The sequence below is a fragment of the Spermophilus citellus genome, assembly GCF_964194105.1.
Source record: "Spermophilus citellus genome assembly, chromosome: 18".
Lineage (NCBI taxonomy): Eukaryota > Metazoa > Chordata > Mammalia > Rodentia > Sciuridae > Spermophilus > Spermophilus citellus.
In genome coordinates, this window is record NC_138200.1 from 15,363,571 (window position 1) to 15,604,599 (window position 241,029).

At 52.9% G+C, this 241,029-nt stretch overlaps 12 protein-coding genes, 1 long non-coding RNA gene and 1 pseudogene across 33 annotated transcripts in view; 5 read left to right on the top strand and 9 right to left on the bottom strand.

The window, feature by feature from the left end:
- Positions 1-4,079, bottom strand: part of EIF3K (eukaryotic translation initiation factor 3 subunit K) — a 9,534-nt gene extending 5,455 nt beyond the window's left edge. The window contains exons 1-4 of the mRNA XM_081274325.1: positions 3,923-4,079; positions 2,947-3,045; positions 1,308-1,428; positions 1-56 (exon numbers count right to left, since the gene is read on the bottom strand). The exon at positions 1-56 is cut by the window's left edge and continues 19 nt beyond it. Of these exons, the coding sequence (XP_081130451.1) occupies positions 1-56; positions 1,308-1,428; positions 2,947-3,045; positions 3,923-3,981 (335 nt within the window). The 5' untranslated portion in view covers positions 3,982-4,079. The remainder of the gene's footprint in view (positions 57-1,307; positions 1,429-2,946; positions 3,046-3,922) is intronic.
- A 1,136-nt stretch (positions 4,080-5,215) lies between these two features.
- MAP4K1 (mitogen-activated protein kinase kinase kinase kinase 1) lies at positions 5,216-20,701 on the top strand. Its single transcript, XM_081274777.1, has 31 exons — positions 5,216-5,412; positions 5,575-5,632; positions 5,750-5,840; positions 6,588-6,652; positions 8,435-8,490; positions 8,576-8,623; positions 8,795-8,837; positions 8,920-8,992; positions 9,686-9,817; positions 9,948-10,010; positions 10,116-10,197; positions 10,636-10,752; positions 10,980-11,058; positions 11,642-11,706; positions 11,775-11,818; positions 11,897-11,941; positions 12,667-12,709; positions 13,101-13,263; positions 13,341-13,423; positions 14,273-14,357; positions 15,197-15,273; positions 15,363-15,423; positions 16,195-16,303; positions 16,390-16,448; positions 16,768-16,871; positions 17,613-17,787; positions 18,026-18,088; positions 18,278-18,367; positions 18,449-18,519; positions 19,132-19,187; positions 20,560-20,701. Exons 1-31 carry the CDS (start codon positions 5,314-5,316, stop codon positions 20,627-20,629), a joined length of 2,469 nt encoding a protein of 822 aa, XP_081130903.1. The 5' UTR covers positions 5,216-5,313; the 3' UTR covers positions 20,630-20,701.
- Positions 20,702-20,813: 112 nt separating this feature from the next.
- On the bottom strand, positions 20,814-133,265 carry RYR1 (ryanodine receptor 1). 4 transcript variants are annotated; one of them, XM_081274772.1, is made up of 106 exons: positions 133,107-133,265; positions 126,547-126,666; positions 125,138-125,242; positions 124,059-124,133; positions 123,895-123,973; positions 123,483-123,595; positions 123,056-123,149; positions 121,604-121,697; positions 121,015-121,089; positions 120,488-120,644; positions 120,188-120,352; positions 119,271-119,392; positions 118,670-118,865; positions 117,163-117,298; positions 116,986-117,081; positions 116,786-116,904; positions 115,834-115,967; positions 115,256-115,497; positions 114,515-114,707; positions 113,321-113,537; positions 111,615-111,719; positions 111,343-111,446; positions 110,696-110,779; positions 109,808-110,115; positions 108,782-108,984; positions 107,763-107,937; positions 107,390-107,598; positions 103,030-103,424; positions 102,008-102,140; positions 101,183-101,343; positions 100,666-100,831; positions 98,641-98,727; positions 98,284-98,510; positions 96,220-96,832; positions 94,392-94,661; positions 93,872-94,072; positions 93,418-93,529; positions 91,481-91,624; positions 90,046-90,319; positions 89,079-89,193; positions 88,863-88,995; positions 88,408-88,502; positions 86,612-86,747; positions 86,184-86,370; positions 85,990-86,098; positions 85,570-85,690; positions 85,304-85,473; positions 82,843-83,063; positions 82,671-82,761; positions 81,592-81,732; positions 81,031-81,194; positions 80,865-80,943; positions 80,529-80,618; positions 79,932-80,072; positions 79,528-79,602; positions 79,356-79,431; positions 78,914-79,037; positions 78,569-78,684; positions 76,680-76,747; positions 76,471-76,592; positions 75,994-76,043; positions 75,735-75,795; positions 75,394-75,632; positions 71,735-71,816; positions 70,970-71,100; positions 69,382-69,714; positions 68,243-68,483; positions 66,047-66,134; positions 65,850-65,942; positions 65,381-65,395; positions 64,014-64,184; positions 62,495-62,554; positions 62,105-62,242; positions 61,615-61,727; positions 61,346-61,442; positions 61,014-61,117; positions 59,765-59,816; positions 59,574-59,642; positions 58,636-58,735; positions 58,238-58,317; positions 58,069-58,145; positions 56,918-56,991; positions 56,296-56,313; positions 55,147-55,227; positions 50,909-50,997; positions 50,687-50,815; positions 50,499-50,603; positions 48,292-48,373; positions 46,898-47,085; positions 36,969-37,310; positions 33,601-34,401; positions 32,910-32,974; positions 31,623-31,776; positions 30,466-30,552; positions 29,193-29,444; positions 28,282-28,412; positions 26,414-26,456; positions 24,767-24,897; positions 24,622-24,682; positions 24,190-24,336; positions 23,905-24,039; positions 22,034-22,190; positions 21,572-21,636; positions 21,383-21,483; positions 21,158-21,209; positions 20,814-21,034 (listed from the first exon to the last, which is right to left on the bottom strand). In XM_081274772.1, the coding sequence occupies exons 1-106, from the start codon at positions 133,152-133,154 to the stop codon at positions 20,939-20,941; spliced, it is 15,105 nt and encodes a 5,034-aa protein (XP_081130898.1). In that variant the 5' UTR covers positions 133,155-133,265; the 3' UTR covers positions 20,814-20,938. The 4 variants fall into 4 exon arrangements, with proteins under 4 accessions (XP_081130898.1, XP_081130899.1, XP_081130900.1 ...); XM_081274773.1 differs by lacking the exon at positions 65,381-65,395; XM_081274774.1 differs by lacking the exon at positions 56,296-56,313.
- A 5,307-nt stretch (positions 133,266-138,572) lies between these two features.
- RASGRP4 (RAS guanyl releasing protein 4) lies at positions 138,573-152,556 on the top strand. 3 transcript variants are annotated; one of them, XM_081275605.1, is made up of 17 exons: positions 138,573-138,685; positions 141,132-141,336; positions 141,707-141,812; positions 141,936-141,998; positions 142,535-142,666; positions 142,781-142,934; positions 144,680-144,853; positions 146,038-146,154; positions 146,837-147,112; positions 148,824-148,904; positions 148,982-149,086; positions 149,226-149,344; positions 149,454-149,598; positions 150,366-150,402; positions 150,485-150,619; positions 150,735-150,847; positions 151,543-152,556. In XM_081275605.1, the coding sequence occupies exons 2-17, from the start codon at positions 141,135-141,137 to the stop codon at positions 151,597-151,599; spliced, it is 2,016 nt and encodes a 671-aa protein (XP_081131731.1). In that variant the 5' UTR covers positions 138,573-138,685; positions 141,132-141,134; the 3' UTR covers positions 151,600-152,556. The 3 variants fall into 3 exon arrangements, with proteins under 3 accessions (XP_081131731.1, XP_081131730.1, XP_081131729.1); XM_081275604.1 differs by having other exon boundaries at positions 138,574-138,685; positions 141,149-141,336; XM_081275603.1 differs by having other exon boundaries at positions 138,584-141,336.
- A 148-nt stretch (positions 152,557-152,704) lies between these two features.
- FAM98C (family with sequence similarity 98 member C) lies at positions 152,705-157,206 on the bottom strand. 2 transcript variants are annotated; one of them, XM_081275606.1, is made up of 8 exons: positions 157,066-157,206; positions 156,824-156,972; positions 156,613-156,747; positions 156,028-156,233; positions 155,740-155,817; positions 155,544-155,660; positions 154,558-154,725; positions 152,705-153,037 (listed from the first exon to the last, which is right to left on the bottom strand). In XM_081275606.1, exons 1-8 carry the CDS (start codon positions 157,128-157,130, stop codon positions 152,894-152,896), a joined length of 1,062 nt encoding a protein of 353 aa, XP_081131732.1. In that variant the 5' UTR covers positions 157,131-157,206; the 3' UTR covers positions 152,705-152,893. The 2 variants fall into 2 exon arrangements, with proteins under 2 accessions (XP_081131732.1, XP_081131733.1); XM_081275607.1 differs by lacking the exon at positions 154,558-154,725.
- A 4,545-nt stretch (positions 157,207-161,751) lies between these two features.
- SPRED3 (sprouty related EVH1 domain containing 3) lies at positions 161,752-170,209 on the bottom strand. Of its 4 annotated transcripts, none has more exons than XM_081273193.1 (6): positions 169,858-170,209; positions 168,316-168,403; positions 166,366-166,534; positions 166,186-166,265; positions 163,580-163,729; positions 161,752-162,926 (listed from the first exon to the last, which is right to left on the bottom strand). In XM_081273193.1, the coding sequence occupies exons 1-6, from the start codon at positions 170,055-170,057 to the stop codon at positions 162,261-162,263; spliced, it is 1,353 nt and encodes a 450-aa protein (XP_081129319.1). In that variant the 5' UTR covers positions 170,058-170,209; the 3' UTR covers positions 161,752-162,260. The 4 variants fall into 4 exon arrangements, with proteins under 4 accessions (XP_081129319.1, XP_081129321.1, XP_081129318.1 ...); XM_081273195.1 differs by having other exon boundaries at positions 169,862-169,984; XM_081273192.1 differs by having other exon boundaries at positions 161,763-162,926; positions 168,223-168,403.
- Positions 170,210-170,389: 180 nt separating this feature from the next.
- GGN (gametogenetin) lies at positions 170,390-174,384 on the top strand. Of its 2 annotated transcripts, none has more exons than XM_081273191.1 (3): positions 170,390-170,713; positions 171,662-173,554; positions 174,211-174,384. In XM_081273191.1, exons 2-3 carry the CDS (start codon positions 171,681-171,683, stop codon positions 174,326-174,328), a joined length of 1,992 nt encoding a protein of 663 aa, XP_081129317.1. In that variant the 5' UTR covers positions 170,390-170,713; positions 171,662-171,680; the 3' UTR covers positions 174,329-174,384. The 2 variants fall into 2 exon arrangements, with proteins under 2 accessions (XP_081129317.1, XP_081129316.1); XM_081273190.1 differs by lacking the exon at positions 170,390-170,713 and adding an exon at positions 170,724-170,924 and having other exon boundaries at positions 174,211-174,383.
- A 738-nt stretch (positions 174,385-175,122) lies between these two features.
- PSMD8 (proteasome 26S subunit, non-ATPase 8) lies at positions 175,123-182,086 on the bottom strand. The gene is made up of 7 exons (XM_081273200.1): positions 181,709-182,086; positions 180,517-180,589; positions 180,300-180,402; positions 179,024-179,189; positions 177,984-178,084; positions 176,250-176,361; positions 175,123-175,332 (listed from the first exon to the last, which is right to left on the bottom strand). The coding sequence occupies exons 1-7, from the start codon at positions 182,069-182,071 to the stop codon at positions 175,195-175,197; spliced, it is 1,056 nt and encodes a 351-aa protein (XP_081129326.1). The 5' UTR covers positions 182,072-182,086; the 3' UTR covers positions 175,123-175,194.
- Positions 182,087-182,788: 702 nt separating this feature from the next.
- On the top strand, positions 182,789-183,906 carry LOC308638071 (spermine synthase-like; annotated as a pseudogene). The gene is made up of 2 exons: positions 182,789-183,426; positions 183,553-183,906. The product of its transcript is annotated as a spermine synthase-like (transcript).
- A 2,547-nt stretch (positions 183,907-186,453) lies between these two features.
- CATSPERG (cation channel sperm associated auxiliary subunit gamma) lies at positions 186,454-209,089 on the bottom strand. Of its 4 annotated transcripts, none has more exons than XM_081273207.1 (29): positions 208,344-208,469; positions 207,537-208,217; positions 207,396-207,449; positions 202,833-202,977; positions 202,597-202,723; positions 202,376-202,448; positions 201,439-201,594; positions 199,276-199,447; positions 197,563-197,700; positions 197,174-197,233; positions 196,868-196,990; positions 196,127-196,177; positions 195,901-196,030; positions 195,174-195,285; positions 194,059-194,217; positions 193,869-193,978; positions 192,848-193,061; positions 192,280-192,342; positions 191,980-192,178; positions 191,761-191,879; positions 191,499-191,579; positions 191,347-191,403; positions 189,035-189,191; positions 188,740-188,803; positions 188,551-188,646; positions 188,223-188,312; positions 187,141-187,233; positions 186,949-187,048; positions 186,454-186,860 (listed from the first exon to the last, which is right to left on the bottom strand). In XM_081273207.1, exons 2-29 carry the CDS (start codon positions 207,792-207,794, stop codon positions 186,582-186,584), a joined length of 3,480 nt encoding a protein of 1,159 aa, XP_081129333.1. In that variant the 5' UTR covers positions 207,795-208,217; positions 208,344-208,469; the 3' UTR covers positions 186,454-186,581. The 4 variants fall into 4 exon arrangements, with proteins under 4 accessions (XP_081129333.1, XP_081129332.1, XP_081129335.1 ...); XM_081273206.1 differs by having other exon boundaries at positions 202,597-202,726; XM_081273209.1 differs by lacking the exons at positions 207,537-208,217; positions 208,344-208,469 and adding an exon at positions 208,963-209,089 and having other exon boundaries at positions 202,597-202,726.
- Positions 209,090-216,542: 7,453 nt separating this feature from the next.
- Positions 216,543-226,376, bottom strand: KCNK6 (potassium two pore domain channel subfamily K member 6). Of its 2 annotated transcripts, XM_081273320.1 has the most exons (3): positions 225,962-226,376; positions 217,005-217,400; positions 216,543-216,905 (listed from the first exon to the last, which is right to left on the bottom strand). In XM_081273320.1, exons 1-3 carry the CDS (start codon positions 226,281-226,283, stop codon positions 216,682-216,684), a joined length of 942 nt encoding a protein of 313 aa, XP_081129446.1. In that variant the 5' UTR covers positions 226,284-226,376; the 3' UTR covers positions 216,543-216,681. The 2 variants fall into 2 exon arrangements, with proteins under 2 accessions (XP_081129446.1, XP_081129445.1); XM_081273319.1 differs by having other exon boundaries at positions 216,543-217,400.
- A 3,624-nt stretch (positions 226,377-230,000) lies between these two features.
- Positions 230,001-238,266, top strand: YIF1B (Yip1 interacting factor homolog B, membrane trafficking protein). 6 transcript variants are annotated; one of them, XM_081273322.1, is made up of 8 exons: positions 230,001-230,132; positions 234,694-234,932; positions 235,006-235,110; positions 235,225-235,303; positions 235,430-235,487; positions 236,340-236,495; positions 236,575-236,668; positions 237,948-238,266. In XM_081273322.1, the coding sequence occupies exons 1-8, from the start codon at positions 230,087-230,089 to the stop codon at positions 238,101-238,103; spliced, it is 933 nt and encodes a 310-aa protein (XP_081129448.1). In that variant the 5' UTR covers positions 230,001-230,086; the 3' UTR covers positions 238,104-238,266. The 6 variants fall into 6 exon arrangements, with proteins under 6 accessions (XP_081129448.1, XP_081129452.1, XP_081129447.1 ...); XM_081273321.1 differs by having other exon boundaries at positions 230,003-230,141; XM_081273324.1 differs by having other exon boundaries at positions 230,116-230,254.
- On the bottom strand, positions 230,192-233,457 carry LOC308637143. Its single transcript, XR_014019566.1, has 3 exons — positions 232,934-233,457; positions 230,566-230,758; positions 230,192-230,322 (listed from the first exon to the last, which is right to left on the bottom strand). It is a non-coding gene; the product is annotated as an uncharacterized lncRNA (long non-coding RNA).
- A 128-nt stretch (positions 238,267-238,394) lies between the features above and the next one.
- On the bottom strand, positions 238,395-239,223 carry LOC308637134 (immortalization up-regulated protein). The gene is made up of 4 exons (XM_081273339.1): positions 239,064-239,223; positions 238,854-238,966; positions 238,636-238,704; positions 238,395-238,531 (listed from the first exon to the last, which is right to left on the bottom strand). Exons 1-4 carry the CDS (start codon positions 239,083-239,085, stop codon positions 238,397-238,399), a joined length of 339 nt encoding a protein of 112 aa, XP_081129465.1. The 5' UTR covers positions 239,086-239,223; the 3' UTR covers positions 238,395-238,396.
- Between the last annotated feature and the right edge of the window lie 1,806 nt (positions 239,224-241,029).

Here is a 241,029-nt window from a genome sequence, read left to right on the forward strand (position 1 = left end):
CAGGTCTCCAGCAGGTCCCCGAGGTACAAAATCTGCCTGATGGGCCGCTCTTCTTGCTAGCAGAAGGAAGCGTTAAGGAAAAAGGTCCTGGAGCCTGCATGACTAAATCCTGATCACCCTCTCCCACAGCCATCCCCTTCTACCAAAGACAGCTCAGAAACAGAACTGGGAACCAAGGCCATCTTATTTTTGCTGTGGATGTATGGAGAAGAAAGGGTGTTACGGAAGCACTATTTGTTGTTTTCCTTTTTGGTACTGGGGATTAAACCAGGGGCACTGGCATCCCCAAGCCTTTTACTGAAAACAGAGGTTCACTAAGTTGCTCAGGACCTCACTAAGTTCCTGAGGCTGGTCTTGAACTTGTGACCTCATGCCTCAGCCTCCCGAGTTGCTGGGATTATAGGCACAAGCCACCCTGCCACTGTAGCCCTGTTTGTAAGATTCAAAGTGATAAACAACCCAAGGGTCCAACAGTGGGGACAACACAGTAAACTGTGGTCTGCCAAATACTGGGATTGAGTCAAGGCTTATGGACACATCTTATGGACACTTTGGACACAGCTGGCAGAGTGAGTTCAATGAGTCATCTGCCATCTCTTGGCTCAACAACCAATGAGCAGGCGAGTATGAGGGCTGGGCCCACGGGTCCACTTGCCTCGCCAGGCAGGAGTTGGGGATTCTGCTGAGTTTGTCCAGTGATCAAATGTAAGCTGAAGCTCACCTGGCCAAGCCCCGGATCAGACACCAACCAGCTTAAGGATGTCATTTCCACTCCACATTCCTAAGGATACGTGTGCGTTAAGTTCCTGCGCTTGGAGCCGATAATATAGTTCTTCGTGAGCCCGGCCAGGCCCTCCTGCCTCTCACCCAGTGTCCTCTGTGCAGCTGGCATAAATCTGACCACAGCAGCCTGCGGCTGTACAGCTCTAGACGTGCCCTGGACTCTGGCTGCATTCCACTTAGAAATCTGTGCTGTCCTAGGTCCCGCTGCTTCTTCTGTCTCTAAAGGACAGCAAGGAGCTCTTTCATCCTTTAGGATCGCCCTCACTGCCCATCCACCTAGCTTTCATGGGTTCCCTCCAGTCAGGGCCAGGTGCCTCTGCTGGCTTCACTCACCCTACCCCTGACAGCTCCAGCCTGTCACTGATGGGGGACCTGCCTGTCACCTCACTGGACTATGAGAGCTCCACGAGGGCAGGGCCCGTCTCAGTCATGGCAATGTCCCAGCCCTGCCCAGCAGCTGAGTCTGAACTCACAGACCACTCTGCAGGCTTTGCCTCCCACCCCCACTCCCAACCAAAGGATACGTGTGCCTGGTCGATCATGCACTTGCACAGGGTGAAGTCCGTGTGGGGCAGGTTGGTGAGGGCCTTCAACAGGATCTGGGCAGTGACGGTGGTCTGAAAGAAGGCTGGGTTGAACTGGTACCTAAGAAGGGAATAAGATATACAACAGCGGTGACAACTCCAACCCCCCAAACTTCACCAAGTGCCAAGCAGGAGGCCACTGCTTTAGTCTGGAGCCTGGGGTCAAACCTGCCTGGGCTCCAACCCCAACCATATTTTCTGGCTAATCTCCCTGAGCAACCCTGCCTGGTCTGGAGATGGGGATAGTTGATCCTCACCACCACCCCACAGGGCAGACACAGCCACGAGCCTCTCAAAGAAATGAGGCTAGAAGCAAGCTTGGCACAGTGGTCATGCCTATAATCCCAGCAACTCCGGAGGCTAAGACAGGAGGATGACAAGTTCAAGTTCAGCCTCAGCAACTTAGTAAAATTCTAATGTCACAAAATAAAAAATAAAAAGGGCTGGGGATGTAACCTAGTAGAAAAGCACCTCTGGGTTCAATTCCCAGTAGTCAAAAAAAAAAAAAAAAAAAAAAGTAAATGAATCAAGGCTAGAAGGAACAATGTGGAGTAGTGGTTATGGCTCCGCCCAGGCTCCCTTGGCCAGCTCCCGCTGCCTGGCCTTGGATTGCCTATTTCAAATTCTCTGTGCTTCAGTTTTCTTTCAATAGAGGAAAAAACTGAAGGTGCAGCTCAGCGGTAGTGTGTGTATTTAGCCTGTGAGCCCTGGGTTCAATTCCTGGTGCAAAAACAAACAAAAATAAGATGAACCCATATCAACCTCCCAGGGAGGCCCAGCAGTGGGCTCGTGCCTGCATCCGCAGCACAGCAGCCGACACATGGCGAGCACTCGTCCAGCAGCGGCAATCACCAGAAACAACCTAAACCACCCACGTATACAAGTGGTCTCTCCATTTTACAGCCAGGAAAGCTAAAGTTATGTCATCTGCAGAAATTACAAGCTGATAATTGTTATAAATAAATAATCAATCATTTGAGGGGGAAGAACCCAAGTATCCATCAACAGGGAACAGACCATTAGGACAGTCACATAGTGAAATACTACACAACAATGAGAATAAACTGCAACCACACACACACACACACACACACACACACACACAAATGGATGGGTGTCACAAATCCAACGCTTGGTGGAAGGTACTAGGTGCAAAAGGGGCTCTGCTGTATGATTATGGTCCTGTCAAGGTCAAAGCAAGCAAAATTGAGCTAAGCGGATCCAGATGCAAGCATGTGTGGTAAACAACCATGAAAAGCCACACCATGGGGTTTGGTTGGGATAGAGCATATGGACAAAGGGCCTATGGTGCTTCCGACAATTACACAACATGAACAGTGGAAACCTGGGTATTCATTCACATCCGTTAAACTAAGTGTGTTTTACGTACTACCTTGTATGTGTTTTGCAACTAACTTTTTTTTAAACTTCCCTCACCCTAAATGTCTCATCTTCCTTGGCTTGCTAGTCTTGCACACCAAAGAGAAGCCACATCCTGCAGGCTACTCCAGACACCCCTACTGCCATGCCCCATACTGCTAGCCAGCCAACAGCATGGGGATAGAGACAGAACACTCACAACTTCAGGACAGCCAGGTTGGCTTCCAAATCATAGGCATTCTCCTTGGCCTGGGTCTCCACATAGCGCTCCAGGGTGGCCAGGTTCTCTGGATTGTACCTAGAGGAGAATTGAAGTGGGTGAATAAAGAGGAGACAGGAGCTGAGGCCAGTCCCTTTGTGGGGCCAAGGGGCCACTGTAATCTGCTTCTCCTTTCTTTCCCCTCTGAATCTGGTCCTGGTCACTGGCTCTACCCAAATAGCAAGTCAGCTTTATAACCTTTAATAAAACCTGTCCATAACCCACACCTCTTGCCTAAGCTCTAAACCCCACTGGAGCCCTGGGGCTTGTCTAGCTCGTTTCCCAACTTGCCAGGCAGTCACTGTTGCCTGTATACATAGTCTTCTGAAATTCTCTGCTACCCAACCCTGTCAAACTCCCACCAGTCCAAACCATACTCTCTTGCTTCCTCTATTTCAGCCCTGAACATTTGGGCCTTTGCTTTCCCCTGCCTTGCCCTGACCACTCCTGGCTATCAGTGCTTGTTGCTTGTGTCCCCTCTGGAAGGAGAACTCAGTTCATGAAAGCATGACTTGTGGCTGTCTTGGTCGCCTCTGGTTTCTAATACTACTGAGCACTAACACAACGAAGTCGGTAAACAGGTGTTGAATGAATGACATGAGGGGCAGAGGAGAAAGAAATGCTCGGGCACTGAGACCGAGGAGCTGGTAGAGGAAACTGCGGGGGGCTGAAAGAGGACGGCCGAGGGAGAGGAGGGAAAACTTTAAAGTAATCAAAGAGATGCGTGAGCGACAGGCTCTCTTATTAGGCCTTTCCGGTGTCTTTTCCTTCAACACCTCCTCCAGGACGACCTCCCCACATGCCGAAACACGGAGAAATCCCGGCCAAGGCAAGCCCAGAACTCGGACCACCCCTTGCGGTCTCCGGAAATCTCCACCCCGCTTGGCTACAGCGCTCCCTCCGACCGAGCTCCGACCTGTCGATACCCTTGAGCAACTTGCCCACGTTCGCTCTCATCTGCTCAAACATGGCCATGACTCCGGGCGCCTTCCACAACCACCGCCGGAGTCGAACGCCAGCCCGGAGAAGCACCCGCGAGGGCCGGAAGAGGAAGAGGTAGTGGAAACGGAAACTACGTCATTGCTCTCGCTCCAGAGCCGGACAACGAAGAAGGGGAAGGCTCTTCCGGCAGATGCCACGCTTTCCGGCTGCCACGTGATTTCTTCCCAGAAAGCGTAATTGGCGCGTGCGCACTCGCTCCACCCGGCGGAGAGAGCTAACAGCGTGAGAAAAAGCTTAGTCTACCGCAAAGCGCAAGCGCTTGCTCTGGGGCAGTAGGCGGGGCTAAGCTTTCCCGGGTTTGCAGGACCCAGTCCCCAGCCCGGACGCGCGCGTGCACGAATATTTCGGAAAGGAGACCGAGCTTCCGACGGCGCGCGCGCACGTTGAGTTGCGCATCGTAATCTCACAAACGTAGTAGTCCTCCATTTGAGCCATGGCCAACTCCCTATGGAAATGCTCTTGAAAATTCTTCTTGCCTCAGGCTTGGGCCCCGGAGGCCGGATCCAGCTTGCACACCTGCCCAGTTTCAAGTCCTGGACCCTTGTCTCCACCCTCCACCCCAATTCCATGAGTAGGGAACTATAAAGCTATTGTGCTCTGCCGGGAAATTCGGGATCGAGCCCAGTCTCCGTTAGGCTCCAGACTGGGGACAGAGGCGACCGCCCCATGTGTGCCGTCATGAATTGTTTGTGTACTGATTCTGTGCACTGCAGGCGTGAATGCACAGACATGTACCATGAATGAGTGAGTGTATGTGCTGTGAGGACATACACATGTGTACACACGGGTATTCAGGCATGTGCACTGCCCCTGCACCGCCATGGGCATGCAGGAGCTGACACTTTTAAATGCATGTACTTTAAAGATGAACAGCATGTGAGCTACATAGCGTTCATATGCAGACCTGCAACCTCTGCGTTGTGGTCAAACTTTCAAGCACCCAGCAGAGTTCCACTATGGTTTGTAGCCCCACCCAGAACGGGAGCAGGGGGTGCCAGGGCACCCCTACCCTCAGTAGAATCAAGACTGTTTGCATCTCATTTACATCCAGCCCTGGGCCATAGAGGTGAAAAGGAGGGTCCCATGGGTCCCCAGGATCTGAGGTCCCAGGGGACAGGGGGGTGGAGCCCGTTGCACAGTTCTGCAGCTAGGGCAGGAAGCGAGAGTGGGGAGGGGGAAGGCCACAGCCCTCAGAGGCAAGGCGGGAGCAGGGCTTGTGGGGAGGGAGGGAGGTGCCAGCGCTCCTAGCTCCAGCCCTGAGGCCCTGCTGGCCCCTGGGCGCAGGCCTAGCTCAGGCCTCCAGGGATGGAGCTCGTGGACCCCGACATCTTTAACAGGGATCCCCGGGACCATTATGACCTGCTACAACGGCTGGGTGGCGGCACCTATGGGGAAGTCTTCAAGGTGAGGAAGCCCCTTGGTCTCCGTCACCCTCAAACCAGTGATCTTTAGGTTGAGAATCAATAAGGGATAGGGTGCAAGAGGGTCCCAGTCCTTGGCCTTGTGGAGGGATACTGAGAAGGACTCAGCGATGGAGGCGCTGAGAGCCAACTTCCCCTTTTCCAGGCTCGAGACAAGGTGTCCGGAGACCTGGTAGCACTGAAGATGGTGAAGATGGAGCCTGGTGAGAGGGGACCCAGAAACTCCTTCCCCAACCCACCCCCACCGGCTGGGGGGTCCCCCGTTCCCTTCCAGTGACTCCCTGTCTGAAGCCACCTTTTTCACCTGCCTCTCCTTGCAGATGATGATGTGTCCACCCTTCAGAAGGAAATCCTCATGTTGAAAACTTGCCGGCATGCCAACATCGTGGCCTACCATGGCAGTTACCTCTGGTGATCAACCTCAGGGACCCAGCCCAGCCCCTAACTCAGAGTCCTCACTTCTGATTAGACACCCCCTAACCTCATCCCCTGTCCTGACTTCCGCTTTTGACCCAGATACCCTAACCTGACTCCAACCTTGGACTCCCACTTTTAATTGGAGCACTCCCTAGGTTGATCCCCAGACCAAAGTCTCTGACCAGGTCACTCCTAACTTAATTCCCAATCCAGAACTCCCATTTCTGACTCAGGGTCCCATTTCTGATCCCTTTGTATTAACCACATCTGAAATCAACTGCCTTCAAATAAATCTCTCACTATTCTGCCCTTTGGGTTCCCCAGTTTTATTCTTCTCCTTTAATATGAACCCCTAAATTCTCTGACCTCCAAAATAATGTCTCTGCTGCCCCAATAATGACCTCAGTTCCCCAGATCTGACACCCTGGGCCTGTCTGTCCCATCCAAGCCTCCACAACCTGCATCTCAGCTCTGTCTTCTCAGAAAGCCTAGGACAGCAGAAGGGTGCCCTGGATTTGAAGCCCAAAGACTTAGGTCCAAATGGAATTGTCCAGAAAACAGATTTCCTGTCTGACCCCCAGTTTCCTTCTCTGTAAAATGGGATTGAAACAGTCTTACTCTGGTGGACAAGGGGAGACAGATGACACCTGTACATTCAAGTTCTAATTGAGCTAGAACAAGACGGTGTACCAGGGGCTGTCTCCTATAAATAATAATATAGTTACTCTTGAACTTTCATAGGTTGCAGAAGCTCTGGATCTGCATGGAATTCTGTGGGGCTGGCTCTCTCCAGGACATCTACCAAGGTTAGAGGAGGGACAAGGGATCTAGGCCCCCTTGACCCTTCAAATCCAGCTTTCCTGTTCAGTGTCTCAGTGTTTGTGTTCCTGGGAACTGTCTTCCTGTTCCACGTTTCATGCAACAAGCCCCTCCCTGTCCTGGGCCTGGCCTGGAGGATGCTGAGGAGCCTGTGGTGACTGAGCAGGTGGGGACCCTGCTGTCCAGGCTCAGTCTTTCTGTATGCAGTGACGACACCCCCCCCACCCCACCCCCGCCCCTGTCCTCCTTCCCTCGATGTTTCATCAAATGAGTGAATGGATTTCTGGTTCTCTTCCTCAGCTTGCCTTTTAGTCTCAGAAAATTTGAGAATGGGGTGGGTGAGCCTCTGATGGTCATTACCTTTCTCTCACCTTTCTCTCTTTTTTCTTTCTTCTCCTACTTTTTTTTTTCTTGGTGGTGGTGCACAGGGAACCCAGGGCCTGATGCATGCTGGGCAAGTGCTCTCCCACTGAGCTACTCCTCTTTGTATTTCTGAGTTTGCTTCTGTCCTCCATGATCCCCTAATTCCCTCTAGCTCAAGACCTCAAAGGTCAGAAAACGAAGGACCTAATTAAGAAGCTCTCAGGGGGCTGGAGGGTAGCTCAGGGGTCGAGGCTTGCCTGGTGGATGGAGGCCGGGGGTTCCATCCCCAGCACAGCAAAAGAAAAAACCCTCCAAAGAGGGGGAAACTGAGGCCCACAGAGAGGAAGTGACTCACACAACAGGTCTCTCAGGCCTGGTTTCTGTGCCTCCCCTATCTCTTGTCTCTATTGTCCCCTCTTTACCCCTCTCTTTCAAAATGTCTGTCATACCGCGTTTGGTCTCTGCCTGGCTCTTTCTGTGTCTCAGTTTGGCTCTGTCCCTGTTTCTCTCCATCTCTGTCGCTCTCTGCCATTCCTCATTTTGCAGGCAGTCACGTCACTCTCCTGTTGGGAGGCCTCCCAGGGCTCCCGTGTCCCTCTGAAGCCCCAACTCCTCATGGCCTTTGCCCTGGCCCTGGTCCACCCAAGCCGACCGGCCTTTCTCCAATGGCTTTTCTCCTCCCTGCTCTGTCCCCCCACTTGGCCATTTTTCAGCCCCAGAAACCGTCCTACCCACCCCCCATCCCTGCCCTTGCTATTCCTCTTCTCCCTCTGAGGAGGTCCCTCATGTCCCCCGCTGTCACTTTCGTAGCTTTATGACATCATGGTGTAAAATGTCATAGTCTTTCCTACACATATTTCCTGTTATCTTTATCGCTTTGTTTTCCTGTTTATTGTTTGTGGGTGCATATATGGGTGCATACCCATGTGCACATATATAAAATTTTCCCCCACTGGTGCTGGGGATTGAAGCCAGGGCCTGGCACATGCTTGGCAAGTGCTCTGCCACCAAACCACAGGCCCAGCCCTATGTGCTGTGTGTTTTACTTGCTTATCATCTGTCTCCCCCACTGGAACGTTCTCTCCACGAGGGAAGGCATGTGTCTCTTGGTCACGGCTGTGTCCTTAGATGCACACAGTAGACGTAAATAACATCCAGTGACTGTCTCCCTTTGGCCTGTGTCCATGCATCACAATCTGTCTCCCAGCCTTGTGACCTCCCAGCCTCCCCTCGGCCTCCCCTCGGCCTCCCTCTCTGACTTCCCACCTGTCCCATCCTCCTGTGCCCCCTCCCTCTTGGGCAGTCTCTCAGCTGGTGTGGGTAGGTGGAGCCAGGGAACCCCCAACTCCACCCCCACTTCCTGGCTCCCTGTCCAACACCTGGCCTGGCCGGGGTGACCTTTGCAGTGACTGGCTCCCTCTCAGAGCTCCAGATCAGCTATGTCTGCAGGGAAGTGCTCCAGGTGAGGAGAGGCCTGGGGGGCGCTGGGGGCGGGGCTTGCTTCAGCCCGCAGGCATTCCCAGCCCCCTTGTCTGCCTCCTCCCCAGGGGCTGGCCTACCTGCACTCACAGAAGAAGATACACCGGGACATCAAGGTGGTCTGGGGGTGAAGGTGACACTAGGGGTGGAGCCCGGGAGGCGGGAGTGGCTCTTGGGGGGCTCAGGGATAGAGTAGCTTGCCCTGTGGAGTGCAGGACCAGGCGATGGGGCAGCAGTGGCTGGAGAGGGGGTCTCTGACAGCATCGCATCCTTCCTCTTGTGCCCAGGGAGCCAATATCCTCATCAACGATGCTGGGGAGGTCCGACTGGGTGAGTGTGGCTGTCGGGTATGACAGGGAGCTAACTGGCACCCGGGGGTATTGACATGCTGTATCTCTCCCTCTGTCTCCAGCTGACTTTGGGATCTCGGCCCAGATTGGGGCGACGCTGGCTAGACGCCTGTCTTTCATTGGGACACCTTACTGGTGAGGGTCCCCCCCCAGGCTTGGGGGGTGTTCCTGCCCTGGCTCCTGAGACTCTCCTTCCAGCCTCATTCCCAGCCCGACTACCCCCTGGGAGCCTCTTGGCTCTCCGCGTCTGTCTGTCCCTTTTCTGCCTTTTTCACCCTGTTTTTTTTTTATATTTTTAAAAATTTTTTAAATATTTATTTTCTAGTTTTCGGTGGACACACACATTGTTTTATTTGTCTGTGGTGCTGAGGATCGAACCCAGCGCCCCCTGCAGCCAGGCGAGCGCGCTACCGCTAGAGCCACATCCCCAGCCCCATGTTGGTTTTTATCCTGATCTTTTTCTCCAGGTCTATTTCTGAATTTCCTCAGCCTGTGGCTATCTCTGTGTTTCTGTCCCCCACCCCCATAGAATTATTTATTTATTTTGGGGGGGTGCTGGGGATGGAACCCGAGGCCTCACACATGCGAGGCAAGTGCTCCGCCCTTGAGCTGCACCCCAGCTCTGTTCCTGTGCCTCTCACTCTTGTCCCTCTGTTGGTCTCTGCCTTCCCCTCTCTCTCTGACTTTACCTCTCGGTGTCCATCTTTGTTTCTGTGGCCCTTTCCATCTGCCTGTGTGTCCACCTCCCCTCACCCATACTTTGCCTTTCCCCTCCTGTTCTGCTCCATCCTGTGCCATCTCTGGCTCTCTGAGACTCTCTGCCCCCAGGATGGCTCCAGAAGTAGCTGCTGTGGCCCTGAAGGGAGGGTACAACGAGCTGTGTGACATCTGGTCCTTGGGGATCACGGCCATTGAACTGGCTGAGCTGCAGCCACCACTTTTTGATGTTCATCCTCTCAGGTAGGCAGGTCCCCCTAGTCCCCCTGAAGGAGATGCCCAAGGGTCCCCCAGCACCGAATGCCTTTTCTTCAGCCATCAGGTCTGGCTCCCTTGGGGGTCTGAACCCCATGTGCTTCCCCTGCTATTCTAGAGTTCTCTTCCTCATGACCAAAAGTGGCTACCAGCCTCCCCGGCTAAAGGAAAAGAGCAAATGGTAAAGGAGGTTCACGTTGAGGGACAGGGTGGGCCGGGCCAGGGCTGGAAGGTCTGATGGAAGAGGCCTCTAGTCTCATCCCGAAACCTGGCTTCTTCCTCCAAGGTCAGCTGCCTTCCACAACTTTGTCAAAGTCACACTCACCAAGAGCCCCAAGAAGCGACCTGGCGCCACCAAGATGCTCAGTGTAAATCCCTTTCCCTGAGAAGCACCCCACCCGCTCCCCGGTTCTCCCAGCCCAGGATTCCTGCATTCATAATTTAGTGCCACAGACCCCCGTGGCCCCTCAAAATTTCCCAGGACCACTCCAGACCCTCCAAATCATATCCCCCAGACTTTTCTGAGACCCCTAATTATTAGAACTCATGAATGCCCAAGGACCCTAGGACCCATTCCCGAGAGTCCTCTGGAATTCCAAGGAAAGGCTGATCTCTTCTAAGGCCCCCCTGGAATTCTCCAGGCCTCCCTGGAGGGCCCTGTATTCTTCTAATCCCTTAAAGCTTCTCAGAGTTCTGCACATTTCCTGCCTTCTCCCCCAGCAGGCCCTTTGGGCAGCTCTCAGGCCCTGTCCCCGCCCTTCCCGCCACCCCAGCCCTGGTCTACTGACTCCCTCTTCCTTCCCCAGCACCAGCTGGTGTCCCAGCCTGGGCTGAGTAGGGGCCTGATCCTAGATCTTCTGGACAAAATGAGGAATCCCGGAAAGGGGCTCCCCATTGCTGAGACTGAAGATGAGGATCCCGAGGTGAGGGTCCCGGCCGCCACGAGGGCAGGACCCTCCTGGCCTTCACCCAGGCCCATCCCCTGCCGCACCTCCCTTAGGATGGATGGGAAGAGGGCGGGAGGCAGGGAGCTTGGCACAGGGATGGGTGCAGAGGGTTGTGGGAGAGAGGAAGGCTCATGGCTGGACCCAAGCTGCCGGTGGGGGCTGCTTGGGGGCCATGAGCCCTGACTTGGCACCCTTCTACCCAGCCACCCCCTGCCATCCCTCGGCGTATCAGGTCCACCCACCAGTCCAGCTCTCTGGGGATCCCAGACGCAGATTGCTATCGTGAGTAGAAAATCCTACAGTTTGGGGACACCTGATAGATCCTATAATAGATCCAAGAGACCCCCTTTGCCTACCATCAGGCCACCAGAGACCCTTATCACCATCTGATCTCACAAGAGACCCAAAGAACCTCATCAGAGACCCCAAAGAACCTTATCACCACCTGACCCACATAACAACCATAGAGACCCCCACCCCTCCGAACTGCAAACAGACCTCATGAGGCCTCCCATCCACCAAGGAGACCTCAGGAATCTATCAGAATCCTTGATACCCAAATGGATTCTTTTTTTTTTTTTTTTTTTTTTTGTACAGGGGATTGAACTCAGGGGCGCTTAACCACTGAACCACATCCCCAGCCCCCAAATGGATTTTGAAAACACTCTATAACTACTTTGATCTCTTCCCTCTCTCTGATCCCAAACACTGACCCCCAAAGTGAGACCTCTATAAGCCGAGACCCTTCCTCTAAGGGACAGTACCAACCCCTGAGATCCTGACTCTAACCTCCCCCTCTTCCTCTTCCCTCCGCCGTCTTGCTGCCTGCTCCTGGCTCACGGTTATCTTCCTCACCCGCACCCAGGGTGGCACATGGAGTTCAGGAAGCTCCGAGGAGGAGTGGAGCCCAGACCCTCAGCTGACAGCACTGTGAGACGCCCTCCCCCTCCCCGAGGGCCCCCTCCCCTGGGCATGGCTTACCCTTCCCTATCCCACAGGTTCGCCTACAGCCACCCGCAGACTTCAGGAGCAGCAGTCCCAGGTCAGGCCCCTGGGGTGGGAGGGGAGGGCACTGGGTGTACCTGGGAGCTGCCTGAAGCTCATGCCTGTCACTCTTCAGGAGCCACCTGTCAGAGTCCGATGATGATTACGACGATGTGGACATGTGAGAAGCCCAGCCCCAGGCCCTCTCTCAGCCCCAGCTGCCGCACATGCCCAGTTGACCCTACCTTCCTTACCCCTGGCCCTTGAGCCCTGACCTGACCCCCAGCGCAGCCCCTACCTGCCCTCACCCTAGGCTTTGCCCCAGTTCCCTCCAGGATGTCACCTGCCCCAGTCACACATCTCTCCCCACCTATCCGCTCAGCCTGGTCCTTCAGCCAATCCCAGATGTAGCTCCCAGATGGGTGGGTCCAGCCCCCCAGAGCACCCCCGAAATCAACTCAGCCCTAGCCCCAGCCTCAGGACCTGATCCTTTGGTGTCTCTCACCCAACCTCTAACTAAAACTCAGTTCCTGAAAAATTTCCCCTGAGCCCCAGACCCGGAGTTGCACCCTAGTGTCACTCCACCTTCCCCAAGTCCCGGCCTAGGGCAGCCCAAGGCCCACTCCTCAGGCCCTCCACACATCTCGTGTGCAGTGGGGGCAGTCGCAGAGTGAGAGCTGCATCCCGCCAGGGCAAGCTGTCTTCACTGGGCTTCAGGGAGTCAGAGGCTCCATGTGTGGCCAGTGCTTCCCGTCCCAGGGTTGCTGTCACTGTTGTCGCTGAGGCTCTTGGTCCCGTAGTCCTCAGCTCCAAGGAGACCCAGTGGCCCCCTTCCCTCCTGGCCTCCAGCCCCACGTCTTAGCCTTCTCCCGCACCCCGCCCACTTCCCCCCACATTGTGTTACAGCCCCCCCTCTGCAGAGGACACTCCCCCGCCACTGCCCCCCAAGGTAAGGCCCTGCAGGCTGGTAGCCAGGTCCTCAGATGCAGGGACGCTGGGCTGCCCGGGGCTGGGAGTCTGGGAGTCCTGGACAGTGGATCCATTCAGACCTAGGCATCCCTCAACCTAGGGATGGGGTATTTAGCTTGGCTTTGTGGACACTGGTCAGTAGCTGATCCTAGGAGTGCCCTGCCACCCCGGGCATTAACCTTTGGTTTCTGGAGTGTGTTGCTGTCTGGGGATGGGGTGTCCAGGGGAAGCCGGGGACAGATGCAGAACACGGTGGGGAGGGTCAGAGCCATGGCTGGTGCGGTCTGGGGGAGGTAGGGTTGGGTGGAGAGGGGTCCTCTCTCTGAGATCATCTAATGTATGTCCTCCGTGTTCTCCTCCTGTCTCCAAAGCCCAAGTTCCGTTCTCCATCAGATGAAGGTCCTGGGGGAATGGGGGATGAGGGGCAGCTGAGCCCAGGGGTGCTGGTCCGGTGTGCCAGTGGACCCCCCCCACGCACCCCCCATCTTGGTCCTCCCCCAGCCACCCGCAGCCCCCACCTCACTGCCCATTCAGGTAACAGGGTGGACCGGGAATGGAGGGTGAGCAGGGACGGGGGTCCTGGGGGCTAATTTCCTCCCACCCCCTCTCAGAGCCCTCACTCTGGAACCCAGCTTCCCGGGAGCCTGACCAGCCCCCACTGCTGCCCCCTAAAAAGGAAAAGATGAAGAGAAAGGTGAGGCCAGCTGTGTGCCTTGGGAGGGGGCCGGGACGCCCAGGCGGTATGGGAGGGCGTTGGGAGGACTAATAATCATAACGAGGGACATTTGTTGTTGAACACTTCACTTCTTCTGTGCCGAATGCTGACACCTTGTCTTTCCGTAGTATAACCCTTCAGAGAGACAGGCAGTCATCACAGGTCAATGCAGTCCCAGCCATTCAGAGGCTAGGGAGGAGGAGCATGAGTTTGTGAGTTTGAGGCCAGCCCTGGCAACCGCGTAGGGAGACTCCAACTTACACACACATAGGAAATAGATATCCCAGGGGTAGAGATCATTGCCCATTCATGGGGAAACTGAGGTACAGGGCAGGTAGGTAGCTTGCCCAGGTGGTTTATATAGCAGTGCCCCTTATCCATGGGGGTTATGTTCTAAGACCCTCACGGGATGCCAGAAACTATAGTATCAAACCCCACATATGTATTTTTCTTATATACACATAATTATGATGTTTGTTTGATGAATTAAGACACAGTAAGAGATTAACAACTATAATAATCGACTAGGATAACTTGAACATTACACTGAAGTGAAAGTTGTATGAAACTTGTGATTTCTTCTTTATCCCTGGAATTTTCCATGTCATGTTTCTGGACCATGGTTGGCCATGGGTATCTGAGACCATGGAAAGAAGACCAGGAATGGGGGTGAGGAGGCAGAGGTGGGGTTTGATCCCTGGCACTCTGGCGACAGAGTCTTAACCACTACATCTTCCTGTTCCCCGCTCGCTTTGGCTGGATCTACATCTTCCTGTTCCCCGCTCGCTTTGGCCGGATCTGCCGCCGGCCCCTCCACGGCCTGCCCAGGGATGTGCCCTTCTCGTAAAGCTGTTCAATGGCTGTCCCCTCCGGATCCACAGCACAGCAGCCTGGACACACCCCTCCACCAAGGGTGGGCCTTTCCTAGAGTCCAGCAGGGCCTGGGTGGGGTGGAGAAGCCAAGGGGTGAGGGGGCCCGCAGAGGAGCTTTAATGGCAGCTCAAGGGCAGGGACAGGGGAGGGTCTTGGTGGGGTGGGAGTGGCAGGGCGGAATTACAGTGGAGACCACAACTGCATTTGGCTTTGAGGATCCAAGAGGGGAAGAAGAAAGAGGAGTTGGAGAGTTAAAACTGGAAAAATTAGAGTTTGGGGGTCAGGGTACCCAAATCTCACAGAAAGGATAGAGTTTGGGGGACAAGATGGATGTACAGAAGGTCAGCTGGAGGTTCATGATAGACTGTGGTCAGCATTTCATGGTGAGGAGCTTTAGAGATCAGAAAGCTACAGAGAAGAAGAGTTTGGGATCAAAGATGTAGAGACAAGGGGTCAAAGTTAAAGGAACAGCATCAGAGTTCAGGGGTGATGCTGGACAGATAAAGTTCAGTTGAGGTTGTCAGAGTTTGGAGATCAGTGTGAAGACAGACTAGCAGCTGGAGGTCAGAACTGGGGCAGGCTATCTGGGGTCTAAGGTTGGGGGAGGAACTAAGGAAACAGGGCCAGTTCTGTATGTCAGAGAAGAACCACCTGAAAGTGGCAAGTCACTTTCACTTTCTCAGGGGACCCTGCAACTGGCTTAAGGGACTGGGCAGGGTTTGAGCTCAGATTGGGGGAAACAAAGTCTGGGATGAGAGAGAGAGAATAAAGGGCTAGAGCTGTGGCCTCAGGGCCAGTGTTTGGGTTCAGACAGGCGGGGATCTGGGAGGTCCCCAGGATGAGATAGGTCCCAGTGTCGTCCCTGTCTGTCCTTTCCAGACCAGCACCTGCTCCTCGGGGCTGAAGAAGGCATTTTCATCTTGAACCGGAATGATCAGGAGGCTACGCTGGAGATGGTGAGGGACCGGGCGGCCCCAAGGGTTGGACAGGGCTGGGGGTGGAGGGCGCTAGGGTGTTACAGGAGCCATCTCCCCATCCTCTGCAGCTCTTTCCTAGCCGGACCACCTGGTTATACTCCATCAACAATGTCCTCATGTCCCTCTCAGGTCTGTCGGTGGGTTGTGGGGAGAGGCGGGTTCAGAAATTAAGGGCCAAGGGTCAGGGGGTTGGGAGGTAGATGAGCAGAGCTTAAGAAAATTTAGGCTGCCCTTGAACTGAGCCATGGCTTCAAATCCCACCCAATTTTCCACCTTGGACATAAGGCAAGAGCCTCAGTTTCCTCGTGTGTAAAACAGAGCTGACGCTAGGCCTCAAGTCAGTCTTGAGGTAATTTCTACAATAAATTAGTGTTTAAATAGCTTCAATATTCAAATGGCCATCAGAAGTTATTCTGACTTTATTAAAATAAAACGAGCAAGTTATAGATTTTTAAAAATCTGTGTCATTGTTTTGTAAATATTTTGTGCAAAAGAATTGCTAGTTTTGAGAGAAACACCAAGTCAAATAGAATTCATGAGCCACTTAATGTCACATCTGTTATAACAGACTTTAGAATTTCTAGATTTTTTTTTTCTTAAACTTTAATATGTGTAACTCCATCTTACTGGTTAAGTGTTCACAGTTTAATTTCTTATGTGGCCACAAGTACTATGAGGGTAGGGAACATATTCAGTACTTTTTACCGGAGCCAAGTACAGCACCTGGCCAACTCTAGGCCTTTAAAATGTATCGAATGAGAAAGGAATGAATGAAAAGCGTTCTCGATTTGCAGTTGTGGGAGTTTCAGACAAAGGTCTGGGGCCCCGTGAAGCGATGGGGGGGAAGAGGTGGTAGCGGGGTCCTATAACTGCTTCCCCCCACATACACACACACTGCAGGAAAGACCCCCCACCTGTATTCTCATAGCATCCTGGGCCTTTTGGAACGGAAAGAGACCAGAGCAGGAAGCCCCATCGCTCACATTAGCCCCCACCGGCTACTGGGAAGGTAACAGCCCCCAAACGACACCCCAGGCCCTGTGATCTCCCCTCCCCCTGTTGTTCCCACCTGTTCACACCTACCTCTTCTTCCAGAAGAAACATGGTCTCCACCAAGATCCAGGACACCAAGGGCTGCCGGGCGTGCTGTGTGGGTGAGCCGGAACCCAAGGGGCGTGCCGGGGAGGCGGGGCGTGCCGGGGAGGCGGGGCGTGCCGGGGAGGCGGGGCGGGCCGGGGAGGCGGGGCGGGCCGGGGAGGCGGGGCGGGCCGGGGAGGCGGGGCGGGCCGGGGAGGCGGGGCGGGCCGGGGAGGCGGGGCGGGCCGGGGAGGCGGGGCGGGCCGGGGAGGCGGGGGGGGGGGGCTTGGGTTACATCCTCTCTGGAAGATTGCAGAGTTCGTGCTTTGGGCCTCGCGGTAGGAGAGCAGGGAGGAGAGGGAATTGACCCTGACCCATCCTTGCCCACCCCCACAGCCGAGGGTGCGAGCTCCGGGGGCCCATTCCTGTGCGGGGCGCTGGAGACCTCCGTGGTCCTGCTCCAGTGGTACCAGCCCATGAACAAGTTCCTGCTGGTCCGGGTAAGGGACTTGAGACTCCGGGTACTGTGGACTCTGGACAGGCAGTGACTAGGGCCTTCCACCCTAGGAGCTTAGGTGGAGAGCTCCCTGAAGCCCCGCCTCCATAGAGGCCCCGCCCACCCCTCGCACTTCACAGGGCTTCTTGATTCTTAAGCTCCGCCCTTCACACCTGGCCCCCAAGGATTTCTCAGACTCTGTGCCCAGCCCGATTACTAAGGAGAAGCCATTTAGTACCTGTTGCTTTCTTGGACTATCTAAGAAGATAGGATTTTACTGTCCTTGAGGCCCTGTACCTTGGGGTCCCTGCCTATCTCCAGGTTTCAATCAAAGCCACACACACTCTGAAGCCACACCCCTCGTTTTCTGAGGAGGCCCCAAACCCTCTGAGGCCTCTGACACCTTGAAATTTCCAGATAGCACCTCTCAAGATTGTGGGCCCAGGATATACTTCAAAAGTCCTAGGCCTGCGCAGGCACTGTGGTGCACGCCTGTAATCCAGCGACTCCGGAGGCTGGGAAAGGAGGATAGCAAGTTCGAGGCTAGTTTGAGTAAATTGGCCAGACTTATCGAGACAGTCTCAAAATTAAAACAAAATAGGAAGGGCAGAGGCTGTGGCTCAATGGTTGAGCGCCCCTGAGTTCAGTCCTTAGTGCGACAAAAAATAAAAAAAGTCCGTAGCCTTATAGCAAGGCAAGCCACTCCCTGTTCCCACTGATCCCGCCCCTGCCCTGCGGCCAGCAGCAGGTGCTGTTTCCACTGCCCACGCCTCTGCCAGTGTTCGCGCTGCTGACCTCGCCAGGCTCCGACCTGCCGGCCGTGTGCATCGGCGTGAGCCCGGGCCGGCTGGCGAAGTCAGTGCTCTTCCACACCGTACGCTTGGGTGCACTGTCCTGCTGGCTGGGCGAGGGGAGCACCGGTGAGTGGGCGGGGCTGAGTGGGCGTGGGCGGGGCTTATCTTGAGGCAGTACTGACCCAGGAGTGGGACAGCGGGTTTTATTTAAATAGTGAGATTTTCCCGATGGGGCTTGGGTGGTGGGCGGGGCCTGGCCTAATTGCAGGGGACCTGAGCGCTGCCTAGTGAGACCCTGGTCTATGGGGACCCTGTGGGAGAACAGAGAACCTGGTGGAGTTTTTTCTTGACTCCCGTCCTCTAGAGCACAAGGGAGCAGTGCAGGTGACCCAAGTAAAGGAAGACGTGGTGATGGTGTTGATGGATGGTAAGAGCCCCTGCCCGGCCCTCGCCGTTTCCCTGTCCAGGACCGCTTCTCTCAGAAACCCTGAGCCCCTCCGGGCCGCGCCCCACCCCCACTTCCTTCTTGGCTTTTCACACTGAATTTATTGCCTGCTCGTCAGCGATGTCCTGCGCCCTGCCCTCCGTTCTTAACACCCTCGTTCTACTTGGCCAGGCTCCCTGAAGCTGGTGACGCCAGAGGGGGCCCCAGTCCCGGGACTTCGCACATCTGAGATCCCCATGACGGAACCGGTGGAGGCCGTGGGTATGTGCAGAGGTGGGGACTCCTGGGGGTGGGGTTGAGGCTTGAGGAGCCCCAGGGGTAACGGCTGCTGCTTCTCTCCAGCTATGGTCGGGGGCAGGCTGCAGGCCTTCTGGAAGCACGGAGTCCAGGTGTGGGCTCCAGGTTCCGACCAGGTAAGCTCCTCCCCTCCACGCCAATCGGCCTGCCTCGGTCACGGTCATCAATGACATTTAAACATGGGCTTGGCGTTTTGGATGGAACCTTCCTCCAGTTTCAGTGCAGACGGAGCCCCTTCTCTGCCCCACGGTCTCCCCAAGCCCAGTCTTACCATGTGATGCTGTGCAAGGGAGTTTCCTTCTCTCTGAGCCTCTAAGCCTTGACTGTAAGGTGGGGGCCAAGAGCCTGGACCAGAAGCCTGCACTGGAACCAGCTGAGTGACCTTAGCTTAGACACATGACTTCACTGTCCTGTGCCCCACTGTCCTCCTTTGGAAAATGGAGGGGAAGTGGGGCTTATCTCATAGAACACGGTATCAGACTCTACCCTTGCATTTTAATGTTTTGTTTAATCTTTACAATAACCAATCAGATAGGTACTAAGATTTTACAGGTTAGTAATCTGAGGCACAGAAAAGTTAAGTAACTTGCCGCGGTCACACGGCTGGTACACGGTGTTGGATCTGATGTCAGACACACAGAAACCTCTCCTTGTTCTCCTTAAGGAAGACGTGTTGGTGGGGAGTGGGGAGGGGTCTTCTGTCACTGACACACTCATTTTCTCCCCAGCTGCTGCAGGAGCTGAGAGACCCAACCCTCACCTTCCGTCTGCTTGGCTCCCCCAGGTACAGTGGTGGGAGGGGGACAGAAGGTCCAGAGAGGGAGCTTCTGACGTGGAGAGGGCTTCCTGAGGTGTCATAGCCACCCACACCTTTTTTGGGGGGACACATGGGGGATTGAACTCAGGAGCGCTTGACTACTAGCCACATCCCAGCCCCATTTTGTATTTTACTTAGAGACAGGGTCTCACTGAGTTGCTTAGTGCCTTGATTTTTGCGGAGGCTGGCCTTGAACTTGCAATCCTCCTGCCTCAGCCTCCTGAGCCTGGGGATTACAAGCCACCCGTAACTTTGACCTGGACAGTCGTGTCTTCCTGCTTCCATCCCTTTTCCCACAGTTTACTCCCTGCACAGCAGTCGGGGCATTTTCATTTTGTATTTTTATTTTAACTTTTAAGCCATTAAAATAATCATTTTAATTTTTATTTTGACATAAATTTAAATTTGCAAGAAGTTGGAAAAATAATACAAAAAAAAAAAATTCCTGAATCCCTTTCACTCAGATTCCCCAAAGAGTAACTTTAAAAAAAAATCATTTTTGTTTTATCCATGTTTTCCCCCTTTGATCCTGAGGACTGAACCCAGGGCCCCTCACATATAAGGCGCTCACTCCACCAGGGAGCACAGCCCCAGGAGGCCCTCAAGGGAAACACTCAGTACTGGCCTCAACCCACAAGTCCAGCCACACCCAGCCTCTCCTCATCAAAGGTTTTGCACATCTGTTCTCTCTGCCCAGAACACTCTTTTTTTTGTGGGGGGGGAGATGGGGGTACAAGGGATTGAACCCAAGGACACATAACCACTGAGCACATCCCCAGCCCCTTTTTTAAAAATTATATTTTAGTTGTAATAGGAGACAATACCTTTATTTATTTTTTTCTGCTGCTGAGGATCAAACCCCGGGCCTCACACGTGCTAGGTGAGCACTCTACTGCTGAGCCCCAAGTCCAGCCCCCCCAAGCCCTTTTTATATTTTATTTAGAGGCAGGATCTCAGTAAGTTGCAGAGGCTGGCTTTGAACTTGCGATCGTCCTGCCTCAGCCTCTGGAGCTGCTGGGATTACAGGCGGGCACTACTGCATCTGGCCCCAAACTCTCTTTCTTGTTCTTTTACCGCATTCCCTTCTGAACAGCCTCAGGCTCCCCTGTACAATCTTTGGGGAAACCTTACCTGTCCTCTTGGGGTGAGTTTCTCTGCCATGCACCCCCTGCTTCTTTGCACCCATGTGATCATTGATTTCTGTTGCCCTCCCTTAGATGACAGGCTCTACAACTGTAGGGAAAACGTCAGTGTGGTCATTGTTCCCCCCAGTATTGGGCGGCACGTCTCTATTAACTTATCTTGTGAATGAACAGATGACCTGCTTCTCCCTTCCCAGGCCTGTGGTGGTGGAGACGAGACCAGCGGACGACCCCACTGCCCCCAGCAACCTCTACATCCAGGAATGACCCTACAGGGTCTTTTAGGAACGGGTCCCTGCATCCACCTCTCCAAAGTACACACTAGTGGTCATGTCATAGCTTCGTCTTCTAATAAATGTGACTTTAGCCTATGCGGCCATCTTGTTTTTCTGGGGGGAGGCAGAATTTCTGGGTGTCCTCTCCCCCCAAATTTCAACAACCAACAGTGATGCCAGGGGGTATAGCATAGATTTTATTTCTCCAGTGCAAGGTCACCTCGCCCTCAACTTCCTTGAGGGCAGGGGCTGGGGGCTTTCGGTGAGAGTAAGGCACTTGAGGTAGGGAGGTGGGGGCCGCTCAGCTGAGCTGGTCCTCGTACTGCTTGCGGAAACAGTCGCCGGCCGGGAAGAAATCCCAGCATCTCTCCTGGTACATCTTCCAGACATAGGACTCCTGGGTTGGGGGAGGAGAAGAGTCCTTTGGTCACGCCTTGATATTGACTTAAGCTTTCTACTGTCACCTGTTCATTGGCCTGGTAACGTCCCTGCCCCTTGTCGTTCATTAGCGCCCCCTTACCTGACCCGTGTGTTCCGTTTCGTCCTTGTTTATCAGATACATCAGGAAAAACCTGAGGGAGGGAGGACACGGGTCAGAACCGCTCTTACCTTCTGATTGGCTGGCTGCGAGCCCCACCCACGTGGACGCCACACCCCCTTCCCCAACCCGCCCCGACTCAGTAGCCACCCCTGGCGCCCCTGGCCACGCCCCCGCCCTCCCGATTGGCCAGCGGCCTGCGCTCACATGTAATTGGCCAGGTTGTGCTCCTCCAGCGTGTGGGTCTCAAATCCGTGCGGTGTAGTGTCAAAGTAGTCGCTGCCTATTCCGCAGATGAAGCACTTGGTCTGTTGGGGGTGAAAGACAGCAGAGTTGAGGCCCATTTGGCCACCCAGCATCCCATAATCCCTCGGGGTCACCCCACAAATGACCCACCTCCATATCCTCCTTCACTTGCTCTTGCTGGTCTCGGAGCTCACCAAAGGCATCGATAATCAGACCTGGGGAGGCAGAACGCAGGTCAGCCAGACTCAAACCCAGTTCGGACTCCTCCTAGTCCCAGCTACCTGTCTTTGGGCCGGGCCTTCTAGCCCCTATCTCCCCAGTCTCACCCTACTGGCTAAGAAGAATAAAACTAGGTGTTTATTAAGCACTTACTACAAAACACTTAAAAGGTATGGACGGACTTAATTCTCATGCAACCCGATGAAGTTAAGCACCATTAATACCCCCATTTGGCAGATAGAGAAACTGAGGCCACTTGCCCAGAGTTTCATATAGAGAGAAGCAGAGCTGAAACAGGAATCCACGGAGACTGGCTCATGGTCTGCACTCTTAGCCATGGAGCATCTGGGCATTGAGTGTCCACTCCCACCCACCACCTCAGCCAGCACTGACCTTGGATGATGGCCAGCAGGATGATGATGACGAAGAAGAAGAAGGTAATGTCGAAGACCACCCGGTAGAGCTCGTATTCATCGCCCGCTGGGTCCTCAATCTCGTCCCCGATGCCTCCGCCAGCCCGGACACCCACATACATGTGAAACAGGTAGCACTGGGGATGGGGGGCATGTGGTTACTCGCTCCACTGTGCAGTGGTCATTCACTGAGTACCAGCCAAGGCCCTGGGCTAGGCAGGGCTGGACACCAGCAGTGACAGTGACAGCCTGGAGCCAGTCCTCTCAGGGCTCATAGATACTGCATCAGTGACAGCCCAGAAATGGTCAGGGCTATGATAGACAGGAACAGGCCGAGGCCAGGCTGGGGCAGGCAGCCATGTGATAGTGTGAGCTGGAGAAGGACAGGAAGCCTCGAGAGCTCGCTGAGCTCCTGACCCCTTCTAGGTGATCAGTGAGGCTTCCTGGAAGGGGGACGCGTGTGAGTGGAACCAGAAGGAGGTGTGAGGTGCGTGGCTGGTGGGAAAGAGGTTCCAGGCAAGAAAACCACAGGTGCAACATCACAGTCAGGGAGGAAAGGCTCAATCTTGCAGAAGGAGGGTGCAGCTCAGGGGAAGAGCACGTAGCCCTCCGTGTGCAAGGCCCTGGGTTCCATCCCTAGCACTACCAAAAATAAATAAAATCTTATTCCCATGGGGAACTGAAAGAGATTTGGTGGGCTGAGAAGTGGATTTTATGGGCAACAGCAGGGGACAGGAGCAGGAGAGAGATGATCAATAAAGCAGAGTCTGGTTACATGGACACTGCAGGCCTAGGCCCCAGCAGTGGTCAGGGAGGGCTTCCTGGAGGAGACAGCATTTGAGTTGAAAGGTGAGGGGTCATGTGAAGGGATGTGCATGTTGTGCCTGGGATGGGGACCAAGTGCAAAGGGCCTGAGTCAGGAGGAAACATATGGTCTTAGAGAACTGAAAGAGGAACAGGCAGCCAGAAAGTAAAAAGCAAGAGGGATTGTGGTTAGACTTACACAGAGTAGACTCAGGATTTACCCCTCGCCCCTGCCTTTGTAAGCCATAATGAGGCTTAGGTAAGAGCTAAAATCACTGACTTATGGGAACAAAGCTGTGGGTGGGAGGGCCAGTCTTATAGGGCCTCAAATGTCAGGAGGAGCTGGATTTACAGGTCATTTCCTGAGATAATCCCCTGAAATGATTCTTTTAATTGTGTCCCTGCCTCTAGTAGGTTAAAGCCAATTTGGATTATGATCACTGTTATTAGAATAGAAGAAAAAATATAACTACCTGCACGCTGGTACTTTTATTTAGGAGCACTTAACCATGGAGTCACACCCCCAGCCCTTTTTATTTTTTATTTTGAGACAGGGTCTCACTAAGTTGCTTAGGGCCTCACTAAGTTGCTGAGACTGGCCTCAAACTTGCAGTCCTCCTGCCTCAGCCTCCCTAGTTGCTGGGATTACAGGTGTGTGCCACCACAATCTTGGGCATGCTGGTGTTTTTAATTACAGGTTGATAGTGACTAATATCTACGTAATCTTAATGCATGTCAGGCACTATTCGAAGCTTTTTTTCCCTTGGTGGTGCTGGGGATGGAGCCCAGCACTTTGCACATGCTAGGCAAGCTCTCTGTCCCTGAGCTGCACCCGCAGCCCAGTAACACATAGTTTTAATGTCTCAAATAATATCAAAACCACGGCTAATATCTGGGGAGCACTAACCGTGGGTCTGGCACCTTAGACAAATGAGCCGTCTGAGCTGTCACGAGCCCAGCAGGCAGCTGCTGTTAATAACCCCCTTTACAGACAGGAAACCAGAGGCCAGTGACCTGAGGGGTGGAGGGGGGGCTGGGGGGGCTCACCGTCATCATATCGTCACATTTCATGTCGGGCTCGTCCTCGTCCTCACTCTTGTTGTAGAACTTGCGGAAGAAGTTGAAGGCCACCACGGTGTACAGGTAGACCACCACGGCCAGGAGGCCCACGGTCATCACCAGCTGGGGGCAGGCAGGGGAGGCTCAGCCCACAGGCCTCGCTGCCCCCTGGGCCTGGCCCGCCTTCCCTGCTGGTCCCCAGCTGCCCCATCCCCACAGCTCTACCCCGCCCAGACTGCCACCCTTGTCCCTCCCAGGTCCTCTCCTCCACACCTGCTTCCCGTTGTGGGTGACGGAGGAGAGGATGGTGCGCAGCGTCTTGACTCCCATGGCGATGTCCAGGAGGTGAGCGGCAAAGAAGAAGTTGTTGTAGTGGCCCAGGAGGGACATCACCATGTACCAGCCCAGGTACAGGAAAGACTGCGGGCACAGAGCGCCTGGGGTCAGGGAGCCTGCAGGCGCTGAGGGACTGGGCTGCCCTCCCTGGGGAACGGGTGGAGGGCTGGGGGCCTCTGAGCTGGGGACCTGGGGAGCAGTGGGGACCCTCTGGAGAAGGCGGGGTCTGGGTTCCAAGCGCATCCTGAGGAAGCTCAGGGCTGAAAAAGTACCTTAGGATCACAGGGGCTCAGGAGTCACCCTGGGGGTGGGGACACAGGACTGGAGCCCCCCCCCCCCGCTGGGCCCTCCCCCACGGCCCCTCCTCACATTGTCTGTGAAGATGACCCCGAACTTCCAGATCTGGTACTTGACATCGATGGACATGAGCCTGCAGGGGCAAGGAGGGCCGGGATGGCGGGGTGCCCCGGGCGGGCCGCCTCCCTTCCCACCCCAGGCCCCTGTCCCCACTCACCAGGTCAGCAGCCCTGGGGGAGGGTCCGGCTTGCGCTCGTTGTGCGCAGTGATCTCCAGCGAGGCCAGGTCCATGCCCAGCAGCTCGGCAATCCGCTCCCGCCCGAAGATGTCCCCGTGTTTGTCCAGAACCTGCGCCAGAGTGTCAGACCCTGGGATGTGACTAGAGGGGCGAGTGTCGCGGTCCCTGGGGGATTCTGGAGACACTCTGAACTTGGTATAAGAAATGGGGGGCTGGGCTGGGGCTCAGTGGCAAAGCGCTTGCCTAGCATGTGGGAGGCGCTGGGTTCCACCCTCAGCACCGTGTAAAAATTAACAAATAAAATAATGGCATTCTGTTCACCTACAACTACCAAAAAAAAGTTTTTTTTTAAAGAAATTGGTGTACATTTTTCTGGGGAGAAGGGCCAGAGCTTTGTTCAGATAATCACAGTGAGGGATCAACATGATAAAGGTGCAGCTGATCCAGCAGCCAAATTAGTTGAGATACTTTATTATTTTAGGCAGGCAGGCAGGGAAACCTCTATAATTGGGCCCCGGCACCTATGAACCTTTTCACCCCATTCACACAGCCACACGGGCCTCCTCCGGTCCTCAAACCCGTTCCTCAAACCCATCAGTGCATTCTTGCCTCAGGGCCTTCGTCCTGACTGTTCCCTCACCTAAGACACTCTTCCCCCAATTTCCACCTGGCTCACCTCCTCAATTCCTTATGAATTAGTATGACCTTTTCAGAACCTGTTACCTAAAACAGCAACCTCCCCTGGCCTACACACACACACACACACACACACACACACACACACACACACGCATGCTCCCCACCCCTCTTGTCTGCTTTATTTATTTGGGGGCATTAGGGTAGAACCCAGTGCCTCACACACGCAGGGTAAGCACTCTGCCACTGAGCCACATCCTAGCCCTGGAACTTCGTTATTTTTTTCCACAGTCTTATTACCATCTGCACAATATTTATCTTTGCAAATAAAGTGTCAGAATCACTGTTTTGTTTACTGCTGGAACTCAATTTCCAAAAACACTTCCAACACACAGTAGCTACTCAATAAACTCTTAAGTCAATCAATGATAGGAACAACCTCCACTTATCTTCTATTTTTACTATGTGCCTTCTGCTCGTGTAGTAGGACATATAATCTTTACATTAACAGTTGGCCCTGTTATTCCTCCAGATTTTGTTTTTATTTTATTAAATTTTTTTTTTTTTAGAGCCAGGGTCTTGTCATGATGCCCAGGCTGGCCTTGACCTCCTGGGCTCAAATGATCCTCTTGCCTCAGCCTCCTGAGTAGCTGGGACTCCGGGATTACCCATTTTGAATATGAGGGAAACCAAGGCACAGACAAGCTAGGAGTGGAAACGCAGGCAGCTCTGAACCCTGAGCTTACACCAGCGCTGCTACCCTGCTCCTGCTCAGCCCCGTTCAGCAAGCACTCACCCCGCGCCAGGGGCTCTGCCCTATGTGGGTCACCTCGTGTGAGAGGGAAGCGTGATTATCATGCCCGTGTCCCCATGGCAAACCCATGCTCTTCAGAAAGACAATGACCCTTGCCCAAGGTCACACATGAAGCAAGTCTTTGGCAGGCTAGAAAGGGACCCAGCCCAGAAAGCCCTCCCAATCCACGTCCTCACCTTCCGCTTGACAAACTTGTCCCAGTAGTTGCTGGGGAAGGACCTGCCAAGAGAAAGCACCTGTGAGACGTTCACAGAGGCTGGGAGCCTCCTGCCAGGCCGGAGAGATGGAATCCCAGTGCTATTCACCTTAGACTGACCATTATCCAGGCTGGCCTTGACCTCCTGGCTCCATGGCCCCAGCCTCCGCCCCACAGGAGCTGGGACTGGAGAAGGGCACCACCTTGCTCAGCCTGTGCTTTTCCCACAGAGGACCCTGCTCAGTGGGGACCCTCTGCCTGTCTGGTGGAGCCCGGGTACGGCAGGGGGCTGTGTCCAGAGCCAAGCATGCAGACACCAGAACTGCTCCCGGGGGAGGCTCTGGGGCGGTGACCAGCCAGGACAGCTGCATGCTGCAGGGGAATGTCGCGCTTCCTCCCGCTGCTTCATACACTGTGCTTGGTGATTCTGGACCTGGGTTTACCAGTTCTCCCAGTGACAAGCCAGGGAGTGTGGGGTAGGGGAGGGGTGGGGGTGGCTAGGAATCCGGGGACCTGCACCTAGATGACATGCTCCAGTTCTGCACCTCCTACCCCTCTGGATGCTCGGATTGTCCTTGCCATGTCCAGAGCGAGCCCCGTCACCCTCCCAGCATGTCACCATTTCCCACGGAGCTCGATCTTGCTTTCTAGCTCAATAAAATAGCCTCGGCTCATCTTTTGCCTGGCTCTTTCCTTTTTTTTTTTTTGTTTCTTTTTTCCTTTCTCTTTTCTTTTCTTTCTTTTTAAGATGTTTGTATTTATTTATTTATTTATTTATACATACCGGGGACTGCATCCAGAGCCCTCTACCACTTAGCTACGTCCCCAGTCCTTTCTATTTCGATGCGGACAGAGCAGGCTCCTTCTACCTGTCTCCTCATTTGCTAAGCTGCTCAAGCTGGCCTCAAATTTTGTGGGTTTTTTTGGTCCTGGGAATTGAACCCAGGGGGGCTTTACCGCAGCCTGTTTTATTAATCATTTTGAGACAGGGCCTCGCTGAGCTGCTGAGGCTGGCTCTGAACTCACAGTCCTCCTGCCTCAGCCCCCGAGCCACTGGGAATTTCTTTTCTTTCTTCTTTTCAGTACCTGGGATTGAGCCCGGGGGCACCCTACCACTGAGCTACACCCCCAGCCCTTTCTCTTTGAGACAGGGTCTCACTAAGTTGGTTAGATTGGCCTTGAACTTGTAATCCTCCTGCCTCATCTCCCAAATCACTGAGATTCCAGGTGTGCGCACGGAGCCCAGCTGATGTTCTTAATTTACTTTTCATGGTGCTGGGATGGAACCAGGGCCTCGCCTCCGCTCACCAGGTGCTCTGCCACTGAGCTACACCCGGTCCCTGGTTTTCTTTCTCCTGAGATGTGCCCCTAATAGCGCAGCTGGCTGGGGGGGGGCAGCTGGCAGCCAGAGTCCCCTTACAGCCTCGAACATCCTTTTTCCCTCCCTGGGTCCAGGCTAAAAACCCAATGAACTCTTATTTCCCACTCCCAGCACCTGGTGAGAAAGGCCCCGGGGATGGGGCTCAAAATACAGTCCCACTGTACACATATTGGCCCATGCCCTCCAGGGTGGGGCCCAGGAACCTCCATGTGCCCTCAGAATCACCCAGAGGAACTTTTTTTTTCTTTTGTGGTGCTAGAAATGGAACTCAAAGCCACGTGTGTCAGGCGAGCACTCTACCACTAAGCCACATCCCTGGCCTCCCCTGGGGAACTTGATGCATGAGAAATGTTTCTATTTTATGGGGAATAAAACCAGGCATGGGGAGAAGCGCTGCAGGGGCTGGAACCTGCTGTCCTGAGCTCTGGGCCTCCACCCCCTGGCGCCCTGGGCGGGCTGGGCCTTACGGTGTGTTGAGCACCAGGCGGTCCCACTGCCCCTTCACGTCGTCATCCTCTGGCTGCTCTGTGATGTAGAGACCGTCGAACTCCAGCTTCCGGGCCAGCTCCTTCTCCCGCTTGAAGATGACCAGGGGCACCTAGATGGTGGAGGGAGGCAGAGGGCAGGGTTAGGGTCTCGCAAAAGCCAAGAGGTCTCGCTAGCATCTGCCCAGAGGCTGAAGGGGCCTCCCCAGGATGGTCAAGGCCGAGATGGGAGGTGCAGGCAGAGGATCACGTCAGGAGGGACCAAAACAGAGGGGCTGGGGAGACCAGCAGGGGTGCCTGGTACAAGCCGGGGCTTCCTGAGGGAGGAAGGTTCCCCTGGGACCTTAGGCAGGTGGGAAGGAATGGACGTGGGGCCGGACATTTCAGGCTGTGGGAACAGCACTGCCAAAGCCAAGGTCAAGAGAACTCTGTTCATTTAACAGTAACAAGATTTATGAAAACTGCTAGTCCTCATGGAGCCCAAATGGACCCATCATGACACACCCGCGAGGCACTGAAAACCTCAGGCACCTGTGGCGTCAGAGCCCACATCCCTGTTGACATCCATGTTATGTCCAAGACCCCAGGGACCCCTAGAGATCGTAGTTGACCAACTGACCAACATGCAGAAAGCAACATTCCCAATGACAAATTTGCCTCCTGACCCAGAAATTATCACAGTTGCACAAGCATGGTATGGAAAATTCTAGACTTGGCTTCTCGGCTTCTGTTTCCAGTTCAAATGCCATCCTTGTTGAAGACCCCAATCCTACACCCAGTGCCCCAATCTCAAGCCCTCTGTCCTCACCACTGTGACAGCCCCTGCTCCTGTCCCCGCCCCAGCATCCCCGCTCCCTCGAAAGCTCTGCCCCAGGACCATGGTCATGGCCCACCTTGAGGCAGTTGTAGCCGATGATGCAGAGAAAGGCCACCAGTGTATGCAGCAGGCTCAGACACCGCAGCGCAGGCGCCATGTAGCCCGTGCTCTCCTCCAGGAAGTAGTACACCATGTTCTCATCCTCGTCGTCCTCCGCCTCCTCCCCTGCTCCGGAGCCCCAGCCAGAGCCGCCACCAGACCCTGCACCCATCAGGTCCCCAGCTGCTGACCCCTCCACGTCGTCCTCCCCTGGTGGAGAGTCTGAGACCTGAGGAGGGGAGAGGAGACCATCAGGGAGGGGATCTGGTATCCTGGCACCTCGTATGCCACAGCCAGAACCCACTAACACAATTAGCAGCCTCCATTCCTGAGGCTGGATTGGGCCCCTATCAGGATCACAGGACTGTCAATCAAGATGGAGGGGAGGGCCCAGGGCTGAGCTTGAAAATCAGACTGTCCTGGGAATGTGCCCATTGAACTGAGTGACAAGAGGACCAAAACCAGAATTGGTTCTTTTTTTAAATATATATATTTATAACTTTATTTATTTTTTAATGTGGTACTGAGGATGGAACCCACTGCCTCACCTGTTCTAGGCAAGCGCTCTACTACTGAGCCCCAGCCCCAAATTGGTTCATCTTGATAGCAGAGTCCTAAAGAGACTGACCCCAAATGACACTAACAGAGATGACTGGTAGCCGGCAATTGCTCAGCACTTTCTATATTCCAGGTACTGGGCTAAGTACTTTGCACGTACTAATCATCTTTTAATCCTCACAGCTCTAGCTGATAGACACAGTGACCAGCCCATTTTGCAGATGAGGAAACTGAGGTTAAGCACCTGGCCTACCATCATGTAGCCTCTCTGGCTTGCCTTTCTGTCTTGTTGTTTAGACCCCTGGGAAGATCCCTTGTCCTTTAGGAGGCCTGGTTCTTAGCCCTTGCCTTTCCTTAGACCCTGTGAGTTGCCCACTTGAGCCTCCCCATGAACATCTCTTTGGGGGACATGAAAGCAGCAAGTGTGACTGAGTCAGTGAGTGGCCCAGAGGGAAGGGTCTGCACCTGAGCACGGGGCGAGCAGGTGGCAGAGCTGGGCCAGGAACACAGCTCTAGCTGGCTCCTGCTCTGACACCCTCCTGCCCAGAAGGACCCAGAAACCACAGCCCACCCCTCTGGGGTCCCGAGATCTTAGGGTCCCTAAGAATGCTGAGCCCCACACCCTGTCCCTTTGCGGCAGGGGCTCTGGGAAGCTGTGGGGGATGGAGCCTCCCGCCCCACACAGCCAGCACCTTGTAAAACAGCAGGATGAAGTTGATGGCAAACGCCAGGAAGAGGGCAAGGAACCGCAGCGTGTAGAAGTTCCGGGAGAGGTAGTTCTGGAAGGGAGAGAGGGAGCTCACAGCCCTGCTTCTTTGCTGGAGAATCCATCCCATCACTTACCCACGATCAGAGCACCCCGGTGCTCAATAGTTGGTGCCACAACTTCCTGCTTATTAAGTACTTGCTGTATACCAAGACCTGGGCTAAGAGCTTTATATAAAATATTGATTAATTCTTATAACCCTATGAAGTGGGTACTGCTCTTATGCCCACTTTACAGATGAAGAAATTGACGACCGGGTAAGTGGTGTCTTGCTCAAGTTCACATAGCTAAAGAGTGGCAAGTCTAGGATTGTGAGTGGTGTGCATGCACACACACACACACACACACGTGCACAGGCACTGGGAATTGAACTCAGGGCCTTGCACACGCTAGGCAAGTGCTCAGTTGCTAAGCTACATCTCCAGCCCAGACCTGTGATGTGAACCCAGGCAGTCAGACCCCAGAGCCCACCCATCCTCTGTGCTACGCTGCTTCCCATGAGGTCCCTGTTGGCTTCACCCCAAGCAGGGCACATCTTCTCCCACCTCTCCTTTCTCTCTCCATGTCTCCCTCCATCCTTTACTCCTACCACGAATCCTCACTGACCCCCCCATCCACTATGCCCCCCAACCCCTCTCCGGGGTGGTCTGGAGAGGAGACAGGACCCTGCCTCCCAAACACCCTCCCTCCTTCTGGACCGATGAGGAAACGGACCCTGCCCAGGAGCTGCGAGAGCTCAGGCCTCCATAGAAGGAGGGAGCTGGGGCGGGTGTGGGGCTCAGACCCAAGAGACTGGCCACGGTGGAGGGCAGAACATGGCCTCAGCTGGGTTTCGCTGTGGCTGGAGGCTGGGGAGAGTTCTCCAGATGAGCAAAGGGGTGGAAGAGACAGTGAGGAGCCAAGTGGGGCCACCTGGAAATGCTTCCTGTACCAGGCCCTGGCTTCTCTGGGCACAGTTCTGCCTTCTCACCAGCCTGGACTCCTCTTGGAGAGGGGCCTGGAACTGTGAGCTCAGGACCAGCATGGGGACAGAGGCAGCTCTCCCTGGGAGAGGACTTTCAGCAAACCCCTGCTGGGACTCACCAAGAATTTCACCCTCTGCACTTCCAGTTCCGCCCAGAATTCCATCCCAGCACTTCCGGCTTCCTCCTTCTTTGGAGGGGGAGGAGGAGGTGCTGTCTTCTTGGGGGGCTCGGGCGGGGGCTCAGGGACTTCTTCCTTCTCCCCGTTCTCCGTACTGCAGGGCAGGACACACACGGAGGTCAGGGAGCACCGGAGCAATACACTCACTCAAAGCCACTCTCTGGGGGCCCATGCCATGCCAGGTCTGGATGGTGCTGGGGACAAGGCACCCTCAGGTTCTGCCTTCATGGCGTCCTGCCCAATGGGGTGAAGGGGTCCTTGGTAGGACAGGAGAAGCTCAGAGGGTGGCGGGAACCTAGAAGAGATACCTGCTCAACTTAGGAGGGGCGGGTGTCAAAGCAGCCTCCTGGAGAAGGAAGCCTGGGAAAGTATTCCAGACAGAGGGAGGCGCACACAGGCTGGCGGCAAGTGGGGAGCATTCATTTCTCTATCTTTTTTTTTCAGTGCTAGGGATTGAAGCCAGTGGTGCTCTTCTACTGAGCTACAGCCCCTGTCCTTTGTAATTTTTAAGTCAGGGTCTCACTAAATTGTTAGTTGATCAGGCTGCCCTAGAACTTGCCTGTCACGGGCCAGCCATGGGCCAGCCACGGGCTGTGTGTGAGCTATGCACATTTGAGCATATGAGAGGACCGGCCTGGTGTCACATGCTCTTTGGGCCCTGCAACACACTTGGGCACTTTCCTCTCGCTCTGCCTGTGTTGCCACACAGCACCTGAGATGGGTGTGACTTGCCAAGATGTCAATCAATCTACTGACCTCAAGACATCAGGAAGCTAGAACCAAGCCCCTGAAACCTGACCCCTTGCCTTATTTGGAAAGAACATTCCACCGAGTCTCCCTTTGTGTGCCCCCTATAAAAATAAAGAATCCAGGTGCAAGCTCTCTCTCTTTCCAACAGATCCCCAAGGTCAAGAGCCGCCCCGATGTTGAAAAGGCATTCCCGATTTCTGTGAGCTTCACGCCTTCTTCGCCTGGCAATTGATGTAGCCGGATCTTGTGAACCCGGCATAGGCCGCCAGCCGGGCTAGTTGGAGCTACTTGCCACCCTCCTGCTTCAGCCTCCTGACTGTGCCCGGCTTCCCTGATTCCCTCCACAGGTCCCTCCCTGTGCTTGGGTCTGGGCTGGATGATGCTCAGGTCACAAGTCAACTTAGGACACTGAACTCAGGAGACTCCCAGTCCAGAAGGGAAGCAGTGACAGGGGCTGGGACGCCCCAGGGCACTCACTCGGCTTTCTCAGGCTCGGGCTCGGGTTCGGGTTCTGGAGGCAGCTCTTCCTCTTCTCCATCCACCTGGGGACAGGACACAGGTCTAAGCCTTCTCCAGTGCTGACCTACCTGTCCCCCTCTGTCCCTGCTTCTCACACCTCCTGGTAATTCGAGTTCTACACCTGCCTCACCAAAAGGGCTTATGATTCCCACAGTGCAGAGGGGACCAAAGGGACCAAGGCTCCCCAGGTGAAGGCCTGGCCCAAAGAGTAAGACCGACTCCAAGAGGCGCTCTGGTCCCCTGGGCCTCTCATCACCTCGACACCTGTGGCAGACACCTGCGGCAGTCACCGCTCCATGGGCCTCAGGACACTTTGGGGACCTTTCCCACGTGGGTTGCTTCATTTCCCACAATCATGTGTCTCTGAGTCTTTCCCAGTGTCCAGGACTCTGTCTTCTGGGTCGTGGTCCCTTTCCTCCTAGGTCTCGGGCTCTCCGGGACTCGGGGTATCTTTTTCTCTCTCCCAGCACCCAGCAAGCCTTTTTCCAGGTGTCTGTCCCTGAGTCGCTCTGAGCCTCCCTGTCCCTGTCTCTGAGGTCCTTGTCTGTTCCTCCTGACTCTCGCCTCTCCCCGCCGTGCCCCCACCCCCTCCCGGAGCCTCCTCCCTCCCACCCCCTCTCTCCACACTGACACCCTGCTGTCCCCTCACCCCCAGTTTCCTTTTGAGAATGGGGGAGCCTTCTGGCGTGGGCGGCTCCGCCGGCGTCGTGTCGCCCATGTCCCCAAGACCGCCAACCCCTTCGGGCCGGAAGGGGCTCCCATCGGCCACGGCCACAGCCCCGTCGGCGCCGCCCGGTCCTGCCTCTTCCGCAGCCACCTCCTCGTCACCGGCGCCCTCGGCGGCGTCGCCCTCGCCCTCGCCCGCGCCCTCGCGGTCCACATCGCCGCCCGGCCCGGCGGGCTGCTCGCCGTGCACCTCGTCGCCGGTGGGGTCAGGCATGCCCGCCAGGAGCTCGGTCACGGTCACCTTCTTGGCGCCCTCCACCAGGCCGCCGCCGAAGAGCGAGCCCCAGAGCAGGCGCAACGCGCCCGCCGCCGCCCCGGCGCCCGCAGCCCCCGCGCGCGCCAGCAGCGCCCAGAGCAGCGCGGCCACCGCGGTCGCCGCCTCGCGCGCAGTCAGCCGCCGCAGCCGCCGCACGCGCCGCCGCAGGCTCCGGTAGCTGAGGCCGCGCAGGGCCCGGGTCGCCACCGCCCCGAGCCACGCGCTCAAGCCCGCCGCCGCCGCGCCTGATGAGCCCTCGGGGCCCGCCGCGCTCTCCTCCGCGCCCTCGGCCGCCTCGCCGCCCTCGTCCTCGTCCGCCTCGGGCTCGCCCTCGGGCTCCGAGATCTGCGCCGCGATCTGCATCTCGAAGATGGTGTCCTCGCAGAAGCTCACGAAGAGCTCCATCTTCTCGGCCTCGCCGCCCTCGTTCACCACGTCGAAGATGAACTGGCGCTTGGACTCCTTCACCTGCGGCAGCGGAGGGGACAGGAGGGGACGCTGTCAGCAGGGGCTCCGGACAAGGGTGACCTTGGCAGCGACAGGTTCACAGTGCAAGCACCATTCCGACTTTTAAAAAATGATTTTCTACAGGGCATGGTGGTGCATGCCCACCATCCCAGAGACTTGGAGGCTGAGGCAGGAGGATCGCCAGCTTCCAAAATTTAGTGATACCTTGTTTCAAAATAAAAATAAAGGCTGGGGATGTAGCTCAGTGGTAGTTCGCCCCTGGGTTTCCTTCCCAGTACCGCTAAATAAGTAACAAATATTGTGTGTGTCACACACACTTATACACACAAAACCATATATATATATATATATATATATATATATATTTACTTTATATATATATATAAATATATTCATATATATATATAAATATATTTATATATATATATAAAATATATTTATATATATATAAATTTTATATATATATATATAAATTTTATATATTTTTATATATATATATAAATATATATATTTACTTTTAAGAGACAGGGTCTCAATATGTTGGCCAGGTTGGGGTCTAACTCGGTGAATAAAGTGATCCTCCTGCTTCAGCCTCCTAAGTAGTGGGGACCACAGATAGGCATGACTTTGCCATACCTAAACATGATCACTAGCTGCCTTTTACAGCTACCACTGTAGGAAGGCCTATATGCTTCAATAAGGGCCAGGCCCCAAACTAAGCCTTTTAACAAAACTCTATGGGCCATTATCCTCATGTACAGATGGGGAAAGGGGTCCCAGCGAGTCCTGCACCTAGGGTGACACAGATGAGAGGTGACAGAGGTAGCACTGGCCTCCCATTGGGCTGGCTCCAGAATTGTGTTTTTAGTTTCTTCGAGACAGAGCATTGTGGTTGAGGGGGAGAGTTCTAAGTGCTGGGGTTGGATGACCTTGACTGAACTCTCTGGGCCTCAGTTTCCCCCTCTATAAATGGGACGTATGAGTAGGACCTATAATCATAGGGTTAGTATGGAGATTAAATGAGTTAGTAGATACTTAGTGATTGGAACAGTGTTCCACACCCAATAAATGCTATATATTGTCCATGTCCTCGAACTGCCTAGTGAGAGATCTAGGCCACACATGGACGCTTGAGGAGCGGAGGACATAGGAATGGGAAGGAGTGGCAGGATTAGTGTTTGGAGGAATGATACCAAGGAAAACCGGGCACCCTGGGAGCGAGGGGTAGGGAGGGACAGGACCCCCACGGTGTGTACAGGGAGCCAACGTGAAGGCCACGGTGAGTGGGGGCTTCTTGTAGATGCACAGAAATGCAGACATCCTGGGTACAAAGATGTGCAACCACACAGGGCCCAGATGGGACAATGATGCCACACGGGACATAGGCGAGTGTGAAAGATCTTGAATGTGAGGCACCCAGACCTCAGGGGGGAGGCAGGTGTGAGGAGGCTGTGGTGGCACAGGAAGATGGCGGAAGTAGGAGGCCACAGTCCACACGGAGGACATGGGCACGTGGGGCAGACATGCAGGGCCAGGACCCCTCTGCAGGGCAGCAAGGAGCATGGCATGGGAAAGCCTGAAGTATGCAGTCAGTGCCTTTGGGGCCCACCGTGCAGCTCCGAGCCTTCCAGGGAGACCGGGGGTCAGCGTAAGAGGCCCAGAGCACAAGGACAGGGCTCCATGTAGGACGGGAGCCTACGTGTGCCTGATCCTGGTGACAAGTGTGAGCAGATGCAAGGGGCCAGGTAGCTAAGGTGGTGAGAAGTGTCCCAGTCTTGTGGGTGACAAAACAGGACAGATCAAGCAAGATTGCGGGAAGGTGCGTGCAGAGGCAGGGGCTCCTGCAGGACAGAGGGAGGTGTGGAGGGCGGACCAGGGCTGTGCAGGCTTGGCTGGCGGGCAAGGTGAGGGCATGCAGGAAGGCCACCAGGGAGACAGGCAGGGCTGAGAGGGTGTGAGGTTACATGGGGAGTGCAGGGGGGGGATGGGAACTCCCCGTGGCTGGATGGCATGGTGGGCTGGTAATCGCGGTTGTGCCAGGGCTGCAGTGAAGTCACGTGGGAGATGAATGACACACACTGGGGCTGCGGGAGGGCACAATGACCAGCTCGGGGTGAGTGTGCACGAAATGTGCACCCACGCATGGGCTCAGAATAAACGGGGGCTTCTGAAACGTGTGCTAGGACCCCAGAAGGCGTTTGAGGGCACGTGTGGATTGGTGAGGGGTCACCCATCATGTCAGGGTACCCAAGAGCCCCCAAAGTGAGTGTGCAAAAGACAGGACACAGGCCAGCCAGGGACAAGAGAGAGCCCATCCGGGACTGCTGGGAAGGTGAACAGGAGTGTGAAATCGTGTGAGTTCAAGAACAAGACAGAGTGGGCGTGGCTGCATGAGGGTTATAAGGACGCGCCAGAGCTCCAGGGTAAGTGTGCAAGAGCATGATGTGCAAGCACGGAGGGCACATCAATCCAGCCAATGCACAAAGGGTGTACATCCACGTGGGGTCCCGGCGTGCCTGGACCGGCCAACCGTAGGAGGCGAGCAGGCGCATGCGCAGATCTCCCACCTGCGGCATCTCCCACTGGGCGCGGTTGGTCTCCGAGATCTCGAAGTAAATGCGCTCGATGCGGCGAGAGGCGCCCATGATCTCGATGCGGCCCAGGTAGGGCCGGAAGTAATCGAGGATGCTCTCGGCCAGCTCCAGGAAGGTGCGCAGGCGAGGGTCGTGCGGCACGTGCTCCGACAGGTTGGTCAGCAGCACGGCCACGTTGAAGCCGATGTCGCGGGCTGGCTCCTGGAAGCGGTTGGCGAACTCGTCGCAGTTGATCATCTCGTTCTCGTCCGCTTCCGAGCAGGAGAGCAGGAACTGGATCTCGGGCCCGGAGAACTGCTTCTGGCTGTCCATGGCCTGCGGGTGGCAGGGGCGGTCAGTGGGTGGCCTTAGATGGCTCGTGCTCTTCCTAAAGTAACTGGATTTCTCTTAGAGATGGAAAACCCCAGAATCATACGCCCAGCACCTAAGGCTGACTCCTGGCTGGATGACGGCACAGGGAAGATGGTACCAGCCATCAAAATGTGAAAGGAGGCCGGGTGCGGGGCCCACGCCTGCGATCGCAGCTGCTCGGCTGACGAGGCAGGAGGATCGCGAGTTCAAAGCCAGCCTCGGCAATGACGTGGCGCTGAGCAACTCAGTGAGACCCTGTCTCTAAATAAAATGCAAAACGGGGCTGAGCATGTGGCTCGGTGGTTGAGTGCCCCTGAGTTCAATCCCCAATATTCACCCGCCAAAAAAAGTGAATTGATGTCCCCCAAAAAACAAAAACAAAAAATTCTGAACTGCCATCCACTGTCAGAGACACTACATTTTCAGAGACGGTAAAATGTGGAATTGTGTCCTTTTGCCCTTTCCCACCCTCCCTGGAGGTAACCACTATATTGGTGTGACTTCTTCCAAACCTCTGTCAGTACTTCTATTCCCTATGTCCAGTTGTTGCTCACAAAAAAACATGTGATTCTGGGGCTGGGGATGTGGCTCAAGTGGTAGCGGGCTTGCCTAGCATGCGTGAGGCACTGGGTTCGATTCTCAGCACCATATAAAAATAAAATAAAGATATTGTGTCCATCTGAAACTAAAAAATAAACATTAAAAAAAACATGTGATTTTGTACATCTGCGGGGCGGGGGTAGGGGGGGTACCAGGGATTGAACCCAATGGTGCTTAACCACTTAGCCACATCCCCTGGCCCTTTTTTATATTTTATTTAGGGACAGGATCTCCCTGAGTTGCTTTAGGACCTCTCTAAGTTACTGAAGCTGGCTTAGAACACACCATCCTCCTGCCTTAGCCTCCTGACCTGCTGGGAATACAGGCGTGTGCCGCTGTAATTTTAACTTACACAATCACTGTTATAATCATGCAATTTGAAACTTCCTTCTCCCATTCAACTTTATGCATTTAATATTGAGATAGAGCAAATGAATTCATTTTCACTGCTATGTAATATTCCTGTTTTATAAATATAACATCTTTATGTTCCCTGTGATGGACGTTTAGATGGCTTCCAGCTGTTTTGTTTTGTTTTACTTTACAGTCAACACTTTCATGGGACATTCTTGTGCTGATCTACTATGCTACTTGGCAAGTGTTTCTCGAGGGCAGTTTTTTAAAAAGGTTCTTGAGCACACAGCAGTAAGAAAGCATTTTACAATGTGACTCAAAAAAAAAGTTTCAAGACACAGTTCTGACTTTTGCTGTGCATCACACTCTGCAGAGTTCTCTTTTATCTTTAAAGATGCTGGTCATGACTTACTAAGTTAATTTCCTGATCTACAGCTGGGCTGCAAAAGGCAGTCTGAGAAATGCTGCTCCCAAGTCTGAACAGAAGCGAGATCCTCGGGCTGTCAGGAGGGCTTGTCAAAAGCCAAGAACTCTGCAAAATGCTTTCTAAATGAGTAACACTCTTTGCAAATCATGGAGGGCTCTAGAAACCGCAGAGCGTGGAGACATCATCACACAGGAACTCCTGTCCTCTCCCCTAGCGCCACTGACCTACCTCCCCAAGATAAATGGTGGGACTGTCTCCTCTCTAAAGCCCATGCCTCCAAAGGGGCCTGGGACCCTTTCCCCTCCATTCATTCCTGAACTCTGCTCCTGTGATTTGCTGATCTCTCTGAGTCACCCTCCATTTGCTCATGGCCTTCATTTGAAATACCTTCTTCTCTAGCTATTATTCATCCTTTGCTGGAGTCTCTCTTCCAGATCTCTAAAGGTTGATGGGATGGTGCAGGTAGGGGATTTGCACCTTTTTCTTCTTTTACTGGGAACTGAACCCAGGGACCCCATCCTTGGAGCTATAGCCCTTTTACAATATTTTATTTAGAGGCAGGGTCTCGCTAAGTTGTTTAGGGCCTTGCTAAACTGTGGAGGCTGGCCTCTGCACCTTCTTCTTGAGATATACATTTTCCAGAAAATAACACTGAGGCCCCAGGCCCTGCCACTCTGCAGGGACGGTTACCAAGTCTGTGTCTCCAGGGCCTGAGCGCTCTCCAGAATCCAGATTCTTACAGCAGAAGCGCTACCTGACCTCCCTCTGTAGTGTCTCCCCCCCCCCCCATGGAAGTATCCAGAACTGAACTTTTTATGTCCAGACCTCTTGGCCCACAGTCTTAGCCATCACAGGAATAGCGTCCCCACCCACCTAGGTGCCAAGCTAAGTTCTTTGAGTCATCCTGGAGTTTCTATTTTTTCTCACCGCCTACATCTTATCCCTCCGTTGATCTGTCAGTTCTGCTTCCTAAATAGATCCAGGACCCACCCACTTCTGCCTGCTCCAGACTCCCACCTCGGCCACCACAGAAGCCTCCTTCCTCATCTCTGATCCCCCACTGTCCCCACATCCAGTGGGTCACGAGTCCTCCCTGGACTCCATCTCTGTCAGGGTAACAGTCAGGGTCCCCCTGGAGCCCGGTGGCCCTGCACATCTGTCCCTCTCCTCCCTCAGACTCTCCCTCATCCCTCCCCTCAACCTCCCCCTGCACCACACTGGCCTCTTTTCTGTCCCTTTGTTTCCATTTTTCTGCCTTTACACTTACTGTCCCCTTGCCTGGGACACTAGAATGTCCCTCACCTTCATAGGGCACAGCTCCAACACCCCCCCTAAGAAAATTGCCCCCAGCCACCCGGAATGCAGGGCACGCCCCCCCCCCCCATGCTGGCCTCCAGACCACAGATTAGAGCCTGCAGTTATTCTGCTGATTTACTGACTTCAACTGTCCCCTCCCACGGGACTCTCAGCTTCGAGGCAGGGTCTCTGTTTTGCTCACTGTTGTGCCCTCGGGACTAGGGCCGCGCCTGTCACCCAGGATGTATTCACCTAGTGCTGTGGTCTGGAGTGGCCCCCCATGGTGCTGACGGCTTGGTACAGAGGTGGGACTGCTGAGAGGTAGGTGGGACTGATGAGAGGTCCTTGGTCATTGGTGGCATACTCTTGAGGCCTTCCTGTCTCGATTTTGCTTCCTGGCTCATGAGGTGAGTGTGCTCTGCCACGTGTTCCTGCCATAATATAATATGCTGGCTTCACCAGAGGCCCAAAGCCACAGGGCTGCTGGATCTTGGACTGGAACCTCCAGAAGAGTAGGCCACAGGAAACATTTGCAATTCTGACTTTTGCCATTATAAGTTAATGGCCTCAGATATTTCATTATAGAGATGGAAAGCTGACTAATACATTCACATTTATCTAAAGCATGAAGCGTCTTGAAAGTTGAGAAGAGTTCTGAAATTTGTTCTACTTTTTGAAAAGCAGTAAGTCTTTTAAATTCTGTACATGCCTTTTAAACCATAAAGAACTGGAAAAGCAAGTTTGGGGAAGCACAGGATGCTTTGTAAATAGTCCAACATTCAGAGATGAGAATATCACCATTTTGCCATCTCTAAGAAGCCAATGTTTATGAACATTGAACATCAACAGCTGCTCACAACACAAAAGAAAAAGTGACTGGAGGGGTGCATCTCCTAACAGATGGACACACAACCACATAAGGATCCCGGCAAACAAACAAAAAACCCTACAGACCCCAAACCAGGATCTGATTAAAAACCTCCAACTTAAGTTCCAGTTTATAGGAAACAGGGACAGAGGAACATGTGAAGTGAAACCAGGAGGTTGCATCCACCAGACTCAGATCACGGGGAACTCTGCGACTAGGACACCATTAGCCCATGAGAGACATCATGGGGAAACAATGCAAAATATCCAATTAATAATTATGAAATCATGGAATCATGGGCTGGGGTGGTGGCTTAGTGGTATAGTGCTTGCCTAGCACATGAGAGACGCTGGGTTCGCTCCTCAGCACCACATAAAAATAAATAAAAATAAAGGTAATGTGTTCAACGACAACTAAAAAAATTAAAATAATAATAATAATTTTGAAATGATGCTTTGGAAATACTAAGTTACACATAATTCTTCTTACTCTAAAAAGTGTGGCTACTAAAAAATTTTACATTATACATGTTGCTCCTAATCTGTTTGTTGGGCAATGCTGCCCTATAGGACCAAGCACCTGGGTGTTCAGCAGATAAAAGGGAAGGACAGAGAAAAAGGGACCAAGGGGAAGCAATAGATTAAAGGAAATTGAAGGAAACATCAACCAATCACAATGGGTAGATGGTGTTTGGATTCTAAGAAACTGAAAAACAGTAGATAAAATAGCTGAAAACTTAAACACTGACTAGATATTTGATGATTTAAAGAATTATGAGCTGGCGCGGTGGTACACACCTGTAATCCCAGCACTCGGGAGGCTGAGGCAGGAGGATCCCGATCCAAAGCCAGCCTCAGCCATTTTAGCAAGGCTCTAGCAACTCGGCGAGACCCTGTCTCAAAATAAAAAAATCAAAAGGGCTGGGGATGTGGCTCAGGGGTTAAGCACCTCTGAGTTCAATCCCTGGTATTAAAAAAAAAAATTACAGATACTTTTTGTTTCATTTTTATCATTTTGCCTTTGGTTAGCAGTGCTAATGCCATTGTGGTTTGTCAAATTAAAAAAAAAAATCTTGTTAAGATGACACACTGTAGGACACCATTGATACAAAGTGTCCAGAACAGGCAAATGTACAGAGAGACAAAGCCCAAGAATGGATCCTCGGGGGTTGGGGGAGGGGTAACAGGAAGTGATGGCTAAAGGCCCTGCTAAGTAAAGCAACTGCTGCTAAAAGTGTAATCACAACCACTGCAAATAAATAAATAAAATAAAGGGCATGGGGTTCCCTTTTTTGGGTGCTTAAAAATGTTCTGAAATTAGATTGTAGTGGTGATGGCACGATTCTGTAAATACACTAAAAGCCACAGAACGGCACATTTGAAATGGGTGGGTTTGCTGGCATGTGAATTATATCTCAATGAAGATACTTTTACTTAAAATGAAGTATTTTTTTCCTTTAAAAATTTTTCTTTTATTTTTTAGTTGTAGATGAACACAATACCTTTATTTTATTTCTTTTTATGTGGTGCCAGGGATCGAACTCAGTACCTCATGCAAGCTAGGCAAGCGCTCTACCACTGAGCCATGACCCCAGGCCCCCCCTCAAAGGCTTTTTAACCAAAGAAGATGTTTTGGAATCTGCAAAGCCCTTCATCAGTGGAGACATGTTTTGTAAACTGTCAAGAACTAAATCAACCAGGAAGAACTTGTGAATTATAAAGCATTGCCATATTTTGATGCAAATTTGCATATGAATGAAATGCAGAAAAAAATATCTAGGGAGATATTCACCCCTGTGTAACAATGGCAGCCTTTGGAGATGTGGCATGACAGCAGGACTGGAGATGAGGACCAAAGGTGACAGTAACCCTGACTATAAATTCTTAACTTTTAAAAGAAGAATGTATTCCTGTTTGGCTAATATTACCTATTTAGTTAAAAATTAATAAAAAAATATTTAAAATATAAGCCAGGTGCAGTGGTACACGCCTGTAATCTCAGCAACTTGGGAGGCTGAAGCAAGAGGACTGATTTGCAAGTTCGAGGCCAGCCTCAGAAACTTAGCAAAGTCTTAAGTAACTTAGTGAGACCCTGTCTCAAAATAAAATATAAATAAAAAGGACTAGGAATGTGGCTTAGGAGTAAAGTGTTTCTGGGTTCAATCTCTAGTATCAAAAAATAAAAAATAAAAAAATAAAAAGTAAAATAAAATATTTTCCATATAAAAACCAAGTATTTTGCATCACCAAGATAACACCAGAAAGTAAGTCAAAAGACAAATGATGAATAAAGAAAAATAGACACAACTCCTACCGCTAATAAAGTCTTAACCAATCCAGTATATAAAGAGCCCCTGGAAAAAAATACCAATGTTTCAATAGAAATGAGTCAAGATAGGGTCGATTCACAGAAACAATTAAGATAAAAGAAATAGCACGCAAAGAGCCTCAGCCTCCTCATGGGAGGGAGACATGCAAGTTAAAATTGCACTGTGACCCTATTTTTTACCTATCAGATTGGCAAAAATCCAAGATTTGAGAATGCGATCTGGTGGCAAGGCCATGGGGAAACAGGCACTCTCAATGTCACTAATAGGAGGGGAACATGAATGGCAAGATCTCAGATGACAAGTCCATTTATTTTACCGTTGAGCCCAGCAGTCCTCTTGGAAATCTATCCTCTGATATAAACTACTCATGTACAGAGTGTGTGTTCATGACAGCCGGCACTGCTAGTGGCTCATAGAGCCTTTCTTAGCATGCTCACTTCCACCTGCTGGAGTTTGGCAGTAATACACCGACAAATGTACACTGTGCTGTAAACTGCACCCTTGTGCAGTGCACAACTTGCAAAACCATCCGTGGCAGCCCTGACTGCCGCATGGGTTGTATTAGTGAACGCTAGGAACAAAACAAGTGTCCCTTGACAGGGAACGGGCAAATAAACCATAATATACACACAAAGTAGAAAACTGAGCACCTATAAAAAAAGAATGAGGAAGCTCTTCAATCTCCAGAATATTTTGTTAAGTAATACAGACTGGCAAATAGTACCCTATTATGAAAGGAAGGAGGAAAATAAGAGTATTTGTATTTTTGTGGAAAAAATGATGTAGGATACAAAACTAATAGAAGGGGAAGGGGAGAAAGGGTACATTGAAAAAAAAATCAGGTGAACAAATCATGTATTCAAAAACGATGACACAAGTACAACTTCCCAAGTTCTAGATTGGAACTCTGTGAATGCTGAGCTGTCAAACGACATCAAACCTTGGATCTGGGAGCCCCACACGTTGGAGGGATCCTTAGCCATTTAAAATGAATGATGTGACTCAGGCGTGGTGGCACACGCCTGTCATCCCAGTGGCTCAGGAGGCTGAGGCAGGAGGATCTTGAGCTCAAAGCCAGCCTCAGCAACTTAGCGAGGCCCTAAGCAACCCAGGGAGACCCTGTCTCTAAGTTAAATACAAAAAAGGCTGGGGATGTGGCTCAGTGGTTAAACCCCTGGGTTCAATCCCTGGTACCAAAACCAAAAAAACGAATGAATAAATAAAATGAATGACACGCACTTTACCTCCCTCATAGTGCTTTTTGGTTCTCTTTTTCTCTTTCTAGATTTTTTTTCTTTTTGGTTCTCTTGCGGCCTCCTTCTCCCAGAACCTCCTGCCAGTCTCTTGAACCACATCCCCAGCCCTTTTTATTTATTTTTTAATTGTGAGAGTGGGTCTTGCTAAGTTGCTGAAGCTGGCCTCTAACTTGTGACCAGCCAGCCTCCGCCTCCTGAGTCCATGGGACCAAATCCTAGGTGTACTCTGCATCTGGCTGCCTGCTATTTATGTATTTATTTATTTTTGTGGTGCTGGGGATTGAACCCAGGGCCTTGTGCATGTGATATACCAACTGAGCTATACCCCCAGCCCCTTGGACTGTTTGTTAGACTAGATTAGAAGATGGAACTGGGCCAGTGTACTCTAGTATGGGGCTACCTAAGTTCTAATCTCAGATTTGTCACCTAGCTGGGTGACCTGGGCATGACACATCACTTCCCCAAACCTCAGTTTCCACATCTGTAAAATGGGAAGACAAAGCGGCCCTGCCCACCAGGGACTGGGATAAGGATGAAATGAGCTGATTCATTTCCACATGGGACCTGGCATGGAATGAAAATACCCTAGATATCAGCTCTTTTCATGACAGTGAAGTGTTCGGGTCCGTGATGTTCTCTTTCCTTTCTGCAGTGCTGGGGATGGGGCCCGCGGTATCTTGCATGCTAGGCAAGTGCTCCACCACTGAACCACAGTGACATTTACGAGGCCAGAGAGATGGGCTGGGAAGGCGGGGTTCCCGGAGTGCGGGGAGAGGCTAGGGAAGCAGGCATTGCCCTGGGGAGCAGGGGAGGCTCCTGGGCTGGATCTTGACAAAGACAAAAAATCTCTTCACCATGAGAGAACTGAATGCCATCTGAGGGTTAGATAGCGACAGGTATCACTGTGAGTTGCCTGATTTGCATAATTGTTCTGTGGTTATGTAAGAGAATGAACTTGAGCTCAGGAAATACACACTGCAGTATCTAGAGGTAAAGGGAAATCGTGATGGAGCAAATTTGGTAAAAATCTAACATTCAGGCAGCCTGGGGGAGGGTATGCAGAAATGATATGTTTATGCAACTCATCTATAAACCTGAAGTTATTTCCAAATGCACAATTAAGATGGGGATGGGAGAGATCTGGGGGCCTGGGGTCCAGCTCAGTGGCAGAACTATGCTCAGCATGCACAAGGCCCTGGTTCATCCTCAGCAACCCCCGCCACAAATTCAGGCAGTAAGCATAGCAGCCGCTGTCTCTAGGGTGTGCACCGTATGCCAGGGGCTGCTACCTCCACTGTAGTTTCTGTGATCAACTGACTCCCCATTTTACAGAGCAGAAACCTAAGGCTCACTGAAGACAGTGACTTGCCCGGGGTGCATTGGGACAGATGGCAGAGAAGCCAGGCATAGTGGTGCACGCCTGTAATCCCGGCAACATGGGAGGCTGAGGCAGGAGGATCGCAAGTTCAAAGCCAGCCTCAGCAATTTAGTGAGGCCCTAAGCAACTCAGTGAGACCCTGTCTCTAAATAAAATATAAAAAGGACCAGGGATGTGGCTCAGGTGTCAAGCACCCCAGGTTCAATCTCTGGTACCAAAAAAAAAAAAAAGGTCAGATGGCGTAGCTGGCCCGGGAGAGGCAGACAGAGAAGGATCCAGCTCCCGATGAAGCTGGTTCCATTCCACCCCTCCCAACAACTTCATTCTTCAGACCCGTAGTGGCCTAGTTAGTGATGGCTTAACAGGGCAGAGACGAGACCCCTAAATGCAACTCCAGGTTCTGGGTTGGATCCTTGACAAAGTAAAAAGTTTCTTCAGGATGTGAAAATTGAAAGAAGGCCTACTCAGTTAGACTCTAAGTCCCATGGAGGCAGGGGCTGTGTCTGTCTTGGTTGTTGCTGGGTCCACAGGACAGGGCTGGGCTCAGAAAAGAAACCCAGTAAATGTCTGTTTTTTTTTTTGTTTGTTTGTTTGTTTTTAAGAGAGAGTGAGAGAGGAGAGAGAGTGAGAGAGAGAGAATTTTTTTTAATATTTATTTTTTAGTTCTCGGCGGACACAACATCTTTGTTGGTATGTGGTGCTGAGGATCGAACCCGGGCTGCACGCATGCCAGGCGAGCGCGCTACCGCTTGAGCCACATCCCCAGCCCAGTAAATGTCTGTTGATTGAATAACAGATCCCTGTTCCTAATTATGATAATGTTAAAACTATTAAGAAAGATAACAGTAACAATGATTCTCATTTATGTTACTGTTAATGCATTTCATCCTCAAAACAACCCAAGTCCTATTCTATCCCATTTTTCAGGTGAGGAAACAGAGGCTTCCAGAGAGGTCTCCTGCTCAAGGCAGGGAGCCAGGAAGCCCCAGCTGGCAGCTGGCAACCCCCCTGGACCCAGGGCCCCCCAGCTACCCGGCACCCACCTTCTGGAAGTCCTTCTTGGAGATGAGACCGCGAGGATCGGTAACGTAGTCCTGGAAGGCCTCAGAGCCCACGATGTCCTTGAGCTTCAGGAACATGTCAAAGAACTTGAGGATCATCTCCACGTTGGACGAGGACTCCACCAGCATGTCCACCATCTGCCGGGCAATCATGCCGTTCACCACGTTCCCTGTGGGCAGCCCCAGTTAGTGCAGCTCAGCGGAGCCCCTTTCCGAATTCCCTGGGCTTGTCCCTCTCCACTCAGAAGCCATCCGAGGCTCCCGAGGTCCCCGCCTCTGTGCAGGTGGAAGCTTGCCCCCCAACTCCCAAACCTCCCCTCTGAGGGTCACCTCCTGATCTCCATAAGCACCCCTGGCCAACCCGGCTGATCTCACCTTCGCCTAGCTCCCCCGCTAGCTGGAGACATCACCAATAAAAAGAGAGGGACACAGGCTGGCAGCGGGAGCCAGAGGCTGCTCAGGTGATGTCCTAGCACTACACCGTCTCATGACAGCCTTGTAAGGGAAGTGGGTGTTCCTCTCTGGTTTTACAGATGAGAGAACTGAGGCTCAAGAGAAAATCACCCACTCAGGCCACACAGCCAGTAAGCGGGTGGGGAAAGATTTGAACCTAGAGCTAATGACTCACAGCCCAGACAACTAAAGGCTTCACTGGTCCACAGAGGTCAGCCCGGTCCATGGATGAGGAAGGTGGCCCAGGGAATACAGCAGGGAGAGGTGGAGACTACGGCAAACTGGGACCCCACACTTCCTCTACAGGCAGTGGCTGGGGTGTGCCTCCTGTTCCTTTTCTCATAGCTTTTCATTATAACATAATCTAAATTTACGTAAAAGTTGCAAGAATGGTAAGTACAAGGGACCTTCATATATTCCAGATTCATCGATTGTTTACATTTTGCCACATTTGATTTAAAATTCTCTAGGAATGTATGTTTGTGTGTTTCTTAAACTGTTTTATTAATTAGTAAAAATATATGGTTTCAAGTTGTTGCATTTGGGGGATATTTGTTACACAGCAAAAGCAAACTGATGTTAATATATAAATATGAATACATTATACAATATGTTGTTACACTTGACAAATAAATATTAAATATATAAATACAGTATCCACTTTTATAATAGGCCACACACTGTTTAAGATTTTTCTGGGGACTCAATAAATTAGTATAATACACTCAGGGCCCCCCTATAGTACAAGCTCAGTAAGTGTTTGCTGGGCTTGCTATTGCAAACTCTTCAACAGCTTACTGACCCTGACACTAATGTCATCATGTCAGCTAGGGCTGAGAGCTGGAGTCTCCCGGTCTCAGAGGGTCATGTTCAGTCTTGTCTGAACCTTTGTACTGTCCCCATACCCACCCTCTGGTATTTACCTTCCAACAGTGACAGCAACATCACCACCATGTCCTTCTGTAGGTCCAGCAGCTCCTTCAGCAGCTCGATCTGGCTGGAGTCCTAGAGATCCCATGTCCCAGGCAGGTGAGAGGGGGCCTCTGCAGAGACACTTCCCCCACCGCCAGCTGCTTCTGCCCCCCTCACTTACCCATCGGGCCTAAGACCCCCTTTTTTCTCCCTTCTTACCTCCGAGGGGACCCGAGTCCAGACATGTTCCTCGGAAGCAGGGGAGGGGGCAGAGAGACAAGATTGTGGGGGTGGGACTGGCACTTGGGGAAGGGAGCAGGCCCAGCAGGTGATGTGACAGGTGTGGGGCTGGCAGACAAGGAGGTCTAAATGCCTCAGGAGCGGACATTCTGGACAGAAGCAGATGGACAAAGGGAGACAGAGGCCCAGATCTGGAAAGGGGTGCCTGGTTGTGGAGGGTGCTGACATGCGTATTGAAATATAACGTGTGAGGGGAAAGGTGGGACTCGGAGTTCAGGAGGAAGGCTGGGGAGGTAGCCCCGTGCTTCCTGGTAAGCTCTCTGAGGGGAAGTTGGTAGTGCCCTGTGTTCCCTGCCACAGAGCCTGGCGTAGGGCCAACAGAGTCAAATTTCCACCTTCTGGCATTTGCATTAGATTGAGTCACATGAAATTGCCAATATGTGACCATGTGGACACACAGAATGGTAATGTCACATGGTTCCACCTAACAGAATGGACAGGACTGGGAGGAGCTCCTTCGTCCTCCACACTATTCTAGAAGGTGCTGATTCTGATCCTAACATATTTCCATAGTTCCAAACCTCTGCATTCAGATTCTAAGGTTCCGACACTCCAGGACTTCAGAATCCTAAAATGAATGGGCCTCTGCAGTTTGGGTCTGACCATGATCCAGTCCCTCTCTTCTTTTAATTCCTCAACTGGGTGGGGCTCCAGATTCTACTCTCACGGTGCATCCTGGGTTCTAGGGGTGGGTATAAGACTAGGTCTCACCAATCACCACTTTCTTCCCTTTGATTCAGGGAAGGGTCATATGACTCAATGTCCAATCAGATGGAATCTCAGGTCTTTTTCTGGTGCTTTGAGCAAAGAGATGCTCTTTCCCACTGGACATGTTAGGGGAAGGGAAGCCTGAGGCGCCATTTTTCCTTCCAGTGCAGAGAGCCTGACTGAGAATGAAGCCAAAGAGGAGACAGACTTTCCTGCTGACCCCAGCCTAAGCCCAGATCTGTGATGCAAACTTCTAAATTCATTTTCCCGCCTTAAGCCCCCACTTGGCATTGGATTTCTATACCTTCCAACCTAGACCTAGACCTAGACCTTGGCCAATAAACTAACGCTGCAGGATTTAGAGGTGGACTTCCTCCAGCATTTTAAGATGACACCAACGACCTGACACTGAGGAACTGCGCTCCTAGTTGACCTCCTTCCCCAAAGTCAGAGGACAGCGGAAAGGGTTGCTGCCAGCCCCTGTGGCACCTTTGGGTAAATTAGAAAAAGTTTCCCGTCAAGACATTTCCTGCTGGGAAACTGCAATATACAGGATGCTTCACTGCCACCTGCTGGGAACTACTGCAACGCAGACACCGCTATGTGGATGATGTCTAGGTCAGGACAGTGCCCGTCCTGACGTCAGGCGTCCTGATTCTGCCCTACTCTCTATGGCAGCCTCGAATATGCTTATCAAACGGAAGCAGCGCAAAGGACGAAGCGTTGGCGCGGCACTAGCGAGGCTGCGAGGCACAAGGGGGTGGGGAAGACGGGGACGCGAGGGTTCTGGAGTTGGGAGCTTACTTCACCGAGGCCTGGCACAGGCGTCATCTGCCGCAGGCAGGACAAAGGGAGCAACGCTCTTCACCCGCTCTGCCCTAGCGGCCGGCCCCGGCCCACCCCAGGGCTCTCCGCAGAGAGAAAAGAACGTCAGCCAATCATAGAGGAGCTGCGACCAGAAGGGGTGGAGCCCAGCACGTTCAACCAATAGAAGTGCGGGTGGGAAACTGGCGGATTGGTGGGCGCAGGGAGGAGGCGGGCTCATGCGGGAGGCAATCTGGGAGGAAGGTGGATCGGGCCAGGGGGCGGAAACCAGTCTGGAACTTGCCGGGAGCGTTGGAAAGAGAAATTGACCAAGGGGGCAGGTCTTGGAAAGGGACCAGTCGGGGATGCCCGGATGCAGGCCGAGGAAGATCAGAGGGGCTCGAACCTGAGCGAGCTTCATCATCATGTGGGCGAACACGTGCAGGAATCCCACCACTGCGTCCCAGAGGCGGCTGTGCGCCAGGCTCTGCTGGTTCCCGGTGCAGGGGCCCTGGGGCAGGGGGCTGCGTGAGCCCAGGCAGGGCACTAGATGCAGGGCTGCCCCCTCCACCCATCCCAGCGTGCTGGCCCTACCTGTATGTACTCAGTGAGGCTGTTGAACACCTGTTTTGCCACCGACATGGCCTTGGAGAAGTTCCTCTTGCCCTGCTCCTCAATGACATCCTTGCCCGAGTAGTACCAGTAGAAGTCACTGATGGACTCCTGTGGGGTGGGCAGGGTGTGAGAGGTGTTGGGGTCAATCATGGTCCCACAGCGACCCTGCAGCAGGTCCCACCTGGGAGGTCTCATCCTCACCTGCAGCCGCAGGAGGTAGTCCACTGTGCAGATGATGATGTTAATAGTGTTCGTGTTCCCTGTCTGTGTCCTTAGGTAGTTTTGGAAATCTAAGGAGGTGAAAAGGCATTCATTCATTGAGCACCTAATGTGTTAGGGGAGGTGGACAGGGAATCATTTGTTCATTGTGCAATAAATATTTGAGTGCCTATGGTATGCCAGGAGGTATATATTAGTTAATTTTTAACTTTTGTAGTGGGGATTGAACACAGGGGCACTTCACCACTGAGCTACATCTCTTGCCTTTTTAAATTTTTCAGGACAGGGTTTCACAAAGTTGCTTTGGGCCTCGATAAATTGCTGAAGCTAGTAATCCCTTTGCCTCAGCCTCCCAAATTGCTGGGTTTACAGGTGTGGCTTGTGCCTGGAAAGTCATGAATTGTTTTGAGGCACAGCAGAGATTTTTTTTAGAAAAGCAAGAATTATGCACTAGAAGAGAAAGAAAGTGTGGGTTAACTCAAGAGTGAGAAACCTCATTAATTTATTTAATAGCTATATATCAAGTACCTACTATGTGTCAGAGGAAGATGGAGGATTATTTATCTAAAATTACTACTGAGGGCCTACTATGTACCAGATATTGTGGGGGATCAATCATTTATTCATTTTTTTTCCTAACAAATTTTTTATTGAGCACCTAGTATGTGTAGTGAAAATAAAGATTAGGTCCTCCTTTTGTTTCTTAAATTTTTTTGAGTGCTTACTATCTGTGGGGAAGATGCAAAAGTGGTCATTCATTTATTTATTCAGCAAATATTTATTGAGTGTCTCCTTTTAAAGGCCAGGGGAGATATGGATTGGCATCAAGGAGATGAGGATCACATATACATGTGTGGGGGGGGGGCTACTGGAGATCAAACCCAGGAACTCACACACGCTGGGCAAGCCCTCTACCACTGAGCTACCTCCCAGTGCTATTCAATATATTCTATTTGCTAACAGGAAGTGAAGAGTGTCACTTATTCTTTGACACAATAAATTTCTTGAGTGGTCACCATATGCCAGGCACTGTTCCAGACTCTGGATATAGAACCGATGAGAAAACAGTCTCAGCCCTTGTAAAGTTTATATTCTTATGCAGTAATTTCTCGGTGTTTCCTAACTGCAAACTACAGCAGGAAAGCCACTTTACATTGAGACCCAGTACCCCTATTTAATCTGAAATTATATTTACGTATACTTGAAACAAAGTTTTATATATCCTTTCTGTATGCCAATCCTCTGGCATTTTTTCTCTTCTGTACTGTTCGAATGAACTACAAAAGAATTCCGACCACAGCCCACTAATCTGTAGTTCCCAACCTCTCAACTGGCTTTCAGTGTCTTAAAGCTGCCCAGGAATGCCAATGGGCTACCAGGAGGGGACACTTCTGCATTAAACTGATTCAGAATTTCAAGTGAGCTGATGCCACTATTTGAAAAACACTGTTCTATTGCATAAAGTTGCTATTTTTTTTTGTACCGTGAATGACTAAATCCAGGGGTGCTTAACCACAGAGCCACACCCCAACCCCTTCTTTGGGTTGAGTACCAGGTATTGAACTCAGGGTTACTCAGCCTCTGAGCCACATCCCCAGCCCTATTTTTTTTTTTTTAATTTAGAAGCAGAGTCTCAGTGAGTTGCTTAGTGTCTTGCTTTTTGCTGAGGCTGCCTTAGCCTCCTGAACTGCTAGGATTACAGGTGTGCATCAGGGCACACAGCCAGAAGTCTGTATTTTCACAAAGACTCTAGGTTAGTATGAAAACCACCTCTGTGGACCCATTTGCCAAATGACCAATTCATTGAATTGTCCAGGCAACAAAAGTGGGCTTCAGTTGAGTCCTTTCGATGTCTGTAGCAATGTCACCTTGCAAGGACGGCTTTCACAGCCCTTGAGAGTCCCCTCCCCCACTAAGTTGTTCTTTCCACCTGACCTCCTTGGGGACGATTCTTAATCCCTCCATCAGGCTGGCTCACCAAAATGCCCACTTTGTCTGGCTTCATGTTATAGAGGAAAAGCATACTCAAATATTCAAGATTTTTTTAAATAAAAAAACTCAAATGCACAGCCTTCCCCATCAACTCTGTTTTCTAAGTCCTTTGTGTTATTTTAAATGGCTGTATGGATTCGTGCTCATTTGAATTGAACTATATGCCTAAATTGTTAGATCTATGCTGCTCTAAAGAATTCATCCAACGGAGAACACTGTCATAGAAAAGGTATAAAAAAAGAAGGGACATAGTGAATACTCAAGATATGCAAGGTGTCTGAGAATTGGAAGATATTTCAAATATGTATTTGATCGAGCTGGTTAGTAAATTTATGAATTTAGGCAGAAGACTGGATTGCAAATTTATTGGGAGATAGAAATCCCACCTGTAAGAACATTCTCACTTTCAAATAGTCACAGACACAGGGAATAAAATTCATTTTACACTCAAAGGCTGATTCCACTTTCATTAAAAATTAAAGAATGAGCCGGTACAGTGGCATATGGCTGTAATCCCAGGGGCCTGAGAGGCTGAGGCAGGAGGATTTCGAATTCAAAGCCAGCCTCAGCAAAAAGGGAGGCGCTAAGCAACTCAGTGAGACCCTGTCTTTAACTAAAATACAAAATAGGGCTGGAGATGTGGTTTAGTGGGCGAGTGCCCTTGAGTTCAATCCCTGGTACTAAAAATTAATTAATTAATTAAAATAAAAATTAAAAAATGAGCCAGGCACCGTGGTACACGCCTGTAATCCCAGCAGTTTGGGAGGCTGAGGCAGGAGGATTGCTAGTTCAAAGCCAGCCTCAGCAACTTAGTGGGGCCCTAAGTGGGGCCTAAACAACTCAGCAAGACCCTGTCTCCATGGGCTGGGGATGTGGCTCAAGCGGTAGCGCGCTCGCCTGGCATGCGTGCGGCCCGGGTTCGATCCTCAGCACCACATACCAACAAAGATGATGTGTCCGCCGACAACTAAAAAATAAATATTAAAAATTCTCTCTTTCTCTCTCTCTCTCTCTCTCTTAAAAAAAAATTTAAAAAAAAAGACCCTGTCTCCAAATAAAATATAAAAAATATAAAAAAGGGTTGGGGATGTGGCTCTGTGGTTAAGGGCCCCTGGGTTCAATCCCTGGAACCAAAAATAAATAAATACTTAAAATTAAAGAATGAAAATCTTAGTCGCATGGGGCACAAAGATTTTTTTTTAAAACCTTGAAAAATTTGGATCCATGAGCTTTTGAGAATGTGGAACAATGGATTGTGTCTTATCCTTTATTGAAAAGGATAAAGGAAATATCTTGGGACTCTAGGGCACTCTGTCACTGAGCTACAGATGCAGCCCTTTTTATTTTGAGACAGGGTCTTATTAAATTGTCCTGGCTGATCTTGAATGGGATCCTCTTGCTTCAGCCTCCTGAGTCACTGAGATTATAAGCGGGCACCACTGCACCCAGCTGGAAGTTAGACTTCTAATCACTCCAATTTTTGTCATGAAAGTTAATTTCCGGGTAGTCTGTGGTTTCATAAGCACCTGCTAAGCATTGTAACCACAATCTTGAGATTGCACATGTTTGTTATAGGAAATGGCCTTGGGTAGAATGTCTGTTGTACAGAATTTTGACTGTTCCTTTAATGCTGCGAACTTTGTGTGCCATATGGGGTTACATGTTCCCATTAGCAGTGTGTTTAATTAACTCACTGTGGCATCCTTGATCTTGTTAAATTGACTGAACCAGAACAAAACTCGTGGAAACCCTTGCTTATGTTAGGAAAGGATCTGCAGACCTTCTTCCTGGCAGTGCATTTTAGATGCAAAATAAATGAATCAATCTGATCAGTTCATTTGAAAATACCAGGCAACTTTTTTTCTCCTACAGACCCAAAGTATGGAAATCCGCCCCAGACTGAACCTTCCAGGCACTGCCAAATGCCTGTGGGAAAACGAGTGTGACTAACTGCCCATTTGGGCAAATTGATTTGGGGCCAAATTGGATTTTGGCAGATTACATTTGGGGACTCAGAGTGATGGGGGGGAAATGAAAATGAAGTCAAGCGGCTGAATTTCAGGACTTCCAGGGGAATTTTGGAAGGTAGGCAGACTGAGATTAGATGAGGTCTGAATGGCTGGTGAGGCCATCATTGAGAAGGGTTAAGGGGAGCTGGAAATTAACTCAGGCAACCATTCCAGATGACCCCCAAACGCAGCTTCCTCCGCCCCCCCCCATGTCCTCACCATTGTTGTGTCCCTCGCAAAGCAGCTGCAGGAACCGGAACAGGTCTTGTGTGAATTCATCATCAGCCATGACCTTCTCTCCTGAGTGGAAGGGACAGGGCAGGACCCAAAAGGGGTCAGGTGAAGCCAGCACACAGCACATCCATGCACACGACCCACACACACTGCACACACATGCGCAAAGCACGGGGGTGCTGGGAGGAGCGGCCACTACTTCAAAGACACTATAAGGGTTATAGGCATCCATGACACCAAGGGTTTTGACCTCGAGTCCGCGACATCCGCAAATGGAGACTGGAGGGACCCTGGGTCATGAAGCTGGGGTCTCAAGTGTCTTTCTATAGCATCAGGATCCCTCTGATGTCACTACTTGAGTGACACCTGGGAGTGTCTGCTGACTCCATAGACATTCAAGCAACAGGTATTACCCTCTGACCCCTTCCAGATTGCTGGGGTTAATGGATTATGGGGGTTGGGGTCACTTTCCCACAAAAGCTCTAAGCAGGGGAGGACTGGGCTGGGATAAGAGATAGGGATTGAAAGCCAGCTGATTGGCCCAGATGCCTCAAAAGTACCAATCCAGGGTGGGTGTGTAAACATGGGCCAGTCGGAATGGGCATCTGAGAGAAGCCAATCCTGGTGGGCTGCAAGGGAGGAGCTGGACCGTGAATGGGTCAACCGGCGCAGGCGCGGGGGAGGCAGGCGCAAACCAATCAGAGTGGATGCTGGGGGCAGCCGGTGTGGTTGGTGGATGGGAGATCTGCTGACCCACCAAGCTGGGGTCGGGGCGCAGAGAGCAGAGAAGGTGGGAGTGGGGGTCACCCCACCCCGGGACTGCGAATCTGGGTCTGGAAGTCCGACAATGTCCAGCTAGAAAAAGACCTTTGCTGTCTTTTCTGGCTTCTACTTTACATATGGAGAAACAGGCTTAGGGAAGATAAAGAGGTACGTCCCCGTGCCAAGTTTCGTTGGGGACTCATCGGGGCCCTGAATCTTGGTCTCCGAGCTCCTTATCTCAAGACTTTCCTGGGCCATGGCACCCCCACCTCCCCCTATGCCCCAGATCCTCAGTCCCCAGGTGGGGGGGGCAGGTGGGGTTAGAAGGGAAGGGCAGCTGCACAGCAAGGCGCGGGCGGGCGGGGGAATTACCGTTCTGGCGATTGATGACTGGGGCAGCCAACAGGATGGGAGGAGGAAGCAGGAGAAAAGAGGGAAAAAAGAAAGACGGAGACGGACAGCAAAACAGGGACACAGTCAAGGACAAGGACAGGGACACACAGAAAAACAGTCCGCAGAGAGAAGGAGCCAGAAGACAGAAGGAAGCAGATTAGCAAAAACAAGAGTAGGAAAGGAGGGTAAAAGCCAAGGGAGGGGAGGGGGGAGGACAGGTGGAGATGGAGAGGCAGGAGGCGAGGTCAGGGAGAAGGTTAGACACGTCAAAACACAGCAAAGAGGAGACTCCATTAACCCGGATTAGGGACATTAATGAGAGAACAGCAACCAGGGCATGAGACTGGGGCACGAAGAGGGCGGGGCCGTGTGTGATGGGTGAGAGAACACAGGACAGAATGACACCCAGGGGTGGGGACCACGGGGGACAACCCTGGAGGAACGGGAAGCCAAGATGGGGCCCCAGCAGGGAGGAACCCAAGGGAGCTCTCCGGAAGGGGGTGTCTTAGGGGCAGGGAACTCTGGGCGGTGGCCGCGGAGGGGCAGGGGCTTCCTGAGGGAGGACTTCCCAGGGAGAGGGCAGCCCGAGAGAGGGTCTCACCAGTTCCGTCCTCGTTCACCATGCCCAGCCCTTCCGCCTTGTTCTGTCTCTCAAAGGCATTGAGATCCAGGACACTGAGGAAAGAAAGGACGGCGGCAAGAATGTGATGACACTGAGTCCCTTTGGACCCTCCACAACCTTCGGTCCACTGCCCAGAATCTATAACACAACTCATTCCTGGTTTTGTTGTTGTTTGGTCGGTGGGTTTTGGAACCAGGGATGGAGGTCAGGGTTGCTCTCCCGCTGAGCTACAGTCTCAGCTTTTTTTTTTTTTTTTTTTTTTTTTTTTTTAAATTCTGGGACAGGGTCCCCTCAAGTTGCCCAGGCTATCCTTGAACTTGTGATCCTCCTGCTCCAGCCTCCTGAGAAGCACATCTGGGATTACAGACGTGCGTCAGCGCCCCCTGCAGTTCAACTCACTCTTTTATATTTTCATGAGTTCATTATAGATATCCGTGACCTTGGGATTCATTCTGACACAATTACACAGGCATGGAATATAACCCGCTCCAGTTCAGTGCCCACTCCTTCACCCTTCCCTCCACTGTTCCCTTCCCTCTATTTCACTGATCTTTCTTCTGTTTGTTTGTAGTTTTTAAAATCAGTGCCTTATGGACATACATAAAGTAGAGGTCACTGCCACATTCACACAGGCACATGGGAAAGTTTCTGCCACTCTTCCCCTCTCCCATCTCCCCCCTCAACTCCACTGACCTCTTCTGTTTTCCTGGGATTCCTTCCCCCTTTTATCTCTCTCCTTTTCCCCCTTATTTTGGTCTAGTTTTTGCCCATGAGAGAAAACATTCGATCCTTGACTTGGGGTCTGGTTTATTTCACTCAGCATCATGTTCTCCAGTTCCATCCATTTACTAGCAAATGCCATAATTTCATTTTTCTTTACGGCTAAGTAAACTCCATTGTGTGTGTGTGTGTGTGTGTGTGTGACATTTTCTTTATCCATTTGTTGACAGGCACGGAGGCTGGTTCCTCGGCTTGGCTACTGTGAATTGCGCAGCTATCCACGTTGAGTGACTACGTCCCTCTAGTATTCATTCTCATTCCCTCTCTCTCTCTCTCTCTCTCTGGTGGGGGCGGAGCTGGGTACTGGGGATTTTACCCAGGGACACTTAACCACTGAGCCGCATCCCTACCTGCATGTTTGCATCAGCGCCTGGATACTCTGGAAGAAGCCAACGTCCTTCTTGTCCTTCAGATAATCCAGCATTTTCTGCAGAGGGAGCAGCATGGGAGGGGGCCTGAGGGTCACATGGGACACTCCCACCTCTTAGCCCTCCTCCCAAGTTCCTGCACCTTGGTTACCTGCTGCACGTCAGCATTGCCTCCGTTGAGGATGGAGATGCCCAGCTTCAGGGTGGAGGACACCATGGCCCCTGTCTCTCCTGGAGGGAGTGGAGGAGAGGCAAAAGATGGTCCACCCCGCTTGGGGGCACCACCCACCAGAAGGCAGCGTCACAGGGATGGGAGAGCAGCCGGTGGAGCTGTGTGCCAAGCAAGGTAGGGGCCGTGGCGACTGAAGGATAGGCGGGAAATCACAAGGCAAGTGTGCAAGGGGAACTTGGAAGGCCTGGGTGTGAGTGCAAATCCTAGGCGCGCCATGATGGCCAAGTGTATGTGCTGGGTCCACAGGGAACAGGGCGCTGGAGAGAGCGGGACAGGTGGGTGTGCGCAGACTCCCTGCGCTTGCTGCAGGTGCGCACCTTTGCAGGCGCTGATCATCTGGAGCACCATCTCTGCGGCCCCACGGTTGTGCAGGCGCGACTGCTGGTACAGCAGCCTCTGCTTTTCCATCTCCTTCTCCTACGTGGACAGCAGACAGTGGGTCACTGAGCCCGAGCTCCCGGCCTAGCCCTTCCCTCTCAGCCTCAGCCTCACCCTGCTCTCCCTGCTCCAGCCCCGCCCACCCTAGCACAGGGCTGGGCCTAGGGCAAGGTCTACAGGCATCAGGGCTGGATATGGAGCAGCCTTAGCCTGGGCCCAGGGACCGCCAGAGAGTCATTAGATAGAGTCCAGGGCATCTGTGGACTTGGGTGATGACAAGAGTCCCGCGTTCATGTTCACCACCCTCTAAGGGAAACTCAGCATCTCTTTCCATTACAGATGACGCCGCTAATCATAGCAGTGTTTGCAGAACCTGTGGTTTTGTCACCAAGAAGACTCATGTTTCTGCGTCACATTCTTGTTGCTACAGACATCTTGAAATGTCACTTACATTCATCAGTACTTCGCAAGAACAGTAGGTACCGGACCCACTGCTAGATCTTGTCATTGGACGGATGAATAAAGAAGTGCATGTATTATGAAATCACCCCTCCGCGGCACATTCCCTTTGTCCTTCTGCTTGGACCCCTCCTCCTCTGAGAAGCCCTCCCTGATGCCCTCTTGTAGGCTGGGCCGAGCACTCGCCTGGGCTGCTGTACACCTTTGAGCCGCCCCCTGGACCCCTCCACTGCCCCCACACCTCTGTCCCATGGGAAATACCCTGCGCTGTTACTCTTGGTTGATGTGTCTGTCTCCCCAGTGGGTTGGCTTGGTCACCACCATGTCCCTAAGAACATGGTCACATGCTGAATGAATGGGAGACGACTATAGCCAGGGTCCCCCAACCCTCCCTCTAGGACCTCCTGGTCCCACCTACCTCAAAGGAAACCTCAGCCTCCTCTTGCTCAGCCTCACCGCTCTCCCCTCCCTCCTCCAGGTGGCAGCTCTGGGAAGGGGACATCAGTGAAGGGGTGGTGAGAGGAGAACCCCATCCACTCCCCATTGTGAGTGAACAGGTACTGTAGCTGGGGAGCAGGGCACCTGCCCTGGCTGGTGAGAGGGTCTCACCTTTGCCATGATATCTGCATACGCCATGTACAGGTAATCCTCGTCCAGTTTGCTGAGGAGGTGAGCAAGGAGACAGTCAGGGCCAGTGGAGGGGACTCCTATTCTTTTTTTTTCCCCTCTCTTTTTTGGTCCTGGGGATTGAACTCCGGAGCACTTAACCACTGAGCCAATCCCCAGCCCTTTTTAATATTTTATTTAGAGACAGGGCCTCGCTGTTGCTGAGGCTGGCTTTGAACTTGCGATCCTCTGCCTCAGCCTCCTTGACTTTCCAGTGGCCCTTTCAACTAGCAGTGGCCTGAGGTCAGAATGCTGGCCAATGAGATACATGGAGAAGTCAGAGAGAGCTTCCGTTGCTGGATAAAAAGACCTGAAGTCTTGCTTAAAGGAAAAAAGCCTTTCCCTTTCTTTCTGCCTGGCATGTGGTTGGGATGCATGGAGCTGGAGCATCTATTTTGTGACCATAAGACACAAGCTAAGAATGGCAGAGCAAGAAGTGAGGAAGAACCTGGGTCCTTGTTAGTGTCACTGTGCCATTTTCCAGCTCCTGACTGTCCTACTGCTTCTGACCTTGTATTGTATGAGAAAAATAAATCCCTGTGCCTCCATTTCCCCATCCACAAAAAGGAGTTAGTATGTCTACCTCAGAGTTTGAAGATTAAGTGAGCGCGCGCGCGCACGGCAAGTGCTTAGCAGGATGCCCGACACATAATAAGCACTTCATAAATGTCGCCTCCAGTTACTGTTATTTTCGTCATTATCAGTAGCAGCCTTGCTACCATTTATTTCTGAGACTCATTAGCTCATATGAATGAAAGCTTCAAGTGAATTAGAAAAAGCCACCACTTCCTGTGGATCCCTGTGAGAATTAATTGTTTAATATAATTGGAAAGTTGTCATTTTTTTTTTCAAAACATCCTGATTTAGTTCAAACACGACATTTTTCTTCTAGGAAAGTCTATTAAACCCACATCGTCTGGGATGTGAACTGTCAGATGAGACAATCTTGGGACGTGTCCAGCTTGCACAGTGGTACAGGGTGGCCCTGCCTAGCAAAGTGACATAAAAGGTCAGACTCCAGGTCTCTTTCATAGGACATGACATGTGGCTATGATTCCTGGAAGTGCAGCAGCCATCTTGTGACCATAGGATGTACGCTTGTGGTCACTCTATTTTGGCAGGCCCCGTGAGAGAGGAGCTCAGGCCACACTCCCAGGTGGAGGCCATTTCTGAAGCTGGGCAGGGTCCCCACCTCTTTTCAGTCAGGGCAGTGCGACTGAAGTGCAGGACAAGCTGGTGCAGGGGATCTGGCTTCTTCTCCTCCACTTCCTCCTCCTCCTCCTCTTGCTCAGCTCTCTGGGGGAGGGAGAGGGCTTAGTCTGGGGTTTGGGGGAGGGGTTTCTGGAGTCCCCTCCAGTCTCCCCCATAGCCCTGCTGCTCTGGAGCTTCCCCCCCCCCCACTTCTCTTCAATCCTACACCCTGTTTCTACCCAAGCCAGGAGCTCCCATTTTTATCCCCCTCAGTGGGGAGGGTTCCCCTGGAGTTATCCAACCCTGCTCCCGCAGCCCCAGGCCGCAGCTCACTGAAAGGTCATCTATCATGCGGTCCTCAAAGCTGTGGTCCTCAGTCAGGATCCAGGCGGCCTTGTAGCTCTCCAGGAACATGTTACATGCCCGGTGCCTGCAAGGCAAACGTCTGCGCTCACCAAGACCTGCCTTCCTCCAGCCTCAGCCCCTGAACGGCCATGCACCTGCCACCCCCACCATGCCCAAGACTCCGCGGGGTTGGCACTCTGCCCGCCATACCCCTCAGCCCCTGTGCTGCCCTGGCGCGTTCCCCGCCCATTCCTTACGTGGGCAGGTTATACAGGGGCGTCATGCGGAAGCAGGCCACGACGGCCCTCCTTCGCTGCTTGGATAACAGCTTGTGCCACACGGCCTTCTTGGACTTGTAGGGGTGCTCAATCTGCGGAGGGGGCCAGTTTGTCATGTCCCTGGACCGAGCCCCTGGCCAGATTCCCTCCCCCAGCCCTAGGTGAAACTGTCCTCGTGCAGGTGGCATGCACCGCTGAGGGACCATCTTGGTTTCACCCGGAGTTAAGGTTCCGGCTCTGCCTCCGGGCCTAAACTTTCATCCTTGGGGTGACGTCTCCTGGAGGCCCTCCGTCTGGCTCCCGGATGCGGGATGCAGCCCCAGCTCCCCCCAGTAGATCCAAGTTTCCATTCTAAGCCCCGCCTCCCACTCCAGGCTCCGGGTCCCCGCCCACAGACTGAAGGCCACCCCTAGGCCCCGCCCACAGACTACCGTCAGCCACTCAGCAGTCGCCCTCGCGCCCCACCCACCTGGTCCAGGTGGTAGAGCACCGCAGACACCTCCTGCACTCTGCGCACGATTTTCTCCGGGTCGTCGGCTTCCTCCTCGCGGCCCGGGAGGCCCCGGTACAGGGCCATCTGCCAGCGCAGAGACGGGGAGCCTTCGACCTGCGGGGAGCAAGGATGTCCGGCGTGAGGGCAGCTCCCATGCCCGCTCACTCCTTGCTCAGCCCAGCTTCTCTGAGGGCGCTCCCCGCAGGGTCAGCCTCCAGGCTGGTCTCCTCTCCAGAAGGCCAACCTTCCATTGGGTGAGAGCCTGTTAAGGTCCTGCGGTGCCTGGTACACAGTAGGCGCTCAAACTTTGGCTGTTATTGCAGTTGTCGTCTGACTGAACCTTTTGGTGGCCGATGAGAGGCTTACCTTTCCCTGAAGGTTGAGGTTGTTTTGCAGGAACTCTCGGACCTCCTCATCTGTGTCTTTCTGGGAAGACAAGGCCCTCTGGGTCACTCGGAGGCCAGCGCTCCTACCCTCCCTCTTCTAGGCCCGCTGCCCCAGGACTGGCGAGAGGTTTGTGTGGGGGGGACCCTGGGAGAAACTGAAAGGACCCCCAGGAGGGCAGTGGACAGTGGTGTGTCCTAGAAGGACAAGGGGGTCATAGGGACACCGTGAAGGGGCAGTCAGGATGAGAGGGTCCTCACGGAAAGTCTGAGAGGAGGGAAAGAGTGACAAGAGAATATCATCAAAGGTCAAATCAGGCCAAAGAGGGGCTGGGGGCCGGAAGAGGAGGGCTGGGGTGGGATGGGCAGTTTTTGAAGATCAGAAAAGGTGAGGAGGGCTTTGAAGGGAATTGGCAAGGTCAGTAGAGGTCATAGGGGATGAAGCAGGTCACTTAAGTCACTGGTTAAACAGGGTCTAAAGGAGGCTTCAGCAGGGTAGGGGTTACTTCTGGTCCCAAGAAGGGAGTCCTGAGGACCAGTGGGAGCCCTAGAGGACTCTGCAGTCCTAGCAGGACTCACTGGGTCCTAGAAGAAGCTCGAAGTCCTGAGGGAAGGGGATTTGGGAGGCCCAGGAAAGAGGTCCTTGTGATACTAGGGGCGAAGTCAGTGGTTCTCAGGCCGCAGAATGGGAGCCAGTAAATTGCCAGGGGCTTAGCGAATTCTGGAGAAGGTAATAGGAATCCTAGGAGGCGTCCTTAGGGTTCCTGAAGCTGAGAAGAACCTGAGGGGGACTGTCCTTGCTGTCCCATACAAGGGGTGAGTGAGGCCTTCCTGGGGTCCTGGAAGGCTTAAGGACCTGGGGGCTGGGTCTCTTGATGCCTAGGAGACTGGAGTCTGCAGAGGTTTGCGGTGGTCCTGGGGAAGAGGAGCTAAGAAGATCACAGGAGTTCACTGGGTCCCTGAGAGTCCTTGGGTGCTCAGTTTGGGTTTCAACAGAGTCTAAGTGGAGGGGTCAGCAGGGGCCTGAAGGCAAGATGAAGTGCGCTGGAGGGCATGGTGGGAACCCACAGGTCCACTCCTGAGAGGTACAGGAGAGGGCAGGGGGCATGAGAAGTTCAATGGGTCCCAAAGCATTGGGGGTGGGTGTCCATGGTAGTCTTGGAGAGGGCTCAGAGTAGTCTCAGAGAGGCTTATGGCGTCTCAGAGGATACCCAGGGTCTCAGCAGACTTGGCAAGGTTCTGGTAGTGTTCTTAAGAGCTCATTAGAGTCCGGAGGGTCTTTAGAGCTTCCTAATTCGGGTCCTTAAGTATGTGGAGCCTTGGCAATATCTCGAGTGGGGTCCTCAGCACCCTGGGGGAGAGCCTGGGGCATCCCAGAGGGCTCAGTGAGTATTCTGCGTCCTGGAGGAGGGCTTAGTGGGGTCCTGAGGGGTTCCATAGGGCCCTGGGAGTTCACTAGGGTCCCCGGGTCCCATGGGTGCTGGGGGCTGCTAGATAAGCACCAGAGCATAGCGGGCTTTGGCTAGCACCATGAGGTCCTGGTCAGTGGGAGCACACATGTTCAGGCCGATGGGCAGCATCTTCTTGAGCGTGGCCACGATCAGCGACGTCTGCACAGAGTACCGGTCCCCCCGGCGCTTCTTCTTGGTGCGTTCCTGATCGGAACCACCCGACTGTGGGGACACAGGGCTCAGTCCCAGCCCAGCTTCTTGCTCCAGCCCCAACTGTATTCAGTGTCCACACTCCAGTCCCCACCCTTGATGCCAGGCGCCCCTCCCCAACTTCAAAGCCCACATCATTTCTACCCCGACCTTGCTGATCTTGCACCTCCGACTTCTAGCCATGAGCACAGACTCTCTCAGACCCAAGCCCCCATTCCATATTCCCAACTTCTAATCCCAGCCCTTCCAGATTGTCCCAGATCCTGGGCTTTCCCCAACTTCTGATGTTCCTCCCCAAGAATCCTCTAAGATGTCCCAGTACAACCCCCTCTCCCAGCCACATGCCCAGCCCCATGCTTCAAATTCCAAGATGGAATTCCTGAGAATGAAATAAAGAAGCAGACCACCCAGAGTCCCAAGAGACGAGAAAAGTTGAAGAAAAAGAGACACAGAGAGACTGGAACAAACAAGGAGATGAGGGACAGAAGGTGCAAGAGAGATCCTGAGGGATCTGGAAGCAGAAACACGGGACACAGAGTCCCACAGCCGTGTTCTGGAGCCTTGGATGCAGACCCTGGCCAGGGCCACTCCCGTCATGCCAGTGAGAAGCTCCGGGGACAAGCTGCGGCCAGAGCCACATCCACGCCGGCTGGCAACACCGAGCATGACCCAAGTGCCAGGCACTGCTGAAGGGCACACATGCATTTCACTGAGGCCTCGCAGAGCCCAGACGCTGGGGGCCACTGGCTGGATGCCACCAGAGGCTTGAGAGATAACACTTGGCCAAAGTCACACAACTAACTACCAACACAGGAGTCTAACCCAAGTCTGTCTGAGTCCAGAGCCCAAGCCTTACACCACCGCACAGAGTGCTGCCTCGCCCACCATGCGCCTCTCCAGCCCCCTTCCCCTTGACCTCAGCCCACGATGCTTTGGGGAAAGCTGAAGTTTGGGGTTTTTGTTTTTGTTTTTGTTTTTTTGGTAATAAAAACAAAAACAACAACAAAAAAAAACTTTTTCCAACAAATTTGCCAAAAGCTGAGGATTGGGAAGGGAATGGGGGGGTTGGGGAGGAGGAAGAGGAGGATGGGGACTGGGGGCTGAGAGGGTAGGAACAGGGGCAGGGGTTCTGGAGAGGTTGGGGTTGGGGTTGGGGGAGGGAGGTCTTAGCCAAGAGCCATGCGGAAGGTTCCAGATGTGGGGCTGACCTGTTCGTCTCCCGCCTGCTTCACCGGGGTGCAGACAGACACAAGAAGGGTTACCCCTGTCCACAGAGGACCCCCAGCCCAACTCCAAAGTGGCAGTCCCCAGCTCCTCTGCCCACCCTGCCACCCACCCCTTAGAGGCATCTCCAGACCCTGGGTGGAGGGGGCTGCTCTTTAATGACCCTGAGGAGAGCATCGTCCTGAGAAGGGTGGTGGGGGAAGAAGGAAGGGGACGGGAAACGGGGAGAGGAGGAGGAGGATGACCAGGAAGGAGAGGGGAGGAGGGAGATGAGGAAGAGGACAGGGAAGAGGGGGAGGGGAGGGGAGATGGGACAAGAGGAGCTGCCCTAAGAACTGCTCTCTGACCAGGACAGGATGGTGAGGAGGGTCAGGCAGGAGCCCTGGGGGCCGCCACCGCCTCCCGCCCCTCCCCCACTCCTCCCCCCACTGGTCCCCGCAGCAGGGCCCTCACCTTGGCCATCTTGCTCTTGTTGTCAGCAGTCAGAAAGGACATGTTGTTGATCTCATTCTGGACCACAAAGTTCTGCTCCTCACGCTTAAAATTCTGGTGGGGGAGGCAATGATGTGGGTCAGAGAGGGTGTGTGTGGGGGGAAGGGCACCTGTGGACAGCAGCTTCTCTGAGGACAGTGGCATGGCTGGGGACTCACGTGGGATTTGGACCAGTAGATGAAGATCTCGCCCACCATCCTGAACAGCTCTTCTGCGTTGGGATTGGGCTCTGTCAGCCAGTGCGCCCTGGGGTCAGGGGAAGCAGCAGGTGAGGTGGGGGTCAGGATCTCCAGGGAAGGGGACCACCTAGAGAGCACTCAGGAGGGCTCAGGGACCAGGGGACATCAATGCCAAGCCAGGAGTTTACCAGGGGAATCTGGCCATTCAGATGGACTTTTCAAATTTTCAGTGACTATTCCTTTTCTAATTCTTTCTCTTTCTCTAACCTCTTCACTGATATACAACACACATGTAAATAAGTATCCACCTGGCCAGCTGTCACAATGGAAAACACCGTCCACCACTTAGACAAAGGATAGGACATTTCTAGTCCCAGAGTATCTTCACACTCCCTCTCTGTCATGTCCCTTTCTTTCTCCTAAAAGGGAGACCTCATCTGCCGTCCAGAACACACATTGTATTTGTCTATTTTTGAACATCATATAAATAGACTATAGACTATAAATAGGCTATATGTTGTTTTTTGATTGTTTGTTTGGTACCAGGGATTGAACTCAGGGGTTCTTAACTGATCCACATCTTCAGTCCTTTTTTTGAATTTATTTAGAGACAGGGTCTCGCTGAGTTGCTTAGTGCTTCGTTAAGTTGCTGAGGCTGGCTTTGAACTTGCGATCCTCCTGCCTCAGCCTGCTGAGCTGCTAGGATTACAGGTGTATGCCTCTGCACCTGGCTATCTTCTCTCTCTCTCTTTTTTCTTTCTGGCTTCTTATACTGGAGCTGGTTTGTGAGACCCATCCACTTCCATTGTCATTGTATGAACCGAACACTGTTCATATCCTTTGAACGTTCACTGCCATTCCTAGCACCCTACCATACAGCAGTGCCCACTCATGAGCACAAAGAGGATGTTAGTAATAGAGAACATGCTAGATTGTGATGCTGTTAGTAACAGAGAAATCAGAAACAATCTAAATCTCCAACCATAGGAGATCAGTTTAAAAAAAATCAAACTATATCTGCAGAGAATGCTACCCAACTCCCAGTGGATGCCTGAAACCATGAATAATAACCCAAACCCTCTTATATACTGTGTTTATTCCATGACTGTCAATCTGATAAGCAAGATGGCTACTGAGTTACTAATGGTGGGTAGCATATACAACATGGATACACTGGACAAAGGAATGATTCATGTCCTGGGCAGGATGGAGTGGGACAGTAGAGATTTCTTCTTACTACTCAGAAGAGTGTGCAATTTAAAATTTAGGAGTTTTTAAAAAATTCTGGAATTTTTCATTTAATATTTTCTGACTGCAAGTAACTAAATGGGGGACTACTAGATATTCTTTTATGATATATTCCTATGTTAAAAAAAAAAAAGCTGAATGCAGTGGGTGGTGCAGGCCTATAATCCCAGCAATTTAGGAGGTGTAGTTGGATCCAAAGCTGGAGGTCAGCCTCTGCAACTTAGACAGGCCTTAAGTAATTTAGTGAGACCCTGTCTCAAAATAAAAATAAAAAAGGGCTGAGGATGTAGCTCACTGGTAAAGTGCCCCTGGGTTCAATCTCAGTACCCCTCCCCCCAAAAAAAAGTGTTGGGGAGGGTAGAAATGAGCTGCCAAAGCCTTTTTCTTAGATTGGAAGGACCCTTGCCTATCAAGTCTTCTGGGGGCAGGGTGTGGGCGCCAAGCCTTCTCTTTTTCGCCTTAGACATAAAGGGAGAAACAAACTAGAACCAAGCTTATAGACCTGTAGGGAAGTGGTGCTGTTCCTCAGACACAATAGCATGTCTATAACTGAAGGTTTCTAGAAGCTCTCTATTCCTAAGAACAGGCCAGGGTAAGCTGGTGTTTATTTAAGCATATTTTGCTAGTAAAAGTTAAGCAGCAATTGATAACAGTTCAAGTTTAATCACTTCCTGGCACTTATGCTGCGCACACACCACTACTCCCCATTTCTGCTCCCGTGGCAGACAGGACTAGTCAATCACAAAGCCCTTGATGCAACATTGGAATCTTTTTCAACTTGAAGTTGAACCGTATTTGCTAATCCTGGGTCAGAGAGTTAATAACCCTAGGTAGAGGGAGGGGTGAGTGTGGCCCGTGGGGACTGGAGGAGCTTGGAGCAGGTCGGGAAGGGAGGGCCCAGTGGGGTCAGGGAAGCGACCCGCTGACCTGTTATTGTCCACATAGCGGATGAGCAGCGGGTAGAGGGCGTAGAGGTCCCGGCAGAGCACCGAGAACTCGTCGCGCACCAGGAGCTCGCCCTCCTCGGCTTCAGCCTTGGCCTCCAGGCGCAGCTGCTCCTCCTCCGCCACCACCTTCCCTGCGCGCTTGCGCAGTCGCCCGATGGTGGGGATGAAGTGCGAGCGCAGGAGTTCGGGCCTGGCGCGGCTCACGATGGGCTGCGCGAACACTGCAGGGGCGAGGGGTCACTCGCACCCGACCTCTGACACAGCCCCTCACCTCCATTCTCAGCCCGTGACTGCTGATCTATACATCGTCCCAGTGACGATCATTTGACCCAAACCTGAGCCGGGCTTTGTACCCCAGGATTTTCTGATCCCATTCCCCACCTCACCCCTGACCTCTGTCATAGCCCAGAATGCTAATCCTAACCAGGATCCCTGAACTGAACCTAAGACCCAGTCCCTGTCCTGTGGCCCCAGCCTGACAGAGTCTCTGACCTCTGAATCCCCCAAACTAAATCCTAACCTGATGTCTTACCCTTAACCAGCGTGACTCCAACCTCTGACCTGGCCCACACCATGTTCTTACTCTGATTTCTGACGGGGACCCCTGGCTTCTTACAGAGACCCTGATCTCTGACCCTGACCTCCAATCCACCCCCGATCCCCAGTTTGACTCCAATTTAAAACCCAATTCATAACATAGAACTTCTACAGGGAATTTCTGACCCAGGAATCGCAACAATTTAAAGACCGATCTCTGGACCTCTGACCTAGAACCCTAACTGTTCATATCAGGGACCCCAACACCTGATCTAGTCGTCTGATCCTCTGTATAAAGAACTCAGGCTTCTGACTCAGCTCCTAACCTCTGACCTATCCTCCTCCAAAGCTCCAGAAATTCAGAATCCAATGTGGAGGGATCCAGGGACCCAGTCATCCATCCCAGACCCTGTGAACCCTGTGAACCCGTTTCTGACCCCTGGCCTTTGACCCAGGAAAACCTACACTCTGACTCCTCCCAACTCCTACAAGGCCACGGGTCCCCAGATCTCCCTCTCAGACTATCTGGTCCAGGGACCCCAGCACGCTGGCCTCCCCCAGAGGCCTCGTGCCCCCACCCACCAGCAAGCCGCTTCATCCACGAGGCCTCGTCAATGCCCAGGTTGTTGACGATGATTCTCAGGATATTCCCCAACAGGGAGTTGAGGTGGTCAGAGGTGACAGCTGTACAGGGTGGGGGGGCACCGGCGGGCAGCGCAGGAGGGGGCGCCTCAGGGCCACGTTCCCACCAGCGAGGCAGGTAGCTGCACAGCATGGGCAGCGTGACTTCAATGACGTGTGGCATCTCTGTGTAGCGGGCCCCGGACTCAGCCAGCCCGCCGATTTCTGCCATAAGCCGTTCCAGCACCGGGATATCAGGACACATCTCCTCCACACTGTTGGGGAGCCCCAGGACTGGGGTACAGAGAGAGGTCAGGGCATGCCAACACATCACCCCGGACCTCCCTAAAACACATCAGCTACCACTGAACTGCCACCCACCTGAACTAGTCTCCCAGTCTCCATTCCTCTGATCCCACCCTCCAACCCACCACCTCTCACACCCTGACCTTGACACTCAGTGGCCCGAAAACACACTCCCAAACTGGTCCATTCCCTGAAATTGCACCCAAATTCTAGAAACCTTCACTTCTAATATCTCCCACAGTGCACTCCTGCTGGGTAGCAAACTCCAAAACAACTCCCTTCCAACCCAGGTTAGCCCCACTTTTTTTTTTTTTTTTTTTTTTGTGGTGCTTTTTAGGATCAAAACAGGGCCCGTGTCTCTGTGTCTGTAGGCAAATGTGTACTACTGAGCTGCATCCCCAGCCCCCTTTTAAAATTCTGAGACAGAGTCTCACTAAGTTGTCTAGGTTGGCCTCACACCCTTGGTCCCCCTGCTTCAGCCTCCCGAGTAGCTGAGGTTACAGGCATGCAACATCTCACCCAGCTGATCCCTCCAACCCTGTCTCCTAAATCCCACCCCCATTCTGACCCCTGAAACACATGGTCCATGGCTCACTTTTTTGGCTGCCATGGGCGAGACATGGTATTAGGATTACAGTAGTGACTCAAGGAACAAGTTTCCTTTCTGGAACTTCTATTCCTGAGACCCATACCTCAGTCCAACCTCTAGATTGAGACCTCAGGAGGTATACAGAACTTAGGCTCGTGCCCCCACCCACCAGCAAGCTGCTTCATCCATGAGGCCTCGTCAATGCCCAGGTTGTTGACAATGATTCTCAGGATATTCATGAGAATTTCAGGTGCCTAGGACAGTGCCTCATCCCTCGTGGGTGCTCCATAAATATTTGTTAAATGAGTAAATATTGAATGAATGAACCCATGCTTTCCCTAATGCTCTCACACCCACGTGCCCCTCACCCAAAGTGAGCTTTGGAAAGTTCCATTGACCTCATATTTTACCACTTCTAAAATAAACCCCATGGCTCCAAATTCCCTCTTTGGCCTCCTAATGCTCCCCCTGTAACAGCCTGGGAACTGGCCTGCAGCACAAGCCAGGGCCCCACGATGGAGACCCCCACCCTGAGGAATGCTTAGCCCCTCACAGCCCAGATTTCAGAGGCATCTATTCCCAAGGGGGCTTTCCCTGAGCCCCGTGCTGGGTAGGACGCAACTCCCACCGCTGCTCTGACCCCACGAGACTCACTGGCCCGCTCCCGGGGAGACTTGGTGGTGTAGACAGAGCAGGCGTTGTACTCGTTCAGCTGAGGCTCCAGGAACGCCACAGGCATGGCCGCTGCTAGGCGGGCCAGGCACTCCCCGAGGGCTGGCCGCAGCCTGGAAGAGAGGGCTGTGTGTAGTTCCCAAGTGCCTCCTCGGGGTCCTGGGTCCCAAGCCCATCCTGCACAGAAGCACCCCTCCCACAAACCACCAGCACTCTCCAGCAGCAGTGTCCCTAGAAGGGACTTCTGTTCTGGTTGAAACGGTCCCCCCCACTGGCCCTCGGCATGCTGTGGCTCCTGTGTGCTGCTCCAGTTTCCCCGGGTTCCCCAGAGCAAGCTTGATCCCCAGCAGGAAGCACCCAGGCATCCTGCCCTGCCAGTGCCTACTCCCATAGGCCTCAGATCCAGCAGCCTCCATAGCTGGCATTCTCCTGAGCGCCCTCAAGTGGCCACCTTGGGAAACTGCAGCTGGCGTGGATACTGACTACTTGAAGATTTTGAACATTTCTCTCTTTTTTAAAAAAATATATTTTTAGTTGTCAATGGACCTTGATTTTATTTATTTATATGTGGTGCTGAGCATCGAATCCAGTGTCTCACACACGCTAGGCAAGCGCTCTGCCACTGAGCCCCAGCCCCATCCCCTCTCCCTTTTTGCTTAAACCCTCATTGTCTCCGGGGCTGCCTCCCTTCCCCTCCAGCCCCACAGTGCCCACCCCAGCCCCAAACTGTGTCACTTTTTTTCTTACTTTTCCACATAGGGGTTCCTGGTGGTTCCCAGAGAGTAGATACTGCACAGCGTTCGGTAGCAAGAGACCTGGACGTCATCCACTGAGGGAGAGAGGGGGCTAGGTCTGGGGTGTGCTGCCATACCAGGGAGATCAAGCAGTGGGGAACAGCAGGGGCCATAGTGGCAGCCTGCTCTTGGGACATGAGCAAGGACCAACTCTTGATTCATTTCTGTATCTGTAAAGTGGGGATAATTATAGTACCTTCACTAGCACCTTCGCCATGGGGTGGCTGTGAGACCAAATGAATTAATTCCTTTTTTTTTTTTTTTGGTATGGGGGATTGAACTCAGGGGCACTCTTCCACTGAGTCACATCCCCAACCCTTTTAATATTTTATTTAGAGAGAGGGTCTTGCTGAGCTGCTTAGGGCCTCCCTAAATTGCTGAAGTTGGCTTTGAACTCACCATCCTCCTGCCTCAGCCTCCCAAGTTGCTGGGATTACAAGCATGCACCACCGCACCAAGCCAAATGAATTAATTCTTGACAAATAATTAGAACAGGACACGTAGTAGACCCTCAGTAAAGGCTAACTGGTTTTTCCTTGGATTTCTGATGAAAGCACCTCCTTCAGAAAAATGCAAATACGCATGAAGCCTGGCTACAATTTCGGGTTGTCCACCTACCTCCCAGAAGGCCAACTGAAGACCCTCCCTGACTTCACGAATGTCATGAGGCCAAAAGAGGAGGGGCTGTCCTAGATTTAAAAAGAGGCTACAGAGGCCAGGTGTGGTGGAGCACGCCTGTAATCCCAGTGGCTCAGGAGGCTGAGGCAGGAGGATTGTGGGTTCAGCAACTTAGGTAAAAAAAAAGCGGGGGCTGGGGTTGTAGCTCAGTGGCAGAGCGCTTGCTTTGCACATGTGAGGCCCTGGGTTCAATCCTCAGCACCACATGAAAATAAATAAAGATATTGTGTCCATATCAAAAAAGATCTTTAAAAAAAAAAGGCTACAGCAATATCACCAAACTTGACAGGATTCTGACTTTTTTAAAAGTGGGAGATACTATTTAATACAATATATTCATATCAATATAAATGGCAAAAATAGCGATATTAATGGAAGGAATACTAGTGGTAGAAAGTGTAATAACACAAAACACAAATTATTCGTTATCTATTGTTTAGAAAAAGTATCAAATGCATGAAAGAATTCACATACATATGATTCAATCTGGTATTCGCATATTTCCCCTTTCTCTCTCTCTTGCTTTCTTCCTCCATATATACTGGATGTTGTAAATGCCACAGGCAAATTATTTACATTTAAAAAATTTTGAAATCAGATATGTATTTAAAATTAACTACAGCTCGGGGGCTGGGGTTGTGGCTCAGTGGCAGAGCGCTCGCCTAGCAAGTGTGAGGCCCTGGGTTTGATCCTCAGCACCACATAAAAGTAAATAAATAGGGGATGGGGATGTGGATCAAGCGGTAGCATGCTCACCTGGAGTGCACGGGGTGCTGGGTTCGATCCTCAGCACCACATTAAAAAAAAAAAATTAAAAAAAAATAAAGATGTTGTGTCCACTGAAAACTAAAAAATAAATATTAAAAAAATTCTCTCTCTCTTTAAAAAAATGTAAATAAATAAAATAAAGGTATTGTGTCTAACTACAACTAATATATATATATATATATATATATATATATATATATATATATTGAGCATTTCCTTTCATAGTGTTGTTTTCAGTCTCCTCTTCATTTTCAAGTCCCTTCAATCTCCTAAAATACACAGGAGGTTTTACTTCATAATCCTTTAAATGCTGCATACTCGCCTTACTCTCAATATTGACTTTTATGAATATTTTTTTAAATCTGACTTTTTTAAATAAAAAAAAAACAAAGACAAGCCAGATGTGGTGGCTCCCAGCTACTTGGGAGGCTGAGGCAGGAGGAACACTGGGACCCAGGAATCGGAGACCAGCTTGGGCAACACATGGAGGCTCTGTCTCAAACAAACAAACAAAAATAAGTCACAGACATTGTGTGGGTGACAGGGGTCTTTCACGTGATCAGGTTGGTGATGGTGATGCTGGGGTCACGGTGGAAGGTCTGGTTCCGGGACGCGCAGCCTCAGCATTCAGACATGAGGTGCGACTTACATTCAGAACTTCAGAGATTTTGTGGGTACTTTCACCAGTGCAGTGAAAGGTGACGCAGAGGTGAAAACTCTTCTTTTTGACTTTTTTGTATTTTTCAAAAGTTTCAAATAAAAAGCTGGACCTGGGGAAGAACGCCATCCAAGTGCTACCTTTCTTCCATCTTTCAATAGGTGTGTGTGTGTGTGTGTGTGTGTGTGAAAGAAAGAGAGAGAGAGACAGACAGACAGACAGACACACACTAAGGATCAAGTCCAAGGGTGCTTTACCACTGAGCTCCATTCTCAGCCATTTATAAAAATATTTAAAAATTTTGAGACAGGGTCTCTCTAAATTGCTGAGGCTGGCCTCAAACCTGTGATCCTCCCACATCAGACTCCCGAGTGGCTGGGATTACAGGCACATGCCACCAACCTGTTTAGCAACCAACTGTAATTTCAAATAAACAGTGAGCACAGGGCCTCACTATCCCTTGGTCCCCAGAGCCCACTGGCCCTATGCTCCTTAACTGGACAGCCCTCCCTTAGTGTCCCCGAGGCCCTTCATAACTTCTGTGTCCCAAACCAACTTCAGCATCTCCCCAAACTGGCCACATCTTCGCATCTCCAGCTCTATAGAGGACCCACTGTCCCCAGTCCCCAGTCCCTGGTCTCATTCTGGACACCTCCCTTCCCTAGCCTGTCTTCCCCACCTCCGAGTGTCTCTCCCCTGCCCCTCCTGCCAACCCCCTGGTGCCACCCTGCTCCCAGCCACATCTTAAAAGGCTCTTTTGAATCCCTGCCCACAGAGTGTCATGTCAAGCCACCTGGCCTTCCTATGTCTCAGTGACACCACACTGCATGTCGCACGTTCTGTGTCCCACACAACACAGTCTCGACTATGTCACACCCTCGTGTGTCCCATGGCCGGACAAACATGAAAGACGCTGCTCTCCGACTCCCAGCCCTGCCCCTACCTTCTTTCTCACAGAGACCCCCCATGTTGAGCTCAACACATGACCTCCAGGAACAAAGGCCTCTTTCCCAGTCTCCTTGGTGGTGACAGGTGGCTATGTGCCATGTTCTGACTAGTCTGACATAAGCAGAAGTGACAGGGCTGCTTCTAGGTTGTTCCTTTAAAAGAACCAAAGTGGGGCTGGGGATGCGGCTCAGGAGAAGCTCTTTGGAAGCCGGGCTCCCAGCAGCGGGGCCTTCCCCGACAGCCTCCCCGGGCACAAGCTCCATATCTACTTCCTCTCCCGCTGCCTAGAGGGATGTGGTGGCGGGCCACCTTGGAATGGCAACATTTCACAGAAGGCAGAGCCGTGAGAGGGAAGGGGCCTGGATTTCTGACCCTGTGACCCACTTACAAGTCACCGTTAGATGAGAAAGAAATTTCTAGATTTTCCAGGTTCTAGTGACTTGGGGTCTTGGGTCAGAGCAGCTTAACACACATCCTAACGGACTCAATGACCATGAGCTGGGGACTCTGGCCGCCACCTGTGATGGACCCCCGCCCGCCCCAGAAGCCGGGGCTCTTACGGATGACATCGTCTCCGAACTGGTGCTGGGCGATGTGCTGGAAGAGGGTGGTGAGGACGGGCAGCAGGGCCACCGTGGTGTAGGTGAGGTTCTGGCCCACGCCCTTGACCTGCGTGCGCGCCTGCGACACCTTGCCCAGCCGCAGGTTCTCCACCATCTTCTCGATGTCCTCCGAGGCGCTCTCGAAGAAGGAGCGGAGGCCGGCCTTGACGATCTCGGGGCCTGACTTCATCACCGTCCTAGGGGGGAAGCGGGGACCCGGTTCTAGAAAGTCTCCATGTGGAGGGTGTGAAGGGCAGGGGCTGGGGCAGGATGGCAGTGGGTGCCACCCCGCACCCTACCTGGCATCCAGGGAGCGGGCCAGGATGTGAAGACAGTTGACCACGGCGGGGGCATCCGTCCCTGGGAGGGGAAGGTGGCTGAGGGGAGGGAAGGGCCAGGGGACAGCGGCCCCCTGTCTCAGTCACTGCCCTGTCCCTAGGACTACCCAGTCCACATCCAGGTCCATGAGAAGGACACAAGGAACTCCTTCAATGAAGGCCAAACCCAGGAACTCCTTCCTCCCAGGGCTGGCGGGAAGCTCAGGGGAGGGCCACTTACCAAAGAGAGAGACGCGGTGGCGGACAAGGGCCGCGAGTTTGCAGAAGAGGCTAAAGGAAGGGACAGGACAGGGAACAGAGAGTGAAACCATGGAGACAGGGCGGCGGGGGCACAGGGAAAGGAGAGGAACAGAGAGGACAGGGGAGGGCGGCAGGCAGCCAGAGCAGGAGGACTTCAGGAAGGGGATCCAACCAGCAGGCTTGACAATCCCAGGGGGTGACTGGCCTGGGGAGCCACAGCGGGTATCTGCCTTCCTAACAGGGTGACCGGTTTGTCCCAGTTTACCTGACATCCTGGGAGACCCTACAGTCCCGCAAACAGGGACAACTTGTCACCCCAGCCCATCTATCACCTCTGCAAGAAGAGTGACCAGTGCCCAGTACCCAGGACAGAGCCCCTAAAGGCCAAGCACAGGAAGTCAGGGGTCCAGGACTATAACCCTGTGAGGTCAGGGGTCAGAGGTTGCAGGCAGCCCACCTGGTGATCATTTCCTTCTCCTTATTGGAGGCGTGGCCACCACTGCCCAGCACTTTGGCCGGTGTGGACAAGAAATAGAGGCAGTGGTTGTTGAAGTACTGATTGATCAAGGGGAGCAGGATCTGCAGGTGGGGAAGGAAGACGGGGTGGTGAGGAGGGGGAGGCCCACAGCTCCTGGCCCCCTCTGCCTTTCCCAGCCCACCTCTCACCTTGGCAAAGAATTTGATCTCCTGTTCATGTGGGGATTTTTCCACTCGTCCACTGCTGACCACGGCCTCTGTCGGGAAGGACAAATGGGGTCACAGAGGGGTCAAGGCTGGAGAATCCCGTGTGACCTGATGGGAGAGACTCTGGGGGCAGGGCTAGGAAATGATGGGAGATAAATTCTTGGTATGAAGTCACTTCTGTTGGCTGTCAGATAAACCTCTCTCCTCTTCTTTTGTCTGATCTCCCCTATCCCTTGATCAAACCCTTCCTGAAACTGAAAATGGGGAGGAGAACAAACCGGAAGGAAGGTGAAGCCATAGACCATTCCTCTCCTCACTCATCACAAGCCTTTCTTATTTCTGAACTTCAGTGTCTACCACGGAGTCAATTTAGAATTAATGAATGAAACAAATAAGACCAGAAGTTGATATAAATACATTAGAATAATTTTTAAATAAAGAGCATTTCAAACAAAAATGGTAATAGGAATAATTAAGCTATTAAAATAATAATACTGGCTCCAATTATTAAACATTTGACATGTCCCTGGCACTTGGAGAAATGTCATCCTTTAGAATCTCTTCCCAACTTGGTCTGTGTAGTTGGTCCCTCTCCTCCATTTACAGATGAGGAAACTCCTGTGAAACAATTCACCCTGGGTCACCCAGCCAGTAAGTGACAGAACCATGGCAGTTATGTTGAACAGTACCCCATATCACAGACGAGGAAACTGAGGTTCAGAGAGGGCAGGGAATTGGCAAGAGGTGTGCGGCAAGGAGGCTCAGCATGTGGGCCTTGGGGAGAGATTTGCGGGACTGAATCCTGATCTGCCTCTCACCATCAGGAATGTGGGGGTTTGGGGGCTGGGGGGTCTCTGGGGAAAACTGAAAGAGACTGTGGGGGCCCTAGCTGTGACTGTTGGTGATGTCCAAGAAACACCCAAGGAGCAGCCCAGCAGCCTCAGCCTTCAAGATAAATCCAGAATCTGTTCAGTTTCGCCCTCTCTGTTCCCAGTCAAGTCAAAAGGACCTGAACACCTGAGTCAGGTCCCCTCTCTGCTCAGAGCCCTCCTCTGGCTCCATCTCACTCAGGGTAAAAGACAAAGTTCTCACCATGGCCTGCAAAGCTTTACATGATCTGTCTTGTCACCTCTCTAACATCATGTCCTCTCACTGTCCCCCTCAATCACTCTGCTTCATGGCATCCCATACTAGGGACTTCCAGGACTCTGAACTTGCTGCTCCTTTGCCTGGAAGGAACAGATGTCTCCAGATATCCAAATGGCTCTCCAGGAATCTCCTTTAGGTCATGACTCAGATGTCACTTTTTTTTCCAGTGCTGCTGGGGATGGAACCCAGGGCCTTTGCACATGCCAGGCAAGCACTCTACCACTGGGCCACATGCAGCCCATGTCACACTCTTATCCAAGTCTTCCTTGAATATTCTATTTAAATTTACAATGGGCTTCGGCTGGGGCTGTAGCTCAGTGGTAGAGCGCTTGCCTGGCATTCATGAGGCACTGGGTTTGATCCTTGGCACCACATAAAAATAAACAAATAGAATAAAGGCATTCTGACCATCTACAACTACAAAATAATAATAATAATAATAACTATGGGCAGCACACTCCCAATCCTCTTCATCCTGCTCTATTGATTTATTCTTCCCCAAACACTAACATATTAAATGTTATTAATAGTAATGGTGTAAACACACAGGAACACAGGGGCAGATGGGCTGGATCTTTGTCTTGGTCAATGTATCTCCGACATCCAGAACAGTGTCTGGCCTAGCAGATAATTAGATGAGGGGCGGAAGGAGAGATCCGGGGCTGGCTCCCCAGGCTCGTCATTGCTAGGGAGGCAGAAAACAGGAAGGGCATTCTTCCTACCCAGGTGGGCGATGAACTCCTGGGAAATGTCCATCCAGCGCAGCAACTGCTGCAGGAAGCCAAATGCAAACCGCTTCTCGATGGAAGATGTGTCCAGCTCCATGTCCTTAAGGCCTCTGGGTGGACAAGCAGAGAGGTCGGCCCAGAAGCAGGGCCTTGGTGCATTTCTGCTGCAGCAGGTCCTTCCTCTACACTCTGGGGCCTCATCCCAGGTCCTCAGCTTCTCTCAGGGCCCGCCTCCATTTCCAGGCCCCGCCCCTTGGCCTGGCAAGGTATGGCCCCGCCCCGCACCCGGGCCCCGCCCACCCGCCGCCGCCTCCCGGGTGGCCCCGCCCCTGAGCTTGCCTGGTGACCGCGTAGCCATTCATCTGCAGGAACTTCAGCAGCTCCTGGGCCTTCTCCCGATCTCGTGCTTTCTCCTTGGCCGTGAGAGTGTCGTAGGGCACCAGCAGGGGATGGGACCCACCGCCTGGGGAGGCAAAGACCAGAAACTAGGGGCTGGGGGGGACCCAGGCCGCTCCCTGAAGTGGTTCTTGAGCTGAGGTCGCAGGATTCTGGTCATAAAGACGTACATAAAGACGGAAACCCCGCTCTCAGAGGCTCGCCTCACCACAAGCCTGTGGTGGAAACCGCTGTCACCATTTCCAGTCTCCAGGCCAGAAACCCAGGGGCGGAGGCAGTTGTTCAGTCGCAGGGGGAAGGCACGGTCTGACCCAGGCCCTCAGACTCCGGGGCCTCTGACCGGGACTGAGGAGAGGGGGGCCGTGTGGGGAGTGGGGCCACTCACCCTTGGCCTCCAGCTCTTGCTTCTTCTTCCGCCCCCACGTGTTGTGGTAGTTTTCTGCTAGTTGTTCTGCCATGGCCTGCGGGGGACGCAGACAATCCAGGACAGATTCAGAGAATGCCCTTCCCCAGCAGATGCCCCTGGGAACCCCCAAATGCAGGGTCAGAGGTCTCACCTGCAGCTCGCGGGACAGGGTCACTCCGCTGAGGTCGGGGGGCTGGGGGTTGTAGCCTTCTCGGGGGTCATAGGTCTGAGAGGGCAGGGGGAGACAGGGGCTGGATGAGCAAGCAGGAAGCCCCACCCAGCCCCTGCCTGGGGCCCAAGACACCTCCTCTGCACCCGCTCCTTAAGACCCTGTCCCTGAACCACCCCCTCCTCTCCTCTGCCTTGTGAGTCTTTAGACCCATGACTCTCCTGTCCCCGACTTCTTGGACTTCCTGGACTTCGGTCCCTTCTTCTGGCCTTGCCCCTTCTCCTGATTCCATCCCCCTCCTTAGGGCCCCCTCCCCTCACAATCCCAGCCCCTGTCTGGTCCCACAGGCCCATTACTGAGACCCTGGCGCTCCCTCATGACCTCACCTGGGCAGTTTGAGATATCTTCCGTGTTTTCTTCTTCTCGGTCTTCTCCTCTTCGCCCTCCCTCGCCTTCTCTATGGTCCATTCCCAGGCGATCATGGCCTTCAAGGACTCTTTGATGGGCCAGCGGTAAATCTCTTTGTCCTGGAGTGGACAGGAGGGACAGAGTTGGTGGAGGGGGGGTGGAAGCGGATAGAGGAAGGAGACCGCAGCCCAGACTCCTTGGCCTCCAGAGTGGGAAGTCCCCACCGGGTGGCTATGAAGTGCTCAGTGGCCCAGACCACCCTGGAACCCAGGTTCTTACCAGTTTGTAACAGAGCATCCTAAACACGCCCATTCTCTTGTTTTACACACGAGTCCCAGTGAAGCGACTCAGGGTCAAGGAATCAAACTCAGCCTCTGACCCTTTCTAGAAGAGGGACATTAGGAATCTGGGACCCTCGGGGGAGGCAACCCAACTTGAGGGAGGCAAAGTCCATGAAGAGAACCCTAATCACAGATCTATCTAGATGCAAACCCATGAGGCTTCCTCATTTCCTCCCTACCCCAGGTTTGGGGTTTCATTTTGATCCCCAAAACGGGGCCCCAAGGCTTGGTCACCTTCTCTGAAAAAGTCTTGTAGGGCCTCAGCATGGGGTGGGTCTTCAGCTCCTCGTCCACATTCTCCCCATAAGACCAGTTGTTCTGGATCTAGAAGTGGAGGCAGAGGACAGGTGAAGGCAGGATGAGGGGTAGCAGCCATGTAGGGCACCCAGCGGGGACCCTGGAGGCACTGAGGGCTCCATGGAAATCTGGGGATCCCTGGGAGAGAGAGGGTCCTTAGGGAAGGCCGGAGGTCTCAGGGAAACCTGGGGCCCCAGGGAAGACCTGGGCCTGGGGAAAAGCTGGGGTCTTGAAGGAGGGACACTTCTGGGACTGGGGGACCCTGGTGCCGACCTTGTCAAAGGCCCACTTCTCATGTGTGTACTCTGCAAACTTGTTAATGAAGGAGTCGAGCTTCTCCGGGATGATCACACTGTGGAGGGGAAGGGATTGGCAGATGTTGGGCATGGAGAGGAAACCTTCCTCTCCCCCAGCCCCTGAGTTCCACCCCAGGTCTCACTTGAGGGTCTCCACAGGCCGGGGATCAAAGTTGCCTTCAGCGTCCACCGTGGCCTTTTTCTCTGCCTTGGATGAGTACGAGGCATCCACGTAGTCAGGAGGCAGGGCCCCCGCGATGGCACACAGACAAGGCATGGCCATGCGGTACAGCTCCTGGTCGTATTTCTGAGGATGCCAGGGGTGGGCGGGTTGGAGGGTGTCACAACAGGCTTCACCGAGTATCCCAACCCTGGAGCCTCAGAAGTGCCAATCACAGCCTCTAATCATCAACCTTCCTCCCTGGACCCCCAAACACAATTTATGGTCCCTCTCTCTGAAACCAAAACCCCAGACCAAGATGGAACCCCAGATCTCCTCCATATTACTCCCTCCAAGCACTCAAATGAAAGGCACATCCCCTCTTCTATAACCCCCAAATTGAATCCTCAACCCATAAATCTTCCTACATTCAAACCTGCTGAGCTGCCTCCCTCCTGGAACCCATCATATTTGGAGATTTCATTCTGGATTCCCAAGTTTGAGGCCCAAACCCTCCCCTTTTGGGTCTCCTGGGTGTCCAGACCTTATGTGCCAGAGAGTCAAAGATGCCCCAGAATAGTTTGCGAGTGAGGTGTAGCTCTTCCTCAGAGGTGACCCCGAAGTTGGCCCAGCCCGTAGGGAGGCAGTAGTACTTCCAACATCGCTCATAGTGGTTGGTGAGGAGCTGAGTGGGAGCAAGAGGGGACACACAGGAAGGGGCATAAAGCAGATGGCAAGCAAATGAAGGCCCCAGGAGGCAGAGGGTGCAGTGCTCAAAAACTATAAAGGAGGTGTAGACAATGCAAATTATAATGCTAATAAAGGAGGGCATGGTCTGTTTATTGGGGAATGGTCCTGGATAGTTTATTATGCTAAAGTTAGCATTTTAATTTGGAGCCAGGATGGGCATTAAACTAGAGCTGGGTTTGTCTGTCTTTTCACATAAACAAGCATGCTTAATAGTCCACAGGTAGGGTGGCGTGCAATGGGCATATGGATAGAGTGATCTGTGATTATGCAAACTAGCACGCCAGATAGAAACACAGGCAGTGCTCCATGCAAATATATGGAAATTGAAAAGAGGGCCTCCACTATCCAATATGCACACTTGAAGTAGGGGCTAATTTAAGCATATTATGCAAAATAGCCAAGATATCTGAGTTGGGGGTATCTCCTTATGCAAACTAGCCATGCAAATGAAAAAAACAGGAGACACAGTGTGCAAATATTCAGAATAGCTATGGTTCTGTTTATTCAAATAAACGCACTCATTTGAATAGTGGAAGGCTGGTGGTCTGGGCATGCGAATAAAATGCTAATTAGGGGAATTGGTGTGCCCCATGCAAATATATGCTAATTTAGGCGGGGGCTGGCTCATTTGGTTAGGCAAATTAAGCGCTAATTAGGGAATGTTAGTGGCATCAGTGACGCAAAGTGAATGTCCTGGGAATCCTAGTATGCTGACAGGGATGCCAATTAGCTTCTGTGGGTCCGCTGCCCTCATGCGCGCAGGGTGGCTGGGGTGGGCAGCGCTGGTACACAAGCGCCCCCTAGTCTGGGGCTAGAGCAGGGCGGTGGGTGGGTCATGGCAGCGAGGGTGAGCTGAGGAGGGTTAGCGCTCACCTTGAGCGGCATCTTGGCGAACTCATTCAGGATGGGCACGTCGAACACCAGGCGCCGCAGCAGGTGCTGCAGCATGGACGGGCGGATGTACCTGCGGGGAGAGCACAGGGCGGGGATCGCGCCTTGAGGCCCGCACGGCCTGTGGCCCACCCCGCCCCGGGCCGCACCCCACCTGCAGAGCGCCATGAGGCAGTCCTCGATGACATCGCGCTGCGCCTTGGTGAGCGAGCGGCCCCGGGACAGGCGGTAGATGGTGTGCAGCATGGAGTCTACCATGATGGCGCGGTGCTCGGTTCCCGCGAAGAGCGGCGCACATTTTGTGATGAGCGGCAGCACCGCCAGGCACAGGTAGCGGTTCAGCGCCAGGGCCATCTCCGTGGTGCTGAAAGTGGCCTGCGGCACAGGGCGAGGACCTCAGGCCCACTGCAATCCCTGGAGTGGCCTTGGCAGCCATCCTGGACAACTCTGGCCAACGGACCCAGACCATTCCCCCAATTCCACTTCTGTACCCCACTCCCACCGATACCTTGCTGAGCAAAATTTCGAACACACTCAAAAGTCCAGAAGCTGATAATGAGCCCCATTATTCGGATTTGGCTGTTATGCAGATATTGACCTTCCGTGTGATTTTATTTCCACTCTAACCTTGACCGTCTGTCTTTCCTGTAACGTTTTCATGCAAACCCCAGCCATCTGCTATTGTACCCACAGATGCTTAGCTACACATTTCCATTCAGAAAAGCAAGTCTGTCTGACAGTCCAGAAAATACTGCCATATCCCTCGTGACAGAATTAACAATTCCTTTATTTTCCTGATCAACTTTCTCTGGCTGTTGCAAAAACTGCTTTGCATTCAGATGGTACTGTTGAGATCAGGGACCCAAGAGGGTCCACATGCTGCATTTGGCAGGCAAGTCTCATAGCCATTTTTTCTTTTTCTTTTTAGGTTTTTTAAATGTAAATTTGTTTTTATTTATATGTGACAGCAGAATGCATTACAATTCTTATTACCCATATAGAGCACAATTTTTCATATCTCTAGTTGTATACATAGTATACTCACACTAATTCATGTCTTCATTTATGTTCTTTTGATAGTAAGGATTATCACATTCATTAATAACCCCCTACTCCCCCTTCCCCTCCAACCCCTCTGCCCTATCTAGAGTTCGTCTATTCCTCCCATGCTCCTGCTCCCTATCCCACTATGAATCAGCCTCCTTATATCAAAGAAAACATTAGGCATTTGGTTTTTTGGGATTGGCTAACTTCACTTAGCATTATCTTCTCTAACTCTACCTGCAAATGCCATGATTTTATTCTCTCTTATTGCTGAGTAATATTCCATTGTGTATATATGCCATTTTTTTTTATCCATTCATCTATTGAAGGGCATCTAGGTTGGCTCCACAGTTTAGCTATTGTGAATTGAGCTGCTATAAACATTGATGTGGCTGTGTCCCTGTAGTATGCTGTTTTTAAGTCCTTTGGGTATAGACAGAGGAGAGGGACAGCTGGGTCAAATGGGGGTTCCATTCCCAATTTTCCGAGGAATCTCCATACAGCTTTCCAGATTGGCTGCATCAATTTGCAGTCCCACCAGCAGTATATCAGTGTTCCTTTTTCCCCATATCCTCGCCAGCACTTATTGTTGTTTGTATGCATAATAGCTGCCATTCTGACAGAAGTGAGATGAAATCTTAGAGTGGTTTTGATTTGCATTTCTCTCATTGCTAGTGATGATGAACAATTTTAGACATTTTCATCTTTTCTTTTTTAATGTGATTTACTTGCTGGAGAAACCGGGTCATTTGTTCTGTGATTTTTTTTTTTTTTTTTTTTTTGGCTTTGGCTTTGGCTGGTCACTTCCTTGTGGTGTCAGTGAACTTGTTCCTTTGTACCCACACTTCCTATAGTGGTTATAGATTCAAGTCCCAGTGTTCCTTTTTCCCAGCTAATACCAAGCAGTTAATTCTCGCCCTTAAAACCTTGCTGGAGTTGACCCCCAGCAGACATCCCTCCTCTGCCTCCTTCCCCTGCCAGAAACTCGTAAAGAATGGCTGGTATCAGCAGAGGAGGCTGAGGCAGGAGGATTTCAAATTCAAAGGCAGCCTCAGCAACTTAATGAGATCCTAAGCAGCTCAGTGGAACCCTGTCTCTAAATAAAAATAAATATATAAATAAAAAGGGTTGGGGTGTAGCTTGGTGGTTAAGGGGCCCTGGCTCAATCCCTGGTACCAAAAAAAAAAAAAAAAGGAATGGCTAGTACTCCATCTCCGATACCTCACCTCCTGTCCCTCTCAAGCCCCCTGCATAAGGCTGTGGCCCTTCACCTTACTAAAACTGCTTGTCAAGGTCACTGTGGTCTCCGTTTTTCTAAGCCAGTGGTCAATTCTCAGTAGTCACCTTCCTTGACCAGTCACCTTCTGTTACGATCACACACTGTGGGTGCCCACAGTGCTGAACGGAGAATGATCATTTTCATACCTGGAGGACTCCTACCCACACTCCATGGGAATTCTGCCTTTCCTGGCTTTGCTCTCTAATATGAAAGTGCTGCTGTCACTCTCCCAGGACCCATCTCATGTCCTCCACGGGGCGGGGAGAGGGCCAGGGCGGGCGGGGCTGCTCACCGTGTCCAGCGAGGCGGCCGCGCGCATGTCAGGGAGGAACCCCACATCCAGCACATGCAGCAGGAAGTCCTGGTTCTCGATCCCGTACACGCGGTCCAGGAAGAGCACCATGGACGCCTTGTGGTCCGGCACAAAGGATGCTGACATCTTGGGCTGTACCAGTGCCCCGTCTACCGGCAAGGGGGGTGGGGGGTGTCAGGATGCCCTCGGGGCCCACTGGCCCCCTCCCCAGCATCTTGCTCTGGCCAGGCCCTGGCCCCTCCTACCTTTGCCCAGGGTGGGGATCTGCAGGGGGAGGCTGATGATGCCCACGAGGTCGTCCAAAGGCACGAGGGAGCGTAGGATGGCGCGGATTCTCAGGGCCTCGCCCTTGCCGGCTTGGATTAGCTGGGGGGGCGGGGGGGAGGGGCATGTTACCCAGCACCCTTTCTCCTTTCCACCCCTTCCTGCCACACTGATGGGTACCACAGGTCTCCCTGTTCCCTACCCTCCACCTGTGCTTCCCCATCCCTCCCCTGTCTGCTCCATGAGATCGGGGCCTGGGACAGTGTAGTGTACTGTCCATGACCACCCACATGGTGAGAGTTCAATCAAGGTCACCAATGTCTGAATGCAGAAGTTCAAGGCGGCTGTGCATGCCCGGCCGTCCCCTCCCATCTGTCCCATCCCAACCTTCCGGGTCTCACATGCATCTCTGGTGCACAGCGTCCCAGCAGGTCAATCAGGGCGGCGTAGAAGGACATAATGGCATGTCCCAGGTGCACGCGGTTTTCTTCAGGAGGCTCCTCCCCGAAGCTGTCATAGGGGGTGGGTGTGAGGGAGGCCGCAGGGGCACAGGGAGGGTGGGCTGTCCCGCTGGGGAGGGGAGCAGGACACTCACTGCTCACGGCGACGGTCCCTGCGGACACCTGGCCCATCCCGTGCAGGATCCTCGGAGATGCGGATGGCCTCTTCGATGGCAGCCAGCAGCCCTGAGCCACCCTCACCCCGCAGGGCGGGCCCAAAGCACTCGGGCTTGCGGATGAGAAGGCGCACCACCACGTTGGCGTTCTCCTCCACGCTCTCACCTGGCACGTGGCAGGGTCAGGAGGACCCATGAGCCGTTGCCCAGGGACCCCACGCAGCCCCAGGACCCCACGTGGCCCCAGGACCTGACACCCCCAGGGGTGATGCCAGGTCGGCCCAGAACTTCTTGGAAGGATCCCTGCCCAGGCCAGGCCCAAGGCGCAGGGTGGGGCTGTCACCCTGAGGGAGGCTTTGGTCAGAGGCCCCATGACTCCCACCTGCCACCGCCATCCCCTGCCTCACCATTGACGAAGACGGCGAAGCGCAGGAAGTCCAGGTAGCGCTCACCGCCGCAGGGGTTCCAGCCGATGTCCGGGTACCCTTTGGCCAAGAGCATGGGACAGCTTTGGAGGCCACAGCCTGCCAGGTAGGACACGACCTGGGGGGCAGGAAGGGGATTCAGCCAGAGCCACCCCCTCTTCCCTAGGGCTCAGTCTGCCAGCCCTGAGCTCCCCAGCCCTGTTATCTCTGGATCCCTGAGCAGACTAAGCCTGGTCCCACCCACCTTCGTCTCTACCTAGGCCACTGCAGCAGCCTGTCCTCCCCCTTCCTCTCCTCTCAGTTTGTTCCTCACACACACCTATCAACACCTGAATCAGGTCATGTCCCTCCTCTGCTCAGATTCTTGACCTCATCTCATTTAGGATAGAAACCAGAGTCCTTGATCCCACAAAACTTCGTACCACTCGTCCCTCACTGCCTCTGCGCCAAAGGCACTGGTCTCTCTGCTATTCCATAAATTCTCGAGGCTCACTCCTGCCTCAGGGCCTTTGCACTAAATGTTCCCTCTGCCTGGAAAGCTCTTCCCCCTGATATCCATCTGACCCCTCACCTCCTGAGCTTTACTCATATGTCATTTTCTCAACGGGACATTCTCTGACTACTCTAACCTAAACTCAGACAAACATGTGACCCATGATATTTCTCTCCTTTGCTTGCTTTCTTTCTCTTCTTAACATCTGTTCTAGCTAACACACTATATGTTATTCCTACAGCATTCATATTATCCATCCTCCCAAATAGAATGTTGGCTACTCGGGAGCAGGAATCAATCTACCTACCTACCTTCCTTTCTCTCTCTCTCTCTCTCTCTCTCTCTCTCTCTCTCCATATCAAGAATTGAACCCAAAGATGCTTAACCACTAAACCACACCCCAGCCATTTACTTACTTATTTATTTATATGATTTATATGCCAGGGACTGAACCCAGGGTTGCTTAATCACTGAGCCACATCCCCAGCCCTTTTTCAATGTTTTATTTTGAGACAGGATCTCAGGAAGTCCTTAGGGCCTTGCTAAGGCATGCTTCAAACTTGCAATCCTCCTGCCTCAGCCTCCTGAGTTCCTGAGATTATAAGTGTGCACCACCACGCCCAGCCCCTTTTTGTTTATTTTGAGGCAGGGTCTTGCTCCGTTGCCTGGGTCCTTGCTAAATTGCCAGGGCTGGGAGACAGATTTTTGTACTATCACTGCTCTGGCCTTGGACAAGTCCCGACATACAGTGGTGCACAAGAAATGGTAACTGGGTAAACAGCAGCTAACCATTATTGGTCATGGTGTTTAGTTCGTTTGTTTTGAGAAAGGGGGTCTCTCAGCCACCAGGCCCGGCTTGAGCGCTGTTTTATAAATGCTTTTATAGATCATCTCATTTAACCCTCAAAACAACTCTATGAGTTCGTTTCTACCACTGTGTGCACTGTGGAGATGAGGTGGCAGAGGGCCGAAGGAGCTGTCACTTGTCCAAGGCCTCTCAGCAAGGGAACTAGGAAGCTGAACCCAACATGATGAGCTCCAGAGCAAATGTTCACCCCCCTGCACATAGAAGCGGAGGCACAGAGGGCACGACACTCAGAGGCCACCGGCCAGGCAGCATAGAGCATGGATGTGCTGCAGCCCCGCAGCCCCCAGCAGTGACCACGGGTGCTGTTCTCTCCCTGGAAGTTATTCCTGTCTGATTCAGCCATGGATAGTCTAGAATGTTCCCCGCGGGGGCCCATAACCAGCAGCTGTCCCACGCTGCCCGGCCTCCCCTCTGCACCTTTTCCAGGTCCTGCTCCTGCAACGCCAAGGCCAGTTCATTGTTGTCAATGACGGAGGCGGCGGCCACGTCGAGGGGCGTGGAGCCCTGCATGCCTGTGGAGCGAGAAGTGGTGAGAACACTCTCAGAGGTACGCGGCCGCCTGTCTCACTCCTGAGTGTGTCACTCCTCCTTTCCCAGGCGGGACCAGAGGCCTTGTCTCATCTGTGGTTCCCCGTCCCAGCCCTGGCCACTCTGGCAGTTGCTGTCTAAGCTGGGACCGTCTTCCTTGATGCACCGTGAGCCCAGGGAAGGCCATGCAGGGCTGCCTGGGTCACTATGTGTCCCTGCCCTACTCATCACAGGGAGGGTTGAGAGTGTGTTTGTTGAATGACTGAGTGAGTGTGTGAGCTGGCAGAGGGGCAGCCCGGATGGGTTCTGGGGGCGGGTCCTTCCTTGGCCCAGGGGTCTCTCACCCAGGCCAATGCCGCTGTTCTCCAGCAGGTAGCTCAGGTGGTCGAACATGGAGCGCTGGTTCTGCCGGCTGATGCGGCAGAAGTAGCAGAGGAAGCGGCAGCAGCTTGTCACCATCTTGGGGAAGCGGATCTCCTGGGGCAGGCAGGTGGGCTGTGGTCAGTGCCTGCCTTCTGCGGCCCCCACCCCTCAGCTTTCCAGCCCAGCCAGGCCCTTACCTTGGACTCACCACCCCCAAGGACGTTCACCATGACCTCCATCACCGTCTCGTGCATGCCCAGGGCCCTCATCAGGTTCGGGTGTTGGTAGAAGACTTTGTTATTCATGATGTTCCTGTGGACGGATCAGAGTGCACGGAGTCACCAAGGGCTGAGTCACCGAGTCTAGGCAGAGCCACTGCCACCAACATGGTATCAGTCAGCACCTACTGGCCTCTGGCTCTGTGCCCAGCACTGCCCACCCCCTCCAGATCTGCTCCTGTTCATTCTTACGTCCTCTTTAGGAGGCAGGAACTGTGTCCCTATTTCACATGTGAGGAAACTGAGGCGCGTGTCCAGGGTGGGCTCTCCCAGAGTGGAGTTTTTTTTGAACCAAGGATTAAACCCAGGGGTGCTTAACCACTGAACCACATCCCCAGCCCTTTTTTAATATTTTATTTTGAGACAAGGTCTTGCTGAGTTGCTTAGGGACTTGCTGAGGCTGGATTTGAACTTGCGATCCTCCTGCCTCAGCATGGAGGGATCACAGGCCTGAGCCACCTCACGGGACTTCAGAGAGCAGACCTCTGTCGCGTTGCCCACTGTGTTCCTAACGCCTGGGAAGGGCCCAGACACGGCGAGTGCTAGATAAGACTTTCTGAGTGGAGGAATGAGACTCTGCAACACTCAGTGCCCAACACCACGCCACGATCTGCAGCAGCAGCACGAGCCCCCGAAGCCACACCACCTCTCAAGGGGGTAGGTGTGGCCCTTCCCTATGTCACAGATAAGGAAACCGAAGCTCCAGATGGCAGACCTTGTGCCCAGAGTCACGTGATGGGGGGGCTGTTCCCGGGGTGGGTGGACAGGCGGGACGCTGAGGCAAGGCGACCTCGCTGTACCTACAGACTCTCCCAGGGGGCCTGGCTGGAGAAGGAGGCTCCCCCACCTCCAGGGAAAGGTGCCCAGCACGGTCGGGGTGCCTCACCCAATGCTCTGGATCATGAGGTTCTCCTCCTGGGGGCCCATCTGCACGATGAGCAGCGAGCGGATCTGGCCGAGGCACTCCAGCAGGCTCATGGTGTCCTCCACAGAGGACGGAGAGATGGTGTAGGCCCGGGGCAGGGCCCGCAGCAGCTCGCCCAGCCCATCGTACTGCCGGTGCAGGAGGCTGAACATGGCCCGGACCAGCTCGGGGCTCTGCACAAAGTCCTCCTGGGCCCAGCGCACCACCATGTGGGACACCAGCTCTTGCAGGGACCCTGGGAAGTGGAGACAAGCACCCGAATGCTGTACCAGGGCCTGGGGCCAGGACGGGCAGGAGAGGCCCCTCTTCCCAGAGGCTTCTCCATTGCTAACAGTCCCCTTCTTCCACCTGCCAGGAGCATGTCACCAATGTCACCACGTCCTGGCACTGAAGCGAGGTGTCTGTTCAGGACCTGTGATGTGTGGTCCCACTTCCTTCCCCTGGCCCTATCTGATCTGGCCCTGTGATTTCCGTGCCCTCGGGGCTCACCACGGGCCCCTGGTTCCCTCTGCTCCAGCCACACAGCCTCTAACTGCACCAAGCTCGCCCCTGCCCCAGAGCCTTGGCACTGGCCGTTCCCTCTGTGCCAGTCATCCTTCCCCAGGTCCTCCCGTGCCCTGCTCCCTCACATGGGCCCCTCCATCTTCAGCCTCTCCTGCCTCTCAGATTGATTTGCGTTCCTAGTCTTGATGACCACCTGACACCGATACATCCCTATCTGTCTGTCATAATACTCTAAACCCCCTGGGGACTGGGACTCTGACTTCCTCCCCACCGCCCAGCCCTGCTGACAGTGCCTGGCCCAGAGCTGATCCAAAAGAGTTTCTTAAATGTCATAGGATAATGTGTGGTGACACACGCCTGTAATCCCAGCGGCTTGGGAGGCTGAGACAGGAGGATCGCGAGTTCAAAGCCAGCCTCAGCAACAGCGAGGTGCTAAGCAACTCAGTGAGACCCTCTCTCTAAATAAAATGCAAAATAGGGCTGGGTGTGTGCTCATTAGATGTGGCTGATTCACAGCTCGCATAACGGTGCCTTGGTTCAACATGTATCCTAACAGCTTTTCTGATTCCCTCACCAGGGAAATCATCTCACCACAAGAGGAAGGAAAATCAAAAGCCACAGGGACACAGAAGCCTAGTGGCTACCATCCCAAGGCTGGCGCAGCCTCTGCTCTGGCCGGCTGTCCCTCTGTCCCTCGCACTGGGCAACACCCAGGGGCAGGCCGCAGCCCCCACAGTCAGCCACAGCTCCAGCTGACAGCCGCTCCCACCCAGCCCTTCCTGTCTCGCTCCTGCCCATCCTGGCCTCCTGCATCCCCCTATGCCCTGCAAGGAGACAGGATCCCATGCACAGGGCTGCCGCCACTCCCGCCCCCTCTGTCCCTCATCCTCACGAGGTTTATGCTCCTCCGGCGGCTCCTCCTCGGATTTTTCTTCCTTCTTCTTCACCAGCCGCACCTTCTCCAACAGGCTCATGAGGCGGCTGCCCAGGGTGGTCTCTTCCTCTGGTTCCTCCTCCTCCCCTTCCAGCTGAATTCCTGAATGTGCACAACAGGGGAGGGAATGTCCCTCAGCGGCTTGCTTGGGCCCTTTGTCACTGATCCACCCACTGGGCCACTCATCTCTTCCTCTGCAGCACTCGGGAGTTTCCCATTTACTTCTTAATATATTCATTTATTGACTTTGTGAAGCATTTGCCATCTAAATTGGCTGTGGCAAATATGTTCAAAGAACTAAAAATGTCTGAAGAACTAAAGGGATACGCGATGACAGTAACCCACCCAGTAGGGTACTAACCAAGAGCTAAATAACATTTAAAAAGAAACATGAAGAAATTTTGGAGTTGAAAACTACACTAACTTCACAATTATACTTCAATTAAAGCGTTTTAATTTAAAAAAGAAAAAATGGAAAGTGCAATAACTAAAATTTTTAAAATCACTAGAGAGGCTGGTGGTGGTGGTGGTGGTGCACACCCCAAATCCCAGTGGCTTGGGAGGCTGAGGCAGGAGGATGGAGAGTTCAAAGGCAGCCTCAGCAACTCAGCAAGCCCCTAGCAACTCAGCGAGACCCTGTCTCTAAATAAAATATTAGAAAGGGCTGGGGATGTGGCTCAGTGGTAAAGTGCCCCTGGGTTCAATCCTCAGTAGCAAAAAAAGAAAAAAAAAACACTAGAGAGGTTCAACAGCTTATTTGAACTGTTAGGAGAAAGAAGCTATGGAGTTGAAGGTAGGACATAGAGAGTCTCCAGTCTAAAGAATAGAAAAATCAAAGAACCTCAGAGACCTGTGGGCCATCCTCAAGTTTGTCAGTATACTCATGGTGAGAGTTCCAGAAGGAGAGGAGAGAAAGAGGCAAAAAAATATTTGAGGGCTGGGGTTGTGGCTCAGCAGTAGAGCGCTCGCCTAGCACGTGCGAGGCCCTGGGTTCCATCCTTAGCACCATATAAAATTAAATAAATAAAATAAAGATATTGCATCCAACTACAACTAAAAAAAAATATTTTTTAAAAAATATTTGAGGGCTGGGGATGTGGCTCAAGAGGTAGCGCGCTCGCCTGGCATGCGTGCGGCCCGGGTTCGATCCTCAGCACCACATACCAACAAAGATGTTGTGTCCGCCAAGAACTAAAAAATAAATATTAAAAATTCTCTCTCTCTTACTCTCTCTCCTCTCTCACTCTCTCTTTAAAAAAAAATGTTCCTTCTGTTTTAAAAAAAATATTTGATATTTGAAGAAATAATTGCATAAAACTTTCCCATTGTGATGAAATATATTAGTCTCTACATCCAAGAAATTCAACAAACTTCAAATGGGATAAACTCAGAATGACACGTCACACCTAGACATGTCATAAGCAAACTGTTGAAACGCAAAGACAAAGAGAAAATCTTGACTATGAGCCAGAGAAAAATAACTCATCATGTTCAAGAGAATCTCAATAAGATAATGTGCTGCTTTATCATCAGAATAACAGAGGTTGTCCGTCTGTCCCTCCAGCCAGCTCTCCATCCACTCTCAATCAGCCCTCCATCTATTTTGCTAGCCAGCCAGCCATCTCTTCACCCGTTTATTCATCCCCCCATCCCTCTATCCACCAGTTCACACTCCCGTCTACTCACCACCTATTCATCCTCATCCCCGTTCACCCAGATACTCACATAAGCACACCCTCCACGCATGGCCGGTCTGCTCCCCCGTACATTCATGCATTCATGCAACCCATAGTTATCTAACACCAACTCATCTGAGGTCAAGAAATCTTAGAGAAACTTCAGGAGAAGTCTCAAGAGAAAGCCTGGGGAAAGGGCTCCCTGTCCTCTCTCCTCACCGCAGTGTGCCAGCAGGTCTTGATGGAAGTCAAGCAGATCCTGTCGGATCTCTTCAGGGAGGGGACAATCTTCCTCGTCTGCACCATCTTTGAACTGCAGTAGCATGTTGATCTAGGGGAAGGTCAAAGGTCAGAAGGAGAGGTCAGAGACCGCAGAGGAAGAACTCTGAGGTCAAGGGTCAAAGATTCCATTCTAAGTCCCTGTCCAAGATAATGAGCCAAAGCGTGAGTTGGTGAAGAACAGCTGGGAGACTAGGGCCAGGGGTCTGGAAGGGGTCAGGGTAGTCAGGTGACTCCCAGGTCAGGCTGGTTCACAGAGGGATAAAGAGAAAAACATCAATAGGTTCAGAGGTCAAGCACCAGTTTTGAGATTGAGGAACATCGTGGTCCGTGAGGGGAGAGGTCAGGGTTGGGGGTTAGACAGTAAGACAGAGGACGTCAGGGGGCAGAGGACCTGCTCCTGGGGTGGGGAGCGGAACTCGCGGGTCCGCCTTGCAGTCTCGGCGGCAGTCATGGTGAAGGCCTTCATGAGGTGGCCATAGCGGTCCCGCTGGTTGGCCTGGAGCTTGTCCACGTAGCGCTCTGCAAAGGCCGCCAGGGACTCCACGCGGTGCTGCAGCTCTTGGTCACAGAAATACTCCAGGAGGTGGCACATCTGGGGGAGGACAGTCATGAGATCATCGGGACTTCCTGAAACTTTTGTTGCTTCTTCCCCGTTCCCTGACCCTGCCACGGTCCCTGACCCTGCCACGGTCCAGCCACCACCATCTCCTGCTCGGGTCTGAAGCCAGCCTCCTCTGTGGTCTCCTCTCACGTGGCACGAGAGAGATCATTCCAGGCCAGCACCCCACCACACCGCTTTCTGCAGGTGCAAAGTCCCCCAGTGCCTTGGGACACAGTGCAGACTCGTGCTCCTCCAGACCCTGGATCTTCCATCCAGGCAGATGGAGGCGGGAGACGGACGAGCAGCCCACCTGTAACTTCACGGATTCCGGCAGCTTCATCTGCAGCAGGCCCTCCTCCAGGTCTTCCTCCTTCTCCCCCTCTGCTGCCTCGTCTTCCTCTTTTTCCTCATCTTCCTTCTCCTGTGCATCTTCCTCCTCATCCTCCTCCTTCTCCTCCTCATCCTCCTCTTCCTCCTCCTCTTCCTCCTCCTCCTCCTCCTCTTCCTCCTCAGTGAACACTTCAGGCTCAATCATCTTCAAGATCTGCTTCACATCCTCATCGCTGAAGACTCCCATCACCTGCAGGACAAATTCTGAGTTCTTCACTATGGCCTGAAAGGCCTCCATGACCAGTCCCCAGCCTCGCTCCACAGCCCTGCTCCCCAGCCCCGCTCCTCCTGCCATATGCCAGGTTCTTTCTCACATGGCTGATGTGATTCATCCCATAGAAGGAAATGGCCTCCCTCCTTGCCATTGACCTCACTGAATTCCTCCAGTTCACACCTGTGCCTCGCCCACATGGCCCAGACCACATCAGCAAACGTGAGCACCTCTCCCTTCACAGTTCAGTGTCCTTTCTCCCAAGCCTGAACACATGTGGCTCTGGGGCACCCTACACCTGACACAGGCCCACACAGCTCCCAGAACATGCCACATCACTCTCAGTCAACTCCATAAAGATGCTTCTAGACTGAAGTATGGAAGGAAAGATAGAAGGTAGATTAAAGGGAAGAAGAACGGTGAGAGAGAAGGGGGGAGAGAGGGAGGACGGGGTGGCTGGTGGGTGAATGGACAGCTTGAATAGCAGAGGTCTGGAGGGGAGATGAGGGAGTGGATCGTGATGGAGAGATGAAGGGGATGGTGTAGGCAGAGAGGGTGGGAGGGTGGGTGACAGTAAAAATGATGCACAGGTGAGCAGGTAGGTGGACAGGATGGTAGATGCAGGAGCAAGTCAACCAAGGCACGGGGAAACAGTGCAAATCGCTGTGGGAGCAGGCGGGCTAGATGGGTGGCCTTATGTGTGGATGGAGGAGGCTTGTGCACGAAAAGTTGGATGGATGGCTACTTGGATGAACAGTTCTGTGAGTTTAGGAGTAAAGTAGTACATGAAATAAAACCTGAATAGAGGGATGGAGAATGGTGGATGGACAGGTAGGTGAATTGGTGTAGATGGCTGGATGTATTTATGAGTACATGGATGGGTGGGTTTACATACATAAGGATGAACAGGTGCAGAGATGAATGGAAAGGTAGAGGAAAGGTGGAGGATGGATGGACCTGTGAGTGGGCATATAGCTGGATACACAGGTGAAGGGAAGCTGATGTTGGATATATGAAAGGAAACATATATTAATAATAAATGGGCAGATAAGTGGATGGTGAAGGGACAGATGTGTGAATGAAGGGAAGGAAGGATGAGCGAACACTGAAAGCTGGAGAGGTGGATACGTGGATGGATGGATGGATGGATGGATGGATATATGGTGGAGAAGAAAGGAAAGACAGATGGACTTTGTGTGGGAAGATGAGGGCATATGAATGAATGGATGGATGAGAGGATAGAAAGGTGAGCGGAGGGTGGATGGATTGATGGATGGATAAATGACAGTTGGGTGGAGGAATGGGAAGAAGAAAGGTGAATAAACAGATGAACAGAAGACAGATGAGTGGATGGTAGGTAAAGTGCGTGGCGGATGGGTAGGTGACGGCAGGCTAAGCTGAAAGGTGGGTGGAGGTACAGACGGAGAGACCAAAGGGTGGGAACTGATTATCGGATACATGCATACATGGGAGGAAACTGATTATCGGATGGATGGGTTATTTTCAAAGTGAAGAATGGGGGGAAGGAAGCCATTACCAGCAGAGTGGACACGAGCTTGAGCACGGGCACGAACTGGAACTCCACCGAGCCCCCGACGGGGTCGCGTGCGTGCTGCCCTCCATCGCGCACAGCCTCCCCCAGCATTCTCAGCGCCTTGTCCCGCAGGGCCTCCAGGGGGATGGCGGGGCTGAGGCGGGCGGGGGCTTCGGTGACCCCAGCAGCTGGCAGGGCCGCCACAAAACAAGGCGGGGAGAAATGGTGCGGGGGCCTTAGGGAGGTCGTGACTCCAACCCCAGGCAGTCCGTGGCGCCGGGGACCATCTTCTGCGCTCCTCCCAGGTGGGAAGAGCGTGATGGCGCGGGTCTCAGGCGTCAGAGGCACGATGTATTCAGAAAGCATGGAGCGCCGGCTGCGGCAGGCACTTTCCAAGTGGATGCTGATGAGGAGGTCATAGTAGCCCGCGCGCAGAGGACCAGGCAGGTGAGCATCCTCCAGCGCGTGCAGCAGCTGCGCCTGGTCCACGTGGCTGCACAGAGCATGCGCGACGCGGTTGTTGCCCAGGGCGCACACAGCGCGGTACAGGGAGAGGGTGTGCGAGTGGAAGCGCTGCAGGTCCAGGCGCTCGGACAGCTCCAGGATGTCCATGCACCTGCGGGAGACGGGAGGGCCACAGACAGGGACAGAACCACAGAGGAGGTGGCAGACAGACACAGACCAGAGAGAGAGGCAGAGATGCTTTAGCAGTAAATCCCCGTGTCCTGCAGGTCAAGGCTCCATGGGGGCTTTGGAGCAAAGTCTAGGAGTTTTCCAATAGTCTTGGGAGTTCCTAAGGGGTCTGGGACACCCTGGGAGGTCTAAGACTCTAAGTTTTCTGAGAATCCAGAGAGGTTCTGGTGACCCTCAAATGTATCTGGGATCCCTAAATTGGCAAGGTCAAGTCCCCTGGTTATGTTTAAGTGCCACTAGAATGTTAATTAACTTCACCACAGCTGGATACCTGTGGTACACGGGAAGTGCTCAATAAATATTTGGTAAATGAATAAATGGGAAGGGGGCCTGGGGATGGATCTGAGTCCCTCTGGGCAAGTCTGGGCACAACTGAGTTATATATGAGCATCACTAGAATGTCGCTGGGTGTGAGAGTCTTGGTGTCATCAGCCTAGAATGCTGCCGATCCACATGCCAGAGATATTTGTCAAATGATGAATTAAGGAAGGAATGAATCATGTCAGAAGCCTCCTGGGGTGAGGCTGGGATCCCTGGCTATGCTCAGAGTCCTTAAGAATGTTTCTAGCCAGGAGCAGCGGTGCAGGTCTGTAATCCCAGTGATTCAGGAGGCTGAGGCAGGAGGATTGCAAGTCTGAGGCTAGTCTGGGCAACTTAGTGAAACCCTATCTCAAAATAAAAATAAAAAGAACTGAGGATGGGGCTGGGGTTGTGATTCAGTGGCAGAGCACTTGCCTAGCACATGTGAGGCACTGGGTTCGATTCTCAGCACCACATAAAATAAATAAAAGTCCATTGACAACTAAGAAAATATTTTTTAAAATAACTGAGGATGTAGCTCAGGCGAAGCACCTCCTGGGTTCAATCAATCCCCAGCATATCTCTCTCTCTCTCTCTCTCTCTCTCTCTCTCACACACACACCCCATTCCTGGCATTTGTGTGAACACATCTGTAGTCCTGGGTGTGTCTGGGTCCCTAGAATGGTTTTAGATCTCTGTGGGACGGGTCTAAAGTCTCCCTGGGTGTGGCCAGAGGTCGTGGGGTAAGTCGGGCATCTCTGAGTAATGTCCAGTTCTTCTGGGTTGGTCTGGGCTTCCTGTGATAGCTCTGGGGTCCTGTAGTATGGGTCTAGATTCCCTGGGTGGGAGGTGGTCCCCCGAGGTGAGTCTGTGGCTCACAGAATGGGTCCAGGGCTCATAAGGCAGGTCTGGAGCCTCCCGGAGTGTTATCGGTAAGCCTGAGCTGAGTCCGATCCCCCTGCGTGGATGGTCTGGAGCCCCAGAGAAGTGGTAGGAGGAGGCACTGAGCTGGGTCCAGACCCCAGAGGGCTGGCAGCACCTGCCCTGTCCCTGTGCCACCAGCCAGGCCCTGACCTGTTCTCCTCAGGGATGTGGAGAGCCATCATGGTCAGCGGCTCCTGGCACTGCACAGCCCAGCCCAGCCGCTCGCCGGCGCGCCGCATCCCCACCTGCAGGAAGTGGTTGGGCATGCGGCTCCAGGATACGGGCATGAGCATCTGCACCTCCAGCCGCGGCGGGCACTGGGGGGCTGGATTCTTGCGCTCACTCAGGAACATGGCGGCTGACAGTGGCATGATGTTCTGGGGGTACAGAGGCATGCCTGGGTCAGGGTTCCCAGCCCTCCCCAGCCCTCCACCCTACCTCCAGGTGTCCTCCCCACACACCCCACCTCAGCCTGCCCCACAAGTGCCCCCACTCCTGCACTGTCACCTTCTGCTTTCCCAGCTCGAACTGGACCACATTCTGATGGGTGGGCAGGACAAAGACAGCAGGAAATAGCTTCGTGTTGGGCTCCACCTGGCAGGGGATCAGGGGACAAGGTGAGGGCCAGGAATGGGTTGGCCATGTGGAATCTGGACCTCAAATGCTGGGGCCAAGACTGCACAGCCACGCGTGGACATCTGGAGGCTCCCCGGTGGCTCTGAGGTCACCCCTGGGACACACCAGCCAACCTCTTCCAGCTCCCCGGGGCTACCTGTCACCTGCATCTTGGTGCACATCAGGCCCCTCCAGGAATGCCTTCCCAGTTTCTCTCTGAGTTTTTCTCCCGAAAAACCCCACCCCCATCCCCAAACAATACCATCTGTGGAACAGTCTTGCCAAAGCCAAACCTGGATCTAACTGCATCCCTAGACCCAACCCCCAGTTTACAGGAAATACAGGGAACAGGGGAGAATGTTCTAATGAAACCACAGGGACTGGGTCAGTGTGCCCCGATGTTAATGTGCACGCGAAACTCCTGGGCTCTCCATGAAATGCAGATTCCGATTCAGCGTGTCTGGGGAGGGGCCTGAGAGTCTGCATATCCAACAAGCTCCCAGTGATGCTGGTCCTGCCTGTCCAGGGACCACACTGGGGGGAGCACAAACAGCCCAATTCCTTCAACCATGCACTTCAAAGGGGAGCAGGTGTGGAAGAGGAAACCAGTGTACAAAAAGAAACCCACGGGACTTGGCAACCAATTAAAATACACTGGGCTGGGGCTGTAGTTCAGAGGTAGAGCACTTTCCTGGCATGTGTGAGGCACTGGGTTCGATCCTCAGCACCGCACAAAAATAAATAAATAAAGGTATTGTGTCCATCTACAACTAAAAAACATTTTAAAATATATGATCTTAGCTGAGCATGGTGGCGCACGCCTGTAATCCCAGTGGCTCAGGAGGCTGAGGCAGGAGGATAGCGAGTTCAAAGCCAGCCTTAGCCATGGCGAGATGCTAAGCAACTCAGTGAGACCCTGTCTCTAAATAAAATACAAAATAGGGCTGGGGATGTGGCTCAGTGGTTGAGTGCCCCTGAATTCAATTCCTGGCACCAAATTAAAATATATAAATGTGTGTGTGTGTGTGTGTGTGTGTGTGTGTGTGTATAAAATCTTAGATTCCAGTTCAAACAAAGAAGTGGCAAAAAAAAAAAAAAGACATTTTTGAGGTAACCAGAGAAATTTGAACATGGACTGGACATTTGATGGCGGTTAGAAACTCCTGGTTTGGGGTTTGGTGGTGATAGTGGTATTGTGGTTATGCATTTTAAAAATAATCCTTATCTTTTAAAGATACGTGCTGAAAAGAGATGAAATTATGTGATGTCTGCAGTTTCCCTCAGAATCCTCCTGTGGGTGTGGAGGAAGTAGGCGTAAAGATGAAGCGAGATTGGCCGTGAGGGGGTGGGAGCTGAGCTGTGTGCCAGGGACCTGGCGGTTCGCTGTGCTGTTCCATTTTTGTATATTTCTGAAATTCTCCATTTAACATAAAGTTTTACAAAGCCCACCTTAGCTGAATTAATGGATAGATAGGCGGATAAGTATGTGGTCAAGGCAGTGCAGTAAACATTCATGATCATTTCTGCTGGTGGCTCTGTGGACAGTTCCTGCAGTCCCTTCAGGGTTTCTGTGGGCTTAGAGTATGAGCATACTTTTTTGCATAATAAAATATTAAAAAGAAAAAGCCCACATTAGGATTCTGGCCCTTCCTCAGGTCCTCCCTGATGGGTGAAAAGGTGGTGACTGGTGTCACCCATGAGGGAATATGGTCCTATCTCCAAGGAAAAGGTTGTACTCTGTCTCCTCCATTCTGGGCCTTGGTTCAACTAGGTGTTCTCTCGGGGCTTCCTGAGGACAGATTAGGAGCTGGTTTTGTCCCATCTCTGTGGGGTCTGGCCTCAGGGACATACTGAAGGGTGGTCCTGGGATGCTGGAATGGGAGGGACTATGGCCAAGTTGCTGAGGGTTGGACTCACCTGGAAGAAGGTGTTGCTCTCTTTGCCATTGGCTGTGAAGGTCATTAAGCCAGTGGCCAAGTCCACCAGGCAGCCAATGACCAGGTCCGTATGGCTGATCCGGCCCTGCTGCCCGGGGCTCACAAAGTCCCCGCCCCACACCATGTAGCAGTTGCTGCACTTGAGGCTGGAGGAGACAGGAGCGGTCACTGCAGGGGTCCTCAGCCCAGGAGCTCCCTGAGCTCCCCAAATGCCATAACCTATAGCCCCGACCCCAAATGCCCATCCCCTGCAGACAGGCCTTGGGCCTCTCAGAGCTAGAATTCTTAGGGCTGTTGGGGCTTCCTGGAAGGAGGAGGAAGAGAAGGGAGGCTTCTGAGCTGGGTGCCCAGACTCCACAGCTTCCTCTTGCTAGGGGAGGCCCTCAGGTCCCACAGCCAGGCAGCCCCAGAGCTGGCCACAAGAACTCTGGCTCCCCCCTGCCTGTTCCCACTCCCACACGACCTCCCGCACCCACTGTACCCCACCATGCTGACACCTGCTGTGCACGTTGCCTTGTTCATCCCCCATCGTCACCGTCACGGCCCGGACCTTGCTGAGGTCGAAGTTCATGTCGTGCTGATGGTAGTCAGGGGTGACCCAGCCCACCCATACGCAGCTGGGCTCCTGACCAGCGAAGACTCTCACAGAGTAGTAGTACTGGGGACACAAAGAGGGGACCAGAGATCAGGCAGGGTGACAGCATTCCCTGAGCTCTGCTTTGATCTCCTTGGATTCTCAGGGGCCTCTAGGAGTTTAAGAAGTTGCCAGATTCCAGATCTCCTGCATCTGTGTCTCTCTGTTTCTGTGGCTACAGATTTGGAAATCCCTTGGGAATATTTTGTGATATCCCCAAATTCGGGTCCCTCCCTGGTTACAGCAAAAGAATACATGGCCCCCGGCAGCACTTCTTTCTCATAACAGATTCCATATTTGGAGGACCCCCAAACTATATTGACATGAATTGCATATTTTTATTCTCAGGAATATTTTAGGGTGGTTATCAAATATGGCTATTGTGTTTATGTGGGCAATTCCAAATGTTGGGGTCCACAGTCATATTGGTTTACCCTCTGGATTTTGGGGTGCTGGGAGTTAGAGCATTGTGTCTGATAACTTCACTCTGCTCCCTGCCATTTTCAGGCCACAAGGTGTGTGGATAGAGGGGGTTTGAAGGATTCAATCATGTGTGCTGTATTTTGTGTGTGTCTAGTACATACTGGGGTATCCCCAGATATGAGAATTGCAACACTAAGTTTGGAAACTAGGAGTTTCCATGCTATCTGCAGAGGGGACCCCAAAGTAGAGGGTTCCTGGTTCACACCGTAGTGGTGTTGAGGATGATCTCAGGGTCATCGCGGTCATCAGCAGGCACCACGTCTCGTGGGAGTCGGGGCAGAGGGGGCGTGGCCGGTGGTTGGGTCATCATGGCGGCCTTCTTGGCCTTGAATAAGAACCTGGTGGTGGGAGGAGAGGAGGCCATGAGAACCAGCTCTCAAGTCCAGCCCCCACCTTCCCACCACAAAAATCCTTCCCCCCACATCCATCTTAACCACTTGCTGCTTGGGATACCCAAAGCCTCACCCCTAGAGGGCTGGAGGCCCCACTGCTCTCCATTCTGGAGGTGCTGCCCACTGCTTATAGTGTCCTGTCACCTCCATTTCTGGGAACATGAAGGTCCCCTTTGGGACGTACAATGGTCCCCCTCAATTAGCATTCATTTGTGTTTGGCATAGGCGTGGCACTGTCTTATATGCCGCAAGGCATGAGGAACCCCTGGAGCCCCAGCAGCAGCACCCCCAAACTGTGATAACCAACAATGCTCTGTCATTTCCCCACACCCCCCAAGGGTCAGAACTACCTCCCATTGAAAACCGCTGCCACACAGGAGAAATGGAGGTTTCCTTTCAACTCAATATTTTCTGAGGGTCTCCCTGGAAGTTAGTGTTTTGGGGGTACACTTGAGACACAGAAAGGGTCCCAACTTAGATTTGGGTTGGTGTCCACTGAGAGTGTGGTAAACTCTGGAGCAGTGGAAACTCTCCCAAGACCCTGGATTCCCCAGTGTTCATGGCTAAGGAAGCCCTTGGGTGAAGCACTTTGGGGCCCACTTTGGGGCTCAGGGAGAGGAGAAGTCTGCACATCATGCTGTAGGGCTTCTCGATTTCACATTCTCAGGGAGATTAGAGCATCCCTGGAAAATCACGGGGACCCCGGAACGTGTTAGGATCCCTCAGTGTTCTGACGGCACTTGGCATACAAGAGGTCACTCTGGAAAACACTGGGGTTCTCAAGTTGGGAATCCCCAGACGAACCCCAAGCCCACCCTGCCCGGGCTCCACTCACCCTCTCTTCTTGTTCTTCTCTGTGGTAGCGTCTTTCTCATTCTCTGCCCTGGCGGGCTGGGCCTCTCCCCCGGGCTGGGAGGTGCCCCCAGGGGTCCCCTCCTTGGTACTTCCTTCCTTGCCCCCTTCAGCCTCCCCCCAGCGACCGGCTGATCGGCGCAGGTTTTCGTAGTCAGGGTCAGGTTCCGCTGCCCGGGCCTCGTCCTCCGCAGGGGGCTGCAGACCAGGGGGTGCCAAGGGGGTGGCCCCTGCCGTGCAGCGGAAGTGCTGGTAGAACTGAACGGGAAGGCTCAGCCGCAGGAAGAGCATCTCCACCAGACTGTTCTGGGAGCCCCAGGTGCGGTGGGTCAGGCGCAGGCAGGGAGGTGTATCCACAGTGCCGTCCATGCGGGCCACCTGGGGGGGGGCAGGAAGCACTGAGACAGGCCACTTATCCTATACCTGTGACCTGCAGAGCCACAGTTAGGCCTTAGAGGCCTTGTGTAAGAATTATCTAAAGACACCCCTCCTCTGGGCTGATGAAGCTCACTGAAGGGCACAAAAGTTGCCCTTGGGTTGCTTTCAACCAATCCTCTGTCACCTTTGCTGGGTACCTTGAAGAGTGGCAGCCCAGTCATACCCTGGAGTCACTTGGGAGAACCTTCAAAACCAAGTAGTTCATCCATCTACTCATCCCACAAATATTTACTGAGCATTACTGTGTGCCAGGCCTGTTCTAGGTGCAAGGAATACATTAGCACATAGAATAAAACTCTGCCTCCTGGGCTCTTGGGAGAGCGCTGGGGGAGAACAACTCGAAAAGGTCAGAATTTTGTAAAGAGTCCCCAGGTAAATTTTTGTTTATTTTGGTAACACTCAGAACAATGTGTGTGTGTATTAAGTGTGTGGTATGAGTTCTCAAGCCAACACTCCTGTGTGCCTAACACCAGGTCAGAACAGAACATGATCAAAGTCCCCAGGAGTCCCTCAGGGGCCTCTTGGAGTCACTACCCTCTTAAAGATAGTAAGGGGTTCTGATGTGCCTGACTAAGGGGCAGGAGGCCACAGAGGGACAGAGGCCTGTCCTAGGTGGTCAAGCTGAACTCACAGAGGTTTTCCAGAGACTCCATAAACCACAGAGGCAGAGTGGACCTCCTCAAGACCAGCTGCAGACTTAGACTTCTGTGTTCCTTGGCAGCCAGTGAACTGACCCCAGAACTGTGCCTACAAGACTCCCTGTTCTGGGCTGGGCTGTGGCTCAGAGGGAGAGCACTTGCTTAACACAGGTGAGGCCCTGGGTTCCATCCTCAGTACCACAGAAAAATAAATAAAATAAAGCTCTTTGTCCATGTACAACTAAAAATATTTAAAAAATAGATTCCCTGTGGGCTGGGGCTGTAGCCCAGCAGAGGAGCGCTTGCTTAGCACGTGTAAGGCATTGGGTTCAATCCCCAGCACCACATAAAATACATAAAGGTCTTTTGACAACTAAAAAATATTTTTAAAAAATAGATTCCCTGTTCCCAGATTCTGCAGGGTTGTTTTTTCCACCCCTTTCTTTCCTCTCTCTCCCTTCTCTCTTAGAAATCCTGATTTTGCTTTTGTCCTTGACAAGAAATGCTCTCCTGTGATTTGTGTGCAAGGAAACTAACAATGCCCCCAAGTTATTCTTTCACATTAACATCACAGATTAGCTTTGCCTGTTCTGGAACTTTCTATGAATGGAAGCCCCAGAAATGAGTTCCTTGTGCCTCGGAGCCTTCATTCAGCACTGAGTCTGCATTCTTCCACGTGGTCGTGGGCATGTCAGCCCATTCCTTCTCCCCGCTGCATGGCCTTCGGCTCCCTGGTGGCCCTCACCACCTGGCATCAGCGAGGACTAGGAGGTCCCCATCGGTCCACCTTCCTGTCCCACCTCAGCCATCTCTGGGGCCTTCAGCCTCCACACTTGCCTCCTGTAATCTTCTGCCAGCAGGGGTCTTTCCAAAGCTCCACTCTCAACTGGACATCCCCCTACTAAAAACCCTTCCACTTTTTTTTAAAAAATATGTTTTTAGTTATGGATGGACACAATATCTTTATTTATTTATTTGTATGTGGTGCTGAGGATTGAACCCAGGGCCTCACACGTGGGAGGCAGGCACTCTACCACTGAGCCCCAGCCCCAGCCCCAAACCCTTCCACTTGTGCATAGTTTTTAAATATCCCCCCCCAAAAAATCGCTTATTAATTACAAAGAGAAAAAATAGTAACTTTACAGAAGAGAAGCTTGGCAGACTCCACCTCCCCAAATAGTCAAGTTAACAATCGGCACAGTTGTCCCTTGAAATCCACAGAGGATTGATCCCAGGACCCCTGGCACACACCAAGACCCACTGATGCTCCAGTTCTGTTAAGTTGCATAGTATTTGCAGATCTCCTGTGAGCGCCCTCCTGAATGCTTTAAGTCATCTCTACACTCCTTATAATACCTCACACAATATCAATGCTATGTATACTAGCTGTTATGCTGAGTTGTTTAAGGAATAGTGACCAAAAAATTATCTGCATGTGTTCAGTACAAATGCGATTTGTTTTCAAATATTTTTTAGCTGCAGCTCATTGAATCTATGGCTGCAGAACCTCAGATACAGAGGGAGGGTTGACCGCAAGAGACACAGCAACACGCTGTCATGCACCAGGCGCAACACAACCTCACTTCTGTGATATTCCTGCCCAATATGCCTTGTAGGCATCTAATCATGAAAAAGCACCCAACACACCCAAATTAAGGGACATTGTACAAAACAATTAGCCTGTAGTCCTCAAAAATATCAATGCCATGAAAGACAAAGAAAGACTTGGAAACTTTCAACATGGAGATCAAAGAGATAAAACCACATACAACATGCAATCCTGGAGTGGATCCTGCACCAGATAAAAATAAGGGATAAACTGTCACAATTTGACAATAACTGGCAAAATTTGAGTATAAATGGTGGATTACAGAATCATATTATTAGTGCTTCATTTCCTGATTTTCGTAACTACTGCAATCAACAGAACACACCCTTGTTCTGAAGAAATGCCCACTGAAGTTTTCATGTGTTTTTTTTTTTTTTTTCTTGGTTTGGTTTGGTTTTGGCACCAGAGATTGAAGCCAGGGGCGCTTAACCACGGAGTCACAAGTCCAGCCCTTTTTTATTTTTTACGTTGTGAAAAGGTCTCACTAAGTTGCTTGGGGCCTCTCTAAGTTGCTGAGGCTGGCTTTGAATTCGAGATCCTCCTGCCTCAGCCTCCTGAGCCACTGGGATTACAGGCATGTACCATCACTCCCAGATTCCACACTGAAGTATTCTGGGGTAACGAGGCACAATATCTCCAATTTACTCTCAAATTATTTAGGAAAGAAAGAAAGAAGCTGGGCCTGGTGGCACCTGCCTTGTAAATCCAGCGACTCAGGAGGTTAAGGTAGGAGGATCACAAATTCAAAGCCTGTCTCAGCAATGTGGGGAGACCCTGCCTCAACATTTTAAAAGGCTAGGAAGGCTTAGTGGTGAAGCGCTCAGAAAGAGACTGTCCCATGCCTAAGGCCACACGGAATGTAAGAGGCCAACCCCAGGTCTGTCTGATTCTAAAGTGCCAGCTGAAGCTCAGTCCCCAAGAGGTCGAGTTCTTTGCAGTCTGGCTGTGAAAAGGACAAGCAATCGCTTTGGTCTTTGTGGGGTGTTTACAGTCAGAGTCTAAACTTGAGTTTAACCTTAGGGAAAAAAAGACACTGCAGTCTGAAAATTGAGTTGCTTGGATTAAGGAACAGTAACTAAAAACAAAATAAAAATAAAAAATAAATCCCAACACACTGATTACAATTAATAAGGAGGGTACCAAGATGTCGCCAGGACACTCAGAGATTTATATTTCTTTTTTTTCTTCAGTACTTGGGATGAACCCATGTCTTTGTGCATGCTAGGCAAAGCTCTGTCACTGAGCCGCGTCCCCAGCCCTTTTTATTTTATTTTGTGACAGGATCTTGCTAAGTTACCCAAGCTGGCTTTGAACTTGTGGTTCTCTTACCTCTGCCTCCCAAGTAGATGGAATTACAAGCATGCTCCACTATGCCTGGCTGGGTTTGTATTTCTTTAAACCTTGCTCTAGGATCAAATAGTATAAGGACTAGAAATTTCCATCGGGGTCACTTGATCAAGCTTCTCTTTTCTCCCTTCTCCCATTTTACAGGTGAGGCCCCCGGGGCCAAAGTTATAGCCTAAAAGACAACTTGGGGAGCCCAATATCCTGACCCCCCCCTCCTAGATGGCTTGTGTGCTAACGTAGAAGGAGAAACTCGGGGAAGAAAGTTGTGAGAACAAGGTTTGGAGACAAACCAGAAGGTCCATTGCGCTCACCTCATAGTGGGGGTGTTCAAGGGGCACAGGTTCGAACTGAGGAAGGCTTTTGCTGAACCAGGTGGTGACGGGGCGCTGCATGTTGATGGCGAAGGGCTCAAAGCCTTCCTGGAGGCCACAGATGGCAAAGAATCGCAGGGAGCTCACATCCTGGCCCAGGTTTAGGTGGCCCACCTGGCCAGGCCCCAAGCTGCAGACCGGGAGGAAGCCTGGGGGAAGGAAATGAATGGGCAGGGGTGAGCAGTGGGCAAGGCGGGGCGGTCACCAGGGGAGGGGGGTACTATAAAAGGGATAAGAGAACCAGAGGCCGAAGGTTCACGGGAGGTTCAGGTGAGACGGAGGAAAAGCAGACAGACAGGTGAAGGGGTCTCACCTTCCCCAATCTCAATCTCCCGGAAGGCTGTCTCGGAGCCAGAGTCCGACATGAGGACCTTGCCATTGAGGGTAAAGATGATGGTGTTCTCCGTGAGGTCAATCATGCAGCCAACAACATCGCCTGACTGCCAGGGATGCCCAAACGGCTCACTGCCCAAGTGCCAGCGCTGGCCCTGTGAGGAGCCCAGAGAAGACACGGTGCTAAGACACAGGGAACTGGAGGGAGGGGGAACAGGGAGAGGGTGACACGCACAACACATCAGGAAGGGGAAGGAGAGGCGCCGGTGGCCCCATCATCCCGACATCTGCATCCATGGTACTTGGAATTGCCTTCCTCACTAATCTGTGTCTCGTCCCTTACACCTGGGTCTTGCTGTTTCCATGGCTAGGGCGATGGGGACCAAAGTGGTCATGAGGTGTTGGGAGCAGCAGCAAGTAAAGAAGGGAGAAATGAACCCGTCAGAGTCCTCCATACAGACCCATGTACACCCACATAAGTCCCCAGAAGAGATGGGTGAAGAATGATGGATGGGTATATGGCGGATGGAAGTATGAATAGAAAGGTAAGGATCCACATGGCTGATGGAGGGAAGGAAGAAAGTGTAAGTAGAAGTATAGATGGATAGACGATGAATGGATGGTTGTTAAATGGATGGGTGAAGAGATGGATGGATGGATAGATGAATAGGTGAATGGGTAGATGGTTGATTAAATGGATGGCTGGATGGATAGATGGATGTATGGGTTGGTGGGTGGATAGATGGATGGATGGATAGATGATAGATGGGTAGGTGGGTGGATGGTTGATTAAATGGATGGATGGATGGATAGATGGGTGAGTGGATAGATACGGAGTCGGGGTGGATAGATGGATGAGCAGGTGGATGGATGAATGAGAAGGATGGAAGATGCAGGGATGGACAGACAGAGTGAAGCACAGATGGAGGCAGGGCTAGAGTGTAGGACTGTGGGAGGGACCACAGGGACTGGCAGAGTGGAGCCCAAGGAGGTACCCACGCGGTGCCCATTGAAGACATAGGCCAGATCATCAGCTCCCAACTCTACGTCAGGCCGCAGCTCAGGTCTTGCCCAGCCCACTCGCATTTCGCCTGTGGTGACTGCCTCAAACTCGAAGTACCAGCGCCCACTCTGTACCGCATAGGATTTCTCCGCCCGGAAGATGCGCACCCGGTCCCAGCGAGACTGGCTCTCCACCTGACCTACAAATGAGGCCAGGTAAAGTCAGAAAGGCTGGGTAGGAAGTGGAGGTTAGTGGGAGAGACAGAGAAGGTGAGGGTGTTGGGAACAGGGAGAAGAGGGACAATTTCCTGGTGTAGAAGGAGAAGTGGAGAACCTCAGGAGTCAGAGGTGGGAAAGATCTATTGAGACAGACCCCCATCTTGTCAGTAGTCAGAGCTCTCAGCGAACAGAGTTGCCGACAGAGACACAAAAGGAGAAAGCTGGGTCCAGACCTGGTCAGGGGTTAGGGGTCAAGTGTCAGAATCAAGGGTTGAGAGCAGGACTGGGAATCAGAGTCAGAGTCAGGGTCAGGAGGGGCTAGACATTGGGGTTGGGGCCAGGAGTTAAGAAATTGAAGGTCGGGGAGCATGGTCAGGGTTATAGGTCAAGACTGGGATTGGAAATCAGTGAAAGGTCAGGGGTCAGTTAGAAGGAGGGCAGAGACTAAGTTCTTGATTGTGTGGCTCCATATTATGGTCATAGTCCAGAGGTTAGAGGTTAGGGGTCAAAGGTGAAGGTCAGGAACTGGAGTCAGGGTTGGGTCAGCACTCACTGGTCTGACTTCTCAGTGTTATAGCCAAAGCCCAGGCAGGGATTGGGTCAGATCAAGGTCAGTGGTTAGACCATAGTCAGGGTTTGGGTCAGAAGTAAGGGTCAAAGTTAAGGGGAAGAGTCAGCGCTCAATGCCCTCCTGATCACTCCACTCTGTTACAGACTCATTCAAGAGCTGCGTCAGGTCAGAGAGCAGGAGTCAGGGCCAGGGTCAAGGCAGGAGTTAGGGTGGGAGCCAGGGTCAGCACTCACTGGGCTCCTGGTCAGGTGGCTCTATGTTGTAGCCGTAGCCCAGCAGGGTGCGCACTGCCTGGCAGAGGCTGTCGCGGTTGCTGCGCTTGGTGGCCTCGTCCAGCAGGCGGTAGGGCACGAGGCGAGGGTTCCTGCGCGCAGGGATGTCCTGCACGGCGCTGTAGCTCCAGCCCTGGGCCACGCGGTCCCGTGCCCACACATTGTGACCATTCTCTGCCAGCCGATCCACGAGGGTCGTCTGTGCGGGTGTCAGCCGCACATGGCTCAGGTCCAGTGGAGCCGGCTTGTACCCATTGCTCATCATGTACCTGTGGGGGTAGCAGGCCACTGGGACGAGGCCCTCCTTCCCCTCTGGGGTCTGTGCGAGATCCTGACTTCCAACCCTTGGACCAGGTCCCCAGGATGCTTAGCCAAGGGCTTTGGAATTTCTGACCTTCGGTCTCTGCTATCAGGGTTCTAGCACTTTCTAGAATAAGCTTTGAGGTCCCTGACCTCTGATTCTAGGACCCAAAGCAAGGGCTTTGCCAGCACTGATCTCTGACCTCTGTGACCTCTTCATCCTGATTCTAGGAGCTTTATTTCTGACCCTGAAGCTCTTTGACCTATGACCTCCAGCTTTGAGGTTTCTTAGTTCTGGCCCAAGACCCAAACACCCAATCAGGACCTCTAATCTCTCACCTATTGCTCCAGAAACCTCTGGATTCTATCCTTCTGCCACTGATCCCTTGCCTTTAATGTAGGACGTCACCTCAGCTTTCTCAGGGTCCCTGACCCTCCCCCCCGGCCCCTTCATCTCTGACCTCAACCTCTCCACAAAGCCCTCCAGCCCCCCTCCCCACACATCCCAATGCCCCCTCCACTCCCCAGACAGGCCGGGGCCCCGCTCACGTCTTGGGGAGCTTTGTCTTCTTGAGGTTGTCCTCGGCCTTCTCGTCGGCCATGCCCACGTGGCAACCCAGCGCCAGCAGAGTCCTAGTAGGGGCACAGGTGACACGGTCATAGTCCACAGAGCTCCCTGCCCAGTCTCCTCTGCCTCTAGCTCTGCCTCTTGCTCCGCCTGCTGGGGTGTCTGTCCCCTGGCCCTTGGTCTCTCTGACGTCTCTCTGTCCCTGTCTCTTCCTTTCCGATTCTCTTTGACCCTGTCCAATTTCTCCTGTCTGCTTCTCTCTCTGTCCCTTTCTGTGTCTTTCTCCCTTTCCGTTGTTGACTTTCTCTCCCTTTTATTTTTTGAGACAGTGTCTTGCTGTGTTGCCAGGCCGACCTTGAACTCCTGGGCTCAAAAAGATCCTCCCGCCTCGGCCTCCCAAGTGCTGGGACTGTGGGTGTGTGCCACCACGCCCAGCATGCTGCTGATTTTCTCTTGCTGGCTGTTTCCCTCCCCGTCTCTGTCACAATAACTGTCCCCTCTCAGTGTCTGTCTGTCTGTCTGTCTGCCTCCCTTTTCTCTGTCAGTCCCGGCCTCGCTTTCCCGGCCTCTCCCTGACGTCCCCCAACCAGTACTTGTTCCACCCCCTGCTCCCACTGGGTGCCCTCACTTGAGCGTCTCCCCTGACATCTGCAGGTTGTAGTTCCGCTCGGGCTCTGGAAGGCTGTGGAAGTCCACGAGACACGGGTGCAGCCTCTTGTTGTCATCGCGAACCTGGAGAAGCCCTGGCGTCAGCTCTCGGGCTCCCTTCCCCCAACCCAGCACTCCCAGACCTCCCTGGACCGCCCACCCCTAGTTCTGCCACCTGTAGCCCAAGGACCCCCTGGTACCCTAAATCCCAGCCACCGGCCCTCTCCGTGGGCCGCCATCCCTGCCCCTCACCGGCCCGTAGGTCCAGCCCTGTTCGATGCGGGTCAGCGCCCAGAGCTCATGGATGTTCTCCGCCAGCTTCTCCCGAATGCGCTCCAGATGGGGAGGCAGCACAATCTGGGGACAGGAAGACATTCGAGGGGTTCCTGAGATCCCAACTCCACCTCCACCGCGACCTCTCTTCCCAAAACCGTGAGTGAGTCCTAGTGTTCAACAGCCCTGCCCCCGAGCCCTCATTTTGATTCCAGGATTAAAGCCCAATAAGCAAGGATAGAGCATTATCAGAATTAAGGATTTTGGGGGGACAGATCTGTCTCCCTTGTGGACTGGGAGCTCCATGGGGGAAGGGCCTCGGCTACCTCAGTCTCTCCCAAGTCCTCGGCCACACCCAGCCCAGAGCCAGACCCTGACCCAGAAGGGGTGCTCAAGAAATTTCTGCCAAGCCGAGCGGGGTGGCAACGCCTAAAATCTCAGCAGCTCAGGATCATAAGTTCAAGGCCAGCCTCAGCAATTAAGGGAGGCCTCAGCAACTTAGTGAGACCCTGTCTCAAAATTAAACATAAAAAAGGGCTGGGGATGTGGCTCAGTGGTTAAGTGCCCCTGGGTTCAATCCCTGGTACCCCCTCCTCAAAAAAAAACCATGCAGAAATATCTGCCAAATGAGTGGGTGAGTCCCTTTCCTTCTCTGTATAATGAGACTTGCCCCAATGCTTAAATCATAATACTTGCCTCATGAGGATTCAGACAAACCATTTATGTAAACTACTTGATGTTTACATAAATGCCGGGCACACAGTAGGTGCCTAATAAACACTGAAGCTCTTGGTGTTCTACAGGCAGGAAATAATGATGTTTCAGATCAGGGTGGACTGTAGGGGGAAATGTGGGGTGGGAGGGCTAGCCAGGAGGTCAAGGGGACTACGAGCTAGGTTGAGAGGTGGGGTGTGGTGGGAGGGAGAGGCATCCAGGATGAGGCCCAGGGCTCCATCCAGGGACAAGGGATGGTCAGGTCACCCCTGAGGTAATCTTACTGCCATTAATAATGACAAGTGACTGCAGTGGGTGCTCAGGACTATGCTAAGCTCTCAATCACAGTCCATCAGCCCTCCCATGGCGACATCCTTATAGGGAAAGTAGGAAGTCTGGACTGGATACAAGGAGCATGAGAGGACTGATATGGAAGAAATTCCCCCAAAAACTGTAGTGGTTAAGACCTCAGGCATCGGAGTCAGAGCCCCTGAGTTCAAACCAGCCATGTGACTTGCACAGGATGGGGCAGGGGGAACTACCAGGGATTGACCACTGAGCCACATCCCCAGCCCTATTTTGTATTTTATTTAGAGAAAGGATCTTACAGAGTTGCTTAGTGCCTCGCTTTTGCTGAGGCTGGCTTTGAATCTCTGATCCTCCTGCCTCAGCCTCCCGAGCTACTGGGTTGCACAGGTTTCTTAACCTCTCTGGGCCTTGCTTTACTCAACTATAAATTGGGGGCAATAACTGTTCTTTTTTATGGAGCCACGGAGAAGATTCCCTCTCTGTGGAAAGCTGGGATTCTGCCTTGAAAGAGTCCCTGGCCTCAGTTTTTCTCTCTGTTCAACAATGGGGTTCAACAAGGCCCTGGGTTCAATCCCCAGCACCACTGCACACCCCAGCTCCCCACCTCTCTGACTCCTAAGAGAGACTCCCTCACCAGAAGACCCTTGTAGGGAAGGCGGTACCTGGACAGTGTCCACAGGGCAGGGCACGAAGTCGGTGTGTGACAGGCAGCGACTGGGGCCCACCAGGTGGGGGCCGCGGGGCCCTTCCCGACGGTACTCCTTGATGGGTTCAAGGTGGAGCCGCTCACGAGGGAGCACAGCCTCGTGGCATGGGGCGTAGCCAGGTGGGGGGAGGAACTTGAATTCACCATGGCGGCCACCAAGGAGGAACCGCACCCTGGAGGAGGAGAAGGGGATCGTGGGAGGGGCCAGGGGACAGTCCGTGATCAGGGGGTATCTGGAGTGATCCTGGGATCCATGGAGGGTTCTGAGGGAACCTGTGGCCCCTGCGCAGGCATAGGGCACAGAGGTCATCTAGGATTAGAAATTCAAGTCTAGGGTCAAAGGAAAATATCACAAGAGAACATCATGGAGGACCTAAAGGAAAGTGGGACCATCAGGGAGCTAAGGGTGGGAGGACCTATCGTTAGGAGAGAAGAGTTCCCATTATTGCCAGGTCACGGGAAGGTCCTTTGGAGGAGTCCCCAGGTCACCAAAGCATCTGGGAATGTTAGAAGTTTCGGTGAGAACAAGAAGATGATGATTTAGAGACATTGGGATTTGTTATAACCATTCCACTGAATGGACATTTGGAGAACTTGGGGTCACTGGGTACGGACGGGGCCATTGAGAAGTCTTTGAATTAACTGGGCAGTGAATACTGGGCAAGTCGGGGGCTACTGGACCACCTTGGGGAGATGCTGGCATCACGATAGGTTACTGAAAGAGGATGGAGCCATAAGGAGGGTCGGAGGACATTGGGAGGCTATTGGAAGAGTCTTGGTCATTGGAGCATCTCTGGATGAGTTTGGGGTCACCAAAAGGTCACTGTAAGGTCTGGGGATACAGCTCAGTTGGTAGAGTGCTTGCCTAGCATGCACAAGGCCCTGAGTTCAATCCCCAGCACCAGACACAGACCAAAAAAGGTCACTGTACAATTATGGGGTCCCTTGAAGGCCATCGTAGAAACATGGGGTTGGGAAGAATCTGAAGTCATTAGGATCATGCAGAGGTCACTGAGAGTTTCAAGTAAGGGCTTCTTGCCAGTCAGTCCTGAGGGTAAATGGCTGTGTCCTTGTCCCATAGGGTGACTGCAGAAGCCGTCTTGGGTCAGACCCCCAACCCAAGACAACTGGGGCAGGGGCAGGTCCTCACTTGACACCGGCCGAGAAGCTGACAACAGGGAAAAAGAGCCCGTCGAGGTTGAAGGCCTCGAAGACGCCCTGCACAGGACAGCCATTGATGCGGAAGGAGATGGAGGGCACACTGAGGTCCAGACAGCAGCTGACCACATCCTCGGGGGCCAGGAGGTGCTGGCCTGGAGAAGTCACCGGGCGTGCCACGTGTCCTGCACCAAGATCACCAGAGAGAGTTCAGAGGTCAGAGGTTCCATGGAACCAATGATATCAAGAAAATAAATGCAGATATCAGAAGATCCTGTAGGGACTGGAATTGGGAACCCCCCCCCCAGGGACAGGTGCTCCCATGGAGGGGCCCGTAGTTCTAAAGTTAGGAGCGAGGGTCAGAGTCCCCCTGGAGTTAGGATGGCTGGGAGCCTGACAGCTGTGTGGTCAAAGTTCACCTGAGTTACAATTAGGAACCTTTGAGTACATAAGTCAAAGATCAGAGGTCATAACAATCTGAGCAATCTTCTGAGATCTCTAGGGTCAGAGGTCATGCCTCTTCTGAGGTCAGAGTTTTGGAAATTATGAGGAAACAGGTCAGGGTCAGGATTCTGGAAGCTCTAGGATGAGGGTTGGGGGAAATTAGGAATATGAGTCAAAAGTTCCTCTACTGGGGGTCAAGATCCTGAGACCCTCAAGGCGCCTAGTCAGACTCTGGAAAATTCTAGGGTCAATAATCAGGGGTGAGGGTCACCTGGAAGCGTCTAGGTACCTGTCCAGAGATGCAGCCCGTCAAAGCCATAGGAATAGAGGTCATCGCCGACCCCATTGCCGCCCCAGCCCTCGCCGCCCCCAGGGTAGGGGCTGTAGCCCTCAGTGAGGGCCCACCCCACCCGCAGGTGGGTGGCCTGAGCTGTCAGAAACGGAGCCACCTCGTCCACCATCACTTCAAAGTACCATTTGCCGTACTGCGTGGAGCCCTCTGCTCGGCCCACAAAGATGTTGGGGCGGATGCTGCAGGAGAGATAGAGAGGAGAGATAGGTGGTGAGGAGGGAAATAGGGAGACATACAGACAGACAGAGAGCAATCAAAAGACAGAGACAGAGAGATGGAAGAGAGCCAGGGATAAGAAGATGGAAGAGAAATAGGAACAGGCCAAGACAAAAAGAAAAAACATAGAGGCAGAAATGGAGTCCAGACGAGAGGGGTGGGGACCCAAGGGGGAACAGGGCAAGGTGGACTCCTGAGCAGGCGGCGACAGGAGAGGGACACCCACTTGGGGTGGAGTCTCTGGGTCAGGAAAAGGGTTGAGAGGGTCTAAGCCCAGGGTGAGGGATTAGGAGCCACACCTGGTGACATAGTTGATGAGGTTTGTCTGTAGCAGAAGCTCACGACCAGGGAGCAAGTTCTCGGTAATGAGATCTTGGTTGGAGCGCACAGCCACACCATTGCACACACAGAGGGAGCACAGCACATCCAGGACCTGGAGGTCAAGGTCAGAGGTAAAGGGGAGTCAGGGTACAGGCAGGGGAGATATAGGAAGACCTGGATGGGAAGTCAGAAGGCAAGAATGGTGCATCTGGACAGGGTATGAAATTTTTGCCTGAAAGGTGGTGAGAGTGGAAAGTCGGGGATCCCAGAGAAAGGGGTCAAAGTAGGCGGGAGAGACTGGATCACATGGGTTGAGATAAGGCATTAGCAGTGTAAGAAAGGATAGACTGGAATCATGAAGAAAGAGGTCAAAGGACATAGTGAAAGGGACAGTGAGAGACACAAAAACCAAGATGTGATTTTGGATCAGCAGGGGTTGCAAACATGTATCTTCAGAGGTCAGTAGACATGGAAATGTGTGCAATGGTCAGGAATCATGCAGTAGGAACTGGCAGGGCCTATAGCAAACTGCAGAGAATATATGCAGCCCACCTAACGGCTATATAATTTGAAAATTTTAAAGACATTTCAGAGCCTGGCGGTGTAGTGAATACGCGTAATCCCAGCCACTTGGGAGGCTGAGGCAGGAGGATCATGAGTTCAAGGCCAGCCCCAGCAACTTAGTGAGGCTTATGCAATTTAGCAAGACCCTGTCTCAAAATAAAAAATAAAAAGGGCTGGGGTGTGGCTCAGTGATAAAGTGCCTCTAGGTTCAATAACCAATTAAAAAAAATTGGAGCCAGGAGTTTGAACCCCTCCCGCTGAGATGGAGGCATGTGAGTGGAGTCCAGGTAAGAGATGAGAGGGAGGAGTGGAATCCGGGAGCCACAGGGAGAGGTCAGGGTTCTGAGGTCAGGAGGACAGGCTGACCTTGTGGTTCCTCCCGTGCTTGTCCAGGAGGGAGATGATGGACTTGATGTGGTTCTCCTGGATGATGTTCAGGACCTCGGGACTCTCGATCAGGACACAATACAGCACCTCCAGGATGCCTGCCCGGGTGACAGTGGGAAGACATGAAGCAGTGCGCTCTCCCCTCCCCGACCCCCGTCCCACTCCCTGCGTTCTCCTACCAGACGAGGCCTCCAGACGATCCAGCTTGCTGACCAGCCAGTCCAGGTTCGTGGAGAAGAGGGCACAGTTGGTCCGATTGCCACGGATCAGAGAGGCTGAGGGTGGAAGAGGGGTCAGGCCCAAAGGGATTGGGGGTCTGGGGTACTCTTGGGGACGTTAGGACGGAAGTCCCTTACCCAGGAGTTCATAGAGCAAGTTCACAATCTCTTTCCAGGACTCAGCTGCCTCCTCCCCTGCATATTCGGCAAAGTGGGCAGCCGTGGTGTAGACATTTAGGCGGTCGATGCAATTCAGGACCAGGGAGAGCATCCCCTGGGGCAGGGAACACAGGGGTGATCACAACCGGTGTCCCAGGCCCTCCCTTCCTTTTCTTTCTTGGATTTACTAATTCATATCCCTTCAACAGCTGGTGGCTGGCTATTTTCTCCCTGATTAAAACCGGCCCCTTTAACCCCATATCCCCTTTCAGTCCCATTATCCTCCCCTCCGCCTTGGCTCCCCAAACCCGTCCTTGTCCTCTCTGCCTCTGTCATCAGCATAGAATGCCCTTACTAACATCAGGGCTGAATTTGTGCTTTCCCTCCCTCCTTTCTGTCCCTGTGACTTGCTTCCAAGCAGCCCATAGTTTTGCCTGCTGCTGAACTTGGGACATACAGTAGGCATTCTTTGGCTCAATGGCTGCATGTGGCTGAAACTGAAACTCGGTTTTATCCAAATTTGAGGCATCCACTGGAGATCTTGGAATATATCCTCTGCAGATAAGGGAGAACAACTGTGGCTACATCTAGAAACCCCTGTCGTTAGTAAGAGAAGCAGAGCTTCATGGCAGAGAGTATGACCGTGTTGGAGTCTCACAGACTGCTTTCATCTCTCTGAGCTTCAGGAACCCCATCTATAATATGGGAATTACAATCCCCGCACGGGGTCATTGGGAGAATGACGTGGCTATAGAGCCTTTATCACGTAGTAAGGAATAAATCCAAGGTAAAATAACCACTAATGCTTATGTAGCATCTACGCTACTAGAATTGTTCTAAGCACCTGCATATATTGTAGTAATTCTATCCTGAGGTAGCTTTGTTATCATTACCATTATCATTTACAAGTCTTTTTCCCTGGAGCCCCTGGAGGGGCCGATGTCTTTGAATGGACATGCTCCCTCCACTAAAGAAGGCATCAGATGCCCTGGCCTTTGGCCAGACTCGCTGCCACTCAGACCCCTGGCGGGTAGGAGCCGGGCACACCTCTTCCCTTAGTGTTCTTCTAACAAACTTCCAGCTCCAGACCCAGGTGAGGTTCCTCCTATGCTCTCTTCCTTGCTGCCCTAGAAGAGCCTCTGACCCTGTGCCCCCCACCCTTCTGGCCCTGTCCCCACAGACAGCCCCCAGAGCCGCAGCCCCACCCACTCAGCGTCTTCTTCTCCCCAGTCTCCCCTTCCAGGCCTGGCACAGGCCCCGCCCCTCACCTCTCTCAGCCCTCCCTCAGTCCCGCCCACAACTCAGTCCCGCCCCCCGAGGCCACGCCCCTGGGGTTGGCCCAGGCCGAGACGTTCCTCGCGCTCCTCCCCCGTCCCACCCCGCTGTCTGACTCCCGGTCCCCTGTCACTCAGGCCCTTGCCGCAGCTCCGCCCCAGGCCACGCCCCCGTGCCCACAGACCCCGCCCCTCCTACGGTGCGGTCCCACCTCCTCCTGGAAGAGGCTCTGGCGGTTGCGCAGGCTGCGCAGCTTGCTCTGCTTTTCTTCGTGCTGCAGCTCCTCAGAGGGCGGCTCGAAGTAACCGATGAGGTCCTGCAGGCTCAGGATGACTCCCTCGATGGGCAGCGCCGAGCCAGCCGGCGGCCCTGAACCCCGAGGCTTCCCGCTGAAGCTGTCCAGGCCCCTGAGGGGACCACCAATTGTCAGCCAGGGCCCCATCTCCGACTGTCACCACCCCACCCCTGCAGGACTAGCCTGGACTCCTGCTTTGCAGAGGGGGTGAGGGAGTCAGAGAAAGGCCTCGGCCCGAGGTCACGGGGCAAACAAGGACAGAGCTGGGACCGGGACTCACTCCTACGGAGGCACATGGGGTGAGGGAAGGAGCTGGGGAGGTCCAGGATCAAGCGTCTGGGTGTCAGAGGTGATGGTCACAAGAGTGAGGTCAAAGGTCATGGTTGTCTATGTCAGATTAGGGGACAGGGGTTTAGGAATTAGGGACCAGTGCATGTCGGACAGGGTGGTGGATCCAGAGGCCTGGAGGTGCATGACCACCAGGAGCCGGGCCACTTGGCAGGGCAGCGCGGCTTACTTGATGAACTGGTTGTACAGGCCAGCAGTGCTGTGGATCATGCGGGCAGCCTGGGACTCCTCCTGTTGGCACCGGGTCAGTGACAGCGCATCGTCCATGTGGCCCTCCTGGTGCAGCATGGCCTGGGTGTGGAGAGGTCAGAAGGGGATCAGCCACCCAGGGCCATGACCCACAGGTCTCTGTCCAGAGTTGAGTCCCACAGCTGCACCCCATGCCATAGAATCTCTCTGCAAATCTGCCCCGTGTTTCTATTCCCCTTCGTCTGTCTTTCCTTTCCTCTCTCTTGGTCCTCCCCAACTCCTCTGTCTCTCCCCGTCTCCGTCTGTCTCTCCCTCTACCCCACACTCTCTCTCCCTGCCTCTCCCTCTCTTCTCTATTCCCCATCTCTTTCCCTTCCTCTTTGTGATTCTGTCTGGTCTACTCTGTCTCTCTGCATCCCCGTGCCTGTTACTGACTTAACACCCTCCCTCAGAAAGCTCTAATGTCACCCCAAACTTCATATATCCCAGGCTGAATGTCTGACCTTCACAGCTGACCCCCCAGACCTCATCCAAACCCATGAGAGTAAATAACATCCACCTGCTGCCAACTCCTACATGTCCCCCTCTGGTCCAGTCCTATCTACATCCTCAGCTTTTATGTCCAAACAAGTATCATTTTGAGTGTGTGTGCGCTCACATGCACACTCGCGCTCACACACACACACCACATACATACATACATACATATATATGTATATATATTTTCTATATCTCCTTCCTTTTTGGTCTTTCTCAGTCTCTGTCTCTTAGTCTCTCTTAGTTTCTGTCTTTCTCTCAGTTCCATCTTCAAACTCCTGGAGGGAGGCTCAAGCATGACCACCCCAGCCCCCTTCTACCCCTATCTGAACCCCACCCTTGCCCGTGCCAGGAGCTCACCTTCTTCTTGAGCACGCCGAGTCTCAAGGCCTTGGGGTCTGGGGCTGCATAGGTGAGCCACAGGCCCGAGGCCACGTGCTGCACAAAGCATAGTGACTCCCCATACTTGATCTCGGGAGGGCCCATGCCCTCCACATCCCGCTTGGGGGCCACATCCAGCTTCTCCTGCAGGGGCAGGGGACAGGGGTCAGCCTCCTCCACCTGTGTGTTTAATGGAGGAGCCCCCCAGAGACTGGGGAGCGGAGGCTGGGGTGGAGATCAGAGCTCCAGGTGAGAGAGGGCACCCTGACCCCCACGGACCTTGGAGATGCGGAAACAGAAGGAGGTGGCTTTGGTGTGAGCTTTGCTGGCATCCACCACCACCAGGCCCTGGTCCTCAGTGAGTGCCAGGTAGCGCCCAGTGGTAACGTGCCGGATTCGCAGCGGCTGGCCCCAGCGCAGGTGACTCCCACTCCAACTGTGGAGGGTGAGGGGAATCAGAGGACGCCCCAACCCTCCCATGGACATCTTAGTCTTGGTCTAAACCTCCCTAAGCCCCTGACACCCTTCTGGGGTTCCCTGAACCTTTCTTGAGACTCTCAAATCTTGCACCCCCCCTCAGTTCTATCTGAAGAACTGCAATCCTCCCCCAAGCCCTCAAAGATTCCTTGGGGCTCCCCAGATGTCTCCAGTGCCCCTCTACATTCTCCACTCAAGACCCCTAATCTTTTCCCCAGCAATCCCCCCAACCCCCTAAGACCTCTTTTTTGTCCAGGACTCCAGGATCCCAGAGGACCTCCATCTCTCTTTTGATCTCCCCAGCCCTTCCCTCATCCCCTCCTCCACACCTGATTCTCAGGGGCTCCAGCCTCCAGAGGGACCGGGCGTGGGTACACACAGAGCCTCCTTCGTAATAGACAAGTCTAGGGACACAGGAAAGAGTAAGGTCAGGAGTGGGGGGCTGGGGCTGGGGCTGGTGCTCAGTGGTAGAACACTCTCCTAGCACACATGGGGCCCTGGGTTTGATCCTCAGCACCACAAAAAAATAAATGAGTGGAATAAAGGTATTGTGTCCAACTAAAGAAATTAATATTTAAAAAATAAAAATAAATAAAACTTGGGCTGGGGTTGTGGCTCAGCAGTAGAGCGCTTGCCTAGCACATGTGAGGCCCTGGGTACGATCCTGAGCACCACATAAAAATAAATAAAATAAAGATATTGTGTCCAACTACAACTAAAGAATAAATATTTAAGATAAATAAATAAATAAAACCTTTGAAACTGTAAACCAAAATAAACCTTTTCCCCTATTAAGTTGAAAATCTCAGCTTTTTTGTCACAGTAACAGAAAACTCACTAACACAGGCTCCTTAGCCAACCTTTTCCCTACTTCATTTCCACCCTTAGACTCCAGGCCTGCTTGTCCCCAGCCCAGACCTGCGCTGGTCATCACTGTCAGCAGGGGAAATGGTCAGACATTCATCCATGTGTCCATGAAAGAGACGAAGGACATGGCCTCCTGTCACATAACCTGTAGGGGAGCCAGGAAAGGTGGTCACTGTGAAGCAGGAGCCCCAAAAATCCTGGGAGCTAGGGTGGAATCCAGAAAGCCCACAGCTCCCAAGGGCTGGGATGGAGGGTCTGAGTTTCATGGTATTAAGAGTTCAAGATTCATGTCAAATTCAGGCCTCAAGATGAGAGATTTAGGTTCTGAGACTATGTTTGGGTGGGTCTGGGTATGCGAGAGCTGAGGTTGGCAGTTTAGAGATCTGTGGGTAAGGGTTCTGAGTTTGGAGGTTGAGGTCAGAATCTGTGATCAGAAGGTAACCTCTGGTATGTTGGGATCTGACTTCCAATCTTGCACTTGGGGTCTGGGTTTAGAGGTGTGATAGTTTGGTCTTAAGTTGAAATCTGGAGTTAGGGCCTGAATTCTTTTTCTGAAGTTCTGGGGATTAAACCAAGGTCCTTGCACATGCTAAGCAAGCTCTCTGCAACTGAGCTACATTCCCAGATCTTTTTAAAATTTTATTCTGAGACAGAATCTCTCTGACTTGCTGAGGCTTGCCTCAAAATTCAAATCCTCCTGTGTCAGCCTCCAGAGTTACTGGGATTACAGGCACGCACCACTTTGCCCGGCTCCCAAGGTCTAAATTCCAAATGTTGATTTGAAGGTCAGGCTGTTCTCTGAGGTCTGGGGTCTATCTATAGTTTGGAAATCTGGGTTCTGGAGTATGCACTTGGAAAGAGCTGAGCTTTTAGTTAGAAATTGAGGGTCTGAGTCTGGGATCTGTAGTTTGAGTCTCAGTTTAGTTCTGGTTTAAGAATCTGAAGTTTGGGGACTAAAAGTTAGGTTCAAAGTTTTGGGACCATTCTTTGGAATCTTATTATGAGAATCCAAATCGGGGAGTTTGATTTTGGGAGTCTTGGTTTTTGAGAATTGAAGCTGAAGCTGGTGGGTTAAAGTTTGGAATTTGAATTAGGAATCTTGGTTTGTGAATCTGAGGTTTGGATTTGAGGAATACGGGTCTGAGGTCACGGTCTGTGCTTATTTCTGAGGATTAAGGTCTGAGGATAAGCTCTAAATTTGATGTTTATAAGCTTTGGATCCAAGTTTAGTGTCTGAACTCTAGGACTGAGTTTGGTGTGGGAGCTTTAGGGACTAATACTTTGGGGTCTGGATTTGAGAATTTGACAGTTGGAGGTTTGGGGGTCTGAGTTCTGGGGTTCAGGCTTTGGCACCAGTTGGAAATCTAAGTATGGGACTATAGTTTGGACAATTAAGTTTAAGAGTCTGAGGTTCCAGGACTCAGTTTTGGCATGTCTGAGGGTTTGCTTGAGGGTGGGGGGCAGGGTGTCTCAGCTTAGGGACCAGAGGTTGGGAGCCCTCACCCTCTTCACAGCAGGAACAGATGGGGTTCATGTTCCACAGTGTCTGCATGAAGGAGGCATCAACCTGGAGCTCTCCACTCGCTGTTGACAGGTGCTGGGGGAACCAGGATGGGACAGTCAGAGATGATGGGTAGAGGTGGGCAAAAGTCCAGAGTCAAAGGCCAGAAATCAGAGAAAAATGCCAGGAAGCATACAAATTTGAGACAGAAAAGTGGAGGTCACAGATCAAGAAACCAAGATCAAGTCAGGAAATGGGGGTTGAAGATCAGAGAAATGGATATCACGTATCGGGAAACCAGAAACTGTGAGTCGGGAAGTTGGGAGCCACAGACCAGCTAGGTAAGGCAATAATGAGGAGGCAGGGCCGATCCTATGTGCCCCCAGCCCTCAGAGCAGCAGGAGCCCCCTGTGGGACGAGACTGCTCACCAGGTAGCGCTCGGAGGAGACACTGACGAGAATGAGGTCATCTCCTACGCGGACCTTCTCTCCTTCAGACCTCTGCTTGGAAGCGGGGTGCATTGTCCACCAACAAGCCTCTCCTGCGGGTAGGGGCAGGACGGGAGGGTAGTTGTCAACATGTCCACGTGATGGCCTCCCAGAAGGTTCTTCCCTAGGGTGTTCCCCGCCACTGAGCCTCCCAGGTCCTGGGTCTATGGATCTCCTATTGCTGCCACCAACTCTGCCCAGAACTCCCACCCACATGTCCACCCACATGCCAGACCCTCTGCCTCAAAGCCCCATTGCTGTCCCCAGAGCAGTTTTATGCCTGCCTCCAAAGTTCTGTCTGCTGACCCTGCCCTGGGGTCCCCATCACACCCCTACCCCCACAGCCCTGTACCTGTGGCATCCTCCTGCAGTCCCACATCGAAGGCCAGCTTGTCAGTCATGGAGCGGGAGGTGGTGAGGCAACTCAGGTACTAGGATTAGAGAGAAGGTCAGCCTCCTCTGGCAGGCCTGGCCCCTGGCCCCGCCCATGCCCCATGTCCCCACTGAGGCACTCACCATGCGGCTGTGTGCGTGCCGGAGCAGGATGGCGTGACCATACAGGAGCGTCCTGTGTCCCCCACCCTGGGATGACTATGGGGACAGCAAGAGCACAGAGTAAGCACAGACCCCCCGATTCTCAAGACCCCCAAGTCATCTGGCCTATTCAGAGGTGAGAATATGCTCTCCATAAAACACCATGCTCAGGCCTGCAGGTGAGGAAGCCTCAGCGGACACCCTCCACAGACCTTCTGCCTCATTTTCCCCTCCATGAAGCAGGGGCTGCGGCTCCGAGAAGCCTGAGGGCGTTTTCTATTCCCCAAGGCCTATCCTGTCCTCCCTGCGTTCTTTGTCTTGTTGACCAGGCCCAGAAGTCACCCAGGGAAGATGAACCCATTTTTCAAGGCCTGGGGACTTTAGGGAAGCCTCAGGATCTTGTGTTCCACGGACCTCAGCTCCCTTTGTTCTGCCCTGTCATAACACCACCCATTGCGATAAGGTGACCTCCCGCTCCCGCTCCCAAGGGACTGCCCCCTCCTGAGCATAGATGAGCCCTTTTGGGGGGAGGGTACATTCAGTGGCTCGATGGCATCATGCCTCCATCGTGGTTTTCACATGCCCATGCTCTGAGGGGGCCATGTGATGGGGCCATGATCACATGGCAGACCCACTCCTGAACTGGAGGGGACTCACACTTGGGATAGAGGGAGGTGGAGGGAGAGGTCCCATGCGGTAGGAGCTGGGGGTCATGGTTGGGGGGAAAGATGGGAAAGAGGAGGAAGGAACAGGCGAGAGAAACGGGGCTCAAGAGCCCCACCTCTTCCTTCCTTCCTGGCCTGTTTGGGACTCCACAGCCCCTGACAACTGGGGTGGGGGAGAAACCCCAGCCCTTTTGTGCAGGGTCTGGGCCCCAGCAGCAGGCCTAGGGTCAGGAATGGGAAGGACAGGTGACACCCAAGGCCAGACCTACCCACTTATCCAAATTGAGGCCCTGTGGGGGCGGGACAGAGAGAGGAAGAAGAGCAGATGGTAAACGATCCCTAGGTCCCCTCATTCATCCCTGTCCCTGTGTCCTACCCTGAGGGGGGGAGCCTCACCTCCACACCAGCCTCCACAGTGTTGGCCAGCATCTCCTGCAGGGCTCTGACAGACAGGGACTGCTCCAGGATGAAGCAACAGATGGCCAGATCAGGGGGCACATTCTGGGGTAGAATGGACAGATGTCAGTGTGGGCCTGAAGGGTCCCAAACACTCTTCCCTGGCACGTCCCCTCCCTTAGTCTCATACCCAGAGACACCCAGGCCCCACCCCAAGCCCACAAGAAGGCCCTGCCCACTGTGACACACTGAATCTGCACCAACTTCACAGGAGACACCTCTTCTGGACCCCTCCTTCAAACACCTGCACCCCACCCAGAGTCCACAGAAGCTTCCATACTACCCTCTTCCCTCCGGTAGCCCAAGTCTCCCCGATCTCGTAGGAAGCCCCAGCCCTCTGCCTGCTCCCTCAGACACACCGCCCTGCTCCAACCACAGGAATCTCCTGCTCTGTGCCTTCCCCAGCAGATATCCCCAAATCTCCGGCCTTCCCGTGACATCCAGGTTCCGGCCTTCACCCTCAAACACCCGTGGACACTGCTTCACAGTCGCAGGAGGGCCCAACCCTACACGTTCCCCCTCAGTCTCTCACCCAGGCACCTCAGATGCCTGGACACCCTCCAGCTTAGACTCAAAACTGCTCAGACCCCTGCTCACCCAGACCCTGAGACCTCCTCCTCCCTCTCACAGCCCCCAGCCCCTTCCCCCCAGGTCCCTTCTTCCCTCACCCTCAGAACGCAGGCTCCTTTGGTCTCAGCCTCCACCATCACCCCTTCAGGCCCACGCCAGTGCCCCCTGAGCCCCAGCCATTTCATCTTGGATCCAAGCCCCCTGGCCCCTCAGTCACTTGCCTCTCAGACCCGAACACTCAGAACCCCACGCCCAGATCCTGAGATCACCTTCATCAAGCCCCCGCACCCCTCGGAATCCCTTCATCTTCCCCATCTCAGGACCCTCCCATTAAAGCCTCTCCCCTCTAAAACACCTGGGTCCCCTACCCTGTCCTTCAGTCTCCGGTCCCTCACTCCTGAGCCCCCCATCCCTTCCTAGACTCTCAGGACACTTCCTCCTTGGACCCACAGCTTTCTGTCTCTTGCCACAGATGCCAAGGGAAGCTCTGGATCCGCAGTCCCCAGACGCCCCACGTGCCCAGGAATCCGGTGAGGCCCGCGTCCCCTCCCACCTCAGATCCCCACCCCGACCCTCTCCAGGCCCCGCCCCAGACCCCGCCCACCCGCCTCAGATCCAGAACCACCTGACCCTGCCCGCCCGCCTCTGGCCCCGCCCCTTTCCCTAAGCCCCCCCCACGGCCCTCTCCCGCCAGCCCCTTTTCCGACCCCCGCAGCCTCCGCTCCGGCCCCAGGCCGCTCCCCCGACCCGCCCGGCCTCTGGCGCCCGCGCCCACCGACCTGCGCGTTGCTGGTGGGCTCCAGAAAACAGAGGCGGTTGCCGAAGCCCTCGGCGGCCAGGCAGAGCTTGAGCTGCTCCTTGAGCACGGTGGCGCTGCACTGCAGGACCACCTCGTCGTCCTGCGGGACCGAGCGAAGGCATCGCTGGCGGGGGCCCAGGCCTCGCGGGCTCGGGGCGCCCCCCCACCCCGCCCTTGTGGAAGAGGTATCAGCGCCCCCCGGAGTCGGCCGAGCCCCCTGCCTCCTCCTAAGGCCCCACCAGAGGGAAGCCAGCACCTCCCGTTCAACTGTATTTTACTAGAGATGGGGCCTCGCTCTGCTGCCCAGGCTGGCACCGAGCTCCTGGACCCAAGCGATCCTCCTGTCTCTCTCCGAGAAGCTGGGACCTCAGGCGAGCTCTACCGCGCCCGGCCTCATCCCATTTACAAATGGGGACACTGAGGTTGGAGAAGGGACACGCAGCTATCTCCTCCCAGGAGGGGTCTGGAGGACGAAAAGTACCAACACCTTACAAGTTAGTTAAGTGGCTTTTTAAGTTCATCGTTTCTAATTTCTCTTTCGTGTTTTGTTGCCATAACGGCTGTCATTGGTAGAGTGCTTCCTAGTGGCACCAGAATGCACCGCAAGGCCTGGATTGGACCCTGGGTGGAAGGGGAAATGTCATACAGGGACAGTGTGGAAACAACCGGTGAAAGTTGAAGAAGGGCTGCGGATTAGATAATGGTGTCATACCAATCGGATTTTCCTAGCCGCCCTGTGGTTTTGTAAGAGACTGCCCTTGTTCTTGGGACCGCAGACTGAAGTATTTAGGGGTGAAGGGTGTCACAACTGCACCTCACTGTCAAACAGTTCAGGGGGAATATGTATATATCATCTATTTTATATATTATTATATTTATTATATATTTCATGTTATTCATATATTTCCATATACATATATGGAAAGACAAAAAAGATAAAGCAAATGTAACAAACTTTTAACATTTGGGAGGAAGCTAGCTATAAGAGGCAGGAGTTTTTTAATTCATCTTGCAACTTTTCTGTAAATTGGAAATTATTTCAAAATGATAAGTTCAAACCTCGAATAAAATAAAAGTGTTTTCTGGGTGCTGGGTCTGTTCTAAGAATGTGACATGTATTAACTCATTTAATCCTCATTTAGTCCTGTCTTGTGCAAAGGAGGAAACCTAAGGCCCAGAGAAGTGGAGTGACCTACGCAAGATCACACAGCTCACACACCACATTAGCTGGGAGTTGAATTCCAGTGCTGTAGTCACAGCACCCTCTCAAAACACTAGACAATCATGTATAACTTAAAAGAATGAATAAAATTTAAAAAAACAACACTAGGCCACCTCTTAATATATGACAGCAGTAACTCATACCTAATACTAACAAACCAATAATATAAAAGTACTTGGGGGCCAGGCGTGGAGGTGCGTGCCTGTAATCGCAGTGACTCAGGAGGCCAAGTGTAGGAGGATCCCAAGTTTGAGGCCAGCCTGGCAACTTAGCAAGACCCTGTCTCAAAATAGAGTAAAAAGGCTGGGGATGTAGTTCCATGGTGGAGCACCCCTGGGTTCAATCCCTGGTACCACCAGAAGAAGAAACAATGAGGGAGACTCCAGCTCCTAACCACTGAGTGAGACAGTGTTTATTCCATTTTACAGTGGAGGAAACAGGTTCAAGAAGTTTCCTGCCTGAGGTCGTCACATGGCCTTCAAGCCTATGATGCAAACATGTTCCCATTCTGGGCTTCAACCCCCTCGGGCAGCCCTCAGTCTGTCTGCCCACCCTGGGAGGAGCAGGAGGCATGAACTAATGGCAGGAGCCCTAAAGATCACTCTGTTGTGACTCCAACCCTGACATTCTGGCGCGTGCTGGGTGTGTGTGTTCATAGAAATCATATAACTTGGACAGTATTCAGCATCTACTGGCTGCTGGGGCTAATGATCAGGGCTTTACAATCATTCGACAGACATTTATTGAACATCTACTACATGCCAGGCTCCGTTCTAGGCACTGAACACAGAGCAGTGATTAAACAGAGAAAATTGCTGCCTTTGAGGAGCTGACCTGTCTCATGGCAGAGACGGGCAACAAGCAGGTGGGTAAGTACATAATTTTAAAGCCAATGATAAGTGTTATGGAAAAAATAACCCAGGGTGATGTAAGAGAGTGACTTTGGGGTGGAGATGACATCAGTGAAGGGGTGGAGTGACAGCCTCTCCAAAGAGGTGACATTTGAGTTGAGCCTTGTCCAAATAACAAGAAGGGGGGCTGGGGATGTGGCTCAAGTGGTAGCGCGCTCGCCTGGCATGCGTGCGGCCCGGGTTCGATCCTCAGCACCACATACAAACAAAGATGTTGTGTCCGCTGAAAACTAAAAAATAAATAAATAAATAAACAAACAAATAACAAGAAGGAATCAGGTCTGCTCATCTCTGGGGGAAGAATGTTCCAGGAAGAAGGGCAGTCTGTGCAAAGGCCCGTGACTAGAGGGAGCGGGGACATTGAGGAGCAGGAGGCAAAGTGGGAGATGAGGTCAGAGAGGTACTTGCAGGGACCCTTGAATTCTTATTGCATGTGTTTTTGTCCCCAATTTCCAGATGAGGAAAATGAAGCCCCATTTCCAAACACAGGAAACAGGTGAAGGGCAAAGTCAAGATATAACCCAAGACAAGGACCCTAATCACTACATCGATTCTCAAACTTTCTCCTGCATCATAGTGAAGTAGGGGAGGATGTGGTTTAAAGTGCGGCTTCCAGAATCAGGCTCTGTGTCTCTCCTGTGATTCTAGCTCCTGGGGAGGCTGAGGCAGGAGGATCACTTGAGGCCATCATAGGCAACATAGTGAGACTTCATCTCAAAAAGTAATTAATTAATTGATTTTTTAAAAATTTTTTCTGGGGCTTGGGGCTGTAGCTCAGGGGCAGAGCACTTGCCTAGCATGCGTGAGGCACTGGGTTCAATCCTTAGCACCACATAAAAATAAATAAAATAAAGGCATTCTGTCCACCTACAATTACAAAAAAAAAAAAATTAAAAAAATTTCTGTTCTGCATATGGACCCAGGGACTCACACATGCTAGGCAAGGGTATCACTAAGCTATAGCCCCAGGCCTTTTTAAAATTTTTTATGTTGAAATAGCATCTTGCTAAGTTGCCTCAGCTGGTCTTGAATCTGTGATTCTTCTGCCTTAGCTTCCTGAGGAGCTGACACAATAGGTGTGGGCCACAGTGATTGGCATAATTTAATTTAATAAAATAATTTTTAAAAATGCAGCTTCCTGGCTGCCTCAGCCTCCCAACCACCAGCACCACCAAGATCTGAGTCAGTGGATCTGGGATTTGCAGGGAATTTGTAGTATTAACCAGTCTCTTCCCCTTTGGAGATTCTGACTTGGGCCAGGCTTTGAGAAGCCCCAGCCTTGTGCGGCTAGAGGTTATCATCCTTCAAAGGGAAATGAAATCAGTTTGAGAAGCCATGACTACCATGCTTTAAAAAAGAAAAAAAAATAGAGGTTGGGAGTGTGGCTCAGTGGGACAGCACTGCCTACCAGGTGTGCGGCCCTGGGAGCAGATGTTCTCCCCTCTGGGCCAGGTCTGCTGGCCCCAGCACAGCAGGGAAAAAAAAAAGTGAAGACGAAGAAGAAGACCATGATATGATGATGGAGTATAAGAAGAACAGAAAATAATGATATGCCTGTCCTGCTTCCAGGGTGATGTATATTTTATGAAACTTGTTCCTATTTAAAAAAAAAAAAAGAAAAAGAAAAAAGTGCATTTGCTGGGAATGGTGGCTCATGCCCTTAATCCCTGCAATTTGGGAAGGCTGAGGAAAAAGGCCAGTCTCAGCAATTTGGTGAAGCTCTGAGCAACTTAGTGAGAACCTGCTTCAAAATTAAAAAAAAAAAAAAATTAAAAGAATTTGGGGATATAGCTCAGTGGTAATGTACCCCTGGGTTCAATCTCCAGTACCAACAGGAAAAAAAAAATGGTGTATGTGAATGTTCTCAGATGTTATTGAAAATAGCAAAAAACTGAAGACAGTGTGAGTGAAATGATCAGCAAATGGCAGTACATTGCAATATAGTCATACAGTGGGATACTATTTAGCAATAAAAAGGAACAAGTTCATGATAAATGCTACATTGATGAATATCAAAAATATTCTGAGCAAGCCAGGCACAGTGGCACACACCTGTAATCTCAGTGGCTCAGTCTCCTGAGCCAGGAGGATTGCAAGTTCAAAGTCAGTCTCAGCAATTTAGTGAAGCCCTAAGCAACTCAGCAAGACCCTGTCTCTAAATAAAATACAAAAAAAAAAAAAAAAAAATGGTTAGGGATGTGACTCAGTGGTTAAGTGCCCCTGGGTTCAATTCCTGGTACCAAAATAAATAAATAAATGTGTGTGTGTGTGTGTGTGTGTGTGTGTGTGTGTGTTTGTAGAGAAAGAGAGAGAGAGAGAGAGCACAAAAAGAAACAAATGAACACATATTGAATGTGAAACTCTGGACATTGATGGGATCTAGAGTGATATAAAGCAGAAGAGCTGCTCAAGGAGCATGAGGAAATCTTCAAGGATAGAAGAAATGTCCTGTCTTTTTTAAAAATTTTTTATTTTTTAGTTTTTCGGCAGACACAACATCTTTGTTTGTATGTGGTGCTGAGGATCAGCAGATCTGCTGCATGCCAGGCGAGCGCGCTACCGCTTGAGCCACATCCTCAGCCCAAATGTCCTGTCTTGATTATGATGGAAGCTACATGGGTTTGCACAGTTTGTCAAACTCACTGAACTACAACACCTAAAACAAGTATAATTCATTGCATGTCAATAATATCTCAATAAAGTGTTTTCTCCCCGTTCGAGGGATGAACCCAGGGCCTTGCAGTGCTGTGCAGTTCCACCACGGAGTTACACCCAGCCCAAGGCAAGTGTTTGTGCTTTTCGTGGACCTGTGCATGCACCGAATTGCAATATAGAATAGTTTCTTACTGGGGGAATATGACCCAGAGAGTTCTGAGAAAAGCCTCGTATGACCTTAATATCATTCAAAAAAAAAAAAACAGACCCAGTCTAGGACCATGAGATGCCAGGGCCTCTGGAACCCTAACACTGCCTTGGCACCTCTGGGCCCATTTTTTTCTAGTGGAAGCAGCAGGACTGGGCCCCAGGGGCATCCAGAGATTCCACTTTCTGGCCTTGACCTTGAGCGAGTGATTATTACCACTTAGGGCTTGGTTTCCCTCAAATCTCCAGGCAGATAAAGATAGGGCTCTACCTCAGAAGATAGGGCAGTGGGAATATAATTAGATGCCCGAGGAGGCTGAGGCCCTGGGCACCGGGCCGGGTGCAGAGTGACTGCTCAGGGGCTGATGGCCACAGCCATGGTCTTATTAGGGCTGGGAAAGGCCCAACCCATGGTGTCTGCTAAGGGGCTGGGCTGAACAAGAATCCCTCCAGTGGCCTCACATCCAGCTGTCCCCATCCTTCACTACCAGTCCCAGCTGTTTGTTCCTCCCTCCCAAGAAACCGGACCTGGCTTGCCAGGGTCCTATTCTGGGTCCGGAATGCTGTGTCAGCATTTCCTGCATGGACTCAGGGCCTGGGAGGGGGAGGAGAGGGGCAGTGCAGGGTCAGCAGACCTGGCCCAGAGGAGAGGACATCTCCTCCCATAATCACACCCACCACTCCAGTTGAACCACTGGGAGGGGACTGTGGGAAGGACTGGGAGATGGGCAGTCTCTACCGCCCCCCATCCCCTCCCTGTCCCCTTGCCCAGGGCCCAGAAAAGCCGGCTATTCTGGGAGAGACACCTGTTGTTCCAATTCTTATCCCTGCCCCCAGCTGGGGATCAGAGATTCAGGGAGAGACAGAGCAAGAGAGATAGCAGAATACAGAGGGCCTGAAGCCCAGGAAAAAAAGACAGAGCCAGAGACAGGGAGACAGACATGGAGATACACAGAGACATCCCAAAGAGATGGATGGAGAGAGACACCACCCAGAGACCCTCAGAGACCATTCACAGACATATTTGATCCTCCTCAAAACCAAGGGGAAAGAAAAACCCAGAACCCAAGGGACCCTCGGAAGACCCTCAAGTGCTAGGAGTTGGAAGGAGTTGTGTCCTCCAGCCCACTCCAGCCCCCTTCCCAAGAACTTAAATAGGTCAGAGCCTGGAGCAAGAAGAGAATGAGGGCTGGGGTGGGGGCGGGGGACAGCTAAATTAAGCCCAGGAATTAGAGCCACGTTCCCCAAGTGCCTACTTTCAGGGTGGCTGGGAGGGGCTGCTCCCTCAGTGGCCCCTCTCGTCAGGAACAAACCCCTAGTGTCAGCAGAGAGGGCGGCCAAAGATCCCCCTCCCCATTCTGTAGTCCCCAATTCTGCCAATTCTCTGTGGTGGCATAGGTGGAGGAGACAAAAAGTGACAGAGACAAAGTGACAAAGGAAGAGACGTCGCCTCTCAGAGACCACAGCAAGCAGGGCAGAGATATTCATAGACAGGGAGACACTCAGAGAAGTAGCCCCTGAGACCTCTCGCCCAGAGATACTCACCGTCCGAAGGAACTGGACCTCGTCCTCTCCCTCTCCTCCGTCACCCATGATGTCGAGGCCCGAGGAGCCGGGGTCTGGGGATGGCGGGAGGGGGCTGCAGGCTGGGCGGGCGGGCTGGGGGTGGGCTAGGGTCGAAGACCTCTGGGGACGCCAGAGGCACCCGCGAGGTAGATGGAACTGCGAGGAGGACACGCGTGCTGGACAGAGGTGGGAGGAGGGCCCCGCCTCTCGTCCCTCATTGGACCACGAACTCAAGGCCACGCCCCTCGACTGGAGCTCCGCCCCTAGGCCTCAACCGTGGCTGGAGGTGTGCGCGCTGGGGCGGGGTGTCTAGAAGGTAGCTGCGTTCCGCACCGCCACCCACCATAAGGAAGGCAGGTGTCCTCGTTCTGCCATTTCACAGAGAGCAACCTGGATGTCACACAGCAGAGCTAAATGCCCGCCACGTCTCTGGACTTTAAAAAGCACCAAAGAGGCCGGGTGAGGTGGCGCACGTTTGTAATCTCAGCGACTCAGGAGGCTGAGGCAGGATAACAAGTTCAAGGCCAGCCTCGGCAATTTAGAGAGACTTTGACCTAAAATTTAAAAAATAAAAAATAAAGGGGTTGGGGATGTAGCTCAGTACGTGAGGTCCTGGGTTCGACCTCCTGTACCCAGAATCCCATTATCAAAATCAAAACATCACATATCGTGATGAAGAGCAAAGATTCTGAGCCAAACACTCGGTCTGAACACCAGCCTTGCCATTCCCTTGGGTTACATTGGACAAGTTACTTAGCTTCTCTGGGCCCTTCCCCCATCTGCTAAGGGGAATAATGGTTAATAGTATTTACATCAGGGTGTTGCTGGGAAGGTTAAATGAGATAATTTATTTGCTGCACTTAAAACATAGCTAGTACGTAGTTAATGTTATGTGAAAGTTGCAGTTAACTATGTCATTATTAAAAACTGTGCACCTGTTGCATTTCAGCTCCTAAGATCTGCAACAAGATCTTTTTAATATATCTCACTTAGTTCTCACAATAATTCTGCTATTATTCACATTGTTTGGAGGGGAAAATAAAAAATATGTGATTTCTACCATGTGTAGTTTAAGTACTGTACACTCAGATGAGTCATGCAGTCCCCAGCAACAGTCCCAGGAGGTCAGTACTCTCACAGTGCCCATTTACAGGTGAGAAAAGCTAAACACAGGCAGTCACCGTGACTTGCCTTGCCTAAGGTCACACAGAGGCAGAACTCAGGATTTGAACCAAGAGCTAGGGTTTTTAACCACTTAAGAACCTTACTGCCTTGATATTTGCATTAAATCTCCTAATTACAACAGAAACACACTCGCCTATGGCTAGACCAGAAGGACCTCCAGAGTTCTAAGAGTTCCTCCCCACAACCCTCTGCCACCCCTTTATAAAGATGAGCACTCTGTGCTTTGTAAGTTGGGAATACAGCGCCCTAGGATCAGTTCCTTCCAGCTCCTGGCAGGCCCTCCCCCCACCTCCTCTGTGCTCTAGGGAGCTCAAGCAGGAGGAACTTGGCAGTTTTCTACAGCTGTGGGGCCTGGGGACCCAGGGTAGGGACCACACACACTGGGACCTCCCTGCTAGGCAGGCAACTTTGTAACTCAGGCCTCAGTTTACTCATCTGACAACCGGGTTAATTTGGAAGAGTCCCTACTTCCTGGAGTCACGAGGAAGATTCCTCATACATGCTAACTGATCTATCAAAATTATTATCAACATGTAGTGGTATATACTAAGTTACATAAAACAATATCCTACAGTTCAACAAAATTATACATAAAGTGTTATTCAATGCATAATAGATTGCTAGATGTTGCAAAGTTAAACATTGATGTTCATACAATTGTATTAAACAGCACATAAGTTTGTACCATAGTATTGAATTATGTAATTCAATGATGCATTGTATAATTGCATATCTAGGCTGATATGATTATATAGTACAAAATAATTTTTATATAATACAAAATCATGTGTTAAATACTGTTTTCCTTAAAATTTCATATTGAATGTAAAATTACTCTGTGTCATTTCGAACTATATCAGAAGACATTAATAGTGTTTCTTGTTTCTGGCGGTTATCACTTGGTACCTTAGGACTTCCCCATGTTGTTCTGTGGACACCTGGCCGATGGATGCGGTAGCTTTGAGGACTTCCTGGGACCAACCTCTTCCGTTTATCCACCCATTGTTCTGGGAATGGACACCCAGGCTGCCCCCAGCTCCAGGAAAATAGCACTGTCATGTCCCCTTATGGAGCTGAGGGAGAATGTTTGATATGTGCCCATAAGAGGTGACATATCCAGGTGACATATCCAACCCAGGACTTGCCTGAGCAGTGCTGGGTGGCCCTGGGGAAAGGCTGTCCACTGTCAGCACCTGAGGATCTGGGTCCTCACCTCCCCAGCCTCTGCTTGGCATTTTCCAACTTTCAATTTTGGCCAGACCTATGGGATGACTCCATGTTGTCGTTATTATTATTATTATTATTATTATTATTATTATTAACTTTATTTATTTATCTATCTATTTATCTATTTATTTATTTATTTATCTATTTATTTATTTATTTATTTATGTGTTGCTGAGGATTGAACCCAGGGCCTCGCCCATGCCAGGCAAATAGGCTAACCGCTGAGCCCCAGCCCTTCTCACTGGTTTTTATCATTGTAAATACTCTTCCCGGGCTGGGGATGTGGCTCAAGCGGTAGCGCGCTCGCCTGGCATGCGTGCGGCCCGGGTTCCATCCTCAGCACCACAAACAAAGATGTTGTGTCCGCCGAGAACTAAAAAATAAATATTAAAAATTCTCTCTCTCTCTCTCTCTCTCTCTCTCTCTCTCTCTCTCTCTCTCTCCCTCTCTCCTCTCTCACTCTCTCTTAAAAAAAAAAAAAAAAGAAAAAAAAAGTAAATACTCTTCCCCTTCTGTCATCTGATATTTGTCCCATGATGTCCTCGTTAAAGAAAAACTAATTTCCGAGTTATCAAATGGATCACTTCTCTGCCGCGGCGCCATGTGATTCAGAAGCCTTTTTCCCCTCTGGTCATCGCCGTGTTATTGCTGGTGATAACCATCCCCAGGGGCCCGAAGGCCAAGTGTTTATGTACAAGCGCCCGGACCTTTTCCGATCTCCCTCCCTGTGGTTTATCCAGGTCCCCAGGGCCTGGCGACACTCCAGCGCTGCAGGCTGGGCTCGGCCAGGAGCGGGCGCTGCAGGAGATGGGCTTGGGACCAGCCCTGCCTGAGGAGGGGGAGAGAGGAGGAGAAAGAGGCAGGAAGAGAGAGAATCGCGAACCTGGGTGTAACATGTGATGGAAAAACTAAAGCCAAGGGGCCCGCGCCTGTCTAAACGCACCGGCATGGAAAAAAAAAAAAATCCCATGGTGACTTACTTTACTGAGAAAAAGAAAGGAACGAAAATGTAGCCCGAGCTGGACGTCGTGGCACACACCTGTAATCCCAGCGCTCAGGAGACTCAGGCAGGAGGATCACAAGTTCAAAGTCAGCCTCAGAAATTTAGGGAGGTCCTAAGCAACTCAGTGAGACCCTGTCTCTAAATAAAAATATTTTTAAAAGGGCTGGGGATGCGGCTCAGTGGTTAAGTGCCCCTAAGTTCAATCCCTAGTACCAATCCCTAGTACCAAAAAAAGAACAACATACTAGGTTTGGCAGAATCATACTATGACCCATTTATTCCTTCCCTGAACACAACCCTACAAAATTTTACACTTTATATTTATCAAAGCCAAGTGCTCAAATATTCACAGGAGGGCTAGGGATGTAGCTCAGTGGTAGAGTACCCCAATTAGTATGCGTAAGGCCCTGGGTTGATCTCCAGCACCAAAGAACGAAACAAAATAGTCACAGCGTCTTTATTCATAAGAGCCCTAAGGAAGCCAGGCACCAGAGGCATATGTCTGTAATCCCAGTGACTCTGGAGGCTGAGGCAGGAGGATTACAAATTTGAGGTCAGCCTCAGCAATTTAGCAAAGCCCTGTCACAGAAATAAATAAACAAATAAAAAGGGCTGGGGATGTAGCTTAGTGGTAAAGCACCCCTGGGTTCAATTTCTAGGACACAAAACAAACAAACAAACAAATCAGCCCCAAGGGAGCAACTCCACTGTCCATCACAAGAAAACTGACCATTGTCACACAATGAAAGACTACAGACAGCAATGAAAGGAAGAAATTAGAATCAGAGAAAATAACATGGAAGAACTGTAAAGACAGTGTGCTAAATGAAAGAAAGCAGGTACAATACATGAAAGCAGACATCTACAGCTCAAAACAGACAAGACTCTCCCGTTAGACATCAGACTCCTGGTAACTTGTGGCAGATGGTGCTGGGAAAGGCAACTGGGGACTTATGAAGAATGAGAGTGTTCTGTTTCTTGATTTGCGTGGAAGTCACTTGGGTTGGCTGGGTTGGTGACAGTTCATCAACCTAAATAACTTAGCAGTATGTGCTCTTTTGTGTATCTCAATTTAAAAAAAAAAAAAAAGAAGTCAAGCATGACACATTTAGGTAAAAGAATAAAACAGGCGTAGTCAAAAGAAAAGTCTGTTTCCATGGACATGCTTTTATGTACGTCAACGCTCAAATAACAACCCAGATAAAACCTAATAGCCCGTAATATTGGTCACTCCTGCCTAAGGGGGACAGAGGGAGGGAGGAAGCTTCCAGATTGCTTACCTCCACCTGTAATTAGATAACAGTCCACTGAGATAATATTTTAAAAGCCCTTAGAGCAGAGTCTGCTACATAGGAGGTACACACAAGGGCTGGTTACAAGAAGAGTAATAAAGGAAAAATGTTTTCCCAGGGTACAGATGGTATCCTTAAAACCAGCCTAGAAACGCCAGGAAGATGGTTCACACCTGGCATCCAAGCCACTCAGTGGTGGAGGCAGGAGGATCACAAGTTCAAGGGCATCCTCAGCAACTCAGTGAGACCCAGTCTCAAACTAAAAAATAAAAAGAGGTGAGGATGTAGCTCAGTGGTGGAGCACCCTGGGTTCAATCCTCAGTTCACCTCCTCTCCAGGAAAATAATAACAATAATAAACTAGGAATGAAAGAAACCGTAAAATAATTATGCAAAGTATATGAGTTTCTATGCAAATCCTTGTGCTTTAGGTCCATGGATATATCTTTATAGAAATACAGACTTTTCTTTTGAGTGTGTATGTATTTTTACACAGATTAGTCATGCTTTTTAAAAACTGCTTCTATTGAAGTGTGACAGTGACAGGTCTCAAGACCCAAAGATGGGGAGATAGCTAGAGAGCCGGCTGGGCTGGGGGGTGGGGGCCAGCAGCACCGGAAACCTCAGCCTGCAGGGATCCCCACGTGGGGGAGGGGAGCCTTTGGTCTCTCCCCAGCCTCTTCCTTCCCCCTGGCCTGGGGGTGGGTGGGGAGGGGCAGTTCCTCTTTCCTTCCCAAGCTCGGAGGAGGCCCAGCTCCCGAGGGGCTGAGAGCTGGAGTCTTGGTGAGGGGGGAGGAGCTGTCCCGCGAGGACCACCCCCCAAGGAAGTATGAATAGGAAAGACAGCAAGAGGTAAGGGGGCCTCCCCAGGAGCCAAGCCTGTGCGGGAAGGTTGGGGAGACACCGAGAGGGGCCAGGACGTCTGCCTCCTGTAGGATCAGGGGTGCCAGGGACAGATGCTCCAGGGGGCCCAGGGCCAGCCAGGGCCAAGGCTGCCTGCGCAGAGGCGCCTTCGGCTGATGCGTTCTCTCTCTGGACTTTGCTTCTCCCCTCACCGCCCTCCCCGTCCTGCTCTCTCGCCTGCTGTCCTCCCTGGGGTCTTCCTGGCTCCCCATCCAGTCGCTGCCCCCTGACTGGAAACTCCAGCCTCCTCCTGCAGGGCCCTGCCCCAGGAGAGGGGTGTGTGATGCAAGATCAGCCGGTTCCCCTGCCTCTTAAACCACACCTGGCTGCTCCAGACACCAAGGGGGCTGCCAGTCCTCAGGTAGGGACCAAGTGGCTGCCACTGCCCGCTAACTCTGGGCAAGCTTTTCCTCCTGTCCACACAGAGCTGGATGGTGATTGGGTCCCCAGTCTAGGTGACCCCTCCAACCTCCCCCAACATGATTCTGATGAGCAACTGGACTTCCCTCCCCATACCATTCAGTAGTTTAGTGGTGGGATCCTAACTGCCTCATTGCTGGCTGTGTGACCTTAGGTAAGTTACTTAGCTTCTCTGGGTCTCAGTTTCTTCTATCAATAGAATAACTGTAGATTGTATCTCAGAGGGGCCTCTAAGTCTTCAGTGAGACAGTCCAAACCACTGGTTCTCAAACTTGACCATGTGTCAAAACCACCCAGAGGGCTTATAAAAGGTAGGTTGCTGGGGCTGGGGATGTGGCTCAAGTGATAGTGCGCTCGCCTGGCATGCGCGGGGCGCTGGGTTCGATCCTCAACACCATATAAAAATAAAATAAAGATATTATGTCCATCTAAAACTAAAAAATAAATATTAAAGAAAAAATGCAAGTTGCTGGACTTACCCCTAGAGGTTTTGATTTGTGTGGGGTGGGGCCTAAGAATTTGTGTTTATATCAAGTTCCCAGGTGATTCTGTTAGTACTGATTGGGGACCATACTTTGAGAATCACTGATCTAGAAGGAGTGACCTGCCGGGCATGGTGGACCATGCCTGTAATAAGGCTCTGGAGGCTGAGGCAGGAGGATCATTAGTTCAAAGTCAGCCTCAGCAACTTAGTGAGGCCCTAAGCAACTCAGTGAGACCCTGTCTCTAAGTAAAATATTTTTTAAAGGGCTGAGGATGTTGATCAGTGGTTAAGGGACGCTGGGTTCAATCCCTGGTGCCAAAAAAAAAAAAAAAAAAAAATTGGACTGATCAGCCCTTGACCCGCTAGCTAATCAGTACTCAGTAATGCCCTCTATTATTCATCAACAGTGACAACTTATTGAGTCCTTAGGATGCACTGTCACCTTTGCCATGTGGGACTCCTGTTTCCAGTTTCACCCCAGCCACAGGCTCCTCCTCGGCCCCATCCCTCTTTCTCTCTGCATCTTAACCTGGGCTTTCCCACATCTGGGTCACTGACCAGCCTGGGCGAAAACTAAGTTTCATTACTTAGCACCTTTGAGGAGCCAGGTATGGAATGTTTATAATAAATTCCTGGGGACGGTCCAAAGATGACACTCAATTTACATATGAGGAAACTAAGGATCAGAGAAATTAAGTGACTCACCAAACGTCACACGGCCAGCAGAAATTTCTCAAACCCAGGTCTCTCAGACTCTAGAGTCTAAGTTTTGTTCCCTCCTCCTTTCTCCTGCCACCTCTGTCTCTCCATTACCCTCTCTCCCCACCTGGACCAGGAGCCTCAGAGGAGCACAAGGCAAAGTTATTTTTAAACTTTCCTTGAAGCTGCCTTAGCTCCAGGGACCCTGCCTAGCTCTGGGGAGCTCTGGAGAGGTCACTTTGTACTGGTACTTCCTCTCTGGGTTCCAAATCTAGGCACCCAGCTGGAGGCTAAGACTCTAGAGCCTGTGAAGGGCCCTTCCTAAGGGAGAGTGGGGAGAAGAGAAGAGATGGAATCCCAGGGGCCTGCCTGAGGGAGGAGGCGCTGGAGACCAAAAGGACATTCTGAAGAGTTGTCCTGAAGCTGACCCTCCCGTGTGTCCTCCCAGGGAGGACGGCAGTGATCCTAAGGGGTCTTCTGTCTTGGTTTCCTGAGAGGTCAGGACAAATCCCCCGGGTCTGCCAACAGGAAATCTCTTCCATGATGACTTGAGACAGTTTTGTCCAGAGGAATTTGGGGGGATGCCTGGAGGAGGGAGTTTTTAGGATTCCTTGGGGAATCTGGAATATTCCTGGGGGCTTCTCCCAGGAGTCTATGGTAGGTCAGCGGTAATCCGGGGACTTCACCTGTATTCCTGTAGGAATTTCTCCCATGGTACCTTGGGGCATTGGGGTCAAGAGGAATCTGAGGATCTGCCCAAAAGAGGGGGCTCTCATGCTTCCTGGGGGTGAGGGGATGTGCATCCACAGGAAATCCCACCAGGAATGCTCGGGGAAGGCAGGAGGCCGGGGCCGGCCCCGCCAGGCCCCTCGCCGCCACAAGACCTGCCCCAGTCCCCGGGAGATCAGCAAGGTCATGGCATCCATGAATCTGGGCATGCTGGGCGAGGGCAGCTACAGTGAAGATGAGCTGCTGGAGAAATGCATCCAGTCCTTCGGTGAGTGCCCCTCCCTGGCCAGCCTCCCCAGTCCCAGCCCTGCCAAGCACCCGCCTCTCTCAGCCTCAGTGTTTGGGGCTATAAAATGGGTGTGTGGGATGAATCCCAATCGCTCCATGAAGGGTTGGAGAAACACCTGTGTTGCTTTTTCCTGGGACGAGGATGGGAGCAGGACTGGTGCCGTTTCCATCTCTGTGACATTGCTGGCCCATGCCTGGTGTGGACAAAAAACTAAGGCACAGAGAGGTTGAGGTGCTTATTACCCAAGTTGATGCTGGCATCACTTGAACCTGACGGTCCACCAAGCTCTGGAGACTGTCAGTCCACGCCCAGGGGCCATTCAGACAGAGTCCCCCTTGCCCCCTCCCAGACTCCAGTGGCAGCCTGCGTCGTGGGGACCACGTTCTCAACATGGTGCTGGCCATGCACAGCTGGGTGCTGCCTTCTGCTGAACTTGCTGCCCGGCTGCTGGCTTTATATCCTCCGTGACCGTGACTGTGGCAGAGGGCAGAAGGGCAGAAACACAGAAGCCTGGGAGGAGGGGATGGGGGAGCGGGCAGGTCTGGACACTGGATAATGGAACCTTGACCGGAACTCAAGTACCAGGAGGCTGCAGAGGACACCCAGGAGCTGAGGCAGTTGCAGATCTGTCACTTGGTCAGGTAAAGCTGGGTCAGCCCTCTTCTCCCATATCCTGCCCTTCCCCCAATATCTCAGAGACTCCCAGCTCCACTCCCTAGAACCCCATTCGGAGACACCCTGGCTGGGTTCCTAAGACCCTCCCAGTTCTGCCCCTGAGAACCCCAACCTTTTGGAGACCCCCAACCAGATTCCACAGACCCTTCTCCCAGCTCTGAGAGGCCTCCAGCTGATCCCCCAAACCCTACTTCCTATATACCCCAGCTGAGACCCTAAGACCTCCTGACATTATCTCCCCGCTAGAAACCCCAGGCTAGATCCTGAGACACCCCCACTGTCCTATTTCTGTGCAGTTCCACTTCCAAGAGATCCCCCATCTACCTCCATAAATCTCCCCAACCCGTGTTGAGACCCCCCATCCTATCCCAGAGATCCCCCTGTCCTGGTGCCCCTCCAAAACCTGCCCTTCCCAAGACCCCCTGCACACATGTAGACCTCCCCACTTGGCATCTGGAGGTCCCTCAGCCCCGCCCCATGCCCCACCCTAACCTGTTCTCAGGTACTGGATGGCCCAACACCCAGAGGCCATGCGCCAGGAGCCCCAGCTAGAAGAGGTCATAGGTCGTTTCTGGGCCGCGGTGGCCCAGGAGGGCAACTCAGCCCAGAGGAGCCTGGGAGATGCTTCCCACTTGTGAGCCAGCCCGATGTCCCCTTGCCTGCCCCACCCCCCTCCTGCCATCTCCCTTGGCATCCCCAGACCCTCAACTCTGAGCCACTCCAATACCCTGCCCCTCTTGGCCCCCAGCCTGAGCCCTGGTGGCCCTGGGCCCCCACCTCTCACGAGCAGCCCAGGCCTGGGCAAAAAATGCAAAGTGTCCTTGCTTTTCGATCACCTGGAGTCGGAGGAGTTGGCCCAGCACCTCACGTACCTGGAGTTCCGGTCCTTCCAGGCCATCACGGTGAGGACTCCCTGGGCCTTCAGTGCCCTTCTGGGACAGGGGGAAGATTGGGGTAGTGGGAGGATCCCTGCAAGGGACCCAGCTGGGGTTCTTAAACTTCAAAGCTGGGAGCCAGAGGGTCCAGGAAAATGAGCCAGGTGGCTGAGCACAGGACCCTCGGTTCAGATGCCATCACCTCCTTCTCACCTGTGTAACACAGAATTAGTGTCTCAGCCTCTCTGGGAATCCTCCTTTGTAAAACAGAGGTCATAATCCTTCCTTAGAGGTGGGAAAATTTAAAATCCCAATTACAAGATGCCTATTGTGGCTGGGTCCATTGGTGCACGCCTATAATCCCAGTGACTTGGGAGGCTGAGGCAGGAGGATCACAATTTTGAGGCCAGACTGGGAATTTAGTGAGACCCTGTTTCAAAAAATAAAAATAAAAAAGGGATGGCAATGTAGTTCAGTGGTAGAGTGTTCCTGCAGTACCAAAAACAAAAAACAAGCCTGCCAGGCTTGGTGGTGCACACCTGCAATCCAAGCATCAAGCATCTTGGGAGGCTGGGGCAGGAAGATCACAAGTTCAAAGCCAGCCTCTAAGCAACTTAGCAAGACCCTGTTTCAAAATAAACAATAAAAAAGGCTGGGGAGGTGGCTCAGTGGCTAAGCACCCTGGGTTCAAAGAAGAAAAGCCTAACCAGTACCTGGCACATAGTAAGTGTTCAAAATATTTTGTTAATTATTCATTTAATCAATAAGCATTTCAATTCGTGGTGCCTCAGTTTCCTCATGTGTAAAAGGGAATGTTAGCAATTCCCATCTTATAGGATATAGCACCCAGTCTAGAGTAAATTATACCTGGTGAATCCATTTGAAATTGCCTTATTTTACCTACCCAAATGTTAGTTTTTAATTTTTTTTGGGGGGGGGTACTGGGATGGAACTCAGGGGTACTTCACCAGTTGCTGAGGGTCTTGCTAAGTTGCCGAGGTTGACCCCAAATTTGCCATCCTCCTGCCTTAGCCTTCCAATTGCTAGGATTACAGGTGTGCGCCACCACACCTGGCCCAAATGTCCATTTTCCTATGCTTTAGTGTTAACTATTGCCATCTGGACGCATGATTGTTTCAAGGGAAGGAGAGAATCTGGTTCCCTAATGTGAAATTTTTCTGATTTTTTTTTTTTGTGTGTGTGTATCAATATAACATGCAGATAGTGCAGTGGATGTGGGTAAGAAACTATTGAGCAGAACAAGTAGAAGTCGGTTTTGAGTCCTCTTCCCCATCCTTCCCTTTGCTGTGTACCAGTCAGTTAAACAGTTAACAGCATATAGACTGGACTGGGCTGTATCTCAGCAGCAGACACTGACCGATTATTGCAAGGCCCTGGGTTCATCCCCAGCAGGGCCAATAATAATAACAATAATAATAATATTTTCAGCATATAGACTCGTTTCCTGTCCTAGCTCATGCCTGTGTTTTTGCCTCAACTGCCTCATCTTTAAAATGGGAATAACAGTACCCACCTTGTAGAGTCATGAAGATTAAATTATTTAATATGATAAAGTGCTCAGAGTAGTACCTGGCTTTATTTAAACATTTCTCTTCAGATTGAGGGGACATATGGCAGCCTGTGGAGAGGCAAATGACAAAGTTTATAAAGGCTAACCATGCTAGGACATCGGAAGTTACAGCTGCAAGGGGGATGGCAAGTCAGGGCACTGCCGCCCCCCCCCCCCCGCGTAACACCCACCTCGCCCCCAGCCCCAGGACCTGCGGGGCTACGTTTTGCAGGGCTCCGTGAGGGGCTGCCCAGCCCTGGAGGGTTCCGTGGGCCTCAGCAACAGCGTGTCCCGCTGGGTGCAGGTCATGGTGCTGAGCCGCCCTGGAGCTGCTCAGCGTGCGCAGGTGCTGGACAAGTTTATTCACGTGGCACAGGTGAGGCCCGCCTTTCCGCTCACTTTCTAGTTGCTTGCCCTGCGGCCAGGTAGTGACCTGACCCCTGGCGACCCAGCCTGCCCAAATTCCCAGGACCTTGGCTCCTGCAGGCCAACCGGGTGGTGACGTCGCGCAACTCCTAGCCACGCCCATCACATCATGTCCCACTCTGGCTCCACCCCCGAGGCCACAGTTAGGTTTTTTTTTTGTTTTGTTTTGTTTTATTGATTTTATTTTTTAAAACAGTTCGAGTTTTCTAACCCTTGATTGGGGCTTCTTCGGCCTTGATATCACCGCGTCAAACCCGCCTTGGCCGCTTGGCCTTGGACGTGACAGTTGATTAAGTCCCTCCTGGCGCCATCGTCCAAACCCCGTCCCAGGGCGATGGCAGCGTTGCCTCAAGTGCCCGCCTTTGCACCCGCCTGCACCAGGCTCCTAGCTCCAGTCCCCAAGCCCCAGCGGTCAGTCTCTTTGGGATGGTGACTGCAGCCCTCCCCTCCCTCCCCCGGCCCGGCCCCGCCCCCGGCCTCGCCCCCGGCCCCGCCCCCACCCCCCCCTCGCACTGCGCCCCTCTGCTTCCCCTCCCTTCTGGGAAAAGGGAAGCCCTCCGCCGTGGCCACGCCCCCTTGCGTACTTCCACGTAGGCCACGCCCTTCCTCTGGCAGCTTCCACCGCCCGCTTCCTCTTGCCGGGCCCTTTAGTCCTGGGGTTTCCTTGGTTTGAGCATCTTCCGCTCCTCCGCGGCCCCTCTCTCCAGGCGACCTCTGCCCTTGAACTTGGGAAAGGGGAGGGGGGATCTCGACCCCGCACCTACCTGGAATCCTTCTCACCTTCCCTTCCCACCCTGGTCCCGTTCCTTCATCTCAGCCTGGTCCCCAGCTTCTGCCCAGAGCCCTCACCCGTGGGACTCTCAGAGCTGGCCGAATCCTCCCGCGCCTGTCTGAAGCACACCTGTCCGTCCACCTCCCCGTACTTGCCTGGGGCTCAAACTCAGGGCCTCCCGCGTGCCCACTGGCTCTCCCCACACTTTCTAACCTCACATTCTTCAACCCCTGCCTGACAGCCACCTTCCTCACCTGTCCCTTGCACACACTGGTCCACCCAACCCACCTGCCGTCATTTGAACTTGACCTTGCCTGTCCTTCTATGATACCTACCATCTCTGGCATCACCTCCCTTCCTAGAGACTCCGCCAGCTACAAAATTTCAACACACTGATGGCGGTCACAGGGGGCCTGTGTCATAGTGCCATCTCCAGACTCAAGGACTCCCAGGCCCACCTGAGTCCTGACAGCACCAAGGTGAGCTCCCAGATTCCAAGAGATCACCATCAGTCCCTTCCCAGGGGCTCTGGGACCACCTGAGGAACTGGCTGCCCCAAAGCCTGAGCCCCCAGGCCATCTGCATTCTTCCTCTGGGACCAGCATAGATAGCAGTGATCCTCTCTGTCCTCCACGGATCTAGTCCTAAGATGGGCTGTGAGGGAGGCCGGTGAGAGATGCTAACGAGAACCAGCAGTCCAGGTGGCAAGCTGTCCCACATCCAAGATAATCAACATTTGTGCCACCCAAGGGAGGAACATGGGGGGAAGAGTCAGTCATTCATGCATCCGGTGTGTGGCTAAGGGCAGGTAAATAGGCTCGATATGCCCAGGGAAGATTCTGTTGAACCCTGAAAGCTCAAGTTAAGGTGTTTGAGCTTCATCCAAAGGGCACTGGGGAGCTAGGGCAGGTTTGAGAGTGATGCCAGTACCCATGATCAGATTCAATTTTGTGAGACCTCATTCTAACTTGGGGAATGGGGTGATAGTAGAGCCTCTCTGAGTTGGAGACCCAAGAGGAAAAGCAGTTTGGGGAAATACTGAGGCCAGTGTGGGATACAGAAGGGGCTCAGGAGGTTTCGAAAGGGTCCCTGGGGGTCTGGAGCCTAGAGGGGCTCAGGGAACATAATGGCTCTTCCCAATGACATGTTCCTCCCACCCAGGCCCTGCTGGAGCTGACAGAGCTTCTCAGCTCCCACAACAACTACGCCCGCTACCGCCGCACCTGGGCTGGCTGCAGCGGCTTCCGGCTGCCTGTTCTGGGTGTGCACCTCAAGGACCTGGTGTCCCTGCACGAGGCACATCCTGACCGGTTACCAGATGGCCGCCTGCATCTGCCCAAGTTAAACAGCCTCTACCTGCGGCTGCAGGAGTTGGCAGCCCTCCAGGGACAGCATCCCCCCTGCAGTGCCAACGAGGACCTGCTGCATCTGCTCACCGTGAGTTTCCCTGCTCCGCCCAGTGTGGGCCCCCAGAGGCTGGGCCTGGGGGTACTGAGATTGAGGGTCCTGGGCCTGTAAGGCTCTGCAGGACCAGACAGTGCTGTGTGACATTGGGCAGGTTACTTAACCCCTTAGCTTCAGTTTCCTTATCTAGAGAGTGGGAATAATAGGACCCACTTCAGAGGATACTTGAGAATTGACTAATAAATGATTAATATAAAGTACTTAAAACAGAATCTGGAGCCGGCTGCAGTGGCACATGCCTGTCATCCCAGCAGCCCCAAACACTGAGGCAGGAGGAGCACAAGTTCAAAACCCAACCTCAGCAAAATCGAGGCACTAGGGGCTAAGGATGTGGCTCAAGCGGTAGCGCGCTCGCCTGGCATGCATGCGGCCCGGGTTCGATCCTCAGCACCACATACCAACAAAGATGTTGTGTCCGCCGAGAACTAAAAAATAAAAAAAATTTTAAAAAAAGAAAAAAAAAGATCGAGGCACTAAGCCACTCAATGAGACCCTGTCTCTAAATAAAAAAATACAAAATAGGGCTGGGGATGTGGCTCAGTGGTTGAGTGTCCCTGAGTTCAATCCACGGTGCCAAAAAAAAAAAAAAAAAAAACAGACTCAGGAATACAGGAGTACAGTAAGCTCTATGTATGTGAGGCCATTTTTCCCTGGATTCCTCTGACTCAAGTGTCCACTGACCTGAGCTCCAGGACTGCTCTGGGCTTTTGTACTCCTGACCCCAGGTTCTGGACACTAGTTCACAATTTCAGGCCTTGACATAATCAGAATCTAGGCAAAAAGTTAACCGTGTTGATCACTTGCTCTGTGCCAGTTGTCACTTCAGGTTACCTCACAACCCTATGAGGTGAGAACCCTTACTGCACCCATTCTGTGGACTGGGAAACTGATACCCAGAGATACCTTGCGTACTTTGGATTCAATCCCCATTATGACCCTGCCACACCCACCCCCCAAAAAGAGACAGAAGGTGACAGCAGGACATTAAACCATGAAACAAAGCAGGGACCCTTGGAAGCAAGGGCCTGCACAGGTCACTGGCTTGTGAAGCCTGCCCTGCCCTAAGATGACTGGTGCCTGAGACCCTTTTCTTTCTTTATTCTTTTTTTTTTTTTTTGGTGGAGGGTGGTACCAAAGATTGAACTCAGGAGCACTGGACCACTGAGCCAATCCCCAGCCCTATTTTATATTTTATTTAGAGACAGGGTCTCACTGAGTTGCTTAACGCCTTGCCTTTGCTGAGGCTGGCTTTGAACTCTGATCCTCCTGCCTCAGCCTCCCTAGCCACTGGGTCATAGGCATGCGCCCAAACTGAGACCCCTTTCTTTGCTGGTTGTGAAAGGCCATCCCTCAGCCCCAGTATTTACTGAGCACCTGCTGGGAGCCAGGCCCAGCTTCGGGTGGAGGGCAAGTCAGCAAACACAGTGGCCTTCTGAGGGGCAGACATTCTGGGGGCCACAAGCCACTCCAGCCAAGTCAGGAAGTCTCTCCGCCTCTAGATGACAAGTGCCACAGAGAAGAGAGAAGGCAAAAAGGGCGCCGAGGGAGATGGGACTGGGTCTTTAATAAGGACATCAGGCGAGTGGGAGGGCTGGGCAGGTCTGGGGTCTCCCGAAGAGGCAGGCATGTGGGCTGAGGTTGGGGGACAGTGACAGGAGGCTCTGTCCCACCCCACCCACCTCAGCTCTCCCTGGATCTCTTCTACACGGAGGACGAGATCTACGAGCTGTCCTACGCCCGGGAGCCCCGCTGTCCCAAGAGTCTGGTGAGACCTAACCCCTGACCTCTGACCCCTGCCTGAGCCTATTAAGTGTCTAACTGTGTGCCTCTGTCCCCCTCCAGCCGCCCTCTCCCTTCAAAGCACCTTTGGTGGTCGAGTGGACCACTGGTGTGACACCCAAGCCGGACAGGGTCACTCTGGGTCGACACGTGGAACAGCTGGTGGAGGTGAGGAGGGACTGGGCCCCCACAGGTGGGTGCCAGGAGGGGACTCCAGTATAGTCCTGCGTGTGCGGGAGGGAATCCAGGACCCTGGGGCTGGGCCTCATCCCCTGACTCACCCTGTCCCTCCCTTGCTCCTCCAAAGTCCGTGTTCAAGAATTACGACCCTGAAGGCCGAGGCACCATCTCGCAGGAGGACTTTGAACGGCTGTCGGGCAACTTCCCCTTCGCTTGCCACGGGCTGCACCCGCCCCCCCGCCAGGGGTAAGTGCCCTGACTCCTGGGGCCCCCAGAGCAGAGGACTCTGGGGTTGCTAGGACTGGGGGCCTGGGGAGGAAGGGACAGTCGTGCTGAGGTGTCGTCTCTACCCCAGGCGTGGCTCCTTCAGCAGAGAGGAGCTGACGGGGTACCTGCTGCATGCCAGCGCCATCTGCTCCAAGCTGGGCCTGGCCTTCCTGCACACCTTCCACGAGGTCACCCTGCGCAAGCCCACCTTCTGTGACAACTGCAACGGCTTTGTAAGCACTCTGTCCTGTTGGCACCCCTAGGGCCCATCTACCCTGGAGCATCCGAGCTGGGACTTGAGAGCTGGCCCTGCCTTGGAGGGTGAAGGGTCCCCACAATCAGATAATCCCCCAATTCCAGAAAACTCCCACTAAATACTAAATAAACTAAATACTAAATGCTCCAGTCGGAATAATCTCCAAATTCTAGATAATGCCCAAATCCAGATAACCCCCAAATCCTGTGTAATCTGTACCCTGGACAACCACCAAACCCCGGATAATACCTAAAGCCCTGGGTAATCTCCAGAACAAACCTGGGTGGATCGTGTCCAAACAGAATCCATCTCCAGATCTCTAGACTCCACACCATCCAAGGTCTGGACAATTTCCAAATTGAGAGCCTCCTCAAACTCTTGATGGAGGACCGATCTCTCGGTCTCCAAACTGAGACTTACTTCACAAACCTTGGGTCACCTCCCAAATTCACCAGCCACAGTCTGTACTGAGCACCTTCCCTGTGACAAGCCATGCCAGGCCTGGGGACATCTCAGGAACAATAGATACGGTCCCTGCCCGTAGAACATGCACTCCACAGTTCACCGAATTCTAATATCCTGCTCGGCTCCCCAACTTCAGGTAGTTGCAGGTTCCTTTAATTCCAGTTAAATTCTCAAATTCTTGAAAAATTTTCAAACCTGGTGACTTGCACAGTTCCATCCTGTCCCTTCAGCACACGCCCTCCAGCCTTTCATCTGAACCAGCTCTGCTTTCTCTTCCAGCTCTGGGGTGTCACCAAGCAAGGCTACCGCTGCCGCGGTGAGTAGGGCGCCCTCCGGCGGGAGGGTGCTGGGACCCACAGACTGGAGCATGGAGGGTACTAACCACTCCCATCCCCCAGACTGTGGCCTCTGCTGCCACAAACACTGCAGGGACCAAGTGAAGGTGGAATGTAAGAAGAGACCAGGGCCCAAGGGTGACGCGGGACCCCCAGGAGCCCCTGTCCCACCCACACCACCTCCTCATGCCAGCTCTGGTAAGTCCCAGGGCATGGCAGTGCTGGGAAGGGGGCTGGTGGATGGGGTTCATTTCCAAGGTCATGGGTCTTTCCCCTCCTGCCAACGTCCTTTCCACCGTCACTCCACAAACAGACGCTGAGGAGAGTCTGTCCTACACACTCTCCCTGGAACCTGAGACTGGGTACCACCTTTGCCATGCTTGGACCCAGACAGAGTCCCCACACCCTTCCTGGGAACCAGAGACGGTAAGCAGGAACTGCGCTCTGCCCCAGCTGGCCATCTGGGAGAGACCAGACAGGTCTGGGGACTCACAGGAAAGTGAAAATATGCAAAAGTTCCCCATTGCTTGGTGGGAGGGGATGGATACTGGCTAATTTATAATGTTGACAGGAAAACAGAAGTTTCAATATGTTTGGGGGGAGGAGTAACCACTAGAACAGAAAAAGGGTTTAGAGAGGGCGAAAAACAAAAACAAAAACAAAAACACTAAGATGGCAAGAATAATGCTGGGCATGGTGGCGCACGCCTGTAATCTCAGCAGCTCCGGAGGCTGAGGCAGGAGGATCAAGAGTTCAGAGCCAGCCTCAGCAATTTAGGAGGCCTTAAGCAACTCAGTGAGACCCTGTCTCTAAATAAACTATATAAAAGGACTGGGGATGTGGCTCAGTGGTTAAGTGCCCCTAAGTGTTCAATTCCTGATTAAAAAAAAAAAAAAAAAAAAAAAAAGAAGAAGAAAGTCAAATGTATCAGGAGCTACAATAAATATCAGTGGAGTAAATTCCACTCTTTAAAAGCAGAGACTCTTATATCAGGTTTAGGGGGAAAAAAAACACCAAAAATCCACAAAACCCAGGGTCCATTCGTTTATCACTGAGCCGGTCTGGGGGAGACCCTCTTCCCCACATCTGACACCCCCTCACTACTATCTTCCTCCTTCCAGGTCTCCTCCCCAGAGCCGGTCCCACCACCCACCTCCTCCTCCAAGCCAGATTCCTAGACATCATCTTGGGCTTGTCTCTCCCTCATAGCCCCCACCCCAGGACCCCCAGACATCCCCTTCTCCACACCCACAGGGCCTTTGATGACGCATCCATCATCACTTGACCTCCCAGAAAAGTTCTTTTCTTCCCTCGTGTGGCAGGAGCTATTAATCCCACTCCATTTCCCACATGTAGCATGTGCCGCTCAGTGTTGGGCGCATGTAGACCGAGGCTCACCGTCGCCCAAATCTCCACTCACCAGGTTAGGAGGGAGGCTGGCGAGGTCAGGCTGCTGGCCAAGGGGGCAGAGCTCCCAGGGTAGGAGGCAGGACGCAAACCTGGTCCGCTAAGAGTGAAGCTGCAGACCTGAGCGCAGTGCCCCGTGGACAGCCAGCGTGAGTGAAGGGTGGGCAGAGCTCCAAACTGCGGTGGCAGAGACAGGGGAAAGGGGGTGGAACTGTGGGCCTGTGAACCCCATACCCTGAGCCACCCTCCATTGGCTCAGGGTAAAAGCCAGTCCTCACCGTGACCCACAGAGCTCCACACTCTGACCCTCACCTCTCTGACCCCACCCCCACCTCCCACCCCCTTTACTCATCCTGCTTCTGCCACCCTGGCCTCAGTGTACCTTGAACATTCCCCAAAGAATCCTACCTCAGGGCCTTTGCACTACCAGGAAGGCTCCTCCCCAGGGCCCCGTGTGGCTTATTTTCCGAAACAGTGCTCAAGGGACACTTCTGACCATTTCAGAGACCTGCACCTCCCTGTCCCCCACCCCATCCTGCCTCCCAGCATTATTTTTCTCCATGGTGCTTCCTCTGTGCGACAGATTCACATTCCACCTATATTTTGTGAAATGTCCCTTCCTCCTCACCAGAAATGTTACCTGTCTTTCCCTACAGTGTCCCCATGCCTAGAACAGAACTGGCACACTGGGGACACAGGATAAGTGTTTACCCCATGCCTCAATGTGTCCTCCCCACACCCACAGGAAGGGAAAGGGTGTCGTGGAAAGGCAGAGGACCCTGTGCATCAGAGCAGCGGGGCCTGTCCAGACCAGGGCAGGGCCTCCCCCCAAAGGCCACGCGCCCCTGGGCGGGCCTCCACAGAGAGGGTCCTACAGCCATCAAAATTAAATTTATTCTCCAGGGAACATTGTTCTTGGCATTGAGAGGTGGACGGGCACAGGACATTTGGGGGCCTCCATAACCAGGGGATGGGGACTTGGGGGCAGGTACCAAGGGACCCCCAAACTGACTCCCCAGGGGTGACTGGCGCCTGGGCATCTCCCGGAGCCCCGCCCCCGGCCCTTTACTTCTTCTTCTTCTTGCGGCCCCAGCACTGGCGGCTCGCTTTCCCCCAGCCGCCGTCTTCCCTCCGGCTCTGCCAGCTGGGCATGGGGGCCTCCAGCTCGTTGGGGCGGCCACCCCGGTCCGGCATTTCACCCATAAGCACCTAAGAATCGATCAGACTTGACTTTCAGAGGAAAAAAAAAATAGAAATTGTGGACAAGGGGTCCAGAGAGCAACGGAACAGCATGAGATTCAAGAAGGAAGGGAGGGGCTGGGGCTGGGGCTCGGGGGTAGAGCGCCAGCCTCATACCTGTGAGGCACTGGGTTCCATCCTCAGCACCACATGAAAACAAATACATAAAATAGAGATATTGTGTCTGTGTCCCTCTAAACTAAAAAATAATAAAAATAAAAGAAGGAAGGCAGATGGTGACTGTCTGGGTAGTGGCTGGGGAGAAGGGGACCAGACTGATGGAAGAGTCTCCATCCAGCTTTTAAACTGGCCTCAAAGGTCATCAGAAAGTGGTGGAGCGTGGGGGTGTACACTGAAATCTGGAGCTCAGGAGGCTGAGGCAGGAGGATCACGAGTTAAAAGCCAGCCTCAGCAAAAAGTGAGGTGCTAAGCAACTGAGAGAGACCCTGTCTCTAAATAAAATACAAAATAGGGCTGGGGATGTGGCTCAGTGGTTGAGCGCCCCTGAGTTCAATCCCTGGTACCAAGAAAAAAAAATCCATTATTTGCACGCTGCAAGTTTAAGACTACTTCAGAGGGGCTGAGGCTCAGGCTCAGTGGTAGAGCACTTGCCTGGCATGTGTGAGGCACTGGGTTTGATCCTCAACATTATATAAATAAGTAAATAAAATAAAGGTCTATTGACAACTAAAAAAATATTTAAAGACAACTTTAGAGAGGTATAAAGCTAAATTCTCAACCACTTAAACAGAGTCTATTTGTTTTTAAAAACGTTAAGCTGGTGGGTGGGGTGATGCACACCTGGAATCACAGTGACTTTGGGAGGCTGAGGCAGGAGGATCAAAAGTTTGAGGTCAGCCTCAACCACTTAGTGAGACCCTGTCTGAAGATAATGGGAGTGTAACTCTCAGGCAGAAATCCCCTAGGTTTCATCCCCAGTCTTGGGGGAGTGGCGGGGGGGGGGGGTGGTAAGCCAGTTGCGTGTTGGCACACACCTATAATCCCAGCAACTCAGGAGGCTGAGATAGGAGAAAGAATGCCAAGTTTGAGGCCAGCTTCAGCAATTTAGTGAGACTGTCTCAAGATAAAAAATAAAAAAGGACTAGAGATTTAGCTCAGTGGTAGAGCCTGTGGGTTCAATCCCAAACAATGCAAAAAAAAAAAAAAAAAAAGAAGAAGTTAAAAACTCATAGACAAGGTAAGGTACTGGGGATAGAGTTAAATCAAAGTTGGGCAGTAGCTCAGTAAACAGCTGGACTTTGTTTCAGAGCACTAGAGAGCCACAGTACGGTTTTGAGCTGGGAAAGTCCATGATCAGATTTTTGAGTTTTAAGGTCCTTCTAGCTGCCATGTGAAGGGGGGTTGCTTAGAGGTGGCCAGTCCAGAGGCCAAGGACCAGGGAGCGAGAGGTCAGGTGTGGACAGGGCAAAGGCTGAAAGGCCAATTTGAAGGCCAGGGATGTCAGAGACCTTCCCCACCCAGGTGCCCACCTTGTTGATGGCACAGCTGGTCCCCTGGCGGGCAGCCTTGCTAGTTGCTGGGACCAGGCGAGAAAGGTCAGCTCGGGCAGCCAGAACATGTGCGATGGAGATATCTGATTCTGGGCTCAAAACCTCTCGAATTGGCATCAACACTGCCTTCATGGCCTTTCCTTGGGCCTGGAGGGGCAGGGAACAGGGAGAAGGTGTCCAAGAGCCTTCCCTGGGTGGGATGTCATCTTGGAAGTGTCCCTTTCCCTCTAAGGCCTCTGCATGCTTTGTATGTGGTTCATGCACTGGACGCTTGGTCCAGAACCCGCCCCCAAGTCCGCCCTCACTGCCCTTCAGGTAACCTGTCTGGGCTGTAAATTCCCTAGTGTAATAGTATTAAGAAATGGCGTAATGGTTAAGAAGTCGAGTCTAGGGGAGTCATAAGGTCACAGAGGCACCACCCTTAGGAGTGGTTAATGCAGTCCAGTGGGAGTAGGTTAGGCCTCGCTGCACTGGACTAGTTACCAAGAGAGCTCACTTTATAACAAGTGAGTTACCCCATGTTTTGTTCTTTTCTACATGTGCCTGATTACCACTATTATAGGCACCCCCACTCTGTGATGCCACACAGCATGGGCCCTGACCATATTTGATTGCCCAAACTTGAACTTTTCAGCCTGTAAAACCATAAGTGAAAATAAACCTCCTTATAAAGTACCCAGTCACAGGTACTTTGTCATGGCAACACGAAACAGACTAAGATAGCATCACTGCCCACACCTCTCTCCAAAGGGGATACTTCTGAAGACACTCCCAGCTCAGAGCTGGGAATTCTAGAATTCCCTGAAGGCTTGAGATTCTAGAAGCCCCAGATCTTACAAGATTCTAAAATGGTCTGGGCCTCAGAACTTCCAAGAGGATATTATTCCTGGCCCTCATTCCTCCACCTCACAGTTGTGGCCCCCACAACTAGGCCTCCTGCTCCTTCCAGTGTCCTGTGCCCACACCTTTGCCCGATCACTCCAGTGGAAAGCAGATGTCGTGAGGTCTAGGCGCTTGAGGAGGAGGAAGCGACGGCAGTAGTACTGATCTGCCAAGCTTCCGGATAGAGACTCCAACGCTTTCTGGAAGAAAAGGTCTGTCATACCCGGACCCCTCTCACTCCCGTGTCTGGATGTCACCTATAACTGCATATAGTCTTACCCATTGGGGTGTGTTCAGTGGGTACCTGAGGAGGGGCTGCATGGACCCTGGGGGCAGGGAAGGCAGCAGCTCTGAAATCTGATGGGAGAAGAGAGGTCAACTGAGGCAGAAACAGGATGAACCCCTCCATATGCCCCAGTTCCCCTCGACCCCGAGGACCCAGGCCACAGAACCAAGAATGGTGGCCTCAGTTCTAAAACACAGCTATGTGATTGGGACTCTCCCGCTAGGGCTAGGGCTCCTTTTGGAAAGAAGAGCCAAGGAAGACGGGGTGGCTCCGGTCTCTACCTTGGCATGTAGCTCCCGCAGTATCTGGCTGGCTTGAGTCCCTGGCATGGGTCTGGGCAGCCCCAGGGCTTGCAGGGTAAGGACCAGTTCCTGGACCGTGCCAGCTTCCTCTTCTGCCCGGTCCCCAAGGGGCGTCACTGAGCTGGAGTCCAGCAGGGGGCGCAAGCACAAGAGGCGGGCAGCCTGGAGCTCAGAGCAGAGAAAGCCTGGAAACAGGAAAGGGATCCGTGCAGGTGCAGCCCTGCCCACCTGGAACACTGGCTCCGCCCCCAGAAGAAGCTTCACCCACTAGAGGCCGGGTGTCCCCCGATTTCGACTCCCGCCCACTTCAAAACAACCTGCGCTGCTCCATCTAACTCAACCCACTGGCGCTTCCAGAGTCTTTCGTCAAAATCCTAGCCCTGCCCACGTCGGGGCTCTCGGCCCGCCCCAGCGCTGACCCCACCCACTTCGGACCCTCTGGCCCGCCCTAAAATTATGACCACGCCTCCCTGGGAACCCGGGCCCGCCCTCAATATTCCGAGCCCGCCCGCTCCGGAGCCCTAGCCTCGCCCACTCCCGCATCCCGGGGCGGCCGCGGCTCACGCAGCAGGCGCAGGCCGGCGCCGGGTTCCCGCAACGCGGCCTCGCGGCCTTCGCCGCAGAGCGCGCGATCCGGGCAGTGCAACGCCCGCAGCAGTCCCGCCAACTGCCGCAGGAATCCCTCGTCCGCGCCGGGGCCTGCAGGAGGAGGGAGGAGTCAGGGCGCGGCCGAGCCCGCGGCTCCCCGCCTCCCGCCCCGCGGCTCCGTCCGCACCGTTGCCGACGCTTAGCACTTCTGCACCCTCCTCTCGCGGCTCCTCCAGAGTGCCCAGTGTCACCAGCTCCGCTGCCAGCCGCGCGCACAGCGCCCTGAAGCCTGGGCATGAGGGGCCCCTTGATGCCACCTCTGGGAAGTCCCCATACCTGCGGCGGGGGGTGGGTCAGCGATTCCCTCTCCGTCAGAGTCCTGAGTTAAAATGTTCTCCTGTCCCCCAGCCACACCACACACCGCCTTACCCCAGAGCTCGCAGGTCCCGGGCCACTGCGGCCCCCTCCTGCGCTTCTGCCTCCGCCCCCTCCATGGAAAAGTCGCCTTGGTGCCGGACTCGCGCCCCCTTCCGGCCGGTGGCAGGCTCCGCCCCAGGAGCGCCGCGCGCACCGCCACCCGACCGCGCAGGGTGGCGGCCCCGGCCCGTCAGCCTCTTGTCGAGAAAGGACTTCAGCTCCAATTGGCGCAGAAGGAGGCAGAACCCGCCCCCAAGTCCGCCCTCACCGCCCTTCAGGTAACCTGTCTGGGCTGTAAATTCCAGAGCGTTGGCTCAGGATCCCAGCTGTCGCGACAAGCTAGTAAGTGTCTCTACTGTGGCTACATAAAAGCAGTTTGGGCCTCCTTTTTCTCAGTCTCCCTTGGTGGCCTTTTGATCTTAATGCACCCCAGTCCAGATTTTTCACACTTCACACAACTCCCGTCTCAAATCCAGAACCTTGCTTCCTCCTCTTCCTTATGAATGAAGTCAAAGATCTAGCCATTTCAGCTAACCTCTCACACCCGCTCCCCCACCTAGGCCCTCCTCAGCTATCCCAATGTGCCCTTAGGCCCTCAACCCCCACTTCTCTGGGCCTTTGAATGATGGAGCTGGGGCAATCCATGGCCTTCGTGAATAAGAGATTGCACCCAAGGAGGCAGGCAGACAGGATTAGGATTTGACTCTGCCCCTCACCAGTTCCTGCCAAACTGCTTCCCATCTGTATAATAGGGATAATAATAGTACCTACTCTTAAGAGTTGTTTATGAGAATTAATTGGTCCTTATGTAAAAAGCACATGAGGGTACTCAATTAAGAATAACAACTATGGCATTGAGTAATTCAGTTGTGCTACTAGGCTAAGTATCTTATCCCCGTTTTACATAGAAGATTCAGAGAATGTAAGTTACTTGGTGAATTTATGGTGGGTGCCAAGACTCAAAGATCTAATTCCAGATTCCATGCTTTTAAACCCCTGAGCCTGTTATTGCTGCTGATGATTTTGTTCCTATCGTTAAACATCATAGTTCCAGTTCTTATCTCTTTCTGATTGTCCTCCTTCTCTGGAAGTAGATGTGAGTTGGGAGCCCCAGGATAGAACAAGGGTCAGAACCGTCCCCGCAGAGCCCTGCCTACCCCAAGGCAGGGCACTTAGGGGAGACATCTGTTGCACTAAATAAAACATTAAAAATTGCCCAGCCCCAAAACTTGGACTTATATATAACCTTGGCTCTTGTTTATTTCTTGGAAATTGAATCCAGGGTCTTGAATGTACTAAGCACGCTCTCTAGTGCTGAGCTACATCCCCAGTTGTGATTCTTTTTTTTTTTTTTTTTAATATCAAACTCAGTATATAATCTGTGGACTCGACTTTCAAAATAGGTCCAGTGTCCTCACACTTCTCCCTCCCTCACCACCCTCCCCTTGGTCCTACCCACCATGGTCCCTCCCTGGACCATTACAGCAGCCTCCACTGTCACCCTGCCTCCCCCCAAGTACCTGTTACCCAGAGGGGGCCTGTGAACCTGAGTCAGGTCTCATCCCACCCATGCTTGAAGTTTTCTTGTGGTTCCATCTGACTCAGGATAAAAAAAAAAAAACAAAATCCATACAATGACCTGCAAGATCTGCCCTGTCCCTTCCCTCTCCTCCCCTCTAGATGCTAAAATCTCCCTTCACGTTCCTCAGACTTACCAGGCACCTCTTAGCTCAGACCTTGCACTGGCTTTTCCTCTGAACCAGACCACCTAACTTCCTCCAGGGCTGTATTTGAATGCCAGTTCCTGAATAAGGCCTTACTTTTCCACTCTAGCTAAAATCTTCTGTCCCCCATGCTTCTTCCCCACCCTGCACTGGGGATTGAACCTGGGGTGCTCTCCCACTGAGCTACATCCCCAGCCCTTTTTGATTCTGAGACAGGATCTTGCTAAGTTGCCTAGGCTGGCCTGGAATTTATGATTCTCCTCCCTCAGCCTCCTGAAATCACTGGTATTAACAGGTGTGCACCACCCCACCCATCTCTTCCTTATATTCTAATAGATTAGGTCTATTATTGTCTCCCCACTACAAAGTCATAAGCTCCAGTGGGAAGGGATTATTGCCTGTTCCAGCTGCTTTATACAAAATAGGTGCATGATATATGGGGTGCCCAATGAACGTACTTGAATGACGGAATGAGACTCTGCTGGACTTCTCTTGGGACTAAAGGATGTGGAGGGGGACAACTGAGGCAGGAGACTGGTATGGCAATTCAGGAACAGGAGTGGGTGAGGCGCGCCAATGCAAATAAAAAACTCAGGCTGAGACTTTGTCACAGACGTTTCTTGGAGCAGATCTCATGCCCCCTCCCCCGATGACAAGGCTGGGTCTTGGGCCCCCATCCTCCCCCCCACTTCAGCCTGCACTGACACTAACAATGTTGAGGTCACAGACTGGCTTGGAATCAAAATCAGGAAGATAAATGTTGGGGTGCCTCCCCCAAGCCTGGGGGCCAAGCATCCGATCTGAGGGGCAAGCAGCTGGGAAATTGGGCCTGGGTGCTCCAGGGTGTAAGGTCTTCCTGGCTCCCAGGGTCAGCCCTCCATGCACCCCTGATTTTGGGGTGATGAAGGGTAATCATGGATCAGAGGTGGGTATCAGCAGGGAACAGGACTGGGAGACCTGGGAGAGGCGGTGCTGGGAGGTGGGGGCTGGGCTCCCAGCCCCCACTGCTTCATCCAAAAATCCCACAGCACCATACAGCACTCTAGTCTCCTGTCCCACCCCTCCCCAAAACGAGGTAGGTTAAGAATGGAGCTTCCCCCCGCCCACCATGGAAGGGGGGAGACCGAGGCACAGAGAGGGGGATGGGGACCCAGGCTGCCCCAGCCCCCAGTCCCTCCGCCCTCAGCTCTGGTGGGTCTGACAGTGATGAGAGCTGGGCAGAGTGGGGATGGGAGGGACACCCCCCCTTTTCTCTCACCCATCCCAGGGTCTGGTTGGGAGAGCTGAAGCTCACAGGTTCCAGATACAATAAATAGTTAATAATTTAAAAGAAGTGACAGTAGGATCTATCCCTTGAACCCCCACAAGGCCATCCAAGTCTGGGTAATAAAGAAAATGCACATTTCCAGATGCTTGAGGCCAGATGCAGGTCCAAGCCTGCAAAACATGGGACTGTCTTGTTCTAAGGCCTCAGTTCCATCATACAGGACAACAGATCTTAAGGTACACTTGGACACCCGGCTCTACACAAGGCAGAGAGACTGTGGCATCCCCCTTCCCTGTAAGGGGACGGGCCATGAAACAGGCTTTTGTTTTCCAGAACACACCCCAACTCTAAGATGGAAAAGGAGGCTCTCGGAAGGATGGGCCTAGACCAGGGCTGGGCTGAAGGAGGGCCTCCGAGGATGGAGATCACAAGGGTCCCAGCAGAACCACAGTTCACCCCAAAGGCGCCTTTGTGCAAGTGAGAGAAAGGCAGGCCTTCCTCTGAGAGCCCGTCTCAGCCAGCAGGCTTCAGTGTGGACTGCAGCCCCAGCATGCCACTGCAGCTGGGCGCTTTGCTTAGGGACGAATCTGCACCATCCTCTGTGGTGACCCTGGGCCCTGGAGGTGGGGATGGGGAGCTCCTGGAGAGCCCTGAATCTGGGCATCTGAGTTCAAGGTGATGAACTTCAGGATAAGGGCGATTCTGAGGATTGCTAGGGTACTGGGCTGGGGTCCTGGAAACCAGAATTCCAAAGTCCGGGAGCTTGGGGTCTCAGGGGCCTGTGCACAGCAGGATTCACAGGGCAACAGTTCCGAGTCAAGCCCAGGGAATCAGGCATAGAGGCATCTTGGGACTTCATCAGGTTAGACAAGTTTGAGTCCAAGAACTCTGGTGTCCGAGGGTGCTAGGGTTCTGGGTCATCTTGGATCTGAGTGACTGTGGTATGGAAGGACCAAGGTCTTGAATTAGGAACAATCCCAATGTTGTCAGGGCCCAAGCCCTGCATCTGACGGTCAATGGCACCTTGGAGTCTGGAATCCAGTGCTCTTAAAAGCACCCTGGGGTCACTCAGGAGCTGGAGGCCAAAGGGTTGAGGTCTGGATTGCCATCCCATCTTCTAGGAGCTGGACTTCCACCTGGCCTTAGGTGACCGGGGATCTGTGGATAGAAGGAAGCCAAGGATTCTAGGGCATTTTGGGTCTCAACATTCAGGTTCGAGGTGGACTGAAAGAGGGCTTTTTGAAGATTTGAGACAGTGTCTTTGGGCCCTGAGGTACTGGTGGCCTTCACTGAAACGCTGGGAATATCACACACCTCAGAGTTCATATATGAGATTCAAAGCCCCCAAGAACACTGGTTTGGGGGGTGGGTGAACCTACAAAGGTCTTCAATTCCTTATCTGCACAGCATCTTGGTGACTGGTACCCGTGAAGTTCTGGGACAGGCCTCCTAAATCATTTTGGTCAGAGAACATCTCATGTTTGTGCATATCCAAGAACTCAATGAATCTTAAGTCTCCAGTCCTAGGACATCTGGGGTCACGTGTACAAGTTAGATCTTGGTGTCCAGGATCAAAGGCCAGGTCTGTGGGGCACTCAGTAATGAGTAGACTTGAGGCCAGCATCTGCTGATTCCAGGGTTTGATGTCTCAGGGGTCCTGGGACTATAAGAACATCTCAGATATGGAGTACCAGGTCCCATATGAACATTCAGGGACCATTTGGGGGTGATTTGGGGACCTGTGGTCTCAAGATCTGGGAGTAACTGGATACAGGCAGGAACAGGTATTGGCAACTCCTAATTATGGGGCTATAATCTGAGGGTTATGGTGCCAGTGTGAAGGGGGTCTGAGTTGGTCAAATGCATAGGGAGTCAGGGCTCAAGGTCCCTACATCTTTCAAAGATCTGTGTGTTTCCCAGGCCCTCTGAAATGCAGTCCGGGGAGTAGCGAGTGTCCTCAGTAGGGAAGAAGGATGGAGAATCCAGAACTCAGGTCTGGGTGCTCTTGACAGATATCCCAATGAAACTAGGCCTGGGGCTGCTCAGTCATCGATCTAGGGTCCAGATTCCAGGTCTGGGATTTCTCAGTCCAAACTCAAGCTTCAAGTTCCAAATGTGCCTAGGTTTGGGTTTTAGATTCGAACCAAGTCTGGGGTCCTGGACCCTTAAGTTGGGGTCCTCGGTCTGGTCCAGCAACCGGACCCGCCAGGCAGTCCTCACCGTGCAGCTTCCTCGTGGCGACCCCCACAGCCCGCGCAGCCGCATCTTGCAGCGACCCAGTGGCACGCGCGCAAGGGGGCGTAGCAGCAGAGACAGGGCACTGCCAGGGAGAGCGCCGCCAGGGCGGCCCAGCGCGCGGCAGGGCGCGGGTGACCTGGCTCACAGGCGCACGGGTCCGAGAAGTCGCCCTCGGCGTCCGACAGGCAGTGATAGAGCAAGCTCTCGGCGCACCACAGGCAGCTGAGTCGGCGCACCAGTAGGCGACCAGGGTCCGGGGCCTCTGCACAGCGGCCACCACGCCCGTCTGCGCGGCGGCGGAAGAGCGCACGGCAGTGCACACAGCGCGCTGCCTCCTCGGCCTCAGGGGAGGCCTTGGCCGGTGCAGGGGTAGGGCCTGGGCCGGGGGGTGGGCGGGCTGGGGGTGCTGGGGGCGCAGCCTCGGTGAGAGGGGCAGGTAGTGACACGGGGGGACCCAGGGCCGCACCCCTCAAAGTGCCAGTCTTGGCGAAGCGCACCACGCAGGTGGACAGGGCCAGGGGCGGGGGAGGCCCGGGGCGCCTGTAATCCTCATAGCCGCGTCCGCCCCAGCCCTGGCCACCGGCCCCCGCCACCGGCTCCGCCAGCTCCGGAAGCCCGGTGAACGGTAGAAGCGGAGGGTAGCTCTGCAGGACGAAGGGACAGGAGATCAAGTTAGCCGTGCCTCACCCACCCCACCACCACCTCCCAACCGCAGAAGACCCAGGACTCCACAGCCAACCACCGAGCCACAGGACCCATCACCCAGGGACCCGGGCCCTTAGGACACTCCTGGCCTGCGGATTCAAACCTCAGGACCCAGCCTGCCCTTCGCCCAAGGCCGCTCGGCCGCCCCTTTCCCACGGTCAGAGGAGTTCAGGCCTGACCATACTTGAAGGACCTCTTGGCTTCAGCCTCCCTGTCCTGGTCGCTCTCCAAATCCGGGAGTCCCAGAGCTCCCAGATCCCAGCCAGCTCCCGCTTCAGGACTAAGAAATCCAGACTCTGGGTCCCTTTTACCTTGGGTACGGAGCTAACCAACGCGTGAATTAAGTCGTTTAAGGAGCCCTTCCATGAGTACCACCACCATCCTGATACACTCCAACACTGTCCCATACTCCCCCAAGTCCCTCTGGAATTCAGAATTCCCCCAAATCTCCAAGAGCCCCCCAGATACGGGAAAACCCAATCCAACCTCAGGTCAGGCTTGCCTGGCTCTGGGCGTCCTCTTTTACCACCCTCCACCCCTGCCCCTTAGGGACTGCGGCACCCAAACTTCCACTGGGGGGCAGAGGTCGCACCTGAGCGGAGGAACGGCGGCGGCGCTGGGGGGGCGTGGCCGGCCCGAAGGCAGAAGCTGACTCCAGGGTGATGATGGGCGCTGCCGCTGCTGCTGCCGGTGGCGTCTCCTGGCGGCTATGACTAGAGGAGGAGTCGCTGTCCACGTGGGACTGGGGGAGATTGGCAGTCTCAGCATGGAGACACGCCCCTCTTCCCAGCAGCTGAAGCACTTACATAAACCCCCTCCCGTTGAGAGCAAGAGCTCTGAGGCCAGCCAAGCCTGGGTTTAAGCCCAGCTCTGCCACTGCCTCCTGCAAGTGAGCTCACCTCTGAGCCTCAGTTTCCACCTCTGTAAAATGGAGGTAATAATAATAATACCTATTCATAAGGATGTAGTTAGGACCCACTATAAAGGACACCACCCATGTCCTAAGAACAGAAAGAGCTGGAAATGGTTATCATTAAACTCCTTTTTTTTTTTGTACTGGAGATTGAACCCAGGGGTGCTTAACCACTAAGCCACATCCCCAGCCCTTTTTGTATTTTATTTAAAGGCAGGTTCTCACTTGGTTGGTTAGGGCCTCGCTAAGTGGCTGAGGCTGGCTTTGAACCCATAGTTCTCTTGGACAGCCTCCAGAACCACTGGGATGGCAGGTGTTCACTACTGTGCCTGGCCCCAGTCCCCTTTTATTTTATTTTTATTTGATATTGAGACAGGGTGTCCCCAAGTTGCCCAGGCTGGCCTTGAATTTGTGACGCTCCAGCCTCAGCTTCCTAATACCTGGCATTACTAACTTCGACTGCTCTTCTTAACTGCTCAGCTCTGTGACCCACAGAACACCGAACCATCTAGCTTCCCTTTACCCTTCTCCCTTGGCCAATCAGCCATCTTCCTGCCTTATTCTCGCCACTACACCTTTGTGGGGGAATCACCACCACTGGAATGCCCTCCTTCCTGTCCAAATCAGGTTGTCCTTTACCAACTGAAGTCTGTCACTTCTCAGACCCTCTGTAAGCTTTCTGTAAGGTGAACATAATTCCACCTCCTCTGTTCCCTACATCCAATACACATTCATGGCGTGCTAAGCGCAAAAGCCCCTGTACAGATTGAGCTGAAGCACAGACAGCAGCATCTTTCAAGTAAGGGTACCATAGACAGGAAATGTGGGTGACTGCTGTGGACCCACCTCCATTGCCCATTATCCTGAGATTCTCCCCTGTTCTGCTCCAGGAACAACTTTTGTGTCCCCAAGTGCTCTCAGCAACTCCCACTGTTCCCAGCAAGCGCCAAAAGGTACCTGAGAGTCTATGCATTCATTTATTCAACCTATTGATTCAACACACTCATTCAACTGCGTACCTGACACTGTCTTCGGCATTAGAATTGCAGCATGAAACCTACAAAGATCCTTACCTCCCAGAACTGACACGGGAAGTGGATGGTAAACAAATAGATAAGAAAGATGCTTTTTCAGAAAACAAAGAAGGAAAATATCTTAGATGGAAAAAAAATTAGAGCCTGATAAGGGGTAGTAGGAGATTGTGATTTTAAAAGGTTATTCAGAGAAGCCATTACAAGGTGATATTTGTGTAAAGCCCTGAAAGAAGAAAACGAGCCATGTAGGAATCTGGGGAAAAAGTGTTCCAGACAGCAGGGTCAGTGCAAAGGCCCTGAGACAGGTATGTGCCTGCCCTGTTGGAGTGAGAGTAAAGAGGCCAGTGAGGCTGGGGCAGGGAAAGTAAGGGGGACAGCGACTCAGGGCCAGAAGGTGGGGGATCGTATGTGCCACTATGAGGACTTTGTCCTTTACCTAGAGTGAGACAAAGCCCTGGGAGGGTTCTGAGTGGAGGGGTAAGATCTGACTCAACTGCCAACAGGGTTCCCTTGGCTTTGTGTGGGAAAGAGATGAGGGGGAGGGGAAGGGAAGAGGAGAGGAAATAATGAGACCCGGTTGGGACAGTGCAATTGGAAGATGAGGTTGGACAGTACATGGGGCGGGGGGAGGCAGATTCTGACCATTCTGAAAGTAGAACCAATAATTTGCTGACACATTAGACGAGAAGCACAAAAAGGATGATCCTTCCCTAAGGTTTGTAGTCCAGTAACTGGCATATGGAATTGTCTTTCATTTGTTCACCCATTTACCTTTTTTTTTTTTCTTTTTGAGACAGGGTCTCACTAAGTTGCCAGGGCTGGCCTCCAACTTTCAATCTCCCTGCCTCAGCATTCCAAGTAGCTAGGATTATGGTGTCCACCACCACATCCAGCCCCATTTCCTTTTAATATTTAATCACCTATAAAAGATATCCTTTTTCTGGCCTTTCCTGTATGAGAATAGAAGCTCCAAGTAAAAAGGAACTTTTTTGTTCACTGATGTATCTCCAGTGCCTAAAACACTGCCTGGTACACAGAAGGTGCTCAATAAGTACCCTGGAATAAGGTGTAAATCATCATGAACAACAAAAAAAAAAAACTAGAGTAACTGGAATTGAACTGACACTAATAGTTTGGGTCTATTTTGTGTCCCCAGCATGTGGCCCACCGCCTGCTACACAGGAGGTGCTCAGGGATGTTTCTAGATAAGGAACCAAGCCCAACCCTCCCAGCAGAGGCACCCAGACTCACCGTCAGAGGGCAGGGAGTCTCGGCAGTGTCCTGGGAAGGGGAGGAGGAGGAGGAGGAGGAAGAGGAGGGAGTGAGCGAGCCTGGGGCAGGGAAAGAGGCAGAGAGTGAGTCCCCAGGCGCCAGCTTCTCCTGGGACTGCCCCCAGCCCCAGTGCCCTCTGCCCGCAGCCTGCACATTCACCTCGGCCCAGAGCAGCCAGCGCGGCCAGCAGGCTCTTCTGGAACTCGTCAGCCTCTGCAGGACTCTGAAATGTCAGTCCGAACTTGCAGTCTCCCAGGCTCCAGTGGTGGAAGATGGGGTTTACTTTGTTGTAAACCAAGCCTGGCCGCAGGGTGCACTCCAAGGTGGTCTGAGGGGCAGGAGGGGGATGGGTGAGACACAGGACCTAGCCACAGCTGTGACTTCCCCTCACTCACCCCCTGCCCCTCTGCATGCCCCAGCATCCTACCAACCTCATTCCCCAATCCTGCTTATACCCCTCAACCCTGATACAATCCTCCAATTTTATGGAATGCACCTCTGATACTTCAATATTTCCTCCAATCATTTGATCATTACATTTTCCTAATATTCCCCTGTGATACCCTGGTAGGAATCCCAATTTTTTTCTTTCTTTCTTTTTATTTATTTTTATTTTTTTGGTACCGGAAATTGAACTCAGGGGCACTCAACCACTGAGCCACATCCCCAGTCCTATTTTGTATTTCGTTTAGAGAAAGGATCTCACTGAGTTGCTTAGCACCTTGCTTTTGCTGAGGCTGGCTTTGAACTTGTGATCCTCCTGCTTCAGCCTCCAGAGCTGCTGGGATAACAGGCATGCGCCATTGTGCCCAGCAGAATTCCAAATTTTATTGACTGCCTAAAGCATTGTTAATACCTTTCTGATGACCCAACATGCCCCCTTCAGACTCAAAGCACTCCAAGAAAAAAGGAATTTTTTTGTTCACTGATGTATCTCCAGTGCCTAAAACACTGCCTGATACACAGAAGGTGCTCAATAAGTACCCTCAACCTTTAGTTGAGGTGGTGGTGCATGTCTGTAACCACAGCTTGGGAGGCTAAGGCAGGAGGATTGCATGTTCAAAGCCAGCCTCAGCAATTTAGTGAGACCCTGTCTCAAAATAAAATAATAATAAAAAAAGGGCTGGGAATGTAGCTCCACAGTAATGCACCCTTGGGCTCAATCTCCAGAACCAAAAAAAAAAAAAAAAAAAAAAAAAATATATATATATATATATATATATATATATATATATATATATCTCCATCCTCTTCTGATGTTTCAATAATCTTCTAAACTCTTATCCCAAATTTTTATTAAGCTTCCAAATTCCCCCTCAGTGTTAGCCAGCACCCTCAATGTGCCCTCATGTTCTTGTCTAACATGACGACATTCCTCCATAGCATTTCAAATCCCCCTACGTTGCTTCTAGAAACCTCTGCCCTGAAACAGTAGCCTTCTCTCAAAACCTTTTCAAACAATCCAAATCTTCCTACTACATCTCCAGCTGAAATTTCCACATTGTCCCTCCACATCAGGCCAGACAGCCCGGTGATTCCTGTTGAACTCACACGCAGAATTGTCAACTATATTTGGCAATTCCAAGCAGACACCCACTGAATGCCTCCATATACTTCGGGTACACAGGGGTCAGTTGGATTAGGCCCTCTGGAAAGGGTCTGTGAGAAAGACGGAGCTGGGGAAGGGTTCTGAGTGGAGGAGGGACATGATCTGAGGTGGGTGTCAGCAGTGCCCCTGTGGAACAGACTGGGGATGAAGCAGGAGCAGGAACCAGGCAGGAAGACTAGTCAGGAGGTTGCTGCAACGCACTAACAGGCCACGTAATAGAAGGACCTGCCTGATACCCCAATACTCCCCCAATTCCCAGCTCTCATCTGTAGGTCAGGGTCATTTCCAAACTCCACCCGAGGTCCCAGTTTGATTCCCAGGCTGGAGGACAGCCTGCCTTCTCTGCACGCCAGGCCATTCCCCTGCCTCCCCAGCCCCACCCTACCCCACGCCCCAGGGTGGCTCACTTTCTGGTCCCGGAGGCGCTCCCCGTGGATGACGTAGTGCCCCTGGCGGGCCCCCCCCTCGGGCCTGGCCCCTCGGACCCGACATACGCTCACCTGGCTGAGGCCCCCGCCCCCCACAGGCAGCCAGCCCCCACTGGAGTCATCTCGGGCCATCACCACAGCTCGGACCCGCACCATGTACCTGGAGGAGGTTGGGAGGAAGGGACAACAGTCAGTGAAGTCAAATCCTGTTTTCCCCCTCAGTGTTCTCCCAGCCCTGGTCTCCCCGGCTTCATCGCTCACATCCGGCTGCCCTGTACCCTCAGCCACGAGTACCGGCCCTCGTGTCCACTTTATTCTAGCATAGCTTCTTTCTTCCTTGTGACATCTCTTCTCTCCCATGTCTACCTTTCTCCAGATACCTATCTTTTCTCTCCATACCCACCTTTCCCCCATCTTTCCCATCACCAGCCCCAGAGCCTTAGTTTTTCATTTCCCCTCCCCCTCCTGCTCATCCCCTCAACCCCGTCTCCTTCCCTCTCAGCACAAACCCACAGCCCCACCCATCGTCCCCCCTCACAGTTGGGTTCCTGCGCATATGTATTTCTCAGGGCCCATCAACTCAGCTCCAGTTCTCTCAACCTGCCTCGGCACCCTGTCACCCAGGCCACTGGCTGGGTGAGAAACCCTGGCTCTCTTCCCCCCACCCCTTCCCGGATTTATGAATGAGACCGGATGCAAAGCTCACTGAGTCACCCAGCAACGGGGAGATGGACAGGGAGCAGGGAGAGAACCAGAAATGGCCAGAAAGAGGCCGAGAGAAAGAGATGGAGGCAGAGGAAGCCAGAAACCGGCAACTGAAGATATCCTGGGAGCATTTCATTCACAAAAATCAAGGCTGCTCCCTCCGGTCCCAGCCGAGTGAAGCCAAGGGGAAGAGATGGGAGGTGGGTGGGGAGATCAATACCCCTCCCCAGCATCCTTCAAAAATATTTCATCCTGCCCACCCCCCAGCTCAGGGGACAGAGCTCTCCCCCCCAGTAATTTGGATTAGCGTCCAGCCCCTCACTGCCATCCAGCGCAGGGACCCAGGCGTCCCAATCTTAGGATCCCAGGCAACGAGTTCCAGCCCCCTCCCCCACCTGCAGGCTGCCGGGTTTCCCGGGGCCTTCGGGAGGGGAAGGGGCGGTCGCAGCGCCCCCAGCCCCCTTTTCTCAATGGGATGGGATTTTGTGAATGAGCAGTCACGTGACTCTGCTTCCTTTGTCCGCCCGCCTCCCCCGACAACAGGTGAAGCAGGGAAAGAGGGCAAGGGTCCCCCCGCAGGGCCTAGCTGGGCTGGGGCACCAGTATCTTGGGGTGCCCTACGCTCCTCGCACATCTGTGTTTCCCCGGGGAGTGGTCCTCAGAGTTCCTCAATGGTGAGGGTCCAGGACGGAATTTTGTGAATGAGGAGTCCTTGGAGGAAGTCCAGGACCCCAAATGGAGACCGGTACCCTAAATGGCTGCCGCGCAGTTTGGGGGCCCCCATCCCCTTGTCCTCCCAGCCGGGGTCCGCGGGGCGCCGGGGTGGGCAGAAGGCGCTGCGCGGTCCTGGCCGCCCCCTCACTGGGGCAGGCGGTCTGTCAGCCCCCGCCCCCTCGCGGCCCTCTGCACCTGCCTGGGAGGCTCCGGCCGGGCTCCGAGCGGCGGCGACGCGGCCTCCTCCTCCTCCTGTCCGCTCCGGCTCCCTCGCTGGCTCCGGCGGCGCTGGAGACGGGCACCGGGAGCCGGGTGAGGGGGGAGGGAGGGGGAACCTGGAGGACGGGTGGGGGGGAGGGGGCGGTTTGGGGGAGGGGTAAGAGAGAGGCGGGCATACTCGCCCGCTGGGTCCTAGAGCCCGGCACAGGCCGCTAGGAACAGCCCCCCAGCCCCCATTTTCTCAGGATGCAAAGCGGATCCTTCACTTTTCCACTCATACGGCTCATACGCTCCTTTGGTCCCCGAGCATATACGGAGGGGACCGGGACAAGGCTTGGTCTCAGGGTTCTAAAGAGGCGGTGGTCTACAGTTTGGGCTCTAAATGGGAGGGGCTGGGTGCCTGGCAGTGTTCGAAAAGAGGTGGGGCAAAGGGAGAATTCGCAAGGGGGCGGGGTTGGAGAGACTGAGTAAGAAGGTTTGGATGCTAAAGGAACCGACAAGAGGGTGCGTCAAGGAAGGGGTGGGTCCACCGAGGATGGACCTCCTGGGCTGGCGGAGGGAAGGAGAGGGTCCAGGAAAGAGGTACTGCCAGATCCTAAAAAGGCGGGGCTTAGAGATACATTGCCTTGGGGGCGGGGCAGAGGAGAGGTCCCAAAGGGAGGAGCTACGTAGCAGTGGTCGTAATGGGTGGGACGGGGGTGGGGGAGATAACGATGGGCGGGGCATTCTAAAGGGGTGGAGCTAAAGAGAACGTTCTAAAGGGGTGGGGCTTATGAACAGATGGCCTGGGGGCGGGGAAGAGGACTTCGGAGTTTTTCAAAGGGAGATCCAGGTTCGTCAGGGCCAGCAGAAGCTGGCTCACTGGAGGGCGGGGCCTCGAGCCCGGGGGCGGGGCATAGATCTCGGGGTCCGCCCTCGCTGTCTCGCCCACTTGCCTTCACCCGCACCCCCGTTCTTTTCGGTTATTTTCTGCTACGGCCGTTCCCTGCCCTATCCTGGGCCCAGGGGGCTGCGGTCTGAACTTTGGTCGGCTGGAGAAGTCGGTGAGTGGGGTCTTCTGGACGGAGACAGGGCGGAGCTTAGGGGAGGGGTGGAGCCCGAGTGTTGAGACCGCTGGTAGATCCGGAGCGGGAAAAGAAGATTGAGGTTTGAAGATATGCCGCTGCCTGCGAACAGGGAGGGATCCAGATGATCGACAGAGACTGGATGGTCGGAGGGTTAACATGCTCAGAACCCCCGGTATTTGTTGGTCAGAGGCAGGACCAGACAACAGGTGGGGGCGGGGTGGGGTCGAGGCCAGATTCCCCCGACAATCGGGGGCGGGACCAGAGAGTGGGGCGGGGCCTAGGCCCCTGGAGAATGATTGGAGTGCTGGGAGAGAAGCCTGAGCTCCTGCAGGCTACAGGGCACAACCATCATTAGCGGTGTGGCCCGACAGACAGACCGGAAGGCGGGCAAGACCTGAGTCTTGAAGTCTGGAGACCCTGGGCTTGGCCAAAGTGTAGGGATGTGTTTTAAGGAACCAGCCAAGGAAATAGGGGTGGAACCTTAGAACTTTAAGGGGTTGGGGCCTAAATTTCTTACCAGCAGCTTATGAGGGGTCACGGGGAAGTAGGCGTGAGCGTCCAGATTCTGGAAACCGAAGACTGGAGATGAGAGCTGAGTAGATATTGGAGGACAAGGGCGGGGCCAATGCAGACGGATAAGTTCTGGAACAGACAACGTCGTGGGGTCCCCATTGCCCTGGCAGACTGACTGGCTAAAGTTTTTCTGACTGCAGTCCTCGACCTCCGTCGAAAATGGGGAACGTGCAGTCGGAGCCATCCGCGGGCGGGGGCTCCCGAAAAGAACAGGCCTCGGACCGCGCCTCTGACTCCCGCCGGACGTCCCTGGTGGAGCCCGAGGTGACCCCCTCCTCCCCGGCCATGCGCCTGGCTCGAGGGCTGGGCGTCTGGTTCCCTGGCAGCTCCGCGCCCCCGGGACTCCTGGTACCCCCGGAGCCCCAGGCCTCACCCTCACCCCTGCCCCTGACCTTAGAACTGCCCTTGCCAGTGACGCCCCCTCCAGAGGAGGCGGCTGCAGCCGCAGTCTCCACACCACCCCCGCCCCCAGTGGGGACCCTGCTGCCCGCGCCGTCTAAGTGGCGAAAACCCACGGGCACTGCGGTGCCCCGGATCCGCGGCCTGTTGGAGGCGAGCCATCGCGGACAGGGCGACCCTCCGAGCCTCCGCCCGCTGCCACCGCTGCCCAGGCAACTAACTGAAAAGGACCCTGTCCCGAGAGCCCCAGCCCCTCCTCCTCCGACGCCCCTGGAGCCACGAAAGCCACCACCACTGCCACCTTCAGACCGGCAGCCCCCAAACCGCAGAATCACTCCAGCTCTGGCCACATCTGCCACAAGCCCCACAGAAAGCCAGGCCAGGCACATCGGCGAGGGTCAGACGGCCGGTGGGGCCCGCGGAGGGGCTCCTCCCCAAGCGGGCGAAGGCGAAATGGCTCGGTCTGCGGCTTCCGAGTCCGGCCTGAGCCTGCTATGTAAAGTCACCTTCAAGTCCGCACCCCCTTTGTGCCCTGCGGCAGCCTCGGGTCCCTTAGCTACCAAAGCCTCGCTCGGGGGCGGTGGAGGCGGAGGACTCTTCGCTGCTTCAGGTGCCATCTCTTACGCTGAGGTCCTGAAACAGGGACCCCTCCCACCTGGAGCTGCTCGTACCCTGGGAGAGGTCCCTCGTGCGGCACAGGAAACGGAGGGAGGGAATGGAGACGGCGAAGGGTGTTCTGGTCCCCCCGCGGCGCCTGCGTCCCACGCCCGGGCCCTACCCCCGCCTCCCTACACCACATTCCCAGGCTCAAAGCCCAAATTCGACTGGGTTAGCCCTCCCGATGGCCCTGAACGCCACTTTCGCTTCAATGGGGCTGGCGGAGGCGTCGGGACTCCCAGACGGCGCGCGGCTGCGCTCTCTGGACCGTGGGGCTCCCCTCCGCCACCACCAGGGCAGGCTCACCCAACTCCGGGGCCCCGGAGGCCCGCTCCTGCCCTGCTGGCGCCGCCTATGTTCATCTTCCCGGCGCCCACCAATGGCGAGCCCGTGCGCCCTGGGCCGCCGGGTCCACAGCAGTTGTTGCCGCGACCGCCACCACCCACGCCACCAGCCACGCCGCCACCAGTGCCGCCACCCACTCCGCAGCCTCCAGAGCTCCAGCCAACGCCGCTGCCGGTGGCCCATCCACCCACCCCATGCTCTGAGCATGTGGAGTCAGCCCTGGCTCCCGCCCCAGCCCCTGCGATGCCCCCTGCCTTGGCTGCTGAACAGGCCCAGGCACCGGCCCAGGCACCGGCCCAGGCCCCATCCCCAGCTCCAGCTCCCACCACCGCCGATCCGTCACCGCCTGCGCCCCCACCCATCAAGGCTCGCACGCGCAGAAACAAGGGTCCCCGAGCGGCCCGTGGAGTGACCCGTGAGGACGGCGCCCCTAGAGATGGTCCTCGCGAACGGACTGCAGCTACCGTGACTGACAGAGGGGGTGGTGGCAGTGGGGCCCTTACAGCTGGGGCAGCTAGCTCGGGCGCTGCGCGCCACTGGCCGCCCTTCCAGGTGCTTAACTCTTGTCCCTGCAAGTGTTACTGCCGCCACCAGCCGCGTCATCGCAGACTGCCCCGCAACGTGTCTGCCTGGTGAGGGGAAGTCTGGAATGTAGGGAGGGGAGGGCATACCTCTTTTAAGTCCTGAACCAGATTTTCCAAGATAGAACCTCCCTTACCTACAACTCAAATCTACCTGAGCTCCAATCCTTCAGGACCCTGTGAAGCTTTCCTGACACCCTGACTGGGAAGAGGGGACACCTTGACCCAGCCCCTTGGTTTCAGACCCCCAAGCTGACCTGTGGCCCTCCAGCTACCCTGGAGCCATCAGGGAGGGAAGCTGGTTCCAGCTGGCCTGACCTTATTCATTGCCTTGACCCCCGTGCCTGACAGCACCAAATGGGGCCATGTTCCAAGCTCTTCAGGGACGGGAGGAAGATGGCATCAAAGGGGTAAATGTAGATCCCCAACTTCTCTGGACAGGGAAGCCCTGACCTAGCCCCCTGTCTACTTTGGCAACTTCTGACTCTGGGAGCCAAAGTTTTAACCACCAGGGAGCACTGATGCCCCAGCCCTTGTGCTGCAAAGCCTACTCCAGAGTCCCCAGAGCCAGGAGGGCTCCTGTATCCTCCAGCACCCCTCTCCCCAGGCCAGATCTCTCAGCCTTCAGGAGCTTCTACTCAGGGAAAGTGAAGCCCCAGAAGAGGTAAGGGCCTCACAGGCCTTTGTGGATTTTTCCCTCTTCCCAGGCTGAGCACACCCACCAACCACCTGAGCGAGCCACCCTGGGTCGCCACCATCAAGCTCGCTGGCTCCCTGGTAGCTGGGCTGGAGCACTACGACTTGCAGGCCACCCATCCCAATTGAGTGCAGTCAACGCCCTCTGCCTTCCCCTCCATGCCAATAAAATAACCAATCCACATGCCTAGTTGCCTGTCAGTCACCCACTGTGGGCTGAAAGAGTAGGGTGGGGACAAGGCAGAAGTCCATCATAGCACCACATAGGGTCCGTTTATCCAGCATCTGCACCAATGGGGGGGGGGGTGTCTCATTTCCCATCAGCTTTTTTCATTTCTGAGCTGACCTGATGCCAAGCTCACATTCTACAACAAATCACTCTGGAAAGGAGCATTCCTAGTTTACAGTGGGGAAAACCAATTCTGGATGACTTTCTTGAAAATTCCACAATCCACAAATGGCTCAGCCAGATTTAGACTAGCACCTTAAAACATCTTCCCAAGAACTTCAGGCAGGAAATGTAGATTGGCGTGCAGGGTGGTCCTAGGTCACAGCACTAGCTCACAAAAAGGGACAAGTAGGACAAGCCTATGCAGGGGCCACACTTTTTGTTCCAGTGGTAGCCCACAGATTCCATTTTGCATGTCATTTGTAAAATTATTTAATCCACTGCCAACATGGGACACTTCATACCCTTTGCCGAAACATTCGGATACCCTGGCCCAACATTCCAATGTGTCCATTTGGAGCCTGTGCTCTTTGAGGGCCACAGAGCGTCTGTATTTGAGACCAGGATCAATAACCAATAGCCACTGGACAGAGGCTGCCTAGATGGTGTTATCTCAAACCCCCAAATTCCAGGTTCTCCAGAGATGATAGTTTCTCTGCCATCCCAACTGGGTATATACAAGGGTCTGGAAGAATGAATGTCAATCCACCTTTATTGGAGGACAGGTTGCACTGCGACAGTTTTAAATAACCAAGGGCCAGTGGGCTCAGACAATCATCTCCAGCTGCCGGGCATACTCGATGACTTGCTTGGCCAGTTCTGTAGAGGGGATGATGGTGTCTTCTGGCTTCTGCTGCTGGCTGGCAAAACTGTAGTAGTTGTTGGGGCCCAGGACCCACCCTCGCTGCAGGAAGGGAAGAATAAAAGATGGGTGATGTGATCCCAAAGGCTGTCTTCCCACCCCATGGAGCCACCACTCACCCATGTGTGCCACGGCTCCCTCTCCTCATGACTCCCCCCTCTACCTACACAACTCTAGGCAAAGAAATTCACTCTCTCTGCTCTGGTTTTTCCATGTTTAAGACAGATACCCTCTGGGTCCACTCTAAGGATTCAGTGAATCAAAACCTTTGAAATGATATTTGGCCTAGAATAAGTGATCAACAACTGCCATCATCACCCACACTCAATTTCACCCCTTCTACAATCTGCTCTTGACTCTCTTCCTGCCTCCTAGGACACCAGGATCACTGTGCACCATGAGTCACCATTTCCAGAGGCAATCTCCTGCTCAAATGTTCCATACTAAAGGAAGCAAAGTCTTACAGAAAAAGTTGCCACTTTTAAGGAATTCTAATAAAGGCAAAAGCCAGCCCAGCATGGTGGGGAACCTCTCAAGTCTCAACTACTTAGAGGCTAGGGCAGGAGGCATGCAAGTTTATGGCCAGACTGGGCAAATTGGTGAGAACCTGTCTCAAAATTAAAAAATAAAAGGACTGGGGATGTAGCTCAGTGGTAGAGGGCCCTGTGTTCAATCCCCAGTGCCAGGGAGGCAGAAAGGGGGCAAAAGATAATATGTGCAGTGTACCACCTCCACCTGAAGCCAGGTGCTAGGCTAAGCTCATCCCACATATTAAAACTCTATTCTATGGATACACAAGCTCAGAGAGAATTGGCCACTTGCCTAAGGACCACATACAACACACAGCTGGATTCAAATCTACACAGTCTTGTCCCCCCAGACTGCCCCACTGCTCACTAACACATGCTAAGAGCATGCCCCCCTTGGCTCCACAGACCCTTGTCCTGCACCCCAGCCACCTTCTTAGCGTAGTCTGTCATCTTTTTGGGTGTGTTGAAGAAGAGGATCCGGGTGGCCTCAGTGAAAAGGATTTTCTCGTAGGCCTTCTCAATGCACCCTGCAATCTCATCCCTGGGGGAAAATAATAAGGTTCCAGTTACTGAACACAACCCCCCAGGTCCCGTCCTCCTGGGCCTGACAGGTGCCAGCTCTGACCTTTCAGTGCAGCACTGATGTCTGGAATGTTCCTGCCCTATTTTACTAGCAGAGGCTTAAAGAAAGGAGTAACTTGACCAGAGTCACAAAACAAACAAGGGCCACAGGGGATCCACATTTAGATCTCTCCGACTCCCAGAACTGTGGAACCAAATTCCAATCCCACTCCCGGAACTGAGGAACCAAACTCCAATTCCACTCCGAGATGGGAGGATTTGAGACTCTCTGAAATCCAGCCTGGGATTCCCACAAGGGGCTTTCTTCCCATAAACCCTCCTCACAAGAGTGCTGCATCCTACTTCACAGAGCCCAAGGGGTCCCTTGAATCCATGAACAGCAATAATGTAGCAAAATAGCTACGCACCAAGTTCTGGAATGGGGTTGGGGTGAGCCCTCAAGAAAAGAGGGATAAGGAAGAGCGTGGGCATTTCTGCAATGTCACATCTCTCAGGAAGAGGGTAGGTATGGGCTCTCATAACAAATGAGGTTTGGGAGAGGTATGTCTTTCACAACAAATACCCTGGTTTGTTAGAATGCTTGCCCAGCATGCATTAAGGGCTCTGGGTCCCACCCTCAGAATCTTACAAAAAAAAAAAAAAAAGTCCCTAAACCAATCAGGCCTTTAGTCCCAGCTAAGGCAAGAGGATCACTTAAGCCCAGGTTCGAGGCCAACCTGGGCAACTTAGTGAGACCCCCATCTCCAAAACCAACAATAACAACAAAACACTATTCCATGTCTGTACACTTGCCTTTGTCACCCCCAAAAATGGAGGGGCTGGCGATATAGCTCAGTTAGAAGAGTGCTTGCCTTGCATGCACAAGGCCCTGGGTTCAATCCCCAGCACCACACACATACACACACACACACACACACAAAAAAGGAAACCCATTCCAATCTGGTACTTCACCCAAATGAACCAGCTGTGCCACCAACTTTGACACCCTTTTATTTTAACGGTATTTTACTTATTTATTTATATGTGGTGCTGAGGATTAAACCCAGTGCCTTACCCGTGCCAGGCAAGCGCTCTACCACTGAGCCCCAGCCCCTTGACACCCTTTTATACCTCAAAAGGGACTTATATGTCATACCCACCTGCCCCTGTGTAGACAGCAACCCCAGGGGCTGACAGGACTTGGTGGCCCCATTCTAGACAAGGGAAACTGACTGTTGCAGAATTTAGGTGCCCTGAGGTGAGGTTATGTGACTCACTGGATGCATCTTTGGCCCAGAGATGGACTGGAACACTTCTCAGAGAGGCAGCATGGCCCCCATCTGCTGAGCTGTCTGGGTGCCACACCCAGGCTCAAGTTCGACCCATGGCCAACCATGTAAACAGCCCAAGGGACAAACGGAGAGCTGTTGTCCACAATGGCATGACCAGTTCCATTTCAAAGAAAAGAACTAAAATGCTAGGATAGAAACATGCCCAGCCTACCCAGATCACGAGTGGGCAGAAAGGATTTCAAATTCAGGGCTGTCTATGCCAGAGGCTGAGCTCTTTCTGAACCTCACAGAGTTCTGGTCCCCCACACACCTGATAGTGTCCAGCAGAATGTCGATGAAGAAGGTGTAGCTCTCAGCAGGGATGTTGCCTTTGGCCAGGAACACCTTGTTGTAGCTGCCCTCCATCAGGTACTGCAGAGGCCGAGAATGGAGAAAAGAGGATGAAGAAGAACAGCACAGGGACACCCCGGCACTCCCCACCCCGGCCTCTCCACCCCCCCCCCCCAGCTTGTCCTGAGACTGCATCTCCTTATCTCAGCTCCAATTATAAAAAGGAGACCAAGGGCTGGGGCTGGGGCTGGGGCTCAGTGGTAGACCGCTTGCCTAGCATGGGCAAGGCTCTGGGTTCGATCCTCAGCACCACATTAAAAAAATAAACAAATAAAGGCATTCTATCCATTTACAACTACCAAAAAAAAAAGAGAGAGAGAGAGAAAGAGAGAGAGAGAGACACCAAACTGGATCTACTGGGGTTTATCCACCCATAACTTTGCCCAAACTATACTGCCTGCCCTCCCCTCCCCTCCCCTCCCCCAGCCAAATCCTGTGCAACCTCAGCTTCAGGAACTATTTCTTAACCCCAGCTCCTAAAGTTTTCCCCTGGCCCAGCTCATTTGTTTCTCAAACACAGCAGGCAGTTTCTGCCTCAGTTTAGACTGGCTGGTTGCTCTGCCTGGATTGTCACATGGTTTCATTCCCATCCTTTGCAAGTCTTGCATAAATCCCAACTCTTCAGAGTCCTTTCTGACCACCCCATATTAAATTTTGTCCCCTGCCCATTACACCCCACCCTCCTTCCTTATTTTTCTCCACAGAACTTACCTGACAGACCACAGTCTTTACTTCCACTTTTGCTTATTGTCTGCTTCCTCACCTCACTGTGTTCACCCCAAGATCAAGAAATTTATGATTCGTTGCACAGTCTGAAAGCTAACAAGCACCCAGAGCACAGCTGGATCTCAATATTTGTTGCATAAATGAGCAAATATTAGTGAACCCTGACTACTCCCCTAGTACTTGTCCTGGTACTACCTACCTTAGCCAAGCCCTTCCTTCCCTGCCCAGCCTCACCTGCTCAAGGGACACAGGGTGCTTGATGTAGACATTGGTCTGGATATCCTTGGCAGGTAGGCGCTCCAACTCTGTATGAAACTCAGCCACCCGGTTCTGGGACAGCAGGAAGAGGAGATTGAGGCCCAAAAGCTGGTGCATGTAGGCTGACTCGGGGAGCTGCTCCCTGTGGACCAGGAAGGGGAATCAAAAAAAAAGGGAAGGCTTAGGGACCTACCAAGCACCACCCTCCTTCATCTCCTTGAAGGATTATAGGGCCCTGGGTTTTCAGATGAAGAAACTGAGACCCAAAGAAGCAAGAAATCCCTTATTAGTTATATCAACCCAATCAAGCAAGTGACCTCATTTCAGAAAAGTGACTTGATTTCCCCAAATGTAAAATGGGTTATCACCACAGTATCCATCTCATATAGATAGGTTAAACAAAGGTTAAGTGAGTAAGATGATCTAACCCAGGTAAAATGACTAGAACAGAGACTTACCCAAAAAAGCACTATAAAAAAGTGTTCAATATGATTATGCCAAAAATCATCACCCTCACTTTAAGGGGGAAACTGAGACAAGAGAGGTGACCACATTATCAGGAAGTAACAAGATGTTTTAAACCAGTTTGTCTGATATCAAATTCTTAATCATTAATCCATAAAGATGTCATTCAGGGGCTGGGGATGTGGCTCAAGTGGTGGCGCGCTCGCCTGGCATGCGTGCGGCCCGGGTTCGATCCTCAGCACCACATACAAACAAAGATGCTGTGTCCGCCGAAAACTAAAAAATAAATATTAAAGTCCTCTCTCTCTCTTAAAAAAAAAAAAAAAAAGATGTCATTCAGTTTTATATTCTGCACACATCAAGTCCCTGCTCTGGGTGGGCTGGGCCTGTAGTAGGCAATGCTAAAAACACAACTATGACCAAGACAGTTCCAAACTCTATCTTTAGGAAGCTCACAGTCCGGTGGGAGAGACAGGGCTGGGATGGAGAAATACAATCCAAGGCTGGAGCCAAGGCAGGTAAAAGATAATGGTGGCCACACCGGGCAGAGGGGATGTAGTGTGGCAACAGGTAAGGGAAGTCAATGGATTAGATATCTACAGAAATTAGATCATACGACCCCAGTCTCAGGATCTCCAAGTCAATCCCCTAACCCTGAAATCTCTGGGTACATAACTAGGCAGATCAGGGGTTCCCAGTAGAAGGAAGAAGCCCATTTGGATGAAACAAAGATATAAGAGTTGCCCAGTAAGCACCATCCCTCCCCAGTGGCAGGGCCCAACCTCACTTGTAATCAAAGTAGTAGCATTTGAGCTGAGCCATGTAGCGCTCGAAGGAGGGGATGTCCTTGCGAAGGATGCTCCACTGGGCCCCGATCTCCAATATGTCACCTGTGAGTGACAGGGCAAGCTCTCAGGAGATGACTGGGTTCCCTCCCCCAAACCACAGCACCATTCCTGCCACAGTCCTCAGCCCATCACCCCCCCAACCCCAGGGACACTTACGGGCTAGAATGAGCTGTTGTTTGGTCAGCTTGGTCCCTGTGGTTGGCAGGAAGTTAAGCTCCAGCAGAACCAGCTGACAGGGAGGAAAGGAGGGAAGGAAGGAAAGATGGGACTTCAAATATAGGTTACTAGGCTGGGCAGGTAGCTTAGTGGTAGACTGCTTGCCTAGCATGTGCAAGGCCCTGGGTTTGAGCTCCAGAAACACACACATAGAGGCTACTTACCCTCTCTGGGGTTTGTTTTTTCCTACCTGGAAAATTAAACTAACCATCATCCCTGACTCATAAAACTGTTTTGAGTACTTAAAGGAGCCAATCCTCAAAAAGCACTCAGAATAGAACCTGAACACAAGCAAGCACTCATTTAGGATGACCTCATATCATATATATTAATAGCCCCGCTGGGAAAACAGGAAAGACACTCCAGTGCCTGACCCAAGGAAGTCACCGGGATGGGAAGGACACCAGGACCTTCTGTTCTTGACACATTTTCCCTACACTCTTTGGGAAGGGGCAGCTGGGCTACCCCAAAAATCTACAGGTAGGGAGAGGCACTAATCTCCGCCCAAATCCAGCTTACACACCATTCCTTATTAAACTCAGTAACCTGGCCCAGAATACTCTATTTATACTCTTTCCCAAACAGACCTAGTCTGAAGCACCCTGAACCCCATATTATTCTTCTTGTAGGTTCTGCCCTGCCCCTGCCCCATTTTCCAGAGATGCTCCCTTAACCTCAGATTTCTCAGACCCCAGCTTGGCCAGGTCTCACCCACACATCCCTACACGCCCCATCATCTCAGACTTTGTTTTGCAGTTCTCATTCCCCATTTAGCGTTGTCATGAACTCGACATCGGGAAAAACCCGATACTGCATCCGGCCCCTCTGATCAGCTGGGCTTCCGAACGGCAAGACTGGAACCCCTCGCTTGGTTCTGCCCTGACCCATCTCTCCATCACTCCCTCCCCACCCTGCCCCCCTGGGGCCGCACTTGGTCCGTTCCAGCCCTCTCTGCTCCTTGACCCCCTCCGAGTTCGCACTTAGGCTGTTGCGAATGTTTTGTCGTTTGGATCTCCAGGCCGCCCGGTTTCCATCGGCACCGAAGCCTCTCGGGTGGCCCGGAACTTGGCTGGGACCAGACCTCTCGTAGCACCCCTTAAGCACTTGGCTTCCTGGGCCCGCCAAACCCTACCTTGAGGCGGCCCAGCTCTTCTCCGCATTTGCTAAGATTGGGGCTTTTCCGGTTCCACTCGCCCTTGAGTTGCTCGTACATGCCGGCCGCGGCCTGCAGGATAGCGCCCGAGGCCGCCGCAGACCCGGAGCTCGAGATGCCAGTCGTTCCGTTCATGGTCGCGGCCGCCATCTTCCGTGATTTGGCGAACCGCCGGCCTCGTTTACTGCAGCGGGGCCTACGGACTTTCGCCCGGCGGAAATGGGACTGGGAGGTGGAGCCCAAGGGCGGGGGCGGAGCTACGACTGCCTGCCTCTCCCCGCCGCGGGTGGCGAGCCGTAGCTCTCTGGGAGAAGTCCCGGAAGCCCTGCCCTTAATGAACATACCAGTTGGAGCTCCGCCTCTGTTGTCACTCAAGCTGGTGACCGGAAGTCGGCTTGCCCTAACGTCTCAACGTGCTCCTCCCATTCCAGTAGTCAATATGGCTTTCCTGGCTCCAGCCGGTGCGCTGGGGACGCTGTTACTGTCTGGAGGTTCCACCTTCAGGGTAGCTTCTATAAGCCAAGAGGTGGCGATGTGGAGCCAATAGGACAACTTCCTTTTATGGAGATATAAAGATCTATGTCGTTTATATATTTACATAAATCTATATACTATATTTATAGAATGAGATTTCATTTTATAGGGGTATGGAGAGGCTGGGTAACCTTCCAAAGCTCTAGTAGCTGGGATTTGAACCTACGTATCTAGTCTCTCTGTGCATCTGTCCGCATTTTTCTCCAAATTTATACAAATAAGCACAAACTATTTACAAAGAACATCCAGCCCTATGGCTTTAAATGCCACATAAAAGCACATAATTTCCAATTTTTCATACCAGCTTTTACTTTCTTGATTGCTGCTTAGACACTACACCTGCCTATTCAGCCACTTTTTCTGGAAAGAAACTCAAAATTCTCCTTCCCCCTGCCCCACCCCCACCCCGCAGTGCGGGGGGTGGTGGTGGGGGGCAGTCTTCCATGACCACCTCCCGCAGGCATGGCGCAGGGCCCCCCTCTCATTAAGGCAGCAGCAAGGCACAGCAGGCTGGACTTCATTTTCCAGGAGCAGAGGATGGTGGAATCGGTGCCCACCTGGCAGGAACCATGGCTATTTAGCAACTTACACAAACAAAAATAGCAGCTTTGCCAATTTGAGAATGTATCCATATGGACTGGTGTCGCTGGACCTTCAGAGTTAGGACAGTGATGCACAGGACAAAGAAATGGACAGTCTTCTGAACAAAGTGGAAGAAAGAATGAAAGAATTAGGTGAGGACCGTACTGGGCGAGTGAAATGCGTACCACCCATAGTTGGAGGAGGGGCCATCGGCAGATATCAGGCCTACTGCTGATGGGCACATCCTACTGATGAGTACGACGGAGATGAGGAGGTGTATGATGAAGACCCACCTTACCCGAACATTAAAATTCTACACCCGAAGCAGTTCGGAACTATTCTTGTCCTTAGCGGGGATGTTAATTTGGCAGACAGTGATCTTGCCTATACCTGGGCTATCATGGGCAAAGATGAGCTGATGCTGGGAGGCAAAGAAGAGGGTGTATTATGTGAAATAGTCAAACTGAAACCAAAGATGGTCACTATGGTAGAGACTGACAAATGGTGATTTGATGGATGTAAGAAATATATGCAAAAAAACATGTGCTAAGGATCTTAGTCTTAAAGGAGACTGCTATCAGGTTCTGGGTTTTGTTGTTGTTGTTGTTGTTGTTGTTGTTTTGGTGGCACTAGGGGTTGAACCCAGGGCCTTGTGCATGCTAGACAAGCACTCTACCAATAGAGCTGCATCCCCAGCTCCCCATCAGCTTCTGATAGAAGAATGTATTCCAGTACTGAAGAAGTATGCCAAGGAAAGGAGAGAATTTGATTATGTGATGATTTCACAGCTGGTCCAATCTCCACAGCTCCAGAAGAAGATTCCACTGGGAGTTTCTCAGATGGATTCTTGACCTATCAATGAAAGTATTGAGACAGGATGGGAAATATTTTACACAGGGCAACTGTGTCGATTTGACAGAAGCCTTGTCCCTCTTTGAAGAACAGCTCAGGTGCCTCTGTTGTCCTGTGGAATTCTCAAAGGAGATGGTCTGCGTCCCTTCATACTTGGAATTGTGGGTATTTTACACTGTTTGGAAGAAAGCTAAATCTTTAAGATGAATATTCCCCTAATCATGTGTGCTGCAAACAACTTTCCTAACCTCCGAATGCTGTACATGACATCAAAATAACTTCTTTAAAGTTTCTCTCTCTCTCTCTCTCTCTCTCTCTCTCTCTCTATATATATATATATATATATATATATATATATATATATATTTTAGTTGTAGTTGGACACAATACCTTTATTTTATTTATTTTTACATGGTGCTGAGGATTGAACCCAGGGCCTCACATATGCTAGGTGAGCACTCTACCGCTGAGCCACAATCCCAACCCAAATTTTCTCTTTTAATTATTATTTTTAATTTTAAAAAGCAAATGGAAAATGTATGTTTTGATGAGCGAGGGTGTTATTTTTTGAAAGCCAGCTGAAGGGCAGTTAGATGGTTCAGCAAAGATTGCCAAGTGCACTGACTACCTAGAATGTAATTTTTGTTATTACTTATTCTGTATGCATTTTTTTTTTGGTTTTGGTTTTGGTTTTGGTTTTGGTTTTGGTAGACTGAAATTTGGATGTCTGGAGGAATGAGCATCATTGTTTTGTTCTGGAGGGAAGTTCTTGATGGTGATGTTTTCCCAAAAAATGGATTTAGATATTAAAATTACAAAGGAGACAAAAAAAATTCTCCAAATCAGCTCCATGGGTTTTCTGCACTGCTGAATTCCTATCTCTACATTTGGCATGTATTAGCACACAGTCAATAAATATTCGTTGAATGAATGACTATGTCAAATTGTGGCATTTAAAGCCTTTTAAACAAAGAGCCCAATGTGGTGGTGCACGCCTGTAATCCCAGGGGCTCAGGAGAACGAGGTAAGAGGATCACAAGTTTAAGGCCAGCCTCAGCAACTTAGCAAGACTCCAGTCTCAAAATAAAAGGGCTGGGGATGTAGATTAGTGGCAAAGCATCCCTGGGTTCAATCCCCAGTATCAAAAAACAAAAAATAAAATCCAGGGGATGGACTGCATTGAGACTATTGGCTAGACAGGGGATGGAGTACGGAAGCCACTTCCCTTTTTTCAGGTCCAGTCTCCTCTGTCCCTTCCTGAAAGCACAGTTTCCTTCTAACTGCCCTCCCCCACGCATGAGCAAAAGTGGGATCTGATTGGCTTAACCCAATCATTGCCTCCATCCCTTTGGTAGTGTGATTGGTAGGGTGGTGCTCTGTGACCCAACTTCATCCACTCAGAGTGGCTGACAGGACTCTGTATGACAATGTTGGATCCCAGGCCCTTCTTTCTCTGGACAAGAGGATGTACAGCCTTAGATGATGAGGATGGTTGTCTTGAGGTCAGAGCACACTCAGAAGAGAGCAGCAGAACAGGATAATCTACCGAGAAATGACACCAGGATCCTGCAGACATTGAGATCTGTATCTGTAGCTTCTGTTGGGCATGGTGTCATACACCTGTAATCTCAGTGACTGGGGAGGGAGGCTGAGACAGGAGGATTACAAATTCAAGATCAGGTCAAATTTGAGGTCAGACCTTGTCTCAAAATTAAATAAAACGGGCTAGGGGTGTAGCTCAGTGATAGAGTGCCCCTGGGTTCAATCCCTAGTACCAAAAAAAGCTGGTAGGGGTGGGAGGAGCCCATGAATTACCATCTCCATGTAGAACATCTGAGTGAAATTTTTACTACTGCAACTAAAATTAAAATCCTAACCTCAGATGTTGGTGTTCAAAATATTTAATCAATCAGAACAGATTACAGGCCACAGCTATGAGCCTCAACCATGGAGGACCATGCCGGGTAACAGGGAGGCCTGAGACACTCTGGGTACAAGTGACAGCAGAGGGAGGCAGCTGACCTGATGGCAGGTCACTCATCACTTATTCATTCATCTCCTCTGGCCTTCACGCCTCCATCTGAGTCATAAAGGTCATGATTGCCCCTGAGGAACCCTGACCTGTTTTCCTAGAATAGTTTTCCAGCACATTTCAAATAAACGAAATCACTGGAGGGGTGTGTGAAGTTTTACAACCGGATCCCAACTTCAGCACCAGAAATGTGCCTGACATCTTGGATGTTCACTTGAGATAAATCAGGTATATTCTGGCTTGGATGAAAGCCACTTCTGTCCTGATCACTCTACAAGCTCCCTCCCTCTGACCCGCTGAGTCTCACTGCTGTTCTTAAACATGCTTCTTTCAGTGGGTCCCCAATACATTTCATCCTGTACAATTCTGGATCTGTGTCTCATGGCACAATTCACTTATGGTAGCTGATTCTTTTGTCGTGGATTTTCCTGGAATAGGATAGGCAAACAGAGAAGCAGCTATTTGCTAATTGGCAACAGATAGATTTAGATTTTTTCTTTTTTTCTTTTTTTTTTTCTTGAGACAGGGTCTCCCCTAAATTGCCGAGACTGGCTTCATACTCATGATCCTCCTATCTCTGCCTCCTGAGTAGCTGGGATTACAGGTGTGCACCACCATGCCCAGCGCTGGATTTTGATATTTTAGCAATCTGAGCAGCTATACTGGAACAAATCAACTGAATATGAACCCCTGTGAGGACTCATGGATGGTCCTGAAATGAGGATTTATTTGAGTCTAAAAAGAAGTAAACATTCAAGCAAAACTGAAACAAAAGCAGGGGCAGGTGACAGGCTGCATTTCTAAAGAGAGAGCTAAAGGAGGCGAGGGTTGGGGCAGGTAGTAGACTCAGGTCTATGGTTTCTTTTTCTCGGCTGGCTCCAAATCAGCCTTGTGCTTTTGATCTTGGACCTTGAAGTCATCTACGGAGGGGACCTGGGAGAGAGGCCCAAAACTTGACTGAGATGATACGCTAAAGGCTCTGGAAGAGGTGGCGTAGGTGTAGTAGGATTCCGAGGCGATGATGTTATTGATCCTCCAGCGGAGATGGTTGCAGGCGTTCACCGCGTAGGGCCATAGGAGGCAGAAGAGGATGTAGAGGATCACCATGCCCACAAGCACGCTGGCCGACACCTGTAGGCCACACAGCAGATTTGGATGTGCAGCCTGGGGACTGGACCCCCTGTCCAACCAGCAGGACAGCTCCCAGATCACCACTCACAATGACAATGAAGAGGGCCCGCTTAGCACTGAGTGGGAGCCCATGGATGTGCAGCAAGAAGATGAGCTGGTAGTTGCAGTAGGTGCTGTTGTCCACACCTCTGGTGGAAGATGGAATCCAAGACTCAGGAAGTAATCAAGCACCCTACAGGATACTCTCAACCCCCATCTGAACCACACATGGCGGGCTCACCTGTTACTCACTAGCACCTTGAAGAAGAATTCAGGGGCGATGATGCCTTGGGGGGTCATGTCATAGCATGGGGAGTTCTCCAAACACAGCCACCTGGGAGCCCAAAGTAAAGCACTTGTGCTGCCAACCATGGGTGCCAAGCCCTGATTCCTTCCTACACCCCACAGGGGGCTGGGTGAGCATGCTTGGTGCAGCCTTCTCTCATCGATTCCTTTATCCATCCATCCAGGGAAGCTGCCCAACACCCGCCATGCTGCGGGCTGCTAATTTATTCACTCATCTCCTGCGGCCTTCACGCCTCCATCTGCTCTTTCTTTTACCATGCATTCATCTATCATTCCGTGCTATCTCCTCATTCACCCCTTGCTGCCTTCATTCCTTTATCCACAAGTATGTCTTGAACACTTACTAGTTACAAAGTCCCACCTTTTTTCACTTATTCTCTCCCTGATTCAGTAAATAAGCTGAACCCTGAGGAGGTGCAACCCGATTGATTCGCTTGTTCATTCTTTGCAATTCATTTACTCCTAGCAGCATTTTCTGCATTTCATTGCCTCTAAAGTAGTTATTGACCTCTATATGCTAATTTGTTCCCTCATTGTTCGATTCATTCATTAACACCTCCCTTTAACTGTCAATAAATGCCTACATGAATTATTCATGTGTTCATTCTTTCATTCAGAAAATACTATGTCAAGTCTATATTCAGGATGTGATCCTGTAAAAGGAGATAGACCCCACAGGAGACAGTGGCAGCTCAAGGGGGTTAAGGATGGGGTGGGGAGGCATAGGCAGGTGACCAGTTGTGGGGAGTTAGTGGGGGCCAAGAAGAGGCGACTGTCCCAAACTGAAACAGTGTGAGAAGTCCTCCTCCTTGAAAGGGCATCTGATCTGAGAACTGAAGAAAGAACAGGAGGACCCAGCATTCCAGAGGGTCCCGCTCTACAAGGTCAGTGTCCCCCACCTCCCTTGAGGAACACAAAGGCAGTCCCCTGGCTGCAGGCTCTAGCAGCCTCTCAGAGGCATAAGGGATGGCACGCCTGATGGGCAGGTTCCGGGTCAAGGAGGCGTTGCACACTCACTCGATGCCGGATCTCTCATAAGACATGATGTAGAAGGCCATATCGTGGGTGGTCTCTGAGGTCTTTGTGGTCCAGATTCTGCTACCTGTTCTGTGCAGGAAGGTGTAATTTTAGCTTGGACGGAGCATGGCCTCTGTCAGTGCAGACGCCAACCCTGTGCTCGGGGGCGGGACCTGGGTGGGGCTTAGCGGCTATTTAGGCGTGGTTTGGGGTGTGGGCGTGATTTGAAGGGAAGAGTGGGTGGGGTTTAAGGCAAGGGTGAATCCTGCTTGGCTCCAGGGCTGCAGGGGCAGGACGACTGATTGTGGGCGAGCCCCAGAGGGATTACTTGTCCAGGGGGCTGTTGTAGCGGTAGACTTCCTCCTCGTTGTAGTCTACCATACTGTCCAGCGAGGGCCCGCCTCCCACAACCTTCAGCACGTAGCTGCCGAGAGCAGAGGAGAAAGCACCAGCTTGGGGTTCTGGGTACTGCATCCCCCCCCCCCCGCCCGTCCCCGCAGGCCGGTCTCACTTTTACCTTCCCTTAAAACTGCCAGAGTCTCCCGTAACCAAATCTTGAATCAAGAAGAAGGGGTAGAACACTGTGGAGTCAGAGGGGTTGGGACCAGGAAGAGAAGGAATTAGCTTGGTCCGAGGAGTGGATGGAGGAGTGAGAGGAGCAGTAGGAGAGACAAAGGGGGAGGAGGGTCAGCGCAGAGGAAGGGGGTGGGTTGGTGGATGGTGGGGAGGGGAGCCGGAGGGAGGGAGGGAGGGCAGGGCGGAGCTGTGGAGCTAGCGGGCAGTGAACTATGGAAAGAAGGGACCAGACACACTGTCACGGTAGAGAAAGCAGGGCATCTCAGGGTCCTCGTGCATGCAGTCGAAGTAGTGTTTGTTCTGCTGGCGCATATACTTCAGAGTGTAGGTGATGTCGAAGGCCAGGCGCTTGCCTGGGGGACAGCCGATAAACACTGGCACCATCAGGTTGCCCTGAGCGGAAGAGAAACCTCGTGCTGGGGACAGCCAGACTGGGTGGGGCAGGGAGCACAGCATCCCTTCGATTCACACCACCACTCTGCCTGGCTCACTCCACAGTGACGTTCCTTATTATTATTGAAACAATCCTCCCCTTTTTTGGGGGGTTATGGGGTATTGAACCCAGGGGTGCCTAACCACTGAGCCACATCTCCAACCCCCCCCCCCTTTTTTTTAAATTTTGAGACAGGTTCTCGCTAAATTGATTAGGGTCTTGCTAAATTGCTGAGGCTGGCCTGGAACGTGCGATCCTCCCGCCTCAAACTCCCGAATGGCTGGGATTACAGGCCTGACCACCACGTCCCAGGAAACAATAGTTTTAATGACTTATGTAGCTCTTCCTACGAAGAAGCCCCTCAGTGATGCTCTAAGAGCTTTACATGATCAAAGTCCCTTAAGCCTCACACAGCCCTGCATTGTAGACTTTGAATAATCCTGTTTTAGAGATGGCAAAAGTGAGGCATAGAAAAGTCAACCAATTTATCTATTACCTAAATAAGCGCAGCTGTTAAGTGGTAGAATTGGAATTAGAACAGAGTGATCCAGAAACCTTTAGCATATGATGTGGAAAACAATTGACACCTAACACCCATGGAGTGTCAAACTTTTAGTCACATATTATAGGTCTGAACTTGAGTTTGAATTCTCCAATTACAAACCTGCAGAAGAGTCATTAAATGAGGGAAGTAGAGTCTATGATGGGGGTCAGGGTCAGGGAACACCAATGACACTGTCTTCAGAATGAAGAGTCCTTGGGCCGGAGGGTATAGGAGTTTCACCCAATTGTCAAAGGGACCCAGTTATCCAGGGACTGTGGCCTCAGCTTGACAGTGGCTGGGAAGAGGGGCTGGTGGCCATAGAGTGAGCATTTTCCATTCCAGGCCTGGGCCAAAGACTTTACACATATAAGCTCACTCACTCTGGGAGGCCTAATGGGCGTCTGAGACTCAATGTGTCCAGAACACATCTTGGTAAATTGCACCTCCATCCCTTCCAGTAGTTCAGGCTGAAAGCCTTGGCCTCATCCTCTCTTTCACACCTACATCCAGTCCATGAAAACATCCTGCTGTTTCTTGCCTTCAAATAGATCCAGAGACTTAGGGATGTAGCTTAGTGGTACAGCACATGCTTAGGACACATGAGACCCCAGGTTCCATCCCAACATCACAACAAAGAAAAAAAAATTTAAAAAATCCAGAACCCACCCTTTGTTTCCTCCAAATCTTCAACTCCTTTACCCCCATCCTTATTTTGTTCAACCTGGTCTCCCTGCTTCTGTTTTCCCCTCCTCGATCTGTCCCTTACATGACAAGCAACCTGATGGATCCTGTGAACACCTGAGTCCCTCATCTGCTCAGAGTCCCCACCCCTGTGGAGCCAACTCATCCCCCAGGGCCCAGACAATTGGACCTCCATTCTGCTGTGACCTCTTCTTTCTCCATCTTCCCTTTGTTCCCCCGGATTCAGCCACACTTTCTCCTTTAGTTTAACACATGAAATCTCATGTAACCCAAGGAGCCTGGGGATATTATAATTGGACTTTTTACTTCTGGGGACATTGCAAGTCAGAAGGGAGGAGCCCCAGCATCTGTCTGCTGGTGAATGGATCAGGGAAGTTGGGGAGAATAAGAACTCTGGGTCAGCTCCCTCCTCTACAGCCTCCTGAGTTACTCAGAATAGATGTCTGCACCTCTCTGAGCCTTAGGTTTTGCCTGTGTACAAAGGGGATACTGCTTGTGCAAACTAGTGAAGAACCAAGAATCCAAAGGAGTCAACACAGAACACGTGAGTGGGCAGAAGTAGAGGCATGTGTGAAAGAAAGGCCAAGCCGCTGCTGCCTTTGTGCCAACTTGAAAAAAGAAGCCCTGCCTCTGGGACACTTTATTTCTCTTTGCAGAAAAGAATCTGAAAGGACACACGCCTTTTACTTTCTGAAACGTGGATGAGGAAAGGAGGGCATGGTGAGTGTGTGAACGATGAAAACCAGTGAGAAAGGGTGGAGCTACAAACGCATTCATGGATTCTAGGACCAGCACTGGGATCAGCCCTGTTGAGACCCATACAGCCCCTTCTCTCCCACCACAGGGCCCAGTACCCCAAGCTCCAATACTTGCAAGCGGGGCCCAAGGTGTGTGTCCTGGAAGCAGAATCCTGAAGCACCCACCACCTGTGGGTAGGAGCCGGCGATGATGGTGGTACCCATGGGCCCTGTCATTCCCCTCATCCCACGTCCCCTCTCTCCCTTCCGATCTTGGACCGCACCTTGACCATCATGGAAGTCATCATGAGGTGATGTCCACTAATGCCCTGGTCATAGCAAAGGCTTTTATCCCTGAGAGTAACCTGGAATGATGGGAAAGGAACAGGCAGAAATAAAGAATAGACAGGCCTGCCCAAGATCCAGAGACGGTTCTAATAGGACAACGACAACGGGGCATCATTTCCCACGGGGGGGGGGGGGAACTAGCGCCGCCCCATTAACTTGGCGTCCACCTTCGTACCAAGGCTCCTCGCCAGGGCTCACCAAGAATAGGACCGAGTTGCGTTTAACGAGAACCTTCTGCTTAACCAAGGATTCCATGCAGCTGGGGTCAGCCAGCACCACGCCCACCGACACTTTGCTCTGCACCTTGAAGGCGCTGCCTGCCAGGGACAGAAGGAGGAGTTCAGGCCGGCACCTCCCGAAGAAGCACACTCAGGCAGCCCTCGCCCTGCCCCTCGGCCTTCACTTTGGCTTACACACCGACATCAGTGCCCATCTCGAAGGAGTGACCCCGAGCGGTCAGGAAGATGGAGAAGTGGTATTCGCCGCCCTTGTCCAGGAAAATGCGCTCGGGCAGCCCGTAGTGGGACTTGAGGTCATAGATCTTTTCATAACTACCCATGTCGATGTGCACGCCACCCGTGCTCAGCCAGTTGCTCGCCAGGTAAAAGTAGTAATCCTGGCGGACAAGATGAGCCCCGCGAAATCAGCGTCAGCGAGGGGGTCTGGTCAGGGGTGTCTGTGCGCTGCCCCCTCCCACTCCCAACCCTCTCCACTTACCTCGTCCTGTTTCTTGTTTTTCCACCAGCGCCAGGTGGGATCGTGCACCGGGTCCGCGTAAGGCTGCAGGGACCGCGGCACACCGTGAAGGGGTGGGAACAGAGACAGTCCCTAGCCCAGTGGCAGCGGCAAACTTCTTCCCAGTCCCGGTTCCATCCCATAGCAGAAGATATGCACCCCTGGTCCCAAATCTGGCTTTCCATTCAACTTCCACACTTCCCAAACCACTCTGCGAGGACCTGCTACGGACCGCCCCGCCTCCGGGCCGCCCCGCCTCCGGGCCGCCCCGCCCCCGGGCCGCCCCGCCCCCGGGACGCCCCGCCTCCGGGCCGCCCCGCCTCCGGGCCGCCCCGCCTCCGGGCCGCCCCGCCTCCGGGCCGCCCCGCCTCCGGGCCGCCCCGCCTCCGGGCCGCCCCGCCTCCGGGCCGCCCCGCCTCCGGGCCGCCCCGCCTCCGGGCCGCCCCATCCTTGGACCTCAGACACCTATCCGACTGCGCTCCGTTGTACAGGCCCCGCCTCTAGGCCGGTTCCCCTGGGTGAGGTCTCAGTGCCCTGTTGAGGCGCCCACCTTGTGGTACTTGGAGTGCAACCGGAGCAGGTAGTAGACGAGACCTTGATAGACCGCGAGGGAATTCTCGCTGTGGAAGCCCGAGGGATTCAGGACCATCGGGGGCCGAGCCAGGTAGCGCTCCTGGCGCGTGTAGGCCTGCGGGTTCGGCAGGTTCCCCAGGCGCATCACCTCGAATGGGCATAAGTTGCTGAAGGAGAGCGTCGGATGACTCCTGGGCATCAGGGTGGGGGGACAGCTGACTCTTCCACTCTCAGCGTCCCAGGAGCCTCCCCAGATCTAATCTAGCCCCGACCTTCTCCTCGGCTTCAGTTCCTCTCACCCAGAGGCCTCCGGACCCTTGGCTGTCCCTTCAACGCTCAGACCAAAGCCCCCTCCCCTCTACGGTTCTCTGTGGTTAGTTCCACTTGTCTGATAGCAGACCTTCTGTTTACTGCACTCCCATTGCCTCCTGAGCCCCGCCCACATAGCCCTACCCCACCCCCACTCCCACCTCCAGCCGCCTCGTTCCCCTGACCCACCCTCTGCAGGTGACTAGAAGGATCATTAGGAAACGTGGTAAAATCTGGCTCTGCATCCCACCGTTGAGTCCCATCCATGGCTCCCCAAGACCCTCAAGATGAAGTTCCTAAGAACACCAGGCTCCCCTTGTCCCCGCCCCTCCCACCACCCCATATCCCTACTGTGCTCTTTCTGGCCAGGACTTTATCTGGGTTCTTGAACACCCAAACCTCTTTCCTCCTCAGGCCTTTGATGGTTGTCTCCCCCGGCCCCATGGAGCACCCTGCTCCACCTGTCACCTGGCTAATTCCTCCTCAGCCTTCAGGTCACACAGCCCATGCATCTCCTTCTGAAGCCTTCCTGGGTGCACCTCCCCCGAGGCTGGGTCCTGCTCCTCCTTTGAGCTTCCAGGTATCTGTACCACACTCCCCCATCGCAGCCCAGGGTCATCACTGGGATGGCTTCAGTCCCACCCCGGGATGTGCGCGCTCAGCCCGCGGTGTGGTCCAGGCCTTCTCACCCATCCTGCACTGTGTGGATCTGCTTGTGCTGCTCGTACATCAGCAGCTTCTCCACGGGCACCAGCCTCTTGACCAGGTGGTCCTGCTTGCCGTGTGTAAGGTATACCAGCTGCGGAGACAAGGTGGTCAAGCAGACTGGCCTCAGCCCCCCTGTACCCCCCTGCACCCCCACAAAAGGCCTGCTGGCACCTGGTACAGCTTGTTCTCTTCATAGAAGAGGGTGACCATGGTCTCCTTGGAGGCATACAAGGAGGACTGCTTCATCACCTGCAGGCTGACGTGGATGTCCCAGCCGTGGGATGGGAAGATCCTGTACAGGTGGTAGGTGCCCTCCAGGAGGTACCAGATCTGAGGGTCCAGCAGCGAGGTGTGTGTGCAGGCCACAGGGACCTCCTGCCCTATCTCTCCCTCTGGCCAGTGTGTGAGGAGTAAGGCCTGGAGCTCACCTCCAGGTGACAGGGACCAGAGGAGCCCACAGTACCTTCTCTGTAGTGCCATCTCTCTATTTTTGGAGGCCAAGCCCCTGTGTGCAGCCCACCCCCCTGCCATGACCCCGTTTTTCACTGTTTCGGCCTACTTGAGTTACTTTTACTTGCAGCTGAAGCATTCCTAACACGTACGCCCCTTAAAGACAGGGTTCCTGCCTTCTCACTCTTGGCAGCTTCCAGGGTCTCACCAGTCCCTGGACCTCAGTTTCCCATTTCTACACTGATGGACGCTGCTCTCCACACATCTGATTCCAGACCTCCCCTTCCTGAGCTTCGGCTGGGGGATCCCCTCCATGAAACCCTCCCTGGTACGCACACCAGATGAGGTCAGGCTCTCTGGTGCTATTTCCCCCCTGACCACTGTCACTGTCTGGGAACAGGCCTGAGTTGTCACTGTCTGGGAACAGGCCTGTATTCCCCAGTGAACAGTGATCCTCTGAGGACAGGGCCCAGGGCTGACCTGGTCACCATTGTGTCCCTAACACTAGTCAGTTAAGTGCTTAATATTTATGGAACGAACAACTACACCGTGGAATGAAAGTGGCCTCCCCTGGAAATGAGATCATTGCGCGGGTCTTTCACTCTTCTGTGTGACTTTAGAAGATTCCTAGTCTAAGTTCCAGGGGTCTAAGGCTAGAGATGTGACTCAGCGGGGGAGCCCTTGCCAACCCCCAGTACCCCAAACACCAACGTGTGTATAAGTTCTAGGATTCCCAGTTATAAATGGAGCTTCTCCTGTCCTTCCTGAGGTTCCCCGAGGGCCGAGGGTTTGGGGGTGGGCAGAGAGGGAGCAGAGAGAGGGGCAAAGCAGCCCACCTCTTCAGTCTCCGTGACAATAGCTACATCCCCTCGGAATGAATTGACCATGTACTTGATGGATGACTCTTTGGGGAAGTCCGCCAGGTAGATGAAGTTTTCTGCGTTGTAGCTGCAGGGGATAGACATGGGGAACTCAGGGCACCGTGACAGCTGGGTGTCCTGGATACCTGCTTCCCCTGTTCCACGTCTGATACAACATAGGCCCCACGGACTCCATTTCTCCACTAGTCTTATGAACAAGTAAAAAGGGAGCCTGGAATTCTAACTTCTGTCCCTACCTCATATCCCCCAAGGTAACCTTCTGCCCTCAAAATCTCCATCTCCCAATCTCCTCGGGGTGGGTAGATGGGAAGAGTTCTAAAGTGTCCCCAGAAAATAATTTTCTATTGCTCACATACATTGGGTCCTTCCATAAGATTTCATTTTAAAAAAGGGCTCCCAGGGCTGGGGTTGTAGCTCAGAGACAAAGTGCTTGGCTAGCAGGCATCAGACACCTTGACCACACACACACACACACACACACACACACACACACACAGAGCTCCGCCCAGCCTACCCCCGGCTATCCCATCCCTGTTTTCCCCATCCCCATCCTGATCATGTCTGCATTTGGCCTCCTTTGAAGGCTTGGTGACTTCAGAAAGAGCCCTCCCCTTAGTGAGGCTGAGCAGGGAGGGCATCTGGGCCACACGGGGGTGACGGGGGAGGGGGTAAGGGGGCCTACCTCTGCAGAAGGAAGTTGCCCCAGATGAACAGCAGGTTGTTGTACAAGTTAAAGGACAAGCCCTTGGGGATCATGGGAGTGTTAGTGTAAGACTCTGTCCCGAGGATCATCAGGAACTCTAAGCCCCGTGCTGAGCAAAGCAGAGAAAGAGGACAACGTGGAGTGGGGTAGCCGGGGCCCCTCTGGCCACCCCTCCCTAGAAGTCACCCCTGCTTTCCCCTCCTACCATCAGGGATGAACAGTGGTACGGTATAGTGGATGGATATCTCCTCAGTGACTATAGGTGGGGAAAATACAGTAAAATCTGAGAGGCCAAGCTTTCAAAACCTGAAGTGAAGCAAACCATCAACTTCCCAACTCCTCAGAAAATCCTTCCCATTGGCTTCCCACTTGGGCCTGAATTTCTTAACCTGAACTATAAAAGGGTCCTGCCTCTGAAAGGATACAGTTCTGTTAGGGTGCAGGGCTTGTGGGTGGGATTTTGCAGTGCACAGCCTGTACAACTATATTTGGTAGCCCTGTTCTTACTGCCAGTAAAATCAAATCTTTTTTTTTTTTTCCATACTGGGGATTGAACCCAGGGGTTCTTAACCACTGAGTCACATCCCCAGTCCTTTTTTACATTTTATTTAGAGACAGGGTCTTGCTAAGTTGCTGAGGCTGGTTTTGACCTTGCAATCCTCCGGCCTCAGCCTCCCGAACTGCTGGGAGCAAGAGGCCTTTCCAGATCTGGCTTCTGCTTACCTCTCCAGTCTGGGTCCCTGTCTGCTCCCCTATTCCAGCCACACTGGCTTCCTCTGAGTGTCTGCAGCCCACTCAGTCTCTACTCTACTCTCCACTGCAGACTTATCTAGCAACACTGCCCTTCTGTGTGTGGGGGCATTCGATCCCTCGGGAGGGGCATGCAATTCACAATCTGGGCTCCAGATCCTCGCCACCCCTCTCCCCCAGCCCATCACCCTGGTACTCAGGTCGTAGCTGGCCAGCTGGTGATATTTCTGATCTGAAAAGTCATACTGGGTCTCCACCAGCATCATCAGAATGTTCTGCCCCGGGATGAAGATGGCCCAGGTTATGGAGCATCTGTCAACTGGGAGGAGAGGGGAGGGTCCCACTGGGGCAGCTCCATTTCTGAGATGCCATGTCCCTCCACATAACGCTCCACCTATCCCCAAGACATTGCCTGTCCTTTCCGTGATCCCTCCTCCCCTTCCTTCCTCTCCCACAGCTTCAGGCCCTGCCCTCCTGCCACTGGCCCAACAGAGATGAATACCTAATATCCTTTTGCATATGGTCTGATTCCTGGGCAGCAACTCAAAAGACACCAGGCCATCTGTGGAGGAAGGTCAGGGCCACACACAGGCCCTTCTGGTTCCACCAGCTCCACCTGGCACCTCACCAAACCAAGTCCCCCTGCTGTCTCCACTGCTTCTGCCCCCTACCCTTGGATTCCAGGGAGCAGGCCTCACTCTCTGGCCCTCACAAGTGGTCTATCAGAATATGGCTCCATCAGGTCGAGCAAGCGTGCGCACACACACACACACATACACATACACACACACAGCCTGGAACCCGTCTTGAGGGCACACAGTGAGTAATAAGGGCCTGAGGTGAGAGGGCCCCGGGGAGGTCTCTCGGGCTTCCAGAGGCCCTCAGCCTTACCTGTGATGGTCCCGAAGTGGAGATAGCCCTCATGCTTGCCAGTGGTCAGGGCTATGACGTGGTCAGAGCCATTGCTACTGAAATACACGGGGCACAGCCTCTTGATACACTCGCTGGCCAGGACACGAACCCATTTGCCTAGGGGTACAAGCATGAGGTCTCAGGCCCAGGCGGCTGTACCTGGTGCCTAGGACCCCCATCCTCATTCTGCTGGTCTGGTGAGACCTGTCCTCTCTGGCTGGGATACCTGTTCAGTGTGGTGTTGGGGGCCCTTGGCAGTGGACCAGTTGTCTTTGAGAAAACTTCCCTTGCTTGTCCTCTCTCCATCAAGTCCAGATTGAGGAGACCTCTCTCTTGGACTGTCCTGGCTAGAGCAATTGGTTCTGAACTGGGTATGTGACCAAGAGACTATTCCACCTTGTAACCAAGAGATGTTCTTCCCTGGGGTCACTGAGGAACATAAAAGTAGACAACTGGTAGGATCACCATGGCCTCCACAAGAAGAGACTGGCTGGCAGTAACAAGCCCCTGGATCCAACTGTTTGTGAAACCAACCAACCATCAGCTATGTAAGCCAATACACACCCATTTTCTTTGGCTTAAGGTCTCTCGGGCTTCCAGAGACCCCCAGCCTTACCTGTGATGGTCCCGAAGTGGAGATAGCCCTCATTCTTGCCAGTGGTCAGGGCTATTACGTGGTCAGAACCATTGCTACTGAAATTTTAATTTGGTTCCTCCCACTGTCAAAGGACCCTAAGAACTGGGTGCAGTGGTGTACACCTGTAATCCCAGGGCCTCAGGTGGCTGAGTCAGGAGGATTACAATATAGAGGCCAGCCTCAGCAACTTAATGAGATCCTAACTCTGAATCAAAAAATGAAAAGAGCCAAGAATGTAGGTTGGTAGTTAAGTACTCCTGGCTTCAATCCCTGGTGCAGAAAAAAAAAAAAAAGGACCCTAAGCCAGGCATAGTGGCACCTTGGGAGGCTGGGAAATGAGTTCAAAGCCAGCCTCAGCAATAGGGAGACCCTAAGCAACTCAGTGAGACCCTGTCTCTAAATAAAATACAAAATAGGGCTGGGGGTGTGGCTCAGTGGTTGAGTGCCCCTGGGTTCAATCCCCAATACCCCCCAAAAAGGCCCCTAAAAAAGGAAAAAAAAGATGTGGGGAGCACGTATTAACCAGCGTGATACACATTACAGTGCCTTTTTCTATAATGTCATAATTGACACCTCTCTTTTGGTTGTGGGGGGACTAAAAAACTGGGGAGCTTTAGTATTCTCTAAAAGATGAGGCTGAACCAAAAGTCCCCTCCCTCTGCTCGGTCTCCCCCTGGCCCTGCTCTGCAGCCTCTGGCTCCCACGCCCTCCTCGCCCCCACCTTTCTGTCTGTCTTTCCTGCGTATCTCTAGATACGTCTTCCTGCCACTCTGCTCAGGGCACACGTGGCTCTTGGGCTCCCTCTCCCGCCCTCTCCTCCCGCAGTGGCTCACAATTCTCAGGAAGGTCTGCATGTCACGTGGTGAAGTAGGGGACCGTCCTGCAGGCTGGTGATGATTCAACATAGTGATGGGGCCCTCCCCCACCCACCCATGGAAATCTCAGTCCCAGGTGTCCCCATGGATGACCTCACTGTCCCTCCCTGCAGCTCTAATGGTGGGTCCCCTGGCCAGAGGTGCCAAGGACCCGGGTGTGGCCGCTGCCCGGTCCCTCACCGCTGCTGTGGCTGCTGTCGTACAGGGTGGCGTAGGTGCCTGTGTAGTAGTAGACCAGCTGGTTCTGCCGAATGAAGAGCGTGCTCTCCGTGGAGATGGCGTCGTAGATTGTGGCTGAGAAGTCAGCCTGGGGACAGTAGAAGGAGCCTACCCAACAGCTGTCAATGCTCAACTGCAGGGGAGCAGAGGCTGGGGTGAGCAGGTGACCTTGGCCTCAGCCCCATGTCCTGCTTGGGGGTAGTTATTGCTCTGTTTGGTATGGACAAAAGCAGCCACCCAGGGTGCTCTCCCTGCTCAGCCTGCAGCCGCGCCTTAGTGACAAATGTCTCCAACGTGGGCCAGAAAGCAGAGGTCAGAGACCTGAGCCAGTGTGCATGTCAAGTGCCCTGGAGTGCAGCATGCTCAAGGGCACTCAGTGTCCCTGCGCCCCTCACTGCAGTCAGCGCTGTGTCTACGTGGATATAAAGCATCCAGGCTCACACCTCCGTCTACCCAGAACACACGTGGCTGTAGGTCAACACTACCTGATCCAGTGGCCAATTACTAATGACAATGTTTTCTGGAAGAAATACTTAGACATTTCCTTTGTGAAACTGGATGCTCATTGCACTTCCCTGTTCTCCCACATCCATGTACAAAAGGAAAGCTGAGGCTCAGCTGAACTGTCTTGTTTGAGCGAAGCTTGAGGGTTCTGACTCATTTAATTTTTTTTTGGGGGGGGGACCAGAAATTGAACCTAGGGGCACTGAACCACTGAGCCACCTCCCCAGCCCTTTTTTGTATTTTACCTAGAGACAGGGTCTCACTGAGTTGCTTAGGGCCTCACTAATTTGCTGAGGCTGGCTTTGAACTTGTGATCCTGCTACCTCAGCCTCCGGACCTGTTGGGATTGCAGGTGTGCACCATGGCACCCGGCTCTGACTCATTTAATAAGCACTTTGTTGGGTCCCCTGCCTCGGGGAAGCAGGCTGATGCCTGAGCCCCGGGGATGGAGCTTGAGGGATGTAGGAAAAGATCTTTCCCACTGGATGTGGTCCTGGGAAGACAGGGCCCCTCAGCCTTCAATGCCAGAGGGTAGAACTATTTTGAGCAAGAAGTCAAGACAGAGGAATCAGGTCCAAGAGATAGAGAAACCCAGGCTGGGTGGTGACATTGTTAAAAATCCTGGGTCAGGCTGAGCCAGAAGTCCGGAATTTCCTTTTTAATATTTTTTTTCTTTATTTACTTATTTTAGTTGTAGTTGGACACAATAACTTTATTTATTTATTTTTATATGGTGCTGAGGATCGAACTCAGGGCCTCGCAGGTGCTAGGCAAGCACTCTACCGCTGAGCCACAATCCCAGCCCTCCCGAATTCTTTAATTATATGAACTTACAAATCTCCTTCTCTATCTTTTATTTTGAGGCAGGATCTCACAGTGTTGCTCAGGCTAAGCTCAAATTCCTGGGCTCAAGCGACCCTCCTGCCTCTGCGTGGGTGGGACTCCAGGTGCAGGCCCATGCCCAGCCTCCTCTCCACTTTTGGCAGGTGGTTATTTCCATTTTCCCGCTCTCTTTGGTAATTGGGTTTGGCAGGCAAGTGGCATCCAGCCTCCTCGGGCTGGACGTGATGCTGTCACTGATGGAATGGGATTCTGCTTACGTGAACCACGGGATCCATTTTTCTGCATGAACCAACCTGGTGTAGCTCAGCAGGTGGCCGTTACTCACTCATCCAGACATGTTTCTGCCACTAAACCCAAGAACCTGACTTCAGATGCTTCTTCCCCATCCTGGGACAATGCAGGCTGTGACTCCTAATTTGAACCCTCAGGGCCACTATGTCAATTCTGAATTTTCCTGAGTGTAGAAGGCACTAGGGCACATAGATGCCACTCATGATGGATGCTATTAACTTACCTTCACAATGATTTTATAAAATAAAAATAAATATAAATATTTTTTCCCATTTTACAGATGGGAATCTGAAGCCTGGGTTGCCCAAAGGTTAGTGAGAAAGTGGCAGGACTAGAATTTCAACTGGTCGCCTGGCTGCAGTTGCTATCTGGTAGGGACTGGTGTCTTTGGGGTCCTGTTCTGCAGGCCCAGGCCCCCTCATTCAGGGGCTGAGGCCCAGCTCCTTTCAAGAGACCCCAGCCCACTGTCCCCGCTGTACCACTCACTTCCACAAGAGAGAATTCCCTGAAGTTGGTGCTGGTCATGAGGAGGGCCTTCTCGTTGGGAATGCCACCCAGGATTAGCACAGGTGACTGGTCCACATTGTACCACAGGGGTCTCGATGAGACATTCACAAAGTATCTGGGCTTTATATCAAAGAGCTGCCAGGGAAGGACAGGAGGGATACTCAGAACTCCTGCCCCATGGCTCTGACGAATTCAGGGAAAAGCCAAAGTCCTTGCCCTGACCACATGGCCCCCACCATTTGCCCCACCACCTCCCTGACCTTATTCCCCACCACTCCCCCCCCCACTCTCTTCCTGCCCATCGGCCTCCTCCGTGCTTCTCAAATATACCAGACACATTGCCACCTCAGGGCCTTTGCACAGGCTATTCCCCCTGTATGAGTTGACCTTGCACCAGTATCCATGTGACCCCTCTCCTCGCCTCCTCCAAGTCTCTACTCAAATGTCAACCTTCTCAATGAGGCCTTCTTTCATCGGTCTATTAAACATGGCACTCTCGTCCCAGATAGACCCATTCCCCTCAGCCTGTTTTGTTTCCCTCCAGAGCGGTTTACCATCTTTTAATCTTCAATGGAATGGAGGTGTCATGCTGTTTGGTGTCACAGTGACATTCAGGCAGTGCATGCTGAGTGATTCAGATGGAGCAGCAGGCAGGCTCAGTTTTAAATCTCCTTCTGTGTGTACATGCTGAGAGGGCAAATGGTCCCCTCCCTTCTAAACCTCACGTTGAAGTGAGTGTGTGAGAGCACCCCCCAGGCTCCCCACGAAGATGTAAGGCTCTGGTGCACTTAGAGAACCCTGCTCCAGGCCTGGTGTGAGTCCTCTTGTTTGGGAGGAAGCAGGGCGCCTGGCCATGGCCCACTTCGGTTGCTGAAACCCAAGCTTTCTACCTTTCCTGCTGTCGCAGGGCCCTCACCTCATCTCCCACTGTGAACTGGATTCTGTTGTCTGCCCCCATCTTCAGGAAGCCATTGATGTTCACGTGGAACCTAGCATCAGGTGCAGGGCAGGAGGAGGGCTGGTTCAGAACTCACCCAACAGCTCACAGCCACCTTCCCTGGCTCCTTGGGGATGGGGATTAGGGATTCCCCCCAGAATGTTCCTCCCCATCACCACCCAGGCCTGGGGCAGAGGCACCTTTTACTGGGAATGATGGGCCCCAGGCCGTTGCTGCTGACATCCACGCGCATGACCACACTGCCGTTCTTGATGGGCATGGGCGTGTACCAGCTCATGACACACACCTCCGTCGCCATGCATGGTTCTGCTGGCACAAGTGGGCAGAGGTACTGGCATCTCCCAGGATGTCCCTCCAGGCCCCAGAACATCCTGGGAGCGCCCTGCCACTCCCTCCCCCAGGCCAGGGGGCCCACCTTTGCTGCGGAAGGGGGCCGCCTCCATCTGGATCTGCAGCTGCTCTATCTTCCAGCGGTAGAAGTTGACGGGGGCCTGGAAGGTGACCAGCACTAGGGGCTTCAGCCCCATCAGGTGGCCACTGCGGACCAGGTCCTCGGAGTGCTGAGGGAGAGATGGCCCCATAGGCAGATCCTTAAGACAGTTTCTGGGCCCTCGGGTCCCCCCTGCCTCAAGCCCCCTTTAGTGGCCCGTATTCCTGGGCAGGGTGTGGAGGGCAGGCTCTGCACCATGGGAAGGTCAGCAAACAGGGCTGGAGGTCTTCCTGGAGGAGGTGGGTGGGGACAGAAGGTGCATGAGGAGTGCCTGGGGAGGGCAGCGGGCAAGGCAAAGAGGAATGAGCATGGCAGAGGGATTCCCAGCAGCCTCCCCTGACCTCAGGGCACCCAGCCCCCATGAGGGGACTGCCACCTTCCCTTAGGCCCCTGCTTACTGCTCTGGGAGAGCACAGCCAGGCACTGGGCCCGGGGTCTGAAGGTAAGCATTGGCAGGGCCATTGGAAAGGGACTGAGGAATGGGGTGAGGTGCATCTGGGGACAATCTCCCAGATGTGCCAGGATCCTGGCTGTACTGAGGGCCAGATGAGGCTTTGAGGGTGGGTGGCATGAGGGACAGAGAAGTGTAGGTGTGAGCAACAGCCGTGTGCCCAGCAGCTCCCAGACAGAAGGCCTCCCTTGGGCTGGGGAGGAAGACAAGGGGGAAGGACTTAACGGTGTGACCACCATTGCCAGGAACTTCATCCTGAGGGAGCCTTAGCCGGGGACCTTTGAACCTGCCCTACACCTGCACCTGCACCTGGCCCTGCCTCAAGGTTCCCAGGCACAGGGGAGCAGGTGCTGTGGGGCAGGGACCCCCTCCCTGTCAGGGCAACTGGCTACCACCCTGGTCCTGTCTTCCCTCTTCTGCGTGGACAGGGCAACAGCCCCTCCCCGTCTCTCCTCTTCCACCTGAGCCAGGAAGCCCGGTCAGATCACACCCTCTTCCGCTCAGAGCCTTCTGTTTTCGTAATTTTTACTTTTTGGTGTTGGGGATTGAAACCAGAGCACTTAACCACCGAGCCACATCCCCTGTCCTTATGTTTTATTGAGAGGCAGGGTCTCCCTAAGTTGCTTAGGGCCTCACTATGTTGATAAGGCCTGGAACCTGTGATCCTCCCGCCTTAGCCTCCCGAGAGCTGGGATTACAGGGGTGTGCCACTGGGCCTGGCTTGCTCAGAGCCTTCTTGAGGCCCCATGTCACTCAGAGTCAAAGCCATATCTTCACCATGGCCCAAGAGACTTTATTTATTTCTCTACAAAATTATTTTATGTACTTGACTCAAGAATCGCTCTCCTGGTGGACTGAATCCGCAAGAAAAGCGTGACCATTTTGTTGACCATTTGCCATGGTTTAAATGTGTTCCCTAAAGGTTCACGTGCTCAAAGCCTGGCCCTCATTGTGGTGATGGTGGAAGGTGCTGGAACCAGTGTGAGGTGATGGGGTCACTGTGGGTCCTAACGCTAGTCTCCCAGAGTTAGTTCTCAAGAGTGAGTTGTTACAACGCAGGTTCCCCCACGTGCTTGGCCTTTTCTCCACATAGCAGTTTCCATTCCCTCTTTTCTGCCATGTTGTGACACAGAGAAGGGGACCCTCACCAAAGGCTGAACAGATGGTGCCAGCTGATCTTGGAAGTGAGCTAAATAATAAAGAAGCCTCTTTTCTCTATAAATACCCAACTTCAGGTATTTTGATATAGTAACAGAAAATAGATCAATATACCATTGTATCATCTCTAACAAAAAGAGGGGCTCATTCATAGTAGGTGTTGAATGAACAGAAAGAGGTATTATTTCCTCACTCTTGTAGCTAAGGAGAAAAGATTCGTAGGGTAAAACACTTAGTAACAAGTTGCTAACATTCACTGAACCTTACTATAAACCAGGTACTGTGCTAAGAGTATACGTTTGATCATATTAAGAAGTGGGCTTGGGATATAGCTTAGTTGGTAGAGTGATTGCCTCCCATGCACAAGGCCCTGGGTTCAATCCCCAGCACCACAAGAAAAAAAAAAAAAAGAAGTGGGTATGATTATTAACATTACATTATTAAGGATGAGGAAATTTTGATGCAGAGAGGTTAAATAACTTGACTCAGATCACACAGCTGTTATGTGACTTGAACCCAGGCAGCCTGGCTCCAGAGCCCAAACAATGAACATGCTGTATTTTCTGCCAAACTTTTTCAAGTAAACCCTAGTTGATTACAGACTCAAACCCATATGTACTGGCTAGAGTTGTAGCTCAGTGGTAGGGCTCTTGTTTAGCATGTGTGAGGCACTGGGTTCCATCCCCCACACCACATAAAAATAAAACTTATTACAAAATTACAATAATAAGACTTTGTGGTACTGGCATATGAATAACATATAAACAATCAAATAAAATTAAGTCCAAAAATAAGCTCCTTCATTTATTGCCAATTTATTTATTTATTTATTTATTAGTTATAGGTGGACATAATCTCTTTATTTTTATATTGATGTGGTGCTGAGGATCAAACCAAGTGCCTCACGCATGCTAGGCGAGCTGTTTACCTCTGAGCCTCAATCCCAGCCCCGCCAAATGATTTTTAACAAGGGTGCCAAGACAGTTCAATAGGGAGAGAATCTTTTCACCCAATGGTGGGATAATTGGATATTTAAATGTAAAAGCTGGACTTCTGCCTCACACCTTATACAGAATTAACTCAAAATGGATCAAAGACCTAAATGTAAGAGCCAAAACTAAAAATCTCTTAGAAGAAAACATAGGAAAAAGTCTTTATGACCATTGGTTAGGCAAACCCTTATGATACCATAAATGCAAACCACAGAAGAAAACTCAAATTGGCTGGGCTGGTGGCTCATGCCTGTAATCCCAACAGCTCGGGAGGCTGAGGCAGGAGGATCTAAGTTCAAAGCCAGCCTTCCTAATTTAACGAGGCCCTGAGCAACTCAGCAAGACCCTGTCTCTAAATAAGAATCAAAAAAGGAATAGGGAGGTAGCTCAGTGGTTAAGCGCCCCTGAGTTCAATCCCCAGTGCTGAAAACAAAACAAAACAAAAAACAACTTTTACAGCTCAATAATTTTTAAAAAAAATTTTAAATGGGCACATGGAACACCTGTAATCCCATAATCCTAGCTATCCAGGAGGATGAGGCAGGAGGATGGCAAGTATGAGGCTATCCTGGGCAATTTGGAGAGACCCTATCTCAAAATTAGATTAGAAAAAGGACTGAGATGTTGATGTAGATCTGTTCATCTGGTAGGTCCTGGGTTCAAACCCTAGTATTAAAAAATACAAAAAATAAGGCATGTGGCCCATGCCTGTAATCCCAGCAGCACAGGAAGCTGAGGCAGTAGGATCAAAAGTTTGAGGCCTGCCTCAGGAATAAAAAAGGATAGGGAATATAGCTGAGTGGTAAAAGCACCCAGGGTTCAATCCCTGAACCAAACCAAACCAAACCAAAAACAAATGACCTGAATAGAGGGGGGCGGGCTGGGGCTGTAGCTCAGTGGCAGAGCACTTGCCTAGCATGTGAGAAGCACTGGGTTTGATCCTTAGCACCACATAAAAATAAAGGTATAATGTCCAACTACAACTACAAAAAAAAAAAAAAAAAAAAAAACTTAAGACCTTTCTCCAAAAAGATAAGCAATCAGCCAAGTACATGAACAGATGTTCAACATCATTAGTTATAAGGAAGAGGCAAATCAAAACCATAACATTCTACCTCACTTTTTAAATTATTGATTTATTTTTTAGGTGTAGATGGACACAACACAATGCTAGGGGAGCGCTCTACTGCTGAGCCACAATCCCAGCCCAAATTCTACTTCACTTTTAAGCACATGATATGTCCTTAGAAGGACACTGGGAACTGTACCTACATAATCTTCTTGAATCCTAAGTCCCAGGATTGCATGACATTATCATTATTAAAATGTTAAAATGGGGGCTGGGGTTGTGGCTCAGTGGTAGAGTGCTCACCTAGCACTCATGAGGCACTGGGTTCAAACCTCAGCACCACATAAAGATATAATAAAGATATTATGTCCACCTACAACTAAAAAATAAATATTAAAAAAATGTTAGGGGCCGGGGTTGTGGCTCAGCGGCAGAGAGCTTGTCTAGCATGTGCAAGGCCCTGGGTTCGATCCTCAGCACCACATAAAAATAAATAAAATAAAGGTATTGTGTCCAAGTACACCTAAAAAATAAATATTAAAAAAAATGTTAAAATGATGAGAGCCTGACATGGTAGCACACACCTGTAATCCCAGTGACTCAGGAGGCTGAGGAAGTTGGATCCCAAGTTTGAGGCCAGCCCCAGCAATTTAGCAAAACCCTGTCTCAAAATTAAAAAATAAAAAGGGCTACGGACACGGCTCAGTAGCTAAGAGCCCCTGGGTTCAATCTCCAATACCAAAAAAAAAAAAAAAAAAAGTTAGGGATGAGGAAATTGAGGCTGACAAAATCATCCAACTCCCACTACACTCACTCACCTGTCCATGGCAGGAGTAGTTGATTTTCAGGTAGTAAGGAAAGCCCAGGTATCTCTGCAAGGAGAGGTAGGTGACATGTGCAGAGCCAAGTGGAGCACTGGTTCAGGACCTCTCTGGTTCACTGGATCCTGGATCCCTCACCTCGCGCCGGTCGATGGGTGAGTCCACCAACATGTTGAACACACCGCGCACTGTGTCCACCGGCTCTTGATGAACGAATTGGTCACTCTCCAAGTTCTCACCCACCCTCTGGAACTTGTTCAAGACAACATGCCAAGTGCACTCGTGGAAATCGTAGATGACTGCCCACAGCCTCCACGGTCCCAGTAGCACCGCGAGCAGTGCCCACAGCACCCGTAGGACTCGGACTCTTAGCCACACAGGGCTGGCAGGGGACATGATTTGGCAGCGCACATGTAGCTAGAATCTGGAGAACACGGGGATCAATACCCCCGCGAAAGACAGCACTTTGGGATTGACCTCGATGACCTCACCCTGCTGCTACTGCTCCAGCACTTTGCTTGGACCCAGCCCCTGGCTCGGACCCGGGTCTTGCTCAGGGCCCCACCTCTGCTCTTACTCTTGGCTCCGCCCCTGCTCTTGCAGCTAGCTTCCCTCTGGCTCTTACTCTTGCATCTGCCCCTGCTCCAGCTCACGGCTCCCTCCGGGCTTCTGCTTCCGGATCCCTCCCGGCTCCTGCTTCTGGATCCCTGCGGACTCTTGCTCCTGGATCCCTCCCAGCACTTGCTCCAGGATCCCTGCGGGCTCTTGCTCCTGGCTCTCTCCCAGCACTTGCTCCACGATCCCTGCCGGCTCTTGCTCCTGGCTCCCTCCCGACTCCTGCACCTGGCTCCCTCGCGGCTCCAGCTCCTGCTCCTGTCTCCCTCCCAGCTCTTGCTCCAAGATCCCTGCCGGCTCTTGCTCCTGGCTCCCTCCCGACTCCTGCACCTGGCTCCCTCCCGGCTCCAGCTCCTGCTCCTGTCTCCCTCCCAGCTCTTGCTCCAAGATCCCTGCCGGCTCTTGCTCCAGGATCCCTGCCGTCTCTTGCTCCTCACTCCCTCCAGGCACTTGCTCTGGGATCCCTCCCGCCTCTTCCTCCTGGCTCCCTCCCAGCACTTGCTCCAGGATCCCTCCCGGTTCTTGCTCCTGACCCTAGCCCCGCTCTTGCTCCTGGCCCTAGCCCCGCTCTTGCTGCAGGTCCCAGCCCTGCTCTTGCTCCTGACCCCAACTCGGGTCTTACTCCGGGTCCCAGCCCTACTCTTGCTCCTGGTCACGACACTACTAGAGCACCTCTTTTCGTCCTGCCTCCTCATCTCTCCCTGTAACTTTGCTCGGCCCTTGCTTCTTGCTCGGCCTGTTAGTATTCTGACCCGGCTCTTCACCAAGTCTCGGTTTCTGTTCCTCGCTTTGACCAAACACCCCCTGTTTTCTCCTGTTCTGCTGCAATCTGTGATCACACTCTTGTTCCTGCATCTGGCTCTGCCATCATTTCTTGTCCGCCCCCCAACCTTCTTTTCGTGCCTTCCCTTTCTCCTCGCTCGGGCGCTGCTCGGGCACCGGGACCTACCCTTAGTCCCGCCTCTCTCCGGGTCCTTCTCTCGGGCCTTCACCACGCCGCGCCCTTTCCCCTGTCCCCGACCCTGTTTCTGTCCTAGGGCTTGCTCCTCACTTGGCTTCTTATCCTTGCACCGACCCAGTTCTTCGACCCGCTGCTTTTCGACCCTCCCTTTCCCCTGGTCTTTGGCGAGCTGTTCTTCCCGCGCCTGCTCCTCGCCCCGCCCTGTCCTCTTGCCCCGCCCCCTTTCTGCACCCCGCTCCCTATCCTCGCCACGCCACGCCCCGTTAGAGACCCGCTCCTCCCCTCCCAGTCTCTTGTCCCAGCTTACTTTCTCCTCGCCTCGCCCCTTCTCGTTAGAGACCCTTACTTCACCCTGGGATTTCTCCTCGCCGTGGGATCTTTGCTCGCCACCCGCCTTACTCTCGTCCCGGGATCTCTCCTCGCCACGGGCCTTCCTCTGGCCCCGGAATCTCCCCTCAGGACGGGTCTTCCCCCGGGATCTCTCCTCGCCACCCGCCTTCCCCTCACCCTGACATCTCTCCTCGCCACGGGATTTCTCGCCACGGGCCTTCCCCTGGGCCCGGGATCTGTCCTCGCCCCAGGATCTGTGCTCGCCTCGGGATCTGTCCTCGCCCGGGGATCTGTTCTCGCCTGGGGACCTGTCCTCGCCTGGGGATCTCTCCTTGCTCCGGGATCTGTCCTCGCCCCTGGATCTCAGCGCGCCGCGGGCCTTCCCCTCGCCGCGAGACCTCTTCTCGACCTGCTCCCTCTCGTTCCACGCCAGCTCTGACTTCTCAATCCTCACCTTCCCGAGCCGCGACTCCTTCACCCCGCACCGTTTCCCTCCCGCCTTTTCCATGCCCCTAACACCTACCAGCTCTATGCCCCGCCTCTTCTAGCCCCGCCCCCATTCATCGCCCTGCTTCTTCCCTTAACCACGCCCTGCTCTTCGCCCCGCCTTTTCTCCTCCTCTCTCCTGCCTCTCGCTCTCCCTCCTCTGCCCGGTCCCCGCCTTCCCCTGCCTTTCCCCGCCTTACCGCCCCCTCCCCTCCCCTCCCCTCCCCTCCCCTCCCGTTTTTAGCCCCTCCCCACCCCCCGCATCCCCCCCCACCGGGATGGCACCGCCCTCTTCTCCCCGTCCCTCGGTACCAGTCACCTGGTTAAAACCGGTCAACCGTTGCTTGGCAGCACCTGTCCCGCCCCGGTTTGCCCGATCTCAAAATGGCCGCCCGCACTTCCACAACCAACTTCCGCCTTTCCTGAGACGAGTCTGCGTGACGCCCCTGTCACCACGGTAACGCGCATTCCTAGCCGACGCTAGGGCTTGTGGGCGGGGCTCAAGCGCCCGGGGAAAAGAGTGCGTGGCCTATGGAGGGCCTACGGAGGGCCGCTGGAAATGAGATTGCGCTAGGAATGCCTTCAGATAGCTCCCAGAGACTGTTCTGGTACCAGTCTGAATGCATGTCCTTCAGCTAAAAAATTCTACCTCTGAAAAAAAAAATCTGACCTCCTAGGGATCTTGTGGGAATGAATTAAACTGCTAATTAACATTGTCTCATAGGGCTGGGGATGTGGCTCAAGCGGTAGCTGCGCTCGCCTGGCATGCGCGGGGCGCTGGGTTCCATGCTCAGCACCAAAAAATAAAATAAAATAAAGATGTTGTGTCCACCTAAAACTAGAAAATAAATATTAAAAAGCAAAACAAAACATTGTCTCATCCAAAATATGGACATGGTCATCCATCACCAACATTATTGTGGGAAGTCAAGAAAATAACATCTGAAGAGGGCAGCACAGTGCCTATACAAGTGAACAGTTAAGTACTGTTAAATATACAGGAGGCCATTAGTTTGAGCTTCTAAGCAAAGGCTGGTCACACCTCCCACACCTGGCTATTTTAACATCTTCAAGGAAAGTATCTTTGAAAGAATCTGTCCAGGATTTTATTCTCTGTTTCTGCTGTCCTCGCCATTAGTCTCTGTCTTTAAAAGCAGCCTTCTCTGCTCAGCTCATGGGAGCATGCATTTTATGTGTTCTGATTCTGAAACTGAGTGATGGTAGGGATAAATCCTCTGACTTCACTTGCTTATAGTTACTTCTTTTCTTTTTTTTTTTAAAGAGAGAGAGAGAGAGAGAGAGAGAGAGAGAGAGAGAGAGAGAGAGAGAGAATTTTTTTTTAATATTTTTATTTTTTAGTTCTCAGCGGACACAACATCTTTGTTGGTATGTGGTGCTGAGGATCGAACCCGGGCCGCACGCATGCCAGGCGAGCGCGCTACCGCTTGAGCCACATCCCCAGCCCCCCTAGTTACTTCTTTTAATTGATTTTAAAAATCACTAGCATTGGGCTGGGGTTGTGGCTCAGAGGTAGAGCGCTTGCCTAGCATGTGTGAGGCACTGGGTTCAATTCTCAGCACCACATACAAATAAATAAAATGAAGGTCCATCAACAACTAAAAAATACATTTTAAAAAAATCACTAGCATTAGAGGTCACATAGCTGAGTGATGTAGTACTAGTCTCCCATTCACTTTGCAGTAAATACCACCTAATGTGGGTGATGGTGATAATGGGTGCCTCGGTTACTTTTCAGGGACTTGAAGGATTTTTTTTTTAAGCTATGGCTCTTCACTTGGGTTTGCACAAGTGTTAAATGGGCGACTTCTTTGATGTTAGGAACCTGAAAACTCCACCTTCAGATCATACTAATGCTGCCATTTTCTGGACATGTGTCCTATGAAAATTGATTGGGCATGCATAGACCACTGATACTTCACCTCCAATCAGACATCCCCATGTCTTAAATTACCCTGTTTCTTTCTCCCATATCCCAAACCCTATCCTTACTTTCCACCTTCACACTAACCACTTTGTGAAGAAAGTCTTACAAAATTCACCCTGAGATTTCCATGATTGGCAAGTGTGCACTGGGCAGACCAGGTCTGGTTCAATAGCAATTGTAGAATCACAGAGGAATGCCATTGAGAGCTTTAATCTAAATTTGTTTTCATTTTAACTTTTAAAGTCTCTGATTGTGACTTTATATTTATTTTTATTATTATTATTATTATTTTTAACTGTGCTTGGGATTGAATCTCATGCATGCCAAGCAAGCACTCTACCACTGAGTTACAGCTCCAGGGAGACCTATGATTTTTCAATGAACTGCAAACCTGACTTCAAACCAGTCGTTTTCAAATTTGAGCTCTCATTAGATTCACAAAAAGACCTCATTCAAACAGGATGGTGGGCTCCACCCTGGAATTTTTGATTCAGTAGATCTGGGGTGGGCACGAGAAGTTTTATTTCTATCAAGTTCTTAGGTGATGCTGATCCTGGAGGTCTGAGGCCCACACCTTGAGAACCAGAACTCTAAAACCTTCCAAATCCCAGGACCTCAGGAACATCCAGACCCCTCAGATGGCTTCCAGACGCTCATCCCTGTTGTCCCATCCAGATCGCCTCATTCCTCCCCATAGATTCCTGTGTGCCACGGCCCAGTCACACAGAGTGGTGGAATGTCCTTGCTCAGGTGCCATTGCTTCTTCAGACCTGTGCACACACTGTAATGTGCTCAAATACCAGTTCCTTTTTTGTCATCAAGCTACTTCCCTTCAAGTTTCTGTCATGGTTTTGTGGCGCTGGGGGTGAAACCCAGGGCCGTGCACACGCTAGGCAAGTGTCTATTACTGGGCTACACCCTCAGCCCTCCATATTTTTTTCTGTGATGCATGACAAGCCCCCATAAATCCTTCAGCCCCTGAGGACACCTGGCTAGAGACAGACCTATCTCTGTCATTGGATGGAGAGATTCAAGCCCTGCCCAACAGCACAGACCAGGTACCCTTATGTAAATGGACAGCAGGTGGAGCCTGTCTTTCCCACCAGTCCACCCCACGGGCTGGGAGGGTGACTTCATCCAAAGAAATCAACTCAGCAGCCATGTACCTAACCCATCTAGATCCACCAGTCAACACCACCAGGTTTCCCAGTGACATGCCCAGCTTGGGGACACAGCACCCTAGGCGGGGACAGTGCCTTCATTAGGTCCCAGTGCACAAGGCTTTTGCTGCAGCATTGTTTTAGCAGCAAAAGATGAAATCACCCACACACCTCTCCGGACGCCAGAATGACTCGGGGACATGTGTCCTAGAGGAGGCCCCGCAGATACAGAGGATATGAGACCTAGGCGTGTGCCTCTGGTGTAATGTCTGAATTACACCGTGATGGCGGAAAAAATACAAGAAGCAGTGATGTCACAGAATGTGGTGTAGAAATGGGAATGTTTTTATATCATCTACATAATATTTTACAATGAGCACAACAGCAATATGAGGCAGCATTTCACGGAGTCCTGCGCGCGCTGGGCGCTCTCCAGGTGGTGAGCTCCACTGCTCCATCCACGAGGTAGGCGCGGTTGGCATCCCGTGTCACAAATGAGCAACTGGACGTGACATCACCTGCCCAAAGTCCCCCAGCTTGGGAGTGACAGTCTGTGATTCTCACCACCTCAACACACTAGGTACCATTTGTGTAGAATGGGAAATAAGACTCGCGTGTGGACGTTGCCGGCGCATCCCGGGAGGAAACCTGCGGACCCCCGAGCCGAGTGCGGGAGGAAGGCTTCTCCTCCGCCGGCCGGGCTCTCCGTGGTACAGTTGGCATTTCTCTTTTCCTTTTTCTCTCCTCCCTCTCCTCTATTTTCTCTCTCTCTCTCTCTCTCTGTACCAGGCATTGAACCCAGAGGCGCTTACCCGCTGAGCCCCAGCCCCAGCCCTCTCTATATTTTATTTAGAGACAGGGTCTTGCTGAGTTGCAGAGGCTGGCTTTGAACCCACGATTCTCCTGCCTCAGCCTCTTGAGCTGGTGGGATGACAGGCGTGTGCCACTGTGCCCAGCTCCCCTTTGGAATCTTTAGCACATCCTTTTTTTGTTTTTAAATATTTCGAATGGAACAGGACCTGGTAACTCTTCCTAGAGGAACCTGCAGAGCAGCAGCAAGCCCTGGAAGCCAGATTAACAGGCACCTCCCTCAAGGAGATGAGAAGCAGCTGCCCAAACCATCCACCCTGATTTGAGTGCCAAGGTCCAATATGACCTTGATAAGAAGCCCAGAAGGCTGGGAAGCTGAGAAGAGCTGGACAGTGGATGTTTCTGAGCTCCCATAAGAAGAGGTGACCAACCAAGAGCCTGTTCAAATCCCAGTTTTGCACTTTCTGTGTGACTTTTGGCAAGTTACTTAACCTCTCTGAGCCACTTTTCCTCATCTGTAAAAGGTAGAGAATGTTCATAACTCACAGGTTTGCTGAGAAGGTTGAATGTGTCAAGGGCTTAGAGCTGTGCCTGGCACATGGTGAACCCTCTGTAAGTATTTTCTATCACTGATCACAACATCATGTGGAACTTAAAATTCTCTTTTCTATTTTTTCAAATATTTTTTAAAAATATTTTTTAGGGGCTGGGGATGTGGCTCAAGCGGTAGCGCGCTCGCCTGGCATGCGTGGGGCCCGGGTTCGATCCTCAGCACCACATACCAACAAAGATGTTGTGTCCGCCAATAGCTAAAGGATGAATATTGAAATTCTCTCTCTCTCTTTCTCTCTCTCACTCTCTCTTTAAAAAAAAAAAAAAAATATATATATATATATATATATATATATATATATATATATATTTTTAGTTGTAGTTGGACACAAATACCTTTATTTTATTTATTTTTATGTGGTGCTGAGGATTGAACCCAGTGCCTCACATGTGCTAGGCAAGTGCTCTACCACTGAGCCACAACCCCAGCCCTAAAATTTTCTTTTCTTAGCATTTTACTATCTACTTTCCTGGTTTTCCTTATTCCTCTTTATCCTGTGCTCTTTTTCTTTCTCCTTTGTAAGCACTTTTCTTTGGTATCACAACATTCATTGAAGGGTCATTGCTCACTAGAGAAGATCATGTCCAATTGTGATGCCTAGACCTCTGGCAGCCACTTTGGGACCATGAGGGGAGAACACATGTGAGGCAAGCCTTCAGCTGAGGGTGGCAGAGCAGAGACACAGGGACCCTGGGATCACTAGGCTCTCGCATAGCTGTGGAGAGTATTTCCAGAGGTCTCCCTGACTCTGATGAGGAGCAATCTAACATTTGCCTTATTAGAATCCCAGAAAAGCCAAAATCTTTCCTAATATCAATATGTAAACAGCCTGAGGCCACTTACTTCTCTCTTCATCCCCTCCCACGGCCTTAATTCCTTTATCTCTGTCTCCAACTTTGACTACCCCAGTGAGCCCCAGCCCCAGGGACCTGTGACACCCCCTGGATGTCCCTGTAGCCCCTCAGACTCACCATATGTTAAAATAGCCCCCAACCCCCCTCAGAACTGTTCTGCCTCCCAGGTCCCCAGGCGCAACTGACCATGGGCCTGGTCCTTCCCAGTCTGCAAAGCCCATCCGCCAGCTCCGGGCCTCCCCGATCCCATGGCCCTGCCCAGCCCATTCTCGCCCTCTGTTCTCCCCCAGCCTCCCCCAGCACCCTGCCTCAGTTTCCCCCACTTGTCTCCCTGCACACGCAGCTGGGGGCCTTCCTAAAGTCCAAACCTGACCAGGACTCCCCTTCCCCAAACCTCTCTGTACCTCTCCAGTGCCCTCGGGATGAGCTAGGAGCTCAGTCCAGGGCCCTTGGCAGGAGGCTCTGCGACAGCCCATCTCAGGAGGGGCAGATCCGAGGGGCTTAAACCTACAACTAATCACTTCCTCGCCTGTGGCTGGGTCAAGGGACCACCTTCCCTTGCCTCAGTTTCCTCACTTGTGGAAAGGAGATAACCAACATTAAAAAGTAAAGTATCCAGAAGAGAGCCTGCCAGAGAGTGTCACAGAGTAACAGGGCAGCCCCGGCGACCCGGCGACATCACCCCTGCAAGTGGCGCTATCCTGGTTGCCATTTTATAGGAACAGTCTGAGAGGTAGAGAAACTGCCTAAGGACACAGGCAGCACACGGCTGGGCTAGAGGGAGCCCACAGGCTCAGTGAAGGGGGACCTGGGCTGAGATGCTGAGGGAGGTCCTGCCACCCGGCCTGCCGCAGGATGGCCACGCAGGCCCTGGTCCCTGGAGGTACCTGGGAACATGAATCAAGGACACCTTCTTCCTCTGACCATTCCTCACATTTCCGTTCTCAGTTCTGTCACTTCCTCTCCTGACCTTCCAGCTGCAGCTGGGCTGGTGGCCTGACCACTCACTCTGCCTGTGCCATCTGGGACTTCCACCAGTTGGGGACACATCTCTGAGCCTTATAAAGGCAGAGACCAGGGCCACTTCCACTACTCCTGTGTCCCCAGAACTGTGTAGCCCTGGGCCAGCACAGAGGCCGGGTCTGAGGGTGACCGGACATCCCTCTGACAGCCGAGGAAACAAGGAAACCGAGGCTCAGAGAGGGCTGCCACTGAGCACCTGACCTGCTCTAAACAGGTCCGGACAGGGTGTGGGACAGCCTGGCTGGAAGAGCGGGTGGGTGAGAGGCTGACGGAACATGGAGACTGAGGCACCAAGGGACAGCAGGAGGGAAGGACAGACGTCAGGAAACCAGAAAGGGGGGGGCAAGGGGGAGAGGGGACAACAGGTGGGGAGAGGGGTGGGGGTGCCGCTGGAGCCCCAGGGCCCGAGGGCCGAGCAGCCCCTGCCTCCGCTCCACCTGCGTGGACATCGGGTCCTGCCCTGGGCCCGCAGCCACCGCCTGCCCGCTACCTGGGGATGGAGGCGTAGTCGGCGCGGGCGCCAGCGGAGAGGTGCTGGTGCAGCTCGGGCGGGGCGCCCAGGATGTCCACCCGATCGTCCCTGTCGTCGCCGAGGCTGGCGGGGCACGGGCTGGGCAGCAGGACGAGCTCCGTGAGGCCGTGGAGGTCGGACACGTGGCGGAAGGTCTGCAGCACCAGCACCATGGCCACCAGGCCCAGGAAGAGGTAGGCTGCGGACACGGGGAGGGTCGGCCTGGCGCGGCCCACGGCTGTCCCCCGCAGCCCTCCCGCCACCCGCCCGCCCTCGGCGCCAGCCAGGCCCAGCTCACCTGTGACCAGCACCTTGTAGAGGGCCCGGTGGGGCTGGCCGGGGGCCTCGCCGGGGACATAGTCTCCCAGGCCGATGGTGGACAGAGAGATGAAGCAGAAGTAGAAGGCGTCCAGGAAGCTCCAGGCCTCCTCCAGGTGGGCGAAGACCGCGGCCGGCACCAGAAAGCAGACGGTCACGATGACGCCCAGCAGGGCCACCAGGTGCCAGCGCGCGGCCCGTCGCGGGTCCCAGCCCCAGCGCCAGTTCAGCCAGGACAGGGGCGCGTGGGTCAGCAGCAGCGACAGGCGCTGGGCCGAGGCGGTGAGCAGCAGCATGGTGGTCGGCACGCCCAGGAGCGCGAAGGCGATGGAGAAGGCCTTGCCCGCGTCCGTCAGCGGCGTCGTGTAGCCGTAGCCTGCGGGGAGGGGACTGCTGTCCACCCAGCGCTCCATGGAGCTGGCCCAGGTGGCGGGGGACACCCGAACCAGAGCTGGCTGCAGCCCAACCCACCCCCTGCAGGGCCTCCTGTCCCCAGAGTGGCCGCCACCCCCCACTCAAGCCTGGAGCCGGGGTTGCTTGCAAACTCAGGCGAGGCCGGAGGAAAGCCTCGCCTGACTCACCACATTTGCTTTCAGTTACTTGCTTTTAAGGATAAAGATCGCTGATTTGAGCTGGGTAGGAGGCACACACCTGAATTCCCACGACTGGGGAGGTTGAGGCAGGAGAACCACAAGTTCAAAGCCAGCCTCAGCAACTCAGTGAGGCCCTAAGCAACTTAGCCACCACCCCCTCAAAATAAAAAATAAAAAGGTCCGGGGTGTGGCTCAGCAGATACCAAAATAAATAAAAAAATACAAAGGGCTGGGACATAGCTCAGTGGTACCCTGGATTCAGTCTCCAGTACCTCCCACCACTGACTTGGGGACTGGGGTGCAGCTTAGGGATAGAGTCCCTGCTGGTATGTGCAAGGCCCCAAGTTTCATCACCAGCACTGAAAAGTATATACATATCACTAATTTTAGAGGTCACACAGCTAAGTAATACATTATTAGTCTCCCGCTAGCTCTGCTGAGAGGACACCCCTGCTGTGTGGGTCTTGATGCTCACGGTTGCCCAGGTAGCTTCTGTGGGACTTGGAGGCCGCTTTGGCTAAAACCCTGACTCTTGCCTTGGGCCCATGCAGGTGACCTCTTTGATATCAAGGGGCAAGCTTCCCCTTCAGGTCATGCTAATGCTTCCATTTTCCGAACATATGTCCCATAAAGAGCCAGGAAGACTGATTAGTCCCACGCAGACCACTAATGGCTTCACCTCCAGTCACCTTTTTCCACACCTCATGTCACCCTGCTTCCTTCTCCCATGAATGTCCCGACCCTCTCCTCTGGGAAGCATTAACGTTGAAGTTGAGACACTTTCCACACCAGTCCCCGTGAGTAACTCTCTTGCAAAACTCCTCATTTCAGTGACAAGCCAGCTGCACTTTCACCCAGGACTCCAGGAACCTCACATTCCATGTGTCAGCGCGGCCTGTCATCTCAGCCTTCAGACAGACCCACAGCCACCCACTTCTCCCCCTAACGTAGCCTCATGGCCCTGCCCTTGTCCCACCGACCACAGCAGCCTCCCCCAGACCTCCCTTTTCTTTTAACCAGACCCCACAGTCTGTCCAGCTCACTCAGACTGAAGGACAAAGGCTTCACCCAACCCAAAGGGGCAGTATGCTCCTACCTCAGGGCCTTTGCTCAGGGCCTAAGCTCTTTCCATACATCCCCGGATTCCCCTCTCCAGTCCTTCAGACCTTTATCCAATGTCACCCTCTCAGTGATGCCTCCTCTGACCACTTTATTCTAGGTTGTAACACCCCCTTACTCCTGCCTTCCCACACCCCAGTTTCCTTATTTGGTCACTGCCTCCCCGAGGGTATCAGTTCCAGGAGGGCAGCGGATTCTGTTCTGTCCCTGCTGTGCGCATGATCACGTGGGTACTTAATGAAGGGCGCAGGCTTCTGCCTGGCCTTAGTTTCCCCTACTCTTAAAAGGGTGTGACAAGGGGCTGGGGATGTGGCTCAAGCGGTAGCGTGCTCGCCTGGCATGCGTGGGGCCCGGGTTCGATCCTCAGCACCACATACCAACAAAGATGTTGTGTCCGCCGAGAACTAAAAAGTAAATATTAAAAATTCTCTCTCTCCCCCCCCCCACTCACTCTCTCTTTAAAAAAAAAAAGGGTGTGACAAGCCCCAGTGGACTCCTGGAGGGCCATGGGAACCCAGCAAGGCCTGCGGGGACATGAATTCTGCAAGCAGAAATATGTCACAGAGGACCTCAGGTGTGGGGCCACTGACTAGGAGTGACAAAGAGCAATTTTAAATCTCTTTATTTATATTTCCCTAATAAACAAACCAAAGCGTCAGATCTATGACTGGGTGACGAGGACCCAGTTATGCCACAGTTAAAAGGCTGCAGACCCAGCACTGCGATGCATAATGCAGTGTGGACACCTGCACCAGCCGGTGTTTACTAAACCTGCTTCCCAAACAAAGGGATCCCAGGTGTTTTATTTTTCCTTTGTATTTTTTTGTTTGCTTAGTTGGTTGATTTTTTGCAGCGCTGGGGATGGAACCCAGGCCTCAGGGCTGCTAGGCAAGTGCTGTGAGCTACACCCAGCGCTGATCCCATTATATATATATATATATATATATATATATATATATATATACTTCAAAGAACCAAAAGCAAGCTCTAGAAGACAGAACTGCTCACAATAGTTAGAATGAGGAAGTAACTAAAGTTCCCATCCACAGATTAATGGACCAGCACAATGCAGCACACGCTGATATTCGGCCTTGAAAAGAAGAAATTCTGATACGTGCTGTAACGTGGATTATCTCTGAGAACTGCTGGGTGACCAGTCACTAGAAGATAAGTTCTGTATGATTCCCCTCAGTAAGGCAGGTAGGCGGTCAGATTCAGAGAAAGTAGAATGGTGATTGCCAGGGCTCAGAGGGAGAGGCCATCAGGGAATTATTGTTCCAGGAAGGCAGAATATCTGGGTTTTGTTTTGTTTTTTTACTCCTTTGGCACTGAGAATTGAACCCAGGGGCACTTTACCACAGAGCCATATCCCCAGCCCTTTTTTATTTTGAGACAGGGTGTCATTAAATTGCTGAGGCTGGCCTCCAACTTGTAACCTTACTGCCTCAGCCGCCCGAGCCACTGGGATTATAGGCATCAGAGTTTCCCTTTTGCAAGATGAAAACAGTCCTGGAAGTAGATGATGGGGAGGGGTACACAACAGTGAATGTGATCAGCGACATTGAACTACATACTTCAAAATGGTGAAGATGAGCCTGGGGCTGGGGCTCAATGGCAGAGCGCTGGCCTAGCATGTGTGAGGCACTGGTTCGATCCTCGGCACCACATAAAAAATAAATTAATCAACAGAGATATTGTGTGTCCCTCTACAACTAAAAAATATTTCTAAAAATGGTGAAGATAGGGCTGGGGATGTGGCTCAAGCGGTAGCGCGCTCGCCTGGCATGCGTGGGGCCCGGGTTCGATCCTCAGCACCACATACAAACAAAGATGTTGTGTCCGCCGAAAACTAAAAAATAAATATTAAAAAATTCTCTCTTTTTTAAAAAAATGGTGAAGTTAGTACATTTTATGTTATGTCTATTTTATCACTAAAATTGAAAAAAGGAAAAAGGATGTCAGGTGTGGCGGTGCGCACCTGTAACCCCAGCTACTCAGGAGGCCGAGGCAGGAGGATCCCAAACTCAAGGTCAGCTACTGGGATTACAGGCAGGGCCACCGAGTCTGGCAGATGCCCTCAGCCACCTAGAATAAGGACATTCCTCCTCCCTTGCAGCCAGATGTGACTCTGTGACTAATTTCTGGACAAAGAATTATCATGAAAGAATCCAGGTCCTTCTCTCTGAGAGGATCCACTCTCTCTCTTGAGAGTGTTCCGTTTTCCCTTTTTCTGTCTCCTCTAATAACCTCATGCTGTTACTCAAGAAAGAAAGAAAGAATGAATGAATGAATTCAGGGACTTCCAGGAAGGGTCATGAAGGAGAGGGGTGATCCCCATATCGTCCCTTTTCTTTCCTGTTCTGTTGACTGGAACACAGACATGAAGGCTGGAGTGCAGCAGTCGTTTTGGACTGTAAAGAGACCTGGGAAACAGAAACTGTCCAGAGCAGATACAGGGGAGCAGGGTTTTGCTGAGGAGTATGGGTCTCTGACCCCCAGCACCTCTCTGGTCTTGGACTGACCACCTCAGATGTGAGCAAGGAGTCAACGTCCATCTTATTTAAGCAGCTGTGATTGGGAGCTTTTCCTTCATGACTCTAACCTCAGGAACACAGGTTCTAGTTGGGTGTGGTGGTGCAACCCACAGTCCCAGTCACTCGAGGCTGAGGCAGGAGGACCCTGAGCCCAGCAGTTTGCACAGCCTGGGTAACAGAGCAAGATCAATAAATAAAAAATAAAACAAGGCTTTGTGTTCTCTGTGTGTTCCTGGGGATTGAAAGCAGGGTGCTCGACCACTGAGCCACACCCCAACCCTTTTTATTTTTTGGACAAGTTTTCCTTCAATGGCCCAGGCTGGCCTTGAACTTGGAATCACCCTGCCGCAGCCCCCCAAGTAGCCGGGATTACAGGCCTGCGCCACCACACCCAGCAAAATGAGGGTTTGGTGGAGAACCTCCCCTGACCCAGCTGACACAACCGGTTTGCAAGCCACAGGACATCCTCATAAACAAGAAAACCAGAGTTGGGATTGAATGGGGCTGGCAGGCCTCCACTTACTACTTCAAAGAGCTGAGTCCAAAATAAGTGTTTTCCATTTTTTTCCTGCATGACCTTGGCTAAGTGACGCCTCCTTTCTGAGCCTCTGTTTTCTAACCAGCAAAAAAAAAAAAAAAAAAAAAGAAAGAAAAGAAAAAGGGCTCAATAAATAATCCCCTCCTCAAATGTGGTAGGGGGGCAGGGGGGCGCTTAGCACCCAGCGCAAGTGTGGAGAGGGTCGTGGCGATGTGGTACTACAATCCGTGTGTGTGTGCGTGTGTGTGTGCATGGGTGTGTGCGTGTATGTTCGGGGGGGTGGATCAGGGCCTCATGCACATGAGGCACCTGCTTTACCATGGAGCTCCGCCCGCAGCCAGCTACGGTGACCACAAGCCTGACTTCCTTTTCCCTGGTCCCAGTTCCCTATCCCCGCTGCCCACACCTGGCCTCAACTTCTCACTAGGTCTTAGGATTTGGGCCTGTGACAAAATGAGGGACACCGAGAAACAGGTCTCTTGGAAGGACATCCAGTTTGTATTCCAAGGCTCCAGGTACATTCGGGGTTCCTGGCCCCACCCAGAACCATCCAGGTGACTGAGGCTCTGTCAACATGAGCTGTACCAGCTCACCCAGGCAAGGACACCTCCTTGACCAAACTCCAGCCAGCTTTCTCTGAGCGCTGTTTATCTTCAAGACTCCTAAGAATCCCCACCCTGGATATTGCATCAAATTCCTCATCACCCCCCACATTTTTTTTTGTATTGGGAATGGAACCCAGAAGTGCTTTGCCACTAAGCTACACCCCTAATGTTTAAAATTTTTTTGAGAGAGAGAATTTTAATATTTATTTATTTTTTAGTTTTCGGCGGACACAACATCTTTGTATGTGGTGCTGAGGCTCGAACCCGGGCCGCACGCATGCCAGGCGAGTACGCTACCGCTTGAGCCACATCCCCAGCCCCCTAATGTTTAAATTTTTAAAAAATTTGCAACAGGGTCTCACTAAGTTACTTATGGCCTCACTGAATTGCTGAGGCTGGCCTTCAGCTTTCGATCCTCCTTCCTCAGCCTCCTGAGTAGCCAGGATTATAGGTGTCACCGCACCCAGCCTCATCTCCTCCTCCCTCCTTTTTCACCTCCTCCCACTCTTTTGAAACAGGTCTCGCCATGTTGCCCCAACTGGCCTGGAACTCATGATCCTTCTGCCTGAGGTGCCTGAGGAGTTGGGACCTCAGGTGTGAGCACCACGTGTGGCTGACTGGCCTGGGTTTGGGAGGCAGAGTGCTGTCGGGTATGTGCAAGGCCCTGGGCTCCAACCCCAACGCCAGAGAAAAGAAACTGTCCAGCCCAGTGGAGGAAGCCTCCTGCCCTGTCCCCCCCACCCTGACCCCTCACTCCACTGCCTTCACGGCTGAGTTCCTCTAGGAAACGCACACTGGCCCTCTTCAAGCCACGCAGTGTTGAAACAGAGCCATCGAATGGCGACTTCCCTGTTCCTAAAGGCACGTCAGGCTGTTTTTCAGAACTGGCACGGGACCCTGGGATCTGACCTAAGATGGCCTCAGCAGCCTGGAGGAACCCAGGCTCTGAGGAGCAGAACCAGAGAACAGGCCCCCAGCCCTGGACTAGACCAGCGAGGGCCACTGTCAACAGAGGCAGAATAGACCAGAATCATCCCCAAGTTCCCCTGGACCAGCCGACTGTCAAACCCCGTCCCCAGCCACTCAGGCTCCTCCCCTACTGGCCAGTCCAGTCTGGGAAATGGACTTGAATGCGCCTCCTTGCCCTTGGCCTTCAATAAAGCTCTTTCTTTTTGTAAAAACCCTGGCTTCTATGTGCGTCGGGCAGCAAGACCTTGCTCAGTAGCAGAGTGGTATGTTGGGTAAGAGCACTGGATTCTGGAGATTTGGTTCAAATCTCTACACCTTTCCAGCTGTGTGACCTTGGGCTAATGGACACACACTCTCACATTTTCTCTCTCTCCAGGCATTACTATCTTTTTTTTCACTAATGGGGACTGAACTCAGGGGTGCTCTACGACTGAGCCACATGCCCAGCTTTTGTTTTAAATTGCTGAGGCTGACCTCGAACTTGGGATCCTTCTGCCTCAGCCTCCTGAGTCACCGCACCCAGCTTTATTACCCCATTTTACAGATGAGGGAGGACACGGAGCAGCAGCGGAGCAGGGATGCCAAGCCAGGCGGCATCTGCCTGGTGTCTGGCCTCCCTCACCTGCTCCTCCTCCAGCGAGGATGCAGAAACCAGGATCTACGAGGAGACAGCAAGGCGCTGACCCAGGGAAGGTCAGAGGCTGGTCGGGCCGGCCCTGGCAGGCCCTGCAGTGTGGGGGAGAGCACGCCCCAGGCAAGGCGGCTAAGTCTAGTCTGGGAGGAAATCACCCCGCTTTGCCGCCAGTGGCCTCTGTTGGCTGATCCATAGGATGGGGCACCAAGGGGGACAGATGCCACCCCTTACTGCTGCACTACCAGCTGGAGGCCGTCAGGATTCTGGACCACCCTCCTCCACGTTCCCAAAGGGGCAGCTGGTGGCTGGGGAGGGGCTGGGGAGCAGCAGAGCGTGATGGCAGAGGGACTTCCCAGGTCTGTGAGGGGACAAGGGATTTCCCCGAGGCCAGGGTTCTTAAGGGTTGGGGGTGGGGTAGATCCCAGGGTCCCACTTGAATGAGGGCTCAGAGCAGGGAGTCTAGGGGTCAGTCTTAAATCAAGGGCCAGTGTCCTTGTTTGAAATGAATCCTGGGGTCCTGGGTCAAAGGGCCAGCAGCAGCTGGTGACGTCTGGCAGAGAAGTCCTCAGGCAGAGAGGGCTGTGAAGCCCAGGGTACCCGAGGGCAGGTGGTAAGGGAGACGCTGCTAAGGGATAAGGCAGTGTCCCAGGCCCTTGCTGACCGTCCAGGGTAGACATGGTGCTGGGGAAGGTCCTGTGCAGAGGCCTGGCGAAGCCTTCGTGGAGAGAATTTGAGACAACACAGGCTGGGGCAGTTGGGTGGAAGGGACGTCCCAGCTGTGAATCTGGAAAAGGTCAGAGGGCTCCCAAGTCCCCAGGAGATCCCCTTGTTTGGGAAATCTACAGAGGGCAGGGGACCTCAGCGCCAAGACAGACACGGGAGAGGCCACCTGGGCTGGCATCTTGTGGGGCCAGGAGGCAGATTCTGCTGTGCACAACAGTGAGGGGCGCTAGCATCCCCACAGGAGGTCCTGGTGGTTCTGGGGCTCTCACTGAGGGGTTTCAGGGGGTGGGGGGTGGGAGTCTCAGTTCATGGTTTAAAGAGGACTTCGTGGAGAGTCCTGGGGTTTCAAAGGGCTAGAAGTCTGCTGGAGGTGGTTAGGGGACAGAGCGGTAGGAGTCTGGGAGTGGGCTTCTGGCTGGACAGTCTGTGGGCCTCCATGGGGGGGTCCCTTTCACACACCCTCAGTTGTTGGGGCTACTAAATTGGGGTCACAGGTCCAGAAGGAACAGAGAGTGTCCCAGCTGAGGAAGAAACCCTGCAAGGCTGGGGGCGTTGTCAGGATGGCTGTGGGAGGTCCTGTGCTGGAGCGGGGGAGTATGAGGCCACAGGGATGGCGGCTGTCCTATCTGGGACCCATGCAGAGAGTGATGGAGGGCCAGAGGGTTGGGAGTCCCAGAGCAGCCACAGGTTCCTGCCAAGTGTCTCCCTGGAAGGCAGGCCTTTGGTGATGGTGTGGGGCGGCAGGGTCCTGGCTGGGGTCAGGAGGAAGTGGGTGTAGGGACAGCCGTGGGTGTAGGGACAGTTGGGAGACAAGGTTGGAAGCAATGGCTGTAGCAGCCCAGAGATAGGTACTAGCCCGAAGGAGGCTCCCAGCCAGAGGGGACGGGATCTCAGGTGGAGGCTTCCAGGTCCTCCTTGGTCTCAGGAGAGACCCAAATCCTCACAGGGGTTAAGACGGGGCGGTGAGGTCTCGGGGCGGTGAGGTCCCGGACGCTTGCTTCCCGACAGAATTGGGGGGGTGTTTCCCGCTTAGGAGGAAAGGCCTGGCTGAGGGCCCCCCAGGGGGTCACGCCTCGTGTGGCCGGGGGCCTGGACGGGTGGGCGTGGGTTGAGGGGCTCCGAGGCCCGGGAGGGAGGGGCGTTTTGAAGGACCCGCGGGTCCGAAGGGCCAGGACCAGGTGGGGTCCGGGCGCTGGCTGGCCGGCGGGGCGCGCTCACGTACCCACGGTGGTGACCAGCGTGCTGGCGAAGAAGAGCGCCGAGGCGAAGTCCCAGGCGGGATCCGAGGCGTTGGCGGGCCCCGACGCGTTGGCCAGCGCGGCGCGCCCCAGCCGTCCGGCCGCCAGCACTCGCTCCACGAAGGCGTCCAGGGCCGGGGCCGCCACGCACGGGCTGCGCCGCAGCAGCTGCTCCCGCAGCGTCCCCAACTCGGCTCGGAGCCGGGCTTCGTGAGGCGCCTCCAGCCGCGCCACTAGCAGTGCGCCCAGCACCAGGTACACGGCGTACGCGGCCAGGGCGCCCGCCAGGAGCGCGCCCCGATGCATGGCGTCCGCCGCCCGCTCCCGCACAGCCCCGGGCCGCCCGCTGACGTGGCCCCCGCCTCCGCCGCCGCCCGCCGCCTGGGTTCAGTTCCGGGAGTCCGACGCTGGGCCACTGATGCCCCAAGAGGAAGAGGAAAAAGGGGAGGAGCGGGGCTGGAGGAACGCCCAGCCTCTGGGAAACTGAGGCACGCCCAACTCCAGGTGTTCTGCAGGGCACCGAGGGCGGAGCCCAGCGCTCCTGGCCAGGAGCCTGACAGGACCAGAGGGTGGGGAGATCGCGGTTCCCCAAACTGGAGAGAGTCAAACTCTCCTGGTGGATGGAACAGCCGCTCCCCAACTCCTCGGCGCCGCTGCGCGAGTCTGCTTAGGTTGTGCACTGCATCAAAGAGCGTGGCTAGGCTCAGGGGTAGACTGAAATCCATTTCTCACCCTACTAGCCAAGTCTTGCGCCCTAGATGGGATGGCCACCACCCTGTAGGAACGTCTAATTCACAAAGGCAGACATGATAGGGTCAGGTGTCCCCTGTGCCCTCCTGGACAGAGCGAGGATCCTAACCCGTTCACCACATCTTTGCTCAGATCGCTCTTTGTTCTGGGTAGTACTGGGATCAAAGCAGTTTGGACCCTGCCCTCATTGGGTTCCCAGTATATGGGGAAACTGACAGATCAGTAGAGTGACAGCCCAGGGTGACAGGTCCCGCAGCCCATGGGAAGCACAGGCAAGATTATCAGGGGTAGGATGTAGGAAGCCATAACCCAGCTTAGGGAGGTCAAGAGACTGACCTTAAGAAGGGGGTCATCCTAGCTGAGACATGAAGAGTGACTAGGAGTGAGACAGGGTCTTTGTGAACCAGACTCAAAAATAAAAATTTGCATGAAGCCCTGAGTTCAATCCCAGAACTGAAAAAAAAAAAAAAAAAAAAAAAAAAAAAAAAAAAAAAAAAAGAGGGGGGTAGGGTTGTGGCTCAGCCATAGAGCGCTGGCCTAGCTGTTCGAAGCCCTAGGTTCCATTCTCAGCACCACATAAAAATAAATAAATAAAATAAAAGTATTATATCCAACTATAACTAAAAGTATTTTTTTTTCAAAGAAAGGAAGCAAAGAAGAGAAAAACAGGTGACTTCAAAGGCTGAGGCAGGAGAATTCCAAGTTCAAGGTCAGCCTTTGCAATTTAACAAGACCCTCATCAAGTTAGGGAGACTCCGTCTCTAAATAAAAAGAGCGGGGGATGTGGCTCAGTGGTAAAGTGCCCCTGGGCTCAATCCCCAGTGCCCTTCCACAAAAAAATAGACAGGAATCATAAATATATATCATTGTTTGGGAGGCAGGGCTGGGAGGAGCTCAGTGGTACAGCATATCCTAGCGTGAGCAAGGCCCTGGGTTCGATCCCTGTAACAACAACAACAACATTCCTTCAGTGTCCTTCCTGAGGGTCTCCCTACATCCCTTTGCAGCCAGAAATGAGTACCTCCTGGCAGCCTTCTGGGAGGCAGCCCAGAATCCCAACCCCATCTTACCACAGAGGAGTAGGGCTCGGGGCCAGACCAGACCCAGCCAGCTGGTTCTATTTATAAAAACCATGGCAATTCTTGGAACAGAGGCCAATTTTGGGTTGAAAATCCACAGGAAGAGATACCTGTTAATCAAGATAGCAATGAACTGGGTCAGGCACTGTGGAGCATGCTTGTAATCTCATGAGTTAGGATGCTGAGGCAGGAGGATCACAAGTTCAAGGCCAGCCCCTGCAACTTAGCAAGACCCTGTCTCAAAAAAGGATGTATGTGTGATGAGGTAGTTCAGTGGTAAAGCAACCTGGAGTCCATCCCCAGTAACCCCCCAAAAATAATGATCTGGGTGTGCTACCCAGAGACTCAATACCCAGTATCCCCCACACACGAGCAAAAAAAAAAAAAAAAAAAAAAAAAACTCCAAGAAGTAATATAGAGTGATTTAAGGGGCTGGGTTACTGCAATGATAGAGTGCTTGCCACTTTCTAGCATGTATGAAGCCCTGAGTTTGATCTTTGGCACTACATATTAATAATAATAATAATAATATTATTATTATTATTATTATTATTATTATTATTTAGAGTATACAGGAGGTGTTTCAGGAGGATGAGGAAGGAGGATTGCAAGCTCAAGGCTGGCCTGGGTAGTGAGACTCTGTCTCACTAGGGCTGTGTTGCTCAGTGGTAGAGCACCCTGGATTCAATCCCCAACACAACACAAAAGAATAGAAACAAAGTATACAGGGCTATGTGTACACAAAAACTACCCCCCCCACTGAACCCAGGAGCGCTTAACCTCTGAGGCACATCCTCAGAGCTTTTTTATATTTTATTTAGAGACAGGGTTTTTGCTGAGTTGCTTAGGGCCTCCCTAAATTGCTGTGGCTGGCTTTGAACTCTCAATCCCCCTGCCTCAGCCTCCGAGCGCTGGGATTACAGACGAGCGCCACCTGATTTACCTTGTTTTACATAAAGGGCTGGAGTGTTTGAGGATTCTGGAAGCTACAGGGTCCCGAAACTAATCCTCCACAGATCCCGAAGGATGACAATAGTCACAAGAGGCCAATAAGAAGCCAAAATACTTTATTAATAATAATTAAAAAATAGTCGAGAAGAGATCAGTCTTGCCGGGTGAGTGGTGCCCACCGGGTGAGTGGTGCCCAGTGGCTCGGGAGGCTGAGGCAGGAGGATGGCGAGTTCAAACCCAGCCGCAGCCCTTGAGCGAGGCCTTAAGTAACTTGGCGAGTCCCTGTTTCTAAATAAAATCCAAAAAAAAAAAAAAAAAAAGAGAGAGAGAGAGATGGGCGTGTGGCTAGTGGTTTAGGTGCCCCTGGGCTCAACCCTCGTGCTCCCCCCACCCCCCAAAAAGAGATGGATCTCGTCGCAACAGGAAGGGCTGAGGCTGAGGAGAAAACGGCGGTGAAGCCGAAGGGGCAGATTCTAAACCCGAGGTGAGAAGAGAAATGGGACATCTCATACAAAAGGACCTCAGTGCAGCCTAGACTCGTTATTGAGAAGCCAGGGGCAGCCTTTCAAGGTCCCCAGAAAAGACCTACATCTCCGAGGAGGAAGGGGAAGCCACAATGATAGGGTCCCCAGCTGACATCCTTCCGGAGCGCTATCACTGCCCAGATGTCACCCCCACCGTTGTCTTTGCAGAGATAAGTGGAAGTTAGAGAGCCTCTTTGGTTTTAGAGGAAACCTAGTTGAGAGGACATTTAAATAAATTTCTGGGAACCTGCCTAAAGCTGTCTTCCAAGAAAGACACCGGTTCTTCTCACCTAACCTGTCGGGTGTCTTCTTCCTACTCTAAATATTCACTTTAATACTTAAAGAGTGCCCAAATGGTACAAGCTTCAGAGCTCTCAACTCCGATCAGCCCCTCGGAAACACAAGTCCACCTCTTCTCCCCTTCTTCACACCCTTCGCTGGCTCTCCCGTGCTCTCAGCGACCCAAAAAAGTCCCAAGCGGCAGAGAACTCCATTTCCCATCGCCCTCTTCGCTCAACACGTGACACCTACATTTCCCGTCATGCCCAACAACGCCTACTCCTAGGATTGTTCCCGGCCCCGCCTCCCTAACGCTCAGGTCCCGCCCCTCTCCTTACGCCGGAGAGCCCCAGTTCCCGCCTCTTACGTAAACCCCACCTCACTCGTCCACGCCTCCGTGAGAGAGAGGGGGCGCGGCCATCTGAGCAATCTTGAAGCCCATTGGCTGTCGTGTCACCGCTGGGGCGTGGCTACGGGAGCCGGGCGGCCACGTTACGAACTGCGGCTGAGGTGGCGGCGGCAAAGGATGAACCCGGCAGGCTTGGCGGCGGCGGCGGGGACGCCCCGGCTGCGTAAGTGGCGTACGTGGCTGATCGAGGAGTTCGGGCGGGCGGGGGCGTGGCGGGGCCGCGGCGGCGGTTGGAGAGGTCACTGCAGGTCGGAGGTCACGAGATTGAGGATCTGGAATTTGGAGGTGTGCACAGCGCAGGGATGCCAGGTCCGGGTAGGGGGCGCATTGTGGGTAGATTCTTTAGGAAACTGCTGTGGACGAAAACGACTTGGAGTAGGATATTGTGTGATGTGCGGAGAAACGCGACTTTCATTCATTTGGAGTTAGCGGTCTGCCTTCCCCTGCTCCCCACCCTTCCGTGGCTCCCCAGTGCCCACGAGCTGTCGCCCGTGCTTCTTACTACGGCCTTCAGGGCCCTCCGTGAGAGGATCATGTTCACGCTCATTTAAAATTGAACTTGTACTGATTGTACTGTTAATCTCCTTTTTTCCCACCTTTGAATTTGTGTCTCTCAATTCCTCTTCATCTCCATATGAGCGCAGTGCGTTTCATTTCTTCATTCATCATAGCTTGCCTAAGCTCCCCCGTGCCATGCTCTATACTGGGATTTGAGTACTCAGAAGTAGGTCTGAGGACTCTGGTCCTTGCTGTCTTAACAGCTCAGAATTCAGTTGAAAGGCAGACACACTAAAAAGCAAACGAAGCAACAAGATAATTTGGGGAGTAAAAAGAGCTATAAAGAGAATAATCCTCGGGCTGGGGTTGTGGTGCAGTGGTACAGTCAGTGCTTGCCTCGAATGTGTGAGGCACTGGGTTCCATTCTCAGCACCACATAAAAAATAAAGGTCCATCAATAACTAAAATGAGGGCTGGGGATATAGCTCAGTTGGTAGAGTGCTTGCCTTGCATGCACAAGGCCCTGGGTTCAATCCCCAGCACCACACACACACACACGCACACACACACAAATATATCTAAAGTGAATAAAATAAATAAAATTGAAAGAAAAAAGAATAATTTGCCCCAGGCACACCTTTAATCCCTGTACCTATAATCGTAATGAGGACAGAGTCAGGAAGATTGAAAAATGAAGGCCAACCTGGACACCTTAACAAGCCCTGTCTCAAAATTTAACAAGAAGGGCTGGAGATGTAGATCAGTGCTCTAGGTCCCAAGTTTAATCCCTAGTACTGGGGTTGGGGGGTACATAGTCCAGGATGTGACGGGTTGAGGAGGACTCTTGGGGGAGAGGGCAATGTCTCTCCACCTCTTCAACCTTTGGTAAGTTCCTGGCTGGCCCAGTGGTGTGAGATGCAGGAGATAACGCCAGTGTCCAGAGAGCACTTGTTCCTGCCCTCATGGAGCTGCTAGTTACAGAGCAGAAGTGGCAGCGGGAAGTAATGGAGATGTGATGAGAGCAGCGCAGAACAGGGATGGGAGGCAGAGGGGGCTGGGCCGGGATGGAGGTGTTGGCAGGAGCCCAGAGGAGGCCTGGCCTGGGGGTCAGTGCAGCTTCTCTACCAGAGAGGGTACATATAATGATGAGTTATCCAGGAGGAGACTTGCAGGAGTGGGGAAGGCACTGGAGGCCTGCACTGAGGACACAAGTAGGTGAGTATCTGCTTAGAAACTGAGATGTGCACTCCGAAGGGAGGACAGAACAGGCGGGGCTCCTGCTTTGTACCAGGACTCGGGAGACCTGTGAGAAGGAAGCCTCTGGGCCAAGGACTGGGTGTGATATTGGCAGGGGCCGAGAAAGGAAGTGCTCCCAGGTGACAGTATTGCACATCCAAAAGCCTGCAGGGCAAGGGGCTGTGTGGACAGGGCCTGAAGAGACCATTGTGGCTAGGACAGAGGTGTCTGGCAGAGCTGGGTCACACAGGGCCATTCCATGTTTGGAGCTGACTCTCAGCACAAGGGGCACTGATCTTAGGCAGAGGACGTTGTGGCTTGCTGCGTGCATTTGAAAGGTTCACTGGCTGCCCATTAGAGGGAGGTTGGTGGAGCTAAGACAGTGCTCTACCGGGGAAGACATTTAAATCGGGGGAGGTGACAGAGTCAGAGAGGGGGACCTTGGGACATAGTGTGTGAGAACTAAGGAATTGTTGACTGGTTGTGAGGCAGAAGGGAATCAAGGTTTGGACGCTGAGGTCAAGACCCAGGGGCAGGCAGCCAGAGGGAATTCTGGGAAGAGGTTAGACCTGGATCTGGTGCCAATGGAAAAACAGCGGCTAGAGATTGAGCCCAGAAAGCGAAGGCACCCTGTGGTGGTCAGAGCTGATTGTGGATTGTGGATGGGATTGCTGTAGGTGAGAGGCAGAAGACAGAGTAAGGATGGAAAATTGGGTCACACATTTCAGGGAGGGACCACTCGGGAGCCTGTGAGCTCCTGGAGGCAGGAGTGGTTCTGTCCTTGCCCCGTGCTATGTGCGCTGTGCCCGCAGCAGGGCCTCTCATGCAGGCTCTGCTCCGTGGATGCTTTCGAGGTCTGACAGATTTGAGAAACAGGTGCATGCAGTGTCGCAGAAGCCACAGAGTTGGAGGTTGGCATTTGGGGCAGTGACACCAAAAGCTTCCAGGGGATCGAGTTAGATAAGAGTGGAACAATGACCTAGGCCTGTGACAGCAGAACCCCACATACCCAGTGCCAAGGGAATGACAGGGAGGGAGGAAGACTCGCCCTGAACTTTTAGGAAGTCACTCGTCTGGCCAGAGGTGAAAGGGAAAAGGGAAGGAGGAAAGGGGGAAGGTCAGGGCCAGTGCTGCTTCCTTCATGATTAAAGAGACCTGGTCTGTGTGTTTAGGCTACTGAGGAATTGAGAAGAAGGGGCTAGTGCCGGGGCTCGGTGGCAGAGCACCTACCTCGTGTGCGAAGGCCTGGGCTCCACCCCAGCTCTGCAGAGGGGGGAAAAGGAAAGAAAGAAAAATTTAGAGGAAGAGCTGGGGGTCTGATAATAAGGAACATGGTTTTGTGCAGCTGAGCAGTTTGTGAGCTGTCACTTTGCCTCACATCAGCCCTGCACGGGGGCCGGGGGGCGGGGGAGACAGTTAACTCCATTCTACAGAGGGGAGAACCCAGGGATAGAGGAGGCTGTGACATGGATAATTGATTCTTCTCCCGCATCCCAGCATGGCCTTACCTCCTGTCCCCTGTACCCGAAGCAGTGCCTGGCGTGTAGCAGTTCTCAGCAAATGTCTGCTGGGTGGCACTGCTCAGTGGCCAGGAACAGGAGCCCAGGGCCAGGTTGCTGGTCTTCCACCCCCACAATCCACCCCACTGCTCAGCGTTGATTCTTCCACTTCCTCACCACCTCCAGCAAGTCCCCATCCCTCCTACCTGGGAGATGTACCCAGAAACAGCCCATCCCCATACCCCACCCTCTGGGGTCCTGCCACCACTTCCCTCTGGGCCACCTCAGCAGTCTCCTTTTCCTGCCCATGTTCCTCCCCCCCCCCCATGAAGCCAGAGGGGACATTTTGTGGAGTTGTGTGCGTGTGTATGTGTGCATGTGCTGCTTAGAACCCAGGGTCTGGTGTGTGCTGGGCGAGGACTCTACCACTGAACTCCACCCCCAGCCCTTTTTATTTTTTATCAAGTCAGGTCTTGTTAAGTTGTCCAGGCTTGTCTTGAACTTGGGATCTTCCTGCCTCAGGGTCTGAGTCATAAGGATTACAGGAATGTATCATGGTGCCTATCTGTCATGGTTTAATCATTGTCATCTTTGCCAGAGAGATCTGGTCTGGACTCCATGCCAGTCAACTCTGTTTGGTCCTTTCATGAGCCATGTTGCTCTCTGTGCCTTGGTTTCACATCTGTCAAATGGGGGTGGCCATTTTTTCACACTGAGCACCTGCTTTAGCTCTGAGGTTCAGCTGTGAACATGGTGAAGGTCCCCACCCCAGGGTCTCGCAGTCCAGTGGGGAGACAGTGAGTAAAATAAAGAAAACAGCTGATCGGTCAGCTGGTGCCGAGTTCCGTCAAAATGAAGTAGGGAAGGTGGGTCAGGTACCACCCCAAAGGGAGGTACAGCTGTGGGCGGGGTGATCAGGGAAGGCCCCATCTGCAGGCGGAGAGGGGGAACTGTGTGCGCATGGTGGGGAGAGCATTCCAGGCAGAGGCACAGCTAGTGCAGTGACCCAGAGGTAGGTGTGTGCCAGGTAGGTGGCAGGTATGTCTGGTGAGCATTGAAAGGCCAAGGTGGCTGGACCTGAACCACTCTTCCTGAGTGAGGGAGAGCGTGGGAGACAGGGACAGAGCCCTAGTTTATAAAAGGTTTGGTGCGTATTAGACCCCAGAGTAGCTGTCCATGTCACTATCATTATTTATTATTTTGTAGATGAGTGGATGGGTGACAAAGATGGATGGACGGATGATGGGTGGGTGATAGGTAGGTGATAATGGACGGGTAGATAGGTGACGGATGGGTGGGTAATGACAGATGGATAATGGAGGGATGGATGGATGTGGAGGGGTAGATTGGTAGATGGTAGACAGATAGGCAGAGCCTGCGCCTGAGAGCCCATGTGACATCAGCACTCTGCTGGTGACCCCAGCCCCTGATTTGGCAGGAGCAAGAAGGAGAGCTGCAGAATGAGTGAGCGTCCACTCTCTTCCCCTGTAGCCTCGAAGCGGAGGACTCCGGCCTCCCCGCCGGGCATGGCCGACCCCCACCAACTTTTTGATGACACGAGTTCAGCCCAGAACCGGGGCTATGGAGCCCAGCGGGCACCTGGTAGTCTGGGCTACCCCAACACCTCTGCCTCCGCACAGGCGGCCTTCCTGGCAGATCCTGTGTCCAACATGGCCATGGCCTACGGGAGCAGCCTGGCCGCGCAGGGCAAGGAGCTGGTGGACAAGAACGTGAGTGGACTGGGGCTGGGGTGGGGGGACAGCAGGGGCTGTAGGGTCTCAGGCTTGAGCTCTGCCTCCGCAGATTGACCGCTTCATCCCTGTCACCAAGCTCAAGTACTATTTTGCTGTGGACACCGTGTATGTGGGCAAAAAGCTGGGCCTGCTCGTCTTCCCCTATCTGCACCAGGTTGGCACTGCGCTGCCCGGCGGTCGGGGTCGGGGTCCCCGGGTCAGCCGCTGTAAGCAAGGCGGGAGGAGCCCTGCTCTGGGGATCCTGCCCGCTCCCCCTTTCTCCCCACAGGACTGGGAGGTGCAGTATCAGCAGGACACCCCAGTGGCCCCCCGCTTTGACGTCAACGCGCCTGACCTCTATATTCCAGGTTTCACCCTGCCCAGCCCTGCCCACACCCCCCTCCCTCTGGCTGGGCACGTCTCCGGCAGAAGTTTGGGTGCCAAGGCCCCAAATGGCCCTTCCTCTGATCGCTGTCTTGTGTCTTCTCCTACAGCAATGGCTTTCATCACCTACATCTTGGTGGCTGGCCTTGCACTGGGGACACAGGATAGGTAAGGGAGTGGGGTGGTCTTGGGGACCAAGGCACATCAGGGAGGTCTCAGTCCATCACCCTCACTGTCCCCTTGCCTCCCCTCTCTTTCCCAGCCACATGCAGCCCGTCACACCCTCTAAATCCATCCTTCCTCTTCGCCTCCACCTGAGATCTGTCCTCTTCCTCACTCTCCTGAGCATGCTGCCCCCGCCGCCCTCACTCCAGGGGCATCTGGGAGGGTTTTACGTGAGCTGTGGGCTGGGCCGCACCCCTCCCTGACCCATACAGCTGCCAGCAGCCCCCGAATTGAGCCCCAGCTCCTCAGCCTGGCATCTCCCTCCCCTTTGCTCCCTCTGCCGTGCCACTCTGTCCCTTTCCACTCCAGAGGGCCTGGTGCTGCCCCAGGGCCTGGGCACTTCTGTTACTTTGGCTCAGAAGGCTCCTTCCCTATGTCACCTGCTCATGCCTCACCCAGCATTGACACCTCTCCTCCAGAGCGAGCCCCTGTCTTTCCCTCATAGTCCCTTGTCCTTTCCTTTGTGGCACTGAAAACAACTGTCATTAGAAGCAGTTGATTAATTTTTGAGCCCTTCTCTGACCACTGCTTACTCCTTCAGACCTCAGCTTAGCTGTCCTCTGTTCTGGGAAGCCCCTTCTGCCACCCCTTCCGGCCTGTGTGCCACAGCCCCCTGTGAGTCACACCTGTGATTGACCCTTGTGGGTGTCACTGCCTGGGAACAAACTGGAATCCTGGAATGGGATGTCTAGGAGGGCAGGCCCAGGTCCCTCTTGGTCACTGCTGGGCTGTCTCTGGGCCAGTGCTCAGGGGGGTTCTGAGCCAGCAGCTGAATGACAGAGCTCGGTCCCACAGGTTCTCCCCAGACCTCCTGGGCTTGCAGGCAAGCTCAGCACTGGCCTGGCTGGCCCTGGAGGTGCTGGCCATCCTGCTCAGCCTCTACCTGGTCACTGTCAATACCGACCTCACCACCATCGACCTGGTGGCCTTCCTGGGCTACAAATATGTCGGGTGAGTACCCCCAAACCTGCTTGCCAGCCCCGCCCTTGGGCCCTGTCCTCAAACCAGCCTCCATTCTCCCTCTCTCCAGCATGATCGGCGGGGTTCTCATGGGCCTGCTCTTTGGGAAAACTGGCTACTACTTGGTGCTGGGCTGGTGCTGCATGTCCATCTTCGTATTCATGGTGAGCTGGGGCTCAGGGTGGGTAAGGCTGAGGACACAGGCCTCCTGGACATAGTTGGGCCCTGGGACATCCAAGCAAAGGATGTCAGAGAAGGAATTTAGATGAGAGCTGTTGCCAAACTGAGGGCCATGGAGTGGCTACCCCAGCCTGGGTCAGGAGGGCTTCTTAGAAGAGGAGGTATCCAAGCTGGGTCAGGCAGAGCCGCAGGAGCCGGCATTGGGGCTGCGGTGAGGATTCCCACCCAGGCTGGGGGCTGGGTCCCCACCCTTCCCCTTATGTGGGGAACTTTCCCACCAAAATGTCCCTGGAAGGAGATTCTCTAAGAGCCCTTCCACCTGGAGTGGGGGTGCTGGCAAAGGGCCCTGGCTTGGGTTGACCCGAACTTCATGCCTCAGATCAGTTCTGGGGTTAAACCTCAGTTTCCCCTTTTATAAAACGGGATGGTGATGTCTGCATGTCAGGGTGCTGGGAGAGGTCAGAGCCCAGGGTGCACATGGGGCGCAGGGCTACTGGGCTGTAAATGACCCGTGAGCAGATACGATGATGTCACCATTTCAAAGTTAAAAGAATGCATTTCAAATATTTTAGAAAATAGCATTTCTAGCTGGGCACATTTCTAGCTGTAATTCCAGCTACTTAGGAGGCTTAGGTGGGGAGATCTCAAGTTGGAGGCCAGCCTCAGCAACATAGGGAGACCCCATTTAAAAAAAAACTGAGGTGGGGTGGGGGCAGCCTTAGGCATATGGGTCCCACCTATAATCTCAGTTACCGGAGGCTGAGGCAGGAGAATGAAGGCCACCCCGGACAATAGTGAGACCTTGTCTCAAAAAGGTTGCTAGTATAGCTCGATGGTAGACTGGGTCTGGGTTCAGTCTGGGATTGGGGAGGCAGGGTTGGGGATCTAGTTTGTCTTTAAAAATGGTCATCCCGGAGGGTACCAGGTGTAGCACGGAGGGTGCCTTGTCTAGCACGTAAGAGGCTCTGCATTTGATTTCAGCACCAAGAGGGGAAAAAACCGTGGCTGGTAAAGTGTCTTACTGGCATTTGAGTCTAGAACCCTCATTTTTGCTCACGGGCCCTGCTGGAGTTGCAACTCGAGGCTGCAGAGGGGCAGGAGCTTGGCCCAGGCTGCGGGTTCTTGTGGGCAGAGGCTAGAAGTCCGCTTAGTCCTCCCACCGCCCAGTCCTCCGGCCGCTTAGTCCTCCCACCGCCCAGTCCTCCGGCCCGGGCGGGTTGGTGGCGAGGGTAAACCCAGCGCCCGTCTCCCCTCCCCTCCCAGATCCGGACGCTGCGGCTGAAGATCCTGGCCGAGGCGGCGGCTGAAGGGGTACCGGTGCGCGGGGCGCGGAACCAGCTGCGCATGTACCTGACCATGGCCGTGGCGGCGGCGCAGCCCCTGCTCATGTACTGGCTCACCTTCCACCTGGTGCGGTGAGGGCGCTCGCGCAGCCGCCCGCCCGCTGCCGCCGCTCATCTCCGCCCGCCTTGGGCCGCCTTTCCGGGCAGGGCCGCCGCCCGCGCCCGCCCGCGCCCCTCTCCCCGCCGAGGTGCTGAGATCTCCAGCTGCACAGCGAAACAATAAAGCCTGATGGACTGGGGCCGCCTCCGTCCGCCTCCGTCCTTGGGACGCCGGGCAGGGGCCTGGCCGCCCGGCAGGGGGCAGCGCCGGGCCGGGGAGCGGAGTGACGGGCGGGAGTCAGACACAGCGCCACCATCGGGAGGGTTTAATCAGTGAGGGGACTTATTGCCCTTCTCCTTCTTGCCCTTCTCCTTCGTGTCCTTCTTCTCCTTTTTCTTCTTCACCTTGAGCTTCTTGGCCTGGCCCGGGGTGGCTTCGTGCTGCTTGGCGCCCGCAGCGTGGCACTGTGGGCAGCAGGTGGGAGGGGAGATGTCCAGGCTGTCCTGGGAACGGTCCCGCCCAGCGCTGACCCCCACCCTGGCCTGCCTGGGCCGGGGCAGCCCTTTACCTTCCCCTCGGCATCCGAGTCGCTGGAGGAGCTACTGCTGCTGGAGTCTGAGGAGCTACCATTGCCATGCTGGGGGACAGGGATGACAGTGAGGGCGGGGAACCCCTTCCCAGACCCCCACCCCAAGACGGAAAGCCGAGGTGCCACAAGGTCTAAGGACCAAAGTCGAAGCCAGGTCGCCCCCATCCCCCTGCATGCCTGGTGGCGAGGTGACTTACCCTTGGTTTCCGAGGTGCCCCCGCCTCTGGCGGGCACTGAGCCTTGGAGGGACCGTGCCTGGGGTCTCTCACCTGGCCTGTCCCCGCTGGCTTCTTGGAATTAGAGTCCAGGGCTGCGACACAAATAAAGTTGGGTGGGTTGGGGGCTATCGGAACCCCCGGCCCGCTGAGCCTGCCCCCGCCCACGGGGATCCCCCGCCCGGAGCGCACCTGTTGCCAGGTTGAACTCCATGGTGGCGAGTGAAGGTGGGTCGGAGGAGCGGGCAGTGCCCGCAGGGAGAAGGAGGAGCGCCCAACCTGTAGCCCCAGGAATTCGGAGGAGTCCCACCCTCCCAACCTTTGTCCCTGCAGCAACTAGGTCCTGACTCACCGCCCCTCCCTGGCCCCACCCACACTTTCCTCGGTAGGGAGGCGGGAGGCGGACAGTTGATTGCCTGTTCCGGATCCAGGCCACCGGTGGACGGGCTGGGGTCGGGGCGTGTCGGGAGCTGCAGGTTTCTGGGGAGAGGATGGAGGGCTGTTGTGAGCTTCCCCTCAAAAGATCGGATGGCTGCCCTGGAGGGATGCCCGTGCAGGCCGCCGGGGTCTTCACTGTTTAACTGAGGCTCACAGCCCCTCTCCCGCCTGGAGAGAAACTGGCTGGGGTGAGGCGCCCAGGTCGGACGGGGCCTGTCCATTCCAGGCCCAGCTGTGTCAGCAGCAGAGAGACTTCCAGAAGGTTGTTTCACTCCCGGCCTGTGAGTGACAGCTGCCGCTGGGGCTGTGCGATCTGGGTGGGTTGGTTTCCTAGACTAGAGCCTGGCACAGATGGAATAATGCACATGGAGGATGTGATGTGGTGCCTTTAGTTTTGTTTTGAATAAAGGCAGGTGTCTTAGCTTGGGCTGCTATAACAAATACACCACAGATCCAGGCTGGGAGTTAAAGACCAAGGTACTAGCTGGTGTCTAAGGGCCACTTCCTGGCTTGTGAACAGCTGCCTTCTTTCTGCCTCCTCAGTGCCCCAGAGCAAGATCTAAGGACACTAACCCCATTCCTGTGAGCTCCACCCTTCTGATCTCACAACCTCCCTAGAGTCCCACTTCCAAATACCATCACGCTGGAGACTGAGCTTGAGCAGCATAGCAGCATCCAGCCCAGACAGCAGGCCCTGTTACTACTTATTTTCAGATAGAAAGGCCGAGGGAATCACAGTAAGATGCAGGGCGAACAGGGGTTCAGGCTCTGGCAGAGTGGCTGAAGTCAAAGCTCAGCTTGGCTTTCTGACTCACCCTGGGGACTCTAAACTGAAGGGGTGTCCAGCTGAGCCCAGCCTTTTTACCCCTGAACCAGGCTTGAGTCAGACTGGGAGAGGAATGGGGGCCTAGCCTCTGTGACAGTGGGTGTCCTGACTGCACAAAGGGAGATTCTAGGCAGGAAAAGTGGCTGTACCCTCAGATATCTGCTCTAAATGTCCTCAGAGGTGCCTGCCCTGTCTCTGTCATTCCATCCCTTTCTCCTGCCCGGCATAGCCCCTGCTCACCACCATCTGAGGTTATCTTGATTCTTTATTCCTTTGGCATATATTTAATAGAGCACCTTAGATATCCAGTACAGTTCAAGGGCTAGGGGTACAGAGGTGAACAAAATCAGCCTCATGGAATTGACAATTCTACTGAGGAAAGCAGAGTAAAATGTAGATAGTATGTTAAGGAAAAACTGGGGGAAAAAAGTTTGTCATTTGGTGAATGGATGGACAAAATGCGGCATGCCTATCAGTGGAATAATATGCAGCAATGATAAGGAACAAGCCCCTGACACCCTGCATCACGGATGAACCTCAAGCACACAATGCTATGGAAAAGCGGCCAGATGCAAGACTCTAATGCCTAATGTCATTTATGTGAAATGTTCAAGGAAGGCAGTTAAAGAGACAGTAGTTAGTGGTTGCTAGAGGGCTGATGAGGGGGGACTGGGGATTAACTGTAAATGCACAAGAGGTAATTAAAATGTTCTAAACAGCATATGGTAATGGCACCTACAGTTCCAGCCACTTGGGAGACTGAGGTAGGAGGATCCTTTGAGTTCAGAAATTTGAGTCCAGCCTAGGCAATATAATAAGACCATATAGGAAAGTGAAAATGTTCTTTTTAGGGGGGGGTACTGGGAATTGAATCCTAGGAGTGCTTTACCTCCC

What these genes read in the sequence shown, in the direction of transcription:
- MAP4K1 (XM_081274777.1), top strand. Translation starts at nt 5,314, where the DNA reads ATGGAGCTCGTGGACCCCGACATCTTTAACAGGGATCCCCGGGACCAT. An exon ending in GATGGTGAAGATGGAGCCTG is followed by an intron (nt 5,633 to 5,749) that starts GTGAGAGGGGAC and finishes CTCTCCTTGCAG; the next exon opens with ATGATGATGTGTCCACCCTT. An exon ending in CCCCACCGGCTACTGGGAAG is followed by an intron (nt 16,304 to 16,389) that starts GTAACAGCCCCC and finishes CTCTTCTTCCAG; the next exon opens with AAGAAACATGGTCTCCACCA.
- RYR1 (XM_081274772.1), bottom strand. Translation starts at nt 133,154, where the DNA reads ATGGGTGACGGAGGAGAGGGAGAGGACGAGGTCCAGTTCCTTCGGACG. An exon ending in ACTGCAGGAGGATGCCACAG is followed by an intron (nt 123,596 to 123,894) that starts GTACAGGGCTGT and finishes CCCTACCCGCAG; the next exon opens with GAGAGGCTTGTTGGTGGACA. An exon ending in TTGACTCTCTGGCACATAAG is followed by an intron (nt 81,195 to 81,591) that starts GTCTGGACACCC and finishes TGGCATCCTCAG; the next exon opens with AAATACGACCAGGAGCTGTA.
- RASGRP4 (XM_081275603.1), top strand. Translation starts at nt 141,051, where the DNA reads ATGGTACCTTGGGGCATTGGGGTCAAGAGGAATCTGAGGATCTGCCCA. An exon ending in GCTGCCCGGCTGCTGGCTTT is followed by an intron (nt 141,813 to 141,935) that starts ATATCCTCCGTG and finishes ACCGGAACTCAA; the next exon opens with GTACCAGGAGGCTGCAGAGG. An exon ending in GGTCCTTCCAGGCCATCACG is followed by an intron (nt 142,935 to 144,679) that starts GTGAGGACTCCC and finishes CCTCGCCCCCAG; the next exon opens with CCCCAGGACCTGCGGGGCTA.
- FAM98C (XM_081275606.1), bottom strand. Translation starts at nt 157,130, where the DNA reads ATGGAGGGGGCGGAGGCAGAAGCGCAGGAGGGGGCCGCAGTGGCCCGG. An exon ending in CGGGACCTGCGAGCTCTGGG is followed by an intron (nt 156,973 to 157,065) that starts GTAAGGCGGTGT and finishes CCCCCGCCGCAG; the next exon opens with GTATGGGGACTTCCCAGAGG. An exon ending in CGCCGGCCTGCGCCTGCTGC is followed by an intron (nt 156,234 to 156,612) that starts GTGAGCCGCGGC and finishes TCCTGTTTCCAG; the next exon opens with GCTTTCTCTGCTCTGAGCTC.
- SPRED3 (XM_081273192.1), bottom strand. Translation starts at nt 170,057, where the DNA reads ATGCCCGCCTCTCTCTTACCCCTCCCCCAAACCGCCCCCTCCCCCCCA. An exon ending in AGACTCCCTGCCCTCTGACG is followed by an intron (nt 163,730 to 166,185) that starts GTGAGTCTGGGT and finishes AATCTCCCCCAG; the next exon opens with TCCCACGTGGACAGCGACTC. An exon ending in GCCGCCGTTCCTCCGCTCAG is followed by an intron (nt 162,927 to 163,579) that starts GTGCGACCTCTG and finishes TTCGTCCTGCAG; the next exon opens with AGCTACCCTCCGCTTCTACC.
- GGN (XM_081273191.1), top strand. Translation starts at nt 171,681, where the DNA reads ATGGGGAACGTGCAGTCGGAGCCATCCGCGGGCGGGGGCTCCCGAAAA. An exon ending in CCCCGCAACGTGTCTGCCTG is followed by an intron (nt 173,555 to 174,210) that starts GTGAGGGGAAGT and finishes CCCTCTTCCCAG; the next exon opens with GCTGAGCACACCCACCAACC.
- PSMD8 (XM_081273200.1), bottom strand. Translation starts at nt 182,071, where the DNA reads ATGTTCATTAAGGGCAGGGCTTCCGGGACTTCTCCCAGAGAGCTACGG. An exon ending in AAGAGCTGGGCCGCCTCAAG is followed by an intron (nt 180,590 to 181,708) that starts GTAGGGTTTGGC and finishes CCTCCCTGTCAG; the next exon opens with CTGGTTCTGCTGGAGCTTAA. An exon ending in ACAACAGCTCATTCTAGCCC is followed by an intron (nt 180,403 to 180,516) that starts GTAAGTGTCCCT and finishes TGTCACTCACAG; the next exon opens with GTGACATATTGGAGATCGGG.
- CATSPERG (XM_081273206.1), bottom strand. Translation starts at nt 207,794, where the DNA reads ATGTCCCCTGCCAGCCCTGTGTGGCTAAGAGTCCGAGTCCTACGGGTG. An exon ending in GGCCCCCTTCCGCAGCAAAG is followed by an intron (nt 202,727 to 202,832) that starts GTGGGCCCCCTG and finishes CACTTGTGCCAG; the next exon opens with CAGAACCATGCATGGCGACG. An exon ending in TGCACTCCAAGTACCACAAG is followed by an intron (nt 192,343 to 192,847) that starts GTGGGCGCCTCA and finishes CGGTCCCTGCAG; the next exon opens with CCTTACGCGGACCCGGTGCA.
- KCNK6 (XM_081273319.1), bottom strand. Translation starts at nt 226,283, where the DNA reads ATGCATCGGGGCGCGCTCCTGGCGGGCGCCCTGGCCGCGTACGCCGTG. An exon ending in CACGCTGGTCACCACCGTGG is followed by an intron (nt 217,401 to 225,961) that starts GTACGTGAGCGC and finishes CCCTCCCCGCAG; the next exon opens with GCTACGGCTACACGACGCCG.
- YIF1B (XM_081273321.1), top strand. Translation starts at nt 230,087, where the DNA reads ATGAACCCGGCAGGCTTGGCGGCGGCGGCGGGGACGCCCCGGCTGCGT. An exon ending in GCCCCGGCTGCGTAAGTGGC is followed by an intron (nt 230,142 to 234,693) that starts GTACGTGGCTGA and finishes CTTCCCCTGTAG; the next exon opens with CCTCGAAGCGGAGGACTCCG. An exon ending in CTGGGCTACAAATATGTCGG is followed by an intron (nt 236,496 to 236,574) that starts GTGAGTACCCCC and finishes CCCTCTCTCCAG; the next exon opens with CATGATCGGCGGGGTTCTCA.
- LOC308637134 (XM_081273339.1), bottom strand. Translation starts at nt 239,085, where the DNA reads ATGGAGTTCAACCTGGCAACAG. An exon ending in GGAGTTCAACCTGGCAACAG is followed by an intron (nt 238,967 to 239,063) that starts GTGCGCTCCGGG and finishes TTTGTGTCGCAG; the next exon opens with CCCTGGACTCTAATTCCAAG. An exon ending in ACTCGGATGCCGAGGGGAAG is followed by an intron (nt 238,532 to 238,635) that starts GTAAAGGGCTGC and finishes TGCTGCCCACAG; the next exon opens with TGCCACGCTGCGGGCGCCAA.